Here is a 269,928-nt window from a genome sequence, read left to right on the forward strand (position 1 = left end):
CTTTGTTAATACCTTTTTTTCAACTATTTAATTTTCAAAAAAATCAAGATAATGTGTGGGTTTTTTTGGATCAAGGTTAAGTTAAATGCCAATATTAAAAGAATATAAAACAACCTAATACCTATACTTGCCCCTCAGTACACAATGAGGGTGAGATTCAAAAGGATACATAATTAAAGGCTGCTACTTGCATGGTGTTATAGAACAGAAATAGATATCCATATTCTGTAAAAATCCTTCCTCCTGAATATGATCAAAGGAAACACTTATTCCTTTTCACTTTCACTACACACTTAGTGGAAAGCTTAAAAGAAAAGTTGCTCCAAGAGCAATTATCCTCTGCCTCAGAAGAAACATTTTCTATCTGTGCTGAGTTTTCTTTGCTCTTTTTCCAGATGTTGCTATCTTCTGTCCCACAAAACAAGTATATTTAAGATGGAAAAACAAGCTCCTTGTCCACTGCTTATCCAAATTTTGAATAAAGGAAAGCAAGACAGTAGCTCTAAGTTCTGATTATGTATATTCCACAAAAAAAGAAATCTATAAAATCAAACCTTAAGATGTAAGCTCAAGCCTACCTTGATTCTCCCGAGATACCACTTCCTTTTTCCTATTAGGCAAATACAATAGCTTAGATTAATATAGGAATTACCTCTTGAGAAATTTTCAAAAGCTCCAAATAAAACCATTTCCAGGGGAGAAACTAGAAAAACAAGGGAAAAATTAAAAAATCTTAAATTGTAGTCTGGAAAAATGTTCTAAATTCTCAACCTTATGATGAATCACTGGTCTACATTTGAAAAAAGGTTTTCTGCTAACCTAATTATTTTTGCTGGTTTTACCCAAATGAAAGGTGTTTATTCCAAATATGAAGTCAAAAAATATGCAATACATCAAATTTTTTCACAAATGAGAAATGTTTGATTAAAGATTATAAAGTTGAATATCAAGGGTAATAAGTTCTGAAGAAGTGATAGCACATTTGTTTCATGCAAAAAACGAGTATCGTCTAACCAAGAGAGCAATAGTTGCGTAAATTTTAATTGTTAGGGGAAAATTCTCTCTCCAATTGTTTTGGGGCTCTCGCCACACCATTGGAACTCTGAAGCTGAGACTTTTTCTCTGACCTCTAGTCCACTGTCTCAGGTTTTCAACATATGTCCTGCATACTTTGTGGTACCCAAGGTTTGTCCTGGTCACCCAGTTTAACCCTGAAATATGCATGATAAGCTTTTCGTACAAAGTCAGATATTTGTCCTTTGTTTGGGTGTTGTAAAACCACAAATAACAGAATATATTAGGATTATTCCAGCACCATCCACAAACTATTCAACAAAAACAGATTTAACAGAGTTAAATTTGTTGCGACTTCTAAGCCTCTTGAATGACTGAATACTGCCGGTATAGCCATAAAATGCCGACAATAGCAGTTTTAAACTGTTTAATAAGCAGTCTTCCTATTGGTTATACCGATTGCGTATTCAGCATATCTAAATAATGTTACGTTATTGCTATAAGTTTGAGTAGACAGCGTCTTGCGGAAAAACCGGAAGTGACTGGAGGAAACAGATGTGATTTTTGGATTCAGCACACTATAAAATACATAAAGATCACATGTTATCCTGTAGTCAGCAAAATTGATGTAGACCAGCGTTATTCTTTAAGCTTACATTCCTCTCATGAAGAATGGAACATTTATTGCCCAGTTCCCTGTACGTACCAGGATCAGTCCAGACTGTTGGGTTGTGTCTCCCTTCCAGCAGATGGAATCAGAGAAAAAAGCTGAAGGCACCCTCTGATAACCCAGTGTGCCACCTACCTTCCCTCAGTATTTCTCTGACTCCAGCAGATGGAAGACATAACCTGCGGTCCTGATCTTTTCTAAATTTTGGGATTCATTTCTATTGGAAAGAGGTTCCTTTTATTCTTGTTTACCTTTGACTAGATCAAGCTTTCATAATTAAGGGAAGAAAAAAAAAGGGAGAGGCTTGTTTTCAGTGCCCGGGGCTCTGAGGCACTTGCTTAATTGATCAACTGTTTCAGAGGGCCATGCCGAGGGGATCAAATTGCAAGGCTTGTGCAGAGCCGATAGCACAGCTCTCCAGAGAGGGACTTTGTCACCAATGTCTCCTTGGGGGAGAAAGACCCTCCCAATTACCTGTGTCAGGCAAAAGAATGCCTGTACCGCATTCACGAAGCACCGATAGAAGGCAGACAGCTCCTCCACAGAGACCTGCCCCGTCCCCGATTAAGCATGGGAACGGTGGCCATTTTAGGTGCTCCGGGCTCCAATGCCATGCTGGGCTCGGGGGGAGGGGAATTTCCACTCCCCGTCTCCTCCCGATTTAAGCCCCATAAGGCCTGTGATTACAGGTTTTGATGATCCTCCAGTTTCCCCTCCCGCTGCGGTCCCTCCTGCCAGAGCCTTAAAGAGGCAGCATCCCTTTTCCTCCCAGTTTGTTCTGCTGATGCATAAAGCATATATGGAAGCAGAGGCAGATTGGGATTCTCAGCCAGTTCCACCGGCTAAGGTTCCTAGACCTCTCGATGGGCAGGTTCCTACAGTCTCTATACCTCTGCCGGCTCCGGTACCTGTGGTTCCGGCAGCAGTTCCCCTAGTCCACGCACTTCCAAACCCTTTCACAGTGGACGCGGACGATAATGGGGACGGGTCTGCTCCAGTTGAAGGGGATGACCCTCAGGTGCTCCGGTTATTTCGCAGGGAGGAGCTGCATCCCTTAATTTCTCATGTGCTGCAAGAGCTTGATATTCAGGCTCCGCAGCTGGTGGCGGCACCTTCCTCAGGGGACGCTGTTCTGTCAGGTTTGAGGGACCCCCCTACCACCTTCCCCTTTCACCCAAAGCTCCTTAAACTCCTGACTCGGGAATGGGAAGTGCCGGAGGTTAGCCTGAAAGTTAGTAGAGCTGTGGACAAACTTTATCCGCTTCCGAGAGAGTCATTGGATTTGCTTAAGGTTCCTAAGGTGGATGTGGCTGTCACGGCAATCGCTAAGCGCACGACCATCCCCGTGCAAGGAGGAGCAGCTCTCAAGGACCTCCAGGATTGGAAGCTGGAGGTCCTTAACAAAAGAATTTTTGAGGTCTCTGCGCTCTGCATTAAACTACTACATACAGCCGCCCTGACGCAGAGCGCCGAGACATCAAAAATTCTTTTGATAAGGACCTCCAGCTTCCAATCCTGGAGGTCCTTATCAAAAGAATTTTTGAGGTCTCGGCGCTCTGCGTCAGGGCGGCTGTATGTAGTAATTTAATGCAGAGGGCTACTCTTCAATGGGTACAACAGTTGCTTACCTCCCAGCAGCTCCCCCCTGAGGAGGCTGGTCAGGTGAATTGCCTGGAGTTGGCCGTGGCTTATACCGCTGATGCCCTATATGATCTTTTTCGTACTTCCTCACGCACGATGGCTTCGGCGATTTCTGCTAGGTGGCTTCTTTGGCTTAGTCACTGGGTGGCTGATGGTTCGTCAAAAATCGCAGCTCGGTTCCTTTCCTTTTAAAGGACGGTTGTTCGGTGATGAACTGGAACAACTTGTCAAAGACTTGGGGGACAATAAGGTCTACAAGCTTCCAGAGGACAAGCCCCGCTCTTCCCGTCCTTTTGGGTCGTTTAGAGGGTGTTTTCAGGGCCAACATAGTTTCTGGACGGGTAGGGTTTCATCCTTCGCTCCATGGCAGACGTCCACGCAGTCCCGGGCTTGGGCGCATTCCTTTCATGGCAGACGAGCTCTGAGTGATGGAAACTCCCAAAGTTTCGCTACAAGCAAGGCTGCCCAATGAAGGTGCGCCGGCCCATTCCTCTGTTCTGGAGATAGGCGGACGTCTCTCTCTGTTTCGCAAGGAATGGGTCAAGATCTCGTTGGACCAATGGGTTCTAATCATAGAACACTGTTACGCTTTGGATTTTGCCCGTCCACTACGAGATCTGTTTTTGGTGTCTCCTTGCGGATCCCTGCTAAAACGGCAGCGGGTACTCCAAACCTCGGGGAGCTTGAAGGATCTGGGAGCGATTGTTCCGGTCCCGCTGAGCGAGCAACAAACCGGACGATATTCTATTTTCTTCGTGGTACCCAAGAAGGAAGGGCTCCTTCCGTCCCATATTGGATTTAAAGACTCAACAGAGCACTTCGGATTCCTTGTTTTCGCATGGAGATGTTGAGATCCGTCATTGCGGCCATCCACAAAGGCGAATTTTTGGCTTCTTTGGATCTGGTGGAGGCTTACCTCCACATCGGAATCCAAAGGACTCAGAGGTTTATGATATTGGGTGAACATTACCAGTTTCGGGCACTCCAGTTAGGGTTAGCGACAGCTCCTTGTGTTTTTACCAAGGTAATGGTAGTAGTTGCAGCAGCCCTCCGACGGGAGGGAATACTGGTTCACCCTTACCTGGAAGACTGGCTCATTCGGGCAAAGTCGGAGGATCTTTGCAAGGTAGCAGTTCAAACGGTATTGCATCGTCTTTGCGCTCTCGGCTGGGTAGTCAATTTCCCAAAGAGCCAGTTGGTGCCTTCCCAGGACTTACCATTCCTGGGAGCCTGTTTCGACACCTCGGTAGGCAAGGGTTTTCTCCCGCCGGACAAAATGCTCAAGCTGATGTCTCAGGTGCGACGACTTTTGGCTCTTCCTGTGCCCATGGTGTGGGACTGTTTACAAGTTCTCAGATCTATGGCGTCTACTCTGAAGGTAGTTCCCTGGGCGTTTGCTCATATGAGACCGTTACAGAGGGCATTGCTTTCCCGATGGGATTCCAAGTCAGAGGAGTTCCATTTACCTCTGCCCCTCCTGGATCCCGCCAGGAGCAGTCTCATGATGGTTGGTTCCTGATCACCTCCGGAAGGGAATGGACCTAGAGAATCCGCAGTGGGTGATTGTAACTACGGATGCCAGCCTGGCCGGTTGGGGAGCAGTCTGTCAGTCACGGAGGCGCAGGGTAAATGGACGCTTCAGCAATCCATATGGTCCATCAATCGCTTGGAAACAAGAGCGGTTCGCCTAGCATTACGTGCCTTTCTCCCGCTTGTTCAGCATCGTTCGGTGAGAATTCTTTCAGACAATGCAACGACGGTGATGTACATCAACAGGCAAGGTAGAACAAAGTCGTCCCCTCGCTGCAGAGGCGGACAGTTTGATGGCCTGGGCAGAATGCCATCTGGTTCAGTTGGCAGCATCTTACATATAGCAGGAGTAGACAACGTGTAGGCAGATTTTCTCAGTCACCAGCAACTAGATTCTGGCGAGTGGGAGCTGTCCGAGGTGGCGATGCGGCTCCTGATTTGTCGGTGGGGGGTACCCCGACTAGATCTGATGGCTACTCGACTGAATGCGAAGGCGGCTCATTTCTTCAGTCACAGGAGGGAACACGGGGCGGAAGGCGTGGATGCCTTGGTCCTTCAGTGGCCCCACGACATACTGCTCTACGTGTTTCCTCCCTGGCCGCTGGTGCAGAAGGTATTAAGAAGAATAGAGTCCCACCAGGGCCCAGTGATTCTCGTAGCTCCAGAGTGGCCATGGAGACCGTGGTTCACAGACTTGATCAACTTAGCGGTCGACTACCCCTTGCGTCTCAATCACCTTCCGAATGTGCTAGGGCAGGGTCCAGTATTTTTTGAGCAGGCTGCTCGCTTTTGTCTAGCGGCTTGGCTTATGAGAGGAGGTGGCTGCGAAAGAGAGGATATCCGGATGCGGTTATCTCAACTCTATTGCATGCCCAGAAAACATCTACCTCTCTTACTTATGTTCGAGTATGGAAGGTTTTTGATTCCTGGTGCAGCTGGTTGAATGTGTCCCTGCGTCGGGCCACGCTGGTGCATGTTCTTGCAGAATGGCTTGAAAAAGGGCCTGGCATACAACTCGATTCGTGTACAGGTAGAGGCGTTGGCCTGTTTGCGGGGTAAGGTTGATGGTACGTCTCTTGCAGGCCATCCTGATGTGGCTTGTTTTTTTGAAAGGAGCCAAGTATTTGCCTCCGGTGCGGGACGTCTGTGCGTCGCGGAGTTTAAATTTGGTTCTCTGTGGCCTGCCTTTTGAACCACTCAAACGAATGCCAAGGCTCCCCGTTTCTTCAGTCTGAAAAGAGAGCATAGAGCGGAAGGGGGTCAACGCCCTGGTTCTCCCCTGGCCACATGATGTTCTCCTGTATGTGTTTCCTCCGTGGTCTCTGTTAGGCAAGGTTCTGCGAAGAATAGAGATTCATCTGGGGAATGTAATTCTAGTGGTTCCAGAGTAGCCTCGAAGACCCTGGTTCGCAGACCTGATCAATCTCGCTCTGGACAGATCTGTGCATCTGTCATCTTCAGGGTCTGCTCCTCTCTGCACTTTGTTCCCAAAAGCCGCAATACTTTCTCCATCTCGACCCTCATCTGACCTCTGGGCGGAGATGTCGTTACAGGAGCCCCTGGGCTTAGCGATATCATCTCAGCCATGGGAGAAACACAGAGCTCCTGGTTTTCTCCAAACGCGGCCCTCGCTTCCAGAGTGAATTCAAAAAAGCTCTCAATTTTTTGTTGCTGGTTATCTTCTTCCTTCACAGGTAAAATGTTCTTTCGTTTAGCTTTTCGCTTAGTGTGAGGCATCTAGAAGGTCTAACAAAGCAATATTCAAAGGAAACAGTCAAAGGTATATGGGAGCTCTTTCAATCATGTCTCATGCAGAGGCCATCTTGCCTCTCTAATCTTATCTACATTTCTACAGATCGATTCAAAATAAGAGACCCCTTGTTCCAAAGATGCCTTCATATGAGAATGTAATACAAAATGTTGTACCTGTAGGTAAGGAAAATGTCTTTAGCTGAAAGCTTATACCTAGAATGCAAAGTGGAAAAGCTAAGAAAACCAGATAGACACCATAAATATTCCCAGCAGGTAATACCATACGAATATCATTCTAGGAAGGCTGGATTCATAAAATCTGGTGCAAAGAAACTATCATAGTATAAAGAGGTACTATAATAATTCCTCATTCTCACTAGCCTTCCACCCCCATACCTTTAGAGAAAGAGATAGGAGATAAATTATTAGTCAATATACAAGAAGTTTTGGGTTGCCATATTAATATTGCAATGGGGAAGGAGCCTGCTTGTTCAAAAAGAACCCAAGGCTTCGAGGAATTGGGATGGTACCAATCCACACTGGTTTTAAGATGGGTGGCAGATGATACCAGACCTACAGGCTGATACAGTACAGCTCTGGTGGAGTGCACTGTTAACCGCCATTTGGATGTGCATTTGACGCGCTAGCTTTACCCCTTATTCAGTAAGGGGTAATAGTGCGTCAAACGCGCGTCCAAACCCCCCCCCCCCCCCCCCCCCAGACTAATAGCGCTTGCAACATGCAAATGCATGTTGATGGCCCTATTAGTCATTCCTGTGCAATACAGTAAGTAAAATGTGCAGCCAAGCTGCACACATGATGTTAAGGGCAGCAATCAGAGCTTGGATGCTTTTGATAACAACCAGATTAGCCCGCTGGATCAAGGAGCACGGATTCAAGCTGCTGCCCTTGACGCTGACGTCAGTTCCTCCAAAAAGTAGTCTAATGGTGCTGTTAAAGACTAATCCAGTATTTTTTCCAGATTCTGCCTTCCCCCCCCCCCACCTTTCTTAGTGTCAGAGCCTGCACTATTTTTAACTGATAAATAGCAGGCAAGAAGGAAAGTTCGCAAAGCAGCTTCCAGGACCCTTTCTGCCTTTACCGAAACCATTTGAAATGCTGATAAATCTTACATAAGCAAGTTTTTTTTTCTTTTCCAAATATTTTCAACATTTTCAGGCTTATACTGAATAAAGTATTATCTTTAAGTAAAGAAACATAAGTCTGCTGAATAGAAGAAACCTTTAACAAAAAACATTTTCATAATATTTATCCATAATTTTCTCACCTTCAATCACCAATTCTTCACCTTGGACATCATTGTGTCGAAGAATAGAATCTGCATTAGAAGTGCATCTAGGGCAACTTTCCATGAGTCCCAGGGGCCTATTCTTTATGCTAATTTTCAAAACATACTACCTGTTTTATCTGTCTGAAAATTAAAAAGAGTAAAGTATATGTGCTTAAAGCAGGCTGTGCACTGGCACCTGCTCCAGTGCTTTCTAGAATTTCACAGGGGGGGGGGAGAGAAAGAAGCCACTTCTGAAAAGGTAGATGAGGTACAGATGCACCCCTCCAACCCACTCAGGCAGGGTCTATATCTATAAAGGATTGCTTAGTAAGTGGCATGTCAGTCTGGCAAGCACCGTTTTGTATGGGAGAAAATAATAATAGTGCTGGCCTCAGGCAGCTGGAGCCATTTGAAATAGTGACCAGGGATCTCTCCTGCCCTGTGAAGATTTAAACAGATTTTAAAGACCCCAGGGAGTAAGACGGTCAGAGGGAGACGAGGGGCTGTTTGTTTTATTTCATTTTTTCAAATAAATGAAGCAAAACCTATGGCAAAAGACAACATTTATGTACCCCCCATAACCCCATCTTTAATTTTTATTAAATTTTAATCAATTTACAGAACATAAGTTCAGGATATCAGATAACATATGTATTACCACAATACAACAAGTAGAAGTAAAACAAAGTATTCCTTTTTCTTATCTGAAAAATTATAAGTAAATGGGGAGTCCAATATACATTGAGCAGAATTATAAAGAAAAAAACCCCAAAAACAAAGCTATCATTTAGCCAAATATCTTGCCCTATAGCATGATTCCTGAACATAAGAAAATGCCATACTGGGTCAGACCAAGGGTCCATCAAGCCCAGCATCCTGTTTCCAACAGTGGCCAATCCAGGCCATAAGAACCTGGCAAGTACTTACTTAAATGTCCGGGCATGAGAGCAATTTCAGGAATGTGAGTCCAGATATATTCGCAATTGTGCAGGGTCTTGAAAAACATACCTAGATGGCTGCTCTGTAGATGAGACATGCACAACCTCGCTCCGTGGTTATATGTGTAATTTGCCTTTTTTTTTTTTTTTTTAACTTTACCTTAAAACTATTTCCTATTCCGCATACAAAACGAAAGGCAAAATTGAAGCCAACTATTACCTCTACTCCTAATCTGGTTCTAAGCCAGCCACGCAGCGAGAGTTTGTTCGCAGATCCTGGGAGGAATTTGCCAGCGGGAGGAAAGGCAGAGATCCCCGATGGGGGGCAGGCCTCGGGGGCCCAAGTGGAGGAAACATCCTTCAGTCCCGGCGCCACCATCTAAAATCTTCAGTTTCTCTGGAGATGCCACAGTTGAGTGGCTGGAAGGGAAAATAGCGCCTTTGAGAACAACAGTCCCAAGAAAGGACGCTAGGGAGGTGTCTCTTTCGGAGAGCCGAGTGGATCGAGGCTCCTGGCGACCATGAATAATCAAAAAGATGGTAAGACCGGAAAACTAGGGGCAACAGCGAGGAGTGAGCCAGAGATACAAGTGGCTGGCACTTTTCCTTTGATAAAACCTAAGGAAATCACAATAGACACGATATGGAACATGTTTGTTGCGATGGACTCTATTAAAACCATGTCGAGTTTAGTCAGAGAAAACTTGCAACATACTAAAAATGTGGACATTAAAATTAATACTTTGGAAAAGAAAGTGATAGAGAATGAACAAAGAATCGAGGACATAAAAGAAATTCAAAATAACTTAGTAAAATCCAAATCTATAAGTTATAGTAGAATTGAGAGAATGGAAAATGAATATAGACATGTTAGGATATTGAATTTCCCAAAGGTTAAGGGTCTGTCACCACGAGATTTGTTCAGAAGTTATGTTAAAGATATTCTGAGATTTCCTGAAGAGGCGTTACCTGCTTTATCTAGGATATACTATCTACCTAGTGCCAAGAAAAAGAAACAAGAAAAATCAACACAATTTCAAACAGGGAAAGATGAGTCTTTGAATGCAACAGCACTCCTTGAAATGACTCTGGATACCGTAATAACAAGGGAAACTGTCTCATTTGTTTTTTCTCTCTGAAAGCTGTTTTGAGAAATTATCTTAGAAATCAAGATCTTGCGTTTCACAGTTACAGAATTTGGATTTATCCAGATGTAACAAAGGCCACGCAGGAGCGAAGGAGGAGTTTCCTACAAATGCGACCAGAAGCCATAAATAGGGGTTCAAAATTTATATTACGTTATCCCTCAAAATGTATTTTGATTAACCCCATCTTTAAGCTTGCTTTAAAGCTTAAGGCTGTCCCCACTCAGTCTTGTTGATATTAAGCAGAATTTTTTTTTACTGTAATAAAAACATTTCCTGAAGTCTCGGATGGCTTGCACGCTCTGTGCTCGTTTCGCTTAGCAGATGTTCAAGCTTGTATGCAAAACCTGTTAATGGAACAGTAGATGGCAGTAAAGCTTCAACATTTCTACACTATACTGACTTGGTCATCCTGAAGACATCCAGCCTAAGGCACAATTACATTACAAAATATTTTATAATTCCCAACTAAGATAAATAACCATGAGATTCCAGGAAGCATGAGATCCATAGCTGGGGTGATTGAAATACAGAGGTAGAGACTGATGTGGAAAGTGAGGGAGAGAGACAGAATGGTAGGGACAGGGGGGAGCAAGTGAGAGAAAAACTGGAGGGGGTAAGATAATGAGGAGGCAGAGACCCATAGGGACAGGGTGGAAACAGACCCTAGTGGGCAAAGGTTTTTGTGATTATGGTTGAAGTTTTGCAAGCCCAGAAACACAAGAAGTAAAGAAAAATAAGCAAGTGTGATATTTTTATTTCTCTTACAATTAAAAAAACAAAACTTCATGACAGAATATGAACAGATAGACTCTGCCTTTGGATCACAATCATAATAACCCCTTAAAAACTCTTTTTAGTAGAAATAAATGGTGCTTTTCGATTCGGTGAAACGTAATACGAAGTTGCCCAGCTCACACTGTACCTTCGGCCTACCTTTAAGAATAGGCAAAATATCAAATGTGCAAGGTAGAGAAGGCAAAATTCTCAGGTTAAGGAAGGGATGACTGAACCCCTTCTATTCCAAATTAAAGCAGATGTTACAGCTCCTTTGTTTTGCACCACCTTTTGAAGAAAATCCAATTTATAAAGAGTAGTTAAAGTTACAGGACTGAGTATCATTAGGTTCCTGGACACTGCAATGAAACCGCTGAAAGGAGTGGCTGAATATCTGGAGCCATTCTCGAAATTATTGCCACAGAGAGCTAACGCTGGGGGGGGGGGGGGGGTTTCCAACCAATATAGCTCACATCTGCAAAGCCTAAAACTTCAGGCTTAATAAGCACCATCAAGATTTAAGAACACTTACATGAAAATGACAAGAGTCCAAGAAGATGGCCTCACATCTTTCGGCGTAGGGACTCTTGATGGCATACAGAATAGCATCACACTACCTTAGTTTCCTGCCCCTTTCCAAGGGGGTTGGGACAGAGGAAGCATATCAAAGTCCTACAGATATAGTTAAATGAACTTTGGCAAACCAAAATGATTACAGCATTAACATTCTTGCCAGCAAGGAAAAAGGAGTGCACTAGTGCTTAGCAGGGGTCACATCCCACCTCCCCCACTACACTTTTAGTTACTTTGGGTAAGTTGCTTTATCTCTCATTGCATTATGTACCCACTTAGAATGTAAGCCCTTTTGGGAAGGAACGTCTTGTATGTGAATTCTGAAAATGCTTTTCCTAGCTTGTAGCAGATGGACTCAGGACTAATGGGTATAGTGTACACCTGCTAGCAGTTGGAGACGGATCAGATTTTAATCTGAAGTCAGCCTCTAGTACATATATCCCTGCAGGAAGTGCAGCTCTCCAGTATTTTCCGTCTCCATAGCAGTTAGGGACTATCTGCATGTTCTCACAGCGTTCGAACAAATTCTTAAGAACATAAGAAAATGCCATACTGGATCAGATCAAGGGTCCATCAAGCCCAGCATCCTGTTTCCAACAGTGGCCAATCCAGGCCATAAGAACCTGGCAAGTACCCAAAAACTAAGTCTATTCCATGTAACCATTGCTAATGGCAATGGCTATTCTCTAAGTGAACTTAATAGCAGGTAATTGACTTCTCCTCCAAGAACTCATCCAATCCTTTTTTAAACACAGCTATACTAACTGCACTAAACACATCCTCTGGCAACAAATTCCAGAGTTTAATTGTGCGTAGAGTAAAAAAGAACTTTCTCCGATTAGTTTTAAATGTGCCCCATGCTAACTTCATGGTGTGTTCCCTAGTCCTTCTACTATCCGAAAGAGTAAATAACCGAGTCACATCTACCCGTTCTAGACCTCTCATGATTTTAAACATCTCTATCATATCCCCCCTCAGCCGTCTCTTCTCCAAGCTGAAAAGTCCTAACCTCTTTAGTCTTTCCTCATAGGGGAGCTGTTCCATTCCCCTTATTTTGGTAGCCCTTCTCTGTACCTTCTCCATCGCAATTATATCTTTTTTGAGATGCGGCGACCAGAATTGTACACAGTATTCAAGGTGCGGACTCACCATGGAGCGATAGAGGCATTATGACATTTTCCGTTCCATTAACCATTCCCTTCCTAATAATTCCTAACATTGTTTGCTTTTTTGACTGCCGCAGCACACTGAACAGAAGATTTTAAAGTATTATCCACTATGACGCCTAGATTTTTTTCCTGGGTGGTAGCTCCTAAAATGGAACCTAACATCGTGTAATTACAGCAAGGGCTACTTTTCCCTATATGCAACACCCTGCACTTATCCACATTAAATTTCATCTGCCATTTGGATGCCCAATTTTCCAGTCTTGCAAGGTCCTCCTGTAATGTATCACAGTCTGCTTGTGAATTAACTACAAGTAAATAACTGTAATACATTGAACATGCATACTTTTTCTACCCATTTTAAAAATAAGTACGCACATATTTTACATGTGAAACTAAAGGAGGACTTATTTACAAAAATAGCAACTTGCATGCATAAGTCTGCATATTTTAAAACATGCACTCAAAACAAAAGCAACAGACTTTAGAGAGGGAAATAGTATTTCAACTATTATCACAAGAAATTTAGATTAGACTAGAGACAATATCATCAGCGTATGCTCAAAGAAAAGGTTTAATCTGCTGTCTCTCGCCCTCAATGGGCCTCAGGCAGTAGTCAGCCTTGTGAGCAAAGATTATTTATTTATTTATTTTATTTATTTATTTATTTAAAGGTTTTTTATATACCGCGGAACGTTACAAACATCACCTCGGTTTACAATGAACAATAATTTAGCAACAGGCTTTACAATCATTTCTCGAAGAACAAGCATATATCAATAAACCAAGCAAAGAGTAAACATATAGTACAATTGGTTCCCATCTAATTATTTAATCATTTGTCTCATGTCTTTCTAAGTATTTATCAAATAACTATTGTAATTTTAGATTTATTAAATTCCAACCAATTTTAATATAAAGCATCTATTAGAAAGTTCTGAACCGGCTTATTACCAAAATTTGAATAATAGAGAATACTTAGCCAAATGAAGGTCATTCAATACCCAGCCCGACATGGGCCATGTTTCGACTATAATTCATGCTAAAACGCCATCATGCTGCCCTGATTTGTATTAGCCCTTGATAAAGGGCCCCGTGTCGGGTGTTGGTAATTATACCACTGAAAAATTGGACATTCGGGCATGAATTGATTCTCCACAAGGGTATAAGATAAGTACAACGGCTCAAATATAAGAGTTTCAAATTTTAAGTGGTGATGGATTTTCACTTATAGAAAAATATAAAAAGTTAAAAAAAAAAAAAAGGGATTACCTGACCAATGAATATATATAAGGCAGAGTACGAAAGTCATTGTATTATACGATGATGCCTATTATGATGGTCAATACTGATTACATTTTGCGTCTAGTTAATTGGCTCAGATTTTTTGGGACCACGTTGGTACACTCTCAGTTTTGAAGTTCAAGTTTTTCCAGCGCTCCTTCATAAAAAGAAGGTTGTCCTGTGCAAAATTTAAAGGTGTGAGTATTTGAGAGCCAAACACAGATTTAGGTGAGAGGCTAACTTTTACAGACCGATGAACAGAATAGGCCTAGAAGGCACATGCAGAAGATTATTAAGAATAACTGTACATTACGTGAAAGCATCTGATAAGACTCCGAGTGCACACAGACACAGGCAGTGCTGCAAGCTATAACTACATGTAAAACTACAACATCTCCCTAGCTTCCCAACAACGCACACACTGTCGGAAGCCATAAATTATAGTAATGGTGCAATCTCCTTCCCTCTCGCTGTGCCTCGCCCTAAGCCACCACACAGTGTCATGAGCCATCAGTTTGTAACTCTGCCATCTTTCTGTCTCTGCCCTCATGCCAACACACAGATGCACCACACAGTGCTGGAAACTATAGTCACACTGACACAGATATACACACACACACACACACATGCAGGCACCTAGTGCCAGGAATTATATGTCCGTAGATATGGTAACAGTGCTATTTCTGAAATGTGATGAGCTCCAAACTTCTTTTTCAGCTGCAGACTGGAGGGAAGATTAGTCTTAGTGCACAGGGAAGAGAGGAGATTTGGTCGAACAGGGGATTTCTTGGCTATGAATTCTCCATTGGTTTGTAATACTATCGGAGCAGAGTAAGCCAAGCCTTGGAACCATCTGATTTCTTCACTCAGACACACCATGGTGGGGTTTCCCCCTTTCTCTCATGGAGAATGGGGACAACAGACCTCAGTGTTCCCTGCAAACAGGCCTTGCAAAGTGCAAATCTTTCAGACTCTGTTTGCAGCTGTGTCCTCCTTGCTTCAGACTCTGGTCAAATTTGTTATCAGTGTCCTAGCACAAGCAGGCTTAGCTCTCAGGAAGAGGGTCTTGTTTTGCAACGATGGTGTGTCTGTTCAGAGGAACAGAGAGCTGGACAGTTGGCAGAGGAACACGCAACAAAGGATCTATCACAGCAGGGAGACAGAGAGCAGATCGTCTGTTACAGTTCAGACCAGCATCTGCTCCTTTCAGGTAGGTTTCCTTTACATGGAACGTCACAGGGATAGTGAAAGGACAGGGGGAGGAGATTCATTAATGAAAAAAAAAAACCCTGCATATTTAAAGCTGAAATAGAAATGAACTTAAAATAAATCAAATGGCACTTAGCTAATAATACTTGTGGCTGGCTATCTTGGGCTGTATTAAGGGCATGGTGCAGTAATAGAATGCAGGTGCTCACTGACTACCATCCTCTCCTAGTATACGGGTATGGATGTACCATTTGCATCTGCCTAAAGAAGGTTCTGGCAATCATACAACTCCATGTTTCTTTAGCATGGAGTTGTATGAAGCACAATGTATGCACCATAACAGATGTACAATTTATTTATTTATTACTTTTTATATACTGACATTCGATCTGAGATATCACATCGGTTTACATTCAGGTACTGTAGGTATTTCTCTATCCCCAGAGGGCTTACAAACGCTGAGGTAGATCTTCAAAACATACGCGCGCACGAACAAAAGTACACCAGATTTTATAAGATACACATGTAGCCACGCGTATCTTATAAAATCCGGGGTCGGCGCGCGCCGAGCCGCACAGCCTGCCTCCGTTCCCTCCGCGTCCCCCCACCTTCCCCTCCCTTCCCCTACCTAACCGACCCCCCCCCCCCGGCCCTATCTAAACCCCCCCTACCTTTGTTGGCAGATTTATGCCTGCCGAAAGCGCCATCACCCAACCCGGGGGCTGGTCCGGAGGCCCCGACCATGCCCCCAGGCTGGCGTCACGCCCCCGACATGCCTCCCGCCCCGAAATTTGTGCCGACAACCCTTTGCAAAGCCCCTGGACTTAGACTCGGCGCGCACAGGGGGGGTTTGGGGTAGGTTTTCGGGGGGTACGCGCGTACCCCTTTGAAAATCTACCCCTAAATTTGGTACCTGAGGCAATGGAGGGTAAAGTGACTTGCCCAAGGTCACAAGGGGCGACAGTGGGACTCAAACTCTGGTCTCCTGGTTCGTAGCCCACTGCTCTAACCACTAGGTTATTCCGCCTCCCTACGCATACAACATTTCTTAAGAGTAATGGTGCACATATAGTAAAGTGCTACTACAACAATACCGATTAATGCAAAATAATGTGAAAAATCATGAAACCTTTGTATACACTACAGCTTACCACAACACTGAATTAAGGAAGTAGTGTTGGTTGGGTGGTCAAAGTATCAGCTTGCCCATTTCTTGACTCTTATTTCCTCTTCTAGGACTGAAGACATTTTCCAGGGTGCATCACAGCACAATTATCAGTGGTGCAGAATTCTAGCAGCCATATGGGCATGGATAAAACTGGATACCTTATGCGTTGCGATACTGTGTATTGGAACAGCATAAGAATTATCCAAAGATGATGTGCATGAACTTTTAGTAACTAGGCCTATGTGATCTCCAAAGCCCATGTAGATCATCTGTGGACAATTCTTATGTTGGTCCAAGGAAAGAAAAAAGGTTTGCAAACTTGCAAAGAATCTATCTCGCTTATCAACACTGAATCTAACCTAACCACCAGACTGTTAGCATCTTGTTAAATGCATCATCTGTTCTTTGGTACAGCCACAATACCCCTATTCTGATGTCATGTGCAAATTTTACTAGTAGGTTATTTGTATCCTCCTCTAACTCACTGATATACAGAGTGAAATGTGTCAGGCCCACATTACATTCTTCCACTGGGAGACAAAGTCATTTAATATGACTATTTCTTTTCAAGTCAACATCCCAAAAAGTTACTCTAAAGCAATTTTCATGAATGAATAGGCTTTGCATGTAGTTATTAATGCACGATAGATGCTCTCTTAATTAGAATGGTTTAGAACCAGTTGCACTTTACATATTTTGGAGGTAGGTGAGATGTGGGACAGGAGGTTTGCAGTAGGAGGCCCAGTCATTTAGAACTCTCTTCCAGAGTATCTAAAAGCTAAAACAAGTATAGTCACTTTTAGGAAGCAGTTGAAGGCTTTCCTTTTGATATGGTGCACTTTGAAGATGCCACTCTTTGGGTGGCTTATATTCGGGATGTGCATTTGTTGGGCCATTCGTTTTGTCTGTGTTATGGGTATGCGTACCTCACGGATTTAAAGTATGCATGTAAGAAAGGATGGTACTCGTTAATAAGATACACATATACCGTCCATTCTTACGCGTGTACTATAAACCTGCGAGGTATGTGCGAACCCACGAAACAAATGAAACAACAGATGCACATCTCTAGCTTATATTGTCTTACATCCCTGGTTGTATGGTCCAATAGGCATGCCTAACTTGGTTTTATGCATTTCCTTTTACGCTGATGTTAATTTCCCCCCGACATTCAAAGGATTACTCTTCGAGTGTTACGTTGTCTTTTATTTTATTATATATGTAGATTTAACCTGCCTAGGCGGGATATAAATTTGCGTTAAACATACTGCTTAATTTGATTTCTTGGTCACATTTTAAATTAATCTGACTGCAGTAGCATTTTATTTTGTCTACAGTTTCACTAAGAAATATGTATTAATACTGCTCTCTGAGAAATAAAATGTTTGATTTGAAATGTGCAGGGCATCACATCTACCTGCTTGAGCGCTGTATGACCCACACATTCAGCAGAATCTGTAAAATGAATTAGTAATATCGTTAGTACTCAGGGATAAAGAAACTAAATTATTAATGGAATCAAATATACTAAGAAGTGCAAAAGGTAGGTCTGATTAACAAAGTACTTGAATCAGACAAGCAAACTTCAACTGTTTAGAAAAAAAAAATGTATATCCTACTGATCCTACAATGCATACTTAGTGGAGTACAGAAACTTAAAATACTAATAAAAAAAAGCAAGCACCACACATCAAAAATCACACAAAAATGACATTGCCAAACAAACATATAACATAATAAAGCAAGTTTGCTTACCATAAATGGTGTTTTCCGTAGACATCAAGATAAAGCAATCAGCCATGACATATGGGTGATATCATCTGGTGGCACCGAATGGACCTCTCTCAGCTAGTAGAACTGAAGGCCAATTAGGTGCAAGAAGTACCAGAGAGCAAATGAGATCTGGAGTTTTTAGGTGTAGCCTTTGTTCCATTGCATAACTGGTAGGGACAGAGGTATAGTATCCTCCTCTGCTCCTGTTAAAATCTTGTGTAAGCTGGAATAGAGCTGTGTTGGAATCATTGAGATATGACTTGATGCTGGAGCGATCCATCCTGAAGGTGTTGAGGATCGGTACGATTCATGATCTAGGGCATGAAGCATCAAGTGTGTGAAAGATTTTTGCTTTGAGAGCACCATAGACTTGTGTTTTGATGATGTCGTGAACTTTTGTACCAATACGCCTGAGACTCTGTTCTGGCTGCTCCAGCAGCTCCTCAGAGGTGCCTCTTCTTTTTCGATGCATGATGCTTACTCGATCCAGAGGATTTGACCTGTTCCGCTGATGGGGGAGATATTTTTGAAGAGCTACTGCTGAATTAAATTCCTAGCAAGGCAGACGAAGCTGCAGCTTCTAATAGACTATTGCAGTTTCTTCATTTTCCAGGCTCTTAATTTTTGAGTACATAGAAACATAGAAATGACGGCAGAAGAAGACCAAATGGCCCATCCAGTCTGCCCAGCAAGCTTCCCTCATTTCTTCTCCCATACTTATCTGTTTCTCTTAGCTCTTGGTTCTAATTCCCTTCCACCCCCGCCATTAATGTAGAGAGCGGTGGAGGAGCTGCATCCAAGTGAAATATCTAGCTTGATTAGTTAGAGGTAGTAGGAGTAGTAACCGACGCAATAAGCAAGCTACACCCATGCTTATTTGTTTTTACCCAGATTATGTTATACAGCCCTTATTGGTTGTTTATCTTCTCCCCTGCCGTTGAAGCAGGGAGCTATGCTGGATATGCGTGAGGTATCAGTTTTTTTCTTCTCCCCTGCCGTTGAAGCAGAGAGCTATGCTGGATATGCATCGAAAGTGAAGTATCAGGCACATTTGGTTTGGGGTAGTAACCGCCGTGACAAGCCAGCTACTCCCCGCTTTGTGAGTGTGAATCCTTTTTTCTTCTCCCCTGCCGTTGAAGTTATGCTGGATATGCGTGAAGTATCAGTTTTTCTTTTCCCCTGCCGTTGAAGCAGAGAGCTATGCTGGAAATTCGTGATGTATCAGTCTTTCTCCGATGCCGTTGAAGTAGAGAGCCATGCTGGATATGCGTCGAGAGTGAAGTATCAGGTACATTTGGTTTGGGGTAGTAACCGCCGTAACAAGCCAGCTACTCCCCGCTTTGTGAGTGCGAACCCTTTTTTCTTCTCCCCTGCCGTTTAAGCCGTGGTCTGATTAGAGGAAGTGGTAGAGTCTGTACCCATTGGTTATGGACATTCTCGAGCCACAAACAGTCTGAATTCACGGACTGTGGAATTCTTCTTTCCAGGTATCATGAGGAAAAACAACAAGTTCTTAATTTTTATTCTTTTTCCAAATAGAAATATATTAAGTTTTTAGAGAGAAAACAGGGAGGGAGAGAGAGAGAGAGAGAGAGAGAGATACATTTCTGTATTGGTGCTTGAACAAAAAAAGACTGAGGGGGCTCACGAGGCAAAGCCCATGCACGAAGTCCCGCACATGCTCAGTACAGCAACATCTCTACTAGCTGAGAACGACATCCCCTTGGTGCCACTGGATGATGTCACCCATGTCATGGCTTATCGATGAAAAAAGAAGTGCATCCTCAATTAACAATTAAATCTCATTCAATACTGAATGCTTGGACAAAGAAAAGGCCTCAACTTTTTTTCTGAAGAAGCTTAATTTTCTGTCCTGCGTCTTATCTTCCTTCTTGGCTGCATCTCTCTTTGTTCCTTCCATTTCTTTCCTTGCTGTTCCCCTCCCATTCCTATTCCTTCATGCCATTACTTCCAATCTCGGTCCCACCTTCCATTCCCCTTCCTGTTTTACCATGCCCACCTCATCCCCTCTTCCTTTTCTACTAAGTTTAGGACAATATGTTCATTTAATGGCAGGATTTTCAGATCCAAATGATGGCTTTTTTTCATATTGCTAGGTCGATCTGGAAAGACTGATGGAGCATAGCGAGTACTTCAGAGCACTGTCCACATCTTGCATGAAGGAAACGCTGGAGAACCAGATCCTTCTAGATCATATCCCCTCCAATGCCTTTCACTCCATCTTGGAATACGTCTTTAAAAACAAATTCTACATGGAGCAAGAGTTGCTGCTTCCCAGCATTGAGGCTGCCAACTACCTGGCCTGTCAGTCATACCTGGAGAAATGCTGGGTCTCCCTTCGAAGCTTCTTAAGCCCTGAAACCTGCCTCATGTACCTAGACTTTGCCAAGTCCATAGTGTGTGAGGAGATGCAGGCAGTGGTCCATCAGTATTTGAGCGATGGCCTCCTGGAGTTGCGCAGCATCACAAAGGCTCTAGAGGAGGGGGAAAGGGACAGGTTGGTGAGACTGAGGATGCAAGGACCCCAAGACCTGTGCGTGTTGAAGAAGGAGAACCTGATCTCGGGATCACAGAGAGAGCTAGATCCCATGCGCTTCTTGTATCGGTTAGCTCTGGAAAAAAAGGGCTTCTGGAGCCGTGGTACTAAGCTCCCATTCATAGCTGAGAAGTGGAATTTCAGCACAGCTGTTCTCTGGAACTATCTCTTTGTCATCGGTGGGTATAAACAAAAAGTAAGAAGAGGATCCGAGTTCCGAATGGCAGCATTTCGATATAATCCTATTCTGGATTGCTGGGACACCACAGCTCCTTTACTTAAGGTAAGGCCTTATCCAAAGGAAATTAGAACATTACAACAATAAAGCATAATTAATCTGAATTTTCTTGTCTCCAGCAGCCACCTAAGCATATGGAGCCACAGGAAGAAGTTAACATGTTATGTACAGGAATGAATTCCTGTCTAATCCCAAGAAATGTTCTTCAGAGACTGAGCTCAATGTTTTATAGCTTTATCCATGTACATATACATAGGGATTTTATTTTTAACCTGTCCTGGTTTTGAACTTATATCCCAGTACACAGTGGTATAGTACCAGAATGCAGCAGGATGAAAGTTGTCAAATATCCAGGACTGGCATAAAATCTCCTTCCTTGGTAGCTCCAAAATACACATATACATCCCAGACACAGTTTCTGCTCCTTGGATAGTTAGAGTCCTTAATACTCTATAGTCACCTCACTGCTGGGTTATTACCAGGCCAGATGGTTATCTGCTTTTGCTAGTATTTATTTTCTTCATAAATTAAAATCCCTCTGTTTCCCTTCCATAGCGACGGCGTCACTTCAGCATGGCTGCGACACACTGCCACATTTTTGCCATTGGAGGTTGGTACCTGGACTGCCTGCTCGCCCCGGACTCCAGCACTTGTCTCTACACAGCTGTGGAACGCTATGACCCCTGGACCGATACCTGGACCTTTGTCTCCTCTTTGCCTCTCACAGACTTCTCTTTCACTGTGTCCCTGTCCCATGATCTCCCGCTCTGTGCTGTTCATTCCAGTTGCATCTATGTCCTGGGAAGTGTTCAGAAGACAGAAGAAAAACTAGTGCTGCAGTATAATATACAAACAGGTAAGAGACGGGCACTGCAGAATGAAACTCAACAATCCAGTAATCGTAACAGAGAATTCTGGACAGGCACAGCAGCACTGTGCATTCATTCCCAAGTGGAAGATCCTTGGTTTGATTCCTGGATTGGGTTTTCAGCACTCTGGGTTGGCTGGGGCAGGAGAGAGAGAATTCACAGCCACGGAGGCAGGTGGGAGTAGGGGGTTGGGGTCATCATCTGGTAGCTGGAATTAGAGCCTACGATACGAGGTTATGCAAGTAGCCCTGGTGCTCGGCTCCCAGCCTCAGGCAGTTGAAAATGAAGGCTCCTGGTGCCAGGATCCCAACAATGGTTCCGACTGAGCTGGAAGGTCAAGGAGAAACTATTGTGTCAAAAATACCCCCAAAACAAAAAGATTTCCACCATCCTTTTTTCACACCTATGATACTTCAAATATTGCACAGCAAATCTGTGCCTGCGAGGTAGCACATCTCTGCCCCAGGACACTGGCTGAAAAACGTTTACTTTACTCCCACTTCTGTTCTTTGAGTTCTACACAGTTGTCCAGAGTTTTGCAAAGCTCTTCCACACACATTCCCCCAGCACTAGGCACGCGGGAATCCGCAGCCTACGATCCTGAACTGTTAGGATTGGCTACACCTGAAGAAAGGACTTGCAGCCCTTGAAAAAAAAAATTCCACCCAAGAAAAAGCAGGGGGGTCCATACCAAAACCAGGGGGCGTCGGTCCTGCACCCACTGAACTACCTTCCCCCGCTGACAAACCAAAACCAGGCGAAACATCTGGCAGTCCCCCCTCCTTTTCCATTCCCGCATCATGCTGGGAAGGTTCGGGCTTAGCAGAATCAGTCGGAGACAATTCTCCCCGAGCCTCCAAGCAGCACTGACACAAGTTAGAGGGGACGCCAGGTTGAGATGTCCGAATATGGCAAGCAGCACAAAGGGTAAGGCACTTAGGTTTCTTTGCTACCGATCCATGGATAAACACCTATCAGTATGATCCAAAAAGCAACAGATAACTGTGCACCCAGCTGTGCTCGCAATAAGCACTTACCACAGATGCCCAAAATGTAGGCGCCCAATACACGGTTCAGGCAGGCGCTCACCTGACTGAATGCTCACCGAGCATCCCTAAACACACACCTGAGCACCCACCTAAGCGCACACCCTGGCGCGCAAGCATGAACCGTCAGACACTGTTTCGCAGCAGCCTTGCGCGCAGAAAAGCATGCAATCGCCGCCATGGCCTACCATGTGGCGACCAAGCAAAGCCTGAGAGCTGGGCCTAGCCAAAAGGCCGCTCAACCCACCAACCTGTGACAACTCCCCACGCTCCCCCAGAGATGGAAACGGATATCGGATTGGCGCACCATACTCCGAGATCAGCAGGGGGATGGAATCCCTAAAATTTGACTCATTCTTTTCTTTATTACTCTTTACCTGAGCTCAGCCCGTCTCCAGCTGCAGGGGGAAAGGGCAAAGGCCTTCACCACCGCACTCTGTTTCCTGCACCTGCTAGCCCCTTATCTGTTTGTCTCTCTCTTCAGCTAAGTCCGCTCTGGAAAACCAGCTCCGGACCTAGGCACAGATCCGCAGATATCAGATCAGGAAAACTCGACTGAGGAAGGGACCATAAGGTATCACCACAGGAGAGCGGGACAAATTAACTTCTTTTCCTGCTTTGAAATGTTTGTATGCTAATGCCAGAAGTCTAAGAAGTAAGATGGGAGAGTAAGAGTGTATAGAAGTGAATGATGGCATAGACTTTGTTGACATCTCAGAGACATGGTGGAAAGAGGATAATCAATGAGATATAATTTGTACTCTGGTATAGAACTATCGCAATGATAGAGAGGAGCAACTTGGTGGTAGAGTGGCGCTTTATGTCTGGAATAACAGAGTCCAACAGGATAAAGATCCTGCAAGAGACTAAATGCACAATCAAATTTTTATGGGTAGAAATCCCTTGTTTGTTGGAGAAGAGTATAGCGATAGGAGTATACTACCATCCACCTGGCCAAAATGATGAAACAGAGTGAAATGCAAAGAGAAATTAGAGAAGCTAACCAAATTGGTAGTGCAGTAGTAATGGGAGATTTCAATGAACCCAATATAGACTGAGTAAGTGAAACATCAGGAAATGCTAACGAGATTAAAGTTCCTGGATAGAATAAATGACAGTTTTATGGAGCAACTGGTTCAGGAACAGATGAGAGAGGGAGCAATTTTAGATCTAATTCCAGGTGAAGCACAAGATTTAGTGAGAGAGGTAATAGTGGTGGGGCTGTTTGGCAATAGTAATTATAATATGATTACATTTGCATTAATGACTGGAAAGAGGATAGTAAGTAAATCCACAGCTCTAAACTTTGAAAAGGGAAACTTTGATAAAATGAGAAAAAAGTTAAAAAAAAAAAAACCAACTGAAAGGTGCAGCTACAAAGGTTAAGAATGTGCAACAGGTGTGGACATTGTTAAAAAAAAAAAAACAAAAACAAAACTATTAGACAATTGTATGCTGCAATAACACTTATAGTGGATTATTGATGAGGACAATAAATCAAAGTAATAAACAAAATTAATATAATACAACAGCATCTTAATTTTAGAAAAGTTTTAATAGATAGGAGGTCCATAACAATCTAATTAGATATACAACACAGTCACTTAGATAGATGAGGAACTGAATTCGCTAACATCTATCTAGGCGATTGTTTTGTATATCTAATTAGATTCTTATAGACCTCCTCTCAAAACTATTCTAAAATTTAGATAATGTTTGTTGAATTATACTCATTTTGTTTATTACTTTGATTTATTGTCCTCACCAATAATCCACTATAAGTGTTATTGCAGAACACAATCGTCTTTTTGCTATTTTTAAGGGTGTTTTCTACACGTCGGTCCACCTTTCCCTTTGTGCAGCTGCATATAAACCTGCTCTCTGACCCCCTATGCCCCCTGCTGGTGGAAGGACATCCTGCAGAACAGGATGGGAAAATGAAGACCTTGAGCCAAAGCGCACCAGTTGGGAAACACTGGTCTATAATGAAACTCATTTGCCACCGATGTGCTCATCCTGCCTGTAAAAGTTTTGTGCCCTAATCTTTTGGCTTAATGATTTTTGTACTATCTGCAAGTACAGCAAGATCATTTTCAATATGTCCATAGAAAAAGGAATTCTAAGGACCAAGGGATCATGATATGAAGTTGGAGGAACGTAGGTTCACAGGAAACATGAAAAAATACTTCATTACCAAGAGGATAGTAGATGCCTGGAATAACCTACCCTACCAGCAGAGGTGGTGGAAAACATCACTGTGATAGAGCTTAAGCATGCTTGGGACAGACAGAGGACAGCGATAGGAATAAGAGTGGGAGGTTGCCGTATTGCAAAAGACCCATTCTTCACTCCCTGGAGAGCAAAGGCAAGGCAAAAGGGGATGAGGAGAAAACAAAGGGCAGATGAAGGAAGCAAGACCGAGAGATTCTACTCTCGGTCATGAGAGCTGATTTGTAACCAACAGTGCTAAAACTCCTCAAACAAACTGGGTCGATGCCAGAAGGTTGGCTACAGAAGTCAGTGTCCAGCATGGTGATAAGAAGAAAACATGGAGCAAATAAAGCAAGCATGACCTAGTGACATTACAGGCCACAGGATAGCCAGGTTGTTACCAGCAAATTAAATGGCAGCTGTTCTTTTGTAGAATTCAGCTATGTACCAAAGTTCACAAAGTGTTATCAGATCACATGGTCTCTCATTCCTTGACCTCATTGTGTTTATGTTATTATCCTCCTTTAATGTGATTACAGTCCTGTGATACAGTATTGTGCATATTAATTATCAGTCGCATCCTCAGACGTTCTTGTCTTTCTTTCCAGACACCTGGCAGGAGCTGCTTCCAACACTCACCCGTGCCGATGCCAATATCCCCGGTCTCTACTTCCTTGGTGGCTCTGATCCACTTTACTTAGTTGGAGGCAATAATCAAGAGAATGTGACCGTCTCATTCAGCCCGGGATCCCGGCACTGGGGAGCTGCACGAAGAATGCCAAAGTGCAGCCTGGCTGGACAGGGTGCTTCTCTGCAGAATCATTTTTTTATGCCAGCACCAGAACTGAACTCCGTGCTGGAAATAGACCTTGTGTCACTGCATACACAGACCTTACAGCCTCTGCCCTACCCACTCTCCTATGAGGCACTATTTTTCTTATACTTCCCACCAGAAGAACGCAAAAGGGAGAAGGTGGAAGTGGATTGAGATGATAGGCACTAAGACCCTTCAAACCTGAAAAGTGTTTTTCTTTCCTGGGGGACTGGGTGAAGGAGGGATGTTTGCAGATGGTTTCAACAGCATTTCGTTATTATTGCTATGGCTGTAAGTGGAGATACTAAGGAAGAAGTTTGTGATGACAAGTGAGTGACTAATGATTGTGATAGGTGGTGTGGTTGAAGGCATGGCAGTCAGAATCAGTGGTGCTGACACTCGTGATACAGCAGGGCATTCATCAATTTGCTTTTGTTATCAAGTTTGCAAGGCAGAAGTATTACTTTTCTTAGTGACACAAACTTTGTTTCTTCGAAGGGCAGGATTGAATATCTGAAATATGGTGTGAGAAACTGAAAACTCTATTTGGGATCGCTGGCTTTTTATTGTCTGCCTTTTCTCCCAGATTTTTGTTTGCAAACCCAAATGCAAAAATCTTACTTTAACACAAATAAGGCCTTATCGCTGTATTTTAATCCAACTGTCTTTATTCATTAATGCTGGTTTGACTAAAAATTTTCAAACTGAATCAAGAGAATACCTGTAGGTTTAAAAGGCTACATACATATTCCCCCCCCCCAAAAAACAGATGGGTCATTCCATATCAAGTGGACCAGGCGTCCACATTCATCCTCCTCCAAAATTGAACAAAGGTTTGCACAGATGTTCTCTCTAGGGTGTCAAACAAAACCATACTACATTTTTCACCTGGAACTCCATTGGTTGGAGAGCTAGAGGCCGTTAAATGGCGGTCACCTATGAGTACCATGCTCTGTGCAACTTAAAATGGCCATTTTGTCCAGGTGCTGCAGCCTGACAACACCTCTCAAGGGCCTGAAATTTTGTTGATTAGTACAAACCCTGGTGGTAAGTCCCAGTGCAAAGTTTAAAACATAACATGAGCTTACATCCCTTTTTATAGGCCAGCAAAGTATGTGAAAAATGTTACAAAAGAAATATAAGGCTTACTTTGACTCCTCATTGCTCCTGACATTTACTTTGATTCAGGCCTTGACTGGACCAATAGTCATGGCCCATGGCATATACATATATGATTTGCACTAAGAGGCTTTACAGGCCACTGGAAGCAAAGATATAAGACCCGGTCGCTTTATGCACATTTATGCCAATTTTTAGGTGCAAATATTTCTACTGTGTAGTTTATAATTCCTTTTTTTTTTTTGTCATTTGGAAGAGCATTTTTTCCCCTACAAACATCACCCTGTCATTTTGGAACTGATCTTGATTTGGTCAGAATTAAGGCCCCAATAATATGCATCATTTGCATGCATGGGTGTGCTATGTTAAAAAGAGGCATTTTTGGCGCCCTGCTGCATAACATGCAAATGAGCTACAGATGTGAAATTTTACAGTGCGGCAAAGTTTATTATATTATGCTTACCATGTTTGTAGCTTATGACATCTTGCTTTGACATAATTTTATAAATGACCCCTCAAAATGGACATTATGTTGTATTATTTACTGCAATCAAGCCTGAATGTGCAAGTGTATCACTTTCACACGGAACTGTTTTGTGGCAGAGATTTTGGGAACATGCCCTGGCCTGTGACACCATTGTGCTCTTTGTGTCCCTGGTACGAAATTTTTCTTTGTCCCAAAAGGAGCACATTGAAGCAATCAGACCTGTACAGGATGAGATGTTTAGCAAATGCCATATATTGCTGGCAGAAGGGAAAATCATCGATTCAAGCCCATTGATGCAACTAAAATTTGTATTAGCAAAATTTCAAATGACATCACCTCATTCATTGCAAGTGTTCTAGAATATGAACGTGAATATTTTCGTGCCCTTCAAGTGTCCAGCTTCCAACCTGGTCAGTATTTAGCTTGCATATATGATAAATCCTGGTGGATTGGCCACATATGCAAAGTCTTGGTCAATTTCTTGCACCCCCAAGGTCCTGCCAGGTCATTTCACTGGCCACCCCATAGAAACTGTTGGGTTCCAGAAGAACACGTTATTGCTATCCTTGATACACCCATAACAACTTCATCAGGCAGGCAGTACATTTATTCACAAGCCACTTTGTCAAGCAGTGATTGGACATTCAAAAGCATTTGTAAGTCAGGAAAAATCACTAAGTGAATTTTTGTAAAATCTGCAGTTTAAGCAATTCTTGTATGTAGTGACTTGCCTTTTGTTTTGTGCTTAAATAAAAGCTTGGAAACCTGTGGCTGGTACCTTGTCTGGTTATCTGGAGTGGTCCTTATGCAATGGGGTTGTCAATTTTGCTGAACTGGCAATGGCTCAGCCATCACTGACCAATGCAAGGTAACTAATCAGCACACAAAGTTTTGCACTGACTTTGATGACTAATTTATGAAAATATGTCAAAAGCTAAAAGTGTGGTAAGCACAGTAAACTGCGCTGCATTGTAAAATCTCACCTCTAGCTCATTTACATGTTTCATAGTTGGGTGTCAAAATGGCTCTTTTTAACATAGTGCATACACACATGCAAATGCTTGTCTTTGGGATTTTAATTCTGACCAAAACAAAGCTGGGTTCAAGATGAAATAGGGTGACCTTTGTAGGAAAAAAAGTGCTCTTTCAAATGACATTAGAAAGAAAAAAAAATTAAAAACTGCACAGCAGAGATATCTGTAACCAAAAAATAGTGAAAATTTGCATAAAAAGGTGCCATAGCTTTATGTAACTATATCTTTGTGTCCAGTTGGCTGCAAAGCCTCCTAGTGCAAATCCTAGATGTATGTCATGGGCCTTGATTACTAATCCAGTTATGGCCTGTATTGAAGTATACATCGGGAGCAATGAGGAATCAAAGTAGGACTTAATTTTCTTTTTTTTTTTCCCACGTAGTTTGCTGGTCCATAAAAAGGGTAGCAAGCTCATGTTACATTCCAAACTTTGCATAAGAACATAAGAAAATGCCATACTGGGTCAGACCAAGGGTCCATCAAGCCCAGCATCTTGTTTCCAACAGTGGCCAATCCAGGCCATAAGAACCTGGCAAGTACCCAAACCAGAGGTTGTAATAAACCACAAAATTTCAGGCCCCTAACAGGGGTTATTTGGCTGCAGTGCCTGGACAAAGGGGCCGTTTTGTGTTGTGCAGACCATAGTACCCGAAGAGCGACCTTCATTCATCTGCCTCTAGCTTTTGAACCAATAGAGATCCAGCTGAAAAAGTTTGCATATTTTTGTTTGAGGCCCTCGTGAACATCCACAGAAAATTGTATTCAGTTTGAAGGAGGTTGAGTATGGATGATTTCCTAAACTGGTCCACTTGACATAGAATGTCCCAGATACTACTGACCCATGACCTCTTATCTGAAACCAGGAGATCCAATTTAGTAAGTGGGAAGATGGCATTGCTCCTGTTTGTGGCCCAGCAAAGTGAAAAAATTGATGGGGAAGAGGATATAAGAGGGAGGAAAAGAAACAGTCGCCAGGATGGGATGAGAGTACACAACCAAAGGAAGAAGAGGAATTAAGAAAAAGAACTTACAGGAGAAGAAAAGGAGGGGGATAAGTATGTGGTAGGAGGAGAAAGAAGAAGACAACTGGATGAGAGGGAAAAAAGTTAAGAGGCTAGGGGGAACTAAAAGAAGCAGTGGTTATTTTCTGCTAGGTCACCAACCTGGAACCTTTTATCCCTTATATCCTCTCCCCCATTGCAGTTGGAGTGTAAGGTGAAAGCTGCCTTTTTTTTTTTTTAAGAAAATAACCACTCAAAAGAACGATAAAAGGATATAAAGAACCATATATTATGCAAACAAAAAGGAAAGCCAAAGAGACTAAAGGAAAAAGCAAAATATGAGGAAGATGGTAAATAAAAGTCTGAAAGAGAAAGAAATAAGGAAAAACGATAACTGAGATAGAACAAAACCAAGAAGAAAAGAAGCAAGCAAGAGAATAAATACATTTAACCACAGTCACAAAAACATTAGAAAACAGTTTTTTTGGGGGGTTAGGATTGTGCATTTTTTTGGCTTCGTTTGTGTTTGGATCTTTGAGGCAAACCAGACTCCTCCACTCACCCATCAACATTTTCGGCTCGCTCTCTTCTAAGAGCTATCGCTGGAATTCCTTAGGGACAACCGTGGGATTCCCTTTTATGCACGAGGGATTTCTATTGCTGGTCACTGACAACCTAGATATTCTATCATTCTTCGCTAGCCAGGCCTGATCCAGACGGTTTTTCTAGCTTTCTTGACTTCCCTGCTGTCTGATTTTGGACTATGATGAGGAGAATATTGTACTCAAGCTCCATTTTTGTTAGCTGATAGCTCCTTTGCAATTTTTTTTAGGTCAATTATCAAAGTTCGGACTTAACATAGGAATGGAAATGCTTGCTTGCAAGACCTTGGTCAGCCATGCTGATACATAGCGAAAGTCCTTCCTCTTCCATCTTTTCAGCCGCAGACTAGAGTTTAAAGAAGCAAAGCAGCTCCTGACTTCAATCATTACACTAAACGTAAGCATTTGTACACCCATATTTTAAAGCAATAATGCTTCCTGAATGAGGACTAAATTACTTACTTCTCCCCAGCCTCTCATTAGACCTTTAACGCGAAGGCGCCGCGCACCTGCCGGAAGCACGTTGCGCACTCCACGCGGCTCCGAGGAGGAGGAGACCACTCTGCGCGGCTCCGTCCTTCCTGCCTTCCGCGTGAGCTCACTTCCTGTTTTAATGTCACGTGGGAGAAACGGCGGTACGGAAGCTGACCCGCTCTGTTTCATCCCGTCCCGCGGGGCCTTCGCCTTATGTCCCTGAGCTCGGGCGGCTGGAGTCTGCCTCAGCTCGTTCCCGATTTGCTGAGCACTTCCAGGCGGGGACTCGGGCCTCCTGACTTCTGCCAGGACCTGTCTGCCCTCCGCGGTTTGTTCTGAGGTAAGAGGCCTGGGGCTGCTCCTGTGTGCTTAGCTTGGTACCCGGGCCGGGCACACAGCGCTCCTGCTTGTTAGACCTGGAAACCTGCAAACACAACGTCCAGTCTCTCTATTCATAGCTGGCGAAGCCTTACCGGCAGCCACCAGAAGTGGTCTCGGCCCCCTAAAAATCACCGTGGCTGTAGAGAATACAAATTCTAACTGAAGTGGGTAAAGTTCTGGCGAAGTGGCAGCGCATCCCTAGCAGAAACTATTAAAGAAATTCGTCTTAACCGGGTGGAGGATCTCCTATTCGCAACTCTTGAGTAGGAGGCGGATAGGAGATGCTCTCAGCCAAGACTCGTGGTCTAGGTTGGGAATGCCTTATTCCTCCTGTACAGTCCCGTCAGACATGCTTACTGCCTAACATAGGCCCTTCTCACAAAACGTTAGTATTGCCTTGGTGGGAGTGAACTTATTGCCCTTAGTAAAATAAATGTAAGGGTCGTGGATTAACGAATTCAGCAAATAATAGGATTGCTGGCTAAACAAAATAACTTTTCTCCGAAGGGAGATCATTAGGCAAGTTGTTCAACTTCTTTATGTGACCAGGGGTTAAAACATGGGAGCGCACTAGATGATTCTGGTATATACTTAGCTTTTGGTAAGGCTTTGGAAACATAAAATGGGGATAACTTTCAAGTAAGAGTGCACTGTGGCACATACTTTTGAATATGGCTGTGTGTAAGTTTACCATAGTATTTTGGAACCCATAGGTATCACAAAATGTGTGTACCTTTACTCCACTACACACACATTTCCTTATTTGTGAATATACACAATGTACTTTTCCTAATTATTTAAAAAATATACATGTATAGTTTGTGAAAAAATAAAGTGGGACTTGTTTATGTAAACTGATATATTAAAACATGCGCACATATGGGAAATTTACCAGTTTTACCAATTAATCTACTAGTTTGCCCAGTCATTCTCCAGGTTATCAATACCTACTTAGTTCTTCAGCCTGAACTTTCCTCAGCTCACCCAGTCCTCCTACCCGGCCAACAGTACACAAACATGTTGAATAACATGCAAGATAATTAGCAGTTGTAAATTGGAAATGCTGATGCCAGGGTTCAAATCCCACTGCAGTTGCTCCTTATGACCTTGGGCAAGTCACCTCCACTGGCTCAGGTACCAACTTACAGGCCAATGCAATATCAGCGTGCAGGAAAACAGGTGCTCATGATTGAGTGCCCGCTCTCCTAAGTGTGCCAATTGACCTCTCCGGGGTGCCCAATGCAATATGCAAATAGGCTGCCACAATAAAAAGGAGGCACTGGGGGAAATTGTGCACCCCTAGTGACTTCTTGGCAGCAGGCACCCAGGAGAGGTGACTGTCAGTGGGTTAGGAAAAGGGACGCTCAATTTTATAAACGTCTGTTTTCCTAACCTATGCACAGGCACAGATTAGAAAAATGAGTGCTCATTAATTGAGCACATTATTTTTTGCATGGGGGGGGGGGGGGGGGAGATGCACATTTTGGATATGCTAATCCCCTTATTGCATAACGGTTTGTGAATGTGTGCCAACCATGGGTTAACCAGTGCGCTCGGCTGAGTGCACTGTATTATATCGCTGTTAGTATCTGATTCACTACGGGTTTTTCTGATAGACACAAAATGGGAGAAAATCCTTAATTAATCTGGCCCCTAGATTGTTTGCCCTGTGGAGATAGGGAAATACCTAAACTACCTGATTGTAATCCTCTTTGAAGTGCCAAAAAGCAGAATATAAATCAAAGAAATAAGATTTAAATCCCCTATCATCAATGTAAAAGTTTCAGCGTTCACAATATGATTTCGTCATCGGTGCTATTTTGAAGTAAATCACTTTTTTCACTCCAGAAGGGTTCTCAATGATATCAAAGTATACAATTTATAAAAGTGTGAAAGACAATCATTTCTCATCTTTTAGATATTACCAAACCTATTCATTTTTTCCAACTCATCTGCAAGTTGTATATTTACCACTAATTTCCATAAGCATAGTCCTGGTTTCTTAAAGGATAAGTAATCTTGTATTTTAATATTAATGTCTAATTTATTTCTCTACTGAGGCTGTCAAGACTTAAGCCATTTTAATGTAATTCATGTCTTTGCAATTTAAAATATGTGCAGGTTTTTACTGAAGAGTAGGCTTAATCAAAAAGAAAAAAAAAAAAGTTAAAGTGGCAAACCAGGTCAGGAGGTTTAGTCTAAGGTTAAGACAATCAGTAAGAGGTTAACCAGAGGCACACTATGATCGTGGAGCATAACGACAACCAGTTTACCAAGTTTAGACCCCAAATCTAAGTTGCTCAGCTTACTTATCACCTATTGAGGTGAATTTTCAAAGACTTGCCTGAGTAAAAATTAGCATGTATGCATAAATGCTTATTTTATAACCTTCAAACATATGTGCATATATTCTGCTTTCGTGTGCACATTATACATGTGTAGAAAGGGGGCAGTCTCAAAGCATTCTGGGATGGGGCCAAAACATATGCAGGTTGCTGTTTTAAAAGACACTTATTAACTCTGAAATACTAATATCATGAAAACTGTTGTAAATGACTACAGGGAGAACAAAGGAGTAAGAATCTGATTATACCACAGCCAAAGAATGCCATAGTGCTGTAAGGGAGAACTTCTTAGGGTGTGATCACACCGCCCAGCTTAATAAGAGAATTCCTGGATGTTTTCAGCAAGAATTATTGGGGGTCGGGTGGAGGTGAACATACCATAGCTTCAGGCACTATAGGAAAATATACTGAGGGTGTGGGATTTTACCAAAACCTGCACCGGAGAATGTCTCGGCACTTCTAGGAAGAGCTGCTGAGGGTATAATTATAGCCCAGGCTAAACCAGAAACTGTTATATAATATTTTGTTTTGGGTTTTTTAACCACTTTTATATATTACTTGGGTAACACGTATACAACTTACCATGCCAGTAAAGTTTCCTGATTCTGAATCCTTCCCCCCTCCCTGTACTTCCTGTGAGAGGCAGACTTCCCTCCCAGCTTTGTACTATAACTAAATTAAGTGTCTCTTAACATGAGCAGGTCACCTTTGACCTAAATACCATTCTGCATTTTCTATTTATAAACCTCTGCACTCGTGCTAGACAGCCTACCTTGTAGCCTGTGAGATTTTTCTTGTGAGCTGAGCTAAGCTCTGCTCTGCTACTAAACTGTCACTGTTGCCAATTTGTCTTTTTTTTTCATGCTGTCCTGTGTTTTATTCCTCCTTCTTTTTTCCTCTCGTTCTCTGTTCAGTTCAGAGAACTTTATTAGTATCATGCATTATAAAAGTATAGTGTGTGTTATATCAAATGTAAATGGGCAAAAAATAAACAAACTTGGTATGAGAGAACAATCTGTTTATAGAGGACATCAGTGCATTGTCCTGCCAAAGACTCTAAGGTGACATGTGATCTTCACCCCTTCCCTCTGGCTGATAGGAGGAGAGCTGTGCTGCTTACTCGTGTCTCCCTCCTATCAAGCAACTTCACTCTGAACTTTGAATGTGCATGGCCCCTTCATCTCACCGGATCTGCTGGCACCACCCTTTTGACCCTCACAGTGAAGGCTGAGACAGGAGGCAGGCGCAGGTGAGATGCACTGCTCTTTTGCCAGCTGGAGGTAGGGAGAAGAGGATCCCCCGGGGTGAAAGTGGGAGGAAAAACAGGTGGGGGTGAAAGGAATGCACATATGGAAGTGGGGAGGGCAATCTGTGAGAGAGAATTGGGGGTGCAAGAGATCACATGAGAGTAGCAGGTGAAAGGGTTGTGTGGGGGTTTTAGATTGTGCTTTGGAGGCTTGCACTACTATGTTATTTGTAATGAAAATAATGACTGAAATTTAGTTCATTGTGTCTCAAGGAGTGAACAAATGCTAAACTGTGTTGTGAAATATAAAAAAAAAGATTGATAATCATTGATGAACAATATGTATTTTGTTTAATATATACGGACAGCACTCATTATCACCTTGGTGATATGCAATCAGTGCATGTAGAAGAGCAGTGGATGGTTTGTTGAGATGTGGTCCGTGTGTAGAAGAAACTTGATACTTCCTGAGATGTCACTTTCTCTTCATCATAAATTGTATTTTAAATTATGATAGGCAAAAATTTGTAAAGTACTAGTTTATTGTTTTTTGACCAATAGAGGAAAAAGTGTAAACCTCTAGTTTCATCTTTTATAACTTATATTCAGAAATTTGTAATAACATGGATGTCAATTCATTGACAAATATATACTTATCTTCTCTTTGCTTCATCTTAGAACACAGATAGTGATAGATAATTATCTAGTGTTATACCTTCTGTCTGGCATGTCATCACTTCCAATCCTCTTTGAAGGCTCACCTCTTTTCTTTGGAATATGTTGTTTAATGATATTCCGATCTTACTGCAGCACTGTAATGCATGTGGATTTTTGTCTTAATAAAAGTTGGGAGAAAGATGAAATAAGATGAGTTTGAAGAATGGTCAAAAAGATAGTAAGTAGACAGTCCAGGTAATATTGCAAAAATAAGGAAGACAAGCTTGAACTGAATGCTAAAAGAGTGATGGATTCAGCGAAGTCCTCTGAAGTTTGGCTTGATGTGGTCCCCCTTTTTTTTTTTTTTTTCCCAGAATAGTTGAAAAGAGGTGTGACTGACATCAGTATGTCTAGAATGTAGGTAGAAGCAAAAGTTCAACAAATAAGTTGTAAGTGATATTTTTACTGGACTAAGTTAATACATTTGTGACTTCATGAAGCCATTGCAAAATGAGCTAAAGATGACATTGCCTGACTGTGCAAGTAAATGGTAGATTAGATCAACGCTTCTCAATTGGTGTGTCAAGCAGCGGCAGGTGTGTCGCGTGCTACTGGTCTCCTGCTGCTCTTCCTTCCTCTTCCTTCACCGAGCGAGAGGCAGGCTATCTTCCACTGCTGCCTTTGCCGCCCGGGCTATCAGCACGTTCAAGCCTGGATGGGAACGGCATCAGTGTTGGTGAAGGCTGGCAACTGCTGCTGGGCCTTTCTTCTTCCCGTGCACCCCACTGCACATCACTTCCTGTTCCAGGGCAGGTGTGGGAAGAAGAAAAGAGCCATGCACGAAAAATTAGCGTCGGCAGCAGCAGCCCCGAAGCAAAACCAGAAACAGCCAGAAATCGGCACAGGAGACAGCAGAATTAGCCTCCCATGGCCGATGGGATTCTTCTTTCTTGACCTGCAGGGGCTAGAGGAGGAGGCTGCTGCAGCTACCATTTGTGCTCGGGGGGGGGGGCGGGCAGTAAATGAGACAGCCAGCCTGTGTGTAAGTGAGAGCATTTGATTGAGATCATCTATGTAAAGTGTGTGAGAGAGAGCATGTGTGTGATTGAGAGAAACTAGTCAGGTGGTGTGTGTGTGTATAGGAGAGACAATGGAAGTGACTGGTCAGGGAGATGACTGGAGTGTGTGTGTGAGAGAGAAAGTGATTGTGGGCATGAGAAGCCTGTGCATGTGGAGAGAGCTAGCGTAGGAGTGAGAAACATGAGTGTGTGTGAGACACAGCATGGGAGTGAGAAGCTTGTATATGTAAGATGGAACATGGAAGTGGGAAGCCTGTGTGTGCATGAGAGAGAGAGACTGATCGGGAAGGTGACTGGTGTGTATGTCAGAGAGAGGCTGGCCGGGAGATGATTGGTGTGTGAAAGACAGAAACTGGTCATGGGGGTGTAACTGGTATGTGTGTGTGTGTGTGTGAGACAGAGAGACTGGTCGTGGGCCCTAAGGAAGAGGACCATGAGTACAGAGCTTCAGCCACTACTGCTTCTGGTGTGTGCTACTGGCCTGCATGGAAGAGGAGTAGGAGAGCTGCTGGAGGGGGTTAGTAAAGGTGGCTTTTTAAGTTTATTTTTCTTGATTGACTGCCTTTTCATAGATAGGGTTGTTACTGTTTGCGTGTGTTCCATAATACAAGTGTAACTGTGTGCGGATTAGTTTGTTTATTACTGCAGATCCTGGTAGTATGTTAGGTCGGTTCTGTGTATGTGACCAAGGTGAGGTATTTTACTGTATCAGTCTTATTTGTTGTATTTTCTCAAGAGGACATGCAGTAGTGATAAACTGCTGTCTTTTCATAAGTAGGGCTATTGAGCTTGGTAGATGGAATTTGTGTTGCTATTACTGAGATGACACTAGAACCAGCATATATTTTTTGTAAGGTGAGTTGTACGGGGAATGTCATAATTCTGCTTTACATCCATAATTGTGGGTCAGGGGGATTCCTGTGGATGCAAACTGTACTTTTACATTTAGCCCTATGATGATCATGTGTTCAGCGTGTCAAGCATGTGAGAAACATCTATCAGGTGTGTCCCGACAGAAAAAAGGTTGAGAACCATTTGATTAGATTACAGCATCAGTGTTTGTTTTTAAAGCTTTATGAATTATTATATTATTTATTGAAAAAGGATATGGGGGGATGTATTTAGAGAAGGGTGAGTATTGAAGAAGACAAATAGAAGTTATAGGTCACTGTGCCTGGTAATGAGTGAGGAAATCAGTGTGTCTGTTTCAAAGTCTTTGTTCATTTTAATTTCAGATGTCATAAGTTATTGGCTAGTTTGGAAATTTTCTTTTTAGTATCCTTATCCTAAGGTTAATGATGTAGTGGTTTGGTCTGAAAAATATTATCCCCCATAGGCATGTCACTTTTTGTTCTTGTCTGTGGAGGTTTACTCTTGTCTTTTAAAGTCTGACCCATATTACCAGTGTAACCAATGCAGAAAATGCAAAGAGGTGTGATTATATACTACGTTAACAGAAAAGCATGAATATGAGCCTGTTACCCTGAATTGAAGAAGTCATAAACCTGAAAGTTGTAATAATCCAAGATAAAAATAAATGGCCTTTATCATTGTTAATGTGGCTCTGAGCAAGAATAGTGAGATTAACACCAGAGAGTGGAGAGGGAAACGGAAGAAAGAGAGATGGAGCTGTCCATTCTTGGAGCTGGCACAGCAAAGTCTCTTAGCAAAACTATCAGGAAATGAAATGGAGAGGAAACAGTCTGGCTATCTCCACCTTTTGGGTGAAATGAAAGGGATGAGTGTAAGATGAAAAGAGGAAGGAAGATTGATATCCACTACAGACTGAGTGAGATTAAGGAAAAACAGTCACACCCCAGACCAAAAAGTAAGCAGTCCAGGGATTAAAGTCAGCAGTGTGCGTAGGTGTGAGGCTTAGCCAAAGTAACTTAGTGTTATCAGAGTTAGACATTCAGAACTTCTGACCGCTAGGACCAGATCTCCTAGCTAATGTCACTGAAAGAATCTATATTCTTTTATAGCTATTAAAAAAATTTTTTTTCTTTTTGGGAGAAGGCAGAATTTAAATTTATTAATGTTTGCTGTGACCAGAAGTTGCAAAACGTTTTTGCTGTGTCTTTTTTTTTTTGTTTTTCACTCATACATTGCCACGCTCTCACTTTCTTTCTGTCCCTCTCTCCTGTGTTTGTTATGAAAGAGCAGCCAAGAGCATAATGCTGTGTGCATGATCTGGCAACTTGTTAGGGATAAACTGGGTTCTGTTTCTGTGTCCACAGCTCACTGTACTGGGTGTCAGATTACCCTGTCTCTTGCCACTCCCTCCATGTTACTATAGAGAGAGAGAGGGCGGGATGGCACTGGGTGGGTGGGGGGAGCCTAGGCTCTCATCACATGTTACATACTATATACCTAAGCTTTTGGTTTTGAAGGACGCAGGGGGCACAGTTCCAAAGTGTACTTAAAAGTGGTTTCTTCCAGAGGAGGAAAAAGTCAGAGCATTCACTTCTGTTCAACTGGAGGGGCCTGTGCTTCCCAAGGTTACACTTGCAGCGTCCAAATCCTCCTCACTGCTGAACAGGTAACAAAATAATGAACTGTACAAGTTAAGGATGGGGTGAATCTCCCCCATTCTCTTTGCAATGCTCACATTTTTGCCTCAAACTGAGTAGGACCGATCTGTCACTTTCATCTTTATTTGGACTCTACTTTTTTTATTTTTCTCCCCCCCCCCCCCCCAAAATACTGATGTTCTTTCTCTTGAATTTTGCACAAAGGCACATTAACATGAATGCCTCAAATTCAAGCTGACTCTGCTTAGTCTTTCGTTGAGAAGTGGGATACCAGCAGGGAGTTAAGAGGGTGAGAGAGGAGAAAATACTGTTTTTGCAAGAGAAGGCAAATGTTTTGTTGTGTTTTCCAATTAGCATAATAGTCAGAATACAGGGTTGATCATTTTCTGGGAGGTATGGAAAAGGGGCTAGGGCAAGAAATATATTCTGTGTGATTTTACAGTCTTCCTATGGATGTACCAGCAGTGCCTGTTTGATGTAATTTTATGTATTACACCGCAGTTACAGTATTGTAGCTGCCTTCTCTTGCTGCTGCAAATAACTCATTCCACTAGAAGCCTGCTTGGGGGGGGGGACAGACGGACGACACTTGTCCCTCTGTAAACGGATCCCCCGTAGATATACTGGCACCACTAGCCCCGTATACTGCAGCTGCAGCACTACGATTGGTGTAGTCTTTTTCTTGCTGCTGCATGTAGTGCTACAGCATCACATTATATTCCAGTGATGACCAGGATCTGAAGTTTGGTGAGTAAAGTTCTGATGCGACTGTAGAGTGTGCTGTGGGGACAGGAAGCACCACTGTTCCCACCTCCTCCTAAGGTTTATTGGCTCTCGGAATGAGCGCTCGCAACCAATAGGGCACAAGAGGAAGTAGGAGCATTTAAGAAGTGCACTTCTGATGCACTCACATATTATTAGTACCAGCAGGGTACTGTGTTGTTGCTACAGCATGAAAGGGAAGGGAGAAGGAAAAAAAGGGGTCGATGAAACAGAGCAAAGGCAGGAGGAGGAACTGGGGCTTTATGGGGATGAAAAACGGAGACTTAGCCTAGAGAAAGAGGAGGAGAGCACAAGCACAGACCTAAAGTGGATCAGGAAAGAAGGGGAAATGGTGAGATAATCTTAGGGAGAGAGGAAACAGAGTTTTAACTTAGTGTTTTCTAATATACATATTGGTGTCAAAAAGATGAGAATTATTAAATCTAAATTTTAAACTTGCCAGACTTTTAAAATGTAAACATTGTGAAATATATAGGGACACCCTTCGATTAACAGATCAGAGAGCAGGGGGAAAGGAAATTCAAATCCATATATTCTGTGGTACACAGGACAGTGCCGCAAAACACCATGTACACACTGATACAGGTTTTTTGCAGGTAGATGCCATCAGTAAGGAAGGTTCCTATTGACTTATTTACTAAGGTGGTACATGCCTGAAATAGCCTACCAGCAGAGATAGTGGCAAGCAACACAGACACAGAGCTTAAAAATGCTTGGGACAAACACAGAATGCAGGTGGGAAGAGAATTCTTCAGTCATATGGAACTTTTGAAGGTCAAAAAGGGGAGAAAAGCCAATACAGACGGTGGTGGTACAGCTGCAGCAGGCTTGCAGGAAGGCTGGTGTAACCTGCATAACGTGGCCAGAGTTCCAACCTTAACGTCAACAGGCACAGGGCGGCAGGCTGCTTGGACACAGCCTCAATAAGCTTGATAGTGGTTTGGATTATTGAAAAACTTAGAGGTGATATTTTTTGGGGGGCGGCAATGAGTTAATTTAAACATGGGACATGGCAAGGCCTAGAATGGCCTATGAATGATGGAGGTGGAGGCCAGCATTGCAACAGCACTTAAACATGCAGACAGAGGGCAGTGGTGGGAACAAGATTGACAGGCTGTGTAAATGAGGGGAGGGGGGGGGGGAGGGAGAACTTGCATTGTTTTAAATATGGAAATTTAAGGGGGTAATTCTCAAAAGGCTGCTTAGCTGCAAAGTATGCAGGTACTTTTACCGTGCGAACTTTGTTGCTAGTTTTTAGAGAGAAATTAGCAAGTATAAAGTACATAGGATAAAAATGGCCAAATACTTTGCACCTGCTATATATGTAGATGGCCAAAAGAGGACAAAACAGTACATGTATATTTGAAAAATCCCATGTACGCATGCTGTTTTCCTCTCCCAACCTGAACACACCGCTCGGAAAGGCCTATTTTTAACCTGGTTTAAAGTTTGCACATTATGGAAGCCCACGTGTACTTTTTAAAACAAATTTATTTATTTTAAACTCTTATGTACCACCTAAGCCGCAATAGAGGTGGTTTACAATTAGAACAAAGCCCCATTCCCTGTACGTACCAGGATCAGTCCAGGACACCTGGGTTGTGACTCCGCACCAGTAGATGGAGACAGACTAAAACTTGTGGGCGGAGCCATATAAGCCCCTGTGCCAGTCACAGCCCCTCAGTCTTACTCTGTCTCCAGTAGATGGTGCAGGTCTAGTCACAGCCCTGCCTGACCTGGTTCTGGTGTTAGTCAGGTTTGAATTTTTGGGCTAGGTTTTTTGTTAGGCCTAGTTGTTTATATGCCAAATTAGGGTTTTCTTTTAATCCTTTAGTCTCGGGTGCCCTGCCTCCCAGGGGGGTTGAGAGGTCCTGAGGGGACTACCCTCCCCCGGTTGAGGCCGCTGCCAGGGTCGAGGACCCGGCTGGTCTAGTGGCAGCATCAGGGGTGACACCGGGGAGCCCGGTTCACTCACCCCTGCAGGACTAGGGCTCTAGGACCGGGGACAGCGGCCAGCATCAGCGTTTAAAAAAAAAAAAAAAAAAGAGTTTCTGTTTTTATTTTGTTGCGGCCGGCTCTCCGTTGCTTCGGCGTCGCTGCTCCGTCGTCTTCGCGCTGGGGGGCGCCGCTGGCAAGGGGGGAGGTCGCCGAATTAGTTTTTCTTTAATTTTGACGCGCCTCAGTTTTTTTACTTCTCGCGGTCGCCGGCATGCCGCGCGGTTCTTCATGCAAGGCCTGCGGGTCGCCGCGCGCGCGTTTGTCCAGGGAGGGCCTCTGCTCGGCCTGCATCCAGGGCGGTGAAGCAACATCCGGGGCATCGCGGGGGGCTCGGGCCCGGATCGCGCGTTCGCCGCCGCGAGGGGTAGGCCCAGTAATAGGCCTCAGGACATTTTCCCGCTCAGCGCGGGAGCGGCGGCCATTTTGGCCACCGGCAAGGAATTCTCGCGGACCGCGGCAGGAGATTCGGCTCTCCCTCCCGCGTTATCCCCGCAGCGGGGCGCGGCGGGAGGGGGCGCCGAGGAGGGGCTTCGGCCCCGGGGGGATTCCGACGCCGATTCTTCCGAATCCGGGTCGTTTTATGAGGTTTTCACGGTCTTGTTACGCAAGGTACTTAAGTACAAGCGCAGCAAGCGCTCCCGAGGGGGGGGGGGGGGGGGCTCTGGGGAGGGCTCCAACCAGGCCCCACCGAGTAAGCGCAAGGCAAAAAAAAAAAAGACCGCAATGTTCGCCCAGGAGCCAGCGCGAGGGAAACGGCTTCCCCGGGGCGTACCTCAGGAGTCAGATCTAGAAGATTCCTCCACGGCGGATACTGATGGTCTCGAGGAGCCCCCGAGGGGGGCTGAGGAGACGGGGGCGGATGGCTCCGCCCAGCCCGGCGCGGGAGAAGGTACACAGGCACGGACGGGGGTGACCCCAAGGTAGTCCGTCTGTTCCGCAGAGAGGAACTGTCGCCACTCATCCCGGCCATTCTCCAGGATCTAGGGATAGAGGCTCCACCCGTGGTGGTCCGCCAGGAGGCCAATATGGATCCAGTGCTGCTGGGATACCCCGGAGTTAGGGTTGAAAGTCAGCAAGGCCATGGATAAGCTCTATCGCTCCCGGAGGAGGCGCTGGAGCACCTGCGACTTCCAAAGGTGGATTCAGCGGTCCCCGCGGTGACGAAGAGGCCCACTATCCCGGTCACGGGGGCGACGGCCCTTCGGGATATTCAAGACAGGAAGCTCGAAGTGCAGCTCAAGAAGATATTTGAGGTATCCGCCCTAGGGGTGCGGGCAGCAATCTGCCCTAACTTCGCCATGCGGGCTAGTTTACGCTGGGCCCCGGTCCTTCAGGCGAATGCAGGCCTGTCGGCGGAGGAGGCGTCTCAGGCTGATAGATTGGAGGCGGCAATAGCTTATGGAGCTGACGCCCTCCACAACCTGCTGCGCACCTCTGCTAGGTCCATAGTAGCCGCAGTTTCGGCGCGCCGTCTCCTGTGGCTGCGCAACTGGGCAGCGGATGGCTCTTCCGTAGCCCACCTGGGTTCGTTTCCTTTCAAGGGGAAGTTGTTGTTCGGTAAGGAGTTGGATGATTTGATGGTTTCTCTGGGGGAGAACAGGGCATTCAAGCTGCCCGAGGATAGGGCCAGGGCGCGGCCCTCCTTTCCGGTTCCGGGGGCCCAGGAAATCGTGCCCTCAAGGATCCGCCGGCCCTTCGTATAGACCATCTTCTTCCCGGAACACTCCATGGCAGCAGTCCTTTCGTGGGAAACGTTACGGGGGGCAAGGCGGAGTCCCGTCGGGTGCGAGGTTCAAGCCCTCGCAATGAAATCCGGCCGGTCCACCCCTCGTCGCGCCTGCGGCACGCCATTCCAAATGTAGGGGCACGGTTCACTTTATATTTCAAGGAGTGGATCAGGGTGACGTCGATCCAGTGGGTCCTCGACGTGATAAGACACGGCTACGAGTTAGAATTTGCTCGCATCCCAGCAGACGAGTTCCTGGTCTCGCCCTGCAAGGCCCCAGGAAGAGGGCGGCGAGGTTGGACACCTTCCGTCGGCTGGAAAGCTTGGGGGCCATCTCCCCCGTCCCTGCCGATCGGCGCGGCTCGGGCCGTTACTCCATTTACTTCGTGGTTCCCAAGAAGGACGGCACTTCAAGGCCAATTCTGGACCTCAAAGGGGTAATCCGATGTCTTCGCATTCCCCACTTCAAAATGGTAACGATTCGGTCAGTTATTGCTTCGGTGCGTCCGGGCGAATTTCTGGCTTCTCTGGATCTCACGGAGGCGTACCCTCATGTGGGCATTCAGCCATCGTGCTAGCAGCTTCTGAGGTTCTGCGTTCTGGGGAGGCACTACCAATTTCAGGCGCTCCCCTTTGGCCTTGCAACGGCGCCTCGGACATTCACGAAAGTGATGGTGGTAGTGGCGGCGCAGCTGCAACGGGAAGGTCTTCTGGTTCATCCTTACCTAGACGATTGGCTGATTCGGGCGAAGTCAGAGAGTCAGTGTCGACGGGCGGTGGACAGGGTCCTCCAGCTCTTGCAGTCCCTAGGCTGGGTGGTCTATTACAACAAAAGTCATTTGGCTCCCACTCAGTCCTTGGAATTTCTGGGGGCCTTATTCGACACGAAACGGGGCAGGGTAATCCTCTCTCAAGATCGGATAGGCAAACTGCAATCTCAGGTGCGGCGTCTGTTGTCTCTTCGCCGTCTGCGAGTCTGCGATTACCTGACGGTGCTGGGGTCTATGGCTTCAACGCTCGCGTTGGTACCCTGGGCGTTCGCTCACCTGCGGCCATTGCAGTCTTCTTTGCTGTCCCGTTGGAAGCCAGTTTCGGAGGATTTCTACCTACCGCTCCCGCTTGTGGGTCCGGCGAGATCCAGTCTTCTTTGGTGGCTGGATCCAAGTCATCTGTCCTGTAGCGTATCCCTTCTCATTCCCGACTGGACGGTGGTGTCCACGGATGCCAGTCTCTCTGGCTGGGGAACAGTTTGCCTAGGGAAGTCGGTGCAAGGTCGTTGGTCAGCTTCGCAAGCTCAATGGTCCATCAACCGCCTCGAGACCGGAGCGGTCCATCTGGCTCTCCAAGCCTTCCTACCCTTGGTGCGGGGACAGGCGGTCCGAGTACTGTCAGACAACGCAACCACCGTGGCCTACATCAATCGTCAAGGAGGGACGAGAAGTCCACTGGTGGCGGAAGAGGTGAGAATTTTGATGGTCTGGTCGGAACAACATCTCGGCAGCATAGCAGCGTCTCACATTGCCGGGGTCGACAACGTGCAGGCAGATTTCTCAGCAGGCATCGTCTAGATCCCGGAGAGTGGGAACTGGCGGACGAGGCGTTTCTTCTCCTCTGCAGGACGTGGGGAGTTCCCCACTTGGATCTGACGGCCACGTGGCACAACGCGAAGGCTCCGCGTTTTTACAGTCGGCGTCGAGAGCGGGGAGCAGAGGGCGTCGATGCGCTGGTGTTCCCTTGGCCGACGGATGTGCTGCTGTACGTGTTTTCCCCGTGGCCAATGATCAGCAAGATCCTGGGGCGCGTAGAATTGCACCCCTCCAACGTGATCATGGTGGCACCGGAGTGGCCACGCCGTCCATGGTTCGCAGACCTCATTCAGTTGTCGGTGGAGGCTCCCCTTCGTCTCCACGGCTTCGCGGGGCTGCTTCATCAGGGCCCCGTCTTTTGGAGGATGCGGATCACTTTTGTCTTGCGGCATGGCTTTTGAGAGGAATCGGTTAAAGAGAAAAGGTTACTCGGACGCGGTTATTGCTACGCTGCTGAGGTCCCGGAAGCAGTCTACGTCCCTGACTTATGTCAGGGTCTGGGTAGTTTTTGAGGATTGGTGTATGAAGCGAGGTTTGGATCCCACCGCCGCTGCGGTCTCTGATATTCTGGCTTCCTCCAGGCGGGACTGGCCAGAGGCTTGGCGTGCAGTTCCCTACGAGTCCACGTGGCGGCACTTGGTTGTTTGCGGGGGAAGGTCGGGGGATCCCCTCTGGCTCTTCACTCGGATATAGCCCGTTTCCTGAAGGGGGCTAAGCATCTCCGTCCTCCCTTGCGTTCTTCCTATCCGGCTTGGAATCTTAATTGGGTTCTTTCTGCCTTATGTTCGGCACTGTTTGAGCCTTTGCAGCGCTCTACTGTCAAGGATCTCACGTTGAAGACCGTGTTTCTGGTGGCGGTTTCTTCGGCACGCCGTATCTTGGAATTACAGGCGTGGTCATGTAGGGAGCCGTTCTTGCGAATCTCCGACACAGGCGTTTCCTTGCGCACTGTCCCTTCTTTCTTCCGAAGGTCATCTCGGCTTTTCATTTGAATCACTCCGTTGAACTTCCCGCTTTCGACCGTGTTTCTGGTGGCGGTTTCTTCGGCAAGCCGAATCTTGGAATTACAGGCGTGGTCATGTAGGGAGCCGTTCTTGCGAATCTCCGACACAGGCGTTTCCTTGCGCACTGTCCCTTCTTTCTTCCGAAGGTCATCTCGGCTTTTCATTTGAATCACTCCGTTGAACTTCCCGCTTTCGCGGTCGGGGAGTCGTCGGATCCGAAGGCGAGGGACTTGCGAAAGCTGGATGTGAGGAGATCCCTCCTTCGCTATCTGGAGGTCACTAATCCTTTTCGGATAACGGATCATCTGTTTGTCCTCTTTTCCGGTCCCAAGAAAAGGGCTGCAGCGTCTCGCACGACGATCGCCCATTGGCTCAAAGAGGCCATAGGCTCAGCGTACATTGTACGGGGAAAGACTCCGCCGGTGGGTCTTCGGGCTCATTCGACAAGGTCTCACGCTGTGTCCTGGGCGGAGTCTTCTCAGGTGTCGCCCCAAGAGATTTGTAGGGCGGCTACCTGGAAGTCGTTGCATACCTTCGTCAGACATTACCGTCTGGATGTTCAGGCCGCTGAGGTCGGAGGGTTTGGAGAGAGGGTACTCCGAGCGGGACTCTCTGCTTCCCACCCTCGGTAAGTTGGCTCTGGTACATCCCAGGTGTCCTGGACTGATCCTGGTACGTACAGGGAAAGGAAAATTAGTTTCTTACCTGATAATTTTCGTTCCTGTAGTACCAAGGATCAGTCCAGGATCCCGCCCGCTGACGGAGAGTCCGCTCATAGTTGTTTCCTTAAGCTCACCGCTTGTTCGCTCTCCCGGTTGGGGAGTCCGGTTCCCGCAGGGGTTGGAATTGTTTCCGGTTAAATGGCGAGTTTTGTTAGTTAGCTATGGTTGCCCATTTGGGTTTCTACTTTGACATTACGTATGACTGAGGGGCTGTGACTGGCACAGGGGCTTATATGGCTCCGCCCACAAGTTTTAGTCTGTCTCCATCTACTGGTGCGGAGTCACAACCCAGGTGTCCTGGACTGATCCTTGGTACTACAGGAACGAAAATTATCAGGTAAGAAACTAATTTTCCTATGAATTACAATTAGAACATACATAAAAATACATTAAATGAATAAGAAAACACATTTTAAAAACATAATAAAATAAAAACAAACATACAAATATAGTTAAAATATAGCCAGTTTGAGAGAGGGCAATTTTTTAGACAGCCAGTTTTACTTAGGTCACTAGATTTGAACATTGTGCTCTATATGTTCATCTAGCAAAACTGGTAAAGAACCACGCAGGGATGACAAATTTAAAGGTTACTAGTCATCAGAATGCCCTCACTCCGAGCATACTGGGGCGGATTTTAAAAGGCGCGCGAATAGCCTACTTTTGTTTGCGCTCCAGGCGCAAACAAAAGTACGCTGGATTTTAGTAGATACGCGCGGAGCCGCGCGTATCTGCTAAAATCCTGGATCGGCGCGCGCAAGGCTATGGATTTTGTATAGCCGGCGCGCGCCAAGCCGCGCAGCCTACCCCCGTTCCCTCCAAGGCCGCTCCGAAATCGGAGCAGCCTCGGAGGGAACTTTCCTTTGCCCTCCCCTCACCTTCCCCTCCCTTCCCCTACCTAACCCACCCGCCCGGCCCTGTCTAAACCCCCCCCTTACCTTTGTCGGGGGATTTACGCCTCCCAGAGGGAGGCGTAAATCCCCGCGCGCCAGCGGGCCTCCTGCGACCTGGGGGCGGGTACGGAGGGCGCGGCCACGCCCCCGGACCGCCCCAGGCCGTAGCCATGCCCCGTACCCGCCCCCAAAACGCTGCCGACACGCCCCCGAAACGACCGGGCCCGCCCCCGACACGCCCCCCCTCGGAGAATCCCGGGACTTACGCGAGTCCCGGGGCTCTGCGCGCGCCGGGAGGCCTATGTAAAATAGGCTTCCCGGCGCGCAGGGCCCTGCTCGCGTAAATCCGCCCGGTTTTGGGCAGATTTACGCGAGCAGGGCTCTGAAAATCCGCCCCACTATGAGCAATATATGTGAGTTGCTGGTTTCTTGCCCAGCCATGGGATTACTAAATCATCTGGAATTCCTTTACTTAATCTTCTTTCTCCACATTCCCACAATCTCAATTTACAACATTGCAAACATACAAATATGTATTTATCAGAGATATTTGCACTGTTCTTTGAATATTTGTCTGTGAATCAAGCCTATGCTCGGCCCTCTTCCAACCGTCTGGCAGCTCTCTAGTGGTGATCCAACAGAGGGCAAAAAGAAACTCTTCCTTTTACTTTTGGGAATCAGTTGGAAAGATTTGTCTCTTTGTAGATGATACTAAGGTCTGCAGTAGAGTGGATACCCCTAAAGGAGAAAGCGAAATGAGAAGTGATCTAAGAAAGCTTGAAGGGTGGCTGAATGCTTAGTAGCTAAGTTTTTAAATTCATGACTATGCCTAATTCTGGTCGCCGCATCTCAAAAAAGATATAATTGCGATGGAGAAGGTACAGAGAAGGGCTACCAAAATGATAAAGGGAATGGAACAACTCCCCTATGAGGAAAGACTAAAGAAGTTAGAACTTTTCAGCTTGGAGAAGAGACGACTGAGGGGGGATATGATAGAGGTGTTTAAAATCATGAGAGGTCTAGAACGGGTAGATGTGAATCGGTTATTTACTCTTTCGGATAGTAGAAAGACTAGGGGGCACTCCATGAAGTTAGCATGGGGCACATTTAAAACTAATCGGAGAAAGTTCTTTTTTACTCAACGCACAATTAAACTCTGGAATTTGTTGCCAGAGAATGTGGTTCGTGCAGTTAGTATAGCTGTGTTTAAAAAAGGATTGGATAAGTTCTTGGAGGAGAAGTCCATTACCTGCTATTAAGTTCACTTAGAGAATAGCCACTGCCATTAGCAATGGTTACATGGAATAGACTTAGTTTTTGGGTACTTGCCAGGTTCTTGTGGCCTGGATTGGCCACTGTTGGAAACAGGATGCTGGGCTTGATGGACCCTTGGTCTGACCCAGTATGGCATTTTCTTATGTTCTTAATTATTCCGTGGTTTTAAGTTATCTGTAAACCGACACGATGTGCAAACGGTTGTCGGTATATAAAACCTTTTAAATAAATAAATAGATAAATGACTGAACCGTTTTGCATTGAGTGTGCAAAAATCCAAGGGAACAATGAAATATAGCAGTCCTCTAAACAGAAGAGAGACCATGCTGATCTCAAAGTAGTGCATTAAGGCCAGAGGAATGCTAGGGTGCATAGGGAGAGGCAAGAAAAGGAGCAGATGTCATCTCATCTGTAAAAAAAAAATGTTTTGCTGGCTCCTAAGTGTTGGTGCTTAAAATATTTGTATTCACATACTCAGGGAGGGAGTGCAAAAATGTAGAAGGATGAATGCAGAGCTACGCTGTTTTGATGCAGCATCCCTGAGATTATCTTGTGGCCTGAGTCTGCATATCTGCAGGCACATGGTTGTCTGTCTCTTACCTGTTTTCATCTTTAGCTCTCATTTCTGTCTCTGTATGTGTGCCCGGACATATGGCCTCTCCTTTGTATATGCTTTCCTTCTGGAGTTAAGATTTGGCCCTGTGTTTCTGTGCTGAGGGTAGGATCTACCTGGGTGCGTGTGTCTCTCCCCCATGCCTATCCTTGAGTGTGAGCCTAGAGGTAAAATCTGTCCTTGTTTTTATTATTCTTTTGGGCTTCCAGCTCAATTGTACCCAACCTCTGTTTGGGCTACAGCACCATGAGCCTTCATGCTCTCCTACCCATTGATTTTTACCTTGTTTTAACACTATCCCCACTTCCATTTACCAGAGATGTCAAAGAATGAGATTTACCACCCCAGTGAATGAGACAGAAGGTCAAAGAGTGAGATATTTCAGGTTGTATGACCAAGGAATAATAAGTCTGGTAAGACTTGAGTGGTATATTACTTTGCAAATGAAAGAAGCCACACAAAATATTTAACTCTGCTGCCTCTGAAAGACTATAGATTGGGTAGAGGCACTATGAGGATAAATTTCAAAGGCATTTGCTTAGTAACTAAGCAATTACCCAGGTAAGTTCACCAGGATGAAAACTGCCCTCCCCTCAGTGGCCGAAAGGATGTGCATGTGGATTCACGACGCATGCACTTCTGGCTACAGGGGAGATAAAGTATGCATGTGGGCTGGTTCTGAAATCCCTCCTTTCCTAGCAGCTGAAAGGCAGCGGGTGCAGAAAACCGAGCACAGCAGTGACGGTATATGCCCTCTCTCCCAGTAGCTGGAGACCAGCCAGGAAAGGCTGAGCTCAGGTAAGTTTAATTAGCCAGAGACCAGCTAGGAAAGGCTGAGCTCAGGTAAGTTTAAAAAAAAAAAAGTCAGAGACAGAGTAGAGGAGTTGTTGTAGGACTTCCTCCAGTCTCGGTACACCGTTCTGACATTCATTCCCACTCCTGTGGGAGGTTAAGGGACTTGGGCAGCCTGGCAGGCTGAGCAGCCCGGGTGAGCTAGGCCCTGCTGTTAGGCTTCTTTTCTGTGTGCCACAGCGGCGTTTTCATGCAATTTTTCTCTGCACATTCGGCTGCCCTCTGCAGGACCATCTGTGCGTGCGGGTGCATCTGGCTGTGCGTCTGCATTGTGTTCCCAGTTTCTTTTGGGCGCACTGCCTGTGCACACATTCTGGAACATTGGTTGTTCATCCAGGATTGGTGTGGTGATAGTGCGCTTAGTTTTGTGGTGCATAGCCTTTGGACAATTTAAGTTCTTTGTGCCCCTAAATTTTTTTAGCGTGAATTCAGCTGGACGCACATCTTCAGTCGCCAGTTAAGCATACTGACGAACTATTGGCACCTGTGGCTTAGAAACCTAAGTGCCTTTCCCTCTGTGCTGCCTGTCATTTTCAGGCATCTTAGCCAGGAGTGCTCTCTAACTTGTGCCAGAACTGCTTAGAGGCTCAGGGAGAATTATCTTCCTCTGATTTCACTAAGCCTGGTTCTTCCCAGCCTAATGATGGCCTTGTTATGGGCATATCAGGAGAGACGCCTGACCTTGGAACTCCCTTGACTGGTTCCTTAGCAGGGGACGGCAGCTTAGTGGGCACCACACAAGTGCCTTCTGGTTTTGGGCTGTATCCGTCTGCCTTTTCTTGGGTAGAATTTTTTTTCAAGGATTGCAATCCTTTCTTCAGGTTCAGTTCTCAGCCCTGTCCAATCCTGTCAGTTCAGATTCTCAAGTGGTAGCTTCTCCCTCTTCCAGTGCTACTGTTAAGCACCGAAGTACACCACGATTGACTGCAGGTACTCCCGATAGGAATCCAGATAGCCCTGATGATACTGACTCTCTGGAGGATGGGGAAATTCCTCCGGCACTGGAACCGTATAGGACTATGTTGCAGTTCTTTCATAGAGATGAACTGCCGGCCCTGATTTCCCAGACGTTGAAGATGCTGGGAGTACCTGGGGCAAACTACATGTCTGATGCCAAAGAAAAATCCCATTTTGGTTTCCTTGCATAAAGCCTCTTGTTTTTTCCCTGTTGTGGAGGCCATTCAAGAATTGATTGATCTTGAGTGGGATGCCCCGGAGGCATATTTCAAAGGGGGTCTGATCTTGGAAGGCCTAAACCCCCTGGATTCAGTGGTGAAAGAGTGTCTGCGTTTTCCGAAAGTGGATACATTTGTCTGTGCTGCCTCTAAATGGACTACTATTCCCGTGGTGGGAGGAGAGGTCTTTAAGGATGTGCATGATAGGAGGATTGAGGCCATCCTTATGCAAGCATTTGAAGCAGTGGCAATGACCTTGCAGATAGCTTCTTGTTGTTCCTTGGTGGCTCACTCTTGTTTGTTTCTCTCTCAGGAGGTTGATGACTCTGGGAAAAATTCCAGGGCAGTTATGGAACCCGCCACTTCCTTTTTAGCAGATGCAGACTGCGATTTGGTCCGCACCTCGACCAGAGGAATGACTTCGGTAATAACAGCCATGCATCAGTTATGGCTGAGAAATTGGTCTGCCGATACAAACTCCAAAGCTAATCTTATGAAATTGCCTTTTAAAGGCTTGCTCTTATTTAGGAGTGAGTTGGAGAAACTGGCCAGTAAGTGGGGGCGAATCCCCACTTCCTCGGTTGCCGAAAGGTAAGAAATAGTCTCCGTGGTCCTTTGGTATGAGGGGTTGTCTCAGGGGTTCCAAGCAGTTTCATCCCTACAGAGGGACGACCTTTCAGAGTACTCGACCTTTTGGTAGTTCTCAGTCTTTTCATCCCAGACAGCTCAGGCGGGGCACGGGCTCTGGTAGTGGAATGTCTCGAGCCTCCCAATGTTGGTTTGCTAACTCACCCCCAGGAACAGGAGATAGGGGGATGTGTGTCTCTTTTTTTTTTTTTTTTATCAGAGGTGGGTCAAAACCTATTGTATCAGTGGTTCCTGGAGGTGATAAGAGAAGGATATGTGCTGGAATTTTGCAATGTTCCTTGGGATGTATTCGTGGTGTCTCCCTGCCATTCTCCGCAGAAGAAGCAGGCAGTGGAGTGTATACTGTCAAGGCTCCTCAGTCTGAGGGTTGTGGTTCCGGTACTCATGTCTCAAGAAAATATGGGTCGATGTTCCATTTATTTCGTAGTGCCCAGAAGGAGGGCTCCTTTCATCCCATCCTGGATCTTGAAGGGATCAACAGTCATTTGTGGGTGACTTATTTTTGCACGGAAACTTTGCGGTCAGTGATGATGGCCATCCAGTTGGGGGAATTTCCAACCCCCTTGGATCTGTCCGAGGCGTGCCTTCATATACCTGTCCAATTGGCACAACAACATTTTCTGCATTTTGCGATGCTGGGGTGCCATTATCAGTTTTGAGCGCGCCTTTTGGTCTGGCTACTGTTCCCAGAACGTTTTTCAAGGTTATGGTAGTGGTGGTGGCAGAGTTGAGAGGATTGTATCCTGATACACCCATATTTGGATGACTGGCTGATTCGGGCCAAGTTTCTGGAAGAGAGCTGCCTGGTGACCCGCAATGAGATCTCCTTGTTGCAGGGGCATGGTTGGGTGGAGAACCTAGCCAAGAGCAGTCTTCAGCCATCTCAGTCATTGGAGTATCTGAATATTTGGTTCGATATGAAGCTGGGCAAAGTTTTCCTGTCAGAAGCTCATATTCAGAAGTTGATGACACAGGTGTGTCTCTTGATGAACTCTATATGCCCACCGGTGTGGTCCTATCTGCAGGTACTCTGTTTGTTTGGTGGCAACCCTGGGAGCGGTGCCTTGGGTGAGAGTACATATGCATATTCTTTAGTGCTCCCGCTGTCTCTTTGGACCCCACAATCTCAGGACTATTTGATTCGGCTCCACTTTCCGAAGGTAGTCTGCTCTCACTTCCTGCTTGCATTCACCACTGATCATCTGAGAGAGGGAGTTTCCCTGACATCGCTGGTCTAGTTGGTATTCACAACAGCTCCAAGCCTTCAGGGTTGGAGAGCTCATTGTCAGAAACTAACAGTGCAATGGAATACAGAATAGTCTCTTTGGAACATCAATCAGCTGGAAGCCTGGGTGGTCTGTTTGACATGCTTGCAGTTCAGCGGTAGGCTACAGGGTCGAGCAGTCCAGGTAATGTTGGACAACGCAATGATGGTGGCTTACATTAATCGGCAGGGAGGAACCAAGAGCCAGCAAGTGTCGCAGGAGATAGACCAACTTATGGAATGGGCGGCAGGATCTTCAGGAGATCTCTGCCTCGCACGCTGCAAGAAAAGACAATGTAAGAGCAGACTTTCTCAGCAGGGAGAGTCTGGGCCCAGAAGAATAGGTATTGTCAGACAAGGTGTTTCAGCTGATATTGACTCACTGGGACCTTCCATTTCTAGACCTGCTGGCGACTTCTTGCAATGCAAAGGTTTCTCGATTCTTCAGTCACAGGAGAGATCCAGAGTCCTTGGGTATCGATGTTCTCATGCAGGCCTGGCCAGAGGACAAGCTGCTGTATACCTTTCCCCCCATGGCCCATGTTGGGCAGAATAGTTTGGAGGGTTGAAGTTCACAGGGGGATGATACATTTGGTGGCACTGGATTGGCCCAGGAGACCATGGTATGCAGATCTGTGAAGGCTCCTGGTAGACTCTCCCCTCCTGCCTTCCAGTGAAGAGACCTGTACTTCATGAAGATCTGACTCTGTTTTGTCTTACGGTACGGCTCTTGAGGGGACTCGCTTGTTGAAACATGGATATTTTACTGCGGTGATTGCCACCTTGCTACGAGCATAAAAGTTCTCTACTTCCTATGTGCAGGTTTGCGAGTGTTTAAGGCTTGGTGTGAAGATTGAGGAGTGTTTCCTTTTTCAGTTAAGATCCCACTCATTTTGGAATTTTTGCAGGATGGGTTGCATAAAGGGTTTGCCCTTAATTTCTTGAAGGTACAGGTAGGGGCTCTTGCCTTCCTCAGGGCCAGGTGAATGGTGGATCCTTATTGGCTCATCCAGATGTGGCCCGTTTCTTGAGGGGAGTGAAACATCTTCTTCTTCCTTTGCGGTTATCATACCCTTGTGGAGTCTTAATCTGGTGTTGGATTTCTTGCCAGGCCCTACATTTCGACTGTGCATAGACTTTCCTTGCAGTTACTGACCTTGAAAACAGTGTTCCTAGTGGTGATTTGTTCTATAGGTCAAATTTCTGAGCAGCAGGCCTTGTCTTATTGGGTGCTGTTGTTTCTTTGGGTGACTCCAGAAGTGATTCGACTGCGTACTGTTTCTTCCTTCTTTCTTGCCTAAAGTGGTCTCAGATTTTCACTTGAATCAGTTAGTTCCCTTGCCGTCTCTGGATAAGGAAAGAGATGCAAATGAATATTGCCCGTTGTGTCCCTTGGATATCAAGAGACACGTCCTGAGGTATCCGGTGGTTTCTAACCCTTTCTGAAAGACAGATCAACTGTTTGTCCTTCATGGTGGAGGAAATAGGGCGAGCCGGCTTCGTGGCTACAATAGCTCGCTGGATAAAGGAGGTAGTCATGGCTGCGTATGTGGCTGCTTGAAAAACTGTTGCCTAGTCATGTATGGGCTCATTCCACTAGGGCTCAGGCAGTGTCATGGGCGGAGGTTAGATTATTGTCCCCCGTCAACATTTTGCTGAGCTGCGATGTGGTCCTCTTTTCACACCTATTCCAGGTATTATCATCTGGATGTGCAGGCCCGGGAGGATGCAGCCTTTGCACGTGTAGTTTTGACTGGATCGCAGGCAGACTTCCAAACTATTCGGGAGTAGCTTTGATACACCCCACTAGTCCTGAATCCATCTGTCTAGGTGTTAGGAAATGAGAAATTACTACTTACCTGATAATTTCCTTTTCCTTAATCTAGACAGATGGGTTCAGCTTCCCGCCCTTGGCTGCCGTATGATTTGTGTTATAGTCCTCTTGGGTGACTACGTGTTCCGGGGGTTACTGGTAAGTGTTGTTCCAGTCCCTAAACTATTGTTATCTGTTTTTAATCGAGTTTTTGCTAGTCTGTCCACAGTTGCTTTTGATAAGAATACTGGCAGGCTAAAATCACTGCAGAGATATATATATATATCTCGCTCTCTCTCGCTCTTGTCAGTTTGCTCTGTCGCCATCTGCTGGTAGAGGTGCATAACCCACTGGTCCTGAACCCATCTGTCTAGATAAAGGAAATTATCAGGTAAGTAGTAATTTCTCATTGTACTTTGCAACTGCAACAATGCAGGTGCAAAGTTAGCACATACTTTTGCACCTCTGTACTTTGCCAGCCCAGATTTTCAAAGGGAAACTCCATAACAAGTTTTCCTTTAAAAATTAACTTGCAAACTCCCTGAGCAGCTTTAAAAATTGTCCCTATACATATATTCCAGAAGAGGAGAGGGATATGATAAAAATCTCAAAAGTATAAATAATACTTAAGTCAAATACCTTCAGCCTACCCCATCCATCCATCATCCAACAGTTGAAACAGAGAGGTCTTTGGTGGGGGGTGGGGTGGGGGGTGCTGTTGCAACCCATTATTCCAGACCTCATTGTAACTCTCTTAACTTTATGTACCTGTGGTTCAAAGTGCAGCACAGGCTCATCTATAGGCCAGTGCAAACTCTGCAGGGCTCCATATCTGAAGAAGTCCTATGATGGTCACACCCACTCGCCCTGTCCTCTTCTCCCTTTGTCCCCTTTCTGCTATTGTCAAGTACTAAAAACATTAAAGACTCGGGCCCATAAGCCATCACCTTCCCCCCCCCCCCCCCCCCCCCCCCCAAGCTTTAGTCTTGTTCCTGCTCTTGATCTGCATCTTTCCCACCTCTATGCCATGGCCCAGTACTAGAAACTTGAATGTTCTTGCTAGTGCCTCTTAATTTCTGTAGTCCAGATCTATTCCCTAGTTGTCTTTCCTGGAGCTTTAAGGTTGTTCCTGGCCTGCCTCTTTCTCCCACTGCCATACTCCAGCCTTTGAAACCTGTGTTTTTACTTTTGTGGTGCCAGCTCCTCTGCACCTCCTGTTGGGTCCTGTGCAGCACTCACACAGGCACCAAGAGGATATTCTGAGGCATCCGGGTTACAAGAGCCAGAGTATAGCTGTGGCACGTGATCTTGAGTGCATGTTTTTTATCTCTCTTGGAAAGCTCTGACTAACTTTAACTTTGGCATACTTGGATATTTTCCATGTTTCTGTGATGGAAACATTTGTGAAATGGCTCCTAGTTCTGTAACTAAAGACCTTGTGCATTGACGTAATAGGTATGAGATTATTGCCAGCACAGGGGAATAAAAGATGTTGCTAAAACAGAACAATTTATAATAGGAAAGAGGGATTGATTCATATGAATTTTTATATTTTGTTTGAGCCAACTCAAAAGAACTTAAGTACTTACACAATGTGAAGAGATACTAAAGTATGTTTAAGTAGGAACTGATTAATTTTATAATATTTTACCCTGTTAACATGTATTTTCAAGCCTTTTTTGTTCAAATTAAACAGGTATGATGTCCCCACTAATACCGGTATATAAAAGTTTCTAAATAAATAAATAAATAAATTTTGTGACAGACTGGTTTCTCTGCATTTAGACTCTCTGTTCCCTACTAAACTGCAGTTCTGATCCTGAATGCCTTAAAATATGCAAGGATATTCATTTATAGTACCAACGTCTCCAAGGATTTCCTTGTAGGGTAGAGTCCTTGCCCAGTATTTCCCATTTCTCATAAATAGACCAAACAGATGTATATCATTACCCTAGGCAGCATCCTGACAAGCAAAAAGCCACCCACTTTGTAAGTGTAGTACTAATATAGTACTATGCAGACTAAAATGAGAAAAGTAATTATTCTCCCACCAGTCTGCTCATAGTGGAGAGCAGAAGATGGCATTCAAAATATATTAAAATAAAACTGCAGGGGTTGGCATCACTGGGTTTTATCCCTGGTGGGTTAAAAAGATATTTGGTCTGTGGTCTTTTCAGGATAGAGATGGTTTCTGCCCTTGCAGACTACACATTTTTCTTGGTGGCTGTTGTTTTATGGGTGATGTTAATACTTGCAGCTTGGAAGGGAAGCAATGTTTGGAGCTGCTACCACTTAGGAAGACATTTTAACAAGTCAGCTCTTCCAACTCAGTGGAACATTGAAGATTCCAGTGGTTGCAGTCACTCTTCCTCCCCTGCCACACATAATATAAATCATTTTTATGGGCTGATGGCTTATTTTTTTTTTTTTTACCCTGCTTGTTACACTCCTTCCATAGCGGAGAATTTTTTTTTTTTTTTTTTGACAAAAGCAGATTTTTCTCTTCTAATATTCTTCCTTGTGTGCCAGCAAAAACGCAGTTTGAACTTTTTCTTTCTCCAAGGGAGCTGCTTGGTTGAGGGACCAGGTCAGTTTTTTCTCGTTCATACTGTATCACAAAAAAGATTAGTCTGCACGTCCACGCTTTCTCAGATAATTGAATAGGCCAGGACCTGGCTACAAGGTGTTGCTGCCTGAATTCTGAAGCCAAGATGCACTTTTCTTGGGTTGGGTCCATGTCTAGTTTGGATGGGGATCCCCGTGGAACCTCACCAGAACAAAGTAGGATTGAGCCTGGTTTCAAGGTATTCCACCCAAGCTGATCAGATGAGTGTGGATCAGGTTCTAATCACTTGACTTAAACAGTTTAGTGCAAAATTGTCAAAGCTGTTTTGGTCCTGGCAAAACTGGAGTAACGATTGTTGGACCAGTATAAAGCGTGCTTTCAAGATCAAATAGGTCTGTTCTTCAGATATGCTTCCTTCAGTCTTGCAGTCAGAAGGCCCTGCAGGTAGTTGTATCCCTTTTCCTAGCATGAATATCTTGAGGATTATACTCCTTTATTTTTTCATCTCAGAAAGATTAGGAGGCTTTGTCATATCAGGACTTAAAAATATTTGAACAAGGTAATTTTATGAAAATGGAATCCTTGTCCTCCATCATTCAAGCAGCTAGCATGGGATCTCGAGGATGGTATTACAAGGCAGTCTGCACCAAAATATAGCCTCATTTCTTTCACTTGCTCTAGACTCCCAGATTATTTCCTGGAATCCTCATCACTCTGATAGACACTTTCAGGACTCAAGATCTACAATTACTTGTGCTTTGAAAAAGTATCTGTAAGGAAGTTCTTAAACAAGAGATCACAATATAAGTAATATCCCAAAATATTTCTTTACAAAAGCGGTGGTGGAGGTAAAAACAGTAACAGAATTCAAGAAAGCATGTGAATAGCCTGGGGGGAGGGGTGGCTTAATGGGATAGACCTGGGTTCAATTCCCAAGGCATGTCTTCTGCCACCTAGGTTGTCCAGGAATGGGGATGCTGCAGAGGCAGCGTTCAAAGCCCCCGGGGGAAGGGAGTTCCAGTCATTGCGCAATAGTGACACCAAGTAACTGCCATGCTCCAGCCCTTGTAACCCGTTTGCTTTTACTGCTGAGGTGCCAACTCCTCTGCACTTCCATAATTGCAGGGCTCTGAAAGGAGTCCTAGTGCATATGGCCCCTATGTGAGGGCTCTCACTCTGATGACTGGACTAGGTGAATTTATAGGAGAGGGTGGGTACAAATCAAGTTATACATGGAGGTTTATGATGCCAGATTCTAACCCCAATTCCAGCTGATCTGGAAGTGCAGAGGAGCAGGAGGAAACTGCTGGGCTGGGCAGGGGAAGGATGTGACAAGCACAGAGGATCCCTTATTATAAACAAGTGATGGTAAAGCCAGAGATTAATGGTGGTGTTTGGCATTGTACCTAGAAGTAAATTGGGCTGACTAGATTGGCCTTACATCTCCTATCATATTTGTTTTTGTATTAAAAACCACATCTTTTCCAGAGACAATTAGTGCTAGAGACAAAACAATTACTCTGTTAAAGAACCAGTGTTGATCTTTAGTTGAGACAAAAGCTCCTTAATTCTGAATATAAGAATTGGCATTCTCTGTCATCAAGCCCAGTATCCTGTTTCCAACAATGGCCAGTACAGGCCACAAGAATGTGTGTGATCTGCGGGCTTTCTTTTGCAGAGTTGCAAAAGTAGAAAGGAGTCTGGAGGACAAATCTGTATCTATGAAGGAAGAATATCTGATATGAATACATTTTCCTTAGGTGTCAACAGGTCAGTGCCTCTCCCCTACTGGTATCATGTTTTTGGTGGTAGAGATGATACTACAAGTCAAGCTTCATATGTGACTACTTCAGAACTTTTTGTTTTCCGTCAATAAGCAAGGCTGAATAAGCCATGATGTCATTCGGCAGCACTGAAAGGAGCTTTCTTTCCAAGCTAGTAGATCTTTGAACTCTACTGAGCATGTGCAGGAGTTGCATCAGAGTTTCCTCAGTCTGTCATTTTTCATTCTCTCTATTCCACTCTATTGCAGATCTTGGTATCATCTGCAAATAGACAAATTTTACTTTCTATCCTTTCTGCAGTGTCACTCACAAAGATATTGAACAGAACCAGTCCCAAAACTGATCCTTATGGTACCCCACTTAACACTGTTCTCTCTTCAGAGTAGGTTCCATTTACAATTACCCACTGTTTCCTGTCGATTAACCAGTTTGTAATCCACTCCACTACCTTGGCACAGGCTCCCAGGCTTCTCTTTTTATTCATGAGCCTCTTATGCGGGACTGTATCAAAAGCTTTGCTGGAATCCAAATAAATCACTTTGACCACTCTTCCTCGATCCAGTTCTCTAGTCACCTTCGCAGAGAAGTTGGCAGATACAAGCAGTTTATTTTCATACTGTAAATTCACCATGCAGTAAGAATTCTGATTTTTATCAATAAAATTCAGCAATTTATTATAACTTGCCTAGGTCTGTTACTAGCAGTGCCTGATGTTCCCTCTCTATCAAGATCAGCCTTTCTGTACTGTAGATACTGAGGGCCTCGGGGAGCCAAGATGCAGCACATTTGAGGAGAGCTTCACCCTGAATGGATTGTGGAATGCCCAGTACCCACAGGTTGTTTTGCTTGCTCCTATTCTCAAGCTTGTCAATTTTGTTTTCAGGTGTTTCAGTTTTTGTTTGCAGCTGCACAATAGAATAATCTATTACTCCCAGCCTTTCCTTATAGGCGGAAACAGACCGTGCCAAATTCATGACTGAGGTTTGAAAATTATCTACCTCCTCTCAAAGCTCATCAACCAACAACTGTTAACTTTTACAATTCATCCGTCGCGGCCACAGATACAGTTCCTGAAGCTTGGGCTCCAATAATCCCTCTGCATTCGCTCCTGCTTCAGATGCCATCTTGTCTTCCAAGGGCTGTAATTTTTTTCCCACTTTGCTGTTTTACTCTTCTCATCATTTCATTGACAAGGTTGCTTTGTGTACTACCAATCCGCATTACTGTAGTCAAAATATAAGGAAACTCCATGGACTTCAAGGGAGCAGACCCGTCACACCTCCACTCAGTGCAACATCCTTGCTAGAAGTCCAAAAAAGTCCTTTTTTGAATTAAAAAAAAAACCAAAAACCTCTAGTCTTCATGTGACTTCTCTGTATCTTATTTGTGATATCAAACCATAAAGTCTGTTCATGAGTGCTCAGGTGTGCGCCAACGTGGACATTAGATATATTATCCCCATTTGTGGCAACTAGGATGAGTATCTCACACTCTCTCTCATGGGTTCCATTACTTTTGTTTGAGCAAAGCCCTTTGAAGGGCATTCATTATCTGTCTGCTTCTTGTAGATTCTGCAGAAGGGATACTAGAGTCTACATCCTATAGATTAAATCTCCAATAAGCAGCACTTCTCCCTTCTTTCCCCATCTTTTGGATGTCTTTAACCAGATCTCTGTCCAGCTCTTCTGTCTGAATTAGAGGCCTGTAGACCACACCAATGTAAATGGAAGCACCATCCTTTTTTTTAGGACAGCCTATAATGCTTCTTCCCTAACCAACATCCCTTGCATTTCAGTTGCTTGGATATTGTTTTTGACATAAAGAGCTACTTCTCCCCCTTTCCTGTCCTCTCTGTCCTTCCTTAATAGAGTCATCATGGGCTGTACCTTATCTCAGTAATGAGATTCTCAGTAATGAGATTCAGTGAACTATGTCTCTGTAACAGCAATGATGTCCAAGTCTGCTTCCACCATTAGGGCCTGCAGGTCTAGGGTTTTATTGCCCATACCTCGAGATTTGTGATCATAGCTTTCCAACTTTTCTCCCTTAGTTTGCTGCTCTTACTAGTCACCTCTTCTGCTTTTTTGAGGTGATTGATTTTATTTTCTACTCCCACGTCCTGTATTGCTTGGGGGTGACCTCCTGTCACTCCTGCCCTCTAGTTTAAATGCCTGATAATGAATGTTCTGAATTTTTCACTTAGCATCCTCTTTCTTGCCAAGGACAAATGTAGACCATCCTTACCAGATACCAGCCTCCCCCCCTTTTTTTTTTTTAATTAACAATCACAGTTACTTAAATACAGACTAGTAAGGATTCCAAAAATACTATATAGCTAGGAAAAATATGTAGAGATTTCAAACCATGCAAGAACATAGACAATGCAGATGAAAAATGACAGCAAGAAATAAATCTTATGGCTAACACATTGAAATTCTACTTATCTGGCCTCAAGATCAGGTAGCTTTGACATTCTCCACTGAGCAGGTGCATGCTATTCCACAACACAGATATCACATGGGGTCTGCTCAGTTCTAGTTTTTCCACAGATCCTAATGGTTCAGTCATTTAAGAGAGAAATATTCCATGTGTTTTTGTTGTCTATTCTCCTGGCTCACCATCCCTATTAGGTTCACTAGGTAGGTCGTCTTGTTTTATTTTAATCCCATTGTGTGCACCACTGCTTACATTGCCTCTGCTCTGTCTCATTAATTGTAATGCCGACTATATAACAGCTGTTCCGGGTGTGTGTTTATTTCATGGTTTTCCCTTTTTCTTCCTCAGTAGGCTGCTCGCTTGCCAAGATGGCAGAAGCACATCAAGCAGTCGCCTTCCAATTCACAGTGACCCCGGATGGATTTGATTACCATGTGAGTCAGGAGGCTCTTAAACACTTATACCTAGCAGAGATAATCACATGGAAGAAACGTTTCATTCGTGTTAAGGTAAGAGTTAACTTGAAATAAGTACTCCTTTATTGCTTGCATCCTGCCATCTTTGTTCCATGTATCCTTTATACTTATCTTCTGCATTCCACCCTCTTTCCATTAATTCTTTCATACCATGCTGCCTTATTCCTACCTTATTCTCTCTCTTCCTCCCTTATCACTGTTGATTAGCTCATCTCATGACCTTCCATATCTCCTCCCTCCTATGCTGTATTCTACATTCCTTTAATCTGGAATTTGTGTGAATTCCTTGTTCTTTCTAGCCACATAATGTAACATAGTGATTTGGGTTAAAAGGAGACCAAAAGGTTTTCTAGACGTGGATTGGGTGAGAGGAATATCAACAGTGATTTTATGTTTTTGTATTTGTATATTATTATTTGTCTTTAGGATAAATGGACCCACACCTTCAACCTTTCCTCGTAGCTTATATTATATAAACATCTTGCCATTTCTGTTGCTTACTGCTGAACTTCTTCCAAAATATCTGTCCTTGAAAGTTGTTGCTCAAAGCTAAATATAGTAATTCTCTAAAGGCCTTATTAATGTGTCCTAATGTTTCTGTCTACGTTGGCTCCCTAGATGCCTTCTTCATTTGTAGATTTTCCTGCTGCTTCTTTGCCAAAGAGACAGGTTTTTTTTCTTCTTTCACCCCTCAACTGCTATATCATATCGTAATCCTTTCTTCTGAAAAGTATTATCATCTTTGAGTTATTGGAATGTTTCTATCATATCCCTCTTTTTCCCTTTTCTTCTCCAGGATATTTGTGTTTAGCATTAACATTTTCCAAATGATAATTGTATCTATACATCCCATTGTGGGATATTGCAGGGCTTCGGATCTGATGTAACCCCCACATTCTTTGCTGCTGTTTTGCTGTCTCGCCATATTTTTATACATGTGTGTTTGATTTTTTTTTTCCTTCCTAAGTGTAGTAAATGCATTTGTCTTTGTTAAATTCTGTCCTGTTTAATGCTTACCATTTTTCAGTCTTATAATCATTTTGAATTTCATTCATGTCCTTCAAGGTGTTTGCCGTTCTTTCCAACTTTGTATTCTGTGTGAGTTTTATGCTGTCGTCCAAGTCATTAATGAAAATGTTAAATAATACTAGTCTAATTGACTGAGTCTTTTGGAACCCTACTTGCTATATCCTCCCAGGTTAAAACTGACCCATTGAAAACTACGCTTTCAATATGTTTTTCCAGCCATTTATCTGTTACCTTACAGTAATGTGATTATTTTATTTCTGTGCTGCTTATGTTGGTAAGCAGCTAACAGAACATATCTAATTTAAAACGCACAGTTGAAATCGACATGTACGATAACCAATAAAAAGAAAATAAAAAGCAATTGGAACAGCATCGTATTAAATATTAAACATTTAAACAGTGGATTCAAAAACAGTTCATGGTATTTTTCTAATATTATGTGAGACAGACAAACTAGATGCCTGTAATGAAAACTGGAGATTTATAATAAGAAATATCAATTCAACAAAAAATATTCATGTAATCATCTTGTCACAGAGTCTGAAACCTTTCTCAAGTTGAAATGTGATGGGTTACCTGTAGATGAACATAAGAACATAAGAATTTTTTTTAATTTTTTATTTACTTATAATTTTTATATACAGACAATCTTACATTAAAATGCAAATCATACCGGTTTACATAAAATTGCCATGCTGGGTCAGACCAAGGGTCCATCAAGCCCAACATCCTGCCTCCAACAGAGGCCAAACCAGGCCACAAGAACCTGGCACATGTACACACACGGAATGCATATCTGACACAAAGGAAAATTTGGTTTGTTTGCCAGGTTCTGTTCTTCATAAATTCATGGTCATTGTTTATTTGTATCTTGTCTGGTAACTGCTTACAAATTCGTTGTTAGATGTTGTACTCTAGGGGTTTTTTTGGTTTTTGTTTGCTTTTTCTGGTATTGAAATCAAGGTGATTGGCCTTCAGCTCTTACTCCTGTCCCCTGTTTTCCAGTCTTTTAGGATCTTGCCTGTACTCCATAATTTTCCAAAGATAATTATTAATTGATCTGCAGTAATTTCATTCATTTTGTTTCATTTATTTCATTTTTGTACTCTATATCAATGCAGATTCCAAAATACAGACATATTAAAGCCATGCAATAATACAGCACATAAAAGCAACTTTAACTAAAAACCTCTACAAACAAAAATGTTTTCACCTTTTTTCTAAAACTTAAATAATCTTGGTCACAGCGTATCTCATAGGGCAAGGAATCTGAGCTCTGGACCCAATATTGAAAATGCTTTGGTTCTAGTTATTGTCAAGTGAGCAACAGATAGAGCAGGTACATTGAAAAGCAGAGCATAATGAACGGCTTGGTACATAACTCTTCACCATATCTTTCAAGCAAAATGTGTCAATATGTAAAGATTTGTGAATTAACGTCAACATTTTAAAATTTTAATCCATTGTGCAATCGGCAGCCAATGGAACTCTTTCACGCAGGGAGTGATTCCTATATCTCCCTGTAAACCAAACACAGTTCTGACAGCTGCAATTCTGGATTATTTGCAACACATGTACTTAGGCAAACCACCATACAAAGCACACTTTAAAAATAAATGTGTGACTACTCCAAAGCCTGTACAACAGGATGCAAATCATGAAATGACAGAATGAGACATAATGGCCTTAACAGTCGTAAGATTAAAAAAATGCTGATTTTTCTACTTTCTAAATTTGTATCTTCATTTGCAATTTAGGATCTAAAATAAACCCTAAATTTAGTGTTTCAGACACCACATGTATGTCACTATTACCCAAAATGGGTATACGAGATCTAGAGGGTGATGGCAGTGCTCCTAACCCCACTGTATTGTCGTTTTCTTGCCATTGAGAACTAACTTGTTTTCCTCAAACCAGCTTTTTAATTCTCCAAAACACTGAGAAAAGGGAGCGAGAGAAAATTGACTAAAGTCTCACAAAGAATGTAACATGCACTTCATTTGCATAGATGCAATAAATTTGCAATGAAGACAATGTTCTCAGTGGCTGCAAAAATACATTAAAGAGTACTGCAGACAAAGATGATCCCAGTAGGATTCCCTGTATAATAGTTGCCAACCTGAGTGGTAAGCCTCTACCTCCACTCTGCATTCTTCCCTGAAGAAAAGAGGCAAACCACTTTAAAACTGACCACTAATGCCAGTCTCAAATAACCTTTCAATCAGTTTTGAATGAGAGATGGTATCTAAAGCTACTCTTACTATTTGGACCAAAATGCCATTCCTCTTACTTTCTAAATCATGGTGAATATTATCTAACAAAGAAACCAACATTTTCCAAGGAGAAGCAAGATGGCACATGACTAACATCATCTGATGGAGCCCAGAACTTTGATCTCAAAGATTCTAGAGCTTTCAGCATGCTCTACTGAGCATGTGCACATGTAGCCACCTCTTAATCACTTATGCAGAGTCCTTCACGCTCTCTTTTCCCATGCGGTCATAGAATTCAGTTTTGGATTATCATATTAAGCACTTCCAGTCATCAGACCTTCATTGTTTTATTTATAGTCACAGGTCCTACTGTTCCAATACTTTTTTTTTTTCTTTTGCAAATAAAATTGGCAAACTTATCTTAAATGTTTGTTCATGATCTCATTCTCCCAATACGCACCATGTTTTGAAACTTTCGTCTGCGTCAGGGGATTAGGATTGTCAGCAAATGCTTATTCTACATTTCTCTATAAAGGAACAAAAGAGATAGTATTCAATTACTCTTTGTGCTAGAAGCTGCATTCTAACATCCAGCCCTCACCACCTATATTTTAGGCATCTTCCTAGGGTTTGATTCCAACCTTAGAAGTACAACACTCCTTTTAACCCATTCAATTTCTGTTTTTGTACCAATGAAAAAATACATCCATAGTGATGAGAAAATAAGCCTGGGTACTGATATCACAACTGAGAGCAAACCAATCAAAATAGATGATCAGTGATGATATGGATGGCGATGGTTACTAATGACATCATTAGATCATTCTGTCTCAGCATTCAGTCCTTGTGATACAGTAGAATTTAGAGAATAAATCCAAAACTGCTTCCTAAAGTTCAGTCTTGCATCCAACTTCTCCCCTCAGTTTGAAGGTGTAACGTGTTCAATAATCCACCACTACAAATCAGAAAATTCATGCAGTTGTTCCATTCAATGGGCCACCATAGGTGTCTGTAATTTCTTAGTATGGATTCAGCTTTTATGTTCCAAGAAGCAAATTTTAATCGTCCTTGTCTGTTCCATATACAACAAACCTCATGGATATTTGATGGCATAAACCATGTTCTTTAATATACAATCCATGTGCATTCATAAATTCTTGAATTTATGAATGCACAATCCATGTGCATTCATAAATTCTTGAAATTGGGTCTTAAGAACATAAGAACATGCCATACTGGGTCAGACCAAGGGCCCATCAAGCCCAGCATCCTGTTTCCAACAGTGGCCAATCCAGGCCATAAGAACCTGACAAGTACCTAAAAACTGTCTATTCCATGTTACTGTTGCTAGTAATAGCAGTAGCTATTTTCTAAGTCAACTTAATAGCAGGTAATGAACTTCTCCTTCAAGAACTTATCCAGTCCTTTTTTAAACACAGCTACACTAACTGCACTTGCCATGTTGTAGTTGTTAATGTGATATTGCATGAAGAACAGGCTCCACAAGGTCTGTGTTCTCTCAATTGATCAGTTCGTCCTGCTAGAACCTGTGGAAGCAATGACTTAACTAAAAAAAAATCTTTTAAACTTCTATTTCTTGTATAAGCGATCAAGGGTAATCAGAAAATATTTTATGAAGCTGTAATACCTGTCAGTGTTTCTGCAGTACTGTAGCTGTCCTGTATGCTTTGTCCAAATACCGTAGTGTACACACTAGGTTTTCATGGGTCTAAAAGTAAAACAATGATAAATCATTAAACTTTCCAAGGATGTCTTATTGATCAAGTTACACCTTCAAACTGCAGGGAGAATTTGGATGCAAGACTGAACTTTAGGGAGCAGTTTTGGATTTATTCTCTAAATTCTACTTCGCTGCGATAGAATGGTAGTCTCTGCATATGCATGGACATCTTTGGCAGCTGAGACATGTGCCAATTCAACAGCTACAGATAAAGACTTATGTTCCTCCTGACACAGAAACACAATTTCGAAAGTGGACCGTGTCGGAGCTTGGGACTTTCAAAAATTATGTTAAGTATAAACTATATAAAAAAATTATAAAAATACAAAAAATGGCTTGGACAATAAGCTGTGCCATATCATTAATAATAAGGCAATGAAGGTTTATTACTGGTAGTGCTTATTATGATTTATTACAGTATAGAAGGAAGGTTTAATGATTTATTAGCGTTGTGCTTCCTTTCCTTTCTTGCACGCCTGTTATGAGTCTTGTCTAAAAGTTACCACGGACATTCTGCATTCAAAGCCCTTTTATAACACGCATTTGATAACCTTGTTGTAATAATCTGTTACAAAGATCTTGATCTTGAAAAATCTTTTTATTGGAACGTATTCTACATAAGCTTAAAAACTGTCCAATTGGTAAACTAGCTTGAAGGCTGTAAGAATAAAAACTATTGAATGTTAAAAGATTATTCCGATCTGTTTCTAATCTTGTTCCATGCTTTTAGATCCAAATGTCCGGAAACAAGTGTTCTGCATGGACTTGCATAGTAAATTGCAAATGTTTATCTGTTGAATATGTTCCAATAAAAAGAATTTTTGTATACAAAGCATACAGGATAGCTATAGTACTGTGGAAATGCAGGCAGGTCGGATGACTGGGTGTGCTTAAGAACATAAGAAAATGCCATACTGGGTCAGACCAAGGGTCCATCAAGCCCAGCATCCTGTTTCCAACAGTGGCCAATCCAGGCCATAAGAACCTGGCAATTACCCAAAAACTGTCTATTCCATGTTACCATTGCTAATGGCAGTGGCTATTCTCTAAGTGAACTTAATAGCAGGTAATGGACTTCTCCTCCAAGAACTTATCCAATCCTTTTTTAAACACAGCTATACTAACTGCACTAACCACATCCTCTGGCAACAAATTCCAGAGTTTAATTGTGCGTTGAGTAAAAAAGAACTTTCTCAGATTAGTTTTAAATGTGCCCCATGCTAACTTCATGGAGTGCCCCCTAGTCTTTCTACTATCCGAAAGAGTAAATAACCGATTCACATCTACCCGTTCTCGACCTCTCATGATTTTAAACATCTCTATCATATCCCCCCCCTCAGCTGGCTCTTCTCCAAGCTGAAACGTCCTAACCTCTTTAGTCTTTCCTCATAGGGGAACTGTTCCATTCCCCTTATCATTTTGGTAGCCCTTCTCTGTACCTTCTCCATCGCAATTATATCTTTTTTGAGATGCGGCGACCAGAATTGTACACAGTATTCAAGTTGCGGTCTCGCCATGGAGCGATACAGAGGCATTATGACACTTTCCGTTTTATTCACCATTCCCTTTCTAATAATTCCCAACATTCTGTTTGCTTTTTTGACTGCCGCAGCACACTGCACCGACGATTTCAATGTGTTATCCACTATGACACCTAGATCTCTTTCTTGGGTTGTAGCACCTAATATGGAACCCAACATTGTGTAATTATAGCATGGGTTATTTTTCCCTATATGCATCACCTTGCACTTATCCACATTAAATTTCATCTGCCCTTTGGATGCCCAATTTTCCAGTCTCACAAGGTCTTCCTGCAATTTATCACAATCTGCTTGTGATTTAACTACTCTGAACAATTTTGTGTCATCTGCAAATTTGATTATCTCACTCGTCATCTTTCTTTCCAGATCATTTATAAATATATTGAAAAGTAAGGGTCCCAATACAGATCCCTGAGACACTCCACTGTCCACTCCCTTCCACTGAGAAAATTGTCCATTTAATCCTACTCTCTGTTTAAATGGACAATTTTCTCAGTGGAAGGGAGTGGACAGTGGAGTGCCTCAGGGATCTGTATTGGGACCCTTACTTTTCAATATATTTATAAATGATCTGGAAAGAAAGACGACGAGTGAGATAATCAAATTTGCAGATGACACAAAATTGTTTAGAGTAGTTAAATATGTTGGTCCAATATATTTGGAGAGCAATCCACAACAACAAACGAGCAACAGCCAGCACTCAAAATACAACGTATACTCCAGAGAATGCTGGATCCACGTAACCACAGTCCAAAATTCAAAAAGGTTTTAAATCCAAGAATGTTCTTTATTTGAAAACGGCAACTCCACTGTATACAATCAGATGCTCAAGGCGAGGGTCCCCCGACATGGACCCGTGTTTCGCCGAGGCTGCGTCGGGAGGGACACACACAGGATATCAACAATTCTCAATCTAGTTTCAAAATTTCATGGCAGGGAGCCATGTTGATATCCTGAGTGTGTCCCTCCCGACGCAGCCTCGGCGAAACACGGGTCCGTGTCGGGGGACCCTCGCCTTGAGCATCTGATTGTATACAGTGGAGTTGCCGTTTTCAAATAAAGAACATTCTTGGATTTAAAACCTTTTTGAATTTTGGACTGTGGTTACGTGGATCCAGCACTCTCTGGAGTATGGGTCCAATATATTTAAAATGTGTATATATTTGATGGACCAGTTCTAGGACTGATTGCATGTAGATGATTAAAGGTAAAATTTCAAAGCGGTGCATAGATGTCCTGGTGCACACAGTTCCCATCGCATACACATGGACACGCCGATTTTAGAACATGCGCACAGCGACGTGCGCATGTTATAAAATCGGCTACCCATTCTAGTGATGCTTGACCTGTCAGCAGCATTTGACACTGTCAATCATGACATACTCTTAAATAATAGACTAGAAGAAATAGGCCTAAACAACAAAACTATCAAGTGGTTCAGATCATATCTCATTGACAGATATTTTCAGGTACAAATTAAAGACACTATATCAAAAAAAATAAACCTTCAAACGGGAGTACCACAAGGATCTGCCCTCTCTGCAACACTCTTGCCACTACCACTATGCCACCTACTAGCTGGTCTGGGAATCACACACTATATATACGCTGATGATATCCAATTAATTTTACCCATTGACGATACAATTGAGAAAACATTAAACTTAGCCAACATGTATCTAGATATCATCAAACAGCTACTAAACCAAATGGAATTAGTAATTAATATAGAGAAGACAGAATTCTTACATTTAGAGAGAAAAAATACCGAAATCAAACATAGTCCAATCACACTAAAAAACAATCAACAAATAAAACTTGCAGAAAAAGTACGGAATCTAGGAGTAATAATTGACCCCGAACTAAGCTTAAAACAACACATATCTCTAAAAGTAAGAGAAGGACACGCTAAACTCATGGTCCTTAGGAGGCTTAAACTGCTGCTGACAATGGCCAACTTTCGATCGGTACTACAAGCACTAATATTTGCGAGCACTGATTATTGTAATGCACTTCTACTAGGACTTCCATACACCTCACTAAGACCATTGCAGGTTCTGCAAAACTCAGCCGCAAGAGTCTTAACCGGCAAAAGTAAAAGAGACCACATCACTGAAACACTGGCTGAACTACACTGGCTTCCCATCGAATAAAGAATACAATACAAAACACTGTGCACCATACATAAGCTAATACATAACGAACATGCAGACTGGTTAAATACAGCCCTACGTGTACACATCCCTAACAGAAACCTAAGGTCAGCAAACAAAGCACTCCTAACCATTCCATCAGTCAAAATTGCAAGACTAACACAGGTACGAGAGAGAGCATTATCACTGGCAGGACCCATACTATGGAACTCCATGCCCCTAGACTTAAGACTACAAAGAGACAGCAAAACCTTTAGAAAAGGTTTAAAAACCTGGCTCTTTAAACAAGCTTTTAAGAAAGAGAAGGGAGAATAGAAACAAGGGTCAAGCAAAGCACAATCAATATAACATCCACACACACTGCTGTATTCACTAAGTGTGTAGTCTGTAAAGGACCAATCACAATCTTAAAGTTATTCCTGTAATTAAAACCCAGTTAGAGACTTGGACATGATTAATTACATTTAACATTATTGATCACTAACTATGTTACCGAACCTTATGGCACCCTTGTAAATGTTCAAATCACTGTATCATTAATTTTATGTGCCTTCATGTAAACCGTTGTGACGGTATCGAAAAGATTTAAAATAAATAAATAAATAAATATTGGTGAGCACGCAAGGGGGGGATTTTGTAACAAAAGCGGCGACGCAATTGGCCTTTCCCCAGTTCCCTAATCCCCTACCTATCCTTCCTCCCTTTTCCCCTCTTTTCTCTGACCCCAAACCCCACCTACTTACCCTAATTTTTTTTTTTTTTTTCAAACTTACTTACTCCCAGGAGCTGTCAAGAGGGGCAGTATGGAAGGACCTAATGCCACTGCCACCATTGAGTGCTGGGGCAGCCTAGTCTCCTTTGGTGTCATAGATGCCGTCAGGCACCATAGTTGCTCTCAACACCACTGAGCGCCAAGGGTGCCATCAGGTGCCTCTACATTGAGCTCTGTGGACAAGTCAGGTGCCATGGACGCCATCAAGCACTGTGGGCATCTTGAATGCAAATGGACACTGTTGATGCCATTGGTGCTGTCGTCCACCTTTTGTGTGCCATGGTCGTCGAGCACTTGGATTGGCATCAGGTGCCATGGTCTCCACTGAGCACCATGTTCATAATTGAGCGCCATGTTCGTAATTGAGCGTCTGGGTTGCTATTACACACCATAGATGCAATTGCGCACCAGGCATCCAGGTTCTTGAGAGCCATCAAGTGTGTAGGCATTGGGGGGGGCACTATGCACACCAGGGGCACTTTGAAGGTGCTGCTGTTGAAGATCACCTCCAAGCAAGATAGGGTGATGCAGTCTGTGCCGTTGCCCTCAATTGAGTGCAGAGAGTGCTGTTGCCACCATAGAGCATCATGAGGACATTGGAACTCTGAAGGGGAGGTTGCCACTGGTGGGGTTGTCTATGTCTTTGATCACCATGCATACCGCCAGGGCGCTACCGTCACTGTCAGCACTATGGGCAGTCTGCTCTGTTGATCAGACTGCTCCTTCTCTGGTATGCTTAGGGTTCCCAGATCAGTGAGGAAATCCTCTTTTACAAGGGCTGCCTCTTATAGCAGTCCTGTTTTTGCTCTCAGAATAGAGGTTTACAGCCTTCTTCAGGTTGCTTTCACCCTGCTGGAGTCTAGGACTCTCTCAGTACACGTTGCCTATCTTTACTGAGGGTAGATGGGCCTGTGGGCTGTGTTTTTCCTCAGAGGCAACTCCATGCTGGGATTGGCAAGGGGGTTTGTGTGGTTGGGAACTCTTAATTGTATTTTCTACAATCTAGAGGCTGTTTCCTTTGTCCTGCAGCTCAGGAGTCTGTCTCCTTGTGGTGTTCACTTCTTCTGACTTTCAGACACAGTCCAGAAGGAAGCCGGGGGGGGGGGGGGGCGCATGGGAGTGGTCATCGCATATACCTTCACATAAGGGTGCGTGATACTTTCCCTGCTTGGGCCAGATCCTTGGCTGAAGTGCTTTCCTTTCACCTGGTTTCCCCCGATGGTCAAGTACAAAATTTAGTTGAGCTTCAGTTGCAGCTTATTGCCCTACTCATTATCTTGGGGTGGGATTCTCAGTGAAGGAGTAGCCCTTCATTCCTTGGCACTCCGGTTTTTATCCCATATGACCACAAAGCTCAGATCTCATGCTAGTTGGGCAGGTGGGGTCTGCTGTAGACCCTGATGCATCTTACCACGATTTCCATGACCACTTTTCCTTTTGGACATGCTTTAGGCAGGCAAAGCGATACCCAATCTGTCATGTTACTCAGTTGATAATGAACTGCAGTTTTCTTTCTGCTGTGTTCTGTAGCCCCAGCTGATTTTCGGTTGTCTTGTGACACCAAAAGAAAAATAAATAAAACTTTGGTCTTGATGCAAGAGCTTTTTTTCTCTTGTCCTTTGGTAATTTGGCCCTTCACTTGTACCCAAAGGGTCCTAGGCCTACTGGTGCTAGTCAGGTTCACTGTTTGGAAGCACTGACTGTATTAGTTTTTGTAATAGGTGTTCGAGGACAGCAAGATGTCAGTCCTCAAAATACCCTCCCGCCTCCCCTGGAAGTTCTTTTTTGTATCTATCTGCTGTATTGTGGCCTAAAAGACAGGGAGATGGCTACAGCTGCACATGCTCAGTAGAACACGCTGAGAGCGCTAGATTCTTTGAGATCAAAGTTCCGTGCCAGGCTCCATTGGATGATGTCACCTGTGTGTGAGGACGAACATCCTGCTGTCCTCAGAACACCTGTTGTAGGTAAGCAAGCAACTCTGTTTCTGTACCTCTGCCTCTATGAAACCCAAACTTCTTAACATCTAAACTACAATAGAGTACTTTTTAGATAAATATTGTATAACACATTTTAAGTGTTTAGCAAGTGGTCACAAATTGGAAATCTGGCAATAATTTGAAAACAACTCTGCAGTACAATCCTTCAGACTGGCTTGACTACTTTCTTTAAATTTGCAGGAACGTTCCAGATGACAAAGAGATTATCTGTAGGAAAACTCCAGCAAACATTTCAAATGTATTCTTGGCTTAACAGCTGCTTTTACAATCTTAAAGTTCTCATGGCTTACTTAAGGAGTTCTGAATTAGTCATAAAACACGCTTTCTTGGTTTCTATATTGTAGAGGCACATCATCATAAACGGATTTATCATGCTCCTTTTTTTTAAATTGTCTCCATCTTCTCACTGCCTTTCTCAGCTGTTTCTGCAGATCACATAAATCATTGTACCATGGGGTAGATTTCTTCTGAAATGTGGTTGTTTTTTTTTAACAATTGTTATGGAGTTATCTTTTCATAGATTCCTGCTAAGGTAGGCACCCACCAAGTTGACACTTCATCTACAACTGTAAAAGATCTTTCATTCTATGCTTGATAATATAAATCAGATCAAATCTCCTCCTTACAACTTTACCAATATTTTCTGAGATGAAATACTTGATTTAAAATCCACTTGTCGATTAAAGTACCATATTGAGTCCTGCATCTGACTTAAATAACTACTCTTTAATTTGCTTTTTCTCTAGTCCAGTGTGAGCTTCTCTTCTTTTTGTTGTTGCCAAGTGTTGTAATTTATCCCCAGATGTTTGCAACATGAACAGAGTGTGCACAGCTGAATAACCACAAGGAAGGAGAGACCAGCACCGATACAGCATAAGAATAAACACCACAAATGAATAGCTGAAGAGGGACCCCGAGAGTTTTATTCCTTTACATTATGTACAATAAATTAAAATAGCCAGCAATAAGACCCTTTTAAGGAGGAATCAACCTAAGAAGCAGGGGGTTTTATATTTTTGAAGCCTTTAGGTAATACAGTAGTGTTTAACTTGAATTATTTCCAGGGATTTACTTTGCGAGTTTCCTCTTGTGAACCTGATCAATGATATTTTTTTCCACTTGTCTGTACATGTTTCTTTTTTGCTTTAACTTTGTCTCCCCATATCATTGTCCTTTCATTTATTTCTTTTTCTTCATATTTTTTTGTTTTCCTTCTCTTCCCCCCCCCCCCCTTTTTTTTATTTTACCCCTGCACACCGCAGAACAATATTCTCACAGGTATATATCCTGGCAGCCCCTCCAGCTGGCTGGTGGTAGTTATGGCAACGGTGGGTTCCTTTTATGCGAAGGTAGACCCGTCCCTGGGGATGATTGACCACATCAAAGCTATCCTTCCAGGAAGGTGAGTGATGCTCTGCCTGTCCATATACTGATAGTGCTTGAATGCAGGAATGACTGAGGCTAGCAAGGAATGTACAGTTAGGAGGCAAAAGTTAGAAGCAAGCATGCAAGGGAGGGAGTACTGACAGTGAATGGCATTATGTTGCGGCAGGGTACATGACGAGGCAGTTGTACTTGCATTGGTGTTTGTATGTGTTTATATGTAATGTAGGGGGAAGAGATAGGGACATGAACAAGCAAATCGCCTAGAAGTGTGTTTACTTTGGTAAGTGGGATATAAGAAATTAAAAAAAAAAAAAGCACGGCTTGAGGATGATGCAGGTAAGCAACACATTGAAGAAGAGGGTAGGTAGAAAAATGTATGATCTGCTGTATGATTCTACAAGGGAATGTTTTAGAGTAATAAAATGAGTCGGGTAGTATTGAATCCTCAAAGGAAAACGCAGAATTACTTACAGATTCTTGTGTTTGGACACAATTAAATGCTAGTGGTGACGCAGTAATAGATGTTTCGAACTTTGGTATCGATGCAAATTTTGTTAATTCTTCATTAAGGGACAGTTTAATGCCAATTTCCCTAAAATAAAAAAAGAAAAAGAAATTAATTTGCCAAAAGCCCTCATAAGACCCTGAACACAAATACACCTTTCTGGCTACTGCAAGTTCAGAAACCTTTAGACAAAAGGAAATTCTTTGTATCCATGGTAGACTGTGTTACACTGGGTCACAGTAGCAAGAATGTTTTAGTGGCACTGTTGGATGATCTATACTGACTTTTAGATAATTTCTTTGAGCCCAGTTTTCAGTTGTCTGAGAGAGTCACCAAATGCACATGTAAGTGGACTTGCAGAGATTTATATTAGTGTTTTATAAACTGTGGTCGGAGCTGCATAGTTTACAAAAAACTACATATTTCTACCCCAACATACATGTATATGTTTGTAATGCAAGAAAATTCCTATTTTGCAAAACATATATACATGCATACATTATCAGATTTGTACTTTTGCTTTTATTCTTGCTAATTAAGTTGCAGAAATGAAAATATACTGGTCATTGTCTGCAGTGTTTGGGTGAGAGGTCTAGTTTAAGTGGTGGTGGTGGCAGGAGCTAGGTGAAGTGCTTGGAAGATCAGGATGAACTGGTGGCAGTGAACAGATGATGCAAATATGTGCACAAGTATTTTCAGAAGTGGAGTATGCACTTTCTTTATAAAATACCTATCTCCGTATATAACGCAGGGTTATCACATGCACTTTACAAGTATTATGAGTGTAAAATATATGCATCAGGTTTTTTTTGTTTTTTTTTTTACAAAATGTGACTAGAAAATAAGCATTTGTGTGCATGCTTCTGAACCAGGTCCCGGCATGCCCCTAAACAACCCTTTTTTCTTCCTGTTAACAGTTGAGTGGCATGGCAAATAAGCACATAATCGCAGTATTTCCAAAATAAAACATGTAAACTGTACTTACATGTGTATATGCCAATTTTATGTGCATAATCATTGCATGTAGGGGGTCATTTTCAAAGAGATTTAACCATGTAAATGTAACTACTATTGTAGCAATTTTCAAAAGCCATTTACCTGTGTACATTTTATTTTTATTTGAAAACCTTTCTATACCGCCTATACAATATATAGGTCTAAGCGGTTTACATATTTAACATAATTAAAATCTGACACTTATAAGAATACAGGATTGAAAAAGAAAATAGCAAATTAGAAACATGTTCATTTATATATATAGACTTGAGTATAAAATAAAAGGAAGGTACCTATTACGGTTGAGGTTCGGCAAAAACTAAAGAACAGAGGTAAGGGTTTATGGTAATTACATGGGTAAATCCTATGTACAATTCTATGGCATATATTATAGCAATTTTCAAAAGCCCACTTACACAGTACACAGTTTTAAGCATATAAATGCTTTCAAAATCAGGCCCATATTTTTTTTTTTTTTACCCCCATTGCTTTGATTTGATCTTTCTGCTGCTTTAGATGCCATCAATCATGGGATTTGATTGAGCAGATTACTGGAAATGGAGGTACGGGGCATAGTATTGGAGTAGTTCAGAACTTTCTTGAGCAAGAGAGCCCACAGATTGTGCTGGGAGAGTCCCGACCTTCAATTAACCTAATCTGTTGTAGAGTTCCCCATGGCTGTTTCTTTAACAGTTTGTGTTTAATATTTATCTGAGACCCCTAGCGGGCAGTATCTGGAGATTGGTCTGCAATTTTATATATATGCAGACCATATTCAAGTATATGCTGCTTTAGATAAAAAAAAATAAATAGCAGAATTACCATAGAAACTATAAACCCTTGCTTGGCAGCAGTTGGGAAGTGGGTAACTCTCAAGTTAAAGCTAAACCCAGGTCAAACTGAGGCCATCCAAGTTGGGAAATCAGCTCTCCAATTCAAAGACAGTCAATTGCAAATTAATTGAGCAGTTGTTTTTGCTTTAAAACTAAGATTCAAACTTTCAGAGTTATTTTGGAGTCAAACTTAAACATGGACTCTCATTGTCATTATCTGTGCTTTTTTTTCTCTTCGCTTCAGTTGACTCAACAGTTGAAGCCCTGCTTTAGTAAACAAGATCCCTTATTCATGCTTCTTAGACTTCAAGGTTCAATTATTGTAATAACTTTTGTGTTGGGTTGTCATTAAAATTGAGGCATTTACAAAAGGTGCAAAACACTGTAATCTGTTTATCTGGCTTTAGAGGAATCACATAAGTCCTTTTATGAAAGAATTACATGGGTTGCAAGTTTATTATAGAATCTAAGGCATTATGCCTTTAAAGCTTTCAGTGGGCATGGCCCAACCTCTGTGATTGGTGTTTTGTGTCCCTTATGTCATCTTGTTTATTGATATTGAAGGAAGAGGCCTTTCTTTTGATTCTATTTGTTAAGAAGGTGAGCCTAACTAGGACCTGTAAACATGCATTTTCTTGTTTTATTCCACTATTATGAACTTGGTTGCCTAGGGAAGTCTGTCTTTTGAAGGATTACTTGGTGCTTCACTGCCGAGTTAAAACCTGGCTGTGAGTCATGTGATGTGTTTAATCCAGAGTAGACGTGTTGCTGCTGGATCCTGGTGCCATCTTCCGTTTTTTCATTAATTCTGAAGGCAACTGAGCTTTGTTTCTGGGCATTTTCTCCTAATTTTGCTAGTATGTAAGAACATCCATCGCTATATGCAGAAGTCCCCTTCGGGAATGCCTGCGAGGCCAGTAAGAAGGGAGAAAGATCAACCAAAAGCAGGGAGGAGAAAGTGGCTGCTGTCACCGATCACACAGTGCAGTGTGGTGTTAATGAGTCCGCTATGCAAGCTATTGCAGAGGCTGTGAAAGTGGTGGTTGCCGGACACCTTACCACAGTAGCTGATTGCTGAGTTTCCTGAACATACCCAGATCAGTCCAGACGAATGGGTTTTATTCATCCCTACCAGCAGATGGAGGTAGAGAACAAAACTTTGGGCACTGCCACATATACGAGAGTTCCACCTGCAGTCCCTCAGTATTTCTCTACCTCCAGCAGATGGTAGAGGTTGCTAACCCTGCACTCCTGGCTGACTGGATTGTGAAGGAAAATTTTGCTCCTCGAGGTGGCAGGTTCCTGTAAAAAAGGGCCATCCCTTGGGTTTTGGAGCCAGGCGAAGGGGGGGGTTGGATACCCCTGGCTAGATCAGCCTGCATCCCCGGGACCCCAGACAGCCGGTGGTCTGGCTCCCTCAGGGGGATCCGAAGCATCAGCAGCCCTCTGTGCGCGCCGGCGGGAAATCGGCTGACAGGACGCCCGCTGCCATTTTCAGTCGCGGCCGCATAATGCGCCCCTCCCCCTTGTGGGCCCGATCGCTGTGCAGTGCACAGCGGCATTAATTTTAACTTTTTTTGTTTTAAAAAAAAAAAAGTAGATTAAAAAAAGGTTATTAACTAATTTTATAACCTGGAATGTAGTGGGCTTGGGCTTGCCTATAAAAAGGGAGAAGGTGCTAGCCCATATACATAGGTTAAAGGGACAGAGGTGTGTGGTGATTTTTTTTGTTTTTTTTTACAAGAATCTCACATGGTGATGAAGAGCATGTCAAACTACGGAATAAAAGAGGATATAATCAGATCTTTTTCTCCTCAGGTACATCTAAACGCTGTGGAGTGATGATAATTCACAAAAGGGTCTCCTTTGTGCTCAATCAAATATGGGAGGATGATGAAGGTAGACTAGTAGCAGTCAGGGGTGCCCTTTTTGGTAAACCAGTCACTTTTGGCATTTGTGTATGCCCCCAATCGATACGATCATAGTTTCTTTACTAAACTGATTACGTGTATTTCCGCTTTGTGTACATTTCCTGTTATCGTAGGTGGTGATATTAACTGCATTGCTGATTCTTCTTTAGATAAATGCTCCACATCTGCAATTCCCCCTTCTGGGTCCTGGGAAGGGTATTCCTTTCATATGTGACTCTCTTGTTGTTGGATGTATGGCAGTCACACCTGGAGGAAAGAGACTGCACTCACTATCGGGCAGATACAGTAAAATTCACGGGAGGGCCGGCGCTCCGAGGCGAGCACCCGCTCTCCCAACACGCGCCCAGGCCACTCTCCTGGGCGCGCAATCGAGTATGCAAATGAGGGCCCGCGGTAAAAGGAGGCGCTAGGGACACTAGCGTGTCCTAGAGCCTCCTATTTGACAGGAGCGGCAGCTGTCAGCGGGTTTGACAGCCGACACTCAATTTTTACCGGCGTCGGTTCTCAAACCTGCTGACAGCCACAGGTTCGGAAAATAGATGCCGGCATAATTGAGCGTCCGTCTTGCGGGCCGCCAGCCAATTTGATTTTTTTTTTTTTTTTAATTTTGGGTCCTCTGACTTAATATCGCTATGATATTAAGTCTGAGGGTGTACAGAAAAGCAGTTTTTTCTGCTTTTCTGTACACTTTCCCGGTGCCGGCAGAAATTAACGCCAGCCTTTGGGCAGGCGTTAATTTCTGAAAGTAAAATGTGCGGCTTGGCTGCACATTTTACTTTCTGTATCGCACGGGAATAACTAATAGGGCCATCAACATGCATTTGCATGTTTTATTTATTTTATTAATTTATTTAAAATCTTTTCTATACCATCGCTAAGTTTCATATACCATCGCAACTGTTTACATGTAGGCACATAAATTAATGTAGGTGAATGCGTACTATAGTACATTCTAACAGGTGCCACAAAAGGTTCAGTTACAATATATCGTTAAAGACAATCAATTGTTTAGTGAAGTAGGTCATGACCAGGTGTACCTGTAAGGTACTGTTCACTGGTAAAATTCATATTCATAGTGTTTACAATTAAGTTTATTGTGATATAGAGTTCATAGACTGTTATAATGCACATTCTTAGAATAGTGCTGTGTGCTGGTGTTCTTCTGCCTATTCCTGTATATTTTCTATTCTCCATTCTCTTTATAAAATGCTTGTTTAAAAAGCCATGTTTTTAAACTTTTTCTTAAAGGTTTTGAGATCTCTTTGTAATCTGATCTCTAGGGGCATTGTGTTCCGTGGTGAAGGGCCTGCTAAGAATAAAGCCCTTTCTCTCACTTGGGTTAGTCTCGCTGTCTTTACTGAAGGAATGGTTAAGTGTGATTTATTTGCTGATCGAAGGTTTCTGTGTGGGACGTGTACTCGTAATGCTGTGTTTAGCCAGTCCGCTTTTTCATCATGTATTAGTTTATGCATGGTACATAATGCTTTGTATTTTATTCTGTGTTCTATGGGTGACCAGTGTAATATGGCTAGAGTTTCAGTTATATGGTCCCTCCTTCTTTTTCTAGTTAGTATTCTAGCTGCTGTGTTTTGTAGTATTTGAAGTGGTCTTAATGTTGTATTTGGGAGTCCTAGTAAAAGTGCATTGCAGTAGTCGGAGCTGGAAAAGACTAGTGCCTGAAGTACTGTTCTGAAATGATCTGGTGTTAGTAGTGGTTTTAGCCTTCTCAGGATCATGAGTTTTGCATAGCCTTCTTTTACTTTTAGCGATATGTGCTGTTTTAGATTGATTTCTGGTCCATTATTATTCCAAGGTTCTGTGCTTTTTCAGCTAGTTCTATTTTCTGGTTGTTTTTGAGTATTATTGGAGTTTGAATGATTTCAATATTTTTCTGTTCTAAGTGTAGAAATTCTGTTTTTTCAATGTTAATCACAAGTTCCATTTGGTTTAGTAGTTGTTTTATTATGTCTAGGTACATGTTAGCTAGGTTTAATGTTTTCTCTAATTTATTTATTTATTTTGAATTTTTATATACCGATATTCCTATAAAGGATATAGATCACACCGGTTTACAAAGAACTTAACTTTCGCTAGGAGGCAATACAATAAACAGTGCATATAAACCATTGAACATTTTAGAAACAATTGGAATTAAGGAACAACAGCAAGCCTAGAGCCACAATAAATAAATTGTGAGTCAATCATAAATAAAATAAATAAATAAGATAAAAATAATAATAATAATAATAAAATGAATAGTTAAAGTCTTGTATTCATGTTTTAGGATCTGCATCTAGGAGAACCAAGGTTTTCAGGGAAAGTTTGATTAAACAGCCAAGTTTTAAGTCCTTCTTTTGAAGGTCAGGAGACACTGTTCTTGACGGAGGTCAGGTGGAAGAGTGTTCCAAAGCGTCGGCCCAGAAGTAGATAATGCTCTTTTGCTTAGTAATGATTTAGTAGGGGGAACATGTAGAGAGCCCAAATAAGCTCTTCTGATAGGTCTTTCAGAGGAATGAGCACGGAATTGATGGCATAGATTGAGAGGGGCAGTTTTATGAATATCTTTATGTATCATCATAAGTACTTCGAACGAAATCCTAGCTTTGATAGGTAACCAGTGTAGGGACTGCAGTATGGGAGAGATATGATCTCTTTTATTTGAATTAGTAAGTAGTCTCGCTGCGGTGTTCTGTACCATCTGTAGAGGTTTTAGACTAGGGGACACTCCATGAAGTTAGCATGGGGCACATTTAAAACTAATCGGAGAAAGTTCTTTTTTACTCAACGCACAATTAAACTCTGGAATTTGTTGCCAGAGAATGTGGTTCGTGCAGTAAGTATAGCTGTGTTTAAAAAAGGATTGGATAAGTTCTTGGAGGAGAAGTCCATTACCTGCTATTAAGTTCACTTAGAGAATAGCCACTGCCATTAGCAATGGTTACATGGAATAGACTTAGTTTTTGGGTACTTGCCAGGTTCTTATGGCCTGGATTGGCCACTGTTGGAAACAGGATGCTGGGCTTGATGGACCCTTGGTCTGACCCAGTATGGCATTTTCTTATGTTCTTATGTTCTTATGTTATTGCAGGGAGCCCAAACAAGAGGGAATTACAATAATCTAATTTGGTAAGGATTAAGGACTGTAGCACTAGTCGGAAGTCTCGAAAGTGAAGGAGAGGTTTAAGTTTTTTTAATACTTGTAATTTAAAAAAACATTCTTTTGAGGTGTTTTGGACATAAGTTTTAAAATTGAATTGGTTGTCTAATTGAACTCCTAAATCTCTTACATAAGAGGAGTGGTTAATGTCAGTTGAGAGTGAATGTGTTACATTTAAGGGGTTGTAGAGAACCTGGTTTTCATCAGCAGAAATAATGAGAGTCTCTGTTTTCTCTAATGTGTCCTCGATTGGTAGGATTAGTTGAATATCGTCTGCATAAATGTAATGTATGATTCCTAGTCCTGCTAGCAGATGGCATAAAGGCAGCATGTATATGTTAAAGAGGGTTGCTGACAGGGCTGATCCCTGCAGTACTCCTGTTTTGAGATTGACTTTTTCTGATAATACGTTGTTGATCTGAACTTGAAAGAACCTATTATTTAGATATGAACTGAACCAGTTTATTGTTTTGCTGTGTAATCCGATTTCTTGTCTTTTTAGTGGTATTTTATGGTTTACTGTGTCGAAGGCTGCTGATAAGTCTAGCATTATTAGAACATAATGTTTACCGCTATCAAAACCTCTGAGAATGTTATCTGTTAGCGAGAGAAGTAGTGTTTCAGGGAAGATTTGAGACTGGGCAGTAGTTGTTCAGGATCAGGGGGGTCACTGTTTTTTTTCTTTATGATTGGTTTTATAATCGTCCCTTTCAGTATATCTGGCGCTATTAGTTTCGGGAGGGTTGGCCGCACGTTTTCGACGTGCTATTACCCCTTACTGTATAAGGGGTAAAAATAGTGCATCAAAACCGTGTGGCCAAACGCGGGCTAACAGTGCGCTCCAGCGGAGCGCACTGTACTGTATCGGCCTGTATGCCAGGGCGCATCCCACTAAATCCAGAATTGATTACATTTTGATTTCTGAATCCTTTTTCAGTGCTGTTGTCAAAGTGGATATAGGGCAGCTGGTGATTTCAGCCCATTGTCCTATGATCTGCTTTTTGCGGGGATCCTCCTGGGTTTAACTCCCTTTTTAAGTGGAAGATGCCGATAAGGCTTTGTAAGGAGAAAGATTTTTCACAATTCTTGCAGAAGAGGTGGCGATATTTCCTGGAAGCCAATCATTTTGTTCTAGGAAACAGCAAAGGCGGTGATGAGGGGAGAGATGATTCAATATGTTAGTCTGAAATGGAAACAGAGGAAAACAGATATTGGACCTGGGATAATTTCCCGCTTGCATGGGCAAAAGATACCTTCAAATATTTAGGAGTTGAAATTCACAAGAATCCAGCCCTTTGGTATCAGTGTAATGTTGCGCCTCTTTTGCTGGAGTTTAAAAAAAAAATGTCAGGTTGGAAATACTTTCCTTTATCATTGCAGGGCGCATGGTGCTAGTTAAAATGATTTTGATAACCTAAATTTTTACTATATTTGATGATGATACCTCTTGTTTTGAAGAAAAAAAGATGTCCATTTTCTTCAGAAAATATGTTCACAATTCTTTTGGTGTTTTAAGAGGGTACAACTATGTTTTTCTGTTTTGGCCTGTCCTATACAGATGGGGGTTTTGGCTTTGCAATTATTAGATTTTATAATTTGGCATGACTTCTGCAGATCTTTGGGGAGTGGTTGAAATTCCAAATTATCCAAGATAACCTAATGGTTTTAATGGAACAGGAATTTGTGAAACCATATACCTTAATGCGCTGTCTAGAGTGATGCCCCTTCCTATATTTATTATTTATTTATTTTTAGTTTTTTTTATACCGATTTTCCTGCATAAAATGCATATCAAACCAGTTTACAATGAAACAGAATAAGCAGGAAGTAAAATTCCTTAGTCTAATACATTTAAACGTCAATAATGAAATAATTTTAAACAAAGCAAAAAGCTAAATAACATTAATAAAAGTTAAATTATTAACATAAACATAAATATAATTATATTATAATTATATAATTATATATATCTCTTTGTTGATTAGCTCCATGCGGCAGTGTTGGCATGCTCTTCGGCAACATGTGGGATTATCTTGGCAAACCTCTCTTTTTGCCGTTGTGGGGAAATCCAAAATTATTACCTGGTTGGTGACAAAATCGCCAGACTTTAACGTCCGGGTATGATCAATTTATTGCCTTTTGTTAATCTGCAGGATGGATCAGTGCAATCCCTTTCTTTTTGCTGCCAAACTCTCGCCTTTGCTAGTGCAGATTATTTCATATTTTTGCAAATCATTAGTTACATTAAGGCCTTGCAGATGGATGACTTGAAAAGGGCCATTTGCAAGATATCTTAATGACTAGTCCATCCCAGTACTAGAGCCAGGATTTCTATCTCGATGTATTATAAGTTTTTGCATTCGTCTTCCCAGTATAATATCTATTCTGTGTTAGCAAGCACATGGTCACATGGTATTCAGTGTGAGTTATCAGTGGATGATTTATGTGACTGATCAGTTAGTGAGGAAAGCAGTGTTAAGTGTGGTATATTGGGAAATACATGTTAAAATATTACATCTGTTTGTGTTTTGGCCACATAAAAATTTAAACAAAACTTAAAAACCTGGTTATACAAAAAAGCCTACTATTCTTGAACTGAGTCCTAGTCTTTGCTTTCTAGTTTATTTCCACAGACACTCATATTTTGATATTTATTTTCTTTATACAAAGTTATACATGGTTTTGTACTCTTTCAGTTATAATGTTATATTGTAAAGCACTATGCTGAATTAATGTTTGAATGTAAACCGAGGTGATGTTACTTACGTGCCCCGGTATATAAAAAATCCGTAAATAAATAATAATAATAAAGCCTACTTGGCAGGTTTAGCTACCTCTGACCAATGTATCAAGGGTCTGCAACCTCACGCTACTTTATTACATTGTTTATGGGATTGCGCTGTGACGCAACAATTTTGGCAGTCTGTTAAGCAATTTTTTTGGCCATGCTAATGGACCAGTAAATTTTTGGGGCTTTTTTTTTTGTCTCATTGGTCAGAGACCCTGCAGTACAAGTTAACTTGTCTACCGGGCCTCCTCTTCTTCTCGGTCCGTAAACGCAAGTGCTGCTCCACTTCTGCACGCGCTGATGCTTCCCCTCCTTCCTGCCCACGCGGCTCCGGTAAAGTTTACTTCCGGTGACGCACAGGCAGGAAGGAAGAGGAGCATCAGCACGTGCAGAAGTGGAGCGTTTAAACGCGATCTTTTTCTTGCTACTGCCGACCGCGTATGCTCTCAGCAGGTGAATGCGGCAGTCCGCGGACATAGCTCACAGACCACCAAGCATAACAAGCTGTCCCTCTACCCCTTCAGAACACTTTTTTCAAGGTTTACCCGGATTCCTCCTGACCCGAGCGCAACCGACCTGCCAGCGGGTGAGTGCGGCAGCATGGGAGTGAGAAGCCTGTGTGTGTGCATGCATGAGAGAGAGACTGATCAGAAAGGAAAGATGTGATGTAATGCCTGAGGGACGAGTTATGCCACTATGTGCCAGTGGATCGTGGATGCCTGGAAGAAGGTATCAGTCTCCAGTGTCATCCGAGCTTTCATGAAGGCTGGAATCATCACTGAAGAGCTAAGACAGACTCGTTACAACTGAACAAGTTGAGAGTTATTGTGAAAGAGTTGAATAAAGTTCAGTAAAGTCTGCCCTATGGCCTGAGCTTTGTTTCATTTAATCCGGTGCGCCTTATAATCCGGTGCACCTTATATATGAACCTGGACGCCTTAGCAGGCGCTCATTGATAATGCGCCTTATAATCCGGTGCGCCTTATAGTCCAAAAAATACGGTAACTGCAAAATTTCCGCATTGCGTATACATTTAGTTTTCTCCATATAAGCAATAATATGACCCCGCATCAAAGCTTTACCAGTCTTCCAGGGCACGAGAGAGGAAATACCAGGAGTGGTATTAAACCTCAAATATTCCGCCCAGCACCTCTTTAGGTGCTCATGAAATACCTTATGAAAATAAAGCTCAGGGCTCATGCGCTAGGAAAAAGATGGACGCTGGGAGCACCCCAAGTCCACCCCCACAGACACCAGTGCACGATCAGATAGAAATATAGTACCAATGGTAGCTTCCCATCTGCCTGGAAAAAACATTTCAGTGACCAATATATAATCCAAATGGGAGTAAGATTAGAGTAAAAAGTAAAATCTCGCTCTCCTGAGTGTAAGACACGCCAAACATCTAACAAACATAACTCTTTACAAAGAAAGTGAACCATCCCCCATCTGAGCTTCACTCTTTTATCCACAGTTTTAGCAGGTTTACAGTCCACCATTCTATCAGCCACAATACTAAAATCCCCACCCACTACTAAACAATTCGAAAATTGTGAAAATAGGCCCATGAGGAGAGTAAAAAAAAATTAATGGGAGTACACGTTGGGCACGTAGAGATTACAAAAAAATCACCCTCTGCTGGAGAAGCAGTCCTGATACTATAACATACCGGCCCTCTTTATCCTGCATTATATGCTATACTTGAAAAGATAACTGTTTATGAAAAAGAATGGCCACACCATGCTGCCTTGAGGAAAACTAAGAGTAAACACACTGCCCCACCCAATCCCTCTTCAATTTTGTGTGCTCCACATCAGAGAGGTGGGTCTCTTGTAAGAGCTCCACCTGAGAGTGTAATCTCACCATCTTTCCCCACAAAACGGATAATACATATACAGCCCATTAAGGGGCCTAAAAGATGCCGTGTATGCACAGACCCAGGGCCTCCCAGCCTAGACTACCAAGTCACAAAAGCCCACCATCTCTTCCATATCTGTAACGTATTAGCACCACAACGTACTTAAGACTAATCGGAGAAAATTCTTTTTCACTCAATATACAATTAAGCTCTGGAATTTGTTACCAGAGGATGTGGTTAGTGCAGTTAGTGTAGCTGGGTTTAGATAACGTTCTTGGAGGAAAAGTCCATTAACTGCTATTAATCAAGTTGACTTAGGGAATAGCCTCTGCTATTACTGGCATCAGTAGCATGGGATCTACTTAGTGTTTGGGTAATTGCCAGGTTCTTGTGGCCTGGTTTGGCCTCTATTGGAAACAGGATACTGGGATTGATGGACCCTTGGTCTGACCTAGCTTGACAACTTCTTATGTTCTTAAAACCATCCCCCCCAATCTCCCCCCTTCCACCAAACCCCACCAGTCATACCAGCACCCACCCAAAACACCTTTCTCCTACTCCAAGAGGCACAAACGTTCCCATGATAGGGCCACCAAACATTACCCTGCACTATGGTGCATCCCTCTGGGCACCCTCAATCCCTTTAGAATAGAAAGGTGAAACCAGACCTTGAGGAAAACAAATAGTAAAAGAAATGTATTCCCCCCCCCCCCCCCAAATAATATAAAAAGATCACTAAAAGACAATATGTAAGATATTCAAACGCTAGTCAAGAGAGGTGAGAGCAAACAGCAGAACGCAAGCCACAGAAAATCTGGGCCGCGCACTGAAAAATAAACTGAAAATATGCTCAACAATGCAATGTTGTAGATTTTCCATGAAGGAAAAAGGGGGCTGACCCCCCCTCCAAACGATTAGATCAACACCAGGCAGCCTCCAAAACCTCGGAGAAGGCAACACATCCATGTCCCTTGAAGACAAACTTCCAAAAGGGTTTCCATACTTAGAAAACAGTAACTCAAACATAGGAAAAAGGAGAACCAGTCCTTGGGCATACCCCGAAGATCTCAGCTTGCCGCTCCATGATCCAAAGTAGTCAGGAATGCAGATGCTTCGTCTTTTTTTAGAGAAGAAAAGTACCTTGTCATGATGCATACGTAATTTTGGCAGGAAACAATAAAGCAAAATGGATCCTCCGTCTGTGTAGCTCAGAACAAGCAGGGGAAAGTTCCTTTCTCATGGCAGCCACATGTGCAGAGAAGTCGTTAAACAGCAGAATCCGATGGCCCTGAAACTCCACATTCTGATGCATTCGAAAAGCACGCATCAGCTGGGTTTTACACTTGCCATCACCGAATGGGGCTTTACTGTCTTTGTCACGCTGTAGGCCAATACGATGTATGCGTTCACATCTCACGCTATCCGCTGAGAGTTCTAGTCCCACGCTATCAGGTAGCCATTTTTTCAATAAAATCATATAGCTCATTTTTATTTAAGGATTCTGGAAGCCCAATGATTTTAATGTTTCGGCGATTGCAATTTTCCTGATCATCTAACGTGGAGCTCAGTTACCTCTGACAGCTGCCGTTCAGCAGTAGTAAGCCAAACATCCTGAGCGGATATGGCGTTACTCAGCGTGGTCGATGCGCTTAGCATGTCCATCTAAGCTGTTTTTAATTTTTCCATAGATGCCTGGATTCAGAGCAACCGCTCATCCAGAGCAGCTGAGATGCTGCTCGAAATCTGGGCAAACACCCTGCTGAGATCGCCTCCAGAGTTGTTGAGGGCTCAGGTGCAGCCGCCATTTTGGAACCGCCATTGAGATTCACTTTCCCGCTCCTCAGGCTCCGTGATTGCATAGCCCAGTGCCCCGAGCCTGAGAAGCACCAAATGCTCAGCAGCACCAACAGGAGTAGAAGGGTGTGGCTGAGACAAAAACCTAAAATCGGGTCAGCTCTCCACTATAAATGGAAGTCCTGAAGGTATTTCTTTTGGAAAAAATAGCCTTTCACCTCACCTTTTAACCATGCTCACAATTGTTTGGCCTTCTTTCAACCTTCTTTAATGTGTGGAATATGTCTGGACTGTGCTTCTAAAATGGTATTTTTAAACAGTGTCCATGCCTCTTGTATACACTCAGCCTTTGATCCTTTCATATTTTTTTTTCTATTTTCCTCGTTTTATTAAAGTCTCCCTTTTGAAAGTTTAGTGCTAGAGCTGTAGATTTACTTATTGTCATTAATTCAAATTTGATCATGTTATGATCACTGTTGCCAAGTGGCCCCACCACTTTAGTTCCTCTCACCATATCTTGCATTCCACTAAGAAATAGGTCTAAAATTGCTCCCTCTCTCGTCTGTTTCTGTACCAATTGCTCCATGAAACAGTCATTTATTCAGTCCAGGAACTTTACCTCTCTACCATGGCCTGATGATACATTTACCCAGTCAGTATTTGAGTAATTAAAATCTCCCATTACTTCATTGCCAAATTGGTTAGCTTTCCTCTTTCTCTTAGCATGTCATCGTCCATCTTCTCATTTTGGCCAGGTGGTTAGTAATATACTCTTATCACTATACTCTTCCCCAACACACATGGGATTGCTACCCATAAAGATTCTACTATGATTTTAGTCTCTTGTAGGATCTTTATCATGTTGGACTCCATGCCAGTCAGGACATAAAGCACCACCTCCCTACCATATTGATCCTTACTATCATTGTGATATAATTTGTACCCTGGTATAGCACTGTCCCATTAATTATCCTCTTTCCATCAGGTCTGTGAGATGCCAATTATGTCTACCTCTTCATTCACTCCTATACACTTTAACTGTCCCATCTTATTTCTTAGACTTCTGGCATTGGCATAAAGACATTGCAAAGTGTGTGTTTTGTTTGTATTAACAACCATCTTTTCAGTTGACGGGGATAATTTGGAATCTTTTAGCTCAGGTGATTCTTTACTTATAGGCACATGGACTACTTTTGCTTTTATTGGAACCTCTCTATTGGGATGCCCTAACTCTCCTGTTTCATTAGTATCTTTCGAAGATAGCTCCCTCCGAACCACGTGCCTTTGAGCTACTGTCTGCATTCCCTCTTGTTCTGGTTTAAAAGTTGTTATATCTACCTAATTACCCACTTTACTGTTTCTTGTTTTGAAGTAAATTCCTTCTGTATAAAATCTGTAGTAAATTTATAGTAAGGAGTTTTGAGATATGTACGTCTAATGGTGTGCACTTCTGGTTCTCTTCTGCTGCAAAAGGTGTGAGGCCTCGGGAAGCTGGGGCTGTGGAGCCTGAAGTCTGCATCGCTCACAGTGACCTCTGGAGTCCTCTCCTAGGGGTTGCTGGGTAATGTATGCAGATGAATCTTCAGATTCTCCTCCCCTATATCTTCCTCCTCGCCTCCATTTTTCTCTTCCATGTTCTTTCTCTTCCCCCTTCCCCATCCCATCTCCATCTTTGCTCCTCCCCATCTCCTTTCAGGGTACATGTTTCTCAGACTTCCCTCATGCTGGAAATGCAGGACTAGAATGAAAATGTGTACTCTTTCTGCTGCCGTTTCTCTTCCTCTCCTGCATGCTTGTACTGCAGTCAGGAAGCACGTGTCATTGAGGAAGAGGCATAGCTGCAGTGGCTGAGAGTTCATGGTTTTGCTGCCTGCTGGTGCAGCTCTTTTTTTCCCTTCAACTTACTATGGTCTAATTGGGCAGTGAAAAGTGTCTTTACATGCAGCAATGACCCAGTAAAGTAAAAGCAGCTGATATGTCATCTCAAGTATCCCCTATCCTGGTCCTGGCAGATTTAGCATATTGGTCTGGGAATGCCTTTTTCTTGACTCTGGAGAGGATCAGCAGTCCATGCAAGCCTGAAAGAGGAGATAGCGGTGTTGGTCTGTGGTCTGTTATCTCTCTTTGCCTATGAGTAGGTTGTCAGTCTGTACAGGCCCAGGGATTCCCTCGACTTATCAAGGAGAGAGAGGAGGTGGCCTGTGGTAGGGAGTCACCCTGAGTCTAGAAGATAAGAATGTGAGTATATTCCAGGAGAGGGAATCCCCTCCATGATTTTTCATGGGTTGCCACTTGTCATAATTTTATTACTAGTATGGCTAATTGTAATTCATTGGTGCAGTACAAATTACATTATTCTGATTTTTTTTAGAATAGTGATATCCTGGTTTTTGCTATGCCATTGTGTAATTAAATAATTCTAAAATGTTGTGAAGTATATTTTTCACAAAAGATACTGTTTGCTATAAAATTGAATTGCATAGTGATGGGGGATGCTCATCTATGTCTATGGGACATGCACATCTCTTGCTTTCTATAGTTGACTGCACGGGTTGGGGTGACACTTATATCTTTGAGTGAAGGGGGAGGAGAGGCATCATAGCACCATTAGAAGTGGATTCAGTTTGTGATTATAAACCCTCCACAGGTTGTGTTGGTTTTTTTTTTTGGGGGGGGGGGGGGGGGTCAGTTGCAGGATCTGCTTTTTTTTTAATTCCGGATTTTTTCTTCTCCCATTACAGGGCCTTTATATCTCCTCATGGTAGAACCATCATCAGTGCAGCATTTTTCTCGACATCAGTCTGGCTGACTGGCATCTTCTTCTTCCGGCAGACCATGAGAATACTGCTCTCTTACCATGGCTGGATGTTTGAACCACATGGCAAGAAGAGTTGGAGCACTAAAATTTGGGCGGTAAGGTCTTTTAGAGAACAGTCAAAAACTCTCCCCGGATATTACCGTCTCCATGTCATTTATCACGGGAATGAAATTAAGCAGGGAGGCATTGGTGCTGCATCATGGGAGAGCTCTGCTGCCTGGGGTATCATTCATGTTTTCCCTTGTATTTTGTTCTCTAGCAGTGGGGCTCAATGTGACTTTACAGTTGTGCTCATAAGTGTACACACCCCTGGCAGAATTTGTAAGATTCTGTAATGCATAGTAGTTTAATTTGAAACGCATTAAAAATAACAGACGTGTTTTCTCTGATCACTCGTGATTTCTTAAAATGCGACACATCTTACAAATTCTGCCAGGGGTAGTTAAACTTCTGAGCACCACTGTATCTCTGACATCTTAGAGCTTTTGAAATGATGTCTCATTGTTAAATTCTTTTGTGTATTGGACTCTGAAACTGTTTTTTTCACTGAATGTGTCTCTCCTTTTTGTCAGGGCTTTGTGAAGCTGATGCGTATCCGCAAGCCAATGCTGTACAGTTTCCAGACTTCTTTGCCTAGATTGCCTGTACCCTCTGTTTCGGCAACAATCCAGAGAGTAAGTGACACACAATCTGAATGGTGACATGGCACATTCACTACAATATTGGGTATTTTCCTTCGCCCGAGAGGCAGAGTATGTAGGTAAAAGAGTGCAGCCAGAGAGAGAGAGAGTTTTCTTTAGGGTGAGTTTAACTGTTTGCAGAAAAAGAAGTTATTTGTATAAGGTGTAGGGAGCCACATGTTATTAGAGCGCAATGCCTTACATAGTAAATGATGGCCGATAAAGACCAAAATGGTCCATCTAGTCTGCCTAGCAAGCTTCTTTTTTTTTGTTGTTTTTGTTTTTTTAGGGTATTAACTGCCACTCCATGCAGGTTACCCCAATCCTTCCGTTAAAGACAGGCACTCTGGGGTTTTTTTTAATTTGGAGATGGCAGCCCTCCATCCTTCCGCTCCGTGAAGGTGGAACACCAACATAGAAATGACGGCAGAAGAAGACCAAATGGCCCATCCAGTCTGCCCAGCAAGCTTCACACATTTTTTTCTCTCATACTTATCTGTTTCTCTTAGCTCTTGGTTCTATTTCCCTTCCACCCCCACCTTTAATGTAGAGAGCAGTGATGGAGCTGCATCCAAGTGAAATATCTAGCTTGATTAGTTAGGGGTAGTAGCCGCCGCAATAAGCAAGCTACACCCATGCTTATTTGTTTTACCCAGACTATGTTATTCAGCCCTTATTGGTTGTTTTTCTTCTCCCATGCTGTTGAAGCAGAGAGCTATGCTGGATATGCATCGAAAACCACTGGCCAGTGGTTGGTGTTCCATCATCATCATCCCCTCATTCCAACTGATTCTCCACATTCTCTAGTCAATGCTTTCTCTTAACCTCCATTCCCCTCCAGAGGACATCCTCACAAATGTTGCCACTCCAGCTGATTCCCTCTTACATCTTCCAGCTCTTCTCAGGCTCTCCAGCCCTTTTCACATCCTCCTACCTGAACCTCTCACCTCCAAGTCGTTTGTATAACCCCCAACTGTTTCCCTGCCATCCCTCCCTCTCACCCCATTCCTTTGCCACTCCAACTCTTTCCTCTCATCCCCCCCCCCCCAATTGATACCCTGTCACCCACAGGTCCTCTCTTGCATCCCCCAGTATCTCCCCTCACCTTCCACAGCCAATCCCTCTCCCACTGATCCAACCTTAAAACCTTTCTTGCATCTGATCCCTCCTTTCCAACAGCTCCTTTTCCAAACATCCCTTTGGCCAGGGTCAGCAGCAACATTTTCCTTTGGGCCCTGGGCCAAAAGTGAATGAGAAGTAGGCCACGTATTTCTCTTGGGTAGGTTCAGTGATGAGTGGGTGAGAAGCAGTGACCGTCTTCACTGGCCTTTGCACACTCAGCCCCACCCTTCCTCTCAAGGCTGGTCCAAAGCCTGATCTGCAAGTGGTAGCAGAACTAGTAATGAAAGTCAGTGCAGCGGCCCTAATCTGCTTTCGTGCAGGCTTCCTGAGACTGCATAAACTCATGCGAGGGCGAGACCCCTGCTGGACCTTTGAGTGCATGCTGGCTTACAGGCTGTCTTCCACTAGTAGTGCTGCTGGCAGCATCTGACGAGCACTGCCTTTTGAGGCACTTGTGACCCCCAGCTGGAGATTTTCGGGTCCCGACCCACAGTTTGGGAAGCTCTGTACTAGACCATTTTGTTACTCTTTTTGTTCTATTGTAATTTGTTATATTGTATTGGGGATAATTATATTTTGTTTAGCTACCTACTGGTCTAGCATTGCTTGCCATGGGAGGAGTATTCTTGTTTTGTTGTTGTTGTTGTAAACTGCCTGGATAACTTTTTATGGGCAGCATATTAAATTCAAATAAATATTCTTTCACAATAGAAGCGTAGAATGTATTATGTAGATTAGTGAAGCAAATTCCTACTTTAATGCATTTTGGTTTATATTTTTTAGATAGCAGAATGTGAGAATTGTACAAGAGTATGAAGACTTTTTTACAAGCCACTATTATGTGGTAATCAGCATTCTACTTCAGCTAAAAATTGGATAAAACACAGTAAAATGAAGTTAATTTTTTTTTTATTTTCAAATTTCACTTAATTACATGATATATTCTCATATAGAACACTGTACATATATTCAAAACATACATATAATCCGAGCATATTTCTAATCCTCATATTTAACATTTCCAAGAATATATATACCTAAATATAAGCAATATGGGGGCGTTTACACAAAGAGCGAAATAAAACAATATCTATATTAGTATCAGAATGAAGAAAGGCAGCTTCTCCTATGTCGATCCCTCTCTGGGAGTACTTTGTGAATGACCCATCAGAAAATCCCTGAGCTGTTCAGGTTCAAAGAATATGTAATTATTCAAATATTTAATGCAGCATTTGCTTGGATACTTCAAAACGTATCAGGCCCCCAAACTTAGAACCCTCTCTCTCATAGCTAGGAATTCCTTTCTATGGATCTATGATGACTTAACTATGTCTGGATATACCCAGATTTGAGCTCCATAAAACTTGGCTAACCTATTTCTAAGAAATAGTTTTAATACATGGTTGTGGTCTGTAATAAATGCAAAAGAAACCAACATAGATTTCCTTTCTCTAATTTCTGAATCTATAGATAATTCCAGCAGTTCCTCCTCTCTCCTTCTCGTTCATCTCTTCTTTGAGGTAAATAGTATTCTCACAGGACAATCAGGGTGACATCACAGGATGGAGCCCAATCACGGAACACTTTAGTCAAAGTTTCTAGAATTTTGACTGGCACCTACTGGGCATGCCGAGGATGGCACTAACCTGCAACCAGCAGGGATCCCCCTTCAGTCTTCTTTTTTCCGCGCAGCAGTAGCCATGCAGGTTAAGGACCTCTACAGAGATTCCTGACAGGAATTTTCCTCATGGAATTACTTCATAATTAATACCTCACAGGGGTCCCCCCTATTCAATTTTTTACTTCTGCGGTGGTCCGGTAAGTTTCTTACCCGGTTCCGGTTGATTCCCATTGAGTATGGCCCTCACAGTCTACTGGCAGTCAACAGCACCGCGGCTAAATTTTTTGAAAGGCCATGGTGTCGGGGTTCCGTTGATGCCCCGACTGCACTCGCACAATGTCCATTACCGACCCTCACAAGGTCTGTAATGTGTTCAGGCAGCGAGCATGATGTCCTTACTTGCATCAAATGTGCCCTTATGACACCTAAAGGTCGCAGGGCTAGAATGGAGAAAATGGAACTTCTCTTTCATTCAAAAACTCCCAACACCGTCCATAGCATCAACGTCATCCGAGCCCACAGCGTCTTCGTCGCACCAGCATCGCGCACCGACCGGTGTCCGACAAGCATCGACGACTCCATGGTCATCGACCTCCTCTGTTCCCCCCTCAGAAAAAGGACCGAGGAGATCATCGGGAAAAGCATCGGCATCGACACCGTAGGTCTCAGACCATCCACGCAGGCAAGTCCTCGACGTCGCCACCGTCTGAGCTGCCGTCTATGAAAGCCCGTCCAGCCAAGGCACCGTCCCTATCTGGCTAGGGTCACTGAGGTAACCTTCACCAGGACCAGTGATAGGAGCTGCGATTCCACCTCCAACGGTGGTCCCTCTGGCTATGCAGCCTCCTCTGGCATCGGGGCTCCATACTCCAGGTTTCCGAGAGGAACTGGATCAGATGATTCAGGAGTCCATCGGCAGAGCAATGCAAGGCTTCAAGATTCCTCCGTCACCGGTGTCTATTCCTGAACCGGCTACCGATCCCATTCCTGTAGCGCTGGCACTGCTACTGACGAGGATGGAAGCGCTACTCGTCACTTTCCCTCTGATGGATCCGGGGGGCACCGATGGGCCCGGTGCCCTTCTCCCCGATTCCTCTTTCATTGACAGAAAAAAAAACACAGTTACTTCCTCCATCAGGAGTCCTACCAATGCCTCTGCCATCGATGTCACCGATAGCGTCTTTGCTACCATCGATGCCGCCGATCCACCCATCGATGCCCTCTGTGCCTCTATCGATGCCTCCGGTGACTCCCTTGATGCCTTCGGTGCCTCAACCAGGACCTTCATTTTTGCAGTTGGATGGTTCGGATCCCCTGGCCAAAGATCTCCGTAAGTTGGATGTGCGACGGACGCTGCTACACTATCTGGAAGTGATCAATGGGTTCCGGGTTTCCGACCATCTGTTCGTTCTCTGGAGTGGACCTAGACGGGGTAAAGCGGCTTCCAAGACTACCATTGCTCGTTGGTTGAAGGAGGCCATCCGTTCGGCATATCTTTTGCAGGGGCGGTCGCTACCCTTGGGGCAACGAGCCCATTCAACTCGCTCCCAGGCCACTTCCTGGGCAGAATGTCACCATATTTCTACAGAAGAGATTTGTAGGGCCACCTGCAAATCTTTGCATACGTTTATCAGGCACTATCGTCTGGATGTCAAGGCTCCAGGACCGGCGGGATTTGGAGAAGGAGTGCTCAGAGTGGGCCCCTCCGGCTCCCATCCCAAGTAAGGTAAGCTCTGGTACATCCCAGGAGTCTGGACTGATCCGGGTACGTACAGGGAAAAGAAAATTGGTTCTTACCTGATAATTTTCGTTCCTGTAGTACCACGGATCAGTCCAGAGTCCCACCCTGTTGTGGTGATGATGCCAGAAGAGGCAATGCTGTATGGGTGTTCGTGTGTTTTCAGTCAGAATGCGATGATGTATTTTTCGGTTCTCGGTACCTCAGGTTCTGTTCCCAGTTGGGGGGTTGTAAAACCGGTATCGATGTTCTTTGTTATGTAGTTAGTTGGAGATGTTGGTTTGAATTATTCTGCTTTGACATTAAGTAATACTGCCAGACTGTAGGTGGCACCGGCCTAGATATAGATGGAGTTTTGGTTTGTAAACTTCTGTCTCCATCTGCTAGAGGGGGGGGCAAAACCCAGGAGTCTAGACTGATCCGTGGTACTACAGGAACGAAAATTATCAGGTAAGAACCAATTTTCTTTTCAGGTGGATGAGTTTACTGGAGTCACTGGTAACTAGTGTTTAGGTGTGGTCGAGAAACAAAGGCAATAGGAAACTAGGCAGCCCAGCAGCCATAAGAGGAAACCAAGATAAGGACACAGAATCATGGCGATGTCTAGAAGAAGAAAGGGAGCATAAGATAAAGAGCCCTGGGTAATTGCAGCAGAAGAGAGGAAGTATTAAAAAGAACAGAGAGACCAGCAAAAGTAAATTTTGTCCTACTGGAGCTGTAACTATTGAATTTGCTTCTCATGTTGTCTATAAGTTCCTTCAGTAGAATCAAAACTAGGGCTAACTCATTTGTTCTTTAGAAAACATAGGTCTCTAGCAATCTTAGTTTAGATATAGACAGATATATCTATATCATATGAAATGTGATTTTAAATCTGTTTATCTTTCATATTGTGTTCCCTGATAGCATGAACTGTTCTTTTTGTCCTTATGTTATGTTCAGTACCTGGAATCTGTGCGCCCTCTGCTGGATGATGAGGAGTATGAAAAGATGGAGACATTGGCCAAAGAGTTTCAGACAGAGACAGCACCTCGATTACAGAAGTATCTCCTTCTCAAATCTTGGTGGGCTACCAACTATGTACGTACTATCTCCCCTTCCTCCTCCGTTATAAATGAGGGAAAGGTTGTCATTCCTGGGAGCAAGATTTCTCCAGTTGGAGTCATTTGATTGATCATTAATCTTTGGCTGGCAGGTGAGTGATTGGTGGGAGCAGTATGTCTACCTTCGGAGTCGGGGACCAATCATGGTGAACAGCAACTACTATGCCATGGTAAGTAGATTATATCTAGTGAGGGTTGGAAGTGAGGGAGGGAGAATCAGATGGGTTAAAGCAAAGAACAACCTGGGGAAGAGAGGTATGATGGGAGTTGGTATGGAAGATAATTGAGGGAGGGACAGAATCAAAATAGGGCAATATGAACTGCCATGCGTGAGAGCTAGGAGGATAAAAAGCATGGGCAAGAGATGGAAGCTTGATAATATGCATTACATGCTTAAGTGCTGAGGGTGCACATAATATGTGCAGAGGATTGATGGTATGTGTTGGCTTACATGATTGCTGAGGGAGAAGAGTGGAAGACTGGTAATGTGTGCCGGCTTGTATTGACATAGAGTGTCAGGTCAGGATGCAGAGGATTGGCACTTTTGTACTTCTGTGCATGAGAACTCGAGTGCAGTGAATGGACAATTTGCATTCTCTTGCCTTTATCTCAGGCCTTTAACACCTCAAGACATGGCATTATCTGCCGTTTGAGTTTGACTGCACAGACAGCTAACTTATTAAAGGCTAAATATTCCATTAATTTCACAGCCTGCTGTGAAAATTGTGTGGATTATTCTTTGGATTCCTAATTTTCTGACCTATGAGATGACTTGCTGGAAGACCTAAAGTTATATTTCTCAATCTTAAAGGATTTTTTGTATGGAACTCCCTCTGCTCTTCAAGCTGCACGAGCTGGAAATGCTGTTCATGCCTTCATACTGTATCGTCGCAAACTGGACCGGGAACAAATTCCACCCGTGAGTATGTTTTGTTTTTCATAATTTTAAACTGCCAAAACAAATGAGCATTAGTGGTGCAGTGCGGGATAAGAACAGAAGAGGGTTTGTATCGTTGACTCAATGCAATTTACAGTGAAATCTGTAAGGTGGTGATTGCATGATGATGAAGGGTGGGAATGTTTGAGGGTGTGGGTTGAAGAAAACTTGAAGGTCATGATGGATATAGGACTAAATGGTCAGTTTTCCCAAAGGAGAAAGGTAAATGGTAATGTGCTCCAGGGATCTGTACTGGGACCTGTGTAACTTATTAATGATCTGGAAAAGGGAGCAACAAGTGAAGTGATCGAATTTCCAGATGACAAAAAAATATTTCAAGGAGTTAAAACACAGACTCTGAGGGAATTACAGAAGGAGCTTGCGAGACTGGGTAATTGGGCATCTAAATGGCAGACGAAATTTACTGTGAACAAGTGCAAAGCGATGCACGTAGGTACACAATGCTGGGTTGCGAATTAGGAATAACCACCCAGAAAAGTGATCTTGGAGTCACTTTGGGGGACAGTATGTTGAAATCCTCAACTTATTGTGTTGCGGTGATTAAAAAAGCAGGATGTTAGGAATTTTTCAGAAAGGAATGGAGAATAAACCGTGAATATTATAATGCCTCTATATAGATCTACAGTACAGTTCAGTATTCAAATTAGATGCAAATCCAAGCGGCGGCAAACGAGCGTCCAAAGTGCACCTATGAAGCGGTAGGCATTTGCAATGCATTTTACTGTATAGAGCGGAGAGTATCCAGGGTGCGCTGGCGCCATACCTGTCATTTCAAATTTCATTTCAAATGTCATTCCACCAGGTAAGTGGATGGTTCTTTTCTACAGACCCCGCATGGACACCGGGGCCGCTGCCCTGAGCATCCGTACGTCCTTGTTCGGAGGCTACCCCCAACCTTCCACGTCCAGGCACTTAAGGACGTGCAAGGACGTCCGGGCATCTGTGAAGGTCGGGGCCTCCGAGCATGGACCCCCGGAAAGAAAGGAACGCTGCCTTCCAACGTCCATGGACCCTGCCTTGAGCGCCTGTCCGGACGTCCAAGGTTGGGGCTTCCGTTCATGGACGTTCCCGCCTGGGCATCTATGATCGGAGGCCCCGCTGCCTTGAGCACCCTTCCGGACGTCCATGATCGGAGACCCCGCTGCCTTCCAACGTCCATGGCCGCTGCCTTGAGCGCCCGGCCGGACGCTCAAGGCAGCCGGACGTCCAACCGAATGAAAAAGATCACCAGAGCCCAATATATGCATGTTGTCCATGACTCTGTCCGGTCTGAAGCTGATTGAACACCACACTAACACCAGGGTCAGGGTAGGCGGTAAATATTGAGGTTAAAGACGCGGTAAAAAAAGCTGGTTAAAAACGTGCTATTTTGGGCACGCGTTACTGTATCGGGAGGAATAGCTAATCCGATCATTAACATAACATATATACATACGGCGGGCGGAAAGGTATACGCGTCTTTTTCGGCAAGCGCTAAGGACGCGTAAAAGCCGATACTGAATCGCGCGTCCGTCTTACGCGCTCAAAACGTGCATTCAAATTGGGTTAAAAACCGTGCAACTGTAGCTGCGCTTTACTGTATCGGCCCGAAAGAAAAGCTAACCAAGTTAGGGCTCTTCAGCTTGGAGAAGAGGATATGATAGAGGTATATAAAATGAGAGTGGTGGAACAGGTAAAGAGCATACAGTTATTTGGCTTTTCAAATAGTACTAGGACTAGGGGACAGGCCATGAAACTAGCATATAGCAGAAATACAAAAAATTGGAGAGTGTTTTTTCAGTTAAACTGTGAAATCTTTTTGTTGGAGGACGTGGTGAAAGCATCTAGCATAGCTGGGTTTAAAAGAGGTTTGGACAGGTTCTTAGAGGAAAAGTCTGTAAACAACTATTAGCTAGGTGGAATTGGGGAAAACCACAGCTTATACCTGGGAGTAAGCAACAAGGATCTGATCTGGGTACTTCCTAATGACCTGGATTGGCCTCTGTTAGAGGCATGATGCTGGGCTCGATGGACCTTTGATCTGATTCCTCATGGCAGTCAGGCTCTTAAGGTATGAATATGTTAAAGGCTCCATGGGTGGTAATGGTGCCAGTGAAAGTGATACTTATGATGTGTGATTGTAAAGTTGATGAAGATTCTAGAGGGTTTAAATGGCTTGGTGAATTAGGAAACGTTTTTCAGAGCTTTTCACTTTTGGCTTCCTGATTCAAATCCGTCTCAGGTAAATACTGTTGAAAATCATTGCAATCTGAAAGCTTTTGTGTGGCCTATTTGGAATGAGTTGGTGATCTCAGTCCATTTCCCAGTGGAGTGGACAGGTGTCTCCCCATTACTAAAATGGCTATGCCAGTCTGGAATGATTTGGCACCAGTCTATGCAGTGGCCAAAGATTGGACAGGTATGACGACTAAATTACCCTCTTACTTTTTGAAGCAGAAACTCTAGTTTATGTTGAGACACATTAGTAGGACAGTGTAAGTGAACTTGCACTACCATTGTCTCTTTTGTACCTGTCAGGAGGAGTAGAGACTCCATTAATATTTATCTGGCACCTTTCCCAAGCACTACATTCACTAAAAAAAAAAAAAGATTGTTGCTGTGTAGAAGGTGAATGGTGTGAGGTGATGGTAAAGGCCATGTAAGTGATAAAAGAAATGTTTAATGCAATAATGGATAAACCTGTTTAGACAAAAGTGAAAGATGCAGGGAATTTGAAGGCTTTGAAAGCGATGGTGATGAGGATAAAGGCTATACATATGAATATGGGGTTGGCTATGTGGTTAAGGTTGCAGCATGCTGTGGTGCGAGGATTACAGGTTTGCATTTGTTGAGTTTGGACGTATTTCAGAGGTGGCACCACCCATTCCAGGAGGGGAGGGAAGACCGCTCTGGAGCAACTGGTACCAGACATCCCAGCAGTGCTAACGGGTGCAACTTGGAGGAGGCTGGCAAGAGCTTCCTGGGCATGACTGGGAAGGAGCAGGCGCAGTAGAAACTACATAGGGAGGGAGATGATAATAGTGGTAGTGATGATAAAGAAGGCTGTGAAATTGATGATGATGATGAAGGCTGCAAAAGTGATGAGCACAGCAAAGGTTAACTGAGGAGTACAGTTGCTGTGTAGATTATGAGAATGACATTGAAAGATATAGCGAGGATGCTTGTGTCGAGAATTATAATATTAAGGTGAAGACAGTGTTGGCCATGTTGACAGTGTTGAAAGATGTGGAGGTAATGATTTAAATGATGATTAAGGACCTTCATTTTCGGTTTATATTCATTATTTTTCCTTGGAATTTATCAGGGTTTTGTAATCCTCGGTGGAGAAGTGGACTTGTGCTGAAAGATGGTTGGCACTGCCTAATGGGCAAACCCACTAGACCCAGCCTGTCAGCTGGCAACGATGCCCTGTGAGAGGATCAACTGGACCTTTGTCTATACCAATCCTGTTTCCCTTAGGTTGAGCTCTTGAGTTCCGGGTGCTGGCAAGTCTTGGGTGGCTCCTAGGGGCCAGATGGAGGCAAGAGTCCAAGGCAGTGCACAGATCAGGGCAGCCGGCAGGCAGTGGCAACAGAGGACAGGCCAGTGATCGAGGCAGGCAGCAAACAGTGAAGATAAAGGATAGGCCAGAGGTCAGGGCAAGTTGCAGGCTAGGCAAGGTCAGGTCCGAATCAAAGGGTCAAGCCCAGGCAGCAGTCAAGAGGTTCAAAGCAGAGCCAGTTCAGGTTCAGGAAATCAAACCGGCGTGCAGGGAGCTAAGGACAGACAGGCAAGGAAGATAAGAGCACAGATTAGGCAGCAGGAAAACAAGAAAGCAACACGCAGTGGGTCAGGACAACACCAGAGGACCTGGTATCTGAGCGCAGGCTAAATAGGTGGGAGCTGGTGATTTTCATCAAAGGGCGCCGTGGGGACTTCCCTGCCGTGGTCCCTTTAAGAGCCAGCCTGCTGGGTATGCGCACACCTCAGGGAGGAAGTCGGGGTGTGTTGCTTTAGTGGTGGCCCTGCTCTGGTGCTGTCTCTGCTGCGAAGAAGGTATGCCTGTCTTGGGTTATGTGAGGCTGGCGGGTCGCACCCGCAAGCTGCCGTTCGTATCAGTAGCCTCGCCCCAAAATCCCCCCTCCCCTGCTTTCTGGGTTGAGGTTTCTTGGGAAACCTTTGGTGGAAAGCACAAACTAGCGGTGGGACTTTGAGATTGGAGGTTGGCTCCCAGGAGTTTTCATCCGGTCCATACCCCTTTCAGGTGATAAGATATTGATATTTGTTTTGGACCCGACGACCATCTAAAATCTTATGTTCTCATGTTCTCTTGCTGTGGTGTGTGAGAATGGTAAAGTGCTTGTAGTTTGATAAGATGACAATTATTTGCTGTTCTGTTTCAGGTGATGGCTCTTGATCTTGTACCAATGTGTTCCTATCAGATGGAGAGAATATTTAATACTACTCGAATCCCTGGAATAGAAACAGGTAAGGAATATCTGTACCTATTCAATAGGCAGTACATACTATGCATTGATCATCCTGTGCTCTTTTTGTATGATGTCTCTCTTCCTGTTTTGTAAATAAACTTACACCACACATAAATAGCTGGTCCCAGAACAAGCTGGACTAACAAAGATAAATCATAGACAAGCCAACTACTTGATCTTGCATAATACATTGTGGAACGGTTTAAATACAGAAGCTGAATTTGTAGATTTGTCAGCAATCTATGATCAGTCATTGGCTACTGTGCTTGAGAAACAATGATTCTTTGTAGAACTAGATGGAAAATGAAGTCACTGGCACCAACATATGAAATCTCACCCAGAAAGTAGTATGCTTGCACCAATACAGTCTTCTCAAACACCAAACGTTTTTATGTACATGAATGCTTTTTTTTTGTGACAACTTAAGGCAAGGATTTCCGCTGTCAAAATGATCAGCAACCTAAACTAAACTACTTACCTACTATGAGGAAAATTAATTATGAACCAAAGTGATTAAGACCAGAGTATGCACTTTTCATATAAGGAGTAGGGACAGAAAACGGGCACTCTGTGTCACTGCTTGAATCTGGTCTACCTTAGTGCAGCATTTAGCCAATCTCTGACATATAAGGCACATAGTGAGAAAATCAGGGAAAAGGTGAGCTTATAATGCAACATTAGATGCAGCTCCAGCACTGCTATCTATATCGATGGCAAGGGTGGAAGGAAATAGAACCAAAAAGTTACTTATAAGGGCCAAGAGTAACAGCTAAGTATGAAATAAATAAGTGTGAAAGCTTGCTGGGCAGACTGGATGGGCCGTTTGGTCTTCTTCTGCCGTCATTTCTATGTTTCTATGTTACTCTTCTCACCAATGGTCGGGGTCAATTGAAAAACTGAAGCAGCTAATATACAGAATTTGGAAGTAGTGCCCAGAGCTCAATTCCCAAATGTCTAAACAAGCCCACCATATCATGTGACCATGGGACTTGGGGTAGTTGATAACCAACCCTAGTGACTCCAGCATCCGGATGGTTGAGTGAATGGATGCTTCAGCTCCTGCCCAAGAGGTGCACTTGACCAGCCAATCATCTAGGTAGGGGGAAACAAGGACTCCCAACTTGCATAAGTGCGCCACTGCCACGGCTAGGCATTTTGTAAAGAAATGTTGGGTGGGCGCTAGCCCAATCAGCAGTATGAGGTAGAAGTGCTGAGTTCCCACCAAATTGGAGATACTGCCAAAGACTGGGGAAGATCTCAATATGGGTGTATGCATCTGTTACCTTACAGAGCCTGGTCAGGCTTTTAACCCAGGTCTGCTTAAGGCAGAAGGTCACAAGGGATTCTGGGTGAATGGAGGTTCCCTTTACTCTGCCATAAGAGCCAAGGCCAATGAAGAATTGAGGGGCTGAGGGGGGGCTGAGGTTATGGAATATGCACATAGGGACATGTAAGAATTTATTAGAATGTCTTCGCGGTTGCTGGACAGGAAGGTCATTGTGACTGTTGTGTCCAGAAGTGTTGTATAAGGCAGTGTTTCCCAACCCTCTCCTGGAGGCACACCTAGCCGGTCAGGTTTTCAGGATTGCCGCAATAAATATGCATGAGATTGATTTGCATACCCTGGGTCTCCAATGTATGCAAATCTCTCTCATGCATATTCATTATGGATATTCTGAAAACCTGACTGGTTAGGTGTGCCTCCAGGAGAGGGTTGGGAAACACTGGTATAAGGGATTTATGGCAGAAGTGTTGTATAAGGGATTTATGGCAGTGACAGTAATCCCAGGTAGTAATTTATAGTGAGTATTGTAGAAGTTAGAGCTCCTTGCGTGGACTGACTGCACTTGAACGCACGCCGTGACCTGAGCGCCTGGCTGGACGTCCGAGGTCACAGCGTGCGTTCATGCACCTTCGCTGCCTTGAGCGCCCAAATTGGATGTACAGGTGTGCGTTCATGCACCTTCGCTACCTTGAGCGCCCGCCTGTACGTCCAATTGGGCGCTCAAGGCAGCGAAGGTGCATGAACGCACGCCGTGACCTCTGACATCCAGCCGGGCGCTCAGGTCACGGCATGCGTTCATGCGCCTTCGCTGCCTTGAGCACCCAAATTGGGCGTACAGGCGTGCATTCATGCACCTTCGCCGGTGGGGGCTGCTGGAAGCCGCCTCGCATTGGGAGCGCCCGATCCGCCCCGGGCTGCTGAAGCCGCTCTCGCCGCCGGCTGCCCCTGGGAGGCAGGGGGGCAGGGCTGTGCTTTCCCAATATGAAAGAAAGCTGTAGCATATTTGGGCCTGCTGAGGTTATAAGAATAGTTCAGGAGTATAATAAGACTGCATCAACTTATTTATGGTGCAGGTATTTATTTACTGTGCTAAGAAGATACAAGAATCAAAAGAAGCTCATCTTGTGTCAAGTAAACGTCCACTGTCAAGAGTATATTGTGAGGTCCTACCAGCTCCCTGGGGCGTTCTCAAGCTTTCTAGGCCATGGGATTTTTTCACTATGCACTTTCCTCATAGATCCAAAACGGCTATGGGTTAGATTCAGTGAAATTCCATTATCAGTGGGTTTAAGATGTTCAACTGCTTTCGTCCCTCATCCACATTGCAAATCTAGAACCATAACCTAGTCTGATTCTGCTCATGCTCGCATTTACTCAGGGTTGTAAAGTTTGATCTAAAATCTTCTCGACCCAATATGCGTCTATTCCACTCCAGGCACAGTTTCACATGAACTTCTTGGAGCTTGTAGCCATGAGTTATACCATTATGCCTTCCAATACTGCCTCTGCAACAAATCTTTGTGCATACAGACAGCATAGGGACAATGTGCTTTCCAACACACAAGCACGCACAACCTCTTAGCTGCTCTGCAAGGAAGCTGCGCAGCTCTACCCTTGGCCCTTGCTCACTCCATGCATCCTCGGGCCACTTATCTAAGAGATTTACTGAACGCACTAGCAAGACTTTCTCCATGTAGGTTTCCATCCTCTCGTCTATGATAGAATGTAGTTTATTTATTATATAGGCCCTTGATAAAGCCAGCTTTTCCTTACATCTTAGTTGTCTAACTAAAATACCTTGAAATGGTGACACTGTTATCCCCCATTTGAGGACTGTGATTGTGGCTATTTTTCTATGTTATTTTCAATTTTTCCTGATGGTTCTTTATTTCTTTATAAATGTATGTATTTTGTAAAATAAAATCATCACTTAATTTCTATTCAGTTGTATTGTCGAGTTATATTTGAAAATTTCATAAATAAAAAAAAACAAAACAATATCTTTCTTGGAGATAGCAAATGTTGCTTACCTGTAACAGGTGTTCTCACAGGACAGCAGGATGTTAGTCCTCACTTAAGGGTGACATCACAGGATGGAGCCCTGAATGGAAAACTTTTCTGTCAAAGTTTCTACAAAGCTTTGACTGACACACTGAGTGCACTGAGCATGCTCAGCCTGCAATTATCCCTGTGAGCCACAGGTGTCTCCCTCAGTCTCATCTTATAGCTAAAAGTGCAAGCGATACTAAAAAGAAAAAACGTATATAGGTAATGTTTCTTCTGGGATTTTTAAAATCTCCATCATGTATCTCCTCCAGCTCTCTTTTGGGGTACTATATGGCAACTTGGGGAAATTTATACATCGAAGGTTTCTTGCTCTAGTTTGGTTATCTAGATTTTCATATTTTTGTTGTAAAATTTGGTTCTCTTTCAGCATTTCATGTTGTAAGTTTTTTACACTTTCAACATTAACCTCCAAGGCTTGCGTTTTTTGTTGATTCCCATCTTGTTCCTTTTCAATTTTGGTCCCTCGGCCTTCCAATTTTTCCACTTTTTTATCAGTTTGTAGAATTTGTAGAGAGATGTTTCTATTAGTTCTTTAATAGCTTCCCAAATTGTTTCCAATGAAAAAACTGGGGCCTTACCAACTCAGAAATGTGTCCAAAAGTCCCGAGTTCTCCAGAAGCTTGCTCAGATGTCTCCGCTCCCTGTGGCTGCAGTTCAGCTTCAGGTGTATCTTTTCCATCCTGTTCTAGATGGTGCAATGCTGAAACAGTCCCCCCCGTCAACACGGGCTCTGGAAAGGAAACTTGCACGGCACTCAGCTCCAGTGCCTCCGGTTCCTCCCGCAGTTGACCGGCGCGTTTCAGCGCAGGATTCAGTGGCGGCTATCTATCCTCCGGTGATGATGACATCAAATGCTCAGGGCCGTCTCCGGACTCTTCTTCCCTCCGTTCGAAGGCCAGCAAGCTTACAACCGGAGCCTCTGCTCCCTGAAGCAGGTGGGCATCCATAGGACCAAAGACCGCTTGGGACGAGGGGGTCTCCAGGGCAAGGTGCTCCCTCGCCCTCTTGTGGCCTGAGTGAGGTATGTAAAAAAAGTAAGACACTCTTGTGCGTCTTACCATTCAGCCATCTTGGACCCTATCCCCCTAAAATCCAATCTTTATCTGATTCCATCAAAAAGGAAATTATCAAATTAGCTGGCTTAACCAATTCTTTTTGAGATGTTTCCAATAAGGAAGTGACATCCAAAGGTGACTTTACAATAGGAGAAAGCACAGATATATCGTTAGTCAGCAGGAGCCTTTTTAAAAGATGGTACATAATAGATACATGAAATAAGTGGAAATGCCTTTTCAGGACTCTTCAAAATATCCAATAAATATTCCTTCCACATTTCTTTGGGGGGCCATTGTGGGATCTTTAGGGAAATTAATAAAGTGAAGATTTTTCCCCCTTACTTGATTTTCAAGGTTTTCCAACCACGAGGAAAACCATTGATTTTCCTTATTATTTTGTTGTAGGCCAGCCACATTTCCCAGCTCTTTTTTACATGAATCACAATTCACCTTAATGTTAGTCACTTCAGATTCCACAGATTTCAAATGGCACAAAGAGTTAGCCAAGGGACTAATCTGGCGGGCAATAATATTATTCAGTGCCCGGATAGCGTCCCATAAAGATTCTATAGTTATTATTGAGGGTCTTACCAGTTCCACTGGTTGGTAAGCAGGAAATATAGAAATTAATTCTTCACTATGCCCAACAGCAACGTTAACAGACTAGACCCCCGCCTTCCCTGGATCTTCTATTGGCTCTGAAGAAGGAAGCACTGAATCAGGCATAACAATAGGTTCTATGGCGTCTTTAGAATCTCCAGCCGATGCTTTTCTCCAAAGCTGATTCAGTGCATGAGCCTCTGCAGGATTGGAAGGGGCAGATCATTCCTCCGGTGAGAGAGGTAGAAAGCTCTGGGAGGGGACCAGGTTCTACTTCTTCCCGGTCGACCTGGAGCAAGCCCTCCTGGGCCTGATGGACACCCATCTGCGCCACGAACAGCCAAGGAAGACGACTGCTGATGGTAATCCCCACTCTCTGGCTCTTCTCTTTCTGCCAGAGTGGGGCATGTTGAGGCAAAAGAAACTGGGCTCAAACAAGGCAGCTCAAGCACGCCAAGCCAGTGCGGCCATCTTGGAATCCCCCGCATGCCCAAGAAAGATAATTACAAGCTGATGGAGGTGGGGGTAGGGGCTTTGAGAAGATGTCCATGTCAGATGTTCTTTTTGTTTGCAATTTGTGACAGGGAGGGGGGAAACTTTCAGATTAGAGGGTATGGGGAGATATGCGAAGGATGTAAATTGGAACTGTCTGTATATACAATATGTTTCAAGGAAATACAAACCGGATCAAGTTAACATATGCAAAAGCCAACAAGCTGACAAAGGGCGCTCTGTGAAAAAGGGTAAATTGATGTCTGAGCCTGAAATAGGGAGGTTCCCATTCCTCGTATCGACTCAGTATACAAAATGTTGTTTAATATAGTAACATGGAATGTGGCTGGTCTAGGCACACCAGTCAAACGAGAAAAGGTACTATCCCGCCTGAATAAATTGCAATGCAAAATCTTTTTTTTTTTTTTTTTGCAAGAAACCCATTTCACTAGCACTGAATCTGCAAAACTACATAAGCAGTAGGTAGCTCAAGTTAATTCTGCTACTGGATCTGCAAAGAGTTGTGGGATAGCGATTCTTATTGACAAAACAATTTATTTTCAGTTCTTGTGGAGTATGGTAGATCCCAAAGAGCGGTTTATAATAATTATGTGTGGTCTTATGGGATTTTGGGTCCTGCTAATGTCAGTTTATGCCCCAAACAAATATGAGCATACATTTTTGTGAAACTATTTTCACATATGTCCCAGTTAGGAGACTATCCCATAATACTTGGAGGAGATTTGAAATGTATAGTTGATCTGGATTGGGATAGACATCCCAGCTTGGATGGGCACATAATGAGTGAACATAAAGGTACAAGTTTCCTATGCAGTCATCTGTGGCTGGTAGATCTATGGTGGATGTTGCACCCAGGAGAAAGAGTTCACTCACATAGCTAGGGCACATAAGACAAAATCACGGCTTGATTATTTGTTTTATACCCAGATTCTCAAAAGTCATAGAAGATTTTGGTGATCTCAGACCATTGTCTAGTGCTAGTTACTATGGAATTCTGTGCACCAGCGAGCTCCAGTCAATGGAGGATGCCTCCAGAGTTGCATAATGATCCGGAGTTCCCAAAACTTTTTAAGGAATAAATTGAAGGCTTATTTAGATTTTAATAACCAACACTTGAATAAGCCAATATTGTTTTGGAAAATGGCTAAATCAGTTTTAAGAGAAGAAATAATTAGCTATGTCCGCTACAAGCGGAAAAAGCTGAACACAGATATAATCGAATTGGAAAAAAATTTGAGAACCTGTAAACATAACCTTAATAAAAAAAAAAAAAAAATATATATATATATATAGATGGATCAAGTTTAGAGGAATTTAGGACTGTCCAAAAAGCCTTAAATAACTTGTTGCATTTTAGGACTGTCGTATAAGGGAAACGCTTGGGAGCGATCCCAGCTGAGGGGTTTTACTGCGCCCTTGGGCCTCGGCCCGATCCCAGACAAATCCAGGACCGAACCAAGGGTTGGCAGTGTGTCCCAGCACGGGCAGTCAAGGTCTGACCCTCTGCCGGACCTGCATGCTTCCGGAGCCAACAATCTGATGTTGCTATATGAACAGTCCTCCGACCGTTCCCAGCCCTTTCGGACCTGCCGCTTGGTATCGGCATGAAGCAGCAGGCCGGACTGAGGATGAGGGCAGACAGAGGCCTTGTAACACAGAAGACTCACAATGTGTAGACACTGGAAGTGGATGAGGATCTTAGAAGACTCTCGACGAGACGGGGAACTTGGAAGACTCGAGACGAGAAGCTGGGAAGGTAGACATTGGCACTGTCTCTCAGGGCGCCCTACACAGTCCACCCACGGGACTGGTCATGGACCACTCTGTTCCACTTCGCGCCCTACACAACCTGAAGAGGCTAGTCACGGACCATGCGGAGAGCGGGACGTGCGCAGGAAGGGAATCCAGCCGAGGGAAACTCCAATGACAAAGCCGGTGTCATCCGGAGAACCACAGGGGCTGGCAGGTCAGGAGGACTAGGGAACACAGGAAATGGATCCAGCTGTGAGGAGACTCCGATGACAGAGCGAGTGTCATCCGGAGAACCATAGGAACTGGCAGGTCAGGAAGACTGGGGAACACAGGAAACGGACCTAGCTGCGAGGAGACTCCGATGACGGAGCGAGTGTCATCCGGAGAACCATAGGAGCTGGCAGGTCAGGAGAACTTAAAGGTACAGGAGAAGAACATCAGGAAGCGAGACATCAGGAAGCCTGGACAAGGAACCTCAGGAGACGAAGACATGGAACACAGGAAGCAGACGAGACATGGAGCTCCAACGATGAACAGAGACCTGACGGAGCGCTGGAAGACAAGAACTTCCAGGAGCAAAGTAACTTCGATGCAAGGCAAAGCATGAGTGCTGGAGAAGAGCTTTTATAGCTCAGGAGCAGGCAACTCCCTGGGAGGAGTCCAAGTGGGCCGTCCCTCTCTGGCTCTATAAGAGTGGAGAGGAGCTGCGGGCCTGCTCCTTAGGAGAAGGGCGTGGCCCATACCAGAGCATCCAGGCTGCAATGGAGCAGGCCTCGAGTATTTATTTATTTAATTTATTTAAAGAGTCTTCTATACCGATATTAGATCATATTGGTTTACAGCGAACTATAGAGAGGAAAATTACAAAAAACAGGGGAGTGGGGAGGGGATACAAAGAAACTAATAGGAAAGCAAGGAAAGCGCAGGAACAAAAGCAACAGGCGAACTTGAGAACCTTGAGGACAAAAGCAATGGCAATTCAAAAATTATAACATTACAGTTCACAGGAGGAGTAACTGGGGTGGGGTTGTTAAGGGTTTTGGGAGAAGGCTTGTTTGAAAAGCCAAGTCTTTAATTGGGATCTGAATTTTATAATGCATGGTTCTAGCCTGAGGTGGGTCGGAAGTGAGTTCCAATGCATGGGGCCAGCAATGGAGAGCGCCCGATCCCTCGTGGATGTGTGAGGTGTGCTTTCTTTAAGGAGGGCACATGGAGGGGACCCTTTGTTAGAGGTCCTGGTGGGCCGATTCGGGCATGTGGGGCGGAAGGGCTCGTCTAGCCAATTGGAATTGTGTGTATATATGGCTTTGTGGATAATGGTCAGGGTTTTATAGAGGATACGAGATGGCATAGGGAGCCAATGCAGGTCCTTAAGGATAGGGGAGATGTGATCATATTTACGTGCATTGGAGATAGTTCTGGCTACTGCATTCTGCAGCATTTGGAGGGGTTTTATGGAGGAATAGGGTAAACCAAGAAAGAGGGAATTACAGTAATCCATCTTGGACGCGAGTGTAGCCTGGATGACAGTACGGTAATCACTGGCATGAAGTAGAGTTTTTTCAGTTTTTTCATAACATTGAATTTGTAGAATCCCTCTTTGAGTATAGCATTGATGTGTTTTTTGAGGTTCAATTGCTGGTCAATCTGAACCCCAAGGTTTCTCGCGCAGTTCTGTGCGTGAAGAGTCTTGTAGGCGGGGTCATTTGCGAGTGAGGATTTAATAGGTAGATGTTGGGAAATGAGGAGCAGTTCTGTTTTGGAAGTGTTTAGAGCCAAATGGAGGTTGGTGAGTAAGGTATTGATGGCGGCAAGACAGTGAAAGAATTTGAGGCAGAGTTCCGATAAGAGTTTGCAAAGAGGGGTAAGGTAGATATTAAAGAGGATAGAAGAGCTGAGTCACGTGATGTGGTGAACGGGATCGGACGTCTCTGATCTCGCTCCGGACGACCAGGCTCCCCTCCGCCTCCATCCACCGGCAAATTTATCCTGCGGTACCCCACTTTGTTCAGGAAGGACATAGCATATGTCGATTACCTCTTTTATGTCCAAATCGCCTTCACCCATGTCTCCTAAACTGGCGAAACGAGACAAAGAAAAAAGCAAGGGGCCAGATCCTAAGATGGCGCCTGGGACGGCTGAGACGGCGCACGGGGGTGACTCGCAGGTTAGCGTGCCGCTTCCCCCCACAGTGACTGAAATTAAAGATGCGGTCCTAGCAGCTTTAGACTGCAAACTCATGGGAATCTCAGACCAGATCGGGGCATTACGAGAGGTGATCACTGAATATGCTCCACGGCTTAATCAAATTGAGGACAGCACGTCCTCTTTGGAAGACGAAGTTGCTGGGCTTCATGGGAAGGTGGCTACACTTGATAAAATGCTTCAAGAGCAGATTGCTAAGACCGATGACCTAGAGAATAGGGCACGTAGGTCGAATATTCGATGCTTGGGAATCCCGGAAACCTTAGAGGAACACTTGCTTCGACCCTCTCTAATAAAATGGCTGCCAGAGGCTTGGGCCTGCCGGAATTGGAGGGCAGTTCAGACATCGAGAGGGCCCATCGAATGGGAGCCAGAGGTCAGGACCAGTCATGACCGCGAGTGGTCATCATGAAAATACTTAACTTTCATCACAAACAATTACTGATGCAAGCAGCTAGGAAATGTGGTACTCTGCAATTCCAGGGAGCGAACGTCCGTCTAGCACCAGACTACTCGGCAAGAGTGGCAGCACTGCAAAGAGCGTTTGCCCCAGTGTGCGGCAAATTAATAGAAAAGAACTTGCGGTTTACTATGCAATTTCCAGCCAAGCTCCGCATTAACTATGAGGGAAAATGGCAAACGTGTGCAACCGTTGAGGAGGCATCGAAGTTCTTAGACACTCTGAATTCTAGTCCTTAAGTAACAGTACCGTACGGAAGGCTTATCAGCTCAATGGAGGGGGAGGGAGAGCTCTGGAGGGTCCGAGCACTCATGATTGACTCCACTACCAGGCTGGTGTGTCTGGAAGGGTTACTTGTTGCTGGGGATTGGGGGGAGGGGGAGGTGGGTAGGGCACTGGTGCTACTGGGATTGTGTATGTTTCTGAACTTATTTTTCTTTTCTTACTGGTAATTATCTGTGTGATTGGCCCCTTTGTTTGTTGGGCACGGACCCCTGATTGGGAGGGTGAGTCAGGCTGGGAGCTTGCCCTTTCGTTTTTCTATTCTGTGTTGTGGTTTACACCTTACTTAGGACATTATGGGTAGTAAATGCAGGATAATTTCCTGGAATGTTGACAGACTGGGTACCCCTATTAAGAGAGAGAAAGTTTTTCAACATTTAAAGCGTTTAAAGGTTGGCATAGCCTGCTTACAGGAAACGCACTTAACTGCTACAGAAAGTAAGAAACTTTGTAGGGATTGGGCCGCTGCCTATTACTTCTCTGAAGCTAAGGGGAAGAAAGGAGGAGTAGCAGTACTAATAAATAAGAATATCCCTTTCACACTCACCCAGGAAATTAAGGATCCAGAGGGTCGTTTTTTAATAGTCATAGGAACGTTAGCGGGGAAAACAGTAACTATTTGTACCATATATGCCCCAAATTCTCCGGACCCAGTATTTGTTACCAAGGTGATTAATATTTTACTAACTAGCTCTCAGGGAGAACTCCTCTTGGTAGGAGACTTCAATAGTGTATTCCAGGCTAGTATGGATAAATCCCAAATTCCAAAAAGCTTCAATGAATCCTCGGACTCGGGGGTTCGACAATTCTGTAAACGATTGGGGCTTTTAGATGTTTGGCGCCTGTTAAATCCAGATAATAAAGCCTATACGCATGTCTCCAGGGCGCCCTATACATTGTCTAGAATAGATTGTATTTTACTTTCCAAAACCCTGTTTGATAAGGTAGATAAAGCAGACATCAAATCTATTGTGATTGCAGATCATGCCCCGGTGTGGGTGGACCTCTGGCTGTCTGCTCCACGGGCGGGTCAAAGGACGTGGCGATTCCCGGGGTCTTTAAACGCAGATAAGGATTTTCACCTATATCTCCAAAAGAAGTGGGATGATTATGCAAAGAATAATGAGCAACATATGGTGGACCCTGCTCTATACTGGGAAACGAGTAAGGTAGTGTTAAGAGGGGAGGTTATAGCCTATTCTATTGCGTAGAGGAAAAAACTGAACGCACTTATTTTGCAACTGGACTCTCAGCTTCAAGCTGCTCAGCAAATGTTAGCAAGCTCTCCCTCTCAGGCGCATAAAGATGCCTATAAAGCTTGCCTCACTGCCTTAAATTCCCACCTTCACCTTCGGGCACAAAAATCGCTTAAGGCCTCTGACCATTTTTTCTTTCAATATGGGAACAAATCCAGTAAATTATTAGCAAGGATGGTAGCCATTAAACGCCGGAAAACCTTTATTGGGGGCCTTAAAACTCACCTTGGCCATCATGTTACCTCTAGTAAAGAGATTTGTACAGTTTTGTGTGATTTTTATGAAGGGCTTTACAGAGAGAATAGACAGGGGGGTCCGGCTGAGGAAGAGGCATTCTTTCAAGATGTACGGTTGCCTCAGGTCTCAGAAGATAAGAGGGAATTTCTCAGTAGACCTATCACTGAAGGAGAGGTACGGGGCGTTAAGGCAGGTAAAAACCATAAGTCACCAGGCCCTGATGGGTTTACATTAGAATATTACAAAATTTTGTGCGCTTCTTTGGCGGCGCCTTTAGCAGCTTTTTTCAATCATGCCTGCGAAATGAACCATTTTCCTCCACAATTTAAAATGGCATTTATTACTGTTTTACCCAAGCCGGGGAAAGATTCCATTTTGGCCTCATCATATCGCCCCATATCTCTATTAAATTGTGACTTAAAACTTTATGCACGGATCCTGGCCCAGAGAATTAACTCTGTTTTGCCCTCTATCATATCACAGTACCAGGCAGGGTTTGTGGGGGGACATAATGCAGGGGTGCATGTAATTAGACTACTTTCTGCCATAGAAACTTCGCACTATCTCAGTCTTGAATCTATGGCGGTAGGGTTCGATTCAGAAAAGGCCTTCGATCATGTCTCTTGGGATTATATGTTTTCAGTCCTTAAGTGCTTTGGGTTTCCCAGCACGATTATACAGGCTATTTCCATTCTATATAACCAATCAATGTCTCATATTGTAGCCAATGACACTGTTTCGGAAGCATTCTGTATTGCCCGTGGGGTGCGGCAGGGATGCCCGCTATCCCCGATTTTATATATTCTAACCCTTGATCCCCTTCTACGGAAATCTGCATCTCCTATTATTCAGGGGATCCATTATAAGAATGGGAATTTCAAAGTAGCGGCTTTTGCCGACGACATGTTGGTCTTTCTTTGCAACCCTGCTGCCTCACTACCACATGTCTTACATTTACAGGCTGTGTTTGGGAAATTTGCCGGGTTAAAAATTAATGTGGAAAAATCAGAGGCTTTGGATGTCCTGGGTACTTTACAGTCTACCTGGCCAGGCGCCTTCCCCTTGAAGTGGGTAGGTACCTCTCTTAAATATCTGGGTATTCATATTCCTGCTTCCCCTAGCAAGCTATATGGGCTAAATGTTACCCCGCTGAAGCAGAAATTGATCAAAAATCTCACGGCGTGGCGGGATTTACCCTTGTCTCTCTCTGGGAAAATTCTGTTATTGAAAATGATGGAAATATCTAAATGGTTGTATCTTTTTTATATGCTGCCTCTCTGGATTAGGAAACAGGACATTCAAGACATTAACAGTGGACTACAGCAATATTTATGGAATGGCAAAAAGGCCTGTATTCCCCTAAAGACTCTAATGCAACCTAAAGGACAGGGGGGACTCAATTGCCCAGATTTGGAGCGTTACAACCAAGCCTGTTTATTACGTCATGTACGGGACTGGCACAACTCTTTACTCTCCTATGGATCACTATACAGCCTGGCTCTCTCCAAATGCTCCTGGTGCTACTCTACATTTACCGGATTCCTTACTTCCTAAAAATAACTATCAGTGTTGTGGTCCGACCCTTACGTCAGCTATGGAAACTGCTGTGCCAGAAATACAAACTGCCACACGGAGGGACAACATGTTTACCCATCCGTGGCTGTAAATTATTCCAGCCGGGAATGATGCAAATGATTTTCCAGATGTGGTCAACAAAAGGTTTAAAATGCATGTATCAATTACTAGAGAGGGAAGCAGATCATTACCAGATATGCAGTTTTCAAGACCTAATGGATCGCTATACTGTCCCTCCTGACCTATATGGCTATTTACAACTCAGACATTTTATGTTGGAGGAGCAAATGGCAAATCCGGCTTTCTTTCAGGGTCACAAGGTACGTGATTTCCTGATAGGTGAAGACGGGAAGAGAATGTCTGCTTCACAGTACTATTTAGCAATGGTGGCATTGTCTCAGTTACCAACATTGGATGGCGTAACTGCAAAATGGAATAAGGTTTTGCCGCAGGCCATCTCATCTAAAGACCTCCAGGCTTGCTTTCAACATATACCTCGAACTGTGGCAAATGTCACACTACGGGACCAGACGTACAAGTTTCTCCACCAATCCTTTTATTCTCAATGCCATGCTTATTATATGGGACTTACTTCAGATAAGCATTGCACCAGATGTACTTCCTTGCACCCAGACTTCTTCCATTGCTTTTGGTCTTGCCCTGCTCTACAAGTTTTCTGGGTGTACCTGCAGACCTTAGTCAAATCTATGTGGGGATTTGCTCTTCCTCTGGATCCTCTAATTTGGCTTTTAGGCATGACGAAGATGGTGGTCCCCGAGTTTACCGGCCTTCAACAATGTTTATTTAAGAAGATTATTCTTATTGCAAGGGATGAGATCTTGACGCAGTGGACCCAACAGGCGCCAGTTTACATCCCGGTGTGGAAAACCAAATTTCATAAACTAATGCATATGGAGCTCTTAACTGCCAAATACGGTTCCAGTGAGAAATACATCAAAGTTCAACTTTTATGGAAGGACTATGTGAACCTTCTTCCGTTAGAGGAGTCCGGAGTCATACCATGATACGTTCAAATACTTTTATGTATTCTGATATATGTTTCTGACTTAAACATACTATATTATATATATTATTTTAAGCATACGGCTCCTCTTGAGCCAATGATGTTATTGTCCTGTTTCTTTTGTCATATACCAGTGCCCTGCCAGGGGAGGGGAGGGAATTGGGAGGGGGGGGGAGGGGGGGGGAGGGAAGTTTTTCTGCAGTTAATCATAGTTAAAAACTGGTTTACAGTTGGTTTTCTTGTGTGACTATTTAACCTGGGTCGTGTTCCCTGGAAGAAGCTTGGCTTGGAAGTTTGTTTCATTGCATTGTGGAACTCTTTGATGATTTGTCACACCACTAGAAACATGTTTGTTACTGATGTTAACATACCGACTGTGTTCCAATAAATATATTCACACACAAAAAAAAAAAAGAGGATAGAAGAAAGGGAGGAGCCCTGAGGGACTCCCTGGGAGAGAGCGTAGTAAATGGACTCAGCATTGCCTATCTTCACAGTGAATTGCCTATTGTCGAGAAAGGAGGAGAACCACTTGAGGGCTGAGCCTGAGAGGCCAATGTCGGATAGGCGGGAGAGGAGGTGATTGTGATTTATTGTATCGAAGGCCGCCGAAATGTCGAGCAGAGCAAGGATGTAACTGTGACTTTGATCCATTCCCCTAAGGAGGTGGTCGGTTAAGGAAAGAAGAAGAGTCTCAGTATTGAGATATTTGCGGAAGCCGAATTGGGAGGAGTGAAGTAGATTGTTGGTTTCAAGGAAGTCCGTTAATTGCGAATTGACGACCTTTTCCATGACTTTTGAGATGAATGGGAGATTGGAGATAGGGCGAAAATTGGCAGGATCCTTGGGGTCTAGTAAGGGTTTTTTGAGCAGTGGTTTAACCACGGCATGCTTGAGAGAATCGGGGACGATACCTGAGGAAAGGGAGCAATTGATGATATCAGCAATGGGTTTGGAGATGGTGTCAGGTATGGTGAGGAGGGCTTTGGTTGGGATGGTATCTGAGGGGTGTGTTTCAGGTTTAATCTTTTTAAGGATTGATGCGATTTCTGTGGACGAGACAAGGTCAAGGTCATTGAAGGAGGCAGATGTTGAGGTAGCGCCTGTGGTTATAGGGAGCGAATGGGGTTTGGAGGGAAATCTGAGGAGAATGTTTGCAATTTTATTATGAAAGTAGCGCGCCAGTTCTTCACATTTACTAATGGCTTCTCTGTCAGGAATGGGGGGAGGGGGGGGTGTATGAAGACAATGGAGGTGCTGGGAGGGGGGGGGGTGTTGCAGGATTTGGGCGTCTTTATGGAGAGAGAGAGGATTTAATAATGGAGTAGTCAGACCATGGGACAGGGGTACAAGAGGGCTTATTAGAGGAGTGGATACTGGAGTTAATGAAGATGATGTCTAGGGTGTGCCCTGCTTTGTGGGTGGGGGAGGAGATGATTTGGGTAAAACCAATGGCATCCAGTGAGTTGAGGAAGGCTTCACAGGATGAGGAGCGGGGGGTGACATCAACATGGAGGTTGATATCGCCTAATATAATGGCAGGGGAATCACTATTGATGTTATTGGAAATGAATTCGATAAGGAGGGAAGGGTTGTGTTCTAGAGTGCCGGGGGGGGGGGGGGGGGAATTAACTAAGCAGATCTGGAGTTCCTGGGATTTGTAAAGCCCAATCTCAAGTTTGTGTGGGGTGTCAATTTTCACAGGTTTGAGGTTTATGTGCTTTTTGACAGCTAAGAGGACGCCTCCGCCTCGTTTCTTGGGTCTCGGGATGGAGAAAATATCGTAGGTGACAGTGGGAAGCTGGTTGAGAAGGACAATATCAGAATCTTTGAGCCAGGTCTCTGTGACTGCGCAGATTTCTGGCTTGCAGTCGACTAGCATGTCATTCAGTATTACAGTTTTCTTAGATAGGGACTGTACATTTAGAAGCATGATGGATAGGTGAGTGAGTGGGGAAATGAGGTTGGGGAGGAGGGACTTGCGCTGGGTGACAGGGCTGAATAGGATGGGGTGATGAACTCTGCAGGATGGGTAATGGATGCGCGGGATGGGGAGGCTTGAGTTGCTGGCCATAATGGAGGCTGAGGAGGTATAGAAGGTGTGATAGGCTAGGGGCAAGGTGGCAGGGGAAATATGCAATCACAACGGTAACAGGAATTAATCACAGCAGTATCAATGGTTAGTCAGCAGTCATAGCAATCACAGCAGTATCAAGTGTAAATCGCAGGTACCAAAAGGTCACGAACAAAATTAGAGAAATGCGTACACTTATAGCATGATAAAATGTTAGTTATCACAAGGGAAGGAGTGAAGTCTTATCGCTGGACGTGAAAGCTTAGGATTAGAGTTACCTTGAGCAGACGCATAGTTTACACAGAGAGGTTGGAAGTCCGTGAAGCACAGGAGAGCAATCGGAGAGAAACTGTGGTTGGGCCATGCCGTACTGCGGTGAGGCAGGGCAACACAGTGTAGGGTGGGGCACGCTCAAAGGGTGCACAAAGGGGCGCACCAAGGGGCAGGCCCCTTAGGTCGCGCTCCTTTGTGCGTGCGACGCCGCCGAGAAGGGCCCGGATTTAAAGGGGGCTTAGCTGGTCTGCGATTGGCTGTCGTGCTCCAGGTTTCAAAGGCCTCCGATAGGCCAGCCGAGCTCCAGGGATGCAGCCGAGGGTGTCCACGCGGTCTCCCGGGGGGAAGGGGGGGGGCGGGGGTGAGCGGCGGTCCAGCTGTGGTGAACGCGATGGGCTCTTGCCCCGGATGGGCTGCGCCGATTGCGCGAGCCAGGTGAGTCGACGAGGCAGGCAGGAAGGCAAAAAGGAAGGTGCCGCCGAGAAGGGCCCGGATTTAAATGGAGCTTAGCTGGTCTGCGATTGGCTGTCGTGCTCCAGGTTTCAAAGGTCTCCAATAGGCCAGCCAAGCTCCGGGGATGTGGTCGAGGCCCCGAACACACCGAAGGCCTCCCAGGCCATGGAGCAGGATCCGGACAATTGCTCAGGCGAGGCCCTGGCTTCGGAGTGGCCTCCAGAAAAAGGTGAGATGCCTCCTGTGGCGCAGCTACAGGAGGAATCGTAACAAGGACTTTGTTTTCACTACATCAAATGAAATGCAAGCTGTTTCAATTTGGAAACAAGCCTGGGCAATTCCTTGCAAACCTTTTAAGAGGACAAGGTAAATCTAAATTTATCTCCTTCATACAGAATGGGCAAGGTGAGAGATTGACAACTACAGAAAATATTGCAAAATGTTCTCTGGCTACTATTAAAATTTATATACAGATGAGTCTGGTGGTTGTCAGGAGATGAATATGTTTCTTGAAGAGAGTGAGTGTGTTGGAGTCTGTGAGGTAGATCTTCAAAAATTGAATCTGCCTATTGAGGTGGGGGAAGTTAGGGAAGCCATCTCATCCTTGCCATCTATGAAAGCCCTGGGCCCTGATGGGTTTGATATAATTTTTAACAAAGTTAAAGGTGGAAAGAAGGCAAAACGATTACCGGCATGGTTAAAAGGGGAGGTGAAAGAAGCTATTTTAGCCAAAAGATCTTCATTCAAAAATTGGAAGAAGGATCCAACAAAAGAAAATAGGATAAAGCATAAACGTTGGCAAGTTAAATGTAAGACATTGATAAGACATGCTAAGAGAGAATTTGAAAAGAAGTTGGCTGTATTTATTTTATTTATTTAATTCTTTTATATACCGACCTTCATGACATGGGTCATATCAAATCGGTTTACATGAAACCTGGGGGATAACATTCGTTAACAACCAATTAACAAGAGGTCATTTACAGGAGGCAATAGTTACATTTAACAAGGAGTAGCAACTTGGAATCTGGAGAAAGAGAAAGAAACAACATTGAGTATATAAGGGGCTTAGCTACATATATAGCGAAGCGAGCTTAAATTGTAATGATCCTGATTTGGGCCGATTATGGGAAAGCTTGTCGGAATAGCCAAGTTTTGAGTTTTTTCCGAAATGTTTGTAGGCAGGGTTCCAGTCTGAGGTCTGGTGGAATATTATTCCAAATAGTAGGTCCTGCTATCAAGAATGCTCGTTCTTTGGTGGCGGTGTGGCATGTGGCTTTGGTTGAGGGGGCGTGTAGAGATCCTTTGTATATTTCTCTGATGGGTCTGGATGATGTGTGGAGTCTGAGCGGGATCTGAAGGTCAAGTAGGAGTTGTTTGTGGATAGTTTTGTGGATTAAGGTGAGGGACTTGTGTAAGATTCTATAGTTTATTGGTAGCCAATGCAGGTTCTGTAAGATGGGAGTGATGTGATCTCCGCGATTGGTATTGGTCAAGACTCTAGCTGTCACGTTCTGGAGCATCTGTACTGGTTTTGTGGTGGAGAAGGGGAGTCCCAGGAGAAGGGCGTTGCAGTAGTCGATCTTGGAAAAGAGTGTGGTTTGGAGGACTTTCCAAAAAGGCGGTTTCTCCTTGTCCGCGAGTTTCCTTTTCGAAATGCTGACTGCATTATTCATGAGGTGGTCAATTGTTTCCATGGCTTTCAAGTGTTCTGATTGCAGAGGTTGTGAGTCAGGACCAGAAGATCTTTCAGCTTTATCATGGAGGGATTTACTCCTATACATAGTTCGCTTCACATCTTTAGATTTTGCAACAGAATGGCCTTCATTGGCCTTGCAAACAGTTGGATTTGGGTTTGACCGAGGAAAGGTCAGCAGTTTGCTTAAATTGACTCCAGTCTGGGTACATTTGTAAGGGAATCCTCTTCTGACAGACAAGAATTGCTGGATTTGACCTGACCCTGAAGCTGGCGTCTGTGATGGTCTTAGAAAAGACTTTGGGGAAATATATTTCTTCCTCTGTTCTCGAGCCTGCAGGACAGGAATCTCCTTTCCCTCCATGGCAGGAGTCTGCAAAACAGGGATTTCTGCTTCCTTCGTGCCTGCATCCAGAAAAGGGATCTCTGCTCCTTCCGTGCCTGTATCCAGAAAATGGATGCCCACTTCCTTCGTTCCTGCATCCAGAAAAGGGATCTCCGCTTCCTTCGTGCCTGCATCCAGAAAGGGGATCTCCGCTTCCTTTATGTTAGCTTCCAGAAAAGGGATCTCCGCTTCCTTTGTGCTAGTCTGGTCAGCAGGAATCTTTTTCTCTCCGCCAGCCTGTGAACCTGACTCCGACAGTCTCTCTCTTATCGCCTGCAAAACTGGAATAGACAGTCTCTCTCTTATTGCCTGCAAAATTGGGATATCTTGCCTCTCTTCTCCAGCCTGCAAAATGTCCAGTCTCTCTTTTATAGCTAGCAAAATCGGATTGTCTTTTAGTTCTTCTGAAGTCTTCAGAACTGGGATTTTTCTCTCTTCCACAGGCAGCTCTGTGGGTGCTTCACATTTCTCCAAGGCAGCTAGATCTGTGGGCTGTTCCCCTGCAGAAGAACTTGTATTTATCTCTTTCTTCTCTCTCTAATCAAGGTTTCACCTTGTTCTTCTTCAGCATGCTCTTCTTTCTTCAGCTGAAAGGTACAACCAGTTTTCTCCATCCAGGTTTTCAAATAAGCCAAGTATTCTTTCCCACACAATGCTGAATCATCAAGATTGGGGAAGCTGGTAGGTTTTGGAGCCTTTTCACTTAACCCAACTATGTTTAGAATTTTTTCTTGTCTGCAAGAGGTTACAAACGCATAAGTCTGGCCAAGAAGCACCAATGACTTTCGACATAAGGAAATGCTTTTCTCCAGGGCATTAGACAACTGTGCAATACTATGGAGGCCTTCTATCTTTTGGTCTATTTCGTACGCATTGCAAGCCATTAGCAAGGGAATACTAGCCTTTAGAAGGCGTGCTTGAACTTTCATCAATTCATTGTCAGCAGGACTTAATAGTTCAATAAAACTGTTTCTGCTTTTTATTAATTTTTTCCTTTAGCATGCTTAAAAATGCATTATCTACAGATGGACTCTTCAAAGCTGGGTGTTTTAAGTTATCAATGCTGAAATAAAAATACTCTTGCTGTGCTTCTTTAATTGAACACTTGTAGAGGCAAAAACTCACAGTAAAAACTTTTTTAGATATATCCGATGCAGAAAGCCTGTGAGGGAGTCAGTTGGACCATTAGGTGATCGAGGGGTTAAAGGGGCACTTAGAGAAGATAAGGCCATCGCGGAAAGATTAGATGATTTCTTTGCTTCGGTGTTTACTGAAGAGGATGTTGGGGAGGTACCCGTAATGGAGAAGGTTTTCATGGGTAATGATTCAGATGGACTGAATCAAATCACGGTGAACCTAGAAGATGTGGTAGGCCTGATTGACAAACTGAAGAGTAGTAAATCACCTGGACCAGATGGTATACACCCCAGAGTTCTGAAGGAACTAAAAAATGAAATTTCAGACCTATTAGTAAAAATTTGTAACCTATCATTAAAATCATCCATTGTACCTGAAGACTGGAGGATAGCAAATGTAACCCCAATATTTAAAAAGGGCTCCAGGGGTGATCCAGGAAACTACAGACCAGTTAGCCTGACTTCAGTGCCAGGAAAAATAGTGGAAAGTGTTCTAAACATCAAAATCACAGAGCATATAGAAAGACATGGTTTAATGGAACAAAGTCAGCATGGCTTTACCCAGGGCAAGTCTTGCCTCACAAATCTGCTTCACGTTTTTGAAGGAGTTAATAAACATGTGGATAAAGGTGAACGGTAGATGTAGTATACTTGGATTTTCAGAAGGCGTTTGACAAAGTTCCTCATGAGAGGCTTCTAGGAAAAGTAAAAAGTCATGGGATAGGTGGCGATGTCCTTTCGTGGATTGCAAACTGGCTAAAAGACAGGAAACAGAGAGTAGGATTAAATGGACAATTTTCTCAGTGGAAGGGAGTGGACAGTGGAGTGCCTCAGGGATCTGTATTGGGACCCTTACTTTTCAATATATTTATAAATGATCTGGAAAGAAATACGACGAGTGAGGAATCAAATTTGCAGATGACACAAAATTGTTCAGAGTAGTTAAATCACAAGCAGATTGTGATAAATTGCAGGAAGATCTTGAGACTGGAAAATTGGGCATCCAAATGGCAGATGAAATTTAATATGGATAAGTGCAAGGTGATGCATATAGGGAAAAATAACCCATGCTATAATTACACAATGTTAGGTTCCATATTAGGTGCTACAACCCAAGAAAGAGATCTAGGCGTCATAGTGGATAACACATTGAAATCATCGGTTCAGTGTGCTGCGGCAGTCAAAAAAGCAAACAGAATGTTGGGAATTATTAGAAAGGGAATGGTGAATAAAATGGAAAATGTCATAATGCCTCTGAATCGCTCCATGGTGAGACCGCACCTTGAATACTGTGTACAATTCTGGTCGCCGCATCTCAAAAAAGATATAATTGCGATGGAGAAGGTACAGAGAAGGGCGACCAAAGTGATAAGGGGAATGGAACAGCTCCCCTGTGAGGAAAGACTAAAGAGGTTAGGACTTTTCAGCTTGGAGAAGAGACGACTGAGGGGGGGATATGATAGAGATGTTTAAAATCATGAGACATAAGAACATAAGAAAATGCCATACTGGGTCAGACCAAGGGTCCATCTAGCCCAGCATCCTGTTTCCAACAGTGGCCAATCCAGGCCATAAGAACCTGGCAAGTACCCAAAAACTAAGTCTTTTCCATGTAACCATTGCTAATGGCAGTGGCTATTCTCTAAGTGAACTTAATAGCTGGTAATGGACTTCTCCTCCAAGAACTTATCCAATCCTTTTTTAAACACAGCTATACTAACTGCAATAACCACATCCTCTGGCAACAAATTCCAGAGTTTAATTGTGCGCTGAGTAAAGAAGAACTTTCTCCGATTAGTTTTAAATGTGCCCCATGCTAACTTCATGGAGTGCCCCCTAGTCTTTCTACTATCCGAAAGAGTAAATGTAACAGGAATGTTCTTTAGTTCTGCTTCTTGTACAGGATTCTTGGCAGGCCAGCCTTTGATGCCTTCACCCTGCGTTGGGATGAGAGTCTTCTGTTTGTGTATCCTCCAGCTTCATTTGTAGCAAAGACTTTGAAGCTTTGCAAGGATAGGGAGATTGATTCTCATAGTCCCTTATTGGCCAAGATAAGTCTCATTTCCATTCTACTGGAGATATCATCAGGAAACCGATCAGAACATAAATTGCTATACTGGGTCAAACAGAGGGTCCATCAAACCCAATATTGGCCAATCCAGCTTACAAGTACCTGGCAAGTAGCCAAACATTAAGTAGATCCCATGCTACTAATGCCAGTAATAGCAGTGACTGTTCCCTAAGTCAACTTGATTACTAGTTTATGGACTACTTCTCCAGTAACTTATCCAAACCTTTTTTAAACCTAGCTACAATAACTACTTTAACCACATGCTCTGGCAACAAATTCCAGAGCTTAATTGTGCATTGTGAGAGAATTTTCTATGATTTGTTTTAAATATGCTACTTGCTAACTTCATGGAGTGTCTCATGAAGTTATCTAAAAGAGTAAATAACTGATTCACATTTACCCGTTATAGACCTCTCATGATTTTGTAGACCTCTATCATATCCCGCGTCAGCCGTCTCTTCTCCAAACTGAACAGCCCTAATCTCATTAACCTTTCCTGTACCATCCCCTTTATCATTTTGGTCACCCTTCTCTGTATCTTTTCCAATGCAACTATATCTTTTTTTTTTTTTTAGATGCGGTGACCAGAATTGTACACAGTACTCAAGGTGTGGTTTCACCATGAAGTGATAGAGGCAATATGACATTTTCCTTTTTATTCACTATTCTCTTCCTAATTTTTAACATTGAACTAGATTCATCAAAATAGCACCTGTGATTTAACATGTTTAGGCTAATTTCCCTGCTTCCACATCGTGTAGGTAAAGTCAGCAACACACGATACCTTTATTGCACCCACGCTATTTTTCGCATCACATGCTGATTTATCCCCTGCAGGCATGTTACCGACTGAAAAGATTTTTATCGTAAATGAGAGAGAGAGACTCTGTACTCTGTAGAGGCCAGTATGTAAGTTTGATATTTATACCATTGTAAGAGGAGGCATTTATAATTTGGGGTGGGATTGGGGTGGTGGGGTAGATTTTGGGTAGCAATTTTACATACACAGTCAGAGGTAGGAACAGCAAAGTTGACATGAATGAAGATTTTCTGTCATTTGGAGTGATGAAAGGTAAAAGGAGTTGATTTGTAAATGTACTCTGTACCTAGCTTGACTGCAGTTAGTGCATCAAGCTAGGTAAGAGAGAAAAAAGTGTAGTTATTTCTAGAGATATTCATTCGTCCTGGTTCGGGGAGCCCGATACCTGAAGGAATTTTTCCTGAAATTTTGGGAAAAATTCGTTTTCGGGTTTAGTGCGCACATTTTTTCGTTAGCACATACTAACCGGAGTTAGTGCGCACTAAAATGAAATTCGGGTCTCCCCGAATTTTAAAGGTTCAAACGGGCCGAAAACGAAGCCCAAACCGATAGGTTCGGGCTTTGCACATCCCTAGTTATTTCTGGCATTAAAACCTGCATTGCTGTGTTTTACTCTATCGCATTTGACGTTAGGAGCTGCTCGTTACCATTAACTCTGCCCAGACTCATCACACTTGCATAGCAAATGCGACATTTGCATTCTAATACTTGTTGCGCTATTTCCCGCACGCATTACGGCATTAACACGAAGTGATAAATGACTTAGATTGTTTGCTTTATTAGTTGCCATAGCCAAAGTCTTTTTCCTGGGTGGTAGTTCCTAATATAGAACCTAACGTCATGTAACTACAGCATGTATTATTTTTCCCTATCTGCATCACCTTGCACTTGCCACATTAAATTTCATCTGCCATTTGGATGCCCAATCTTCCAGTCTCGCAGGGTCCTCCTGCAATTTATCACAATCAACATGTGTTTTAACTATTCTGAATAATCTTGTTTCATCTGCAAATTTGATTACCTCACTTATCATATCCTTTTCCAGCTCATTTATAAATATATTGAAAAACACTGGTGCAAGTACAGATCCCTACTACTGTTTACCTTTTTCCACTGAGAAAATTCACCATTTAATCCTACTCCATTTCCTGTCTTATAACCAGTTTATAATCCACATAAAGGATATCGCCTCCTATCCCATAACGTTTTAGTTTTCTTGAAAGCCTCTCATGAGGGACTTTGTCAAATGCCTTTTGAAAATCCAAATACCCTACATTTACCGGTTCACCTTTATCCAAATGTTTAACTCTTTCAGAAAAATGAAGCAGATTTGTGAGGCAAGACTTCCCTTGGGTACATCCATGCTGTCTGTGTTCCATTAAACCATGTCTTTCTATATGTTCTGTGATTTTGATCTTTAGAAAAGTTTCCACTATTTTTCCCGACACTGAAATCATGCTCATCGGCTTATAGTTTCCCGGATCACTCCTGGAGCTCTTTTCAACTATTGGGAAGGAATACATTAGCCATCCTTCAATCTTCAGGTACAAAAGATGATTTTAATGATAGGTTACAAATTTTAACTTATATATCTGAAATTTCATTTTTCAGTTCCCACAGCAGTCTGGGGTACATACCTTCCAGTCCAGGTGATTTGCTACTCTTTAGTTTGTCAATGTGACCTACTACATCTTCCAGGTTCATCATGATTTGGGTCAGTTCATCTGGCTCATCACCTTTGAAAACCATCTTCGGAACTGGTAACTCCCCAACAACCTCAGTAAACACAGAAGCAAAGAATTAATTTAATCTTTCTGCAATGGCCTTATCTTCCCTAAGAGCCCCTTTAATCCCTCTGTCATCTAATGACCCAGCTGACTCCCTCCCAGGTTTCTTGCTTCGGATATATTTAAAAAGTTTCAAATTCTCTCTTAGCTTGTCTTATCATTGTTTTACACTTAGGAAAAAGCATAAGCATTATCAAGTTATTTTCTTCAGATGGATCCTTCTTCCAAGTTTTGAAGGATTTTTTTGGGCTAAAATAGCCTTTTTCACCTCACCTCCCCAGATCTCATCACACAGGATTGGAGCAGGTTGTTTCATCCCAAACATCAGGTCCCGCTGCTAACAGCCTGGATGTTGAGAAGGTGACTCTCTAACCCCTCAGTATTTCAGAGGCTGAGAATTGTGTCCTGGTAGCTTCCAGAAAGTCTTCTACCAGAAAGTCTTATGGACTGAAGTAGAGGAGGTTCTTCATGTGGTGCGAGTAAAGGGCTTTAGATCCTTTCTTGCACCCAAGAAACTACTTGACTACCTTCTACACCTTTCAGAAGCTAGTCTTAAAACCAACTCTGTGAGGATTCACCTGAGTACAACTGGAGCATGTCATCCGAGTGTAGATGGTAAACCCATCTCTGTGTGGCATATAGTTATACAGTTCATATGAGATCTGCATCAATTGAAGCCTCCCCTAAGACCTCTTGCTGTGTACTGAGACCTCATTGTAGTGCTAGCCCAGCTGATTAAATCTCCTTTCAAGCCACTGTATTCCTGTGACCTGAAGTACCTGACCTGGACGATCATATATTTTTGGTGGCGATCACTTCAGCATCCAGGGTCTCTACCTATTAATCTTCACTGGATAACATTAATACTTTTAGTTTTTACTTCAGATATCTACTAAAAATCTTTGCTAGTTCTTGAATTTTATTACCTTATCTATATTATTTTAGGAATTGGTGATAATTTAAAATTGTCTTTCATTCAATGCAACAGTTATAGTGCTTATGTCCCGAAGCCTATCCTTTAGAGAATCAAAGGTTATCCCTTTTCCCTTCAGCTGTCTGCAGTTAAAATGGAGCTGCTTCATCAAAGGGAGGAATTGTCCAGGTTTCCATTAACCTACCTTTTCTTGAACCATCCAGTATGTCTCTCCCATCTCCCACAGAGATTACAGAATCCCAAGAAAAAATGGTTTACAGTGGGCTTTGGTAGAACAAGACATGTAACAGACACCCACCTTCCCCAACTTTACAGCATCCTGTGCATCAACCTCCACTCCTGCAGAGATGTTGGACATCCAGTATTAAAAAACCCAGGAGTAAGTGGATAACAGTGGGTTCTGTAAGAATAAGGCCTGTGATGATGAGACACACACTCTCCCCCAAAGTTACCCCTACAAAATGCATTTTCTGCATTGGAGAATGAAGAAGCCTCAGCAATAAATTTTGAAGTGATTTCTAAAAGTGGTGTCACTCAATGCACCCAGAAGCCATTCAACAGAATCAGATGTCATAAAAGAAAGCTGCTTCTGCTGGGAGATATGGTCATCAGAGGAACCAATTTGGGAGCACATTTTAATGACGACACAACAGATAAGTGCCTTCCAGGATCCTCAGCTAGTAGAAATGCAAACCAAATAGTCCAAGTCATTGAAGACGAAAGTAGGAACTTTGATATCAGTGTTATCCATATGGGGATCAATGACCTCAACAGAAATTGTATCTATGTAATCCAAAAAAAATTCCAACATCTAAGAAAGATAAGACACACTGCAAAGACTGTTGCCTTTTAGGAAGTATTACCTGTTCCTGGAAAGGGAAATGAGAAGCTATGCCATTTAGATAATTTCAATTCCTGGTTCAAATCCTGTGGATCCCTAAAGGGTAGAGAATGAGAATGAAGAAAAGAGTGCATGGGGGTAACTTGCTGGTGTGGCAATTACTACTCTTAACCAATAAGCCTTCATACTGTTGATGCAACTCCATCATTGCTCTTCACTTCAACAGCAGGAGGAAAAGGGGAATTTGATTCAGACAGCAAAAAACAAGGACATTGAATTTTACATCCTGGTAAAACAAGAATGGGGTAACTTGCTGATGCGGCTATTACAACCATTAACCAATAAGCCTCATTCTTTTGATGCTTCGCCAACATTTCTCTCTGCTTCAACAGCAAGAGGTAACAAGGAATTGGACACACACAGCAACCAACAAGGGCCCTGATTTTGACGGTGTGGGAAACTGATAAGCATAGGGGTGACTTGTATGGACCGCAGATACTCCCATAATCTTGCTGGGCAGACTGGATGGACCATTTGGGCCTTTTCTGCCATCATTTCTATGTTTCTATTCACCTTGCACTAAGTTTTTTCATGACAGGGTGGTCTTGCGTATGTACCCTAAGTTTCTGCCTAAGGTGGTGTCAGTCTTCCATCTTAACTAGTCCATCGTCTTGCCAACATTCTTTCTAAGGCCCCATTTGCACCAAGGTGAACAAGCTCTGCACATTTTAGACTGCAAAAGAGCCTTGGTTTTCTGTCTGGAGCAGATAGAAGCCCATAGACAGTCCACCCAGCTTTTTGTTTCTTTTGACCAGAACAGGCTAGGTTCGCCATTGCCAAGCAGATGTTTTTCAGTTGGCTAGTAGACTGCATCTCCTATTTTGCTCAGATGGGATTGCATCTTGGAGATCATGTTAAGACTCACTCTTTTGAACCTTGGCAGTGTCGGTGGCCCACTTGCGAGCAGTTCCTATGGAGGAGATCTGTAGAGCTGCGACATGGACTTCTCTCCACACATTCACATCGCATTATTGTCTGGATAGGGGATGACTGACACAACAGCAGGTTTTGGCCAGTCAGTCTTCAGAACTTGTTTGAGGTTTAGAATCCAATTCCGTTCCTGCCTAGGGCCCGTTTTATTTTTCAGGCTGACCCCCTTGTTAAACAAAATTGTTTGTTGTGCCTGTGGCACTGGTTTTGGTGTTTTGTTTGTTCCCTTTTTGTTGGGGGCAACCTGTAGCTAGGGATTCATCCCTGTGTGTGAGGACTGCCATCCTGCTTGTCCTCAGAGAAAGTAGAGTTGCTTACCTGTAAAAGGTGTTCTCAGAGGACAGCAGGATGCCAGTCCTCACAAAATCCACCCGTCTCCCCATGGAATTAGGTTTTCACTTCATGGGTTATTCCTGAATTCTATATTATGAGAATGAAGGGACCCCTGTGTTGGCACGTAGTGTAATGGCATGCTGATCATGCTCAGAGAGGCTCAGTCAAAGTTCTCGGAACTTTGACGTAAGTTTTCTGTGCCAGTTTTGTGTATGAGGACTGGCACCCTGCTGTCCTCGGAGAACACTTGTTACAGGTAAGCAACTCTGCTTTCTCCTTACATCGTAGTGAGCTTTAGAAAGACAATCTGAAGAATAATAAAAGCTGGTTTGCCTTACTTCTTGCTCAGATCAGACAGCTCAAGAAGCTGTAATTACTGTTATAACCCCACCTATGTATGATTTCTAGGCTGCCTTGAGTCCAACAGACAATAAGTTGAGTGGAGTCTTTTCTGCTCTTGTACAGATTTCGTGCAGCACCTGACTGACAGTAGGCATGTGGTGGTGTACCATAGGGGTCGCTTCTACAAAGTCTGGCTTTACCATCGTGGGGAGCTACTACAACCCCGGGACCTGGAGATGCAGTTTCAGAGGATTTTGGATGATCCATCGTGCCCACTAACTGCAGAGAACATGCTGGCAGCACTCACTGCTGGAGATAGGTATGCAAATAGAAAGCAGATATTTAAGTAATGCTTCAGAATCTAAGGTTGCTAATTTTGTTTTCAGTGACAGCTGACATGGTTCACAACTCTGTTAAAGAGAACATTGTTTCCAGAAGTCTTAGGTTTGTGGGGGCTTTTGTCTACACATTAGCATGCGAAGACAATTGCCTTTTCAGAAGTGTTACCTGTTCATGGAAAAAGAAAGGAAAAGCTTTCCCATATTGACAACTTCAAAATCTTGTAATCTAAATTGTTTTTAGTTTGCCTCAATGATGTTAAACTAATTGTTTCTAATATGCTATAACCTGCCTAGCATGACAGGTTTGCTATAGGCAGGCTATAAATATGTAAATATAAATATGGCTCAAAATCTGGTGTAAAGAAGAATATATTGGGGGTTGAAGTCATGTACGGAGCAGTAAAAGGCCTTTGTCTCCTCATTCAGTCAGATCAGTCCAGATGCATGGGTTATGCCCACTGACCAGCAGATGGAGACAGATCGACAGGTTTGCTGATGTCGCTACTTTATAGGCATCTGTGCTAATCTCAGCCTTCTAGTATTCTGTCTCTAGCACATGGTAGACGTGCATCCCATGCTGCTAACGAAGGCCTGGTAAGCTGAATTGAAGAGGATTTTTCCTTTTCCTGGGCAGCTCCTGTAGTGAAAGACTCGTGGTTCTTCTGCTAGTTGAACTTAGCTCTCGGGGAGGGGGAGAATGGTTTAATTCTGAGGCAGCTCCTGAGGTGAAGATTGGTTGAGCAGCGTCTGGCTCAAAGGGCTGTCAGTTTGATCTGGTAACTAGTAATTTCTCTTTCTCCTCCTCCTCCAGGGAGTTAACCAAACATTTTTTTGAAACCCAGCTAAACAAACTGCCTTAATCACATCCTCTGGCAATGAATTCCAGAACTTAATTGTGCACTGAATAAATAATTTTCTCTGATTTGTTTTAAATGTGCCACTTGCTACCTTCATGGAGTGCCCCATAGTCCTTCTATTATGTGAAAGAGTAAATAACTGATTCGCATTTACGTGTTCTAGTCCTCTCATGATTTTGTAGACCTCCATTATATCCCCCCTTGGCTGTCTCTTCTCCAAGCTGAACAGCCCTAACCTCTTTAACCTTTCGTCACATGGGAACCATGCCATCTTCCATGTAATCAAAGTGCACTGGATTGATCCTAATTCTTGCATTAAGTGTGTCATCTGTGCTTTCTGCCCATTGAAGAATATTAGGGGTAGATTTTCAAACGAGCGCGAACAGCCTACTTTTGTTTGCGCTCCAGGCGCAAACAAAAGTACGCTGGATTTTAGTAGATACGCGCATAGTCGCGCGTATCGGCTAAAATCCTGGATCGGCGCGCGCAAGGCTATCGATTTCGTATAGCCTGCGCGCGCCGAGCCGCGCAGCCTACCCCCGTTCCCTCCTAGGCCGCTCCGAAATCGGAGCGGCCTAGAAGGGAACTTTCCTTTGCCCTCCCCTCACCTTCCCCTCCCTTCCCCTACCTAACCCACCCGCCCGGCCCTGTCTAAACCCCGATCCTACCTTTGTCGGGGGATTTACGCCTCCCAGAGGGAGGCGTAAATCCCCGCGCGCGAGCGGGACCCCTGCGCGCCGGGCCGCGACCTGGGGGCGGGTACGGAGGGCGAGGCCACGCCCCCGGACCGCCCCGGGGCGTAGCCACGCCCCCGTACCCGCCCCCAAAACGCTGCCGGCACGCCCCCGAAACGCCGCGCAATCCGGCCCCGCCCCCCGACACGCCTCCCGACACGCCCACTCCGAAAACCCCGGGACTTACGCGAGTCCCGGGGTTGTGCGCGCGCCGGTGAGCCTATGTAAAATAGGCTCACCGGCGCGCAGGGCCCTGCTCGTGTAAATCCGCCCGGTTTTGGGCGGATTTAGGCGAGCAGGGCTCTGAAAATCTACCCCTTAGGGTGTAGGCCAAAAGCTCTCAGAGCTGCCTGTAGAAAAGGTCATTTCCCTTTGGATAATTGACAGTTGGAATTGCTGCTTTTATTAACCTTAATGCAGTTGAGGTTTTTCCCTTTTTTGGTCTCCAGTAAAGTTCATGCTTGTCCTATGCTGAGTCATATTTTATGACATGGATATTGGGTTTTTTAATTATTATTTTTTAACTAAAAATAAAATCATATTTCTTCTGTCTGTCCATACCACAATAATTGATCCTCATGTACCTGATTGTAACTTGCTTTGAGCTTGGGCTGGGAAAGTTGAGTAAACAAATCTAAATATTTATAAGGAACTACCGGTAAAAAAAATTATCTAACCATGCACTCAATTACATAAAAAAAAAATATATGTTCAGAAACTGTATGTATCTATTTTTTTTAGCCAGCAAAATGTAAACACAGACGTTTTATGAACATCATAGGGATTGATATGTGATACTAGTATCAAGAACCATAGCAATCCCAGTGTGAATGCCATGCTATAACTACTCGGATGTGGCTATGGACTGAAATGAGCCAAATGGGCATATAAAATGCCTGTGTCCATTTAAATTGGAAACTGAGTTTATTCTAAGACCCTAATGAATGTTCAGGGACAAACTGAACATTGGAAAATATGCATGTATAGATTTTTCAGCACAATTTTGGAGTACCTAGCTAGATACTACATTTTAAACTGACAAACGCTTCTGCAATGTCATAAATATGGTTAATATGAAGGCATATATTTATTTCACCATGATTTTCATGTTTTGTTTTTTTTTTTGTCACTGCTAACGGGATCTGTACAGTTCCTAAACCACTTATTTATGTAGTGGGAAAACTCTATAGGGTAGATTTTCATTTTGCTGTAAGTGTCACACTCCTTTTGAGTTTTTGAGTGATTCCCCTGTTTTCTCCACTTTCAGTAGTTTAAATGGAGTCTTTTTTTTTTTTTTGGCTCTCTATTGTAATAAGCTACATTGGTTCCTATTTTATTATTATTGAATTTTTAATAGTTTCTTCCTCTTGTGGGCTTCCATCTCAGTTGAAACTGGCCTCTTTTGGACCACAGAGGCTTGGGTCTTCATTTGCAACTACTCAGGGTATTTCCCCCCCCCTTTTTTTTTTTTTTTTTTTTTTTTATAACCTTCCCTTCCTCAGCCATTGCAGTGATGGTCCCTAGTTGGGAGCCACAAACTACGGCTTCTCCAAGGACAAGCAGGATGGTAGCTCTCACACATGGGTGACATCATCAGATGGAGCCCGGCACGGAAAAGTTTTGTCAGTTTCTAGAAACTTTCTAGAAACTTTGACATACTCACTGAGCATGCCCAGCATGCTGCTGTCCACACAGGGTCCCTCTTCAGTCTCTCTCTTTCCGCGAAGCTGAAGCCTTATGGCTGAGGAGCTTGCGCTTTTTCTGTAAGAAATCACGCTTTTTCTTCCTTCCTGTGCTACGTCAGGTTCCTCTGCGCTTTCAGGCTTTTTTTGCCAATCGCTTTCGGTAAGTTTTGTGGTACTTCACAGTCGATTAATGACAGAGTCGCCTCTCAGTGTCGCCTCTCAGTGCACTGCATTCTTTTAGACATGGTATCGTCCAGTTTTCACCACTGCCTCTGGACCATGTCCATCACAGACACCCACAAGGTCTGTGTCCTTTGCCCGGGGGGGCGTTGCACGATGTCCCTGTTTGCGATCTTTGTGCCAAGATGACTCCGAAGGACCATCGGGCATGTCTAGACAAAATGGAAAAGCTGTTCGGCGCCAAAAAATTGGGTCCATCATCAGTGTCCAGGACTTCTACACCGCAAGGGAAGGGAGTCTCGGCATTGACCCCCCCCCCCCCCCCCCCTTTGGTGTCCCCTTCACTACTGATCCTCAATCCCGAGGTAGGGGTAGGGGACCCAGCAAGGTCAATATCCTCGCAATCCAGGTCAGGTTCCTCTCTGTTGCCATCTGTTCCGGGGAAGGACAGAGGTGAGCACTGGGAAAAGTCTAGGAAATACAGACACCAGTCATCCTGATTGAAGTCAGACCACAGGAAGGCATTGACTGCATCAGTGCCTTCCCCGAAGCAGTCTCGTGTGGAGGAGGTGTGATACCCTCCGGTCCCCCTAAGAACTCTCGGCAGTCCCTGCCAATACCAGTGGAAGGTTTGGTTCCATCCCGTGAATCCGGGGTCGATCTGATTCCGCTGCCGCCACCTCCTCGAGCTGTCCTGTCCTCGGCAGCTTTTGAGGAGGAGTTAGTGTCGCGTGTAGTTGGCAGTCGGCAGGGCCCTACAGGGCATCGAGCCTCCAGTTCCGCCAGGGCCACCACAGCTGCAAGAGCAGACTCCATTGGTGTTTGCGCCTCTCTTGGAGCGACTGGATCTGCTACTCTGTGTCTCTTACCGACATAGCCAGCTCCATTGCCCCGTACCCCTTTGCTATTGAAGGGAACATCATTGCTGCAGCCACTGGTCCCCATTCTGGTGAACGGCGACTCAGACAAGGAAGGTCCATTGGGGTCAACAGTGCCTCGACCATGCATGGCACGCCGACAACCTCTGGCACTCTTGGGGCCATCGGGACCGATGCTCTCAGGGCCTTCGATGCCCCTGGTGCTCCCGATGCCGGTGGATCCATCTGTGCCCATGCGGCCCAGGATCCCACCAGTGCCCTTGGTACCGTCTTCGGGTCCGCCGGTGTCCCTTCGGTCCTCTGGCTCGAGGCTTAGGGCTCAGGTAGGAGCTCCATCCCTGTGACTCCGGACATTCAAAGTGAAGGGGAAGCCCCCTATGGTCCTTGGGGAAGCATCTTTCCTCCATTGAGGAATCGGAGGACTTCCCTTCTGAACCCTCTCCACTGGAGGAGAGGCAGAAATCCCCTCGAGGATCTTTCTTTTGCTGGGTTTGTTAAGGCCATGGCAGAGTTGGTGCCTTTCCAGCTATTAACAGAACAGGATTCTCATCAGAAGATGTTGGAGATCATGCAGTTTCTTGATGCTCCTAAGGAAGGTGGTGGCTGTTCCAGTACATGAAATCTTTAAGGAGCCAGTTGTCCGATTCTGGGAACATCCCATCTCCATTCTTCCTGTGGACCGTGTCAGTCTTCCAGTTTATCTGGTCCAGCCCACCACCGGGTTTGAATGCAGACAGCTTCCTCACCAGTCGGTGGTGGAATCAGCCCTAAGGAAGACAAAGAGACTTCAGACTCATGCCTCGGCCCCCCTGGGCTGTGAGCACAGAGCTGTGGATGCTCTCGGACATCGGGTGTTCCAGAGCTCAATGTTAGCAGCCAGGATTGCTTGCTATCAACTCTATATGGGGCAATACTCCAGAAATAAGCCCAAATGTTGGGGGAACGCCTCCCACAACAATTTCAGGAGGACTTCCAGAAAATAGGTCAGCAGGGCCTGGACTGTGCTAAACACGAGATTTGCTCTGTGTGTGATGTGTTTGAGATAGCTATGAGTTGCCGCAGCAGGCATTGGGGCTTGTTGTATGGCTTGGCTGCTTGCCTCCAACCTGCGCCCTGAAGTGCAGGACCATCTGGTAGATCTACCCTGTACAGGGGAGAACCTTTTTCAGAGACTAGATTAGAGACTGTGGCCCAACTGAAGGACTCTCATGAATCCCTTCAACAGTAGTCAGCCAGCACTTCAGACACCCAGCCCTCCAGCAAAAAGCCTCCCAGACAGTATTCAAGATGGCCCTTTTACCCGGCTACACATGTACTACCCACCGGCCTCTAGATCAAGACTTCAGCGGGCACCGGCAAGACTGAGGGCTCGGCAACCTTGTTCGCCCCGTCAGACTCCTGCCCCACCCTTAAACCCCATCACGGGATTTTGACTGGTAACCAGGGGGTTTGAGCCAGCCAACCCTTACCCCAGGGTACCAGCCTCCCCCAGTCCTGTCCATCATGAGGCAGGGGTACAAATTGCATTCTCCCAAGGCAAGCAGGATGGTAGCAGTCACAGATGGGTGACATCAGATGGAGCCCGTCACAGAATACTGTCCAGCATTCAACTAACCCCGTAGCCATACGGGGACCCCCTTCAGTCTCCTTTTTTCTGCAGTGCTGTTGCCTCGTAGTTTGTGGAGCTCTGTTTGACTTTTTCCTCACAAAAGAATTTGACGTTTTTTGCTTCGGTATTTTTTTTTCCCCTGCCTCAGGGTCCCCCATAATGAATCGATTCCTCCGGCATCTATTTCCAAGTGTCTACCCCCGGTGGCCGATGACCACCGACCACACGCCGTGCTTTTTTCAGTGGCAACTGGTTTTAGGAAGTGCCCTGAGGGTCCGCAGACTATCCATCATGGACCCACACAACGTCTGCGTCCTGTGTCTCGGGCCTTCCCACGATGTCCATCGGTGTCCCAGCTGTACTCAGATGACCCCCCCAAAGGCCGGCATGCCCGCCTGGACAAAATGGAACACTTGTTTGGTTCCAAACAATTGGCTCCATCAACTCTGGTACCGGGGACATTGAGTCACAAGGATCAATCTGACTCGGGACTTTCTCCTTCAGTACCCTGCCGTGTTGATCATGGGGCAGGAGATAGCCCCTCACCGGCATTGAGACGTTCGAAGGCTTCTGGATCGTCTTCCTCGGTACCGGATGAAGAGCTAGGCCGAGCACCGTGGGAAGCACCAGCACCGACGGACGGCACCATCCAGTGCCAGCACAGACACCGGTGCGGCCTCAGCCGACCTCCCTCTGAAGAGGCCCTGAAGGGAGGAGGCCCCATCCTCCTCCAAACCCGGGAGCCCAGGGCATTCCTTACCGATATTGGTGCCGGGCACCGAGCCTCTGAGGACCCCCGTGGATGCTCCAATGACACCCAGCCTGCCTCCTATTCCAGGATTGGTCTTGTCCGCACCCGCATTCAGAGAGGAGTTGGACCGCGTGGTTCAACAGGCAGTGCTAAATGCCCTTTGGGGTCTCCAGCAGCCACCAATGCTGGCCCCCATACCAGCATTGGATCCGGTGCCCTCCATGTTGGCGCCTCTGCTGGAAAGGCTGGATGTACTGCTCTGTGCCTTACCAATGCAGCCCATGCCAGTGGCCCCCCCCCCCCCCCCCCCCCCCCCCCCGGTGCCCTGTCCACCACCAGTGCCTCCCTTCGTCTAGATCCCAATTCCATGCTCCTCTGAAGAGGAAGATGCATTCTGCGCCCATTTCCATGGGGATCACCGCCGTTGCCGGATCCCATCCTCTGTCCCCAGTCCATTGGGCCTCCCGGTGCCCCAGCGTCCATCGCAGATCCCGGTGCCCTCGATGTTGGTGCCATCGCTGTCTTTTCTACCTCACCGACCATTGGTGCCCATGCCCTGTACTCTGGGTTTTGGCCTCTCTCCTCGACCCAGGCAGTTTAGTGGTGAGGAGGCGGCCCCTTGTGACCCATGGGAAGATGCTTCCTCTGAGCATTCCTCGGAGGTCTCCAAGGAACTTCTGTCAGAACCTTCTCCGCCAGGTGAGAGACGGCGCTCACCTCCTGAGGACTTATTCTTCGCGAGCTTTGTGTGGCCGATGGCGGAAACCTTCCCCTTCCAGCTTTTAACTGAAGAGGATGCCCGCCATAAGATGTTGGAGGTCCTCCAGTTCGTGAATGTCCTTAAGGAGGTAATGGCCATCCCTGTACATGAGGTCCTCTTATACCTCCTCTACCAACTCTGGGAATACTCAGGTTCAGTGGCTCTGGTCAACAGAAAAACGGATGCCACCTATCTAGTGCAACAGGCCCTGAGGCGGACTGTCACCACATTCTCTATCCCTGCCAGGTAGATGGCACGCAGGAGAATGGAACGTGACAGGGCCCAGGCCCAAATATGTGCTGCCTCTTGGCAGAGGAAATAAGAACCTGTGCCCCCTGTTTGTTCACGTACCACATGGCCACTTGGTTGCCCATCTGGAACAAGACGACCTTGTTGGACAGGCAGTCCTGGAATGCGTAAAGTGCATACCGCATTGCCTAGAGTTCCAGGAAGTTTATCTAGCATCTCGCCTCGGCTTTCGAGCACACCCCTTGCGTGTGGAGGCCATTGACACGGGCCCCCCAACCTAGGTTGGAGGCATCCATTGTCAAGAGGGATGGTGCGTCCATTTCCACCCATCCACTCATGGGGCAGTTCATGCGAGACTTGTTGCAACTTAAGCCTCTTACTTGGCCCCCAGTGGTCTCCTGGGACCTCTATGAAGTCTTGTCCCAGCTCATGAAAGTTCCATGTGATCCTCTGCAGTCTTGCGATCTGAAGTACCTATGCTGGAAGGTCATCTTCTTAGTGGCGGTTACTTCAGCGCGCAGGGTCAGTGAGCTGCAGGCTCTGGTTTCGTACCACCTCTTATACAAAGTTTTGTCATAAGATGATCTTGCTTACGCATCCAAAGTTCCTTCCGAAGGTGGTCACGGAATTCCATCTTAATCAGTAAGTTGTGTTGCCTTCCTTTTTTCCAAGGCTGCACACTCACCAGGGTAAACATGCACTGCATACTCTGGATTGTAAAAGGGCCCCAGCCTTTTACCTGGAACAGATGGCACCTCCCCGCCTGTCCACTCAGCTTTTTGTCTCCTCCGACAAAAACAAGTTGGGAGTCGCAGTGTCCAAGCAGACCTTATCCCATTGGCTACCGGACTGTATTTTCTTTTCCTACACTCAAGCGGGCCTGCAGCTTGAAGGTTGCGTCAAGGCTCATTCCGTTCGGGCCATGTTGGTTTCGGTGGTTACTTGTGTGCCATCCCCATTCAAGAGATATGCAGGGCAGCAGCCTGGAGTTCCCTCCCCACGTTTGCCTCTCATTATTGTCTGGACAAGGATGGATGATGTGACAGTCATTTTGGTCAGTCGGTCCTCCGTAATCTTTTTCAGCTGTGAAAACCCAACTCTTCCTGCCTTGGGCCATTTCCTTGGGTGCAGGATTGCTCCCCCAGTTCTAGCAGCTCTAGTTGTTGTGCATATTGGCACCTGTTCTCTGCTGCCTGTGTTCAGAGCAGCCTGTAGCTACATAATCAATATGTCTGAGGACTACCATCCTGCTGCTTCTTGGAGAAAGCAGAGGTGCTTATCTGTATCAAGTGTTCTCCAAGGACAGCAGGATGTTAGTCTTCACCAAACCCACCCGCCACCCCACAGAGTTGGGTTTCTCTCGTTTTGTTTTATTTTTCATGAACTCTGTTACAAGACTGAAGAGGGACCCCGCTAGGACATGTGTTTAGCGGCATGCTGGGCATGCTCAGTGTGTCAAAGTTTCTAGAAACTTTGACAAACGTTTTCCATGCCGGGCTGCATCTGATGTCATCCATCTGTGAGGACTAACATCCTGCTGTCTTTGGAGAACACCTGTTACAGGTAAGCTGCTTTTCTGCAGAACCCTGTACGTAAGCACCCTGCTTCTATTCAGTAGGTGTTATTGAATAATGGCTGGGACTCCTGCTCCTCCAGAGGCTTTGAATGCTGCCTCCACAGCTTCCCCAGCCAGCCCAGAGAGCGAAAGCTGTCCCCATAATCGGTCAGTAGGTATCTCAAGCTGTCATAGCTTGATGGTGAAGATACTGACGTTCTGTAGAAATGGTTTCTCATGCTCTGCCACTCTTTATTTTAGGATACCATGGGCGAAGGCTCGTGCTGAGTTTTTCAGTCAGGGAACAAACAGGAGTTCACTGAGCGCCATTGAACGGGCAGCATTCTTCATGACCCTAGATGATGAATCACAAGGTTTTGATCGGGGGAACGCAGAGTCCATGAGTCTGTATGCCAAGTCCCTTCTGCATGGCAAGTGCTTTGACAGGTAGGAGTTGATACTTATTTTTACCTCCATTCCCACACTTTGCCACACCCTCCATCGTTTTTCTTTTTTTTTTTTTTTTTTTACATACACGTCCCCTTTTCCTTATCTCTCAAACAGTCTGTATTACTTTTTCCCTTCCTTTTATTATTATTTCCCTTCTTCCACTCCCAATGTTCTTCCTGTTTCTCATACTGTGTTTTTGTTTAAGGTGGTTCGATAAATCCTTCAACCTCATCGTTTTCCGAAATGGGAAGATGGGTCTAAATGCAGAGCACTCCTGGGCTGATGCTCCTGTCATTGGTCACCTCTGGGAGGTAAAGAGAGGATAGGAGCAAGGGCTATGGACGTAAAGGGGAGAATGGGAAGAAAGGGAACCTGTGTATGATTGGCAAGCACACCTAGACTGATGTTCCCATTGTTTGTCATCGCTTGAAAGGAAAGAGAGCTGTGAGGAAAGCAAGTGATAAGGGGGATGGTAAGAAACGAGGAGGATGAGCAAGTTAAAGAAAAGGCAACAGCTGAGGGATACAAAAAGAGGGAAGGATAAGGAAGAGGGAAGGCAACAGGCTTGATGGATGAGAGAGATATGGAAGAGAAATTGATAAAAAGTGAAAGGAAGGCATACATGCAAGAGAGATTAAAGAGAGAGCTGAGGTTGTAGACCAGGAAATAAAAGCAAGGGGAATAGCTAGGAGATCAGTATTGCTATCCTTACAGTGGGTGGCTGCATCATGTATGATAGTATTTCTTGCTTTTGCATTGCAATGCTTGGGCCAACCTTCCCTTTTACTCTCTACCTTGCCATGGTATACACTGTGTCATTCCTTGGCAATACTAAGTAGCCACTCCCTAACTTTCTAAGTGATAGCATGGAGCAGATGCCTTCCTTGGTTCCTGCTTCCTCTCTTTACTTCTTTCCCATTAAGGGGATACTTTTCAAACTGTCCATGCCCACTTTTGCTTTGAAATTTGCCACAAGTAGAGTACCCACAAACATTGAACATTTATGTGGGCACTTTTTTTTTCATTGAAAATAACGTGCATAGATTTGAAAATAGAATCTCTGCATATTATTTTTCTTCCCTAAACAAACCCATTTCCCACCCTCCCATCCACCTCCAGAAAGCCACCTCTAAATGTGGCTAAAATGTACATAGCCACATTGAGGGAGAACAATTTAACACAAGTTGGCTTTGAAAATTGTCCTCTATAGGGCCAGCCCTTTACTCCCTGTCTTCCCCAGAGCAGTTGCCCACTGATTCCAGCATGGAGGAGCCACACCCTGTTTGCCCTTCTCTGTCTTCAGGCAGCACAGATCAGTTACCCCCTATATTTCATGCAGTTTTCTCATTTAGGGTGGAATGAGATGGCTGCTAACTTCAGTCATGTAACAGTCCATCATGCAGCATAGAGTAGCCACTTTCGTACTCCCATCAGGCAGCAGTTGTCCAACATCTCTAGTGCTTTTTACTTCTCAACCATGTTTGTACTGTCTACTTCCTATCATATCTCCTCCCATCATGCAGCAGCCATCTCTGGTACTCTGTGCACTTTCATCATGCAGCTTGTGAATAACTGCCCCCCCCCCCCCTCCTTCCCCACTCTTCTATCGCAGCATATGGAGCAGAGGCTTTATTTATGCTCTGCCATCCCTTGCGTAATGCATCCCCCTCACTTATTCCCCCACATCACACAACACCTCTGTACCTTCTGTAGTGATTCCGGTAGTGTCAGCCTTCCCAGTATATAGAATGGAGCAGTGGCCCAAGTTCTGTGTTCCTTTGTAACTCTCTTGCCTGGCGCTGTCTCTCTTTCAGTTTGTGCTAGCAACCGAATGCTTTGATCTGGAATATGCTCCCGATGGACATTGTTGTGGTGGGATGGATGCAACTCTGCCACCTCCACTGAGGCTGCAATGGGACATTTCACCCAAGGTGAGTTCTCGCTTCATTATAACGATTAAATTATAATTTTCATTCTCATTATTTCAGCAGCAATGTAACTGTTTCTTAGCCTTTAGACAGGTGACTCCAGAACCAGTGGGTTATGCACCCCTACCAGCAGTTGAAGATGGACAAAGCTGACATCATGGTATATATACCCTTGCAGTGACATCAGCGAGCCAGTGTTCTCTGTCTCTAGCAGATGGTGGACCGTGCATCTCCCTACTGGGGATTTCTTTAAATTTTAAAAGGAAAAAAGAAGAAAATGTAATTTGCCCCACTCTACTGTGGTGATAACTTATGGTCTCTTTCCTCAGTCGAGAATTCCTGAAGTGGTATCTTTGGGCCCTTCCCTCAGATGAGATCCTTGGTCTGGCAGCTGATTTTCAGCCGGCATAAACTTAGCTGTAAAAAAAAAAAAAAAACAAAACTGAAAGGCAGCAGGTGCAGAGATGGTAGATGCCTTCTCCTCCTCCCGCAGCCGGAGACCAATTCTGTACTCCGCCTAGATGGGCTGAGCTCCGGTAAAGAGTTAAAAAAAAATATCAGTGAAGGAGGGGAGTTTTTGTAGTGATTCCTACCTCCTCCAGTCTCCATGCTCGGCGCATTGATTCGATGTTCGTTCCTGCCTCCGTGGGAGTTTGAGGGACATGGGCAACTTGGCGGGTTGAGCAGCTTTTTGGTTAAGCCTCACTTTCAGGCTTGTCTTGTTCGCCACATGGTAGGCTGCAGCGACATTTTTGTCCGCCCAATACTGCCCTCTTCAGTTCCATCAGATCGTGTTTGTGCGCCCAGCTCTGCATTGTGTTGGGCGCATAGGAGCACCAACCGGGGCACCCAATTGTGCATGCGGGCACATACATGCACTTTTTTACGCACACTATCTGAGCATTCTGGGGGAGCTCAGTTGTGCGTTTATTGAGGCACAGTGTTGAGCACCTAATTTTTTGGACTCCTAAATTTTGGGCGCACTATTGTCAGACTTCAGTTCGGGCTTATTGACAGAATGATAGCACCCATAGCAAAGAAGCCTAAGCATCTTGCTATATTCGGGCATCTTGCTATATTCGGGCATCCTAACCTGGCGTTCCCTCTAACTTATGTCAGCGCTGTTTGGAGGCCCAGGGAAAATTGCCTCAGTTTGATTTTACTAAGCCCAGTTCTTCTCAGCCTGGTGAGGGAATGGAAAAAGCTACCAGAAGGGTTGCCTGACATTGGAGCTCTCCTAACTGGTTCATCAGCGGGAGAAGGTAGTTCAGTGGTCACAGGACAGATCCCCCATTGTTTTTGCATGGATCCCTCTGCTTTTTCTTGGATAGAATTTTTTCAAGGACTGCAGACTTTTCTTCAGGCGCAGTCCTCTGCCCCAACCAATCTTAACAGATCAGAGTTGCAGACAGTGAAATCCCGCACTTCTGGTCCTGCGGTTAAGCATCACGGTACGCCTAGATTGGCTGCCAGTCTTCCCGATAGGGACCCAGATGGCACGGATGATGAAGCCAATCATTACTCCCTAGAGGATGGGGAAATTCCTCTGGAATTGGAGCCATAAGAACTATGTTGCTGTTCTTTCATAGAGATGAGTTACCGGCTCTGATTTCCTAGGTATTGAAGATGCTGGGAGTCTGAGGCTGAATCCATGTCTGAGCCAAAGAAAGATCCCATTTTGATTTCTTTGCGTAAAGCCTAATGTTTCTTCCCTATTATGGAGGCCATTCAGGAATTAATTGATCTTGAGTGGGGTGCTCCGGAACCTAATTTCAAAGGGGGATGAATCTTGGAAGGTTTGTACACCCTGGACCGGCCTTGAAGGATGCTCAGGATAGGAGAATTGAGGCCATCCTTTTGTAGGCCTTTGAAGCAGTAGCAAGGAATTTTCAGATAGCTTCTTGTTGTTCCCTGGTGGCTTGCTCCTGTTTGTTTCTTTCTCAGGAGGTCGATGAATCTGGTGTGACTGTCAGGGCAGTGATGGAACCAACAACCGCCTTTTTGGCAGATGTGGGCTGTGATTTGGTCTGCACTTCATTTAGAGGGGTAGCTTTGGGAATAGGGCCAGGTGTCAGTTAAGGCTGAGAAATCGGTTGGCCATTGCAACCTCCAAGACTACGAAGCTGCCCTTTAAAGACTTGCTCTTGTTTAAGAGTGAGTTGGAGAAAATGGCCAATAACTGGGGTGAGTCCCCAATTCCTCGGTTGCCAGAGGATAAGAAACAGACCTAGTCTTCTTCAGCATGAGAGGTTGTACTAGGGATCCAAACAATTTCAGCCCTATAGAGCAGCGGCCTTTCAGAGGGCTCAACTTTTTGGGTAGGTCTCAGTCTTTTCGTTCCAGGCAGCCCAGACAGGGCATAGGCTCAGGTAGTGGAGTCCCCCGAGCCTCCCAATGAAAGTATGCTGACCCACCCCTGGGAGCAGGAGATAGGGGATCACCTCTCATGTTTATCAGAGCTGGGTTGAAATCGTGTCAGACCAGTGGGTTCTGGAGGTGATATGAGATGGCTATGCACTGGAGTTTCACAGTGTTCCTCAGGACATATTCATGGTCTCTCCCTGCTTCTCTCCGCAGAAGAGACAAGCAGTGAAGTGTACATTGTTAAGACTCCTCAGTCTGTGGGCTGTGGTGCCAGTGCCCACATCTCAAGATATTCCATGTATTTCTTTGTATCCAAGAAGGGAGGGTACTTTTCACTCCATCCTGGATCTCAAGGGGGTCAACTGTCATTTACGTGTGACTCGTTTTCGCATGGCAACCTTGTGCTTGATGATAATGGCAGTCCATTCGGGGGAGTTTCTGATGTCTCTGGATTTGTCCGAGGCGTACCTACATATTTCATCAGCTAGAGCATCAATGCTTCTACGTTTCGCAGTTTTGGGATGCCATTATCAGTTTTGAGCACTTCCTTTTGGTTTGGCCACCACGCCCAGAACGTTTTCCAAGGTTATGGTAGTGGTGGCAGTGGAATTGAGAAATGATGGGATCCTAATACACCCATACTTGGACAATTGGCTGATTCAGGCCAAGAGTCTGTAAGACAGACAGCCTCCAGGTGTCACGCAAGGTGACTTCCTTGTTGCAGGAAATAGTTGGGTAGTGAGTTTGGCCAAGAGAAATCTTCAGCCATCTCAGCCACTAGAGTATAGGTTTGACACGAAGCAGGGCAGGGTGTTCTTGTGAGAGGACCGCATTTAGAAGCTGATGGTGCAGAGGCATCTGTTGATGAACATGATACGTCCTATAGTATGGCCTTATCTACAGCTACTCTGCTTGATTGTGGAGACCCTGGAGGTGGTGCCGTGCGCAAGGGCGCATATGCGTCCTCTTCAGTGCTCTCTGCTGTCTCATTGGAGCCTACAGTCTCAGGACTATTTGATTCGACTTCACCTGCCAGTAGAGATCTTCACTCACCTGCAGTGGTGGTTGCAAAAGGATCATCTAAGGGTTTCCCTTAGAGTTTCCAGATTACCAGACTGGCTAGTACTCTCAACAAATTCGAGCCTCCAGAGTTGGGGAGCTCACTTTCAGAAGCTGACAACGCAAGGGCACAGGAGTATAGAAGAGTCTTTGTGGAGCATCAATCAGTTGGAGGCCCATGCCATCCAGTTGGCATGCTTGCGGCTTGGCGACCGATTGCAGGGTTGAGTGTTCCAGATGATGTAGGACAATGTGACAACATTGGCTCACATCAATTGGCAGGGAGGACTCAAGAGCCAGAAAGTGTCGCAGGAAATAGCTCAACTTATGAAATAGGTGGAAGTGCATCTTCAGGAGATCTCAGCCTTGTACATTGCAGGAAAAGATAATGTAAGAGCAGACTTTCTCAGCAGACAGTCTGGGTCCAGGAGAATGGGAATTGTCAAACGAGGCATTTTAGCTGATAGTGGATCGCTGGGGCCTTCTGTTTCTGAATCTGATGGCAACTTCTCACAATGTGAAGATTCCTAGATTCTTTAGTTGTAGGAGAGATCCAAAGACCTTGGACATCGATGCCATTGTGCAGGAGTGACTGGAGGACATGCTGCTGTATGCTTTTCCTACATGGCCTATGTTGGGCAGAATGGTTCAGAAGATTGAGAGTCATAGGGGGATGGTGCTTTTGGTGTTACCATATTGGCCCAGGAGACCGTGGTATGCAGATCTGCGAAGGCTCTTGTTGGACTCTCTCCTCCGGTTTCTGGCGCATAAGGACCTGCTACAGGAGGAGCCTGTTCTTCACGAAGATCCAACTCTATTTTGTCTTACAGTATGGCCCTTGAGAGGGCTCTGTTGCTAAAGCATGGATATTCTACTGTGGTGATTGCCACCTTGCTAAGAGCAAGAAAGTTCTACATTTCCTTAGCTTATGTAGGGGTTTGAGGCTTGGTATGAAGATCGAGGAGTTCTTCCTTGTTTAGTTAAAGTCCTGCTCATTTTGGAATTTTTGCAGGATGGATTGAGTAAAGGGTTGGCCCTTAATTCCTTAAAGGTGCAGATGGAGGCTCTTGCCTGTTTCCGAGGTCAGGTGAATGGTGGGACCTTGTCAGTTCATCCAGATATTGCCCGTTTCTGGCTGCTGCTGAACATTACCTTTACTTCCTGCCAGTGAGCTGTGCACGTTTCCGCTCTGCCCTGGCCCCTGGCTGGCTGGTCAGGGGGAGGAGTTGGGGATTACAAAAGAGGCACGGCTGTTTCTGTAATGCTGCTGCTGAACATTACCTTTACTTCCTGCCAGTGAGCTGTGCACATTTCCTCTCTGCCCTGGTCCCTGGCTGGCTGGTCAGGAGGAGGAGTTGGGGATTACAAAAGAGGTGCAGCTGTGTCTGCAACGCTGCTGCTGAACATTACCTTTACTTCCTGCCGGTGAGCTGTGCACGTTTCCTCTCTGCCCTGGTCCCTGGCTGGCTGGTCAGGGGGAGGAGTTTGGGACTACAAAAGAGGCGCGGCTGTGTCTGTAACGCTGCCACTGAACATTACTTTGGTGCGCGGCTTAGCCCGGAGAAGCACAGAGGAGAATTAAAAGGTATATAATTACTTGGATTTATAGTGAAACTGTAAGTTTTGATATTTCCTGCAGCCATAGAGACATTACAGTTTTGACTGTTATTGGTTATCCTTCTGTGATCAGTCTCCTTCCTTGGAACTGCCTTTCTATATTAGTTAATAGTTTTCCATTGTTTTTTTCTGAGTATGCCACATGCAAAAAGGAAGGCACGTGTTAAAGAGATATCGTCAACGCCTAATGCAAGTATGAGTCAACCGAGGATTGAAGACTGTTTCATAAGAACGTCATCTTTAGCTTCGGGAGGAGTCACAGGGGATATCACCTTGGAGCAGGAGGTGAGCCCCGGAGCCCCAGCAAAACCTGCCCCACCGTTGGGTAAGGATGAGGGCAATTTTCAAGAACAATTATCATTAATTGCAAGTCCTGGTACTCAGAGAGGGGCAGATAGTATATCTGCATCCTTGGGGAGCCCCATAAGAGTGGGTTCCAGAGAACCAGGAGAAGTAACATTTACTAACCAGGTTGGGATGGCTACTATGGGGAAGGGAGATGAAGGTGTTCAGATAATAATGTCAAAAGAGGTAACATCTTTATCCTCAAAGAAATTTTCATTAGAAGAGATAGGAAATATGATAATCTTAATGCAAAAATCTATTAATTATCTGAAAAAATACAGGATGTATTACAGCAAAATGGGGTAATTAATCAAAAGGTGGGGAAACTGGAAGAAACTGTGAATATCATAGAAGGGAAAATTGTGGAAAATGAGAAAATTCAATCTAATTTGATTAGATCTGATAAAATATGTATGGATAAAATAGAATCTTTGGAGAATCAAATTAGGAATTTTACACTTAGGGTTTTAAATTTCCCAAAGATCCATCTGATTTCTCCAATTGATCTGTTTAGAAGCTATTTCATTAATATATTGAAGTATTCGGAGTCTGCGATCCGGCTATCTCAAGAATATACTATCTCCCCTTAAAGGGAGAAGAGAAACAGCAGTTGGAAGAACAATCTGAGATAAATTTAGATTTAACAGATATATTGGAGAAATCATTCGAAGTTAATATAAAATCTAGGGCTACTTTGATTGTGCAATTTGCGTTTTTGATGGAAAGGGACTCAGTATTGAAGATGTATTTCCGAAATCAAAAACAAAACTTCTATGGTGAAAATATAAGAATATTCCCTGACTTAGCCCGGAGTACTCAACATCGACGAAGGAAGTTTATTTCAATGAGGGGCTAAGTTTATACTCAATGAGGGGCTAAGTTTATACTCAAGTTTCCTTGTCGTTGTCTGATTTTATATCAGAACACTAGGTATGTTTTTAACTTCCCGGAACAGTTGAGATTATATTTGGACTCCCACTCTTGAGAACCCCATAGGTTTGGGAAAAAGAAAATTAGAAGATGACGAGATAACTAGGTTGTTTTTAATGACTACCTAAATCTCTGCTCTAAGTGAAATACCTGTAATGTCTCAAAGTTTTTTCCTTATGTTTAGGTATTAGTATAAAGAAGGAGTTTGTTGAATCCTTGGTTGTTGGTTAATAAGAAACGATTGTAATATCCTCTTGTATGCTGTCTTTCTGTATCCTGTAAAAATATGAAAAGTTCAATAAAAATTAAATTAAAAAAAAAGAAAAAGATATTGCCCGTTTCTTGAAAGGAGTGAAGCATCTTCATCCTCCCTTGTGGTTACTAGTGCCCTTGTGGAGTCTTAATCTAGTTTTGGATTTTTTTTGGCAGGTCCTACTTTTTGACCGAAGTGTAACCTTTCCTTGAGGTTACTGACCTTGAAAACGGCGTTTTCTGTGGCAATTTGCTCAGCGTGTAGGGTATCCAAACTGCAGGCCTTGTCTTGTTGGGAACCATTTCTTTGAGTGACTCTGGGGGCAATACCACTGTGTTCTATTCCTTCCTTTTTACCAAACGTGATCTCTGAGTTTCACTTGAATCAGTCCGTTTCCCTGTCGTTGCTAGACAGGGAAACGGCCGCGTATGTGGATGATGAGCAGCCGTTGCCTAGTCAGGTTAGGACTCATTCCACTAGAGCTCAGGCAGTGTCATGGGCGGAGGTTAGATTGTTTTCTCTCATTGACATTTGTCAAGCTGTGATGTGATCCTCCTTGCATACCTTTCCCAGGCATTATTGCCTGAATGTGCAGGCCCAGGAGGAAGCAGCCTTCACACATGCAGTTTTGACTGGTCCGCAGGCTGCCTCCCATGGTTTGGGAGTAGCTTTAGTATATCCCACTGGTTCTGGATTCACCTGTCTGAATGCTAAGAAAAGAGAAATTACTACTTACCTAATTTCCTTTTCTTTAGTATAGACAGGTGAATCCACCTTCCCACCTTTAGCTGCCAAATGGTTGTGCTATGGTCCTCCTGCATGGCTATGTGTTCCAGGGAGTACTGTTAAGTGACAATCCAGTCCCTAGACTACTGTTATTACACTTTGTCTGAGCTCAGTGTTTTCCTGTTGGCTGAGAACCAGAATGGTTATCTGTTAATCAAGTTTGGTTAGTTTGTCCATAGTTGGCTTTTGCAGTGCATACTGGTGGGCTGATGTCACTGCAGGGGTATATATACCATGATGTCAGCTTTGCTCTGTCTCCATCTGCTGGTAGAGGTAAGCTTTATTATATGTCGAGAATTTTATGTGAATGCTTAAAAAATGTGCACATGGTTTAAATATAGATATTTTTAAAGACCTATATAAAGAGAAAGTGCTGATTATAAACTCTATTATGAAAGCTTCATAGTTCAATTGGCCTAGGCACGGGTGCTTGGAAGCACATTTTTTGTACATCCATCTTGGGCATGACTTATATGTGCGGGTAAGCTAGGCGCAAGCCTTTTTTTGGTTTACACACATTCAGCCATGGCACCCACGGTGAAGAAGCCCTAAGTGCCTATCTATTTGTGCTGCATTCTACATCAGGGCCATTCAGCTGGAGCTTTCTTTAAGCTGTGTCAGCGCTGCCTGGATGCTCGAGGAGATTAACCACCTCCTGTTTTTGCCTTCGATGATCCATCTCCTCGTTCTGAGGATAATGGAATCGAGGGAGACATGGCGGGGGTGTCCTCTCCCTTGATTGATCCATGGGCCGGATCCTCTGGAGACATTAGCTCTCAGGACGTCAGCCTGAAATGGACCTGTCCTTTTCCTGCGTAGAATTCTTCCAGAAATTAGACATTTCTACAGGGTCAGTCTTCTGAATCAGCAGTTCCTACTAAGGTAGTGCCGTGTGCTCAGAGTGCTCCTCCACCTGTTTCCATGTTCAAGCGCCGTGGTGCAGTGCGGTCTGACAAAGCTCGATTGCAGGTGAATCATGATGATACCCATGATGATGATGGTTCTCCTGGTGAGGAAGGGGACATTCCCCCATATTTGGAGATGAGTTGCCGGGTTTGATCTTTCAGACCTTGAAGATCCTCTGAGTGGCTGGGCCTGACTTTTTGGGGATGCAGAAGAAGGTATATATACCTTCTTCTGGTCACCCTGCGCAAGGTCTTCTTATTTCTTTCCCCTCCTGGATGCAATCTAGGAATTGATTGATCTGGAATGGAGTGCGCCAGAGGCATCTTTTAAAGGGAGACGCGTCTTGGTTTTATACCCCTTGGATCCACAGGCGAGAGAGCAGTTGCATTCCCTAGGGTGGATGCCTTGGTGTCTTCTGTCATGAACATACCACCATCCCTGTAGAGGGAGGTGCAGCACTGAAGGATGCTCAGGGTAAGATGATTGAGACTATCCTAAAGCAAGCCTGTGAGGCAGTGACAATGAACTTGCAAATTGCTTCTTGTTGCATCTTGGTAACTCGGGCTACCACGTGTCTTTGTCAAAAATCTGGTGGAGCTAGGTCCAATCTTGGACCTATGGTAGAACCGGGGCTGCCTTCTTAGCTGATGCGGGCTGTGACTTGGTTCGCAGAGCTGCCAGAGAAGCTGCTTCAGTTATTGTGCCAGGTGGCAGCTATGACTGCACAACTGGTCCGCGGATACTATTTCAAAGTCCAATCTTACCAATCTACCCTTCAAAGTTTCGCTTTTGTTTGGGAGTGATTGGAAAAAATGGCAAGAAAATGTGGAGAGACCCAGGTTCCTCGATTGCCAGAGGACAAGAAACCCATTGCCCAGTCTTCAGGCAAGTGGCCACTCTCAAGACTAGGTGCTTTCGGCTTTATAGGGAGGTTCTTCCCAGAGGTCCTGTCCCTCTGCAGGTCTCAGTCCATTTGCCCCTGAGGACCTCAAAAAGATGCAGACTCCAGAGGTGGAGTCCCTCAGTCTTCCCAGTAAAGGTTTGTGGGCTCACCTGTTGATGCAGGAGATAGGTAGTTGCATATCCATTTTTATCACAGGTGGGTCCAGATTACTCCAGATCAAAGAGTTATCGAAGTGATTCAGGATGGGTATGCTCTAGAATTTCTTCCCATTCCTCTGGATGCCTTCATAGTCTCTCCTTGCAGCTCCCCTCAGAAGAGGGTAGAAGTGGAAGCAACATTACAACGACTGTTGAATCTGAAAGTGGTGATTCCCATTCCCGATCAGTGCAAAATATGAGTCGTCATTCCATTTATTTTGTCATGCCCAAGAAAGAAGGGTTGTTTCGGCCCATACTGGATCTCAAGGGCATCAACTGACATTTGAGTCACATATTTTGGGATGAAAATGGTGCACTCTGTCACTCTGTCTTCCTTCCAGCTTGTCGCAAGCTTCCAAGTTCTCTTTCCCTGTTGATTGTAACTTTGACTTATTCCCACCTATTGTTTAGCTCTCGTTTACTTGAATTGTTACTCCAGTTATTCCCTGTTAAATGTAAACTGATCCGATATGGTTATTACTATGAAGGTCGGTATAAAAAACTGTTAAATAAATAAATAAATAAATAATGGCTATTCAAGCAAGGGAGTACCTCATGTCTCTGGATCTAATGGCTTATCTGCATATTCCCATCCGGCAGGAGCATCGGCAATTCCTCTGATTTTCTATCCTGGATAGTCATCACCAATTTCAGGTTTTTTCCTTTTGGACTAGCCATGGCGCCCAGGACCTATTCCAAGGTCATGGTGATGGTAGCAGCAGCCCTTCGCAAGGGAGGCATTCTAGTTCACCCCTATCTGGATAACTGGTTGATTCGACCTAAGACAGTGGAAGAGAATCTTTGTGCTTCCCACAGAGTTGTTTCCTTGCTACAGGAACTAGGCTGGATGGTGGATCTGGCCAAGAGCAATTTGCAGCCGTTTCAGACCCAGGAGTATCTTGGGGATTGATTCGATACAAGGCAGAGCAGAGTATTTCTGCCGAAGTCTCTGATTCAATGTTGATGCTGCAAGTTTGATCCCTGTGGAACTCTGTTCATCCAACCATGTGGAATTTATCTACGGGTCCTGGGGTTTATGGCTGCTGCATTAGAAGTGGTTCCCTGGGAGAGGGCACATATGTGCTCTTTTCAATGTGCGTTGCTTTCCTGTTTGAAGTCTGCAGTCGCAGAACTATGCAGTGAGGCTGCTCCTTTCGTTATAGGTGAGATCCCAATTGGTCTGGTGGTTACATGTGGATCATTTCCCTGACAACGCCGGATTGGTTGGTATGACAGAAGCAAGCCTCCGGAACTGGGGAGGTTCACTGTCAGGTGTTGGTGGTACTAGGGTGCTGGAATGCAGCAGAGCACCATTGGAACATCAACAGATTGGAGCACGAGAGGTTCGGTTGGTGTGCCTGTGGTTCGCCGAGCAGCTAGAGGCTGAGGTGGTCCAGATAATGATCAACAGTGCAACAGCGGTGGCTTTTACATCAATCATCAGGGTGGAACCAGGAGTCAACAGGTGTCATAGGAGATTTATTTATTTATTTGGAAAATGTATATACCGCATATCAAAAATTTCTAGACAGTTTACAGAAAACATACATAAAAATCAAATTAATACAAACATAATACAGAAAAACAATATTAAGATAATATTAATTATATAATAATATACAAAACAATAAAAATAAAAAATCTACCTGGAAATCGTTTCTAAATAATTCAAATGCTCTCTTAAAGATTATGCACTATCAAAAGCTAGACTAAACAAATGAGCTTTCAACAATTTTCTAAATTTTAGCACAGAAATCTCCTCCTTTAAATTAAGTAGGAGAGTGTTCCAAAGGAGAGGACCCTGGACATAAAATAACCTCTCACGTGATTTATCTAAGCGAATAATTTTTGGGGAAGGTACGGACAATAAAGCCTGACTTGAAGACCTTAAACAACGCAAAGGGCAGGCTTTATTGTCCGTACCCTCCCCAAAAATTATTCGTTTAGATGAATCACATGCTCATGGTGTGGGTGAAGTAGCATCTTCTAAGCATATCTGCCTCTCACATTGCCAGAAAGGACAATACCAGAGCCAATTTTCCTCAGCAGGAAAAATTTGGACCCAAGAGAATGGGAGCTGGCGGACGAGGCCTTTCGGCTTCTGGTGAACCACTGGGGCTTGCCGGATCTGGACCTGTTGGCGACCTTCAACAACACAAAGGTTCCATGCTTTTTCAGTCGCAGGCAGGACCCAAAAGTGATGGGCATCAGCACCTTGTTCAGGAGTGGCCATGCATTTCTGTCCTGGCCTCTGATAGGCTGGTCCACAAGATTGCAAGCCAGACCAATACTGCCCTTTTAGTGGCTCCAGATTGGGCTTGAAAGCTGTGATCTGCCGATCGTCAGAGACTTCTGGTGGGCAGTCCATTCAGGCTACCATCTCAGATGAATCTTTTACGTCAGGGGCCCATTCCGCACAAGGATCCCGGTCGATTCTGCGGTTCTGTTTGACCATTGAAAGGGCTTGGTTGTTGAAGCGGGGAGAGTCAATGGGGAGGGCCTTTCTCTTCCCATCCGGGCGTATCCCGTTTCTTTCAGGGAGTTAAGCATGTTTGCCCCCCATTGCGGCTTCAGGTGGGACCTTAACTTGGTCCTTGAGTTTTTGTCTGGTCTGACTTTTCAACCGCTGCTTGCTCTTTCCTTGCGGATGTTTTCCTTAAAGACAGTTTTTCTACTAGCAGTCTGTTTGGCATGTCATATCTTTGAGTTGCCTGCTTTTTTTCTACCTTGAGCCTTTTCTCTCTGGGTGCAGTTCAAGTTTGGACTGTGTCCTCTATTTTGCCCAAAGTGGTTTCAGAGTTTCATTTAAATCAATCCATTTCTCTACCTAGATATGGAAAGAAATGAAGCAAAGTACTGTCTTTTGTGTTCCTTGGACCTCGAGCAACATTTACTGTGGTACTTGGAGATGACTAAAGCTATTTGGAAATCTGATAGCCTGTTTGTTCTCCATGGTGGAGGTAAGCAGGGAGCACTGGCTATGTGGGCAATGATTGCCTGCTGGGTTAAGGAAGTCATTACGGCAGCCTATGTAGCTGCTGAGTTTGCCTTAAAGAAACAGACTGCATTCCACAAGGACTTGTGGGTGGAACTTCATTTGTTGTCGCCTGCTGAAATTTGCCAAACGGCAACATGGTCACCTTTGCACACCTTCTCCAAACATTGTTACAAGGATGTTATGGCTAGGGAGGGCACCACATTTTATACCGCCCTTTTCCAGATTAGCTTTGGAACATCCCACTTGTGGGGATTGACCTGCCCTAACGCTGAGGAAGGAGAAATTACTACGTACCTGATAATTTCCTTTCCTCCAGTAAGGGCAGGTCAGTCCCCGACCTGCCCTCTGCTGCTGCTGCTGCTGATTTAATTTGTGGTTAAATGTGTCCAATGAGGGAAATAGCTTCTACACAACAAATGTCAATTAAAACAAAAAGTAATTCCAAAAGATTTTTTTCTTTTTTTTTGTTCCAATCTTTGTCTTCTGTTACATTCGGCGTGTAACAGTTGTCAAAGCCAGACTATCTTTTAAGAACCTCTTCACAACCAACATTTTTTTTAAAAATGCAACTTTTTATGTAAAGGGCATCAAACAGACCAGTGAAAAGCAAATTTTAAAGCTCTTGACTGCTTGTCTGACTATCATCATATGCCTGTAGTGTCAATTTTTAGTTTCAATTTGTGTATTTCTCAGTGAAAACTTCTGTGAAGAACTGTTGATAATGTTCAAGTATAATCAGCTGTGTCCACAGTTTGGCTTTTCCGGACAATACTGGTGGGCTGATGGGGCAGGACTATATGGCCATGACGGAAGCTTTTGCTCCGACTCTGTCTACTGGCAGAGGTGCATAACCCACTCATGGGGATTGACCTAGAGGAAAGGAAACTATCAGGTAAATAGTAATTTCTCCTTTTAATGTTTGACTTTTTTTTTTTTTTTACTACACATTTATATAATTGTATTTAAAAATTTTTACTACATGTAAAATTGTATTTAATTTTGTGGATGGTTATTTTATTTTATTGATACCAATTTCTATTATAGTAATGTTATTATTTATTATTCCTAGTTCAGTTTTACATATTTGTCTTTGTGCTGCTGTTGGGTGTTTCAACAGCATTCGACATAAGTGATCACTAGACTCTTTTATACCATCTGAGGGAATATTGGAGATTGCCAGAATGGTATTGGGTTGATTTAGATCATATATATCTGAGCGATCACACCAGGTGCGATAGAGAGGCAGGTGTTTAGACTAGCATCTGGTTATAGCCAGGATCCTCCAGGGCTCAGCTTTGTCTGCATTATTATTTAACATTTGTATGTCTCCTATTGGAAGACTTTTGGCTGAACATTACGGGATACCGGTTGTATGCAGTCAATATACAGCTCTTCTTCCTATACAGTCTTCATGGGCTGATACATTTGCATTACTAACAATTTGTTTATCCTTAGTTAAGCAGTAGCTGACCCATAATAAAATTAGCTTTGAATTTGGCTAGCAGTGTAAAAGTGACTTTGTAATAGCTACAATTCCTTTAAAAAAAAAAACAAAAAACTGAGTTGCCAGTTGTAGAGTGTGTGAAAAACTCTGTGGCTTTGACTGATAAGTTTGACCCTTCAAAATTAGATTAAAGCTGTAGCTAGATCTGGCTTTCATAAACTGTGTTTAATTCATGGTCTTCAATCCCTCCTGAACTCATCATATTTTGGTATAGTAGTACAAGCTTTAATACTGCCTATCTTCTACTTTAGGACCTCCCTGCAGGCCTTACATAACACTGCCACCACGCTTATTACAGGGTGAGGGCTGAGTGATCTTATATCTCCTGTTTGCACAATTTGCATTGGTTACCAGTGCAGTTGTGGATTATGTATGACTGCCTTAATGGTACACAAGTTACTTTCGATTGACAGTTTGCTATAGATTAATTCTAGGCTTTGAATTTATAATCTGATTTGTAATCTGTGATGATCTCAGAGACGATGACTTAACCGTGTCCTCTGTTTGGGAAACAAGGCTAGCCGAGACACATGAGCAGGCTTTTTCTGTGGCTGTTCTGAAATTCACTCCCCGAAGTGTTGCGTCTAACAACTTTTACTAAAACGTTTTGGGCCTTGTTAACATTTTTATTTAAGTAGGCTTTTTTCTGAATTCTGGCTCAATTTCTGCTGAATATGCTAGTGCAGACTATTGTTTTGTTTTTGGTATATTGATGATTTTAATTTGAGTTTTCCAAAGTCTAATTTTTTAAATTTATTTTTTTGATTGCATGTCTTTATCTGATTTTATATGATTTATTTGCCTTTATTATGAATGTTTATATTTTGTATGCTGCCTACTGCTTAAGCAGTAGGCAGCATACAAAATATAAACATTTCATTAGATCAGCATGATCTAATGAAATGTGCTTAAGCAGTAGGCAGCATACAAAATATAAACTTTTCATTAGATCAGCATGAAAATTCTGCATAGTTTGTTTATTTATGACCTTGATATACTACTATTTCAATTTGATGTCAAAGACATTTACATTAAAAAAAATTATACACAAATACAATAAAGCAACAATCTACAACTATAACAGTACAATAATAGTTTTTTATATTTTGCATTTCATAACATCTCTCTAAATAAAATAACCTAAAATACATACATAATAAAAATTGTACATTTAAATTCACCCTGAATCCTAATCCAGCATTCTAAATATTATTAAAACCCTGATTAAAAAGCCATGTCGTCAAAATATTCTGAAATTTACACTTGCTTTCTTGGCTCAAGTCTAAAGGAAGTGAAGCGAATTCCAGAAAGCAGATGCAAAGTTAACTAAAAGCTGTTTTGTGTTGTCTTCAATCTAATTATAGTTGGTGATGGGAACACTAGCAAGTCTTGATGTAAGGAACATAAAATTTGCCGAGGCTGATAGGGAACCAGCAAATTTGCCAAATATTGTGGGTGACCTTTTGTGAAAAACCGTAGTTGTGAAACACTTGTGTGGTTTTAAAGGCTCTTATACAAATATGTCCATCAAAAGGCATCGATGCCTGAAAGAAACCGTGTTTCTCCAGAACAGAGAGATTGCTGCTGGAAGTAAGCAGCATCAAAAAAGTGCAGGTTTGCATTTGGAGTACAGATGTACAGGAGAGTAATAGATGGAGTTGCTGGCAGTCACCAAACAGGAGGGAGCCGGGGCTGATCATATTGGATTAACTCAAGGTGGCTAGACACTGTGATAAAATATTGATGGGGAACCAGTGGGTTACCATATATATAGCTTCATTTCTGGGAGATAATTTTACTCCATGGCATGTAAAGATGTAATCCTGCTTTCCTTAGGGCACTCATTAGGGAAATCAGAATTAAATCTCCATGCATTTAGTGGGGATAAACTGGGTGACTTGAAAGAATGCAAGCATAGAGGTTCACGCCAAGCATCATAAATAGACTTGGTAAAATTTAGGTGTGTATTTTTGTGGACCTTTTACTTGCAATATAGAAAAGCAAACAGAAGATAAAAAGGCGATTCAACCAGTGGATAATAGTGAGACATTAGCAACATTGCAAGATTATGATTCATTATTAATGACAGAACAGAGTTATACAGAACCACAAGTTTTGATCTCACATTTTCACATTTATTTCATTTTTCCTCTTCTGCTCCAGCAGTCCCAAACCTATGGGTTATATCCTCTCATCCAGCACATGTGGAGGCAGAGGTTTTTCTTTTTGGGGGGGGGGGGGGGGTTCAGATGATATCACTAGCCTATATGTCACATTTAGAACCAATTCAGCCAGTATTCTTTGCCTGCAGGCGCTGGATGGACATCTTTTGAATTCATCACTTCTTGAGCAGAAAGTTTATTTCTTAGGATTTAGCCTACCTACTATTCTCTAAGATTTCATTTAAGGCTGGTTTTGTGAGCCATTCTCCTGTGGATGTTGCTCCTGCAGTGAAGTGAGCTCTGACTGCAATCATTTTTTTACCTGTTCCCTTCCCATTCTCGGCAAGGTTGAGAGCTACTGCCTGAATTTTCCAGTGTTTTTTTTTTTTATAGCAGTAAGGAAATAGTTACTGTCTCAGTAAGCTGCTTACTCTGTCACAGCCTAGACCTATTTTTATGCTGACTCGATGTCTGAAAAATGCCATCATTGTGGTTTTTGTGGTGCAAAGCGCCCAACAGCTAAAGGGAGTCTGGTGCGCTCTTTGCTGCGGTAAATCTAATTCACCTGAATTAGCTAAGATTACTCTTACTGCCAAGAAATCTTCCTCTGTAGAGGCTTCAGATAAACAAAAGCCTTTTCCCAGAGCATCTGCAGTCTCCATAGAGCCATTAGCGACAGCCGTTCTGACAGCTGAATTGGACGCGGCGTCCTTCTTAGATGAGTCACCCAGGATGTCTTCATTAAGGGCAGGTCGTGTGTTAACTCGGATCTCCCAAATTACTACTGGGATTGGATTTTCTGCTTAACTTGAAACATGAAATCCCTAGCACCAGCACTGGTGCATTTTCTCCTGATTTTTTTTTAAAGTTTTTACATCAGGCATTTCATGCCCTACAAGGGCAATGAGATGTTATATACAGTGGTTCCCAACCTGTGGTCTGCCAGTCCATAATGGGGTCCACGAGCCGTGGAGGGGAAAAAAAAAAGGCTGCACAGAGAAGAGGCCCAACAGGCCACCACCAGACCCCATCCCATGGCAGCTACAAAAGAGGAGGCCTGAGAGGCTGCCAGTGCACTCCATCTCGCTGCCGGCTGAAGGTTGAAAAAGGCCACCGGCGCACCCCATCTTGTCAACTATAGAGTGAAGAAAGCAGCAGGGCTGCCAGCACACCCCATCTCGCTGGCAGCCAAAGTGTGAAGGAGGCCGCGGGGCTGCCGGCAGCTGAGTGATGAGCAGGCTGTGGTTCCCTTTCTCCTCCTGCAGACTCCAGGAGAAAGATATGGAGAGGCCCGGTGACAGAGAAGGGTGTATGAGCATATGTGTGTGAGAGAGAGCCTATTGTGAATGAGAGGGAAGGAGCTTGTGTGTGTGTGTGTGTGAATGAGAGAGAGATCATGTGTGTATGAGAGAGGTAGCTTTTGTTAGCATGTGTGTATGATTGAGGGAGCATCTGTGTGAACTTGGGTATATGAGAGATCAAGTTGTGTGACACAGGGGGAATGTGTGTGTGTGTGTGTTTGTGAAACGGAGCATGTGTATGAGAGATAACTTGTGTATAGGAGGGAGCATGTATTTGAGAGAGGGAGCTTTTGTGTGTGGATGGGAGCATGTTTGTGAGAGAGAAGGGCGTGTTTGTAGGTATGAGTGTGTATGTGTGTGAGTGAGAGAGAGGGAGTGTGTTTGAGTCAGCATGTGTGAGAGAGGGAGTGTGTGTGTATATGAGAGCGCGGAGAAAATTTGTGAACCCTCCTTCCCACGCCTACCAATATATGGCAATCTTAGGGTGACTGGAAATCAAAAGTTTTCAGATATAGATAATGAGAAAATTTAAAATCCTTGTTTTAATTATTGGCTGCTGTTTGTATCTGATAATTTGAAATATTTTATTGTTTGGGAAATTTAAAAGTAATTTGAGTTTTAAATTATTGGATGTCAGTATTGAAATATTTTTTATTAGTATGATTTTACTGTTACTGATTATTTTATATTTCTTGATTGTATTTGATGTTTTTTTTGAGGAACAGCGATGTTTCTGTTTCTCCATTTTTGCAGTGCAAACAGAATCTAGCTTCTTGTGGTTTCCAGTTCAGTTTTTTCACGTTTGACTTGTTCTATTTCCCTAATTAGAGGTGTATTGGTGTTTTAGGGCCTATTGTAATATTTGCAGTGTTGCCTTTTCATAAGTAAGGTTCTTACTGTTTTGAGTCTGGCAATTGTATGTTATGGTATAGCAGTTTTTCTAATAGGCTCTGAGTACATTTTTTGCAGGATTTTGTATTATATAATGTTCCTGGTAGTGGAGAGAGTTTGTGTTGCTGTTACCAAGGTGACAGAATTTGGATATTTTTTTCTGTGGTGAATGGTAAGGGGAAATGTCCTTGTTCTGCTATGCACCCTTTGTTGGGGGAGTTTCTGTGAACAAAGGCATTGTAGAACATGAAATGCAGGTTTTATATTGGGATTTGTCCCACTCCTATGTAGAAGAATTTTTGATTGATTGCTTTTGAATAATTTTAGTAGTCATTTTAGTTAGTGGTTGAAACTGGCCATGGATTTTTTTTGTGTTGCTTAGAAGGTCCTTCTGTCTAGAAATGCCACCGAGATACATGCCCAGGACCTTGTAATAATGGTGCAAAATGTTTGTAACCTCTTGCTTTATGAGAAGAGGTGTCCTGTCTCTGCATATATCAAATTTGGGAACAGGCAGATGTGGAAAGAGCCATTGGACCCATGTCAGGATCAAACATAGTGATTTCCCTGTTCAGGTGATTTTCTTTAAAAATAGTAATAATCAAAAAATACCATTTTGGGGGGATGGGGACTGGAAGGGAAATATGTGCAGCAAACCTCTCTCCACATCTCTCTTAGTGATGTGAGCCTCTCAAACATCCCTCCTTCACCCTTCCCAATGAGTCTCTCATTCTCTCTTTGATTCACATTCCATCCCAACCAGTCCCCCTCTCTCCTTCCACTAGTCCATCTCCACCTGTCACTTTCTCACCCTCTACCAGTCCAGCCCTGCCAGTTACTGTCTCTCTCTCTCTCTCCCCCCACCAATCCATCTCCACCAGTCCATCCCTTCTAGTCTCTCTCTCTCTCTCTCTACCACTCTTTCTCCCTCAGCAGTTTCTCTCTCTCTCTCTCTCTCCCCCTGCAGTAGTCCATCTCTGCCAATCTGTCTGTCTCTCTCCCACCCTACCAATCACTCTCTCTCTATCCTCCTCCAGTCGCTCCAGATCCAGCTCCGTGGGTACCTATAGTCACTATATGTTACTGAATATGAATGCGTTCTTCCACATTGTCTACTGTGCTTTGCAATTATATGTATTCCATTTATATCAGTAAGCATTGTTTAATATATATTGTTTTATATATTATGAATGTCTGGTGTGCATATAATTGTCTTTATTTCATTAATAACTTTTCTATATATGGTACATAACTGCAGGTAAAAATGAAAGAGAAGCATATGGGGGTCCATGAAAACGTTGGAGTTTGAAAAGGGGTCCACGCTCCCAAAAAGTAGACCCCTTACAGTAGAACAGGAACAGAGTGAAATTTCATTTGCTGAAGTTTCTAAATCTCAAAAGAGAAAAATATTTGATTTAGAGGACGTGGAAACACTTTCTCTGGAATTGGATTCTTCTTATTTAAGATTTGAGGATGAGAGAGGTGGAAGCAGACTGTATTCATTTGAAGAAAGTAGAGGGAAGATGAAGAGGATCAGATTATCCCATAAGGAAGAAACATCAGCTTTAATTATGCAGGTTATTTCTGCATTACGTATAGAGGAGCAAAAATTTGAAGAGACTCCTGGTTGGGATCCAATCCTGAGGTGGGGACATGGAAGACTGCCTCTACTTTTCCTTTGCACCTGGACATTGAAACTATGATTTTGACTGAGTGGGATTTGCCTAAGGTGGGCTATAGATGCCTAAGACTTTTTAATAGGCTATATCCTATGCTGCAAAGGTGCTGGATCGTCTGTTTCAACAACCAAAAGTTGATGAGATAGTTGCAGCAATAGCCAGAAGGACTACCATTCCTGTGGAAGGTTGTGCAACACTCGGGATATCCAAGATAGGAGACTAGAGGCAGTACTTAAGCATCTTTTTTCCACAGGCTCTTTACTGCTTCAGGGAGCAGTTTGTCCTAGTTAGTTACAAGCTTTCATTCTTTCCAAAATAGATTATTGCAACGCTATACTGCTAGGTTTACCCAAAAGTACGTTGCTGCCGCTACAGCTTCTACAAAACGCTGCTGCACGCATTCTCACTAGCACACATAAAAGCGAACATATCACTCCTATTCTTAAAAACTTACATTGGTTACCTGTTGCCGAAAGAATATCTTATAAAACCCTCACACTGATCCATAAAGCCCTACACAACCAAGAAATGCATTGGTTATCTGACCACTTCATCTTTCACAAATCAAACAGACCAATTAGGCAACAGCACAGGGCTACTCTTGTCATACCATCACCTAAGCAATCCAAGCTTGCTTCCACCAAAGCACGAGCTCTTTCATTAGCTGGGCCCATCCTTTGGAACAAACTCCCTCCCTTCCTGCGGCAGGAACCCTGCCCAAAAAAAATTTAAACATAACCTAAAAACTTGCCTCTTCAAGCAAGCTTTCGCTTAACATCCTACCCTGGCACTTTACTACTTGTAATTTAATTCCTTAATATTATTATTATTATATTTTTATTACTAAACCCCCCTGTTTCCTGTAAATAGATCCTCCCTTCCTTTCCCTATTATATATGTGTTTGATCCATTTTTACTTATTCCCTTTCATAAGTTAAGTTCTAATGTTGTCCTGTTATTATCTGTTCTGTTCCTTGTTACAATTGGTTCCAATTTCTATGTAAAGCTCGGTTAGCTATAATTTTGTTTTAATGTAAACCGATGAGATGTTCCCAACGTTCATCGGTATATAAATCCTCTAAATAAATAAATAAGTAAATAAATGTCTCTAGATCTTTTGAAATGAATATTTTTTATTGAACAGTATGTAATAATAACAAGCATTCATCTGTATATCACAGCCCATGCAGAATCCGTCATAACAAATACAAGAAGAGAGAAATCTGAAAAATGTGGGTCACAAGAAATTACGTGGGCCCTTTTCTTTTTGGAAAGTCCCACACTTGACATATCAACATATCAACATAAACATTTACTGCTCATAAACTTATTGAATAAACCTATTGAATAAACCCGTGGAATGAGCCCCCCCTACCCTCCATCCCTCCTCCCCACTTCCCATTATATGCACACCTCCCCTGGCATAAGCATATAAAGTCTATTTTCCCCTCATTATACTTATACTTTATCCCCCACAGGTGGTTGGTCCTGAGTCTGCCAGTTACAGTATGATTGCCACAATTTCTCGAATTTAGGTAGCCATCCATGCCGGATAGCCGTAAGGCGGAGCAGATAATATACCCGCTGTAGACGTTGGAACACGTTTTGCAAAGGTGGTAATTGTGCTTCCTTCCATGCATGAGCAGTAGACCCTCTTGCTGCTATTATCACTTGTTCGCCAATATAGGGCATCTGGGAGCCCGAACCTGTCAACGAGATACCCAGCAGCACAGAAGCTGGGTCCAGATCAACAGGCAGGCCTGTTATATGGGTAATAAACTGTTTCATCTCCTCCCAAAAGAGTACCACCCTGGGGCACTCCCACCACATATGATAGTAGGATCCATCTAGACCACATCCCCTCCAGCATTTCCAACTGCCAGAAACAGAAAATTTTGCAAGTCGGATAGGTGGGAGATGCCATCTATATAATAGTTTATATCCTTGTTCTATAATAGCCGCAGAGATAGAGCTTTTTGGTATGTTTGTATAGCAATCATCCCATTCCCCCTCCTCTATATGTCGCTGAAGGTCACGTTCCCAGGCTCTTATATGTGCTGGAAGGCACGCCGGAGTTGAAAATAGCATATTATAGATTTTTTAAATCACCTGAGTCATAGAGCGGGTTTTCTCGCAGAAACCCTCGAAAAGGGTTTTACCTTGAAGAAGGTCTGATCTTACTGCTTTCCCAGTTATATATTGCCCCAATTGAATGTAGACGTATTTATCGGAACTGTCTAGGGCATATTCCTGAGCGGACTCCTCAAATGGTTTAATACGGGTCCCACCCCACACTTGTCAGAGACGTTGACACTCCTTCTCCGCCCAATTCCTCTCTTTCCGCTTGGAGCACCCTGGGATAAAACTAGAATTAAAGAATATGGGGGTATTATAAAAGAATGTTCTCTGACCCACCAGGGATTCTTTCCATTTATCCCAAAGCTTTAGAGTGAGAGAGACCGCTGGTGGGATCTGCCCTGGCATTATACGGGATATCTTAGGCAGCCACACTAAAGGAGCAGGGGATCCCACCCTTAGCAATGCCGCTTCCAGCCCCACCTATCTTTTTTCCCGTCCACTAAGATGCCAACTAATAACTGCCTGTAACTGAGCCCCTACATAATATTTCTGTAGACAGGGAACCCCCAGTCCCCCTCTCTCTTCTTAGGACACATCAAAACTGATCTGCTGACTCTGGGAGGGCGTCGTTTCCAAATATAATGGAAGAGTTTCCGTTGCCATTGTAGTATCCTATCTTCAGGAATGAATATGGGCAAGGTTTGAAATTGGTAACTTAATCTGGGTAAAATATTCATTTTCATGACAGAAATCCGCCCTAACCAAGAAAATGGCATCCTATCCCATGCTGGTAAATCCTTTTGTATGGACCCCCAGATTTTATCATAGTTGAGTTTGAATAAGTCATCTATTTTATCCCCTAATAGTACTCCCAAATATTTCACCCCTGTATGTGCAATCTTAAATGGAAACCTACGTCGAATCTCATCAATTTGGTTGGGCCTTAAGTTGATATTCAGAAACTCTGATTTTTCAGCATTGAGTTGGTACCCCGATACAGTGCCGAACTGTTTAAGCTCCTGCATAAGAGATGGCAATGAATCCCCAGGATTCACAACTATAAACACATCGTCCGCGAACAATGACATTTTGTATGTCTCCTCTCTAATATGCGGTCCCTGTATATCTGCATGCGCTCGAATGTGAATCGCAAGGGGTTCTAAATAAAGAGCAAACAGGAGCGGTGAGAGAGGGCATCCCTGTCGTGTGCCCCTTTGTATAGGAAAAACTGGAGAGTACCTCCCATTGACCTTAATGCAGGCACTCAGTTGAAAGTAAAGTTTCCGAATCCAAGTAATGAAGTTCTCCCCCAACCCAAACTGTTGCAAAACTGTAAATAAATAGTCCCAATGAACCAGATCAAATGCTTTCTCAGCGACAATCGTTAATAACCCCATGGGAATCTGAGACTCCCCCGCCCACCACAACAAGTCCACCACTCTTCGAACATTGTCTGCAGCTAATCTCCCTGGGATGAACCCAATGTCTCTAGATCTTTAGCAATTATCTGAGATTGAAAGCATAGCAAAGTTGAAGTCTGCTACGGCCTATTTATCTGATACTTTATATGACATAATTAGAATCTCTGCTAGTCTTTAGCTATCTCTGTATGAGCTAGACATCTACTGTGGCTAAGAAATTGGTCAGCAGACTTTTGATCTAAATCTAGACTGTCTCGTTTACCTTTTAAAGGTAAATACCTCTTTGGTGAGAAACTGGATTGTCTAATGACAAATTTGGGGGATCCAAAATTGCAGAGTTTACTGGAAGATAAAACTTGGGTCAGTTTTCAGCCATACATTCGCAATTCATGGAAGCAAAGAGATGTAGACTGGTAGGAGAGTAACTCCTCAGTTTTCGAGAGGTAAAAGCAGAGCTCAGCCTTTTTGAGGCGCAAGAAGACCAAGGAGACAATACTATTTGACCCTCTAATGCTTCACAGAATATGCAATGAGGCCCAGAGGATTCATTCCCTAAGGAAGCCTATAGGGGCAGGTTACAGGCTTTTCTCGGGGAATGGATCCACATTACTTCAGATCAGTGGGTTTTGTATATAATCCAATATGGTTACGCTCCAGAATTAAGATTGATAAGAGATCATTATGCTGTCTCTCCTGCCCATTCTCCAGACAAGGTTGCTGCAATTCATGGAACATTGAACAACTTGATTCAGTCGCAGGCAATTCAACTAGTTCCAATGCAGGAACATCAGGAGGGGTATTATTCAATTTATTTCATGATTAAAAAAAAAACAGTTATTCAGATACATTTTGGATATAAAAGGCATGAATCAGAATATTTATATCCCTTATTTTCATGTGGAATCTCTTCACATGCTTATTGCTTCAGTTCGCAAGGGTGAGTATTTATTTAGTGTGTGGAAAAAAAAACAAAAAACCTCTGCCTCCATGTGTGCTGGATGAGTGAATAGGTTCTCGACTGGTGTACAGCAGGAAAGGAAATTAACAGGTAAGACATTTCTCTTTTTTCCACCTCATTTAAATTAATGTAATATTGTTAATGTTTTTATAGTGTTACTTTTTTTTTTTTTTTTTTAATCATGTGTGTGATTTTATTTGTAAATCACTTGGGTTTTTTTGGGGTGTTTTTTTTTTTTTGCTGCAAGTGGCATGTCAGATACAATAAATAAGAACTCTGTGTTAGCTCCATGGTTAAGCAGTAAAAATATTCTATGGTTCTGCTAAAATTATACGAGTTCCTACTGTACAGTCTGTGCCTATTGTTTAATTTTGGATGCCATGTACAAATCATTTCTAAGACTTCATCAGGAGTAATATGCCTATTCTGTAGGCCGTATCTCTAGATAGAGCAAAGAAAGAGGAGAAGCAATTCAGAGGAGAGTTACCAAAATGGTTCTGGATAGAGATAGGAGCTGAGGGGGTAGGGGTATGATATACATTACTTCTACCCTCGCGTTATTTGTATGTCTAAGAGGTAAGCATTTTTCAGTGGATAAGGAGGCTCTAAAACAAGGGATTATGATATAAGGCTGGAGTGGGGTAGACTTGGGAATAATGCAAGGAAGGTTTTCTTTACAGAAGGGTAATGGTGCATGGTATAACCTACCAATGGAGGTCTCGTTCTCTGCTGTTCAAACACATTTGCTTTCAGCAATAGTAAAGAATGCTATTTACAATAAACTACTTGTCCTCTGGGGTCTTTTAAATAATTTGTTCATTTAGGGGCTATTTTAATTTGGCTGGATAACCTACCTTGAATTACGAGCATGGCATTCTCATTGAGAATTTAACAGAGATTTATGTAAAGGCCTATTCTCAATACATGGACATGGTAGAATCAGATGGCACAGACTTTTAAACTTATCCAAGACAGATCTACATTAATGTCTAAAGAACATATTTTTACAGGCCAAGTGGTAATACTTAGAAGCTAACCTGTATTGTAGTTGTTGCCATCATAAATAGTAAATGATTTCTAACTGCATATGAGCATAAGGATGTATGATCAGCAAAGTTAATCATGGCTCTCTAGACCAGAGGTGCTCATGTACGAGATTTATTTGCATAGCTTACCTCCTAGTATGCAAATACTTCTCATGCATATTCAGTAGGGATATCCTGAAAACCCGACTGACGGGGGGGCGCCCAAGGACCGGTTTGAGTACCCCTAGTCTAGACCATTTAGAAGAAAGCTGAATATAATAGACAAATTAATTTTGCAGACAAGACTATATTGTTAGTGGTTAAAGTGATAAAATAAATTGATTTTCATACCTGTGCCCTTGGGCAGATCAATTTATTTCACATTGCCTTAGGTACCCACTTACAATGGAAGCCCTTGGGGGCAGGGATTCATTGAATTTGCATTTCTAATTGCGCTGTAAACTATCTTAAACATTACTTGGAACTGTGGGCTAAAAATCAAATTATTATTAAAGATGAGGATCTCTGCAGTGACTGTATTTTTCTCAGTTCTCGATGCAATGTTATTCTCTTCTAATGGAGATTTTTTTTCTCAGTTGCAGGAAGTGATTAACAGCTCATACGAAGTGGCCAAGGAATTAGCAGATGATGTGGATTTTAATTGCAGCCAATTTACAGACTTTGGGAAAGGCTTGATCAAAAAATGCAGGACTAGTCCAGATGCCTTTATACAGATTGCTTTGCAACTAGCTCACTTCAGGGTAAGAGCTCACCTTTTTTTTTCCTCTAGGTTTGTCTTTCCATTCCAAATTCTTTCTCAGGTTTTTCCCTTAATTGTTTTTTTTTTTTGTTTTGTTATGTTGTATACTGCCTTCCTTAGAATAAATAGCAATATATCATACCAAAAAACAAATACAATAAATAACAATATACATCATAAAATGGTGCATCAAAAATACAATAAACATTTATTTATTTAAACATTTTATATGCCATCATTCCATGTGAAAATCATAATTTTGAATCTACCCCACTCTCATTGAGACAAGACAGAGTTGCTTCCCCAACCATTCATTCATTAACTAAAAAAAAAAGACCCTCTAAACTATCCTGCATGCCAAATAATTAACAATCCCCCTCTTCAAATAGCTCCCAAAGGTTTCTATGCAGTGTGTAATTGTGTATTACCTTAAAAAAAACATAAGAAGTTGCCATACTGGGTCAGACTGAGGATCCATCAAGTCCAACATCCTGTTTTCAACAGTGGCCAATCCAGGTTAGAAGTACCTGACAAGTACCTATACATTAAATGCAGTAGATCCCATGCTACTAAAAAAAAAAAAAAAAAGCAGTGGTTGTTCCCTAAGTCAACTTGATTATTAACAGTTTACTTCTTAGATTTCTGGCATTGGCATACAGATATTTCAATGTGTGGGGGTTTTTTTTGTTTGTATTAACAACCTGCTTTTCAGTTAACAAAGAATTTGGAATCTTTTAGCTCAGGTGATTCTTTACTTATAGGCACATGGACTATTTTTTTGCTTTTTTTGGAACCTCTCTGTTGGGATGCCCTAATTTTCATGTTTCATTAATATCCTTTGGAGATTCCTCTCTCTGAACCATATGCTACTGAGCGATTGTCTGCTTTCCCCCTTATTCTAGTTTAAAAGTTGCTTTATCTCCTTTTTAAAGGTTAGCACCAACAGCCTGGTTCCACCCTGTTTAAGGTAGAGCCTGTCCTTTCGGAAAAGACTCCTCCATCCCCAAAAGGTTGCTCAGTTCCTTACAAAACTGAATCCTTCTTCCCTGTAACATCGTCTCAGCCTCACATTAAGACTCTGGAGCTCTGCCTGCCTCTGGGAGGACTTGTATGTGGAACATTTCAGAGAATGCTACTCTGGAGGATCTGAATTTCAGCTTTCTACCTAAAAGCCTAAATATGGCTTCCAGAACCTCCCTCCCACATTTTCCTGTTATTGGTGCCCATGTCTACTATGACAGCCGGCTCATCCCCACCACTGTCTAAAATCCTATCTAGGTGATGCGAGAGATCCACCACTTTCACACCAGTCAGGCAAGTTACCCAGCAACCCTCATGTCCATCAGCCACCCAGCTATCTACATTCCTAATTGAATTGCCAATTATGACAGCTGAGCTAACCCTTCCCTCGTGGGCAGTAGCCCTGGGATACTCATTCATCCTGGGCAGTAGCCCTGTGAGAAGACAGTGAATCACCTGGAAAGCAGGTCCTTTCTACAGGATCACTTCCAGCTACACCAGAGTGATGCTTTTCAACCAGGGGACCTTCCTCCGCTAGGTCTGCCGGGCTGGGGTTGGTTGTCTCTGTATACTTTTCTATCTGCTTCTGCTCCTTCAGACACAGTAAAGACCTTGAATTACTTTTCACCTGGTTAGTAACACAAGTGTTTTTCTATTGATTATCTAGTGTCACATGTTATTGATCTATCAGGAAAGTATCTCTGCCTTGCAGCCAGAGAAAGAAACTCATTCCATTCAGCTTACCCTGCATTTGTATTCAGAAAAGGAGACTACACACTTGAAAACATGGGGGCGGATTTTAAGAGCCCTGCTCGCGTGCGCGCGCAGAGCCCCAGGACTCGCGTAAGTCCAGGGGTTTTTCGAGGGGGGGGGGGCGTGTCGGGGGCGGGGCCGATCGACGCGGCGTTTTGGGGGCAGGATGCGGCGTTTCGGGGGCGGGCGTGGTTTCGGCCCGGGGCGTGGCCGCACCCTCCGGAACCGCCCCCAAGTCGCGTCTCGGCGCGCGGGGATTTACTTCTCCCTCCGGGAGGCGTAAATCCCCCGACAAAGGTAGGGGGGGGGGTTTAGATAGGGCCGGGGGGGTGGGTTAGATAGAGGAAGGGAGGGGAAGGTGAGGGGAGGGCGAAAGCGAGTTCCCTCCGAGGCCGCTCCATTTTCGGAGTGGCCTTGGAGGGAATGGAGGCAGGCTGCGCGGCTTGGCGCGCGCCGGCTGCACAAAATCGGCAGCCTTGCGCGCGCCAACAAAAGTATGCGAAGGCGCACTTTTTTAAAATCTACCCCATGGCTCTTACTTTTGGAAGGCTTACAGGTGTTCTCTGTCTATTTCATGTGCTTTTCATTAATGTCCTCTGCTTATTTGGCGGCAAGTGATACTTCATAACATCAGTGAGGTAGTTTTTGCAGACTCTGCTGTTTCATCAGCATCTCATCAACCTTCTGCACTAAATGTTCCCTTGAAAGTAAAAGCAGCCACACGTGTTCCATCGAATGAGCCACATGTTCTGTCACACATGTATGTCATGGTCTACCCAAGCAATAAGTGCATCAAACATCTTTTCCTTTGAGACAATTATGAAATTGTCACTGGCTATTAAACTGCACACTTGCTCTATCCCAAAGTTGAGGAATTGTTCACCAGGCCCAATGTCGGAAGAATGTTGTTTTGGACATTTTCTTCAGCGACATTGCAGACAAATGGGAACATCAGTGAAATCGATGTTGGTTTTTGCTGTCTGTTGGTAGAATAGGATCCCACGACAGCCCAGGTTCAGCCGCCGCGAATCTGCGCATAAACACCAATAAAGGAGGGATCCGAAGCAACCAGTCTTTGAATCCAAAGCCAAACATATAAGTAACATAGAGGGAATAACTGGCGCAAAATCAGACTGCTCCAGGAATTCAGTCAAATTCAAAGTATCCATTTGCTGAGAAAACTCTGCTTTTTGTCCCACAGCTTCCTTCTTAAGTTGAGTTATATAATAGGTCCTAGAACAGGCGGCATTCTCTCTTCAAGGATTTTCAAGATTTCCCTCAGATATCTTTTTTAAACATCTGAATTGGGGAAATTAGTGGCCTCTTAGGAAAATTTGAGATGCAGATTACAGGTCGCATTCTTTAGCATTTCCACTTTTAGATTGTACTAAGTTCCCTTTTATTAAGGCCTATTGAGTATTCTTAATTCCCAAATATTCCTTTTTGCATTTATCCATTTTATTCTTAAGAACCACAGATTCAATTTGTTTGTTTTTTTACTTGACTTGCAACTCCTTCCACCAGTTCAGACATGTTTTAAATTTGGACAGAGACAGACTTCCATAAAGTTTCAAAATTAACCTGCTCAGGATGCTGTAATGAAAAAAATCACAGATCCAGTTCCAAATTGCTAATCTTACAATGAGTTACCCTGTATTGATGAAATCAAAATCAAGTGGTCCATCTCATCTTCAGCCTTTTGGTTTTGATTTTCTGGATATCTTGAGCCAACTGCCAGAAGCCACTCTGGGACCACACGCTCCTGCACAACTGCTGTCTTCGGCAACACCAGCTCCACTACCCCCCTGGATGTTCCTACTGTAACGTCAACTGACAGCAGTCAGGCTGGGGAACCAGAAAGAGGAGTCAAAGGACCCATCTGTTCTGGGACAGATGATTCAAAATCAAGAGAATCCGTGGGACCTCCAGATACCGCAGTAGACTCTAGTAGTCCACTTATGGAGCTCGTTCCCAGTAAGTCCTCTCTGCTCAAAAAACAGTCCATCAGGCAACAGGTTCCACGGGGAATATTCAGATCTTGTATTATGTTTTACCATTGATAAGAGGAAAATCATCCACAAATAGCAAGGTACATTAAAGAAAGGTAGCGCATACAAGGTGAGCATCTCATACGTCATCCATCTTGAAATTCTTCCTATAGAATGTTACGTAATCAGGTGTCTGCCTTACTTATTAAACATGAGGTTTCTGGGGCTCTGCTTAATAGCCATATGATCTCTGCCAGATAACTTTTTTTTTTTTTTTTTTTGAATCCTAAAGAAATTGTACCATTTTAGTCAAAAAGACAAAAAAAAAAGCAAAAGAGAAATAAAACCAAAAGATCAAATTCATAGCATCACCCTGGGGAATAAAAAGGTGATGAACGAGGAAAAGAGAGAACATGAAATGGAAAGTGAGGAGCAAAAGCATAGAACAGAGAGTGGAGATGGGAGAGAAGCAAAAGTAGAGAAGCAGTAAAGGAGTATAAAAGAGAGAAAAGGCAGGAGACTGAGAAAAGGGGCTGCGCATAGGGAACTAAATGGCAAAAGTGAGAAAAGCAGAGAATTAAAGAAAAGAAGCAATAAGAGGAATGAGAGAGAGTGAAGTATGGAAGAGATACAAGGAGATGACTGCACCAGCAGGGAAAAGTAAGGGGAGAGAGTGGGAGGAAGAATGATTGAGAGAAGCATAATAGGCCAGAAAGGGGGAATGTAGAAGGCAATGAGGAAGGATAGAAGTAGAAAAAAAGGGGGGAAGTAGAGGGTAATGAGAGGAAAGATAGAAGTAGAAAAAAAAGAGACAACGTGAATGACATGCTGAAGGGGTGTACAGTATTACAGGATATATTAAGGAAATAAAAATTCCATGTCAACAGAAATAAAGAACTAGATGAAGTTGAAGCATTGTAATAAATGGGGCTACAAATAATTGACTTTACAGTGCAGATAATAATATAGCATTGAATAAAATCCTTGGAGTCCTTTATAGGTATGTTCCAACAATGCTGTGCGCCTGTTGCTATTTCTGTACATTTGTACACATGTGTCAGGGGCCCCCTCTATGGACAGATTGGCTGGAATTTCAACTAATCTACAAATTTCAGCCAGATCTGTTTAGGGGAAAAGCCCCTGCTAGTTGTACTGGGAGAGTAGGGCTTCCCATGAATTTGTCCAGAGCTAACAGGAACTGGAGCACAAAACAAGTCTCTGAAATATGCCTTCATTGCAGTGTGTTATGAATATATACTTCTCCCACTTGTTTACATTCTCTGAAGCCACCTGATTTTCCCAAATATCACTCCCCTCTTCATAGTTAATGGTTTTTGAGTGACCTAATGAACCCCCCCCCCCCCACTTAACTTGCCCATTATAAAACTAGTTCTTACGGGTCACAGGGGAATATAATTATCTTCAAAAGGATTTTATTGTTCTCCTAGGACAAGCAGAATGGTAGTCCTCACACATGGGTGACATCATCAGATGGAGCCCGGCACAGAAAACTTATGTCAAAGTTTCTGGAACTTTGAGCATACTGAACATGCCCAGCATGCCTCAATCCATGTGGGGTCCCTCTACAGTCTTTCTTTCCATGGAGCTTTCACCTTACGGGAGAGTGAGCTCATGGCTATTCTTATTTGAAATTGCTTTTAGAAAAATTTTCACCATCCTGTTTGGGTTTTTCATGTAAATTCACCAATCGTGGATCTCTCTCGTTTGCCTCTAGTTTCCCCAGTTAGGTTTTTCGGTGGTTTGGTAAGTCTCTTTTCATTTCTGTTCCCTCTTCTGTGGTGGCAGTGCCTCTGTGCCCTCTGGCGTCGACAGCCTGCCATCACAGTCTTTTATTCTTCCCTTTTTCTTTTGTTCGTCATGGCCTCGTCCGGTTTCAGTCGATGCTCCCAATGTCCGAGGACCATGTCCATCATGGCCCCCAACAAAGGGGTGTGTCCTCTGCCTGGGGACATCACAAGACGTCCAGGATTGCCACATGTGTGCCCAGATGACCCCTAAGCGACATCACGCTTATCTAGATAAGATGGAGAAGATCTTCGGGTCGAGGAAGTCCAAGTCATTGACATCGACAACTGCATTGACAGCGATGGACCTGAGAGCTGCACCAATGGACACTGAGCCATCGGCATCAGCGGGGCCATTGGCTCCTGTTTTTCTCTTCCAAGTTGAGGACATCTGGTTCATAATCATCTACCTTGGCACCGGGGAAAGACCGGGCCAAGCACCAAAGGAAGCATCGGCACTGGTCACTCTCTGCATGCTGCCTGGCTCGGGAAGGCGCCAGCTCCTGCCATGATGCCCCCAAAGTGAGCTCACAGCAAGGCGTGCCCATCCTCCATCAATGCCAGAGGTCTGTGAATTTCTGCACCGGTCCTGATGCCAGTCGCCGATCTGACTCGGGGCTCCGAAGACGATCTGGCCACCCCTCCTGCCTCCCAGTCGGTTTTGGCATCAGCAACTTTCAAGGAGGAGTTGGCGTGCAAGATCCAGCTAGCAGTCCAGTGGGTGTTGCAGGGCATTGAACTGGCAACACAGACGGTGCCAGCACCCGCCCTGCTGGAACCACTGTTAAAACAGCTCAATGTGTTACCCGCCCAGTTGGCATCAGTTCCCTGGAGGCCATCGATGCCTGTCAGGGCACAGATGCTTCCCCCAACCAATTATGGTGCTCGTTGCTGGTTCCTCCATGGAGGCCAGCAGAGACACACAGGCCTGAAGCCCCCCCCCATCCAGCTTTGCCAGGGCCAGCATTGGTGCCACCGATGCCCACATCTCTGAACAAAGGCCGAGCACCCAGGGCCCCATCCCCTGTAGATTGCAGTGAGGATGAGACCCCGTTTGACCCCTGGGGAGATGACACACTGGAATCCTCCTCTGATGACTCGGAGGTCTTCCTTCAGAACTGTCTCCTCCAGATGAGCGAAGGTGTGGTCTTTTCCAGAAGACCTGATCTTCACAATTTTATACAGGCGATGGTGGAGACCATCCCTTTTCAGTTACTGACGGAGGAGGATGCCAGGCATAAGATCAAATTCATAGCACTGAAACCTTCACACCAAAGTAAAAAAAAAAAATTAAAAACATGGTTATTTCTACAGGCCTTCAACTTAAGACCTTAATGCCACAAAGCTCTCTGTATTCTTTTAACTGCTCCCAATGAAGTGCTCCCCCCTGTTCCGGTCTCAGTGATGCACCCATCACTACTCTATCCCACCACAGCATTCTCTTCCCTAGCTTTTAAAGGCCTGTCAAGACATCTCCCGTTCCTGTACACCCCGCTCCTTATATACCGTTTGCTAACAAACCTTCGTTTTGTAAATACCCTTTTCTAACCTATATGAACTGTTATTTATTTATTATCATCCTCCTCGCTTAACTGCCCTTGCTCTAAGAACTCATGTTAACTGTTCATCCTTTATCTATGACCTCTTAACCAAAGTTTTTTCCGTTATTGTTTATATCTTATTTTATTAACTGTTTGCTGTTCCATGTAAAAGATATGCCTCTTTTTGGCTTGTTTATATCTTATTTTATTAATTGTTTGCTGTTCCATGTAAAAGATATGCCTCTTTTACGATGTGTAAACGGTTACCGGTATATAAAAATGTTAAAATAAATAAATCTTCCAGTTCGTTGAGGCCCCTAAAGAGATTGTGTTGGTCCCAGTGCATGAGATCTTTAGGGAGTTGCTGAGGATCTGGGAGCACCCCATCACAGTACCTCCCATTAACAGGAAGGTGGATGGGTTTTACCTCATCCAACAGGCTACCGGACTCGAGAAACATCAGCTTTCGCAACAGTCGATAGTGGTCAAATCCACTTTCAAGAAGGCCAAGCGCTCTCTGACCCATGCCTTTGCACCCCTGGGCAAGGATCATAGAGCGATAGACACTCTTGGGAGGAAAGTGTTCCAAGGGGCCATGCTTATTGCCCACATTGCCTCTTACCAGCTTTACATGAGCCAATACTCTCGCAACCTCTAGAAGCAGGTGCAAGATGTGACCAAGTGACTACCTCAACAGCAGCAAGACACCCTCTTATCAATGGTGCATCAGGGCCTGGAGTGTGGAAAACACACGGTTCATTCTACCTATGATGTTTTTGAGACAGCAGCAAAGATCTCTGCAGCGGGAATAGACGCCTGCAGAATTTCATGGCTGTGGGCCTTAGATCTCCAACTGGAGGTACAGGAAAGACTCGCTGACCTTCCGTGCACAGGAGAGAATCTCTTTGGAAATAAGGTGAGGGACGTGGTGGCCCAATTGCAGGATTACCATGAGACCCTCCAACAGCTCTCCACCAGTATTTCAGACCCACCCTCCTCAGCCAGGAGGTCCGCGAGGTAGGGTCAGAGGTAGTCTTTCTACCACCAGAGGAAGTACTGTCCTCTGGCCTCTCGCTCCCGTTCGCAGAGGGTGAGCTCACTGGGCCATCCCAGGCAACAGAGAGCTCCCAAGCCCCAGCCAGCTCCCTAGCCAAATCCTGGGATGGGGTTTTGACTGGATCATAGGGAGTGTAAGCCAGCCACCTGTACCCTAGAGGCTAGATCTGGTTGGGGGCAGTCTACAGTTCTTTGCGGATTGGTGGCCCAGTATTAACTTCAGACCAGTGGGTCTATCCATTATTCATCAAGGGTACCAATTAAATCTATTGAGTGTCCCGCCAAATTGTCCCCCGTGCTCATTTTGGGAGCCTAACATATCAGGAGGTTGTATTTCAGGAGCTCTCGGCTCTCTTAATTGCCAGAGTGGTTAAACCTGTCCCACCAGGGAAAAAAGGGCAGGGATTCTACTCCCAGTACTTCCTGATTCCAAAGAGAACAGGGGGACTCCATCCCATCCTAGACCTAAGGGCCTTGAACAGGTTTCTCAAAAAAGAAAAATTCAAGATGGTTATCCTGGGCACCCTGATTTCCCTCCTGCAAAAAGGGAACTGGCTATGCTCCCTCTATTTAAAGGACGCATACACTCACATCGAGATCTTCCTGGGTCATAGGAAGTATCTCAGATTTGTGGTGGGAAAACAGCACTTCCAGTAGAGAGTGTTGCCGTTTGGGCTAGTTTCAGCCCCACATGTCTTTACAAAATGTCTGGCCATGGTGGGGGCACACCTCTGCAGACTGGGAGTGCATATTTTCACTTACTTGGATGATTGGCTGGTCAAGAGCACCTCCCAGGCCGGAACAGTTCACTAGGGTTCGTCATCAACTACCCGAAGACCCATCTCAGCCCGTCACCTTGATTGGACTTCATAGGAGCCCTGCTAGATGTGGCTCAGGAAAAAGCCTTCCTGCCTTGATCCAGGGCGGTCACCTTGGCGTCCATAGCGGCAGGTTTCAGCTCGGCACATGTTGAGGCTGTTGGGCCACATGGCTGTCCATGTCACTCCCTTGGAACATTTACACATGTACAGAGCCCAATGGATCCTGAAATTGCAGTGGCGCCAAGCCATGCAGAACCTTAGGGCTCGCATCCGAGTCACTCCTCCTCTCCAGGACACTTTGCCCTGGTTGCGGGCTCTCTCGAGTTTGGAACAGGGACTATCCTTCCAAAATCCCCCTACCCAAATTGTCCTAACCCACGGATGCGTCCAGCTTGGGATGGGGAGTTCATGTAGAGGGGCTCTGCACCCAGGGCTTATGGTCCGCCCAGGAAGTATAGTATCAAATCAATTTCCTGGAGCTCCTGGCAATCAGGTACGCGCCATGGGCTTTCAGAGATTGGCTGTCCAGCAAGATTGTCCTGATAAAAATGGACAGCCAAGTTGCCATGTGGTATGACAAGCAGGGAGGCACAGGATCGTACCTCCTGTGTCTGGTAACAGTCCAGATTTGGTCCTGGGCCCTGTCCCATGGAATGGTACTCAGGACCATGTATCTAGCCAGAATGGAGAATGCAATAGCTGCCAGCTGAGTCATGCCTTCAGTCCCCATGAGTGGTCTGGGGAAAGCCCGGAGGTGGACTTGTTCGCGTCCCCCTAGAACAGGAAGGTGACTCGGTTTTGCTCCCTGTACAGGTCAGATGGCAAACCAGCCTCAGACACCTTTGCCCGGCATTGGAGGTTTTCTGTACGCATATCCTCCTATTCCTCTAGTCACAAAGACTATCTTGAAGCTTTATGAGGACCAAGGGACTAGGATCTTCATAGCCCCTCGTTGGCTGAGACAGAGTTGGTTTCCACTCCTTTGGGAGTTGTCCATCCGGAAACCGATCAGTCTGGGGACTTCCCCAGACCTCATCAAGCAAGATCAGGACAGGCTGCAGCATCCCAACCTCCAGGACCTGTTGCTCCCAGCCTGGATGTTGAGAGGTTGATCCTACATCCGCTTGATCTTTCTGAGGATGTCTCTTGGGTCCTGGTAGCTTCTAGAAAGCCTTCCACTAGAAAGTCCTACGGACTGAAGTGGAGGAGGATTTCTGTGTGGTGTAAGCAGAAGGCCCTAGATCACTTCTCCAGGCCCACGCAAAAACTGCTTCACTACCTTCTACACCAGGGGTCAGGAACCCATGGCTCGCGAGCCAGATATGGCTCTTTAGATGGCTGCATCTGGCTCGCAGACAAATCTAAATCAGTGTGTCGCCACACTTTCCAGTCCCCCGCTGACCCAGCTGCTCCCCGGTCCTCCTCCGCCCGGGCTTAAAATGCTGTCAGCCCGGGCGGAACGCGGCAGTTCCGCCCGGGCTGACAGCATTCATCAGCTGTTTCGAAATATGTTCTTTTTGTTAGTACAGTTTTACTGCTGATGATTTTATATTTCTTGATTTGTTTTATAAGGATGGGTGATGTTTCTTTTTTCCTTTGGTACACTGCATACAGAGACTCTGGCTTGTTGCAGTTTCCAATTCAGTTTTTTCTGCATGCTTCTAGTTATGCGTTTTGGTCTCTTTATTCTATGTTAAGTGAGGGTCAGCACGTGATTCAGGTGAGGTTTTCTGCTGGCGTGTAGTTTCTGTGTAGGACTCTATAGCAGCATGACTTGGTCCGTTTTCCTAATAGGAGATGTATTGGTGTCTTAAGGCCTGGTGTAATATTTTCAGAGACTTATTGTACTTTAAAAGTGTGATCTTACATAAAATGCACACATTTACTTGTATTTAGTTTTAAACATATTGTATGGCTCTCATGGAATTACATTTTAAAATATGTGGCGTTTATGGCTCTCTCAGCCAAAAAGGTTCCTGACCCCCCTGTTCTACACTTATCGGAGGCTGGCTTGAAAAACAACTCCATTTAGAGTTCATCTCAGTGCAATTGCAATTACCCCTACTCTTAATACTTTGCACTGGCTTCCTGTGTGGCAGCAAATCCAATACAAAATTTTGACAGTTATTCATAATCATATAAACTTCTGCTGTATGGTTGTGTTCCATCTTGCGTATATACCAATCTTCACGTCACCTCCATTCCATAGATAAAATCTTTTACAAGTCCCCAGTGAGGCTTGATTTACCCAGATAGCGTGCTTTTTCAGCAGCAGGCCCAAACCTCTGGAATTCACTCCCAAATTCCCTCAGGCTTATAGCCAACCCAAAGGAGTTCAGGAAAAAAATGAAAATGTATCTGTTCTGCTGCATTTGGCAGGCTTCAAGCAGTCTGACTTTATCCTCCTCTCTCCACGAGGCCTTCTTTTAGTTTAAAGACTTATTTGTTATGATTTGAACTGTCTTAATCTTTGTTTTTGATGTTTGAGTTATGTTTTTAATTATGAATGTTTTATTTTCTAAACCGCTTAGACCCACACCCATTGTATAGGCGGAATATAAAATATTCTAAATAAAATAAATAAATAAATAATTGGCACATACCACCAAGGTGTAGATGGTGCGCCCATCTCTGTACTGCTTTTAGTTGTATGCTTTATGCGGGGCCTGTTTCAATTGAAGCCTCCCCTAAGACCTCCTGCTGCGTCTTGGACTTCAACATGGTGTTAGCTCAGGAGATGAAAGCTCCTTTCAAACCGTTGCCCTCCTGTGACCTGAAGTACTTGACCTGGAAGGTCATAATTTTGGTGGCGGTCACTTCAGTGTGCAGGGTCAGCGAGCTCCAGGCCTTACTGGCTTATCCACCTTATACTACATTTTATCATGACAGGGTGGACTTGCGTACGCACCCTAAGTTCCTTCTTAAGGTGGTGACGGATTTTCAACTTACCCAGTCAATTGTCCTGCCAATATTCTTTCCCAGGCCCCATTCGCACCAAGGCGAACAAACCCTGCACAGTTTTGATTGCAAAAGAGCCGTAGCCTTCTATCTGGAGCGAACAGAAGCCCATAGACAGTCCACCCAACTTTTCATTTCCTTTGATAGGAATAGATTGGGAGTTAACGTTGCCAAACAGAAATTATCCAATTGTCTCTGTTATGCCCAGGCAAGACTGCATTTTGGGGGTTATGTCAAGGCTCATTCTGACAGAGCTATGGCAATGTTGGTGGCCCCTTGGAGGAGAACTGCAGGGCTGAAGCGTGGAATTGTGTCTTCACATTCACTTCTCACTCCTGTCTGGATAGGGATGGCTGATGCCAGTAGGTTCAGCCAGTCTGTCCTTCAGGATCTCTTTGAAGTGTAGAACCCAGCTCTCCCTACCTAGGGCCTGTTGTTTGGGTTCAGGCTGTCTCCACCTCTGTTACCAACAAGATGAGCTCTTACCATGGAGTGATACAGAGGCATTATGATATTCTCTGTTTCATTCTCCATTCCTTTCCTAATAATCCTTAGCACTCTGTTTGATTTCTTGGCTGCTGCAACATTCTGAGCAGAAGAGTTCAACATATTTTCAACGATAACACCTAGATCCTTTTCCTGACTGGTGACGCCTAATGTGGAAATTTGCATTGTGTAGCTATAATTTGGGTTACCCTTACCTAAGTGCATCACGTTGCACTTGTTCATGATAAATTTAATTTTCTATTTGCATGCCCATTCTCCCAGTTTTGCAATGTCCTCTTGAAAGTTCTCACAACCCTCTTGTGATTTAAAAACTTTGAATAATTTTGTGTCATCAACAAATCTGATGACCTCATTTGTTGTTCCCATTTCCAGGTTGTTTATGAATATATAAAAAAAAACCAGTGGTCCCAGAAGAGATCTCTGTGGCACTCCACTATTCACCTTTCTTCATTGGGAAAATTTACCAACTCTGTTTACTATCTTTTAAATAGTTGGCAATACACAATAGGATACTGCCCCCTATCTATCCCCTGACTTTTTAGTTTCCTAAGAAGTCAGATGCTTTCTGGAAATCCAGATATACAATATCAACTGACTCACCTTTATCACCATGTTTGTTTGCGTCCTCAAAAGAAATGTTGCAAATTTGTGAGACAAGACTTTCCTTGGCTAAATCCATGTTGGCTTTCTCCCGTTAAACTTTGTCTATTTATATGTTTAGCAGTTTTGTTCTTTGTGATAGTTTCTACCATTTTGCCTGGCACAGACGTTACCCACTGGTCTGTAGTTTCCCGGATCACCCCTTGATCCCTGTTTAAAAATTGGTGTTATATTGGCAACCCTCCGGTCTTCGGGTACCATAGACAATGTTATTGATAGTTTACAAATTTCCGATAGCAGTTCCGCAATTTCATTTCTCAATTCTTTCAGCACTCTGGATGTATACCATCTGGTCTAGGTAATTTGCTGCCCTTTAGTTTGACAGTTTTCCCTAGTTACATCTTCCAGATTCACTGAGATTTGTTTCAGTTCCTCTGAATAATCACCTTTGAATATCATTTCTGGCATCGATATCTCTTACATCTTCCTCAGTGAATACTGAAGCAAAATAATTCATTTAGTCTCTGCTACGGCTTTGTCATCCCTAAGTGCTCCTTTTCCCCCTTTTCATTACTCATTCATTTTTTTTTATTATTAATATAAAGAACAAATTGGGGTTGGTTTTTTCACTAGAGCATTTTCATTGTTAATTTGAGGTTATCTGATTACAATTGCACACTCCTTGATTTTATTTTGTACTTAATCTAGAGCTCTTTATCTTTTTCAACTTTGATAATAATCATCTGTCCTGTGGTTATTTTCTTCCTGACCCTGTATTTTGAACCACACTGGATTTTCTCCTGACATTTCTTTCCCAGCAGTCCTAGCACCTGGGTAAACTCTTTATAACTGTTTAACGTCTTCAACTTTTCTGCTCTCTGTGGGTTCAACCCTTCATGGAAACCTGGAGATCTGCTTTCCCTTTCCCCTGCTCTTAAAATTAGAGGGAAATTGTGTTCTCTAACTTACGCACCAGGCTCTGTCTGAATAACTAGGGTGGAGTGCATAAGAAACACCAGGCTCTGAATGAGTGGGATTAGAATGGGTCTTCTACACAAGGCTCCCAGAAAATTGAGTAGCATAGGTTGAACAAAGCAAACAAGTGCATCAGTAAAATTACATTGTGTAGTCTTCGATTGAAGTTGGTTCTGTTTGATTTATTTATTTATTTATTTTTAGGATAAAGGGAAGTTCTGTCTCACATATGAGGCTTCCATGACCAGGCTATTCCGAGAGGGCAGAACTGAGACCGTGAGATCATGTACCAATGAGTCAACAGAGTTTGTACGAGCAATGGAAGATTCAACAAAAACAGTATAAATCCTTTGTTATATCAATGCTATTTTTCCCTTCTCTGCAGACTTTAGGCCTAGGGTCTTATCTCCTTTCGGCAGCATTCAGGCCCGATCTGTGATCACCATATTGTCCTTTCCATCACCTCTCTGTAGCGCTGCAGTTCAGACATGTGAACTTCCTAGTGGCCATATTTCCCCCTCTGCAGCTTGTAGGCTGGAATTGTTATTTTTGTGTTAGCCATGCCTTTTCTTTCATGATTTCCATATAGCATATGGGTCTGATATGCCTTTCTTCCCTGAAGTGAGCCAGCCTGGACCCCTCTGCTCTATGCATGCCTGACTAGGAACTTCCTGCACTCGTCCTTATGCTTGACTTTTTCTTACAGAAATCAGAGTGCCTAGAGCTGTTCATAAAGGCTGCAGATAAGCACCAGCATATGTACCGTCTTGCAATGACTGGTTCTGGCATAGACCGTCACCTCTTCTGTCTGTACCTTATTTCTAAGTATTTGGGAGTTGAGTCATCTTTCCTGAAGCAGGTAAAACGGCGTTTTCTGTGTCGTGATTAACAAGATGTTTATTCCCAGTACTCTGATGTAAGGGGATGTAAGTCTCTTGTTCCTTGTGTTGTGCTTTAAGGGGCTGTCTCTTCCCTTGTGACCTGTTGAGGGTGAGAGTCCAAGGCAATGATGGGGCAGTGAATAGGTAGGATAAAGCCAGATGCAGTGTAATGAACTGCATTACCCCTGTTCTCCTGGGCCCAAAATTGGTGTGTTTGAACATTCCTGGCAAGTCCACTCCCTTCCGCTTCTAGTTGGTAGTTACAGGAGGGATAACACGCTTTGTGTCAGGTAAAATCTGCCTTTTAGTCTTGATATCTCTCCGCGGTCAGGTGTCATAGGACACCACTTGGTGCAGGAAGGGAGAAGAAGAATGTTGAGGATGGAGGCAGGGATGTGCATCAGAATAATCCGTGCATTGCTAATTCTTATTCTTCCTTGATGCCTCTCCCTCCAAGTTTCTGATGCAGAGTAGCAAGCAAAGTTGGAGGGAAAGGACTCTTAAGCTAGTGATTTTGAAACAGCATTTGGCAGGCGGTTGAATAGAAAAGTGCAAGGTTTGGGGATGGAGGGAAGAGGAGTACACAGCATGAGAATGGCATAGGGAATGATTCAGGATGGAAAAGAGACAGTTGCAGGATGGACAGAGTTGAGGGGTGCTGTGGAGGAAGTAGTAAGAGAAGCACAGGGATGGGTGACTGAAAAATGGGGTTGGGTTTAAGGCAAGGAGAAGGAGGGATGGTCGCAGTCATTTTTCAGGGTAACAATATTAATGTTTTTTCATTATAGGTGCTCTCTGAACCCTGGCGTCTCTCTACCAGCCAGACTCCCCAACAGCAACTTAAATTGGTTGACTTGGAGAAGCATCCAGATTTAGTGTCTTCTGGGGGAGGCTTTGGGCCGGTGAGTTACATAAAGTGCCTACACCAAGTGGGATCTAGACCATGGGCTAGGGCAGCTGTGCTTGGAAGAGGAATAGAAAGGTGATGCAGTGGAGCATGATAGGTTAGAATCCCCTTGTGGGTTCCATCAGAAGCTTTTGATCAGGGCACTTCACAACTTAACATAACATAAGAAATGCCATACTGGTCAGTCCAAGGGTCCATCAAGCCCAGTATCCTGTTTCCAACAGTGGCCATTCCAAGTCACAAGTACCTGGCAAGTACCCAAACATTAAATAAATCTCAAGCTACCATTGCTTAATAATAGCAGTTTATGGATTTTTCCTCTAGGAACTTATCCAGACCTTTTTTTTAAACCCAGTTTACACTAACTGCTATAACCACATCTTCTGGCAATGAATTCCAGAGCTTAACTATGCGCTGAGTGAAAAAGAATTTTCTTTGATTTGTTTTAAATGAGCTACTTGCTAATTTGACGTTTCTTACTTCATTAAAGATATATTTTAATGTTTAATAAAACAAAAACAGACTTCATATCTTTAGGATTTCTTTATCATATAGCATATATATATATATATCATGTACTATTTAATGGAGTGGCAAACTATTTTCTTAGTCCTGTATCTATAGACTTGACTGCTGTATTCTTCCAGCTTTTTCTGAGCACTATGTTTTGCTGTAAGATTGAGGTCAGCACTGCAGCTCTCATCCAGTGTCCCTTCACTTGGATGTTCATTAGCAACTAAAGGAAACAGCTTGGAAGTAATGTTCAGCGTACATGCAACATGAGCCCAAAGTTTCCTGTGGAAGGGACTGCCCTTTCCCTTTTCTTCCCAGCTTCCCAAAAACGTTTGCAATGTAGTAAACAGCCAGGCCTTCTCCATGCCCCCTCTCATGATGGCAGGTAAAGATTACAATAGCCTACCCAGTCTTACCAGCAAAATGTTTAGGGTTGCAACCCTTTTACCAATTCAGGTGTTCTTTTTGCTCACTCATTTGACCTACCAAAACTATGTCCATTTGGGGTCCCAAATGCATAAGTTCATCTCTCAGATACAGTATCTGATTCCTAGATCTGGTATCCAATTCCCATCATAAGACTGCAGGTTCTGTGGCTGATCAGTAAGAACATAAGAACTTGCCATGCTGGGTCAGACCAAGGGTCCATCAAGCCCAGCATCCTGTTTCCAACAGCGGCCAAAACCAGGCCACAAGAACTTGGCAATTACCCAAACACTAAGAAGATCCCATGCTACTGATGCAATTAATAGCAGTGGCTATTCCCTAAATAAACTTGATTAATAACCGTTAATGGACTTCTCCTCCAAGAACTTATCCAAACCTTTTTTGAACCCAGCTACACTAACTGCACTAACCACATCCTCTGGCAACAAATTCCAGAGCTTTATTGTGCATTGAGTGAAAAAGATGAATTGTTGGCATTGGTGTCAAGTGACATTATTAACTTGGGAGAAAGGTTGAATGGCATTACTGCAAGGGGGAGTGAGGGAGATAAGTCAGCAATAGACTTGATTATACCTTCTAGTGCATCTGAAATTACCATGGATGCTATTTGAGCTGCTATTAAGTTTCTTGAAGCTGCTATAATTAAATTAACAAAAATACATATTGATAGTCAACAAAAGGTTATTGAAGTGGAAAAGGTGATTACTACTAATAATATTAAAATGGTAAAACAGGAAATACTGTTATGTAAAGTGGAAAGTATTCAAAAGAATTTAGTTAAATCAGAGATTTTGAATGAAAAAAGATTTGAATATATGGAAAATAATCTTAGATATTTAAATCTAAGAATATTGAATTTTCCTTTTCAAAAAGCCATAACCCCTAAAGAAATGTTTAAGGAATATTTAATGAAAATACTGAAGATGCCAGAGCAGGCTATACCTGCCTTGGCAAAAATCTATTATATTCCAAATAAAACATTAAAAAGACAAGCAGCTGGAGCAATCCATGAATTTGTCAGAAATTCTAGAAATGTCAGTGGAGACAGAGATATTGGACAGAGAAACCCTATTTGTCTCTTTCATTTAGCCGCCAGAAAGGGATACAGTACTACTTTTATTTTTACGTAATAGGGATCAGAAATACCATGGCCAACAGATTTGGATTTATCCCGACCTATCAAGAGTTACACAAATAAGACGAAGAGAATTTCTAAAATTAAAAAGTGATATTTTGTTAAGAGGTGGTAAATATTATCTTCGCTATCCATGTAAATGTAAAATATGGTATGATGAGAAAAAATATCTCTTCTATGAAGTTGATGTGTTGCAGACTTTCATCGACTCGCACCCCATAAATAGCAGTTAATGTGTGAGAGCAATTGGTAAAAGCTGTTGCTATGATTTCTTAGATTAAGAGAGTGAAAACTCTATTTCCCCTTATACTCGCTCAGTACACAATTCAATGTCTTATTTTCTTTGAATGTATTGCATATGCTGATTGTAAGGGCAAATATTGAGGAACATAATATTTGGTTGTTATAATGTATGATTATATCTCAGTATGTACCTTTTTTGACTGTTATATTCAGTTGAAAATTGAGAAATAAACTATATAAAAAAAAAAGAATGACCACCCAGCAATTTGTTTCTTTTGACCCAAATAGACATGGGATTGCTGTACGTAAACACATACTGTTTAATTAATTTATTTTTTATTCTGCTTTTCGGCACTTCAAAGCAGATTACGTTCAGATAAGGTACACATTTCGCTATCCCCAAAGGGCTTATCTATTACCTGAGGCAATAGAAGGTAAAGTGACTTACCCAAGGTCACAAAGGAGCAGCAGCGGGATTTGAACCCTGGTTTCCCTAGTTCATAACCCACTGTTGTAATCACTTTCCATTATGCCCAGGCAGACTTGACTCTGAAAGGGAATGTCAGGGCTCATAGTGTTAAGGCTAGGGCAGTATCAATAGCCCACCTGAGATCAACTCCATGAAAGATATTTGCAAAGCTGATGAGTTCAGCCCACACATTTATATCCCATTAATGTTTGGATAGGCACGCTCAACATAACAGTAGGTGTTTGGTTGGTCTGTCCTGAAAGATCTCTTTGAGATTTAGAATCCAGCTCCATCCTCCCCAGAGCCCATTTTTGTATTTCCAGGTTGCCCTCCAACAAAAAAAAAAAAGTAAAAATAACCTAGATATATATATATATATATCATTATTCCCAGTTGGCACGGTTTCTGTTTTCCCCTCTTTTGTTCAGATCAACCTTTAGCTAAGGATTCTCCACCTGTAGGGACTGCATATCCTTGTCCTCAGAGAAAGCAAAAGTGGCCTACCTAGAACAGTTGTTCTCTAAGTACAGCAGGATATCAGTTCTCAAAGACACCAGCTGCCTCCTGTAGGAGTTGACATCTCCTTTATATAGCTGTATACTGAATGGTGGGGAAACCTGTGTTATAGTCATGATGCAGGACAGCCCACACATGCTCAGTAGAACATGGAGGAAAGACCTCTGGAAGCTATACAATCATAGAACTGACCCAGGCTCTGTCTGATGATGTCACCCATTTGTGAAGACTACAAATTCTGCTGTCCTCAGAAAATATCTGTTACAGGTTAGAAACTGTTGCTTTACAATTAGAAGCATAATACAGGACCAAGGGGAAGATTTTTTTGGGGGTGGAGGACAGAGCAACTGTTAACCAGACTGAAGGGGTTTTACCTCCAAATGCAGCACAGCTGACCAACTTATTTTATGTGATTGTATATTTGCTGTTATAAGTTCATCTGTCTTTATTTGAACACTTTAGGTAGCAGATGATGGCTATGGTGTCTCATACATCATTGCGGGCGAGAACCTTATTTCCTTTCACATTTCCAGCAAGTTCTCCAGCCCTGAAACGGTTTGTATCATATTTCTTATCCCTACAAACATGTTACAAACAAGGAAACATTACTGTATTGGCTGGAAGGATCCTAGTTTCTCTTTGCAACAGTGCAGGTATCACTGTACCTATATCGTCCAAGACAAATGTTTGGCTAACCTCCTATATGGTGATTCCACTGTCTCTATAGGTGCTTTGTCTCATGCTCTACTCTTACAGTTAGAAATATCAAACCTGACTTTACTGTCTTGCAATTTAAGCCCATGACTTTTTGTCCCTTTCCTCAGTAGAGATGGAAAGCCACTAATTATCATTCTCATTTTAACCTCCTTTACAGGTCAATTTTAACTCTCACACACTCACTCTCTCACACACTCCACTCTCACACACTCACACTCACTCTCTCCATGGGTTACCAGTTTGCTGCACGCATTTTAGAAGGGGCTCAGCTGCGCGCGTAACCCTTGTTACGGGCACAAGAGCCAGGCCTCTTCCAATGGGCGGGCCGAGGGGCGTGTTCTGGGCAGGACAACGCCATTGCTCGGGAGCTGAAATAAGTTGCTCAACAAAGGTAAAATTTAAAAAAAATGTGGATTTAGGGTTTGGGGAGGAGAGGGGAAGGGAGGTTAGGGTAGGGGGTAAGGAAGTTCCCTCCCAGTCCACTCCGGAAGGCCGGGATGCATCGCCGCACGAATTTTGCAAAACTGTTGTGTCCCCCCATGCGTGCGCAGATTACAAAATCCGGCACATGTGTGCGTGCGGCCCGATTTTATAACCGGCATGCGCATGTTATAAAATTGGCGCTCCTGTGTGTGCACCGAGTAACGTGCACACACCTATTAAAATCCACCCCTTAATGAGCTAAATTCTGATCTTCCTTTTCGCCAATTTCTAGCAATTCTAAGTAAACTAGCTATGTCATACTTTTTAAAAATCCTAAGCCACTATTCCGCCCCTTTTCTTTTGATCTTGATAACTTCTTGTCTCTCGTCTCCCATTCCAAATGAGTTTGTTTTATTTAATCTTACAAGGTCCCTCCTTTTTATAAATAAGGAAGTCATTTGCATGACATACAGCCGTTTAGGAAGAATAATCATTTAAATTGTTATATTTTCCCCATAACAGACAAATGAAACTGTTTCCATCTAGTCAATTTTTCATTGTGCTTAAGTAATAGCTCTGTACTTTGTATACATTTGAGAGATCATTGGGAGAAATAATCCCTAAAAATCTGAAGTAGCCTTTTGCCCTTTGTCAGGGACCGAAATCGGTGACTGGATGGTTCTCAGTCATATATATATATATATATATATATATCATTCTCAATAGCTGGTCCACACCTATGGAACTCCCAACATACCTAAGATCTGAAAGAAATACCATATCTTTCAAAAAACTGCTCAAAACATGGCTTTTCAAACAAGCCTTCAAGGATGGGATAGGCTAAACTAACCACTGCACAGCACAATCCCCCTTTCTTCCCTCCACAGCCCACCCCCCTGAACAAACTCCCCTATGTCCCCCTTCTATCTACCCCACAATCCCAGCTTATGCCCCTTTCCAGTCATGCGACTCTAGTCTCCTCGCTCACCTTGCTAGAACAACTGTTTCTCCTCCAGATTATCAGTTTTATCCCTTTGTTAATCCGTCGTTTCCTGTTACGTTTATCTCTTGTTACAGCTATCCCCTGATTCTAATATTCTCTGTTACCACAATCCTCGCATGATTTTTATGTATAATGTTTCTGAGTTCTTAGTATAATGTTGTTCAAAGGTAAACCGGAGTGAAGGCCAACACTAATACTTCGCTATATAAAAAAAGAATAAATAAATATACCCACAAGACCGCAGTTTTATCTAAATTAACTTTGAAATACTCATCAGTTATTGCCAAGACTGTTTGTAATGTGCCTGCTGGGTATTATAAAAATAATAGTATATCTTCTGCAGAGTGTACTCATTTTAATTTCACATTCCCCACCTTGAATGCCTTTTACTTCTGAACACTCCTTAATCTTTCTTACTGATGGTTTGAGACAGGGCCAGCGAAACCACTAGGCAAACTAGGTGGGGGCCTAGAGTCCCAGGGGCAACAGCCATGGCAACAAGAGCCAGCAACCCATTCGTCCTCACCCGACCCAGCCCTTCTCTCAGCCATGCGGTGGCTCCCTCAGGCCAGACCCCGGCTCGCACCGCCTCCCGCCATTTTGCTCTGGCTTCCAACGCATGGAGGAAGTGGGAGAGAGTGCGCAAGCCTGGGCAGGGCGGGGCATCGTGACGGGGGGGGGGGGTGTGAAGGGGATGGGCTCAAGGCAGAAGGCACCTTATACCCTTGCACTGGCCCTGGTTTCAGACTCAATAGAGAGAGTAATGGGGAAAGTGGGCAGCCCTTCAATTTTTGTCTGCCCTGAAGACCAAATTTGTCTGATAAAGCACTGTTAGGGCCTAAACTGCTGCTTTTGGATTTGAAGACAGGAGAGCAGAGATGTAGTTAGCCTGTGGCTGATGTGGCCTCCGCCATAGGTACCATCCACTAGGGGCATTGTTGCGTGAAAACTATCACCCACATCCCCCTTCCTCCATCCCCCACCCCTGGCAGTAAAGAGCAGCGTGGCCTGCAGAGCATCGAAACCGATCAATCTTCTCCTCCCTCCTCCTGCCCTGGCAATGAAGAGTAGCGGGCTCACACTCCCGAGCCCTCTTCTCCCAGCAATGAAAAGCAGGCGCTGCCCATGGAGCAGTAAAATGAAACACTGGCTGCCGCCTCCTTCCCCCTGCCCCAGTAGTGCAGAACAGTGCAGTCCCCAGGGTCGCAAAAAGCGTAGGTCTTCTCTGCACCCTCCCTGGCCGGCAGTGTCGAGTAGTGTGACTGGCAGGGCCTCAAGGAGCAGGAGCAGCAGCAGCAGCAGTGTGGCCCGTGGAATGCCAAGAAGCTTCGGCATACCTGAATGCTAAGTGTTCATTGTCAAAAACCTCCAGCGTTTGCTATAAATAAATACCTTTGATACTGGGTTTTTTTTTTTTCTGTCCAACAGGATTCAACTCGATTTGGACGTAACATCCATCAAGCCCTACGGGACCTCGCAAAGCTCTGCAAAGCTAGAATCCCTGTGGAAGAAATCTGATATTGTATTTACATTCTTGTAGACTAGAGGTCATACTGACCTTTTATCTACATACACATTGTCCACAGGTCATACTGACCTTTTACCTATTAGCGCCCATGCTGTCTAGAGGCCATGCTTACCTTTTTACTTACACACACAATTTCCAGAGGTCATGTTTACCCTTTGCTTGCTCATATAGTATCCAGAGTTCTGATGGAGCTGAATTTGCATTATGCAGACATAGTGAGACACTGTTCAATGAGATTGGGGAGTGGCCCTTGATGAATGAATAATGAGAATCATTGCCAAAGGCTGAGCCAGGACAGGGTCTCTGGTTTTCTAGCATCCCTATGTTTGGTTCGGTGATTCGGATTTCCAATGGTGCTGGGTAGCATTGATTTGCTGGCTTTCGTGTATGGAATAACTACATGCATATTTTATCTGTTGGTGATTTGTTCTGTGAAGACAATCCAAACCCTCTATTCTGTACCAAAGTGTCTCACTTCTTTTTCCAGGAGAGGTCATGTATTTCCTTCCTTTTTTGGAATTTGACAGTTATATTTATAATTATTTTGTCATTTAATTTCATGGTCCATAATAAAATAATGGATTCATGACATTCTTGCTGTGTTTGAGTATCTCATTTGGAATGAGAATGTAACTGCCTGTGCACTTGAGGAATGTGCGCTGCCTCCAGATATAGAGGCAGCTCCCAGCAGACTGTTTATTTAAATTGTATATTCCACAATTACCAAATAGAATTGTTAGTTCAATGCGGATCACATCCAAACACCCATAAAATACAAATACTTCATGTAAACAGATAAAATACAACTGATAAAAGCACAAAAGCAGTAAAAACAATTGATATAATAAACATATACAATTGTTTTATTTATTATGCTGCTCCTTCATAAGCCTCTCAAAAAAAAGTGCTTTTAGCTGCTTTTGAAACACTCAAATGTCAGCCTCACTTGTTAGCTAGACAGAATTGAATTCCATAGGACCAGAGCAGTCCATGAAAAGGCTCTAGCTCGGGTTAATACCTTTTTGAATTCCCTAGCAGGAGGCAATTCCAACAAATTAGCATTTGCAGAATGTAAGGCTTACTGGTACATAATGGGAAAGCTTTGCTTTAAGGGTACCATTACTACTTAACATTTCTATAATGCTACACAACATATTCAGCACTATGTAAACACACAAAGACCATCCCTGCTCAATAGAGCTTACAAGCTAGTAACAAACATACAGGACAGAAAACCTGGGGCATTTCATAAAGCAAAACAATGGTTAAAGAAAAAAGTTAGTTAATGAGGCTAAAAGCAGACAATCAGGCCTAAGACTTAATAACCGCTCCAAAAAGGTAGGTCTTTAGATGGGATTTAAACATGGCGAGAGAGGAAGCATGACGCACCAGTCCAGAAGACCATTCCAAGCCCATGGAGTAGCTAGGTAAAAAAGCACAGGAGTCTGGAATTGGCGATAGAGGAGAAAGGCACAGATAGGAATGACTTGTCCGATGAGCGGAGTGCATGAGGAGGTGTATAGAGAAAGATGAGAGGAGAGTTAGTGAGGTGCCACAGAGTGAAGGCATTTTTGCAGTTGAGAGAGAAGAGCTTGAACTGTATGTGAGAGCATATTGGGAGCCAATGCAGTGACTTTTGAAGAAGGGATTATGTGAGTTTATTGACTGGCAAAAAATAAGTCTCACAGCTGAATTTAGGGCAGATTGCAGTGGAGAGAAATGGCTGATAGGGTGGATAAAGGTTCTGGTAGTATGTTCAGAAAGGAAGGAATGGCTTTTGGCAATGTTATAGAGAAAAACTGCATATTTTAGTAGAGTTTTGGATATGCTTAGTGAAGGAGAGAGGCATAAAAAATGACTTCTAGGTTACAGGCTGAGGGGACTTGGAGAATTACCGTGTTATCCACAGAAATAGAGAAGGGAGGTTGGAGGGAAAAAAATAAGTAGCTCTGTTTTGGCCATGTTGAGTTTAAGGTGGTGGCAGGACATCCAAGCATCAATGTCAGACAAGCATGTCAAGATCCAGGACTAGAGCAACTATCAATATTCTACATTTTAGCCTCCACTTTATTGAGAGCCAATGCAGTTGTTGTAAGACAGAGCTTACGTGATCCCATCGAGGCATCCTTAACAACAAACAGGCGGCAGTATTCTGAATAAATTGGATAATCTTAAACATCTTATCTGGCAAACCCAAATACAGGGTGGCACAATAATCAATGTGTCCAAGTACTAAAGAATGGAATACTGTCCTAAAGAAAGATGAGGTCAGATATGTTGGTGGTGGTCTTAACATTTTTAATTTAAAGAAACATGATTTAGAAAGGTACCTTAATTGAGATTTCATTGTTAGAGAATAGGTCCGGCGTGCGTAACCTTTTTAAAATCTGGCGCTATATTTTAAATATTCCTTTATGATAAAAAATCAGAATATAATTAAATTTGAAGAGACTGCTGCTGTTTCATGTGCTATCCACCAAAACATGCTGCTCCACTCTTCAGTCTATATGATAACATGTTCACTGCTGGTTTCCAAAATAATTCTCTTAATCATATTAGTGTGCTCTTTTTACTGCTGTTTTCTGTTTCAGAAATAAAACACAATAAATACCTTTAACATTACTCACAAATTACTGCTTTTAAATTATAACCTACTTGAATAGTCCTAATAATAATACCACTTTTTTCTGGTACCCTTCGATATAACATTCACTGTTAACATCTGATCTCACAGCGTCACTCATCAACTGCACATGTTGCTAGTTGTGAGCCTCAGGGATGTCTTTGGACTGGTTCTTTTCAGCATTTTTGTGAGGGACATAGCAGAATGATTGTCGGGAAAGGTTGGCTTTATGCCAGTGATACTAAAATCCGTAATGGGGTGGATATCCATGAAGGTGTGTAGCAAACATGGAGAGATCTAGTGAAGCTTGAGCAATGGTCTAGGGCAGTGATGGTGACCTCCAGTCCTCGAGTGCCACAAACAAGCCAGGATTTCCGGATATCTACAATGAATATGCATGAGAAAGATTTGCATGCACTGCCTCCAATGGATATCCTGAAAACCTGGCCTGCTTGTGGCACTCAAGGACTGGAGTTCGCCATCACCGGTCTAGGGTATGGAAGCTAGGATTTAATGCTAAAAATGTAGAGTAATGCATTTAGAATGCAAAATCCCAAGGAACAGGTACAGTATTGCAGGTAAAATTCTTCTAAGCATGAAAGAAGAGTGGGATCTGGGAGTGATTGTATCTGATGCTTTTAAGATAACCAGACAGGTGCATAAAGTGACTGCAAAGTGAAAGGAATAGATAGCAGAAAAGGGGAGGTGATATTGCCCTGTATAGGTGAGACCTCATTTGGAGTACCATGTACAATTCTGGAGACTGCACCTTCAAAAGAATATAAACAGGTTGGAGGTGACTACACTAAAATGAGGAAAATGGTTAGGAAAAAACTGAAAGGAGCAAATGCAAAGGTTAAGAGGTTTCTCAGGCATGGACATTGTTTAAAAATGCCATCTTGGAAGCCCAGAACAGATGAATTCCTTATATTAGAAAAGGTGGAAGGAAAGCTAAATGACTACCAGCATGGTTAAAATGTGATGTAAAAGAGGCTATAATATCTAAAAACATCTTTCAAGAAATGGAAAAGGATCCAAATGAAGGAAACAGCATAAGCATTGGCAAAGCAGTGGTAAGGAAAGCAACAAGAGCATTTGAAAAGAAGCTTGCCATGGAAACAAAAACTCATAATAACTTTTTCAGGTACATTTGAGGTAAGCCTGTGAGAGGGAGTCAGTTGGACCATTGGATGATCAAAGGGTGAAAGGGGCACTTAGGGATGACAAAACCATAGCTGAAAGACTAAATGAATTTTTTGCTTCAGTATTCACTGAGGGAAATGTAACGGGTATACCCATGCCAGAAATTATATTCAAAGGTGATAATTCAGAAGAGCTGAAACAAATCTCAGTGAACCTGGGAGATGTACTAGGGCAAACTGACAAACTAAAGAGTAGCAAATCACCTGGACCAGATGGTATACATCCCAGAATGCTGAAAGAACTGAGAAATTAAATTGCAGACCTGCTATTGATAACTTATAAACTAACAGAAACATCATCTGTGGTACCTGAAGACTGGAGGGTTGCCAATGTAACGCCAATTGTTACAGGCTAAATGGTAGAAACTATCTTAAAGAACAAAATTGCTGAACATATACATGAGCATAGTTTAATGGGACAAAGCCAACATGGATTTAGCCAAGGGAAGTCTTGTCTCTCACAAATTTGCTACTTTTTTTGAGGGCGTAAATAAGCATGTGGATAAAGGTGAGCAATTTGAGATAGTGTATCTGGATTTCCAGAAAGCATTTGACAAAGTCGCTCATGAGAGACTTCTTAGGAAATTAAAAAGTCATGGGATGGGGGGCAATGTCCTACTGTGGATTGCCAACTGGTTAAAAGAGAGTAGGGCTAAATGGTACATTTTCCCAATGGAAAAAGGTGAATAGTGGAGTGCCCCAGGGATCTGTTCTGGGCTCACAGCTTTTTAATATATTTTATTTTATTTATAATTTTTATATACCGACATTCTTACATTAAAATGCAAATCATACTGGTTTACATAAAACAGAAAAAGCAGGAAAAAATATTTCCATAGTCAAATACAGAGAACATTTATAATAAAATTGTTAACAAAGGCATAAGGTAGGAACTTGAAAAAAAGGTTACTTAACAGAAAACGTAAAAAAAAATATTAAATGAAGCACAAAGAGTTGCATGAAGGGGTGCACAAAGGGGAGAGATCTCTGCGTCTCCTTCTTGATCCCTACACTTCTCCAAGCTCCGCATCTTGGTCCCTGCTCCCTGCAGTGCCTCTAAGCTCAGCACTTCATCATTGTTTTCTAAGACTCTCCTAGCTCAGTGCACCTACAACATTCCCTGGAACTCTTCCAACCTCAGATCATCAGCATTATTCCTTCCAGTGTTCCATGCATTTCTTTCATGGCATGTACACCCAACATTTTTTTTCATAACTTCCCTATACCTACTGTCCCTATACTATTCCCCCTATGGCCAATGCTACTGTATTGTTCCCTGCAGCTCCTTTATGTCCAAGGGCTCCTTTGCTATTTCTTTCATTTCTTATATATGTAGTACTGCTGAACTGTTCCCTGAATTTCCCCCTGTAACCAGCACCTCTGTACAGTTCCTGTATCAAATAGTCCTCTTACATTCAGTACCTTTATACTTTCTGCCTTGTAATGTTCTTGCAGTTTCCCTAAACTCAGACCTGTTTTGGTGTTCCTGATGCTCCCTTATACGCAGCTTTACTCTGTATATCCTCCATATCCAGTATTAATGTGCAGTTCCCTTCAGGATCTGATCTTCATTGCCCTTGCTTTGTTCTACGGTTTCCTTCAATCCAGATCCCCTTTTCTGTTTTCTGAAGCTTCCTGTATCCAAGCCCCTGTATTGCTCACCTTGTTCTCTCTATGCCCAACACCCCCTTTTGCTAATTGAATCAGACTGAAGGAAAAGAAAGGGAACTTTCTCTAGATGGCATGGTCACAGAAAAATGAGTAAGAGTGGTATGAATATATATATGATGGAGGAGGTAAGGAGCATCTCATAGGTCAAAATAATGACTTTCAGCACAGATGGAAGTCTGGAAAAGCAGCTCGCATTGAGTGATCAGCTGATTTCTCTACAGAAGCCCTGATAAGATCTCACAGAGTATGAGAGATGAGCAGGTGCCTCTGCCACTTGCCAGCTCTTTCCATCCCTGAAGTATCCATAGCAGTGTGCTTGATAAAAGAACCAGCCCATGGGATATGTGGCTTTCACAGTGTACCCTCTGTGAACTAAACACATCTGGTAATGAGCACAGGTGTAAAAGACTTATTGAAATCCAGATTTTGCTGGTGGCTGAAGAGGATTGGTGAGTATTGCTTTGGAAAACTTTAAGATTTAAAATGTTTGAGGAAGAGGTAGAAAAGTGGGGTATATGCTTTAGTGTGTGTACCTGAATAAAAAGCAAGCATAAGTTAGATCATTCTAGTATCTATATTTCCATCCTTCCCACCCAAACTCCTACCCACCATAGCTCAGTCTTTGATTTATAGGCAATAGACACTTTTACATTACAAATCAATCAGGCCCCAGCCCTTCTCAAGAGTTTAATTATCCCTTTACAGGTCACTACTAGATTACCAGGGAGTATACCACATACATTTAATTTAATTATTTATCTAATTTACTCATTCCTACTCCCTTAGCAACCTAACTAAGAGCTCAACAATATTAAGATGAAGGAAGCAGTCTTTTCTACCAAGTATCATGTTTGGTTTGGTTTTTTTTTTTGTCAATTGACGAGATATTGTATGTGTGCACACAGTGCAAAGAGGATAAACATTCTGCATGAGACTAAATGCAAAATTGAATCTTTATGGGTAGAAATCCCTTGTGTATTGGGGAAGACTATAGTGATAGGAGTATACTTCCATCCACCTGGTCAAGATGGTGAGACGGACAGTGAAATGCTAAGAGAAATTAGGGAAACTAACCAAATTGGTAGTGTGGTAATAATGGAAGACTTCAATTACCCCAATATTGACTGGGTAAATTTATCATCGGGAAACGCTAGAGAGATAACGTTCCTGGATGGAATAAGTGATAGCTTTATGGAGCAATTGGTTCAGGAACCGACAAGAGAGGGAGCAATTTTAGATCTAATTCTCAGTGGAGCACAGGACTTGGTGAGAGAGGTAATGGTGATGGGGCTGCTTGGCAATAGTGATCATATGATCAAATTTGAATTAATGACTGGAAGGGGGACAGTATGCAAATCCACAGCTCTCGTGCTAAACTTTCAAAAGGGAAACTTTGATAAAATGAGAAAAATTGTTAGAAAAAAAACTGAAAGGAGCAGCTACAAAAGTAAAAAAAAAAGTGCAAGAGGCATGGTCATTGTTAAAAAATACCATTCTAGAAGCACAGTCCAGATGTATTCCACACATTAAGAAAGGTGGAAAGAAGGCAAAACAATTACCGGCATGGTTAAAAGGGCAGGTGAAAGAAGCTATTTTAGCCAAAAGATCTTCATTCAAAAATTGGAAGAAGGATCCAACAGAAGAAAATAGGATAATGCATAAACGTTGGCAAGTTAAATGTAAGACATTGATAAGACAGGCTAAAAGAGAATTTGAAAAGAAGTTGGCCGTAGAGGCAAAAACTCACAGTAAAAACTTTTTAAAATATATCCAAAGCAGAAAGCCTGTGAGGGAGTCAGTTGGACTGTTAGATGATCGAGGGGTTAAAGGGGCACTTAGAGAAGATAAGGCCATCACAGAAAGATTAAATGATTTCTTTGCTTCGGTGTTTACTGAAGAGGATGTTGGGGAGGTACCCGTACTGGAGAAGGTTTTCATGGGCAATGATTCAGATGGACTGAATCAAATCACGGTGAACCTAGAAAATGTGATAGACCTGATTGACAAACTGAAGAGTAGTAAATCACCTGGACCGGATGGTATACACCCCAGAGTTCTGAAGGAACTAAAAAATGAAATTTCAGACCTATTAGTAAAAATTTGTAACTTATCATTAAAATCATCCATTGTACCTGAAGATTGGAGGACAGCTAATGTAACCCCAATATTTAAAAAGGGCTCCAGGGGCAATCTGGGAAACTACAGACCGGTTAGCCTGACTTCAGTGCCAGGAAAAATAGTGGAAAGTGTTCTAAACATCAAAATCACTGAACATACAGAAAAACATGGTTTAATGGAACAAGGTCAGCATGGCTTTACCCAAGGCAAGTCTTGCTTCACAAATCTGCTTCACTTTTTTGAACATAAGAACATAAGAAAATGCCATACTGGGTCAGACCAAGGGTCCATCAAGCCCAGCATCCTGTTTCCAACAGTGGCCAATCCAGGCCATAAGAACCTGGCAAGTACCCAAAAGCTAAGTCTATTCCATGTTACCATTGCTAATGGCAGTGGCTATTCTCTAAGTGAACTTAATAGCAGGTAATGGACTTCTCCTCCAAGAACTAATCCAATCCTTTTTTAAACACAGCTATACTGACTGCACTAACCACATCCTCTGGCAACAAATTCCAGTTTAATTGTGCGTTGAGTAAAAAAGAACTTTCTCCGATTAGTTTTAAATGTGCCCCATGCTAACTTCATGGAGTGCCCCCTAGTCTTTCTATTATCCGAAAGAGTAAATAACTGATTCACATCTACCCAGTTGTGTATTTCCCTGTTGAAGTATACTACATCTACCGGTTCACCTTTATCCACATGTGGATAAAGGTAAACTGGTAGATGTAGTATACTTGGATTTTCAGAAGGCGTTAGACAAAGTTCCTCATGAGAGGCTTCTAGGAAAAGTAAAAAGTCATGGGATAGGTGACGACGTCCTTTCGTGGATTGCAAACTGACTAAAAGACAGGAAACAGACAGTAGGATTAAATGGACAATTTTCTCAGTGGAAGGGAGTGCCTCAGGGATCTGTATTGGGACCCTTACTTTTCAATATATTTAAAAATGATCTGGAAAGAAATACAACAAGTGTATTAGACTATGGAAATTTATTTCCTGCTATTCTGTTTAATGTAAACCGGTATGATTTACATCGGATGTAAGAATGTTGGTATATAAAAATTAAAAATAAATAAATAAATAATCAAATTTGCAGATGATACAAAATTGTTCAGAGTAGTTAAATCACAAGCAGATTGTGATAAATTGCAGGAAGACCTTGTGAGACTGGAAAATTGGGCATCAAAATGGCAGATGAAATTTAATGTGGATAAGTGCAAGGTGATGCATATAGGGAAAAATAACCCATGCTATAGTTACACAATGTTAGGTTCCATATTAGGTGCTACAACCCAAGAAAGAGATCTAGGCGTCGTAGTGAATAACACATTGAAATCATCGGTTCAGTGTGCTGCGGCAGTCAAAAAAGCAAACAGAATGTTGGGAATTATTTGAAAGAGAATGGTGAATAAAACGGAAAATGTCATAATGCCTCTGATTCACTCCATAGTGAGACCACACCTTGAATACTGTGTACAATTCTGGTCACTGCATCTCAAAAAAGATATAATTGCAATGGAGAAGGTACAGAGAAGGGCTAGCAAAATGATAAGGGGAATGGAACAGCTCCCCTATGAGGAAAGACTAAAGAGGTTAGGACTTTTCAGCTTGGAGAAGAGACGGCTAAGGGGGGATATGATAGAGGTGTTTAAAATCATGAGAGGTCTAGAACGGGTTGATGTGAATTGGTTATTTACTCTTTCAGATAATAGAAAGACTAGGGGGCACTCCATGAAGTTAGCATGTGGCACGTTTAAAACTAATCGGAGAAAGTTCTTTTTTACTCAACACACAATTAAACTCTGGAATTTGTTGATAGAGGAATTGGTTAGTGCAGTTAGTATAGCTGTGTTTAAAAAAGGATTGGATAAGTTCTTGGAGGAGAAGTCCTTTACCTGCTATTAATTAAGTTGACTTAGAAAATAGCCACTGCTATTACTAGCAATGGTAACATGGAATAGACTTAGCTTTTGGGTACTTGCCAGGTTCTTATGGCCTGGATTGGCCACTGTTGGAAATGGGATGCTGGGCTTGATGGATCCTTGGTCTGACCCAGTATGGCATGTTCTTATGACCTCAGGCATCACCCAGATAGGATTCTAGACAGTGCTGGGGAGAAGTCAATTGTCATGATAAATGTGGGTACCAACAACATAGGAAAATGAGAGAGAGGTTCTGGAAGTCAAATTTAGGCTTTTATGTAGAAAGCTGTAATCCAGAACTTCCAGGGTAGCATTATCAGAAACGCTTCCCTTTCCACGCACAGGACCCCGGAGTCTCAATGCGTGGATGAGACTATGGTGCAGGGAAGAGGGATTCAGTTTTGTAAGGAACTGGGCAACCTTTGGGTATGGGGCAGTCTTTTCCAAAAGGATGGTCTTCACCTTAACCAAGGTGGAACCAGGCTGCTGATGCTAACCTTTAAAACATTAAACTAGAACAAGGGGAAAAGCCAACAGTTACTCAGCTGTACATTGTTCAGAGGGAGGTATCTTCAAAAGATACTAATGAAACAGAAGAGAGAGGCCAACCAACAGAGAGGTTGCAATAAAAGCAAAAGTGTTCCATGTGCTTAGAAGTAAAGAACCACCTGAGTTAAATTATCCCCATTACCCGATAAGCAGGTTATTAATACAAACAAAAAACATACTTTGAAATGTCCATTTGCCAATGCCAGAAGTCTAAGAAGTAAGATGGGAGAGTTAGAGTATACAGAGAGTTAGAGTGTATAGAGTGTATGGCATCTCAGAGACCTGGTGGAAGAAGGATAACAAATGGGACAGTGCTATACCAGGGTACAAATTATATTGCAGTGGGAGGTGGATCAACTTGGTGGGGCGGGGATGACATTTTATGTTCAGGATGACGTAGACTCCAACAGGATAAAGAGCTTGCAGGAGACTAAATGCACAGTAGAATATTTATGGGCAGAAATCCCATGTGTGTTGGGGAAAGTATAGTGATAAGGATATAATTCCATCCAACTGGCCAAAATGATCAGACAGATGATGAAATCTAAGAGAAATTAGGGAAGCTAACACATTTGGTAGCAGAGTAATAATGAAAGATTTCAATTACCCCAATATTGTCTAGGAAATGTAACGTCTTAGTGGAGCACAGGATTTGGTGCGAGAGGAAATAGTGATCTTAACATGATCAAATCTGACTTAATGACTAGAAGGAGGACAATAATTAAATCTACAGCTCTAGCACTAAACTTTCAAAAAGGAGAATGATTAAATGAGGAAAATAGAAAAATACTGAAAGGTGTAGCTATAAAGGCAGGGATGGAAATGTTCAAACCAGGAGGCGGGCACACATTGGCGCACATATATCAGCCTTCACCCAGGGATACGACCGTTTTATAACATATGTGTGCATGTAATAAAATAGCCTGGCCATGCGCACCACATTTTAAGTGGGCACACGCTTGTGTGAGCAAATTCCACTTCTACCACATAAATCGGGGGATTTTAAAAGGAGCACGTACCGATGCTATTCCCTGTTTTACCAGTTTGTCCCCAGTTAAGAGAGAGGTTCTACAAACCCCTCTAGTTTAATAGCCTTCACTCTCCCGTTATTCCCGACCCTTAAAACCCTGCAAATCTGCCTCTTTTTCTTTAATTTTTTAATTTGCATGTCAGCCATAGTAGAAGTAAAGCTATGCAGCAGGGGGCCTTAGTGCATTTATGTGCACAGCTCAAATTCACACCCCAAACTGCCCATGCCTCACCCACACTGCACCCCTTTTTGAAAATGTTTGTGATGTGCATGCTGTGGGAGATATGCGTGTATCTCGCCGGCTTTTAAAATGCACTTGCCTATTAGGAGTCACCACCCAGGAAAAAGATCTGGGCGTCATAGTGGACAATCGTCGGCTCAGTGTGCTGCAGTGGTCAAAAAACCAAACAGAATGCTAGGAATTATTAGGAAGGGAATGGTGAATAAAACGGAAAATGTCATAATGCCTCTGTATCACTCCATGGTGAGACCACACCTTGGGTACTGAATTCTATTCGGTTGCTGCATCTCAAAAAAGATATAATTGCGATGGAGAAGATACAGAGAAGGGCGACCAAAATGATAAGGGGAATGGAACAGCTCCCCTATGAGGAAAGGCTGAAGAGGTTAGGGCTGTTCAGCTTGGAGAAAAGATGGCTGTGGGGGGATATGATAGAGGTCTATAAAATCATGAGAGGTCTAGAACGGGTAAATGTGAATCAGTTATTAACTCTTTCGGATAATAGAAGGACTAAGGGGCACTCCATGAAGTTAGTAAATTGGAGGGAATTCTTTTTCACTTAGCTCACAATTAAGCTCTAGAATTCATTGCCAGAGGATGTGATTAAGGAAGTTAGTGTAGCTGGGTTAAAAAAAAAGTTTGGACAAATTCCTGGATAACAAGTCCATAAACTGCTATTAATCAAATGTCTTAGGGAATAGCCACTCCTTTTTACTGGCATTAGTAGTATGGGATTTATTTACTGTTTGGGTACTTGCCAGGTACTTATATCCTGGATTGGCCATTGTTGGAAACAGAATGCTGGGCTTATTGGACCCTTGGTCTGACCCAGTATGGCAACTTCTTAATGTTGTTATTCTCATTCCATTGACACATATAGGATGCTCTAACTCATGTTGCAAGCTTTGTGTTTAGATGCTCAAAGTATCAGGTCATGTTCATTTAGTCTACATCCTACTCTGTAGGTATTATTTTGGTTTTTAGAGGGGGTTTTTTTGTTTCTTTTTTTTAAGCTCTCTCTGCCACTTAGCAAATACTGTTCATGCCAAGTCAATTCCCTGTATACCATTCATATGGAAATCCATTTTCAACCACTGGTCAAGCCCTATGGCTTGACCAAAGTTAGCCATATAGATTAAGCGGCTAACTCTGCTCCATCTGGAAATTCCTTCTGCCTGCCCCTGGAGCGCCCCTGACTTATGTGGCTAAATTCTAGCTGCATACAGTGATGAATATTTTTAGTTATCTATCTAAATGGCTTTTGAATATTGTCCTTGGGATGCTTAATCTCTCTCTCTCTCTCTCTCTGTTAACCTTTACATAGTATTCATGCCATGCCTACTGTATGTATTATCCTTCAGTTACTTCTCCTGCCTCTCTCTGTGCTAGTCTTCAGTTACTACTCCTGCCCTGCCTAATCTCTCTCCGAGTGCTACTCTTTGATTACTATTCCTGCCATGCCCAAGCTCTCTCTCTGCTACTCTTTGGTTATTATTCATGCCACACCTAATATCTCTCTGCTACTTTTAGGTTACTGTTCATGCAACACCTAATCTCTCTCTGTGTTACTCTTCATTTACTATTCATGCAATGCCTAATCTATCTCTGTGCTACTCTTTGGTTACTTTTTATGCCATACTTAATCTCTCTTTGTGCTACTCTTCAGTTACTGTTTCTGACACGCCTGATCTCTCTCTGTGCTGCTCTTTGGTTATTATTCATGCAATGCCTTATCTCTCTCTGTGCTGCTCTTTGGTTACTATTCCTGCCATGCCTAATCTCTCTCTGTGCTACTCTTTGATTACTATTCCTGCCTAGCCTAATTTCTCTCTGTGCTACTCTTTGATTACTATTTATGCCATACCTAATCTCTCTCTGCTACTTTTCGGTTACTGTTCATGCAACACCTAATCTCTCTCTGTGTTACTCTTCAATTACTATTCATGCAATGCCTAATCCATCTCTGTGCTATTCTTCAGTTACTATTCCTGACACGCCTAATCTCTCTCTGTGCTACTCTTCAGTTACTATTCCTGACACGCCTAATCTCTCTCTGTGCTACTCTTCAGTTACTATTCCTGACATGCCTAATCTCTCTCTGTGCTACTCTTTGATTACTATTCCTGCCAGGCCTAATTTCTCTCTGTGCTACTCTTCAGTTACTATTTCTGACATGCCTGACCTCTCTCTGTGATGCTCTTTGGTTAGTATTCATGTAATGCCTATCTCTCTCTGTGCTGCTCTTTGGTTATGATTCCTGCTATGTCTAATCTCTCTCTGTGCTACTCTTTGGTTACTATTTATGCCATACCTAATCTCTCTTTGTGCTACTCTTCAGTTACTATTCCTGACATGCCTGATCTCTCTCTGTGTAACTCTTTGGTTACTATTCCTGCCATGCCTAATCTCTCTCTGTGCTACTCCTTGGTTACTATTCCTGCCAGGCCTAATCTCTCTCTGTGCTACTCTTCAGTTGCCATTTATGGCGTGCATACTCTGGGCTACACTTTACACTAATCTTGCCGTCAGTGCTGCCTTTCCATTACTCTTCTTGCTGCAACACAAACTGGCTTAGACTCTTTTGTTTCCTCCAGCACTGAAGTGGTAAATGGTTTGTGACACTAGTAAGGTCTCCTAGCACCCTGCGATAGTTCCCAGCACTCTGGCTCTGAGGAGCTTCCAGTTGAACTGACTTCACAGTAAAAGACACCAACAAGGATGAAAGTCACAGATAGCAGATGGAAACTCATTTTGCTGTTTCTATAAGAAAAAAATGAAGTGTAAGATGGTGATTAACTGCTGCTATGATCCTGAGAAACCACTGCGATTCGAGCAATACCGTTTAAAGATCAAAGCTGTAAAATGCCTAAACTTGGACTTGTCAGCCCAGTCCTCGGGACACATCTAACCAGTCAGTTTTTCAAGATATCCACAATGAATATAAATGAGGTACATTTGCATGCACTGCTGCATCGTATGCAAATCTATTTCATGCATATTAAAATGTGAGAGCCTCTGCATCTTCCAGATGTGGATGCAGTATCAGAAAGGGAGGGGTGCTAACTTTCCCAGCTGTGGATGCAGTATCAGGAAGTGAAGATGAATGCTGGATTTAAGATTTTGGTGCCCATAGGCAGGACCAGAGCTGAGAGAGGAGGGAGTGGATGCTTGGAGTTCCACAGTGGTGACCCTTTGACTTGGTGCCAATGCTTAGCCCTAAAGTGAGTGGGATCAGGGTGCTTTTTGGCCCAGGTACTTGGTGCCCTGCGCAGATGCCAATACCCAAATCCAGGCCTGGAAGTGAGGAGGCTCGCTATCTTCCAGCTGTGGGTGCAGTATCAGGAGGGAGAGGGCTCACCGTCTCTCAGCTACGGATATAAAGAGGGTTCTTGCCTTACCTGGGAGTGATGATGTCTTGCTTCCTGTGGTTGCTTCAGGGTAACGAAATGAAGATTTTGTCTCGCAGTCAGGGCTGATGGTCCTGGTTTTCAGCTAGATTTTTTATTTTATCACGCTCCATTTTCTATGGTTTCTGGTTTTACAGAGCTCTTCCTAAATTGGTGATATGTTTAATCTGATTATGTGTCTTTTGAACTCTCTAATTCTCTCCATGGCTACCTGTCGGAGGAAACAATCCTCCTAAACTGACTGCGTAATATAATCAGTAATAATAAAAAAAAACAATGAACCAATTTTATTATTTTATTAGGGAGGAATATAGAGATGATCAGAGAAACACCCAGTGTGACATCTGCCGTATAGAAAACATATGCATGGTTTCTGATAATCCTGCGTTATCTGCAGGAAGTAGAGGGGTTGCTTCTGTCATCCAAAGGGGTTGGGTCCCCATCTTGGCTTTTTGCCAATCAGAGATCTTTCTAGCAGATGTGGGGTCAGGGTAGACCCTGGGTGCAATGGAAACTTCTTCCTGTGATAAAAGATTTTGTAATCTGTTCTGGAATGACCCCTACTGCCCTTTGGACTACAAGGGTGTGATGCCGACCTTGTAAAGAAGGATGGAGGATAGCGCTGAAAAGCTGACGTGACTTTTGTCTGGGTATTGGCAGCAACTGTCAGCATCTTGCGGCCAAACTTAAATGTTTCCAGAAGCTCTGAGCAAGTGCCACTCACACACCGATTTGTACACTACGTCAGACTTAATCCCAAATGCAGTTCTAATGAAGGGTCAACTGAGCATCAAGCAGTTTTACAAAAACAATTGTAAATTCATATAACGGTCACGAAGAGAAGAGAATGGAAATGGACAGAATGTCCTATATTTTTGAAAAATTGTTTGCTATTTTTGATGGACTTTTTTTGATGTGGTTTCCTAGCTGACAAGTTTCTGGGGGTTTTATTTAACCTATTTCAGTGAAGGGTTCATTCAAGGAACCTTGCAAGATCCTACAAGATTCTTCTAGGGGAAAGACTTATGCCCAGAGCAACTAATGGAACAATAGAGAGAGATTTATTTTATTTTAAGATGCTTCACTGGAAATGAAAGGGCTGTTCAAAGTAATAGCAATTAGGCTCAGGTAAGATATGGAAGTGTTTCTTCAGAGAGTGGATATATGGAACAACTTCCAATTACCCTCTATAGTACTGCCTAAGGTAACAAAACTGAACAGACTGGGTGGTCAGTCTCTGAATCTATTCATAAAAAACAAAGACATTTTTAAATATTCTAATTCTACAAATGTGGCATTCATTGTTTCCTGCTTGTATGTAGACTACAGAACTAGAATACTAAAAACCAGATTGTTTGAACATATGACCTTGCAGAAAAAACAGCACTAAATTAATTAGGGGACTAATTAAGCAGATCATGAAGAGGAGTAGCGTTGAGTTTAGAGCAGCAGATTGAGACCCAGGGAATCGAGGGTTCAAATCCCGCTGCTGCTCCTTGTGACTTTGGGTAAGGCAATTTATCTTCCATTGCCTCAGGCTATAAAGCCAACTAGGGACAGAGAAATAACTGCAGTACCTGAATGTAACTTGCCTTGAGCTACCAATTAAAAGCTGCATGCTAAATCCAAAAAAATAAAGCTGAAGCCATGAAAAATATAGAATATATTTATCCACATATAACTTAAAGATAATTCATGTCATATTTGCACATACTGTAGATTGTGTAACTAATAATTCATATTCATGTGTTTGTCAAATGGTTTATCAGGTAGAATTCTTTATCCAAAATAGGCTGATCTGTGTTTCAGGAAACTGAAGTTCCATTTCCAAGTAATATGGCAGAAGTGAAAACAGAACTCACATCTATAATGGAAACAGTCAATGAAATCATACATAAAATATTCATAAAATTATATAACTTGTCATGTGCAAATTATAGAACACAACCTTATGCTGAAACTTAATTATCAACGTAGCACTGGTGCAGGCGTAGTATCACCAAGTGCCTCTACCTTAATAACACCTTTGTGTCTCTAAGCCTCTAAAAAAAAAAAAGCAAAGAATTATTAATAATAATAATTATTGTAGCAAGCCCCTAAGGTGGAAGTCAGAGCCCTCTAGGGGTTTCTTGTTCTATTTTCCTGCAGGAGGAAGACTAGGAGTTAACGTCTCTCCTGGTGAAGCTCCTGTAATGCCCTGTAAGAGTCTTGCCAGCTTGTACTGTGGCTGGTAAGAAAGAGATGCAGAATAACCTTTAAGAACATCCATTCTTCTGGAGTTCCTTCTACCTTCATGCACCTAGTGACTGTAATTCCTTTTTACAACTCACGTTCCTGAAGGGGTCAGACCTTGAAGGTATGACATTTCCTGGATAGTTCTCAGATTTCTGTTCTTTTTATATTTCTACCGTACCGGTCAGCTCTTGAAAGCAAGAACTCGGCAGCCAGCTGAATGCTTGTGAGTCTGTAAAGTTAAAGTTGGTACAGCGTTTCCAGAAAGAAGAGTTTCATAGTGGTCAAGTGTTTGCTGCTTTTTTGTTGTAGCTGAAGAAATATATCTGCCTGTGATTGTGTCTGTGGATGGGGCTGCTGTAAATAATTTTCTTTCCTGTAACTACATTGACCTGGAACCTCCACCTCTGGAGTGAATTGAATTCTTTGCCTCAACTCTCAGCTCCTTCATGAAGTAATAAAGGGGTATCCTAAAACTCATCAGAGAAGACTTTGATGTCCACAGAGGTGCTTGATTAGCCCTTCTAGAAGAAGACTTCACTTTGCTGGCCCACTACAACATTTGCTCAACCAGGACTGTTAAGAACACTGCTACATTAAATAAAACATATTTGCATTAACCTCTAAATAATCTTGCATCTTAATGACATGCACCTAATTCAGGGTTTTTCCTTTCTAGACCCTGATTCTCTGAGGCTTTTCTACCATTTTGTATCTATGGGGAAAGTGCTTAGTACATAGACTCTTAAAATGGAAAAAAAAAAATTATTGATGCAGAATTGGATAAACAAAACTTAATAGGACAGGGAAAAATTTAAAATGATATACAGATTAACATGAATGTATTTTAATGTGTTTCCAAAGCAGTTTTAATTAAATTATGTGATCACAAAATTTGTATTTATCATTCATTTAAAAAATACAAATCCATCATGACAGGCAATGTATATTTGAATTAAAAAAATGTTTTATAAAAGAATGTCATGAGTAATTTAAAATGATGTCAAACAGAGGATTAGCTGTGGATGTATTAATACAGTACATGTTATCTGGTGAGGAACGTTGTTTCAAACAGAATTTATAAATAATAACTGTAGTCTGCCAGCTCTCTCGGTTTTATACATCCTGGGAGCCAGGAACTGTCACCCTTGACAAAGCATGTTCCTGTGGAAAACATGATGTCCCTTCCTTCTGTGTCACTTAGCATGCTATGACCTTGCTATTTTTATTGACAGATCCTGCTTTCACTTTGCTGCCAGTGTTTGTGGTTAACTGTTTTGACTCGATTTTTTTTTTTTTATCCAGTTCCAACAAAAGAACAAGATTTTACAGAAGAGCAGACTGTAGCAAGCAATGCTTCCTTTTGCTCGATTATTCTCCTCCTGGTCTTTATGGACCACCCAGCCACTATGATATATCCTTATCCACAATAATGTAATGTTTGCATAAATCAGAAGCAGAGCTTCTCCAGTGAATGCAACTGTATCTTATGCATTTTTTTTCATTGTGGATCTCCTGAAAACCAGATTAGTTGAGTGATCCCCAGAGACTGAGTAGAGAACTATTACATTTCATTATTAGCTGATCACAGCACTAAATTGATTTGGGGACAAATAAAGCAGATCGTGAAGAGAAGTAGCTTTGTGTTTAGAGCAGCAGATTGAGAACCAGGGAAGCCAGGGTTCAAATCCCCACTGCCACTCCTTGTGACTTTGGGTAAATCACTTTACCTTCCTTTGCCTTAGGTTGTAAAGCCAACTAGGGACAGGGAAATAGCTTCAGTACCTGGATGTAACTTGCCTTGAGCTGCCAATGAAAAGGTGCACGCTAAATCCAAAAATTAAAGCGAACCTAAAGCAGTTTACAACGCAGATAAAAAATACAATAATCAATACAAAAGATTCCCTAACATATAGTATAACCCAATTCCACCACTCTCACTGTTTACAAAAATCCCCTCCCATGCCTGTCCATCTAAAGGGCTTAGGATAATCCTGTCAAAATTGAAAGCACTGGTAATCTCAAATCCTCCTGCAACAACTGATCATTAAGGAGCACATTCAGGGCCTCTGATGGTGTAGTGTTCACTGTCTTCAATTCCAGGCACTGGAAATTTTGAAGATGACAATGAAGAGGTTTCTTCAACAAAAGCAACTCCATGGGGATTACCCTCAGACAGCAAAATGTAGAATTCATTATCTCTGGGAGAAGGGGTTTGTTTTTTTCACACTCAGTGATACAATTTACAAACACATTTATTACATGTTTTATTATTTATTACCCAATAATTCAATAAAGGGCTATAACCTGGATAAGAAAAACAAGAGTGCAAAATATGCATTAACATGGATACCCTACTTAAGATAATGAGGGGTTGGGTGGAGGTAGAGCACCTAACTAGCATCAAATGGCCCTAGATCACAAACATGCTGCAAAGAGTCAAGTATCCACCTAATTAGCGGGCCGATACAGTACAGTGCGCTCCGAATTGACTGACTGTTAGCCGTCATTTGGACGCGTTTTGGACACACTAGCTTTACCCCTTATTCAGTAAGGGGTAATAGCGCGTCCAACCCCCCCGAACCTAATAGCGCCCTCAGCATGCAAATGCATGTTGATGGCCCTATTAGGTATTCTCTCGCGATTCAGAAAGCAAAATGTGCAGCCAAGCTGCACATTTTGCTTTCAGAAATTAGCGCCTACCTTTGGGTTGGCGCTAGTTTCTGCCGGCACCGTGAAAGTGCACAGAAAAGCAGTAAAAACTGATTTTCTGTGCACTCTCCGACTTAATATCATGGCGATATTAAGTCGGAGGTCCCAAAAGTTTTAAAAAGTAAAAAATAAAAAATTTAAAATGGGCCCGCGGCTGGTGGGTCGAAAACCGGACGCTCAGTTTTGCCGGCATTCGGTTTCCGAACCCATGGCTGTCAGCAAGCTCGAGAACTGACGCCGGCAAAATTGAGCGTCGGCTGTCAAACCCGCTGACAGCCGCCACTTCCGTCAAAAAAAGATGCGCTAGGGATGCGCTAGTGTTCCTAGGGCCTCTTTTTACTGCTGGCCCTAATTAAAATAAATTAAAATACTGAATCGCAGAGAGTGGCCTGTGCCGCGCCGGGAGAGCGGGCCCGCTCTCCCGGCTCTCCCGCGATTTTACTGTATCGGCCCGTAGGAGAGGAATAGGGGATATAGAGTGCTGAGTAACCTGAAGTCCGACTGTTATGGGATGCCTGGTTATTGGCAGAAAAGTCATAGTTGAATTAGCACAAGTTTGAAGTTTGTAAGCAGTACCACCAAAAGTCAAAGCTTTAACTTTACATACAGGTTGAAACCTTAATGTCTGGCACTTTTGCTCACAAGTTTCAAATTCATGCTAGTTCAACCCTTACAGGTAGAATTAAAAAGCGTTACTCGTGCAAAAACAACGCAAATTTTAAGAAGCCGGGAAGTACACACAAACATACCTCTGTGTGTATCAAGAATAAGGAGGCAGAAAAGGGGAGGAGGGCCAAGTCTTACGCACTTAACTCCCGAATTTTGCAAGGCTGAATCATCGGATGGTATACACCCCAGAGTTCTGAAGGAACTAAAAAATGAAATTTCAGACCTATTAGTAAAAATGTGTAACCTATCATTAAAATCATCCATTGTACCTGAAGACTGGAGGATAGCAAATGTAACCCCAATATTTAAAAAGGGCTCTAGGGGCAATCTGGGAAACTACAGACCGGTTAGCCTGACTTCAGTGCCAGGAAAAATAGTGGAAAGTGTTCTAAACATCAAAATCACAGAACATATAGAAAGACATGGTTTAATGGAACAAAGTCAGCATGGCTTTATCCAAGGCAAGTCTTGCCTCACAAATCTGCTTCACTTTTTTGAAGGAGTTAATAAGCATGTGGATAAGGGTGAACCGGTAGATGTAGTATACGTGGATTTTCAGAAGGTATTTGACAAAGTTCCTCATGAGAGGCTTCTAGGAAAAGTAAAAAGTCATGGGATAGGTGGCGATGTCCTTTTGTGGATTGCAAACTGGTTAAAAGACAGGAAACAGAGAGTAGGATTAAATGGGCAATTTTCTCAGTGGAAGGGAGTGGACAGTGGAGTGCCTCAGGGATCTGTATTGGGACCCTTACTTTTCAATACATTTACAAATGATCTGGAAAGAAATACAACGAGTGAGATAATCAAATTTGCAGATGACACAAAATTGTTCAGAGTAGTTAAATCACAAGCAGATTGTGATAAATTGCAGGAAGACCTTGTGAGACTGGAAAACTGGGCATCCAAATGGCAGATGAAATTTAATGTGGATAAGTGCAAGGTGATGCATATAGGGAAAAATAACCCATGCTATAATTACACAATGTTGGGTTCCATATTAGGTGCTACAACCCAAGAAAGAGATCTAGGCGTCATAGTGGATAACACATTGAAATCTTCGGTTCAGTGTGCTGCGGCAGTCAAAAAAGCAAACAGAATGTTGGGAATTATTAGAAAGGGAATGGTGAATAAAACGGAAAATATCATAATGCCTCTGTATCGCTCCATGGTGAGACCCCACCTTGAATACTGTGTACAATTCTGGTCGCCGCATCTCAAAAAAGATATAATTGCGATGGAGAAGGTCCAGAGAAGGGATACCAAAATGATAAGGGGAATGGAACAGCTCCCCTATCAGGAAAGACTAAAGAGGTTAGGACTTTTCAGCTTGGAGAAGAGACGGCTAAGGGGGGATATGATAGAGATATTTAAAATCATGAGAGGTCTAGAACGGGTAGATGTGAATCGGTTATTTACTCTTTCGGATAATAGAAAGACTAGGGGGCACTCCATGAAGTTAGCATGGGGCACATTTAAAACTAATTGGAGAAAGTTCTTCTTCACTCAATGCACAATTAAACTCTGGAATTTGTTGCCAGAGGACATGTTATTTCAGTTAGTAATACTGAGTTTAAAAAAGGATTGGATAAGGTCTTGGAGGAGAAGTCCATTACCTGCTATTAATTAAGTTGACTTAGAGAATAGCCACTGCCATTAGCAATGGTTACATGGAATAGACTTCGTTTTTGGGTACTTGCCAGGTTCTTATGGCCTGGATTGGCCACTGTTGGAAACAGGATACTGGGCTTGATGGACCCTTGGTCTGACCCGGTATGGCATGTTCTTATGTTCTTATGCCATAATGCCTTACCGGGTCAGACCAAGGGCTGGGGGCTGGGTTAGATACGGGAAGGGAGGGAAAGATGGGGGGGACAAAAAAAAAGTTCCCTCCAAGGCCGCTCCGATTTTGGAGCGGCCTCGGAGGGAACGGAGTCAGGCTGCTCGGCTCGGTGCGCGCAGGTTGCACAATTGTGCACCCCCCCTGCGTGCGCCGACACTGGATTTTATAACATGTGCACAGCAGCACGCGCATGTTATAAAATTGGGCGTAGATTTGTTCGCGCCGGGTTGCGAGATCAAATCTGCGCCCTCGCGTAAGTTTAACGATTTTCCCCACTGGGTATACCAAATGATCCTATTCTGCTGACATCTTCCATGCTTTTGAGTAAAACAGGGGGGGAGGGCAGAGTGAAGAGAGGTTGCCTGGACTTAATTTAATATTTCTCTGTTGTCTCTTGCAGCTGGTCAGCAGAGGGGCATTGCATTACAGTGAGGCAGATGGAGTCAAAAGTTAGGGCCTGCTATCTTTGCCAGAGTTACACAATATACTTCAGCTGGGTTATGGTGTGAGAGTGAAATGCCTCACCCTAGGTAAAAAGCTTCAAGGGGATTACTTAACCTCATTAAAGAATGGGGCAGAGGCCTAGGTGGCACTATAAACTGACATCTCCGTTTGAGAGTCCCCTACCCAAATGGAGAGAGCCCCTAGGAATAAAAAAAAAAAAAAAAGGACAGGCTTATAACCCCAAGACTTTGAAACAAGGAGACACACAGTGTTTTGTCATTGTTAAAACAGTTTATTAATTAGTACAAGTGAAAGTGATGTGCTTTGCTCTGGAAATGACCACTGGGGAGGATGTTCTTCGTTTACTGCATCCTCACTAAGGTTTAAATTTACAGATAAAAAAAGATTCTGAATCACAGGGAGCATCATTCCACTGCTTGTAATCTACAGAGAAAAAGTGAAAAGAAAGCATAGGGATTAGCATTAAACAACTTTCCCACCTTATATCGCCATCCTCTCTGCGTCCTCTCCTCGCACTATAACTCTTATTATTCCATGTTCTCTGCACTAGGACGCCAGCTTCTTGTCATTTCTTTACAGTACTCCTGACATTCCCTCTATCCTCTGTCCATCTTCCCGCACTATGCATCCCACTGTGTGCGCTCGAGGCACGAGGGAAGACAGAGCCATCCCAAACATGGGAACATGCCGTATCCACCGGTAGTCAATAAGATGGCTCCAAGGGCTGGACTGGCATCTTAGTGCCACAGCTGGGCACTGCCATGTGGAGGACCTGGATTTGATTCCAGGACCCGTTTTTTTTTTTTTTTTTGCTTCCTGAGTCAGCCAGGGCGTTGGATGCTGGAGAAGCAGGGTTCACAGCCCCTCAGAGGAGGAGGGGCCCAATCGTTGCCAGACTCGGGGCACCATGATTGCAGAGTTCCAGTGGGAGCACTGATGCCTGCCCTCCCCCCGCCAAGGACTGTCACTGCAATGGCTGGGCTAAGTGAGCTGGCAAGGTTGTATAAAACTAAGGGAAAAACTCCCCAGGTATTTGTGAATGAAAGCCATGGCCCTGTTGCCCAACAGGAGGCCACTTCTGATTGAGCCGGCATCCCAAGCTTCGATCATTGTAGACGAATTGGAAACATGTTGAAAGGAAGAAAAGCCATGATGGCCCGGTGGCAGTACCGTGTGCTGCTACCCGGGGAATCCGGGTTCTATTCCTGGGCCCAAATGCCTGCTCCTTAGGCTGGTTGGGCCTGGGAACACTGCAGAGGCAGCGATACGGTTCCTGGGGGAAGCAACACCAAAGGCGGACCAGAAATCTCACTTTTACTGGGGCTCCAAGGAGAGCCATGGTCCCTGCTTCTCAACCACCTCTGCAATGGCCCAAGCTAACGGAAGGGGCCTAGATAGGGAGAAGTCCAGTCAGCGTGAAAGCTTATGGCCCTCAGAGGCTGGAAAGTTCCAGAAATGAACAGTATTAAAGCCGGCAGGCTAGAAACACAATAATAATAATAATAATAATAATAAAAACCTGAAACCTATGCAGAACTGGGGCTTGTAGGGAGACCATAAGACAAAGCTGCCTGATAAGCAAATGTGAAGACCTCCCTGTGCTTCTGCAATGAACCAGCAAAGAATGAACGCGAGTGATCCTCTCACGTACTTGTCTCTATAGTCAGCTCCCCACAATACTCGCTCTGGTTCAGGTTATTCGGTTCCCCAGCTTTCCAGCTTCGGAAACTGTACATGGAGCCATCATTCCACTTCCATCGTCGGTTCTGCAGGTGGACCAGAAGAGACACCCAGGTATAGCTCTTACTGAGCAGACTGAGGCAAGAAGAGTCATGTGGGTAATGCACTCTCTGACCAGGTCTAGAGGGGAAGAGACACGTTACTGGCGAAGCAGTGACAGGAAGTAACTGCATTATCCAAATGTCTCTCTTCCAGAAGAGGTCACAGTATCAGGCTCCAAGAGGGTAGACTCAGGAGCAATGTCAGGAAATATTTCTTCACACAGGAAGGTTAGTGGATGCATGGAACCACCTCCCAGTGGAGGCGGTGAAGATTAAAACGGTAACAGAATTTAAGACAGTATGGATTAATCACAGAAAATCGCTGGATGCAAAGAAATGAGGAGAAAGACAGAGCTCAGCTTGGGGGAGCAGAATCTATGATATGGGATGAGCTTGTGATGGCTTAAATGGGCCTAATGGTCATTATCTGCCATCATATTGAATTTCTATGAGTTCTGAGGAATAAGGAGAAGCTTTTACGCTTTTTCCTCCTCCTAGTTTCTTCCTATCCAAAAAAATATAATTTGGGAAACACAGAAGAGACTAAATGAGGAGTATGCAACTCTGGTCCTTGAATATCCACAAAAAACACATATGAGATGTATTTCCATGCAAGTACATGCAAATGCATCTCATGAATATTCAGTGTGGATATCTTGAAAACCCAACTGGCATTTGGCATTCAAGGACCGAGTTGCCTACCCCTGGGCTAGAAGAAGCAGTTGGAATAAACATCCAGGTAATGAGCGCTTTGGCCAGAAAAAGATCAGAAGAGACACCCAGGGGGTTAAGCAAAGACAGGAAGAGACACACAGGGTAACATTGATTTCCTCTAAAGCACTGCAGTGACCTCTTATTCCTTTCAAAGTGCACAGCAATGCCCCTTATTTCTCTGAGTTATGGAGTTTTCCCAACACTTGCACTCTTTATCGTGCTTTGCCTTTCTTCCCTCCTACAGAATACTGTAAATAGGGGTAGTCAACTCCAGTCCTCGAATGCCACAAATAGGTCTGGATTTCAGGATATGCACAATGAATATGCATGAGATATATTTGCATACTATGGAGGCAGAGCATGCAAATCTCTCATGCATATTCATTGTGCATATCCTGAAAACCAGACCTGTTGGTGGCACTCAAGAAACGGAGTTGTCTACACCAAAATACATTGGGGAATGGCCAACTGTTCACCCCAGGATACAGAGACTTGTAGAACAAAACGGATGAGAAAGTTCAGTCTATCTTTCATTCCTAATGGGCTGATTCTGACTAAAGCACAGTGAGAGGGAGTATATCAGAAACTCCCTCAAACTACCTTAAGGGGCCAGCCACAGAGACCTAGCCAAGTGTTCCTTAAGGATCACCCCCACAGAGGATTCTGGGCCCAGGGAGGATCCCTTCAGCCTAACATAAGTTGGCAGGGCCCAGAGGGGGAGCAGGCAGAGAGATACCATATGCTAAGACTTGTTATGTCTAAGGACTATCTATTACCTGAAGCTAAGGTGAGCCACCTTGTTTCGTTTGTGTTGGCTTTTCAGAACTCTGTTACCTGAAGCTGAGCTGCATTGTTTGTTTTGGAGTTGCCTTTTTTTCACTGTAAATAAAGAGCACCTGAAGAACAGCCAGACTCTGCCTCCTTTCCTCTAGCTGCTACCGCTCGAGTTACCACACAGAGCATTTCCTCGGGACACCCTCGCCTCTGGAAATAAGCTGCCACTCCATGCTTGGGTAAGGTTCTGCTCCTTCACTTTTCCTGTTCAAAAAACAATGTACATTTTCTCCCTTTCTTCTTTAATTTGGACACCTAATAAGGAAAAAGATCCTTGGAAGCTGCAAATTAAAGGCCCATGACATCGCAGCTTCAGCCTTCCTGCTACAAATGGCTGAGAGGGTTTGGGGAAGGTTACAACTGGCTAGGAGCTCAGTAAAAAAAAAAATGTTTTTAGAAGAAGAACAGAGACTGCCAATAGCACAGAATTTCACTCCCTGTAATGGCCTTTAACTGAGACCCTCTGGCTCTGAGACTGAGGCTTTCTTAATTGATTGTGGGCTGGTGATGTCTCATGAGAATTGGGATGCAGTAAATTAATGCTCTTCATGGGATGAAATCTCTTGGATGTCAACATGCAGGGTTTGTCCTTTACTAGTCAGAGGTTTGCTGAAAAGGTTTTGGCATTCAAGACTCTGTTCCTTGGGAAGTTATCATAGAAATGAGCAAGGATAATGTGGTTTTAGTGGGTGAGAGCAGAGGTCAAACCACTCTTCTCTGGTGGTCCTTGTACCTGGAAATATGGGGCTTCTAAAGCATCTGCTTACCTGCTCAGGGTCATGGAGTCCGAGCCACACATCGCTGGTCTTTGGGTAAGCACTGATGTGGCTGGCAATGATATTGCCTTCTGCGTCATCAAGGATGGAAGCAAGATGGGCACCATGACCGTAACTCTGGCACTCAAACTGTGGGATTAACATGAAGACATGAGTTCCAGAGTGGCCACCTCCAGGCCTCAAGAGCCAGAAACAGGCCTGGTTTTCAGGATATGAATGTATATATTTAATACTATTTATATTCTGCCAATCCAAAAAGATGTTAGCAGGGTACAATATTCATCATAAAATATAATATACATTAAAAAAAAAATACAAAACATATACATTTTCATACGATTATCAAAGCAAAATATATAATGCCAAATAATCTCTTATGCATATCCATTGTAGATATCCTGAAAACAAGACCTGTTTGTGGCTCTTGAGGACGGGAGTTGGCCACCCCTGCTTTAGGTACTACAGTCCTGTCACTTCAATGCTGTAACAATACTGATAAAGAATCCCATTTAAATGGTTCAGAGCAGCACCGCCAACAGGTCTGGCAGAACACTTCTCAGACTGTAAGCAAGTAGGAAGTGTATTAATGTTTATATTGGAGTTCAGAAGGTAAGTGTACATCTTTTCCTTACAAAGAGAGTGGGTCCGAAAGAGCTGTCTGATTGCCTATGAGCACTTCCTGGGAGGGCACCGCAAATTCTGATCACATGGTTCAGATTTAGTATCCTCACCATCACCCTTATCTGCATGCACCCTCAGAAGAAGAAAAATCCTGTTGGTTGATTGAATCCCTTCCTTCCCCGCCCCCACCAAAAAAAATCTGCTCTATCATTTTCAGTAGACGTTTTCTTGGCTTCTCTAAGCGGCCACAGAATAGCAGTATTAAAAACACATCTCCAACAAGTGTCTACATCAGAGGTTCTCAATCCAGCCTTCGGGAGGCACCTAGCCAGTCGGATTTCAAGGATACGAACACTGAAAATGCATGAGATAGCTCTGAATACAATGGAGGCAGTGCATTACATCTATCTCGTGCTTATTCATTGTAGATATCCTGAAAACCTGAAATGGCTGGGTGTGGGTTGAGAATCCCTAGTCACGCAACATAACAGCATCAGCATATAAAATCACAATAACCAAACCACAACACAATCGGACCAATAAAAGGCACACATAATAAAATAATAAAAGGCCTCACTCCCCCACCCTTCGTTAAAACATATCCTTTAACCTCATAGACTAATACCGTCCCTCCCTATCTACATCCCTACTAAAAAAAAGAAAACTAAATAGAAAATTAGATTAGCATTTTTGACGGATGGCAGTATAGCTCATCTGATTTACTAATCTGAGCATCTTCCCATTCAGACAAAAGATCCCTTCTATAGACTCTCCTCAGGTCTAAAATACATAAAAATTAAAAGTCAAGCCCAAGCTTATTCAGAGATCCCACTAAATACCATAAGCTGTGCTGTACTAGACCAGAGGATGCATTTCGTAAGAACAGCCAAGATCTTCCACTAAGAAGGACAGATATGTCCCCTTTGTATTGTGGATGCTTCAATGCCTTGCTGTTTTCATGTATTAAAACCATGTGTGTGCATGTATATAGGGAAAAAAATCTATTACCCTGCAAAGTTCCCTTTATCTGAGCTTTTCCATCAGGGTTGATACAAGGGAATTAGGCACCCTAAGCAAACCTTCAATCTCATGCCTTCCCCCTTACACACCAGCTTATCAGCAGCAGTTCTGGTACATCAACCCCTTCTCCTGCCCCAGTCCACATCCATCTTTCACCTTCTGCCTAGTCCTACATCCCTTTCCCTGTGCCTTCTGTCCACAGCATCCCTTCTACATATCCCCCTGTCCAACATCTCTCTTCTCTTCTTCCCTCCCCACCTCATCTTCCTCTTTCTCCTCTTCACTATTTACTGAGCACACTAGCATAATTCAGCCTCTATACTCCATTGTTGCAGTGCCTAGCATCCTCTCTCTGTCCACCCGCAACCTGTACAGAATCATCTCTCTGTTTCTCCAGTCTCCATCCCACCCACACTGCCCATAAGAACATAAGAACATAAGAAAATGCCATACTGGGTCAGACCAAGGGTCCATCAAGCCCAGCATCCTGTTTCCAACAGTGGCCAATCCAGGCCATAAGAACCTGGCAAGTACCCAAAAACTAAGTCTATTCCATGTTACCATTGCTAATGTCAGTGGCTATTCTCTAAGTGAACTTAATAGCAGATAATGGACTTCTCCTCCAAGAACTTATCCAATCCTTTTTTAAACACAGCTATACTAACTGCACTGACCACATCCTCTGGTAACAAATTCCAGAGTTTAATTGTGCGTTGAGTAAAAAAGAACGTTCTCCGATTAGTTTTAAATGTGCCTCATGCTAACTTCATGGAGTGCCCCCTAGTCTTTCTACTATCCGAAAGAGTAAATAACCGATTCACATCTACCCGTTCTAGACCTCTCATGATTTTAAACACCTCTATCATATCCCCCCTCAGTCATCTCTTCTCCAAGCTGAAAAGTCCTAACCTCTTTAGTCTTTCCTCGTAGGGAAGTTGTTCCATTCCCCTTATCATTTTGGTTGCCCTTCTCTGTACCTTCTCCATCGCAATTATATCTTTTTTGAGATGCGGCGACCAGAATTGTACACAGTATTCAAGGTACAGTCTCACCATGGAGCGATACAGAGGCATTATGACATTTTCCGTTTTATTCACCATTCCCTTTCTAATAATTCCCAACATTCTATTTGCTTTTTTGACTGCCGCAGCACACTGAACCGACGATTTCAATGTGTTATCCACTATGACACCTAGATCTCTTTCTTGGGTTGTAGCACCTAATATGGAACCCAACATTGTGTAATTATAGCATGGGTTATTTTTCCCTATATGCATCACCTTGCACTTATCCACATTAAATTTCATCTGCCATTTGGATGCCCAATTTTCCAGTCTCACAAGGTCTTCCTGCAATTTATCACAATCTGCTTGTGATTTAACTACTCTGAACAATTTTGTGTCATCTGCAAATTTGATTATCTCACTCGTCGTATTTCTTTCCAGATCATTTATAAATATATTGAAAAGTAAGGGTCCCAATACAGATCCCTGAGGCACTCCACTGTCCACTCCCTTCCACTGAGAAAATTGTCCATTTAATCCTACTCTCTGTTTCCTGTCTTTTAGCCAGTTTGCAATCCACGAAAGGACACCCTCTCTCTCCACAACTCCCCCACCCACCCAGTTTCCTCTCTGCCTCCACCTGCCTCCACCTGCCTCCACCTGCCACATCTACCCAGCATCCATTCCCTTATTTATTGTGCTGTCATGCCACCCCCAAACATTTTTGCACCCTAGGAAATTGCACTGTTCACCTAATGGAAGAATATGTAAGTAAATTACTTTTTAGAAGCATTTATTAATTCAAAACTGTTGTTTTCTTTACTCAGCAATTCCTAAGTTAAAAGGACAAATGGTAACTTGAAGAAGTTCCTTGAAGTCTTTCTTTTGTTAGTTATAGAAGAATGCTAATGCCAAATGTTCTTTGAAAGATAATGGGAAGTGTAATGAACTGTGTTCATAGTGGACTGATAGATGGTTTGATGTTCCTAGGAAATCTTTCTGTGTCACAGTTGGGGGTGGGGGGGCCTTTTTGGCTGGAAGCCAGTGCTGTAGTATTTTCTGGACTACATTTACACCAAGTGGACATTACTGGACAGGGGAAGATATTAGAATTTATTATAATTACCTTTTTTTAAATCATTATATAGAACACTATTTACAATTTTAAAAAGGACCAATTATAGGCTTTTCCATTAGAGCTGAAGTTGGCAATATCTGACTGGAGCCAATGAGAGGCAGGGGATCAAATGCTAATGAGCTTTAAGCATTAAAAGTGAGGCTACCTTTGTTTAAACTGAGAAAGAGAGAGAGAGAGCGTGATGTAGTCATGAGGTGGGGGCATTAATTGCAGCTTCCAGTTTGTTGGCTACATATAACAAAGAAAAAAGTTATTTCAGCTAGTTGGAAGTTTTCTTGTAGTTATTATACTAAGAAAAATATTTAGTACTGACATAGTTATTTTGTAGTGAGAGAAAGAAAAATGATTTTTAGATATTCCCTGATTTTGTTTTATTTTATATTAGATGAACAGTATTAAGAATAGTATTAGACTAATTTAGTTTAGAAAAGATTTCTCACAGTTACTTAGAATACAGAGAGGATATTATTTCATTTGTGAGAGTTCACACATCTCCATGGAGAAAGTTGATTGTGGATCTACATGGAGTACTGGAAACAAGTCCTCCCACGCATCAGCTACTGCTTCATCAACCATCTGGACAACAGAGAAGTTTATCTAAAGTATTCTTACAACCACATGAGATTAAACTAAGTATTTATGCTAATATGCTGGCCAGAATTTAGTGGGAATTTTGAAATCTTTCTTGAACTCTACTGAGATATATATCTCTACTGAGATATATGGTAGAGCAGTAGTTTTCTGTTATAACTTAAGAAGAGCTAATTTTCTTAACTTTCCAATGCTAATAAATTTTTCTTTAACTAGAATAATTAATGTCTTATCAATGGCTTTTTTTATATTTGCTTAAGCTCTCTATTGATTGTTTTTTATGAGCATGGTGGTTGGTTGCTTTTGTTTCTGGTGTGTTGTGTTTATTTTTTATGATTGTTTCAGTTTTACACTGCATAGAACAATGGTGGTATATAAATGTATAAATGAATAAATATAATGTCATGTGCTTCTATTTCCTATAGAATATGAGAATCTCAGTAAGTTTTGCAAATGTGCATTCCCCTGTTCTATTATATTACTTGCAATAGTAATTGTCTGTTTATTTTGTTTTATGTTATTTTTGTTTTCAGCTTCTCCTCTCTATCCCTGGGAGAATCTTTAGTTGTGTGGGAGTGCTACACAGGCCAATTCTAAATCACACAGCTGAAAGGTAGAGTTATTTAGCTGGGCCCTCCTTAGGTGTGGGGATTTACAAATGGGCCCTGCCTTTTGTACACTTTGCACCATTTGAGCATTAAGGGGCAATCTTCCAGCTGTCCATTGTGACAAAGACTCGTGTGTACTTTAATATTTTCAAAGCAAAAGAATAATCATATATTTGAGTTGAAATTGGCCAACAGGAGGCACTCTCTGGAAGCCCATGTGTACTTTAGTTAGATGGAGGAGACCAGTTTATCCAGGTAGACACCTATTCTTTCCCCAGGATAGGTGAATGATACCTGAGAGCTCCCAAGGGAAGTGTCTGTAAACACCTTTCATATCAAGTAATCCAAATCTATAGATAATGCGATATTAATACAGAGTCCAGACTCCTGGAGCCATTTAGACCTGGTTTCTAGCTTCCCTGGCATGAAAGTCTTATGACTTACCTCAGCTTCTGCCCAGCTCAGCTTGAAGCGGAAATACCCATAGCAGTTGGATTTGTAGAAAAACCAGCCTGAGGGACATCTTGATCTTGCAACTACTGCTCCTGCATCATAAAAAAATAAAATAAAGAGATGGAGAAAGACATAGAAAAAGTGAGATGTCGGCCAACCAAGAGAGAACGAGAGAAAGAAAAGGAGAGAGAGACAGCATGAAAGTGTAAGACAGACAGAGAAACAAAAGCATGGCAGAAAGAGACAAAAGAGAGAATGAAAGAGATGGTGGGAAATAGGCAGGGAGACTGACATCCCACCTTCTTCTGGCTACCATATCACTCAAACCCATCCCATCGTCCTGCCCATTCCAGAAGGTTTAAGGTTATCTAGGATTTGAGGAATTTCAACATAATATACAAATATCTGAGAATACTCAATAATATAATGGTGTTTATTACACGTCATAAGTGTAACATTAGAAAAGATGATTCACAAAACGCAGAAAAAGTTTACTAAGTTTGAGCACAAGAGAGTTTACATGGATTGCCCAAGGTCACGCAGTGAGTGGTGAATAAGGGGAAGAGCACCAAGCCTCCAACTTCACAACTTCATGCTACACTGTCATTTCCAACTCTCTTCCATCCAGCCCTATTTCAGCTTACTCTGTATTCTCACCTACATACCTGCAATATTTTCACTCATTTCCAGTCGGTGCCCTTGCCCAGTGGAAATGCTGAGCACTGCCTTCTGGGAGACCAGATTACGGTTCCCAGCCCTGGCTCCTGCTCTTGGGGCAGATGGGGGTTTGGGCATGCTGGAGAGGCAATGAACACAACCCTTGGGAGGAAGTCCTAGAAATTGCTGAACAGCAACCTCTACTGAATAGATTCAGGGTGCACACATTGCAGGCTTTGTCTGTGTCCACACATTGCATTTTTTGGAGGGGACAATTGTCTGTGTCCCCTGATTCATGGCTATCACTGTGACAGCTGGGCTCTAGAAGGAGGAGGAGCTATGAAAAGTGGATGAAAGCCCCAGGAGACAAACACATTGGAAATAGGTAGATCCAAGATCTATGATCTACTAATCCAGTAAAAAAAAGGCTTCAAACACCACAACTTTAGACATAAGAAAACTTAAAGATGAATTTTAAAAGCCTGATGTGCGCATCATTCAGGAGATGCATGAATCTTCGTCGGGCCGGTGCGCACGGAGTGGATTTTAAAAGCTGCCCAGATATGCGTGTATCTCCAGCTACATGCATAAATTAAATGTTTTCAAAAAGGGGCGGAGTGTGGTCTGAGCGGGGCATGGGCATTCCAACATTTTATCCTGAAATCTGTACGTAAACACTTATGAAGCATATCGGGGTCCCCTGCCGCGTCACTTTACTTCTGCTATGGATGACATTAAAACATCTAGGCAGTTCAGCGGGGTTTTAAAGGTCGGAGCTAAAAGGGGGGAAGGAAGGCTATTAAACTAGGGGGTTTTGGAAGACCTAGCCCTTAACTTGGCAAACTGGGAACGAGCTGGTTTTAGTGGCAATAATGTCAGCACGCATCCCTTTTAAAATCCCCTCACTTACACAGTAGAAATGGAATTTGTGCATGCCCTCTTAAAATTGAGTGCACATGCGTGAGTGTCCAGTATATTTTATAACATGCGTTAATTTACTCGCATATGTTATAAAATAGCCGTGTTTCTGGGTGCGGACTGATGACCGTGCACACATGTGCACCTGTGCGACGGTATGAAAGTTACCATTTAAATGTGTTTATGACCTTTTGAAGATGTGTAGATATATATATTATATACATTAAATTTATATGATTATTTGCTGAGGTTAGCACCTCTTAGCTGTACCATGTGCAGCTTTGGCAAGAGGACTGCGAGAGGAAGTGAAGCGATGCTCCGTATAACAAACGTCTGAGAACTTTTACAAAGCCTCCATGAACACGTGTTTCATAATGCCAAGGTTTTAATTAATTAATGGATTAATTAATTAATATTTTTTTTCTATACCAAATCTTGAGATATAACATCTTGTCAAGAAATACGTAATGTTCACATTGTCTGTACTGAATGCAAGAAAAATAAAAATAATAGTTATATTAAGTGTACAGCCCCAGTAAGACCAGTTGGGGGAGGAGAGGTATGAAGACAAAATAGATTATATTGGTAAAAATCAAAATAAACTCATTCAATAAAGAAGTTTTCATTAAGCATTGAAATGTGAAATAATTGTTAAATGAAAGACTAGCTAGACAAATACTTTCTGAAGTTATACTTTTATGATAGAAAGGCAAAAGCTATGAGGGATAAATTTATTTCCCTCTAAAATGATTATATGAACTAGGAGTATTCATTAAGGCAGAGTTTCCCTCAAATCCTTAGACTTAGGGTGGGTATTAGAAAATGTAAATAGAAACTTAAATTCAGTTCTGATTGGGTTTTTTTTTCAATATTTTAAAAAAAGTGCAGTAGAATGGTCCAATTCCATTCCACCGAGCATGGTGGCACTGGATAAGAATTAAACTGGGGAGGATAGCACATCTGTCAACAGAGCAGTTTAATTGACTCAGTGCTTTTTATTGAAGATAATAAGTAGGATAGTTGCAATGAGCTACCCTCCTTTCCATACTATATCCATCCAATCATTAAAGATTGGCTTGCTTCTGCCTCCTTGAATATATTCTTGAGCTTTCAGCTAGGTCTCTTCTGCTAGCTGCTGCACTAGTCTTTCCTTACACATGAAATATTCCAGCCCTTAGTGACTTCTGCTATCTTTAGAACCTGGGTTGAAAACTCACAGTTCACAATCTGAAACTTCCACCCATAATCTGGGTACTCACCCACAAGTAGGGTTTGCTAGAAACTGGGAATTTAAAGAACAAGATTGTTTTGCCTGTGATGAAAATCTGAATTTCGGGCAGGGTTGCTTTAAAAGGGCAGATTGCTTTTGTTTTGCCCCATCTCGAGATATTTTGAAGTCAATTACCTTCTGCTGAAGGGCTGAAAATCAGAGTGCCAAGGAGGCAGAGGCTGACGCAGCAAACGAATGGTGTCATCTTAAATGTTCACCTGAGAATAAAAGAGCAAAAAAGAATACATTCAAGGTACAAAGCAGCGCTCGTTGTACAATATGCAACACACAATGCCAAGTGTGCATGAAGCCTCTAAAACATCTCCACCAGGAAGAGTTTTTTCTTCATGCACCTAGTCCTCCTGCCAACAGACGAGACACACAGGAAGCTAATGACTTTAGTAATGCAAGAAATACTTCTGCCTACTTGAGTTTACACTCTAGGTTAAAGCCAGCCTGAGGATGTTACTCTGCAAAGAGGGCTTTAATAGGACTTGGCAGGAGGATCTGATGGGAGGGGAGGTATATACAGAGAAGCACAACCAGAGTGCAATAAATTCTTCACCCAGGTAAATACTGAAATGTCTTCTCATACAATATATTGTGAATGTCATCAAACAGGAATTCTGGAGATAAGTAGCTATTTAAAGTCATTCTATCTTTATATGTGATCTGAGATATCTGCCAAGAACAGGATCTTGGGCAGATGTGAGGCAGTGACTGCATATTATTTGCTCTCTGCTGACTGCTGTGTTATTCCATTCTATCACTCTCTGTTAATCAGCGATACTAAGGACCACACTGAGAAGCATCTAACTGGCAGCTGTGCAGGGGGTGGGGGGGGGGGGAAGTGTGCAGACCCAGTGAAAACATTAGCTCCCAGTAATTAGAGATTCAGCTTTCAAATTAAGATCAATCTAGTCAACCTTTGAAACCTGTTTAACTACGCATATCTCTAAGGAGGTCAGTTTCAGCCTGCTTGGACAGCTGCGTGGGGACACTCTCAGCAGGCGTTAAGTCTACTGACAGAGAATGACTTTGAACCTGATGGAAGAACCCATGTTTAGGGTTCCATGTATTAACTGTTTGCACTACCTTTAACTCCTTAGTGCTAAGAACAAATAAGTTGTGCAGTCTACCAAACACTTGTAAGGCCCCTCTGCCTTATTAAAATCAAAGCCATTCCCTAACTCAGGGACAGTCAAATCCAGCCACTAAAGCAGGGATGGTATTGGTATAATCCTGTCTACCCCTAGCATAGTGAGCTCGGCTGCAGGGTGTGAAGAGGGATTTGTGGGTAGTTTGGGGAATCTTTGTCTCCTGGAAGGTGAATTTAGAGGGGAGCATGTCTGGAGAGGCCGAGTGGGCTCAGGGTTGTTTGTGGATCGCAGGGCAGGGTTTTGGGATGTGCGACCTGGGCAACCGCACAGGGTGCCATGCTCGAGGGGATGCCACTACCCATTCCCTTCCTCACCCTTCCATCTGATGTCTGCAAGCAGGAGGCTCGGGAACGCCATGCAGCAGTCTGTGGTGATAGGTGAAGGATCAGCTTTCAGGGAGCAGGAGAGGGGAGGAAAAGAGGGGAATGCTGTTGAGCAGAAAAGAGGAGAACGAAAGAGAGAGAATCATACCAGAGAAAGAGGTGGGTTGCTGGGCAGGAGGGTTGTGGGCAGGAGCAAAGAGAGAAGAACAGAGGGGATACTGGTGCTAGGCAGAGGGTGAGAGAAGTATGGAGAGGGGAGAGATGGAAATACTGTGCCGGAGCCACTGCCGAAGGAGGGAGGCATGTGCCAGAGCTGCCACCAATGTGAGAGGAGGGTATCAATTTCAGATTTTTAAACTGGGCACCAGTGTGATATGACAAATAGGATTTTACAGCGGGGCTACCCAGCCCCTGTAGTAAGAAAAGCATATAAGAGGGCAAGGTGGGCCAACAGAGATTTGCTTTTAAAACCTAAAACTGGTCAAAAAAATGAGAGGTTGGTCTGTGTGTTACCATATACACCGCAAACGCAGATGTTGAAGAAGAGTATTCTAAAACATCGGTCCATTTTACAAATACATCCCAGCTTTCGAAAGAAACCAATGTTCGCCCTGGCAAAAGCTAAAAGTTTAAAAGACCTGGTAGTCCATTCAAATTTGTTACCCCCTCAATATGAGATTGAACAGTCAACAAGGAAGTCAAAAAATATGCGGGAGATGTAGCGCATGTCATTACCTGTATGAAGGCACAGAATTAGACATCCCAGGACGAAGGACATATCGCTTTAGGGACCAATATACATATCAACAAGGGTGGTATCCGCTTTATGGTGTCCCTGCCATAAGATATACATAGGCAAAACCATGCGGAAGATCAAAAATAGAAGACAGGAACATGTGTGTCGTTTGAGGCATCGGGTAGAGGGAGCACCATTAACCGACCACTGGCAAGAGATGGGACATCTACCAGAAGAATTTCAAGTGGCAGTCATTTTTCAATTGCAAGACCACCCACGTGGAGGGGACATGAACTTGAAATTGACACAAATGGAGCAGAAATTTATCTACACCTGGGATACCATAGCCCCAAAAGGGTTAAATTGAGAAATTGATTGGACAATGGTGTATCTCTAGGAGGGGTGGTCTCTGGGGAAAGTGGAACATAAGGACCAGGTTTGGAGGGGCTAAGTCATATACTAGTAGGAGAAATATTAACAAGTGAAGCTAGTGGGAAACTGGAGGTCCAGTGGAGTGAAGTCAGTGGGACATAATATACGCAGCCGGAATAGGGAGTTCGCAGTACTACACAACTTTAGAGGTGTAGAGACGAGTTAGTACACCAGGAGAGACAGATACGACAGGACAAATGGAGAATGAGTGTCCTATAGACTCAGATCACACACAAAAGAAAATAAAGAAAAAAGCAGGAACTGCATCTGGTAGGCGTGGTCTTATGAGGAGAAGGGAGGAGTATTAAAAAGGGGGGATCGGGTATTATAGTGATTAGTAGCTCATCAGTGATTATACAGCTTAAGGAAAGATAAATATACAAAAAATGATATTGAGGAAACATTTACATACATAGAACGTATCGGTAAATAGTTTTACATATTCACCCAATTAGAGGAGGGACCAGCATTAATTGGTATTCACTTCATAGGCTATGGGCGGACGTGGAGACATTCAGTTCCCCACTAGGTCCGCAGTGAAATGGAATAACAATAGGTGAGTGTTAGCACGGGCCCCACCCAGGTCCGCAATTACCAGAAATCATTGCGTTAATTGAAATCAAAGACTGTAAGCGGACGTGGAGGTGTTCAGTCCTCCATTAAGTCCGCAGCGTGATAGAACAGTAATGAGGGAATGGAAGCACGGGCCTCCATCAGGTCCGACCACGGTGAGAGCGAATCCTGCTTGACTGCCAAAATTAAAACATGAAACAAAAATTAACACAGTCACAAAAAGATCAGGTATCTGAAAATAAAAACAGATAGAAGAAAAATAAAAAAAAGAGGGCATGATGATAGGACTCAAACACGGAGATAGGGCAACGGGAAGCAGAGGAGGAAGTACAGGTAATTGAAATTAATTAAGTGCACCGGTGGTAGTCTCGGTCTGGGAAAGACAGGGGGGTGTGAACCCGCGGTGAGTACAAAAGCAGGCAGAATAGGTAGAGACGCCTGAGAAGCAGACGGAAGGCGTCGCCCACGCGTACACGTATAGCACAAGAAAAAGTAAGTGTTAATAACTTCCGGGTGGTAAATAATGGATTCATGCTTAAAGAAGGTTTTGAGAGTATTTTAATTTCATTTTATGTATTTAAAGATACGTCGATACTGTGAACCCCGATTGGACACAGTAGATTTCTCTCCCGCAGCCCCTGAAGCAGGCACACGGTGCCGAAACATGGCCCATGTCGGGCAGGCAGATCTGATCCTATGAGAAGAGACAGAGGCGGCAGCCTTGATAAGTATATGAGCATAAGAATAAACAAGTGGGACGGACAAGCAGTTAGGGAGAAGGGATTTTACGAGTAAAAAGTAAAAGGAGAAAATAAGATAAAAACAAAAAAACAAAGAAAAATAAATATTAAAGCATGAATAATAAAGAGTAATATACGGGGCGAATGAGAAGGATAACTAAAAATTGGTTATCCTTGAACAGAGCCACCGTACAAAAAAACACCACCACACAAGGTTTCCCTTGAATTAGTAGATGTTGGAGAATTATTAGTGAAGGGAAAGAGGTTAGTTGATGCTTACTGATGCAATTAATAGCAGTGGCTATTCCCTAAGTAAACTTGATTAATAGCCGTTAATGGACTTCTCCTCCAAGAACTTATCCAAACCTTTTTTGAACCCAGCTACACTAACTGCCCTAACCACATCCTCTGGCAACAAATTCCAGATGAAAATGTCTTTTATGTACAAGATGTTTTTATATATGCTAAAGATGTAAGTACTCCTGAGATGGCAGTATGTTCACTGTCCTTCAATCAGGAATGACTGTTCAAGAATAGCTGTCAGATAAGCACTTTAAGGTGTTAAGTATTAACCCAAAATATGAACAGTAAGTTCAAGAATTTAATGCTTTGTATTCACTGTCTTTTTGCAGATGTCCTTGTTCCTGCTGACAGGCAGTAGCGAAAGGATAAGTATCTTTTACTTTAAGACTGTAGCTGTGTCTTGTTATTCATGGTTTCCTTTATTAAACCTTTTCTACTCATAGTCTTGTAGCTGTCTCTTTGTCTGTGTAAGTGTACACTCTTTGAGCCTGTGTCTTTCCTGTGAGTCGGTCTAGCTAGACCATAGGCCGTGGTGCAAGTATACTTAGCATCCAACCTTTACTGCTGTCCCTGCTGTGCTTTAAGCTCCAATGTGCCTCTGTAGTAGCTTGTTTCTGCTGCAGGAACTTGGTAAGTGCCCTCTGCTGCTTGTTCCCCCCCCCCCCCCCCCCCCCCCCCCCCCCTTTGTCTTTATTTGACTCTGTTTTACTTTGATTTCTTTGATTTCACTTGTGTGCCTGCCCCTGCGGTGCTGATATAACCTGGCCCCTCTAAGATTCCAGGCTATGACACTGTACTGGTATTGGAGTGAAGGCGGGCAGCGGCAGCCCTTCTCCCTGCTTTAATCGATAATACTGGGGAGAGACAGTTACCCTCTTCCCAGCCCAGGTAACTTTTATTCAATAATCATGTCTTAACCTGTTCACAGAAAGCTAATAGCTCTGTAGTTCTCGTGGTCCTGAGACAAGCTCAAGGGTTCTTTTCTGTAAGGGGGAAACAGACTTTTCAAGGTCCTACTGATGGTGAATACAATGAGTCAGATCCATGCTCTTCTAGTTAAGCCACGTCAAGAATGTTTCTTTACTTTCACGTTTATAAGCGGAAGGACAAAGAAATGAAAAGCAGTCTTTGTACATTCCATCCCAAACAAAAGATAGGAGATCTTCAAACAAATCATTTTTTCATCAATGCCCAGAAGACTAGAGCTGTTCCCAGTCTCTGCCCTGGAGAGCAATGGAGACTCAAAGCAGAGGTATAAAAGTCTTCTACTTGAGGCAAGCACTTATCAGTTCTTCCAAACAGTAGATGGGTTACCTGGATATCCCTGCAGAACTTGTGGGTCAGGACCACAAGTACTACTTATTTTAAATTCAGGTAGAAAGTTTGTGAAAAATCCCTTATCCCAGGGATTTTTTGCAGATAAGATGGGCCAACTCACATGTAAGACACCACAATCTAGGTTTTGGAGCAAAAATGCATTATTAGATTTTTTTTATTTTTATTTTTTAAACCATCCACGCTGAGACAAGCTTCTGTGCTCTTCACTGCCTCACTTGTTTCCAGAGAACACTTGGAAACTCTTCTCCTCCTCTTTGCGACTCAAAGCAACGCAATATCCCGCTAGAGGTCTTTCTACACCTCTGGCTGGCATATACTAAGCTGCACACTTACACCGATCTTAGGAAATTCTCTCTCTAATTTGGAGCATGAATTTAAATATCATTTTGGTAGGAGACCACAAGGACCTTACCACCTATATTTCAGGGACAGAGCAAAGCCTAGAACTCCCATGAGGTGAATTAGGCAACTAAGGGTGCTGGGCTAAAAGGGCCGACTGTTCCTCTGTCCTAGAAGCATGTTCTCCAAAGCACTGAGCAGACGTGCCCCGTCAGACTCGCTCCCTTAATGGCACAAGGGGGCTTTCAGATCAGCAGCGTTCGGAGCACTACCAACTAGAACTGCCTCCGACACTACACCCCCCCCGCACCTTTAATGGGACGGGCTGGATGGGGCACTGCCACTCAGACTAAGAGTTGCTTTATTTATTTATATTTTTAAGTCTCCTGTCCAAATTGGGCTTCAGGCAGTATAGAATACATATATATATTACAGTCAAAAATTAAAATACACATCCTACCAATGGATATTACTAACTCCACTGAGTATCACATAAAACAGAACATTCAGCATTTAAAAAGGCCCCTCCAGCTGAGACCAATATTCAGAAAAGCAACAAATGAACAACTTATCCGGTTAAAATTAGTTACATAAATTGTGCAGGATAATTTTAGTCTTAATCGGCTGAATTGAAACATAGCCAATTAAGTTGTGGAAAAACTAAAAGTATAAAAAAAAAAAAAAAAAAAAGGATTTGCAAGCCTGCAGGCCCGATCTCCCACCCTGCTGAGAAATTCCAGCTTACCTTGGGGATAGCACCCGAAAATGCCCAAGCCTCCCAAAAAACGATAAACATTGCAGCCCTATCTGCCAAGAAGCTTCAACATTATCCCTCTCCCTCCATCCCCTCACGAATGCTGAATTTAACTGTGGTCTCTTGGCCCCCTTCTAAACCCCACTTTCCTATCTGCAAGCCAAACTAGAACCCTCCCACCCCCACCTGACACCACCCCTCAAACCAGGAGCATAATGGGATCGTAGCACTCCGGAGGTGTCTGGCATTGTTTTGACATCAACACTGGTAACATAAGCTCCCAGCACTGCTGTCAGATAACACACTCTGACAGCACTCTGAATACACTCTGATAGCTTATGCTACCTGTGTCGCTGCCAAAGCAACCCTGTCCCTGGATGCCTCCAGGAGCGCCACTATCCTACCTCACCCCTAACGGTCCTTGAAAGGTATATCCAGTCCTGGGAAGGCCCAGTCTGTCCAGGACTGTGCCCTGTACTTGTACGTTTTTTCAGAATTTTTTACTTCTACCGTGTTTCTCCGAAAATAAGACGGGTCTTATATTATTTTTAGCTCTGAAAAAAACTTTAGGGCTTATTTTCAGGGGATGTCTTATTTTTTTCCCATGATTGGTGAATGAGGACAAGGCTAAGCCCGCCACCTCTTTCATTCATCAATCAGATTCAATTTTCGGCCAAACCTTTTGGTTCGGCCTTCGTTATCAGCCCGCTGCGGGAAATTTAGTTTTCCTGTGGTTTGGGCTAATTTGTTTTTGGCTGCCCCTCCACGAAATGATACGGTATCCGAAACCTGCCCCAACCCTTCCAATTTAATGAATTATCGTACAACGGGGTTGTAAAAAAAAAAACAAAACCCAAACCCACCCCAACCCTTCAAATGTAATTAATTGCAACACCCCCCCCCCACCTTCCTGACCCCCCCAAAACTTGCCGAAATTCCCTTGTGGTTCAGCGGGGGTCCTGGGAGCAATCTCCCGCTCTTGGGCCATCGGCTGCCAGTAATCAAAATGGCGCCAATGGCCCTTTGCCCTTACCATGTGACAGGAGCTATCGGTGCCATTCCATTGCTCCTACCATGTGACAGGGCCCGACCAATGGCACCGATAGCCGCTGTCACATGGTAAGGGCAAAGGGCCATCGGCACCATTTTGATTAGTGGCAGCCGACAGCCTGAGAGGGGGAGATCGCTCCCAGGACCCCGCTGGACCACCAGGGACATTCGGTAAGTCTTGGGGGGGGGGGGGGGTCAAGCAAGTCTTGGGGTGCAACCGCACGTCCACTAGGGCTTATTTTTGGAGTAGGGCTTATATTTCAAGCCCACTCCAATAATCCTGAAAACTCAAACTAGGGCTTATTTTTGGGGTAGGGCTTATTTTCGGGGAAACACAGTAATAAGGTTATAAATTAAAACCAGAGGGCCTCATTTTTGCGAAGATTGAAATATATTTATGATAACAGCAGTATGACACTTCAAATGCAATAAACCATGATATGACGTATTAATTTATCGAACAGATTTATAACCTGCACTGATCACTGATCTAGGTGGGGTGCAACACTGCACACACAGAGATTTATCCAACTGATTGATAATTATTCCCTGTAAATATGTGTGAGAATATTGAGAGAAAAAGTTCCTTTATTAAAACTAACTCGTATGCATTCAGTACAAACTAAACTTATTTTGCCCTAAACTAGCAGGGAAATAGAAATAGGAAGGAAATCGCTCTCCATGCTCACGGATTAGCTTAAATCAAGTAGATTTCACTTGCATGCCCTAGCAGTATTGCCCTAAAGTCAGAATTAACCATTCCTGTCCTCCGGCAGTCTCCAGCCTTCTGGTCTGCATGTCTCCTTCTGAAAGGCCAAAGATTTCTATTTAGGTGGTCCATTTTTTTTTTTAACCTTTGCTATGTCTTTGTTTTCCATAGTTTTTTTTTTTCTTCCATACTTGCTTGATGACTTTGCCACAGTTCTGTTAGAATCTAGCAGTTATTTCTGTGGGGCCAGCGGATTCTTTGCAGGGTGTCTGGTGAAGACTGCATCCACATAAATGGTTAACTAAATGTGCTTTCTGAGCATAAAATGCTAACTCGCAGTCACAAGCTTTGCAGTTTTTCTAATTGGTTGGTTAATTATTACTGGACTCTGACATTAGGCCCAGGCTCATTACTTGACCTTCTCGTTGACCGGTATTTTATGTATTTATTTAAAAAAATGTATAGACTGCATTTTCCAGGGTCCTAAGCGGCTTGCATTAAAACCATTCATAGAATGAGAATTTGTCACGTTAAACAAAACAAAAACACAATATACAGAAAATAGTCCAGCAGTGGCTGCAAAAGATACAGCACGGTACACAAGAAGTGTTCTTGATTTGCCTGGAATATATCTACCAATATCCATAGTTTCAGCCTATATCCAAATGTTCAGGGAACTCTAACCACAGTTTCACTGATACCATCCATTCTTTAAAATATGTGTTTTTCAGTATAGCTCTTTTGCCCCTGGTTTCGCTTCTCTTGAATTATTACAACTAGTTCCATTTTGGGGCTTCACCTGCATCACTGCAGGTCTTCATATATGTTCTGCCTGTACAACTGCAGTTCTTCACAGATTTGCCTGCATTTTTCATTTGCAGCTTCTTTGATTAACTGAATTTATGTGATCCTTATCTCCAATTTTCTTTCGCCTTCAGTTCAGAGTCCATAGCTTTTTTGGATATTATGATCTATAAGTGTTATGATCATTTTGAGTTCTCAATTTTTAGAAAAGCTACAGATCACAGTTTTTTGCTACACTTTACAAGTAGTCATCTGTACCATATCAAGAAAAATTTCCCTGTGGAACAGACATCTTTGCTCCACTATAAATGAATTTAAGAAACAAGCCTCTTTTATTCCACAGTGGTTCCCTAACCATGGGTATCTTGTACAATACATCAAACAACCATACAAAACAAGCTTTGTTCCAATAATCGGGATTTATTGCTGCAACCAAACATATCAAGTCGAAGATTCACAGTTGATGTGTTTTATCATTTTCAGCACAAACTCTCATTGTCCGGCATATCATTATTCAACATTGACCTGTTTTATAAGTCCACTCTGTTTTTTGGATGATTATGCAGTTTGCATATACACTGGGGCCATAGTCTGCGTGATTTGCTGATACACTCATGTTCATACCGAACACTTATCATTCAAGCCATTGGAAACACTGTTGTCATGCAGTTCACCTCACATTCTTAAAATTTATAATCTAAGATTGGTCACTCCTGATATATGTGGCTGAGCTTGAGACCAACATGGAGATGGCAACTGACCCAGAGTCCTCTGCTCTCTTAGCCTTTCTGGCTATGTGAACTTTAAATGCCCTACTGAGCCTGACCTGGAGGAATTCCAAGGACATCTGGACAGCAGTTGAAGCTGGTGACAATTTGTGATGCCTAATTATAGGGTCACAAGAGCAGAAGGCATTGGTCAGAACCTCAGGTTAGGATGTCGATTACAGGGGCATCTGTAAACACAGCCTAAGATATGAAGATTGCCCTGAGCAGCAAGATTTTAACAGAATAAAGGATTATCTAAAGAGTGATGGTAAATGGGCCCCAACTTGGAGAACTGGTCAGGGTAATTTAGGGATACTCTATCATGCTGTTGACATGACAACCTATGTAAATGATACTCCAGGTGGTCACACAACTTAAGAATTTCTGACCTAGTACTGTATTGTATTTTACCTAGAAAAGAAGGATCAGTTCATGTTCACAGCCGAGATACTGGTTGGTCAGTTTGCCAGAGAACTGGCAGCCAGCTGCTCCCAGGAATACTTATATTGCTCAATAAAAAATTATACTTTTGTGAACGTAGAGAGGCGCCATCTGTCCTGCCTCGCATTTTTATTTTGATTTGAATTGGTAAGTGGGCAAAACAATTTTTTAATGAGATAGTTTAAGCTCCTCCCTCCCCTCCCCCTGCGTGTTTGGTGCATAACACTCCCGACAAAGTTTCTCAAAACATGGTCCGTGTCGGGGGCCCGTGAAGGCTTGTTCTAAGATATCTCAATGTGATTTGATGAATATCATTAAATTATATATGAACAGCAAATGTTCTGGTCGTATCAAGCTTATTGCCAAATCTTTGTGCCTCTCCTATTTGGATTATTGATTTGGCTCTCCACCCTTGTTGCTTGTACATTCGTGTTCATCACATGAAGTATCCCCAAGTATTGGATTGACCATTGACAAGGAGAGTTTTTTGTAATTCTTTATATATACACTTTATAATGATAAAAAAAAAAACCAAGAAACCTTGACTTACGTCAAGTAGCTGTGATTGCAACCATTGCAAAAGAAAAAAAAAAAAAGAAAGAAATATAACAAGAAGAAAAAGAAAAGAGTCATATCATCCACGTAGACCAAATAAAGGGGGTGGTGCAAAAAGATAGAAAAATATAATAGGAAAATAGGAAAAACAATACAGATAAATCTAACATAAAGTTCTCAAGTAATGTTTTAACTAATCTCAGCTTTCAAAGGGGAGGGATCCCTGGCCCGAAGGAAGCCCTCTAATTGAGCAAGAAAAAAACATACCTAGTACCATTGAGATTAACCTGACACTTACATGGATACTGAAACATAAAAGATGCTCCTAGAGCAGGTACTCTCTGGTTTGTTTTTTTCATTAGGAAAGATTATATCACAATTGAGTCATCCTGGTAACATCCGGAAATAAAGAACACCAACCTACCAAGAAAGAGAAATTATTTTTAAGTTTAAATTTTTTTTTCATTGTTCAGACCTTATCGGCTTCTGAAAAAGAGGAAACCAAGAGAATAACTATGGGATCCACAACTATCTGGGACTCCTGAGAGAGTTCAGAAGGGTCCTGAGAAAGATAGGGTACAGCCCTCTTGACCTTGTCCTTCATTCCCCCTGGTAGAAAGGTAGAAAACGTTAGCAATCTGGGGTATTCATTCAGAGGAACTTTTTAATATATTGCCGTACAATCTCATTAGCCTATCCTGAGGGGAAACCATAGCAGCTTTGGGACAATGTAAAATATGCAAATGATTTTCAAAATTCTCAAGTCTTCAATGTAAATAATCTTCATCTTTGATCAAAGCTAGCTCCTCCTCCTAGTCAGGGAGCGTCTCATTGCACGTTCATTCCTAGTCGGCTGGCCACAGTCACAGGCCAGTCTTTTCCAGCATTCGTATTCTACGCACGCTGCCGGGGTGCATCAATGCCTTCTGTCTATGGTGAAGCTCATTTGCTATCTGTTTGTCCGTGTACCCTGTCTCTCTCCATGTAAGGCTCCCTCATCATTCCTGGGCTTAACACTTACATTTGCAGAGTACAAAACAAGCAGCAAGCCGATTTTCTGAAACCATGTGCTCCCGTTCCCCTCTTTATTTTGTCATGGGTTTTCTTTCAGATGGTTTTCCTCTATGACCATTTTTTATTATGCTGCATCCTTCCAGAATGCTCCTTTGCTACGTTAACAAAGTGCTCATAGTCCACAAATTCCGCCGAACAACACAGCTGGGCTCCACATTGTGGCTTTACAGGAGGTGAGACTTACTTGAGCTATGAACCTAGAAATGACCCGAATGCGACAGCTGTTGAAGGAGGAAATGAACAAGAGACATTTGCTCTGTGAATATTTCATTCAGAATTTGGTGCTGGCTTGAGTACTTGATCCCATTAAACCTCTTTGAAAGCAGCAGGGCCCCAGACTCACAGCTCCTGCAGTGAAAGTCCTCCCACTAAAGCTTAATCTTGCCTTTAAAGCCAAAACACCAGAGTCAAAAACAACAGTCCTAAATTAGTAAAAAGATCCGACTCCTGCTGAACTAACTGGAAACTAAGAAATGGTGAACAGGCTATCCTTCTCCCACCTCATCACCCTCATCTCAAATAATTGGGCCCATGGCAATGCATTTTTGTTATAAGACACAGGCTGTAACCCTGGGACTGAGGGTAAAGGAGTCAAAGGCTGTAACCCTGGGACTGAGGGTAAAGGGAGACACAGGCTGTAACCCTGGGACTGAGGGTAAAGGAGACACAGGCTGTAACCCTGGGACTGAGGGTAAAGGGAGACACAGGCTGTAACCCTGGGACTGAGGGTAAAGGAGACACAGGCTGTAACCCTGGGACTGAGGGTAAAGGGAGACACAGGCTGTAACCCTGGGACTGAGGGTAAAGGGAGACACAGGCTGTAACCCTGGGACTAAGGGTAAAGGAGACACAGGCTGTAACCCTGGGACTGAGGGTAAAGGAGACACAGGCTGTAACCCTGGGACTGAGGGTAAAGGGAGACACAGGCTGTAACCCTGGGACTGAGGGTAAAGGAGACACAGGTTGTAACCCTGGGACTGAGGGTAAAGGAGACACAGACTGTAACCCTGGGACTAAAGGTAAAGGAGACACAGGCTGTAACCCTGGGACTAAAGGTAAAGGAGACACAGGCTGTAACCCTGGGACTGAGGGTAAAGGAGACACAGGCTGTAACCCTGGGACTGAGGGTAAAGGGAGACACAGGCTGTAACCCTGGGACTGAGGGTAAAGGAGACACAGGCTGTAACCCTGGGACTAAAGGTAAAGGAGACACAGGCTGTAACCCTGGGACTGAGGGTAAAGGGAGACACAGGCTGTAACCCTGGGACTGAGGGTAAAGGAGACACAGGCTGTAACCCTGGGACTGAGGGTAAAGGAGACACAGGCTGTAACCCTGGGACTAAAGGTAAAGGAGACACAGGCTGTAACCCTGGGACTGAGGGTAAAGGAGACACAGGCTGTAACCCTGGGACTGAGGGTAAAGGGAGACACAGGCTGTAACCCTGGGACTGAGAGTAAAGGAGACACAGGCTGTAACCCTGGGACTGAGGGTAAAGGGAGACACAGGCTGTAACCCTGGGACTGAGGGTAAAGGAGACACAGGCTGTAACCCTGGGACTGAGGGTAAAGGGAGACACAGGCTGTAACCCTGGGTCTAAGGGTAAAGGAGACACAGGCTGTAACCCTGGGACTAAGGGTAAAGGAGACACAGGCTGTAACCCTGGGACTAAGGGTAAAGGAGACACAGGTTGTAACCCTGGGACTGAGGGTAAAGGAGACACAGGCTGTAACCCTGGGACTGAGGGTAAAGGAGACACAGGCTGTAACCCTGGGACTAAGGGTAAAGGGAGACACAGGCTGTAACCCTGGGACTAAGGGTAAAGGGAGACACAGGCTGTAACCCTGGGACTAAGGGTAAAGGGAGACACAGGCTGTAACCCTGGGACTGAGGGTAAAGGGAGACACAGGCTGTAACCCTGGGACTGAGGGTAAAGGAGACACAGGCTGTAACCCTGGGACTGAGGGTAAAGGAGACACAGGCTGTAACCCTGGGACTAAAGGTAAAGGAGACACAGGCTGTAACCCTGGGACTAAAGGTATAGGAGACACAGGCTGTAACCCTGGGACTAAAGGTAAAGGAGACACAGGCTATACCCCTGGAACTGAGGGTAAAGGAGACACAGGCTGTAACCCTGGGACTAAAGGTAAAGGAGACACAGGCTGTAACCCTGGGACTGAGGGTAAAGGGAGACACAGGCTGTAACCCTGGGTCTAAGGGTAAAGGAGACACAGGCTGTAACCCTGGGACTAAGGGTAAAGGAGACACAGGTTGTAACCCTGGGACTGAGGGTAAAGGAGACACAGGCTGTAACCCTGGGACTGAGGGTAAAGGAGACACAGGCTGTAACCCTGGGACTGAGGGTAAAGGAGACACAGGCTGTAACCCTGGGACTGAGGGTAAAGGGAGACACAGGCTGTAACCCTGGGACTGAGGGTAAAGGGAGACACAGGCTGTAACCCTGGGATTAAGGGATAAAAGGAGACACAGGCTGTAACCCTGGGACTAAGGGTAAAGGAGACACAGGCTGTAACCCTGGGATTAAGGGATAAAAGTAGACACAGGCTGTAACCCTGGGACTAAGGGTAAAGGAGACACAGGCTGTAACCCTGGGACTAAGGGTAAAGGAGACACAGGCTGTAACCCTGGGATTAAGGGATAAAAGGAGACACAGGCTGTAACCCTGGGACTAAGGGTAAAGGAGACACAGGCTGTAACCCTGGGATTAAGGGATAAAAGGAGACACAGGCTGTAACCCTGAGACTAAGGGTAAAGGAGACACAGACTGTAACCTTGGGATTAAGGGATAAAAGGAGACACAGACTGTAATCCTGGTATTAAGGCATAAAAGGAGACATAGGCTGGAACGCAGGGACTGAGGGTAAAAGAGACACAGAATATAACCCTAGGACTGAGGGATAAAAGGAGACACAGGCTGTAGGTAATTCTGGCTAGGAAGGATACATTTTAATGCACTTGTAAATTGCAGTACTGCATCTGCAGAGATAGTAAGGTTACATATGACAATCTGTCTTTTCAGTTGATCCATTCTATTTCAGGGTTTATATTTACAAAGGAAATGTTTTCCAGCATCACAGGCAGAGCCCTTCCACTTCTTAAAACCTAAAAAGCAAGAATGATAGAAACAAATTTACATATTTTAGAGTTCATCCTGCAGTCTTCCAACTGTTTAGAGGTGTTCTCCCTGGTCCACCTGAGGGTTAGGACCAGATATTATATTCTTGTGGCTGTATTTGCGGGGAGAAGGGCTACCAGTTCCACTCTAACTGCAGTTGTATGAGGTGATGGGAGGGAGATGGTTCTGGTTCCACACGGCGGGCAGAATTTGGATATCCTATTCCTGAGGTATAGTCGTAGCTGGGCCTCGGAGGCTAGTGTCTCCTCACTTTTGGCTCAGGCCCCCCACCCTTAGCAGCAGGGCCGTGTCTCATCTGAGTCAGCCCCTTAAAGATGCAAGAGTTAGCAGGACCGGAGGCCTTGGAATCACTGCCAGTCCATGATCCTCTGCGCCTTTAAGGAGGCGAACCTGAATGGGACATACCACTGCCCTTCCGCTAGACATGTAAAAGTTTGAGCCTATCAAAGTCTTTGTCTGCTTTTGGCAGATATTAATTATTTATAACTCCTTCAAAACTCAGGAATGCCTGGACTGGTGGAAGCCTATTTACATAATCTCTCAGGCTGCAGAAGAGCAATTTAACCTTTGTGTATAGTAGTTGCCTTAAGCACAGAGGGAGAGTGAGAAGCAGCAGAGACAGAGCAGGGAGATGGCAAAGAGACAGGAGATACAGAATGTTGCCAGAAATTAAAGGGGTCTGTAGCTACTGCCATGAAGACGCATATAGGATGGGGGAAAGTGGTGGGGGCAGCCCACAGTGCCCAGCCGTGCTAGCCTTGGTGCTTTCTCCCCCACAGTTCTGGTCACATCACTACTATATTCTTCTGGTCGTAGAGAGGAAACTCCCCGTTCCCCACGGAGGGCAGGAACCAAATACAATTCTCTTCCAGCTGTATAGCCGGGACTCTGATCCAGCTCTATAGAGAGGGGTCCACTGTTTTGTTTCGGACTTGGTGTTGCTGGCTCAGTGAGGTCCACCATTTTTTTTTTTTTGTGTGTGCATTTTCTCTTTGCTCGTGCTTTAACATTATAACGCTACCGAAACCTGTTCCATGCTCACCAGATCCACTTGTAAGCACCACGCAGTGTCCTCCCTTTTCGGAATTTATGGATTCCCTTTTCTTCCAGGCTTTATAGTTATATAAGGATCCGTCATTCCATTTCCATCGCTGATTCTGCAGAGACAGGGAGAGACACCCTGGTCAATGTACACAATGGGCACAGACAGCAAGAGATACCCAGGTAGAACTGATTTTCAATGTAGATAAGATGGGGTTTAGAGATGCCATATGCTAATGGGCAAGGAACGGGCTGAACGGGAAGCAACCAAGTGGAATAAGTTTCAGGGCTTGCTGGTATTGAATTATTTTATCAAGAATGTGGAATAGGGTCACTAACTGTCAAATAAGTTTGCTGACCCTGTAAAAAGAAACAAACACTGTCATGTCAATAATAAATCATTTCATATGCTTCAAATCAGGATGAGTGACGGGACCTGCCTCCAGTGCCGTGGGCGCAGACTCTGAGATTCCGCAGAAGTCGGGAGTCAGGGGTTACATCACGGTGCATTAAATAGGGCCGAATTTCAGAGTATGGTGCCCATAGGAAGAGGAATAATTACAACTCAACAAAAAGACAAATATAGTCCCATAAATGATAAGCAAATCAAGCAAAAAAAAAAAAAAGGACAAAAAAAAATCAAATAATAAATATTAGGCTCTGCAAACAAAATTCAATGTGTATCAATGGTGAAGAGCTAGGGGTGTCAGCAAGCCTGACGGTGTGCCCTGGAGCATACGGACCACCCGGTCTTATCAATCATTCACCCTGAAAAACTCTAAACAACATAAATAAGTGGTATATTTTTTTTTTATTTAATTTTTTTCAAACAAATAAAATGAAAGTTCTTTAAAGCAAATAAACTGGAAATTTAAAAAAGTCATTAATCACAAATGGAATTGGTAAAGAGCCCTAATGCCAAGGGCTTGACTGCCCATAGGAAGAGGATTAGGAGAAAGGGGGCTTTTGCACCTAGAAATCAAAGAACAGCGGGAGGAGTGTCTCAGTTTGTGGGGCCCTTCCGAATTTGGCTCCCCGAGCCCTTGCCTGGCCCTAAATTCGACCCTGGCATGAAGAGATGGATATCGGCATAATGTGCACCCAATGGCAATGGTAGAACGTGTGTCTGTGACAAAGTTAGCTTGGCATCAGAACTCTGGCAGATGGTCACTAAGTAAACATTGGGAAGGGCTTGGCACTTTGATCTGAAGGTAGAAATTCGAAGCATTATTATTGTTTTTCCAGGTGATACCAAACCACTGAGCTTGTGAACCCTCTGGGAACAGGGAAACACCTGAATGTAATCTGCTTTAGAAATGTCATGAAAGGCGGAATATCAATCAAGTACTAAATAAATACTGTAAATACACTGCATATTTAGCCGTTCATAAACTGCAAAGAAACGTACAAATTGAAGGAAAATTATTTTCCATTGATATCTCACCCAACCCAGATTGCAAATAATTTAACCTAATACTCCTCCTGGACATTGGAGAAGCAGTAGTGAAGATCTTATATCAGTATGAGGTGCTGAAGTACCTGGGATTTTTCTGTTGAGTTTGCCAGTTAAATATCTACAGTCACTAAATAAAAGATTTATCAGCCATCTCTTGGTGGCAGCTGACTGTACCGTGGCAGCCCCCTGCATTCAGTGACTGGACCACGAGTATGCGGGACGTTTTGACCAGTGATGTCTGGCAGAAGTGATCGTGACGAAGACTTTGGGGAAAGCCAGATTATCTACAGGTGGAGTCAACATTCACGTTCCGAGCACGGGCAAAGACCAGGCTTTACTGGAGCATGGGGACAGTATTACAAACAGCTACAGGTCAAAGTCCGGCCTCACCTTCTCAGGGTCGTGGAGTCCCACCCAAACACCGATCTTCGTCTGGTAAGCAGAGATACTGCTGGCAACGATGCTGGCCTCTGCATCGTCAAGGATGGAGGTGAGATGGGCTCCGTGCCCATAACTGTGGCACTCAAACTGCAGGATTAAAGAAAGAAAACCCAGATTCATGGGCTCCTCTGTTCTGACATGGCGCATTTCACTTCCTGTTTCCAGAATTTTCTGTTATTTTTGCACTCTGGCGCTCACACTGACACTGGCTTCTTAGCAGGCTGCTGACTCAACCTCAGAATTAACTGAAAGTTGATGTTGGATATGAGCTCCTGGGGCCACAGAGATCACAGACACAGACGTGACTAGAATTCTGCACTACCCTTACCTGATAGTGGAACAAACAACAAGCAAACTTTGGCAGCTATTTTATTTCTAAACAACATTTGGGAGACTCCTGTAGCAACGCATTGTAACTTGCACATTGAACACAACAGTGAAGTCAGAGGGGTCGTGGCTATAAGAGGGAGGAAACAGTGTTATGATGGAGTAATACCACTGCCAGGCTTTATATACAACTTTCAGGAATTTCCTTTCCCCTCCCCTGAAATTTGGCAGAGAAGACCACAATACCGATCCCGCACAATCTACCCAATTTTAGAAAAAAACTGATTCAATATTCTTTGAGCTAGATAAGGGAGCAATATATAAAATGGCAGACCAATTTTAAGACACCTTGTTGTTTGTGTTTGCTGCAACGCTGCTCGTGGGCGTGGATTGAGTGCCAGAGGGTCCTGGATGTGGCTCCCCAACGGTGATCCTCATGCTGAATTGGGTACTTTTGTCTCTGGAGCAGTCAGAAACCTATATATACTCTTGAAATAACAAAATATCGTGTTCCTCCACTACACTAACCGCATTTATCTTCCGGTGTGTACTAGGAGTGCTCCCTCAGTGTTTATTCGTGGTAACTAACAGGAACTGGGCTAGCTGATTGTGGAAAACAAAAGATAATTAAATATCCTTATTCTAGCTAGCACAGAGGAATTAAATTCAGATGCTCGCTCGTGCATGGTGAGGATTATTTTCACACTTTCTTTCACTCTCCTCTCACACTGTTACCACAGTGCACTGAATAAAGGTTCAGGAGCTCATCAATAGGTAGACATCACCAGTGGCTGTATATTTATATATGTCATTTGAGAAGGTGCCACCAAGTATCGTAATATTGGGGATGTTATAAGTATTAAAGCACTGTTATCTGTACTTCTGTGTACTCTGCTTATATTCGCACACTGGTGCAGAGGGATGACTTTCCACATAAGAAAAATAATAAAATGGCTCCTTTCACTTTAGCAGCAGCTCTGCTGTTTGTCACCCCTTTCTTTTCTTTTAACTTTCTCAGTGGGTTCGGTTATCAGCTTTGCTATAATCCAGTCTGACTCTCACTGCAGCACCCCACTATAGTGAACTGGACCTTCTCCTGGGGCAGACTCTGGTTCTCCTAGATCAGTTCCGTTGGAGAGAACTTCCTTCTTTAGAAGATGTGTGTATTCTCCTATATTATGAGAGCTGTAGCCCTCTCCTTGTTAGAGAAAGCCAAGATCACTTATAGTTCTTAAAAGCAAGCCATAACAGTGGCATCTACTAGAGATGTGAATCGTGTGATCGATCGTCTTAACGATCGATTTCGGCTGGTGGGGGGAGGGAATCGGATCGTTGCAGTTTTGTTTTTTTAAATATCGTGTAAATCGTAAATCGGGGGAGGGCGGGAAAACCGGCACACTAAAACATCCCTAAAACCCACCCCGACCCTTTAAAATAAATCCCCCACCCTCCCGAACCTCCCCAAAATGTCTTAAATTACCTGGGGTCCAATGGGGGGGTCCCGTTGTGATCTTCCACTCTCGGGCCATGGGTGCGTTGATAGAAATGGCGCCGGCGCTACCTTTGCCCTGTCATATGACAGGGCAAAGGTAGCGCCGGCGCCATTTTGGTTCCTGTCCCCCGACGTCACCAGCGTAGGAGATCGCTCCCGGACCCCCCCTGGACCCCCAGGGACTTTTGGCCAGCTTGGGGGGGCCTTCTGACCCCCACAAGACTTGCCAAAAGTCCAGCGGGGGTCCGGGAACGACCTCCTACACTCGAATCGTGTTGCCGTAATGAAAAATGGCGCCGGCCATTTGCAATACGGCAATATTGCCATATGGCCATATTGCAAAATGGCGCCGGCCATACGCGCTCAGGGCTTTTAAAATCCGGCCCTTTGTTTCCCCACCCTAACTCTACTCCTGATATTCAAAAGTCACTGAATGCTACTCAGTCAGATAAGTAGCGACTTATCCAGCTAAGAGGCACTTGCTGAATATCCGGCTATGCTACGCCTAGCAGCAGACACTTGGCCAGATAAGCCACTTATCTGGCTAAGTAGTTAGCTGGATAAGTTAAGAGTGGGCAGTGGGCAGATCAGGTGGTGCTGCTTATCTGGTTAACTTGACCAGATAAGTGCCAATATTTGGACTTCTCGGGTTAAGTTAACCGGATAAGTTAGATCTGCCATACAGCAGGTCTAACTTAACCGAAGAAAACTTATCTGGCTAAGAAGTGCCGAATACAGGGAGATTCAGCAGCATAGCCGTGATGCTGACTATCTCATGTAAGTTAGTGGGATAAGTCTTATCTGTCTAACTTACATAGACAGATAAGTTTGAATATTGGGCACCCACTTTTTAGGCCTCTAAATTTAGGATCCTAATGAAACTAGTAAATTTTCAAAAAGGTCAATTTAGATGCCTAACCCCAAAAGATAGGAGTCAAAAACCCTTTAAAAATTGGCCATTTTTAATTTTGTGGGTTTTCTGGTGATTTGATTTTGTTTCCCTAGTTCTTTAATCTGGCTCATTAATTTTCATGCATATAGGTACAATCTGCATTCCTATAGTTTGTGTGTATCCGTAGTCTGCATATTTGCAGATGTGAATGATCTGCACATAAATGACTTGGACAGGATAACTGTGGGCTGCTTTATAGCCCGGGCGCTCAGAGTCCATCTTAGCAGCAGAAGGCAGCAGGGCATAGAGAGGCTGGGAGTCAGAGGTAAATGATTAACTCCAGGTTAAGGAAAGCAAAGACAGAGTTCCACCTCGCTGGTCATGGAGAGTGGGATCTGGTTTTGCAACCTCCTCTCTGATTTTAATCTTTGCCTTTTCTCCTGTATCACTCACCTCTGCTTCTGCCCAGGGTTTTTTCTGCCTGATGTATCCGTAGCAGTGAGACCTGTAGAAGAACCAGCCTGGAGGACAGCTGGACCTGACCGATGTGCCTGCATGAGTGAGCAGAAGACAGTGTTTTAGTGTTCACTGATGCACTTGCTTCCTCTCTGGCCTTCCAGAGCACCATCCCTTATTGCAATAACTCCCATCCCAAGGCAATCTGCAGGAAATCGAGGACTGGACTATACTGGAATGGCAAATAAAAAAAAAAAACAGGATTGGCTTCACATCCTAGAAGAGAAGGAGATAACAATCTAACTCCATGTCTTGTAGAATGTGAGCCCGATCCTGTTTTTCTTAATATTTGATATCCCAATTTTCAAAACCAACCCACTTAAATGGCGACTTTTCGTGACAGCTAAATTTGTGGTGGGGGTTCCATGGCATGCATGCCTTTAGCCAGAGTGAGGGAGTCGATCCCACGGGTGTGTTTAGAAAATAATGGCAGGAATATTGGGTTTTTTTATCTATGCATGCTGCTTTCCAACATAAATCTGCCCTGCGGAAGAAGCAGGCGCAAAATCTGCCGGCCCTTTTGTATCTGCGGGAAAGTGCATCTGCACAGTTTGCACCAGCGGACTCTGCATTGAGGCAGGCTGTTAAAAACTTTCCCTGCAATGACATGAAAACTGAAACTGGGACCCTTCCCCCACACCCATCCTTGGGAATGGTCAGTTCTGACTGAAGTTTGATTGATTACCATGCAACGAGAGCGCTTGGTCAATCCGACTCGCTGGACCTCTGGTCTTCTCGCAACCCTGTCCATTTAGTTGTGGAAACGGAATAGGAGGGCACAAAAGGACACTAAGGCACATCTAGTCCGTCAAATCTCATTCCTGCTGCAGTGCCATAAAGTCCCAGATGACCTCTGGCTTTTCCTTTAGACTTCTTTGCAACTGTGCTGAGCGTTGCAACAACCAAGAAGTAAACTGGGTAGACTAGTTGGACCTTACGGTCCTTATCTGACATCTTATTCTGTGTTTAAGTGCTTACAGAGCTGGTTAGGCTGAAAGAAGATCAGAGGACTAGGCAGTGCCTAATGGTTAATCCAGGGGAGAGTTAGAAAAACGCTGTATCTGTAGCCATGTGAATGAGCACAGAGGGTCGTGAGGTACAAAGAAGTGAATGGACAGCCTGGGATCAAGTAGGGTTTTTGTTATTGCAACAGAAAGGAAAATAAGCAAACCAGGTGGGCTTTTTGGTCCTTATCTGCTATCCTGTTCTCTATTTCTATGATTTATCAAAGGGTTTCTTCCATTCTGTATCTGTCGTAAAAGATTTGATAAATCAGCAACTCCCGAGAAACAGTCGCAGAGCCCAACCGATGCAGGAACTGAACAACAGCTGGCAAGCCGCATCAGCCTTGCAAGCCAAGACAAAGGTTGCAGGACAGGAGGAGCTGGCCGGGCCATCAGGAGGATGGCCATGTCCTCAGCAGCAGCAGCAGAGACATGAGCGGCACGTGCAGCCTCGTTTATGTCCATCACCCGCCACAGCCTCACTGACAGTGGAAGCTCATTGCCACTGCATTTCAGGTATTCCTTCACAAATGATCCCCCGCGGGTGCCCAGGAGATGGCCTGGCGGACCTTAGATAAACAGAAGAAACTATTCTACATATATGGGGGTAGGAGGCACATGTGACGATCAGTGCTACATATTAACCCAAAATCATCAGAGCTTGGTGGGCATTCTGAGTACCAGAGAGAAATCTTGTACAACGCTCTCCAGATGGTAACTCTTCTACTCCGCCAGCACTCAGAGGAGCTGTCTGAAATGCTGCGATTTTGTTACATTAGTCCTTCACTATGCCAGAGGCAAAATATCTTTCAACAGAAGAAACAGCAGCAGCAGCGTCATTAGCAGGGTCTTTGGAGGCCTGACCAAATGTCTTCATCATGCAAAGGATAAAAACCAAACATGTATATTTTACTCCGACACAGCCACCGCCTTAGGTTTATGTGAGGGACGTTGCTGCAGCAGAAGGCAGGGGGTAGAATCAGGGTCCGGGTACACCCCCTATTTCTGAGGAGCAGAAGCTTGTATATTTTGGGGGCGATTTGCAAGTTACGTGGATGGTATTAGCATGCCTGCTTTACATTTTCAAAGAGAAACTACCCGGGTGGTCTCTCTTCGAAATTTAGCAAATGCAAAGTACACATAGCAAAAGGGCAATGTTCAGCAGACATTCACGTGAGTACATTTCTCGTCGCCCAGGAATCCCGACTGTCCGAAAATTGCCCCTCCCTTACCAGGGTGAAAGTAAGTGCAGGGATCAGCAACGTGCATGCTGTTAGCCAGATATGAAGTAGGCATTCCCAAGAGCGCGATTAGATTCGGGGGGAAGGAAATAACACGCACCAATTACATTTTCAAAAGTACTCGAGGAAAAGGCAGGGGCAGATTTCTGCAGGGGCTTTTTTCCTGGGGCAACTTCCATAGGGAAAAGACACATGTACTTCCCCTTTGAGAACTGGTGCAAAGCCCCTGGGTAAAACGGCAGATCAGTGGATCATAAATAGACAAATAAATAGATAAAGAAATAAATAACAGCAGAGGCGGGGGGGGGGGGACAAAATAGCGTGCATACATTTAGCAATGGAATGCACGCATCGCGTTTTCCTACCCACGTCCACCAGCACACGTACTATGCACTTGTAGCCGGCTCTGAGGAGAGTAGCCTTCATGCAGGCCATTTTGCCTGGGTGTATACCTTTAAAAATTGCTCTTTCCAATGTTTATATGTGGGGGGTGAGATGGGGGGAAGAAGAGATGTACAATCCCATCTTAAAAAAATGGGATCCAACATAGTGAACCGGCACTAATCTACTCCAATGCTTCCCTTCTCTCCTTTAATCCCGATCCCTCCTGTAATGCCACATTCATGCTTCTTTCCTTCCCCTGCTGCCTCTTTTAGTCATATTTCCTTCACTGTGCCTTTTGCTCTTAATCCTTTCCTCTGCAATCCCTGACACACTTTAATACCTGTTATGTTGTCTTTTTCTCTCTCTCTCACTTACTCCCTCTGATTTCTGATCCATTCTGCTCTTCAGTTCATCTTCTTCTTTCTAATTTCTCCATTCTGTGTCTCATTCTTTCACAATCTGTCTCATTTATCTATTTTTCTGTTCATAACTGTAAGAGGAGAGTCAGAGGGAAATGGATAATCACTCACCTTCTACCAATGGTAAACCAATCAGGCAGCCCAAAAAAAAGAGGATAAAAGATGTGAATGGCACCATCGTAAATATTCACCCTGAGAATAATAAAAAAATCAAACAATAAGTTCAATACACAAGAGTAGTATAAGGGGGTAACTTTTGTCAAACTTGTTTTGACAGGTTGGCTCAGCTAATCAGCATTTACATTTGGTCAAAACCCTTGTCCCATCTTAGCCCCCACCCCAGTCATCATTTTGAAGACATCAAAGGAAGTTGTCATAACCATGCCCCCAAATGTCATAGTCGCTCCCAAAAAACATCCCTTCTGTCCCTTTTTTTCTCTCTTTATTTATCAATTTTCAGGCATACAATGAAAGTGACATATTTATATGCACCCACATCTTTCAATCATCTATACAATCCCAACAAACAGCACAATGCAGATAATTGTACATTGACTAAATATACAGAAACTGGACTCCTACGAGGCATGTACTTAGGTTTGGTAAATCTGGCACTTAGACCTGCCAGTGGTCTAAGTGCCACCGTGATAAGCAACCCCTGCCAGATGCCCAACAAACCTAGAGCCGGCTGTATACTGACTGGGATACTTAAAATGTTAGACATTTCCTGTCCACCCTCTCTCCAAAACCAGGATATCCCAGACAGTATCACCATATATGAATATATGTACCCTGCTCTCCACAACCCCTCCAACAGCTCATATCGTAGGTAGGGAACATCCTTGTGTAGTATACAGGTAGAGAAGTCTAATAACCAGCTCAGTCCTTCTACAACACATAGATATCCGATGAGCTGCTGCCTAGACTCCTTTCCATTTCTTTGCATCCAGAGCTATGCCTAGGTCCACATTCCATTTGTCAATGATAATGATAGGGGTTTCTGTCCCAAGTTTGTGTAATAGAATGCCCCAATATATATGCGTTATCCTTTTGGACCTGGCATTCAGAGCATACATATAATGTTCCATTCTATTAAGCTGATGCAGGGGGGCTTGCAAATCTAATTTGTTGCCCAAAGCTCACCTGATCTGCAGGTAATAAGCTGCTGATTCATCCACCAAAATCCTCTACTAGGTCCTTAGGAGTTAAAAACCCATCCTCATCCCACAGCTAGTCTACAAAATGTTATGCTTCTGGCTGCTATGTGGCCTCCCCTCCACTAGATGACTCCGGTGACCCTGGCCCTGTACTGTACTCTCCAGCACATCCCTGGTTTCTTGCCTCAGTCAGTCCCACAGTCTCTATGCCATCAGGGGACCTCCACGAGCTCACTCCTCTGGATGGCCAAACTTCTCTTGCCTGCCTGCAACATGCCCACACCCTAGTCCTATTTAACCCTGTCTAGCCACTGCTCAGTGCTTTGGCATTGAGTTCTTTTCAACTCCTTGCTCTAGTCACTTTTGTCTTGCGATCTTTCCAGGCCTTTCCTTACTTTACCTTGTGGCTCCCGGGCCTTCTGATTTCTGTTTTGTCTAGTTTTGTCTTGTGGCCTTTGGGCCCCCTTTCCTCAGCCTTTCTTGTCTTTTACTTGTGGCCTCTGGACTCTTCCTTGTTTGGGCCATTCCTGACCTCTGGCCTAGCCTTGAGACCTCCCTAAGTCTCTTCCAAACTCTAGGCCTCTCTCTGGCTTCCTGACCACTGGCCTAGCCTTGAGGCCTCCCTAGGTCTCTTTCAGACTCTAGGCCTCTCTCTGCCTCCCTGACTACTGGCCTACCAGGCCCAGCCTAGCCCTGAAGCTTTCCTTTTAGACTCTAGATCTATTTCTGTCTTGCCCCTCGGGGCTTTCCCGTTCCATGTTTTGTTTTGTTCTTGCCCTGTCCAGTCCTGTCCTGTCTTAGTCTGTCTGTGCCCTAGTCTCTGTTCCACTGTTCCAGAGTTCCCTGCTCTCCTGCACTCTGTTCCTGTGTTTCAGTTCACTCTTACCTCCACGCAGCTCCAGTCTGTTCCTGAGTTCCAGCCCATCTTGCGCTCTCTCTGGAGTTCCAGCCCTGCCTGCACTTTGTCTCTTGCTCCAGCCTCACTGGACTGCCCAAATCTAGCCCTAGCCATCATGCCGTCCTGTGCCACTCTGAAGGTGGTGTCCATCATCCTTCCCCAGCATTGAACCGCAACACAAAAACTAACCCATTGTCCCTCCGACCCCTAAAGATAGGAAAGAAGGTACAACTCGAAATATTAGGGTTCCTGTATATAGGATTTATGGGCAGAAGCTGCTCATCTCCAGTACCGTATACTTTGTCACCTGTCTCCAAATCTTTATAGTATGTGTGGTGATAATGGGGCTTCTCCTGCAGATGCATCCGCTGAGGGGGGAGAAAGCTAGCAAAAATGGAAGTACAGCTAAAGTAACCTCACGTGCTTGCTCTAAGGCCAACCATCCTGGGCCCTTATTTGTGAGCCACTGCTTAAGACCCATCAATCGCACTGCCCAGTAATAAGTTCTAAAATTAGGCAGTGCCATTCCCTCTTGTGTTTTAGGTAGCCAAAGGAACTTTATTCTTGCAGATTTGTAGTTCCATATAAATCTACTCACTTGGCTATGCAAGGCTAAACACTTACGCCAGAAGAGTGTACGGGATATGTTGGAAGAGATATAATAATTTTGGAAGTATAGTCATTTTGACCAAATTGATTCGGCCTGCCCATGATACCAGGATATCTTCCCAGTCTTTAAAATGTTGTTTAATATTTGCTAACACAGGCAAATAATTTTTGGCATAGAGATCCTTAAAATCTCTAGGCACAAATACACCAAGATATTTAATCCCTCAGTCACCACTGGTTTGCCAGATAGACAGTTGGGCACCCTGGTCTATGCTCCAGCGTAAGAATTTTTGATTTGTCATGGTTCAGTTTATACCTTGCCAGAGCCCTGAACCTGGAAACAAGCTCCAAAAAGGCGGGGCCTGAGACATTCGGATCTGTGAGAAACAACAGGAGATCATCAGCATATATCTTGTCTTCTCTTCCCCCTACCTTAATCCCCTTTATATCCGGACTCACTTGTATGGCTACCGCGAGAGGTTATATCACCAGATCAAATAATAATGGCTACAGTGGGCAGTCTTGTCTCATGCCACGATGGATGAAAAAAGGCGAAATCGGAGACCCGTTCAATACTAAGTGTGCTCATGGCTTCTTGAACATTGCTCTCACCCAAGCCTGATATTGGCCAGGGAGCCCGACCTCTTGAAGGATCACAAACATGCATGACCACGTCATCCTGTCAAGTGCCTTTTCTGCATCCAATGAGAGCAATCCAGCAACCCTGAAAGACCCTTAGTCCATGCATAATGAAGAATATTAAATATCTGCCTAGTGTTAGTTATGGATCCCCTCCCTTTTACAAATCCACTTTGATCCAGGTATATTAGCCCCCACGAGGAAGGGCTCTAGTCTATGCTATATCACTGTGGAAAATATTTTTATATCTGAGTTTAATAGGAAAACTGGCCTAAATAATCCACACTTTAGGGGATCTTTCCCCTTTTTAAATATCAAAGAGATATACACTTCTGCCATATCCCCTAAGGGACCTCCTGAATTCCCTGTCTGGTTAAATGTGCTCACTAAAAAGGTGATCAAATCAGGAAGATATCTCTTGTGAAAGTCAATATGGTACCCATCAGGCCCTGGACATTTCCCCCCTCCCCTCTCCCGGCAGCACCTTCACTGCCTTCTGAATTTCTAGACACGTAATAGGCAACTCCAGCTGGAGCTGCTGTGCCTCAGTGAGTTTTAGAGATGTAATGTAGAGAGGAATCTTTGAATGTCATCAAGGCCTACCAAGGGAGTCTCTCTGTACAAATCTGCATAATAATGGAGAAATTGTTCCTCTATTTCCTTTAAATCTAGCAATGCTTTTCTCGTGGGTTTTCGCACCTTTGTAATTATTGCCCTGCTGGCCCGTTTCCAAACCACTCTTGTCAGATATGAGCCAGACTTGTCTTCGTGCTCATAGAATTTTGCTTTAATATGTTTCATAGCATTCCCAACTTTTTCTATTTCAAATGATTTAAGTGCTCTCCTGCGATCTTCTAGCTCATTTAATGTACACTGAGAATAATTCTTTTTGTGTTTAATCTCCAACTCTTGGATCTTTAACAGGAGCCCATCAGTTTTTCACCTGCGCTCTTTCTGCTAGCAGCTAGCATTTGAAATGTTTTTAGCATGGAGAAATGCCTTGAACGCCTCCCATCTTAATATTGGCTTATGTTCTGTTCCAGGGTTGTAGGTATTAAACTCCTCCACCGCGGCCGTCAGTAAGACAAGAAAATGTTTATCCCCCGTTACGAGATATTAAGCCTCCAAGTGGAGCACCTGGGCCTAGCATGAGCAAAATTGATAACAACTTCCACTGCGTAATGGTCTGAAAAAGAACTCACCAGGATTGCACTGCTAGGAGTGTGACACAAAATTGGGACTACACAGAAATTTGTCAAGCCTGCTACAAATAGTATGCTGAGGTGAATAATAAGTGTAATCTCTTTCGTCAGAATGACAATGTCTCCAAATATCAATGAGATTAAAAGTTACCAGTAGATATTGCAGAGCCCTAGACATACCTGTTTCCTACCTGGAGGAAGCTGTTTTATTAACCTGGGGATCTGGACATATATTTCAGTCTCCACCTATGTATAGGTTGCGTGAATCCCCAGTTTGCCAAAGTAGTCATTAACTTACTATAGAATTCCTTTTGATCCTGGTTAGGCTTTTGGTATTATAGGTGGAGTAATAGGCTTGTCCAGCCACCCCTTTTCTGATCTTTTTGTGCTCTACTACCATGAAATGCATTTCCTGCAGTAGCAGGATATCTGCCTTTTGTCTATTAGCAAATTGGAGAACACACTTCCACTTAATTGGCGAGGAGAGTCCCCTCACATTTAAAGGAAGGACACATTTTGATTTTAGTACTCATGTTGATTTAGAATAGATACACAATCTGGGTCCAGGGAATTCTACGTAAAACTCTGCTTAGCAAACAGAGCCCCCAGAAACAAATTATACCATTTACAAAGTTCCTATTAGTCGTGTCATTATTGCAGTGTAGCAAACTATAACAAAATTGCAATTGCCGGTCATTCATACCTCCCTCGGTCAAGTGCATTCTAACAGTATGCCATATTCTCCCTTCCTAACATATCTCAATGAAACCATTAAACATAGCACAATCTCTTCCCCCTCCCCATCTCCCCATCCCCCCTGAAACAAACAGCAGCAGACCATACTTCCCTCCCATTCTCCCAACCGCCATCAAATTAGGACAAACCTTAGCACTCCCTGGTGGGAAAAACCTTGAGACCAGGTGACTAGGCCTTTCCCTAACCCAAGCCAATACCTTCCCTCACTCCGCCCCTTCCCCTCATTCCTCTACTTATATCACCCCAATTACAATTGCAGGACCTCTTGTACTCTCGCAAACAGGACCTCCACATTGTTTAACAGACACTGTCTAAATCCAGACTTGACAACCATTTGTACTGTCCGAATCTCACTCCTCCAAGTGTTATGACCACACCAGCCAGATGTTGTCCAGACATTCTGGCAGCTCTCCTGTTCAGTTCTTCCCCACCCGCAGCTTGTAGGAACAAGAAAGAATAAATTCACATTATAATACAACATCCGAGCGTCTCTGCTATGGCGACGAGTGCACCAACACACTGCAGCTGTAGCAATGATACTGTGCTCGCTGATTCGGTGGCCCAACAGCATGGTGTAATGTGCATGCATGGCCGCCATTCTCCAGGCACCCCCTATTTCTTCTCAACTTCCACAGGGCAGGTAAAATTTAAGAGGTCCAAGCAGCAAGGAGGTCCATACAAAAAAAATAATAAACAAAAATATTTGTAGCTCTTTATGCTGTCCATCCTCCGCGTCTGTTAAAAGAAATCAAGTGCCAACCACATTTCCTGCCAAAGCACTCTCTCACTGCCCAAAAAAGAAAAGATGGCCATTGTTACATGCTCTGAGCTTCCTCGGCATGTTTCTTTCTCAATTTCTCCAGTTGCTTTTCAGCTGCTTTAAGATTGTCCAGTATTATAGGCTTGCCCCTCACTACTATGCTCAGCCTTCCGGGATATAACATCACGTAACAGACATTTAATTTTTGAAGCTCTTTTTACTGCCTCAAAACTTTGCCACTTCTTCTGAAGGTCTATGGAGAAGTCAGGGAATATCATTATTTTCTTTTCTTTGTACCACAGTTCCCAAGCTTCCTGCGCAACATTAAGGATCCCGTATTTATCTTCAAAATTGTGTAGCTTGATAATTACCACCCTAGGGCAGGCGTTGGGCCCGGAGCTGATGCAAGAGACTGCTGAGCTCTGTCAATTTTAACCATTCCTTTAGCAGGATGAAGAGCCAACAGGTTCAGCAGCCATTTTGCAAAGAAAGCCCCCCGCATGCCTGCCCTTGGTTTTCTCAGGCAGTCCAATCACTCTGATATTGCATCGGTGAGTTCAATTCCCTAAAATAATCATCAATTTTTTCCCATATGGCATTGGTTTGACAGTCCATCTTATCCACCTTCACTGCGAGCCAAGTCACCATTTCCTCCAAATCGCCAACTCTTCCTTCTGCCTCCTCAATTTATCCTGTATTATCGCACACTGACTCTGCAATCTGCACCACTTTATTTTTACTATAATCCCTAGTTGGGCCTCCAATTTTTGGGAAATCGCATCAGTAAATTTCTCCATCAGTTTATGCAAGTATTCTGTTTTTCCTCCAACTTGGGCAAGTCATCACCCATCTCATCATCAGAGGCCAAATCGGCCTCATTGTGCTTCTTAGACGCTTCCTGTGATTTGACTTTCTTTTTTGGCTTACCAGTCTTTTCAGCCCATAAAGAGGGCCTTTAGCAAAGGACATTTCTTTTCAGCATCAATAGATTTAATACTCTTTTTTTTTTTAGATTCAGTGGGAGCCAAAACATGCGGCTGCCTTCCTGCTGAGTGCATCATCGAAAGTCTTCTTTCTGTTCCTTTTCAATGATATATACCAGAACTGGAAATATATTTTAACAAGATGGCACTAGCTGTATGGAGGCCAGGAAATAACATCACAACCAAACATGTATCATCGATCATGCACAGTAAACAGTGTAGAGCATGAAGAAGCAGCCATGTATAATGATGTCACAGGAAATGACATCGCTGCTGGGCATGCTCAGTAAATGACTCTTTGTTTTCTGAGATGGCATTACCGTGGAGCATGAAGAGGAAAGACCCAGGAAGCAATAAGGAAGGTGATCTATAAAAGCCTTGAGGATAAAACAAAGGGATAAATGCCAGATGTCTTTAAAATGCTTTATTGTAGTGGAGACGTAAAAACAATGGGCATTGGGCATTGTTTTTACGTCTCCACTACAATAAAGCATTTTAAAAACATCTGGCATGAAGAGGAAGCCATTTTAATGATTTCACAGGAAATGACATCATCATCGAGCATGTGCAGTAACCCTTGTTGTTTGCAGTAGAGACCAAATTTTAAAAGTCCAAGAGGGGCTGATGTTTTTTCATTTAAGGGGACCAACAGATATTGTTTTAGAGTCTAAAGAGCGATATTTAAGGCTTTTTCCTTTCCTCTGCACAGTTAATATTTTTGTTTTAACAGATGCAGATGTCTGTGTGAAAAATGCTAATCTTAGTGTAGGAAAAAAATCCTACTGGTTTCTTTCACGTGCCATACATGTTTGCTTTAGCAGGCAGCCAAAGCATAGATGTAGAATTTTAGCTCATAGATGCAGAGTTGTAGATTTTTTAGTTTTTACAAGGCAGATCCTTGCCATACAGAATAAGTAGGACTTCTGATTTTAAGTGTTTATAAATTGTAAATTTAGGTGTCTATTTTCCAGCTAATTAGGGGTTCTTTGAGGGTACTAAAAGTCTGTGTTTACAGTTATTTTGGCAGCGCTCATTCTATTTTTGGGTATCTCTTCTGGTCAAATTAAATATATACATTTGTGCAGCTGAGAACTTGTTAGCTTGGAAAAGGCATAAAACCAAAGTAGAGGATCCAGGGTAGGCAAAGAATGGGTGAGCGAGTACTAGGGGAACTGATGTTTTCTTGCACTGGGGGTATTTGATCGTGGTTTATTGGTTAAAACCTATAATTAGAAGCCCTAAGAATAAGTGATGACAGAAATGCAGTTCCTTTAAGGAAAATACAAAGATGTCAGAAATGAACCGAGAAAATTAAAAGAACGCAAAAACACAGATAAACACTGATGTAATTAAGCATTATTGCAGAACAGGGGTAGGGTAATTCTTTGCATTCCAACCCTAAATTTTGTGTCAATGACATTACGATACATGATGCTAAGGAGTACTCATCGTCTCAGACTTGTTTCCAGAATGAGAGTCAGTGTGACGGTCAGAGAAGGAAGGATCCCTCTCTTGCAAGGCAGCCAAGGCAAGAAAATGTTTTCAATGAGCTGTTTATATGCTGGCTTTAATCAGAAACCATTTCACTGTAATTATAGTCAAATATATATAGAACTGGCTTAGTAACACATGGGACACTTAAGGATCCCCCTCCTCCAGCTCCGTGCTACGCAGCGAGGCCCATGCTGCCACCTGAGACGTGGAATTCCTCACTGTATGTCTGCCAAACACACCAGCAGCAGCTGGCATGAAATATTCATGGCAGTCACTCAGATTCCCATCATTTGTTGTTGGCCGGCGTGTGCTGGAATTTTAACAATTGTCTATGGGGAAACCTGCATCCCACTGCTGTATTACCAGGGTTAACAGTTCAAAGTGGACATATATATATATATATATATATGTCCACTGTGCTTATATATATATATATTATTAGTTAAGTATCATTAGGTAGAACAGTATAACAGAAAAAGTAATATGCATGGTCGAGTTATAACACCGGAAGCAAGATGTTTATCGCTGGCTTCATGAAGCTACGCATAGTAAATAGCAAAGTAAATAACTAACCATAAATATCCATCATTTTAATTAGTCAATAAAGAGTTAACCTTATAGTTATCATTAAATTATTTACTTGTCTGTGCTTATATATATATATATATATATATATATATATATATATATATATATTTGTTAATTATTTACTTTAATGTTATGTTATTTACTATGCGTAGCTTCATGAAGCCAGCGATAAACATCTTGCTTCCGGTGTTATAACTCGACCATGCATATTACTTTTTCTGTTATACTGTTCTACCTAATGATACTTAACTAATAATTTGTTGTTCTATAGTTGTATATCAACCTGTAATATGTTGTTCTAACTGTAAACCGGAGTGAAGGCATCTAGCTAAACCTCTGTATATAAAAGCCTACAAATAAATAAATAAATAAATAAATAAATAAATAAATAAATAATTAATTAATAAAATATAAATATATATATCTTGAATGGGTATGAGTTAGTACCTAAGGAGAGCATTTTCACAGAATGAAAAGGAGTTGGGGAGGGGGAGAGAAGTAATGTAGGGAAGGTTGGGTGCTGGTTGGGGGTTGACTATATAAGTTTTGATTAAAATGTGGTTTTATATTTGAGAGAGGAAAAATATGAAAATAAAACATACCAAGAGATGAATTGGGTCCTCTTCATGGATACGATAAGTAGTGTGGTGAGTAAATGGTTGAGTGTGTCAGTGGAAGTCTATGTATATGTGCTTTCATGTGAGTTGGCTGTTACTCATGCGTACATTCTTGCCTTGCCTAAGGATTGTGTGCCATGGTGCTGTGCACGTGCCCCTGTCCATGTTAGCATTCTCTTTTTCTCTGTTGTTAAGGATTTTTTGACCTGGCAGTTTCCATCTGCTCCTCTGGATTTCCAGCTCCATTGGAACAACAGCTGGGACCTGACATTATGAAACTTCACGTACAACTACCCAGAGATATTTTCCCTCCCATCTTATTTTAGTTCAGTCATAACAGCAACAGCCCTTGTCTGGGGCCATGCATCAGAGCTCCTTCTGGAACCCTGCAATCATAGGCCTTAAATCCAGCCACTAGGGGTCACCATTGCATGATGCCCCCGCAGCATTCCCACATCCTCAGTTGACCCAGGAAGTCCTGAGCTGAGTGTCATGGATGTGAGCCCTTGGGCTGTAGCGTGGTTGATGCAGCCTAGTAAGTGGACCCTCTCTCTCTGGGACTGGAGCTAGAGCTTCACCTATGCCAGTTCCGTTCCCCACAGATTGAGCCCTGATTCCAGGGGCTGGGAGGGCTTGGCAAAAGTCCTGTAAGGAGCGGTCTAATGAAATCAAGTCGCGGCAGTGGTCAGGGCTGGTGACAAGCAAAGGTATCCAGCTCTAGGCCTAGGTCATGGCAGGCAGTGAGAAGGCAGGTTGAAGTCCAAGCCACAGTCGGGGCAGGCAGCAAGCAAACAGTATCCATGTCCAAGCAGGGATCAGGGTAGGCAGCAATCCAAAAGAATAGTCAGTATCCATAGCAGAAGTCAGAACCAGGAATCAAGGCAAGACAAGACACTAAGAACCAAGGCAAGGCAGGGTGGACAACACAAGGCAACAGAGAGGCAGGACAAGATAGGAAGAAAATAGCGAGGCAAGGCAGGACAGCAGGATAACGAGGCTAGACAGGGCAACAAGCAAGGCAGGACAACAAGGTAAAGAGGCTAGGCAGGACAAAAAGGCAAGGCACAGAAAGGTAGTGTTACAAATTGCAAGGCAGGAGGACCTGTTGCTGAGGTGTTGGGCTGGAATACAGCTGGGCTGGTGTGGCAGCTGGGCTGAAACCATGCTGACATCATCAGTGGAGCACCGGCAGGACTTTCCTGCAGTGGGGACTAGTAATGCAGGACAAGTGTGTGCGTATATGCCTTTGGAAGGGCATGGCACAATTAGCCCTGCATACAATGGCAGTGTCTCTGCCACAAAGAGATCCCAGTGGCATCCTGTGGCCACGGCAGTGCTTGCGGTAGGTGCAGGCAGGTTGCAGGGCATTCCTGCAGCTGGCCAAAACATTACACTGAGAATCAACTCAGGTTGTTTCATATGGCAGTACAGTGCAAAGCACTGCCACCAAGCCAGCCATCTATCACTGATTTTAAATTTCAAGTTTATACCAATGTAACTTCACACATGTGCATCTATTTTGGTTTGTCCATTACTGCATGTGCATACACTTATGGCTGATTATTTTGGCCTGTGATTGTACTGATGTTGACTCCAGCTTGCTTCTGATATATGCAAACCTAAAACATCATCTCCTACATCAGGAGGAGGAAAGTTAGAGGAACTGTTATGTAATGGCTTAATAATACCCCTAACACCCACTCAGGGTTAACCTTGTGTCACACAGAGGGTCTTGCCAAGCACTGTTTAGGCCCACCTGTATCTGTGCATGTGCCACTATACTGGCAACCTCCCACCCACTGGTGGGTTCCCATTTGCCTTTAGGTAAATACCCTGCCTACAAGCCATTCCCTGGTGGTTTCTAGGGACACTTGAGATCAGACACAACCCAAAGATCACATAGTTCCTAGAAATATACCTATTTAGACAAGATCAAATACAAAAAATGCTGGGATTATCAGTCACAAGACAGATATAACAAACTAAAAAGTTTATTAACAAATAGAAAGAAGAGTAAACAGAACAAAAAAATGTGTAATTTGCAAACAGCCAATAAGTAAAAAAAAACCCTGTATTTATACACTTTCTAGACAAGGTTGTCCTCATAAGGATGTGTAGAGCTGGGACAATACTTTGGCATATATCTGGTTACTCTGCACTCTCAGCCAAGAGTGAACATTTCTAGTGAGTTCTGGGCTAGTCCCCACTAGAGCTGGTACTGTAACTGTACAATCAATCATAGCCCAAGACAGTGGCTTCCTGACCAAGAGGAATACAGAATGCTATAACATTGCATCTTCTTGTGGAGACCGGGGAAGTTAAGCATTGCAAGACTTACTTTAAGGTAAATGGCAGAGAAACTTGTTTATTTTTAACTGCGATAAATGGAAAAGCACATCAGGAGCCAGGCTGCCATTTGCCTGTTAATTTAAGGCATGCAAGGGAAAGGAGGTCTAACTGGGGAAACAAAAAGAGCTCAATGCAAAATAAAAAAATCTCAATAGACATAAAAATCATTTCACCATAGGGGCCTAACATGTCCTATGAGGGGTACCATGAGACATTTCTGCCCTCATCATCATTAGCTTGAGTCAAGACACCAGCAGCAGCACCCTATCCACCCCATAATTGCAGAAAAGTGCAAAGAATGTTTTAAAAATATGTATTAAAATAAAATTAAACATCTGATCCCTGTGTTTTGGTATTTCTTTGGATGCAAACAACATGTTTGCAATGTGTGTATTATGTCTGAAATTGAAATGTTGTACTTGGTAGACACGGGGCCAGTGCTTACATTAGGAAAACTAGGCAATAGCATAGAGCGCCGAGATTTGGAAGGGCAGAAAATCCCACCAGTGTGAGTTCTAGAAGGGTGCTAAAGAATATTGCTAAAAAAGGGAGCGCATTCTTGGAGCCACTGCTATTGGAGGAGGTAGCACTGTTCTGGAGCTTCCCCCAATAAATAAATTCGGGGGGAGGAGGGGGTCACCTAGGGTGTCAAATACGATTGCACTGCCTTGGGTAGACAAATGTTTGACATGAGAAGAAGCTGGGATGGACATGGTAGGGAAGAGGGGAAATATGGGTTAGGGTGTTTTGTGCAAAGTGGGAAGTGGAGCAATGTAATGTAATGTAGAGTCAAGTGTCTAGAGCAGGGGTGGGCAATTCCAGTCCTCGAGGGCCACAAACCTGTCGAGGTTTTAGGATATCCTAATGAATATGCATGATATAGATTTGCATGCAACTGAGGCAGAGTGCATGCAAATCTCTCTCATGCATATTCATTAGGGATATCCTGAAAACCAGACTGGTTTGTGGCCCTCGAGGACCGGAACTGCCCACCCCTGGTCTAGAGGAAAGTGTTGGTACAGAAAGAAGAGAGAAAATAAACAGTAAGAGGGGTATTATGGTGCTCAAGAGGGTAAGAGGAAGTGTAGCGGCAAAGTGTAAGAGAAGGTAATAGGGGAGAGTGCAGGGACAACCATTTTGGAGTAGAAGGGAAAAACAGGGCTGGGATTCTAGGGGAGAAGGGGAGCAGTTAAGGAACCTTTGAAGGGTCAACAGGGACACCTGAAGATCAAACGTCTGTGAGGCAACTGAACAGTGAGCAAGATATAACAGGAGTGTGATGGGGTAGGAGAATAGGGTATATGTGGGCAACTTTAGATGATGGGAGTGGAAGGAGAGGATCCAAAATGTGAGTAAAGACAAAGGATGGAAACAAGGAAAATTGGAAGACGGGGAAACAATGGAATGAATCCACTTATGCAGAATAAACCAAGCTGCAGTAAAATAAAAATGACTAATAATAATATTTGTGCAGCAGAAGGAAAATTCCAGTTGGCCCATACCTCTAGGTAACTTATCTATTTAGACAAATCTAGATTTTGGCTGAATCGCTGCCTCATCTAGCAAAAACTGTAAAAATAAAATGTAAAAATCCTTTGCTTTGCCATCAGCATAATTACACTTTCAAATTCTCTCAAGACAGCAGATTTCATGCCTCAGGGCTGAGGTTATAGAAGAGTGGAAAGAGAACGGAAAGCTGCTATTCCATTTGTTCCATCTCTTCCTGTCACGGCTGCATTAAGGCGCCGCAGCTGTCGGCGCAGTCTCAGAAACTTAACAAAGCAGAAATCTTACCTCCCCTTTTATCAGGTAGTGTGGCTTTGGCTTCAGACCATCCTGGGGACTCCTGCCAAGGAGGTTTTAAAGAGGAGGGGGGCGAGGGGAGGACGGAGGAGGGGCATTGGGAGAGTGATGGGAGTTGTTTGGAGTTTGCTAGAAACAACTTGATAACAAATTGCAAACAACTAAAAAAAAAAAAAAAATCTGAACCCAGACTCTGAATCATGAGTAAACAGAGCAAGGGGCTGCAGATCAATCCTATCTCCCTTCACTGTAACAGGTGCTCAGCAGTAAGTGCTGAAAAGTGAATAATTACCTCCTCGGTGACTAATGGAAGAGGTATTAATAATCAGTTCTCATGCCTTAATAATCATTACTGCACACAGACAGCCCGATAAGATCAGCTCCTGTAACATCCGTTTCTATTCCCCTCCCGGTGACAGGTGCCATGGCGAGGGTTCAAGAACAGGTCTGCTGTACGGAAGTGTGATTCTGAGAAAGACAGTGTAAATACCTCTCTAAAGTCCCTTTTCCCCACCCGCCCCAAGTGCTGGCAACACCTGGGATCGCTTATCTTTGCTCTAATGCCCTCCCCACCCCACCCCCCTTATACTAATCCCAGCGTTGGGAACACCTGGAATCTCCCCTCCCTGTCCTAATGTCCTCAGTACTGACCTCACTGCTGGGAATATCTGGGATCTTCCATCTCTGTCCTAATGTCCCCTTTACTCACCTAAATGTTGGGAATTCCTGGGCTCTCCCTTCACTGCCCTGATGACCCTTGCACTTACCTCGCTCCTGGGAATACGTAGGCCTCTCCCATCATTGTCCCAAAGTCTCTTTTACTGACCTGGACGCTGGTGACAGCAGGCTGGGACACATGCTTTGCTCAGTTATCACTTACATGACGGCCATGCACTCTGCAGGGTGGTGGGAAACTTTTTCTGGTCCCCCTCCCTGCTCCTCCTGTACTTGCAATATTTGATGACCTGAAATTTACTCGGAGCCCCTTGGCTGCTTGCAGCCTGCCAGCTGTGTGATGATGAGAGCAGGTGATGGTGGTGAGGGGATGGGATGGGAGGGGTTAGGAAGGGCCAGAGGGGAGAAAGAAGAGAATATGGTCCTGAAATGCACATGTTCTCCAGCAGATTTTTACTTCAGTTTTCTATATTTATACAAGGACATTTTATTTTACTTTAAGGTAAATGACAAGCCCATGTCATTAACACAATAAATGCATGATGCATAAAAACATAACAAGTGCCATTCTGGATCAGACCAAGGTCCATGGAACCCGGCATCCTGTCCATGGTAGTAGCTATTCTGGGTCACAAGTACCTGGCAGATCCCCGAAAGTTGATCTATTTCTTGTATCTCACTCCCAGGGATAAGCGCTGGCTTTCTCAAGTCTACCTGGCTAATGACTGTTTATGGACTTTTCCTTCAGGAACTTGTCCAATTCTCTTTTGAACCCCACTACGTTAATTGCCCTGACTGCATCCCCTGGCAACAGATTCCTTAGCTTGTTTGTGCATTGAGTAAAAAAAAAAAACATTTCCTGGAGATCACGTGACCTGATGGTGAAGTAGGTCGTATGCCTGCCTAGCTCCGGATCCCCACCACCCAATTTCTCACTTTATCAGTGGATCTGTGCAGCGATTCTTCTGAACCTTCAAACGGGTTTATCCGGCATTCACTGGTTTCCTGTCTTTTTAGGTCCTTCCGCGCTGGTTTATGGCCTCTAAAACACGACGACGCGAGCAGGATAAGCTGAGGACTGTGGGATCTAAAATGGCGAATCCTCTCAGTGTGCCTCCGTCTCCAGTTGCAGCAGAGGCCCGTGGCACGGATGAAGTGGCTGCTGTTGTGGCTGCGTTGGAGTCTAAATTTGAGAAAGTTGTTGAGAAGTTCGACAAGGTTTTCTCTCTTCTCGCTAACGCTGGCAAGCAAATGCAGGAGGTACAGACACAGGTGTCCAATGTGGAGGACCGAGTGCAGGCCCTAGAAGCAGAGGTGGCCTCACTAAAGGCAGATCGTGACCTGCAGTCCCAGAAAACAGGTCCTGCAGGAATAATTTGAGATTTATTGGAATTCCTGAAAGCATAAGCGATTTGGCCCTCCTTTAAACAGTGGAAGTCTGACTACTTAGTAGGGATGTGAATCGTGTCCTCGATCGTCTTAACGATCGATTTCGGCTGGGAGGGGGAGGGAATCGTATTGTTGCCGTTTGGGGGGGTAAAATATCGTGAAAAATCGTTAAAAATCGTTAAAAATCGAAAAATCGAAAAACCGGCACATTAAAACCCCCTAAAACCCACCCCCGACCCTTTAAATTAAATCCCCCACCCTCCCGAACCCCCCCCCCAAATAACTTAAATAACCTGCGGGTCCAGCGGCGGTCCGGAACGGCAGCGGTCCGGAACGGGCTCCTGCTCCTGAATCTTGTCGTCTTCAGCCGGCGCCATTTTCCAAAATGGCGCCGAAAAATGGCGGCGGCCATAGACGAAAAAGATTGGACGGCAGGAGGTCCTTCCGGACCCCCGCTGGACTTTTGGCAAGTCTCGTGGGGGTCAGGAGGCCCCCCACAAGCTGGCCAAAAGTTCCTGGAGGTCCAGCGGGGGTCAGGGAGCGATTTCCCGCCGCGAATCGTTTTCGTACGGAAAATGGCGCCGGCAGGAGATCGACTGCAGGAGGTCGTTCAGCGAGGCGCCGGAACCCTCGCTGAACGACCTCCTGCAGTCGATCTCCTGCCGGCGCCATTTTCCGTACGAAAACGATTCGCGGCGGGAAATCGCTCCCTGACCCCCGCTGGACCTCCAGGAACTTTTGGCCAGCTTGTGGGGGGCCTCCTGACCCCCACGAGACTTGCCAAAAGTCCAGCGGGGGTCCGGAAGGACCTCCTGCCGTCCAATCTTTTTCGTCTATGGCCGCCGCCATTTTTCGGCGCCATTTTGGAAAATGGCGCCGGCTGAAGACGACAAGATTCAGGAGCAGGAGCCCGTTCCGGACCGCTGCCGTTCCGGACCGCCGCTGGACCCGCAGGTTATTTAAGTCAATTGGGGGGGGGTTCGGGAGGGTGGGGGATTTAATTTAAAGGGTCGGGGGTGGGTTTTAGGGGGTTTTAGTGTGCCGGCTCACGATTCTAACGATTTATAACGATAAATCGTTAGAATCTGTATTGTATTGTGTTCCCTAACGGTTTAAGACGATATTAAAATTATCGGACGATAATTTTAATCGTCCTAAAACGATTCACATCCCTACTACTTAGGGCCGCAATCTACACAATGCACGCATCTGCGCCCCGTGATTGCCAAGCTGCTGAATTTAGCTCATAAGCTGGAGATGCTGCAAGCATATCGCAGACAATGGAAGCTGGAGTATGAAGGCGCAACTGTATTGATTTTCCAAGACTATTCAGCAACAGTGGCTGCCAAGCGTTAAATTTTTGCACTGATCTGTACCGAGCTCATTGAGGAAAAGATTCCATTTGTGTTGCAGTTTCCAGCCAAAGTCAGGATTACTCACAATAATACAGTGACCCATATGCGAGTCTGTGGAAGCGGCTACCAATTTCCTTAGCGTGCTCTCTCAGGCCCGGCCTGGCTGATATCATGCCTCGCATAGTTGGTAATATGTTGGTTTCGGCTCCTGAGGGTTTTTTTTTTTCCAAGGGGAGTCATCACAGTTTTGCTGTTCGATTGGTTTTTCATTGCTGGCTGACTTTACTAAATCCGTGGAGCCTTGGGACACCA

At 43.6% G+C, this 269,928-nt stretch overlaps 4 protein-coding genes across 13 annotated transcripts; 2 read left to right on the forward strand and 2 right to left on the reverse strand.

Moving 5' to 3' along the window:
• The first annotated feature begins 13,153 nt into the window (after positions 1–13,153).
• LOC115099170 (kelch-like protein 18) lies at positions 13,154–28,040 on the forward strand. Its single transcript, XM_029616570.1, has 4 exons — positions 13,154–14,991; positions 20,049–20,771; positions 21,282–21,582; positions 25,461–28,040. The coding sequence occupies exons 1-4, from the start codon at positions 14,659–14,661 to the stop codon at positions 25,838–25,840; spliced, it is 1,737 nt and encodes a 578-aa protein (XP_029472430.1). The 5' UTR covers positions 13,154–14,658; the 3' UTR covers positions 25,841–28,040.
• Positions 28,041–30,431: 2,391 nt separating this feature from the next.
• CPT1B (carnitine palmitoyltransferase 1B) lies at positions 30,432–193,404 on the forward strand. Of its 5 annotated transcripts, none has more exons than XM_029615240.1 (20): positions 30,432–30,723; positions 34,209–34,358; positions 62,109–62,269; positions 74,948–75,087; positions 91,675–91,846; positions 92,324–92,425; positions 97,855–97,992; positions 98,108–98,185; positions 98,827–98,934; positions 103,356–103,440; positions 132,012–132,207; positions 141,749–141,934; positions 142,143–142,248; positions 143,752–143,868; positions 169,841–170,005; positions 184,233–184,367; positions 184,735–184,887; positions 185,698–185,811; positions 189,602–189,694; positions 192,711–193,404. In XM_029615240.1, exons 3-20 carry the CDS (start codon positions 62,129–62,131, stop codon positions 192,798–192,800), a joined length of 2,319 nt encoding a protein of 772 aa, XP_029471100.1. In that variant the 5' UTR covers positions 30,432–30,723; positions 34,209–34,358; positions 62,109–62,128; the 3' UTR covers positions 192,801–193,404. The 5 variants fall into 5 exon arrangements, with proteins under 5 accessions (XP_029471100.1, XP_029471101.1, XP_029471099.1 ...); XM_029615241.1 differs by having other exon boundaries at positions 62,112–62,269; XM_029615239.1 differs by lacking the exon at positions 34,209–34,358 and having other exon boundaries at positions 30,433–30,723.
• Positions 193,405–215,741: 22,337 nt separating this feature from the next.
• Positions 215,742–236,604, reverse strand: LOC115099086 (regenerating islet-derived protein 4-like). 5 transcript variants are annotated; one of them, XM_029616399.1, is made up of 6 exons: positions 236,525–236,604; positions 228,012–228,094; positions 225,023–225,123; positions 219,588–219,725; positions 217,143–217,257; positions 215,742–215,914 (listed from the first exon to the last, which is right to left on the reverse strand). In XM_029616399.1, exons 2-6 carry the CDS (start codon positions 228,079–228,081, stop codon positions 215,847–215,849), a joined length of 492 nt encoding a protein of 163 aa, XP_029472259.1. In that variant the 5' UTR covers positions 228,082–228,094; positions 236,525–236,604; the 3' UTR covers positions 215,742–215,846. The 5 variants fall into 5 exon arrangements, with proteins under 5 accessions (XP_029472259.1, XP_029472260.1, XP_029472261.1 ...); XM_029616400.1 differs by lacking the exon at positions 236,525–236,604 and adding an exon at positions 236,479–236,503; XM_029616401.1 differs by lacking the exon at positions 236,525–236,604 and adding an exon at positions 228,442–228,465.
• A 6,320-nt stretch (positions 236,605–242,924) lies between these two features.
• Positions 242,925–267,197, reverse strand: LOC115098965 (regenerating islet-derived protein 4-like). Of its 2 annotated transcripts, none has more exons than XM_029616162.1 (6): positions 267,078–267,197; positions 252,454–252,534; positions 249,232–249,329; positions 246,017–246,154; positions 244,172–244,286; positions 242,925–243,095 (listed from the first exon to the last, which is right to left on the reverse strand). In XM_029616162.1, exons 2-6 carry the CDS (start codon positions 252,518–252,520, stop codon positions 243,028–243,030), a joined length of 486 nt encoding a protein of 161 aa, XP_029472022.1. In that variant the 5' UTR covers positions 252,521–252,534; positions 267,078–267,197; the 3' UTR covers positions 242,925–243,027. The 2 variants fall into 2 exon arrangements, with proteins under 2 accessions (XP_029472022.1, XP_029472021.1); XM_029616161.1 differs by lacking the exon at positions 267,078–267,197 and adding an exon at positions 266,189–266,312.
• Between the last annotated feature and the right edge of the window lie 2,731 nt (positions 267,198–269,928).

This window comes from Rhinatrema bivittatum, chromosome 9 (assembly GCF_901001135.1).
Source record: "Rhinatrema bivittatum chromosome 9, aRhiBiv1.1, whole genome shotgun sequence".
NCBI lineage: Eukaryota > Metazoa > Chordata > Amphibia > Gymnophiona > Rhinatrematidae > Rhinatrema > Rhinatrema bivittatum.

What these genes read in the sequence shown, in the direction of transcription:
- LOC115099170 (XM_029616570.1), top strand. Translation starts at nt 14,659, where the DNA reads ATGGTGGGGTTTCCCCCTTTCTCTCATGGAGAATGGGGACAACAGACC. An exon ending in CCAGCATCTGCTCCTTTCAG is followed by an intron (nt 14,992 to 20,048) that starts GTAGGTTTCCTT and finishes TCATATTGCTAG; the next exon opens with GTCGATCTGGAAAGACTGAT. An exon ending in CCACAGCTCCTTTACTTAAG is followed by an intron (nt 20,772 to 21,281) that starts GTAAGGCCTTAT and finishes TCCCTTCCATAG; the next exon opens with CGACGGCGTCACTTCAGCAT.
- CPT1B (XM_029615240.1), top strand. Translation starts at nt 62,129, where the DNA reads ATGGCAGAAGCACATCAAGCAGTCGCCTTCCAATTCACAGTGACCCCG. An exon ending in GCACTCACTGCTGGAGATAG is followed by an intron (nt 132,208 to 141,748) that starts GTATGCAAATAG and finishes TCTTTATTTTAG; the next exon opens with GATACCATGGGCGAAGGCTC. An exon ending in TCATTGGTCACCTCTGGGAG is followed by an intron (nt 142,249 to 143,751) that starts GTAAAGAGAGGA and finishes TCTCTCTTTCAG; the next exon opens with TTTGTGCTAGCAACCGAATG.
- LOC115099086 (XM_029616399.1), bottom strand. Translation starts at nt 228,081, where the DNA reads ATGACACCATTCGTTTGCTGCGTCAGCCTCTGCCTCCTTGGCACTCTG. An exon ending in TTTCAGCCCTTCAGCAGAAG is followed by an intron (nt 225,124 to 228,011) that starts GTAATTGACTTC and finishes TTTATGATGCAG; the next exon opens with GAGCAGTAGTTGCAAGATCA. An exon ending in TGAGCTGGGCAGAAGCTGAG is followed by an intron (nt 219,726 to 225,022) that starts GTAAGTCATAAG and finishes TTAATCCCACAG; the next exon opens with TTTGAGTGCCAGAGTTACGG.
- LOC115098965 (XM_029616162.1), bottom strand. Translation starts at nt 252,520, where the DNA reads ATGGTGCCATTCACATCTTTTATCCTCTTTTTTTTGGGCTGCCTGATT. An exon ending in TGGTTTACCATTGGTAGAAG is followed by an intron (nt 249,330 to 252,453) that starts GTGAGTGATTAT and finishes TCACTCATGCAG; the next exon opens with GCACATCGGTCAGGTCCAGC. An exon ending in GACTCCACGACCCTGAGAAG is followed by an intron (nt 244,287 to 246,016) that starts GTGAGGCCGGAC and finishes CTGTCTCTGCAG; the next exon opens with AATCAGCGATGGAAATGGAA.